General features: G+C 39.4%; 2 protein-coding genes, 2 long non-coding RNA genes, 1 other non-coding gene and 1 pseudogene across 11 annotated transcripts; 3 read left to right on the top strand and 3 right to left on the bottom strand.

Moving 5' to 3' along the window:
* Window positions 1-63,199: 63,199 nt before the first annotated feature.
* Window positions 63,200-64,013, bottom strand: LOC125357736 (annotated as a pseudogene).
* Window positions 64,014-86,829: 22,816 nt separating this feature from the next.
* B3gat2 (beta-1,3-glucuronyltransferase 2) lies at window positions 86,830-139,454 on the top strand. The gene is made up of 4 exons (XM_048353898.1): window positions 86,830-87,423; window positions 114,783-114,927; window positions 138,823-138,971; window positions 139,053-139,454. The coding sequence occupies exons 1-4, from the start codon at window positions 86,830-86,832 to the stop codon at window positions 139,137-139,139; spliced, it is 975 nt and encodes a 324-aa protein (XP_048209855.1). The 3' UTR covers window positions 139,140-139,454.
* A 137-nt stretch (window positions 139,455-139,591) lies between these two features.
* On the bottom strand, window positions 139,592-264,371 carry Smap1 (small ArfGAP 1). 7 transcript variants are annotated; one of them, XM_048353891.1, is made up of 11 exons: window positions 264,057-264,369; window positions 225,933-226,066; window positions 205,376-205,461; window positions 194,581-194,656; window positions 188,146-188,226; window positions 182,948-183,028; window positions 164,532-164,616; window positions 149,617-149,744; window positions 145,194-145,365; window positions 144,090-144,397; window positions 139,592-140,535 (listed from the first exon to the last, which is right to left on the bottom strand). In XM_048353891.1, the coding sequence occupies exons 1-11, from the start codon at window positions 264,172-264,174 to the stop codon at window positions 140,401-140,403; spliced, it is 1,404 nt and encodes a 467-aa protein (XP_048209848.1). In that variant the 5' UTR covers window positions 264,175-264,369; the 3' UTR covers window positions 139,592-140,400. The 7 variants fall into 7 exon arrangements, with proteins under 7 accessions (XP_048209848.1, XP_048209847.1, XP_048209853.1 ...); XM_048353890.1 differs by having other exon boundaries at window positions 164,532-164,622; window positions 264,057-264,368; XM_048353896.1 differs by lacking the exon at window positions 264,057-264,369 and adding an exon at window positions 210,716-210,835 and having other exon boundaries at window positions 164,532-164,622; window positions 225,933-226,062.
* Window positions 173,635-187,332, top strand: LOC125357167. Its single transcript, XR_007212075.1, has 3 exons — window positions 173,635-173,647; window positions 174,496-174,502; window positions 186,986-187,332. It is a non-coding gene; the product is annotated as an uncharacterized LOC125357167 (long non-coding RNA).
* LOC125357803 lies at window positions 174,360-174,489 on the top strand. Its single transcript, XR_007212208.1, has one exon. It is a non-coding gene; the product is annotated as a small nucleolar RNA SNORA40 (small nucleolar RNA).
* Window positions 237,781-239,277, bottom strand: LOC125357168. Its single transcript, XR_007212076.1, has 2 exons — window positions 239,231-239,277; window positions 237,781-239,092 (listed from the first exon to the last, which is right to left on the bottom strand). It is a non-coding gene; the product is annotated as an uncharacterized LOC125357168 (long non-coding RNA).
* Window positions 264,372-288,358: the final 23,987 nt, after the last annotated feature.

Genomic DNA, 288,358 nt, shown 5'->3' with positions numbered 1-288,358 from the left:
AAAAAAAAAAAAAAAAAAAAAGAAAATGTTCCAGGCTAAATATCCTTTTTTACTATAGCCACAAACATCCATAACAAAATATGAAAGCAGCCACAGCAAATTAAAGATTACTCAGCAAGGTCAAGTGGGATCCATCGTAGGGTTGCAAAGATAGTAAGATATGAAACTACTGGGGAAAGAATAATCTACCGGTGAAGTACTTTAGGGCACCAAAAGTATTGTTTCTTTTTTTCTCCTTTTGATAAGATTCCTAAAGCATAGGAAACAAAATCAAAAAAGAAAAAGACAAATGGATTGCATCAAAATAAGAAGTTTCTGCACAGCAAAGACAGACAACCCAGAGTGCAGCAACCATCTACAGGATGGAAGAAAATATTTTCAAGTACCCATCTGACAAAGATTTGCTATCCTCTATACATAAGGAACTCTAAGCATTCTATAGAAAGTTAGTAAATTAAATAACCCAACTTAAAAATGGGCTGCTGGAGGCATGCACCTATAATCCCTTTTATTCGTGAGGCTGAGATAGGAAGATTTTTAATTCCAGGCCAGGCTGGGCAATATATATAGAACAATCTGTCAATAAACCAATAATAATTTTAAATTTAAAATAGATTCATAGAGACATTTCTCAAAAGAAGATATAGCAAGGACCAATACGATTTAAAAGTTTCAACATTACTAACCATCACAGAACTGCAAATCAAAACTACAATGAAATATCACCTCACCCTCGTAAGAGAGTAGCTACTAAAAATGCCTAAAGTTAACATATGGTAGATAGGATGTGAGGAGCTCTTGTAGATGATTGGTGGGAATAAAATTAGTATATTTGTTATGGAAAACAATATGAAGATTTCTCAAAAAAATTAAATTCCAGAACTACCTGAGGACCCAAAGGAAATAAAATCAGCTCTCTGTATTCATCGCAATACTATTCACATAAGCCAACAAATGGAGACAACATAAGTTTGTATCAACAATGTCATCTGTGTCCTTAGCCTGCCATATTTTTGTCAAAATACAAGACCCTGAAAGCCATCACTTTGTTTGCAACAGTACTGGAGCTTGACTTCATGGCCTGTCCTTCTTGCTTTTTTACTCAAGGATGGCACTCTACCAGTTGAGCCACACCTTCACTTCCAGCTTTCTACTGGTTAATTGGAAACATTTGGGTATTTCTACCCCAGCTGTCTTAGAACTATGATCCTCAGATCTCAGCTTCCTGTATAGCTGAGACCACAAGCATGTAATCCAACCAGTGCCTGACATGGAAGTGACCATTTTATAGTAAGCCTTACATCTTATCCTAGAGTGACATTATGCAATGGCCAAATTAGAAGCAATTCAGCTGTGCTATTTAGCTACTTCCCGTGATGTGACTTAGAGGTAAGAAAAAGCAAAGTGAAAAGGGTAACTAAAGCATATCTCACAGTTCTATCAAATAGGATTATGTTTATAGCTCTGAACTGTTGCTAATGGATTATTTCAATGTTAGAGCTTTTTCCCTATTTTATTTTTCTTCAAATTTTTACTAATTTTAATTTTTATTAATAAGCATATACATCTTTATGGTGAACATGTGGTTTTAATAAGTGGATTATTTTTTAGGACTCAATATTGGTATTTGTTCAAATAGGCTTTAAATTTATGGAACGATATCTAAGAAGCCAATAACAGAATTGCCTGTGGAGAAGGGAGCGAGTTAAATGGATATAAGACCTCTCTCAAGGGTGGTCTTTTGCTCCATATCCTCTTTTTGTCTTTAGTTTTAAACAATGTGAATGCTAACCTATTAAAAGCCACGTAAATCAGATGACTAGGAAAATGAGGGAATTCATTTATAACAGTATCATGGGCTACACAATATCTCTGCATGTGGGGTACTGGTTTCAGGCCTAGCCCTAGGTATCAAACTCCATGGGTGCCCAAGTCTCTCAACATGAAGTGGTGTTTGTAGTATATGCCAAGAACCTATGTACACCAATCTTATATAACTACCTCTTCAGATGCCTTATAGTACTTTGTGCACTATAAATGCTATGTATAGCTGTTATACTGTATTGCTAGGGAATAATAGAATCTGTACATATTCGGTACAAAAGAATCTTGATTCATATTTTTTTATCTGGCTGAATTTGAAGGTGCAGAAACCAAGAATATAGAAGACTGAATATGACCAGAAAAAGCTCTAGGCACATAGAACACAGAGATAAATAAAAGCAGCTTATCCTCAAACATCTTACCATGCCTCAGATTTGGAAATGATGTTTTTATAGTAACTTCATTGTTACTATTTGAAAACCAATAAAGAAAAAGTTCAGAATATTTGGTATCACTTATGGATAAAGAAATACTTTTTAATTCCCCCTCAAAGTTGTTACCTTGAGACTTAGGTGTGGTTCATGTGGTAGAGCACCTGCCTAGCAGTGCAAGGCTCTGAGTTCAAATCCAAGTACCATAAAAAAGCATCATTACCTACTGGAGATAACTGAGATTTACACAGTTAAAACACACATACAGTTTATTTCCGACAAACTGTCTTGTGAGTATCGCTGCTGCATTGGTTCACCATTTGTCCTTTGTCTCACCATATTGATACTCAACTTGCAGGGTGAGGAGGATGGGGGGAGGGAAAGTGACAGAAAAATGAGGGAGGGGTAAGAAGTTTGACAAGAAATGTTCTTACTACCTTACATATATAACTGTAACCCTTCTGTACTTCACCTTGACAATAAAACTAAATTTAAAGATAAAATTAAATTAAAATTAAAAAAAACACACACACACACATACCCAGCCAGGCGTTAATGGCTTGTGCCTTTAATCCTAAATACTCAGGAGGCTGAGATCTGAAGATTGCAGTTCAAAGCTAGCTTTGGGAGAAGTCCCCTTAAGACTTTTATCTCCAATTAACTACTCAAAAACCAGAAGTAGAGCTGTGTGGCTTAAAGTGGTAGAGTGCTTGCCTTGAGCAAAAAGAGCTCAGGGACAGTCCCAAGCCAAATTCAAGCCCCATGACTTACAAAAACAAAAATTTTTAAAAACACACACATTCCCCTGTTTATATTTAAAGATGTGTTTGGAGTTAAGAGCTTGTTCCTAGGAATCAGAAGAGATCTGAGTTTGTCTGAAATTTGTCCCTCACTAGCTATGCAATATTGGTATCATACTTAACATTTCTGCACCCATGCTTTGTTTATGGAATGATATCTATCTCATAAAGTCATTGTGAAGATTAAAATGTACACAAAGTATTTTATAGTTATCATCTTGAGATGAAGCCCAGATTTTCAACAATAAAAATCAGTGTACTTGAAATATCTTATGAATGTTTTCATTTCAGAAGATAGGATTCAATTTCTACTGGCAGATTCCTCTCCAAGCTATTTTTCCTCCTTCATCTCTTGCTTCCCAAACTGAACATTTGGCTGAAAGCTCAGCCAGAATGCAGAACAGCTCCCAGGAAGAGGGGCACCTTCTTGAACCCATGATAAATATCCCTTAGCTATAACTCCACAGGCTTTGGAACTAGGGCCCAGGGCATTAACCTGCTTGGCAGTTTCAAGTAACACACTGTTCTGAAATCAATTTCACTGGGTAAAATATATCACACATGGGGCAGGTTAAAATCCATGTATTTTATGTGTATTCTACACAAGATTTGTTCCACATTTTTAACGCTTTTTAACATTATCCCATAGTGCTTCTGAATAAAAGACCAATTGATTTTTTCACATAAACCCCACACACAATGTATACTTGCCTAGCAGAATAAGTAAGTTTGAAAGACAAATAGATGAAAATATTTGCCACTTATACATGATTCAAAACTAACTTTGTGAACAATGAACTCCAGCAAGATACAGAAAAACTCAACTTGATGGAATAGGCAAAGCATTCACAATGAGAACATAGAAAATAATCTTAACGTGAAAAGATGAGCAACCTCAATTGATTTATCAATTTTCATCAATAGATACTGGCTATAATAAAAAATAACACACCATTTAGTGCTGAGCACTGAAGGCTGTAATCCAACCTACTCAGGAAGCTTAGATCCAAGGATCACAGTTTGAAGCCAAACAAACAAAAAAGTACACGAGACTGTTATCTCCAACAAGTGGTAGAGCATTGGCCTTGAATGAAAAGAGACAGTGAGAGATCAAGGTTCTGCATTCAAGCCCCAGTACTGGTGCACACACAAAAATAATAATATGCTATTTAGTGAGACATGGGGAAATGCCTATGAAGTATGATGCAGTTCAGGATATGCTACCCCAAAATATGGCATTTGACATGTTGAATGTTTTGATCTAAAATAACTTTTTTTAAAAAAGAAGAAGCAGATCTGTCTTTTGCCTTTCTTTCCTGCAACAGGTAATTAAAACTATGGAGAATTTTCTGGTCTTCATGTGAGAGATGTTCCCCATGTTCCAGGAGAAAAGGAAGATGCAGAGAAACTTCTGAACAAGCCACCTTGCTAAGTTCCCCATTCCATTACCAGTAGCTCATCCTCTTTTCTCTCGCTTCTGTCACTGTCCACTTGTCTTTTAGCCTATCATAAAAATATCAGGTTTGTTTTTCTGGGGATTAATTTCTTTATGAAGTCTCCTAGGTAAAGGAAAATTTACATTAAATAAATTGTATGATTTTCTTTTATTGAACTTGTTATAGATACCTCAGCTATAAACTTAAAATGAGTAGAGAAAAAGATATTTAATGCTCCCTTACAGTAGTAATTTGGCAATATTTGTCAAAATTTAAAATGAGTAGATATTTGGCCCAATCACTTAACTTTTAGAGATTTAGCTTACAGGTATATTTGTAAATATCTAAAATAAATAACACAGGGGATTTTATTCATTCACTCTTGTTTATAATACAAATTATTAGAAACAAACTATTCATCAGCAAGGGACTGGTTAAACAAAGAAATTCTTTCAAACAGAAAATACTGGGTAGCTGTATAAATATACAGATTGACAGTAGATAGTAAAGTTCCTTGTGTCCTAATACGAGAAAGAACTACTATATATTCACTCAAGTTAGGAAATAGAGTAAGATGCAGTAGTTTTGAGAATAACGATGTATGGTAAGAACCCATGGTCATTCGCTTGGCAGAGCATACAGAAACTCTGAGGGAAATAATGTTGCAGTGAATAGTTATGGATGGGGATTTGGCAGCTGAGGGTCAAGAATGAGAGAAGATATAACCATTTTTCTTCTTTTTTGGAAGTGTTTTTGGTTTCCCATCAGTGAGACTCTACATAAATTTTACAAAATAAAGATGTAAGTACTCTAACCTTTTCCCTGGAAATATTCACACACTGAGTGGGTTCCACTCAAGACAACCCACCACACCCACAGTGAGCCTCCCAAAATATTACAAATCCATATTCACACTTTTTACTAATTTTCATGTTTAAATGCAATGTTCACAACTGCTGTGGTTTAATGTGTGAGAAATTATGTGATTACACAACTTACAAGGTCCATGAGAACTATATGAAACTATATTAAAGCTTTCTATAAAAGCACAGTGAATTATGGTATGTTCATGTGACTAAATAGACTAACTAGACTAAAACAGAAATGTCTCCCAAAATGTTGAGTAACATTTGGAATTAATTCTAACTCTGAAAGCCTCAAAATATTCTCCAGAGGGCAATATTTCTGCATGAATGCTCACACCCTATGTGATGCTAATGATTTCTAATGGAAATTCATTCAATGTTTCCACATCCTGTTGCAGTCAATAATCAGTAAATTGGTATGAAAAGCAAGTAATCAGTTTTTAAATTACTGTGTAGGAAGATATCATTTAGATTTACTCTACTTAGATTTTCTGATCAATTATCTGGTTACCATCAAGTAGGATTGTATTTATTACAAGTGCTTCAATGAACCATTTGCCTCATTAATAAAATTCAACAGTCCTATATTCATGCTGGCAGCTGTTGCAGTCATCGTACTTATATTTACAAATGACTATGATGATCACATAATGTTATTATTATCACTTTTTGGAAATGATCCAGGATTTGTTTTCTTAGAATTCATGTGAGGGCTTCTATTTCCAATGTAAAATGTACAGGGTGTTTCAGCTGAAGAGCACATTTCACCAGTTATTTAGATGTAATAAGTATGCAATACGCCAGACATAAAAGTTCAGTCTCTTCGATTTCCTTTACCACAACAGAGTGTCATATAAAAGATTAAAATCTAAAGCTGAGGAAAATTGGCTAGTTGTACTTTCTAATAGATGGTGGTCAATATATTCAAGCAGTTTAAGAGAAAAACAAAGCCTCACATGCGAATTCATTTTCCATCATAATTTTTTAACCCAACTGTGGCTTATTTTTCACCATCTCTTCCTGCACATCTTGCAGGCACATGTATTTTCACCCTCTAGATGGAGTATGAGTGAGATGAGATCTAAGCATCCTGAACAATTCACGAGGAAGCTGGAAATGTACAATAAAATATGCACATTTTCTCCTCCACCTCCTCTCCCTGCACTGACAGCCATTCTGCATGAAACAACATTTCCTCTTTAAACTAAGACAAAGAAACTACAGAGATAATGGTGCAATCAGCATCAAAGCCTTCCTTCTAATGCTTATGCATGTCTTACAGGGCTTCAAATTATATTGTGGTATGCTTTAACATTTACAGCTGAATAAAACTACCTTATCCCAGTAAATATTCCAATTAGAGGAGAAAGGAGAAAAGGAATTTAAGGAGTTGTTTAGGGAGAATAAGAGGTGCACAGAATTCCTAATAGAAATAAATTCCTTTGCAGAGTAGAACTGCCACTCTTCCCCCCACCCCACCCCGCCCCTCAGCCACCAGCAGTGTTCTCTCATATTCTCCCCATCTGTTCAGATAACTATTCAAGACAGACTATTTTGGGTTTGTTGATTTTTTTCATAAATTAATCACTCTACAACAAGGATATATTATATTTGTGCCTTACACATATAGGCTCCCATGATAGTATCAAAATATTATTTATATATGCATACACACAGAGAATGAGAGACCGAGGCAGAGAAACAGAGAAGCATCCCCTCTTTCAAAGTTCCCCCCCATGGTATGTAAATTATTTATAAATATATATCGCTGAAGACTCTTCAATAATACTGGTTTTATTGCTAGAGGTAGGAAAATAAAGACCATGCAACAGTAAACTAGGCTCGCATACTGGAGGCATACATGTATAAAGGACCAGCATTAAATCTAGTTTACATAATGTTACACAGTTTACTTGTGTGTGCACACATGTGCACATGTACAGGTACTGGGGCTTGCACTTAGCATTTCTCACAATTGGTTCGATTTTTCACTCAAGGCTAGCACTCTACTACTTGAGCCACACTTTTGCTCCCTGTGTTACACAGTTTGTGTAAGAAAGGAAGGCATTTCTACTGAACACATACATCCCTATAGAGTTCTACCTAAGAAAAAAAAGCAGTTGTTTATTTTCAAGACTATTTGATGTACAAAAGGTGGGGAAAACAATGTACCCAGAAAAAAACAAATTTGGGTCGTTCTATTTGGTTTCTAAGCACAACCCAAGATAGACAAAAATAGAAAACAGGGCTGGGGATATAGCCTAGTGGCAAGAGTGCCTGCCTCGGATACACAAGGCCCTAGGTTCGATTCCCCAGCACCACATATACAGAAAACGGCCAGAAGCGGCGCTGTGGCTCAAGTGGCAGAGTGCTAGCCTTGAGCGGGAAGAAGCCAGGGACAGTGCTCAGGCCCTGAGTCCAAGGCCCAGGACTGGCCAAAAAAAAAAAAGAAAAAAGAAAACAGTGACATTAATATAATGGCGTCAAAGGCAATTTTAATAATCCTGCTTTCACCTTTTAAAATGGGCAAGAGTGCAATTTCTGCTGATTTTATCTGATTACTAGAGTTACTATAAGTGCTCATCTGTTACCAGATATGTGTTCTCATTTATAAATTATAACAACACCCAATTGAGCTCTAGAAGTACAACATTTCATAACAATGTTACAAAAACATTACTTCTCAGTCTCTGGTTGAGATCATGGGTATTTATTTATCTGATTATCAGATATGTCAAAGGTCAATGTGTTAAGTGGATTTTGGGAGCTAGGTAATGAAATGGGAGCTTGTCCATCCCTCCATACTGGCATTGCTGTATCTCCAGGAGCAAGCATCAAATGTGGGAAAAGAATAATGATGCATATACATGAATAAAAGCTATAAACTGAAAAATGAGCTCACAATCATCTGGAAACTAACTCTGATAGCTGTCTGTACCTGCATCTTGTTTAGTGATCCATAGGAATAATAAATCTTTTGGCAGGAAAGAACCTCCCACATTATGCTTATGATGTCTACACAAATCTTAAGCTCTATCCATGTTCCCCCCTCTCCCCATAGCCCACTCAGCAAAAGCAAAGCCACTGAGACATGGACATTGCATTCACACATATACAGAGCTTCAGTCAGATTGACTAGGTGGTTGGTTGGCTTATGGGTTTAAATACAATTTTCATCCTCCTTTCTTGAGACAGAATAAGACTCCAAAAATAGCATGTTAGTCATTATATGAGAGAAGGGAATAAAAAGGAGCTACTACCCACGCTAGATGTCCTTTCTGTGTCTTTAAGCAGGCCACTATTCTTTGGATCTTAGTTACCTTGTTTTAAAAGAGAAGTTGTACTTTACAATCTCAGTTTCTCTCTAGCTCTGAAGTTCTAAATCTAGATTGTTTGCCTTCTTAAAATGTGTAGGTAGCTCAATTCCTAGCAGAAGAATGGAAAGAGTATCTAATTTGTCTCCTTGTTCTGACTTCTCATTTCACACCTCCGTGGACTATTCTGTCCTGCCTTTGGTGAGGCCCAGGAAACACACAGCATGTGCTACTGAGTGCTGTAAGCAGTCACTTGGGTTCTGGAAGTTATACCTAAGCTCTGCCTTTTTAGATGAACAAGCAGACCAAAAGAGGGTTCCTGATAATTATCTCAGGCCATGATAATTTCCAAGAAACTACATTTATCAGTGCACACATTGGAAAATAGGGCTTCCTACTTTCCAGATGGCATACAGTGCAATCAGGGGAATAATTCTAGAGAATAAAGCAAGTTACCTTCAAATGAGGCCTTTCCAGAGGAAGAGAGGCAAAGTAATATTTTTCCTCAATTATGGCACCATAGGCCAATTCTTGTATTTTATATACAAATAGTATGCAAATGTTTCTTTGGGGAGAAATGTTATTTAGCATATTGGTGAGAAAGGATGTCAAAGCTGGGATGTACATTAGCTATTTTAATAATACAGTGAGCCAATTGCTTATTCTTTGGAGAGTAACTACAGCAAGCAATTAAAGTCCTGGAGTGTCAATAAAACAAATGTTGATTACACTCAACCTATGAATCTGTAGTAAAAAAGCAGCAACTTTTTTTTTCCTAGCATATGTTTTTCAAGCTTGAGGATTTAGAATTACAGATGCCTATTTTATATTTTCATAAGGTAAGCCTCGTTTTCAGTTATGAGAAAATTTTTGTGAAACTAGAATTAAAATCTATCTTCAAAGAACTGATTTTATTTTTACCCAGTGTTCCTCAACAAAATTTCTTTACTTATTGCTTAAATCAGACAATTGGAAATTTTAATTTCAATCAAAGGGATTTAAGTATTTTCAAATGCTCCATGGCTCAAAAAATAGATTAATATGTATGTACTAATTACATATAATCTTAATTATGTATAGCATATTACCTTAATATATTATATCAAATATGTTATATATGATTTATATTTATATGTATAATATATAGCATATATTAAAATATATACACACAAATATTCCTAAATATTTCATTCTACTGTCTCCAAAATACTTATCTGATATGCATATTTGTGACATCTCAGAAACTGGACCTTGGAAATCAGATGGGTAACTCTGAAAAAAATTCATGAAACCAGATATTTATAAATAAAGGACAATAATTATAGTCAGGCAATCGTAAAAACCCTAGAGCATTTTTCTATTAACTAACTGGCAAGGTTGAAGAGGAAACTGCCAGCTAAACTTTCCAAAGTCAACATCCAAAATACAGACATTTGAAGGAAAGACTTTAAAGGTCCCCTGAGCAACACTGAATTCAAAGAAAGCACCAAACAGGGACTCAAGACAATGTAAGTCTCAGCAGCCAAAAAGTTTAGAGTAAGAATGGCTTTGTTTGACCTAAGCTTTTATTAAAGTCAACACAGACTCTTAGAGGGCTAATGTTGAAGTCTGGATATTATTTCTAAGAAGACTAGTACTAGCAATACTCAAATGTAATAATACATAAATGCCTGCAGTATTAAGCATATTTTGTGCTTGTTGTATTCTTTTCTGTGTTAAAATCTGTAATAAAACAAAAACAACTTTTCCCTAACATGTATTTCCAAGTTTATGGCTTTGGGATTGCAAAGACCTTTACATATAGTATGTCTGCAGTGTCCAGAACTCTGAATAAACCAAGAAATGTGCTCTCATCTTTGTTTCACAGATAAAGACTCTGAGATAAAGCAACAGATGAGGAAGTCCATCCAAATCTTGAGTTTCCATCCTCAAAAGGCATTCTTAAAAAAAAAAAAAAAAAAGGCATTCTTCTAGCCTTCCTTCTGGTACAGAACTGAAGAGCCATGTGGTCCTCCTCAGCAAAAAAGTATAATAATCAGTGTAACAAGTGGAGAAAAGAACTGAGATTGGAACATCGAAGATTATGGCTGCAAGCCATTTGTCTAAGTAGCATGGGCTGTCTTTCCAGTGACCTGATTCCAAATCACATGAGAATTACAGCTCTGATTCACAGCATCATGTTTTCTAATTTTTCATTTTGATAGCTTTTCTCCATGGTCATGTACAAGCCACGGCTGTAAACAAATGATATATTTGTCTATGTCTTCTTGAAAGGTGGGCCCATCCAATGCATTTCCCAGCAGCTCATTACCCAGGAGCAACTAGAAGGCTGGCAGCTTTTGTGACCTCATTTGCAGGGTGCACTGCAATCCATCTAGCCCATTAGCTATCTAAGCCATCTCATTGAAAGAAATTCAAGGCATGGAGGGCAGGCAAACAGGCTCGATTGTGCAGCTACATCCTACCATTACCTGTGCAGGTCAGGAAGCCTATAGGTCAATACTATATGGGTAGGAGCAGATAGCATCTTTGGCAGAGCCTGTGGCAGAAATTTGTAAAATGCCTAGTAATTGGTTCCAACATGATTTTCTGGGTAGGATTCTAAGGGCTGAAATAGCCAAGGCTCTCTCATTTCTCTGTGCATACTCCTGCTAGCTCCAAGCTCTGTCAGAATCAAAGCTTGTTCTGTATCAAAAGCTGCTCTCTCTTTTAGTAACTTATTTTTATCACTTGCCATTAGTTTTCAAAGAGTTATTCCTTTCATTCTTACTCTCCACATTCCTCCTCTGCTCCTGAAACTTTGTTATGCTTTATATCTGAGGACAAAAGCAGCTGGAAATAGTCATTTCCACTCACCCACATCCCTCCTTTTCAGATATAAAACCCAAAAATAAGGCTCTCTGAGTGAATTGTGTAATGTTCTTCACTTTAACATTAACAAGAGATTCCATAGCACACATACAAACACATACATGTTCACTTATGTACATTCTCTATGAGGAGTAATCCCCTAAAATGATTTTCAGTGGACAGAGAATCACCTTTACTAGATAGAGACTTCTTATATTTAGTTTTTTTCTTTGTAATTTTTATTATACTTATTTTTACTAAGAAGTTATACAAAGGGGTTTCAATACTGTAAATCAGGTTATGTGTACAAGCAGCTTAATTGGTGTCATTCTCCCCTATCTTTCTCCATCATGTCCCTACCCTCGACTTAGTTTAATTTTTACATAATGTACATTTAATATAATGACTGCATTTTCTCACCTTTCACTCCATTCTTGTGCCCCTCCTCTGTTGCCTTCCTCCTCTAAAATATATTTCAGCTCCTTGATATTTTGTTAGTCCACTTGTTAGTTGTTCAGAGGAGTTATACTTTTGGACTCCTCACCTAATTATACCATCATTTAGTCAATTTGTGTGTACATGCTTGTATATGTTATCATATGTGTTTGTATATTCTAACTTCTACATATGAAAGAAAATGTCATTTGAGAAGTGACTTTTTTTGCCAGTCCTGGGGCTTGAACTCAGGGCCTGAGCACTGTCCCTGCCTTCTTTTTGCTCAAGGCTAGCACTCGGCCAACTTGAGCCACCATGCCACTTTTGGCCTTTTCTATATATGTGGTGCTGAGGAATCACACCTAGGGCTTCATGTATATGAGGTGAGCACTCTTACCACTAGGCCATAGTCCCAGCCCAAGAAGAGACATTTTTAAATGGAGCACTTTCCTTAGCAATTTGACATCTCTGAAGCATGATTTGTCAAAAATGGGGAGATTCCATCTGAAAGCACTTGCATATAGACAGACAGACAGACAGACACAGACACACAGACACACACACACACACACACACACACACACACACACACACACACACTAGCCTGGCTTATCTTCAAGTTAGTCTTTTGCCTATTCATTAGAAGATGCTGCCCTACTTCAGTGAATTTATCTTGCCTTGTTATAGAAACAACTATGAGAGAACAGAAAAAGGAACAGGTCAACCACAGCCCACAAAGGAAGCAACTCTGCAGATGGAAAGATGTAGAGATGGCGGCAGCCAATCTAGTGCTCCTTCCACTAAGTCACTGTTTCTCAGGAAATAGTGTAAAATACTTCTTTCTTTCCAAAAATACTTACTGGCCACCACAATGTGTCTGGACCTAAACAAGGCCATGGAAAAGATGTTTAATAAGGCAAAAATGAGTCCTGGATGGTTAATCCACTCTTCATATCTTTTATTTCTTAAAGAGATACTATGTAGAATATTTGGTGGAAGATCAAATTTTTGTGGGCAATACTGGGGCTTGAACTCAGGATCTGGGTACTGTCCTTTAACTTTTGAGCTCAAGGTGGTGCTCTACCATTTGAGCCACAATTCCACTTCTAGCTTTTTCTTTTTTTTGAGGGTGGATAATTGGAGACTTTTTTGCCCAAGCTGGCTTTGAACTGGGATCCTCAGATCTCAGCTTCATGAGTAGTAAGGATTCCAGGTATAAGCTCAAGATGAAAAAATTTTAAAGTCAAAGCTACTTGTCCTCTACTGAACTTTGCAGAAAAATAGCAGTCAGTGTCCGAATAGATACCACCAATAGTATAAATACCCTTGAAAAAAATGTCTGAAGTTCTAAAAAATAATAAATTCACCTTTCACCAGATTTTCAGGAAAGCACAGAACACAAAGCGTACTCCACTTGAGAATCCAACACTAAACTAAATTCATTAACACATATTCAAGCATCTTTTATAAACAAACTATACCTACATTTCCGATGTTGTCACCTGTCCAAGGGTTCTCTACAAGGTACAGGATACTTGGGCTCATTATATTTAGGGGGAAAAATCCATAGGAAGCAAGTCTTTTCTTTTACCCTTTGCATTTCTCAAACACATACAAATAGACAAGCTCTCACTGTGAGGACCACTAGGGCCTTCAAAATGGAGTCATTCATTCTGTTGAGCCCAGAGGGACCACCAGGGAAGTCAGTTCTGAAAGACAAATCATGTGACCCACTCTCCTTTACTCCTGTGCATTTCACTTTTTGAGCAATATTGTAGTTCAGGCTTCACTTTTGAATGGCCTCGGGTTGGGTGAGATAGGCAGATCATTAAATTCAAAACAGGCACAGAGTCTGAATAGACTTTGGGTGACTGACACACAACCGGAGGATGCAATCTATTTCACTGAAAAAGGCAAGAAAAAAAGAAAAAAAAAAAGCAAGCCACTTCAGGCTTTTTGAAGGCTTTCCCATGAATAAAATGTGACTGCTGAGTACCTGAGACCAAGGTTTGACCTGTAGCAAAAGTTCATAATGAGATGCATTTTCTCCTACACACACTTTGCTTTTATTCCCTCTTTCTCTCTTATTTGCCTGATTCTTTCACATCCCCAGCCTTTCTCTTTTAAATTAGAATATTAATCATGGTCATTTATTATGCATATATAGTGTGCTAGGCATTCCATTTAAACTGTACTAAGAATGCAAGGGAAATATCTGAGTTCCAATTTTGAAAATGGCTTAATTAATTTAACCAATGTCCCACAGGCAGCAGCAGCAAGCTGAAGTCTAGATTTCCATGCGCATGCATGTAATCACAATGCTTTTATAATAGGGACAGTTAAGGTGTGTTACAGGTTTTTCACACCATTCCTCAGTCTGAAATTGAGTCATGAATTGGGGCTACTACATCCATCTACTGGGATCAGAGTAAACCCAAGTAAAAGCCAGGTAATTTTAGAAAAAAAGTACTAGGATACAATTGTGTAAGAAATTTATCATAGTTTAACAACTTTCCTATTGTCTCCCTACCACTGTCTTCCTATACCCACAGAGTGTGCAAACTCAGATTCAATGAACTGCAGATTGAAAATACTTAATAATAAAATTGAGCCAGGTACTATTGTCTCATACCTGTAACCCTAGCTATTCAGGAGTCTGAGATATGAGGATCACCATTACAGGCAGCAAAGTCTGTGAGACCCTCATCTCCAATTAACCACCAGAAAACCAGAAATGGCTCTGTTGCTTAAAGTGGTAAAGAGCTAGCTAGCCTTGAGCAAAAGAGCTTAGAGGCAGTGCCCAGGCCCAGAGTTCAAGCCCCAGTACTAGCAATCATAATAATGGACTCACACCCGTAATCTTAGCTACTCAGAGGCTGAGATCTGAAATTCTCAGTTCAAAACAATCAGGGCAGAAAATCTGAGAGAATCTTGTCTCCAACTGACCAGTAAAAATCCAGAAATGGTGGCATCAGCCATGAGCAAAAACACTGAGTAAGAGTGCAGGGTCCTGAGTTCAAAGCCAGGACTAATGACCAGCACATACATACATATGTACACACATATATACATATGTTTATATATCCAATAGCTACAGGTTTTTTCAATACAATTTTTGAATACAATATAATAGCTAGGCATATCATAATTAATCTAGAAATGATTTAAAGTATAATATGTGTGTATACTCATATATACATACATATAGGCTATATACCATATATCTATGGATCTGGGTGCCTTTGTAAAGGGGCTTCTGAAACCATAGAGACTGAGGATAAGGATAGACAATGTCCTTTATCCTTAGAAAGGGTCACTAAAATGGCACATTTTACCTGGGTCTTCTACTCAGCACCTCACAAGACCAAAATGAAGATGTTACTTAGCTCTGTCCCCATCTAGAATGTCTACTAAGGAAAGATCTACTAAGAAAATATTCCCTTCTGTTACTGGCAGAACTCATTTCCTTAGTCTTACAGGACAGAGGACCCTGTTGTGTTTGTCAGCTCTTAGAGGCTGTTCTCAGATCCTGGCCACACTGGCATTCATTACAGCCCTACCAACTCTCCAAGGCCTTCTCAACCTGCCAGGTGAAATTTTCTCTGTTTAATGAGAACATGTAACTAGGTCAGGTCTACCCAGGTTATCTCCCAATTTACAGTTTACTGATCAGTAAATTTAATTGCATCCGAAAAAAAAAGAGATCTTTTTCCAGATAGTGTAATTTAATCACCGGAATAACTCCATAGGGTAGAGATTATAGAGATCATGAAAATTCTACCTACCACAGCAATCCAAAATTGACCTTCAGTTTATTTTCTAACCTATTGCATTGTTTTCTTCCATTATTTGAAGATCCAATGAATATTAAAGACTAGAAGTTAACCAACATGGATTTCCAAGAAAAAGGTTGAGTTGACACAACTCTATTGTATGCTCATCTATGCCGAGGGAGCTCCTTTTCTTCTGGCTCTATAGCCATAGCCTTACTGTTAATGGACACATTATTTGTCATGATTCAGACCTATTGTATCTTAGCTCTACATGAGACCTCTGGTCCTTCCTTCCAGAGTTCAGCCTCATGGATATTACCCTTACAAACAGCAGCAAGGAAATGCTGAAAACCCTATCAACCGCTGCTTCCAGTCTTCTCATATCCATCTCAGTGCACACTGACAAGACTGTCGCTACACTCCCAGTTTGTGTAGATGACATATTTTCATTTATATTTTTGAATAAAATATGATACCCATGCTTAGCCATACTTTTTTATTCCAAGCTAAATTTTAAAGGATAAAGTTTGGATTGAAGCTCCTGTAACTAAATGATATAATCTGAGTAGCTTCAAAATAACAGGGAGTTATACAGGCTAGAAAATTCAAGATCAAGGGACCAGAAGATTTGGGTGTCACAGACTATCATAGTACTCTTGCTGCACTCACACATGCTGGAAGAATGAAGCAATGATCATAAACCTCTTTAATGAAGGCATTAATCTCATCATGAGGGCTTCTTCAACAAGGCCCCATGGATTACTACCATAAACTTAAGAAGATTTCAACACCTTAGAGACAGCACCCAGGCTCTGAGTACAAGGACTAGTACAGAAAAGAAAATAGGACTTCTGTCCCCTAATATAGCTAATATTATATCCTAAACCAAGGCCTATAAATAAGGAACTTACTTTAGATATATCTGCAATATATCTTATCTTTAATTTCATTTACTCAGTCTAAGAATGTTACTAAAATATAGTTTTAATGTAGCATGTAAAAACCAGGACTTGAGTTTTTATAATGCCCAGCAGAAAACTAAATGTTAATTAAAAGCCCCCAGTGTTGATTGCTTATACTTGTCATCCTACCTACACAGAAGGCAGAAACCTGGGGACTATGATATGAATCCAGCTCAGATACACAAATCTGAAATACTCCTCTACAGCTAATAAATAAAAGACAGAAGTGGAGATGTAGCTCAAGCAGGAGATTTATCAGCCTTCAGCAAAAATGTTAAACAAGAGCAACCCCCCGCCCCTGCCGGAATGTCCCAGTATTCACATGCATACACATAAACACAACACAGAGCACAGCACAAAGTTAATTGAAATATCCCTATCAGCTATCTGTGAAATGATGTCTCAAGTGCAAAGCTTTCAAATTACTGCAAAAATTATCAGACACCAGCCACCCCTTCTATCCTCATCCTATGTCAATAACAATGGCTTGTACACCCCAGAAGAAGACAGTAATTGTTATTGAGAAGCACTGAGGGCCAGAAACAGTAGAGAGACTGTTGGATCACTTCTATCCACTGTTGGGTTAAGTCTTGGACCCAAATTACATATCAGCTATGAAGAGAACCCACAGACAAAAAGACCTTGATGAAGTGACTAGGCTAGAGGCCTAGGGATAGGAAACGATCATTTCAATTGTCAAAACAGGAAAATTCCATTAATTTTAAACATGGACTCTAGAAAGGATGGATTGAGAAAGCTAAGAGAAGGAAACCTGAATCATGAGGAGCTTGTGGATTCTTAATACAAACAAGTACTGACTGGCTGCATTTCTAGTTTATTTAATGGATAAGTTGGTAGACTGATGGAGACACAGCGCAAAGCCAGCGCATGTGTAATAGCAAGAATCCCCAGAGGGATAAGACGCAACAAAGACACAGACCAGGAAAAAACTTAAAGCAAGGATTGGGAGACATACTAGTAGATTAGAAGGCAAAACCAGAGAGACCTTGCTGAGACAGAAGACACAAAAGAACACCTCCAGCCAGGCACTGGTGACTCACACCTGTAATCCTAGCTACTTAGGAGGCTGAGATCTGAGGGTAAAGGTTCAAAGCCAGCCTGGGCAGGAAAGTCCATGAGACTCTTATCTCCAATTATCAGAAAACTGGAAGTGGTGCTATGCCTCAAAGGGGTAAAGTGGTAGCCTTGAGCAAAAGAGCTCAGGGACAGCACCTAGGCCCTGAGTTCAAGCCCCAAGGCCTACAAAAAGAAAAAGAAAAGAGAATAATTCCCCCCTCTAGAGAAGAGATCATAAATGGTTTGGTGTGTGTTTCCCTGCCCTAGAACTCAAAGGAGCAGGAGGAGCCACCATGCTCCTCACTAAGAGCAGTCACTACAAGTCGTCCAGGATGGGAATGTCAGTCCTCACACACTGGGCCTGACACTCAAAGGGCCCAGCACTCTGACCACACTGTGGAGAGAGGAATGCAGTGTAGAGGATGCCAACGTTGCTCCTACCAGCTTTACTCTTCAGCTGCTGAATCAGGCTTCAGAGGAACCCTCAGCTTGGAGGACAAATGGAGTTCTAATTGAGAGTCCCTGGGATCATAAAGCTTTCCAACAGCGAGTTACATGGTCTCCAAAGCTGTGCTTAAGACACTTTTGTTCTTGGGTTTTCTGGCTGTGACCGTGAATGTATTACTCAACTCTACTACCCTTCGTTTTTCTTATTGAAAACATAAAACTATTTTCCTAATAGCTAAGTTCAGAGGATCAACTGCAAGTTATCCATGTAATGTGCTTTATAAATATTAGGTACCCTGAATGCCTTAGGTAAGGCTGCTGGTAGAGTGAATCCTTGACAAAGTCTCTAATGACTTATTGTGTGCTCAAGATGGAGCAATGCTGAGTAAGTATGAATACATGTTTGTCATGTGTATCTGGTTAAGTGATGAAGGCAAAGAATGCATACTAATGGAAAAGAATTAAAACATGGGTTTGAAGAATTACTGTAACTCAAAAAGGACTCATTAAAAACTTTTAAATTGCCAGGCACCAGTGGCTCATGCCTGGAATCCTAACTATTCAGAAGGCTGAGATCTGAGCCTCACAGTTCAAAGCCAGACCAGGCAAAAAAGTCACCATGAGACTCTTATCTCCAACTAACCATTCAAAAACTGGAAGTAGCACTGTAGCTCAAGTGGTAGAGCACTAACTTTAAGAACAAAGAGGTTCAGGGACTGAGCCCAGGCCCTGGGTTTAAGCCACACCACACATATACTCTCTCTCTCTCTCTCTCTCTCTCTCTCTCTCTCTCTCTCTCTCTCTCTCACACACACACACACACACACACACACACACAGTTATCTTATCTAATCAGGTCTAAGCAAATACATTCAAGAACTAACTCTGGTACAAGCCAAAGGAAAGGGCTGTTTTAAATTCAAACAATAAAAATTTGGTTACTTATGAAATTTGGTTATAAGTCTTAAATGTGTAGGATTGCTATTGCATAGAAAAATGACTTAAGATTTCTTTTCCTGGATAGAGTATTTTTTTATCTAAAAGCAAATGTTTTCTCAATCATGGTTGAGTCAGGTCACTTCAAACCTGACTACTATAAACAAGCAAGTGAAGTTTGCTCAACAGCAAAGGGAATGTTATTATCCACAAGGAGCTAATCATTCAAGTTCAGGAAAGTTGCCTGAAGGACTATGTGCTGGGCCTTTCCTCTACTTTGCTTTCTCTCAGGTTGTGAGGACTTTGGGCTCACCTTACATTGAGTTTCTAGCTTAGCCTTACTGACCTGGAGACTCATGTCCTGAAAAAAGTCTGGAAGGAAGCTAAACTCAATCTCACCTGGGAAGGGTACCAAGTCCTTCTTACACTGAGACAGCTGTCTGAGAACAAATCAAGGTTGGACACTTGCATCAAGGTTGCTCTGGTTTCCTATCAGAATTAGTAGTGGACTGTAGTCCCATGCCCCAACATGACACTAAAGCCTTCTGAAGGGTGGCCCAGGTTCCTATAAATTACAGATAGAAGTTCCCTTAGGTTGACCATCACTTTGGATAGACCCTCGATTGATGCCTCAATCTCAGAAACCAAGCCCCCTGAGTAGACTTGAAATTGAAGTCATAAATTCATCCACTCTAATGAGTTCTCCTGTAAACATAATTCCCCACCCCTGTGAGAGGAGAGTCCCAGTGCTCCCTCAAATGGCCCCATTAAGGCAACCCTAATGGAGGTAAAGGATTTGAATCTGTAGAAATTGAGAATAGATTCAGGAAGAATCCTCTTCTGGTCTAATAGATGAAATAGTCTGCTTGAGCATTAAATGACTGTTAGGCTTATGGGTATGGGGTTCACGAGGTGTACTCTATCTGGAAGACATAGCCGGGGTAAACTCCTCCTGTAAGACTCTGCCATTGCTGTTGCCAACAATAAAGGGTCTAAGACAAAAGAAACCCCTAAAACTGTCCAGCCTTCTTCTCCTAAGGCCAGCTACACCACGTCCCTCTCTTAAATGTATATGGTGACAATTGGGCTTTCTAGGAAACTTGTCTGGATGTGGTGAGGGCTGGTCCTTTGAGATGATCACTCAGAGCTAATCATATCCAGAGCAGTTGTCTAGTTATATTGCAGAGGACCACTGTTGGGGACTTTACTGGACACTTGGAGTAGAGCCTGCACTTTGGTTCAATTTGCCATCTCTTTCACTCTGGCATTTTGTCAACCTGATCAGTCTCAATACCCTAGGTGCGGAGCCCACATATTTTCAAAGATGTAATTGGGGACATCCAAGAGGTTTCCAATGAGTTTAAAGCTAAAAGTTTGACTGTCACAGGTTTGAATTCATTCTATTCTGGTGGCTCACTGTAAGTTAAAATGTAGGTTGGATCATCAGAAGCTTGTTAATTACACTAGAGATGCCATCACTAGAATAGCAACTAGATGCCACTAGTAGGATGGCATGAGAGAATAAACTTAACTCTAGACATGGTAGCTGCAAAAGAAGGAGTCTGTGTGGTGATGAGGCCAGGGCTGTGCAACAGCCTTAACAAGGACTGGCCTCTCATCAATGAGTTATCTGAAAACTCTGAGATGAGCCCCTTACTAGCTTGATGGAACAATGGTTTAGAAAATAAAAAGAAATCAGGTTGTCTATATTTACCTCTTCAGTAATTGTTGTCAGAGTAATGACTGTGGTTGGTGGCTGTATTTTTTGCGCAAGAAGTCTTGTTCACAGACAGAAACTACCCTCACCAAACAACTGTTCTCTATTCAAATAACTCTACTGAATACTGCTGACTAGATTTGAAGAGAATATAAAGTAAGAGGAGGATATTGTGAGAGTTAGAATTCTCTTTCTTTATATACGCATGTTTTCTTTATGTAAGCATGCCATTTTAAGTATAGCTGTCATCTTACTAGAGTGCTACTTTAATTAAGTCATATCCTGTTCTGAGAATTGCTTTTCGAGGAGATGGAGGCATGGCTCAAGTGGTAGAGTGACCGCTGAATAAGAACTGTTTTTGCTAACAAGTTCCTGCTTTGGTCAGGTGTCCTGGTTTTGATTGATTACTTGAGTTAACTTTGAGCTTCTATCAAACTAGCCCCTAGTTCAAGATTGTAAATCTTTGTTTTGACTAAACAAAAGGCAGAAATGTATCAGGGATAAAACCTGAGTTGAGTGGACTGTCCATCAGCACCTTTGGTTACTAGGCTTCTTGTAAACTTGTAAACTGCAGATGTAAACCTTGCCTTGCTGAGTTTCCTTTTGATTTACTGTCCTTATTCCTATGTGATGCCTCAATGTTCCAAGACATTTTCAATCAAATGAATTAGCAAGTCAGGCCCTTTGGTAGTTGGGAGTTGTGGACCATCATTGGTTGCACCATGCTGTTTGGGAGTAAACAGCTTTGACAAATGCACTCTTGCTGTTTGAGTGGAGATAATTTCAGCCAAATCTTTGGTAGTTGGGAGTTGTGGACCATCATTGGTTGCACCATGCTGTTTGGGAGTACACAGCTTTGACAAATGCATTCTTGCTGTTTGAGTGGAGATAATTTCAGCCAAATCTTTCAGCACAGTTGCATTCTTCTCCCTTCCAACGGTCTGTCAGTGATTATAAAACTTCTGTGGTTTGTTTTGTATGGCTTATGACAAACTGCCTTTAAGAATAACCACTTGTTTTCAGTACTTGGGAACCTTAAGATAGGATTCTAGCCATTTCCTCAGTTGTTACCATTTGCTTTCTTATTTGTACAAAACAAATCATTATTCTTCAGCTGACATGTTTGATTTATGGCTCTTAATGCCTTTGAGGTAATGCACTTGATAATTGCAGTCACTCTATTGATTTTGATAAAGCTACTTGATTCAAAGCCAGTGAATCATGCCCTCCTTCTCCAGCTACTTGTTGGCAATGTGCTGTCACCCTTTGGACAGCACCTACTTGGGGACTTTGAATCTATCCAAAAACTGTCCCAATGAATCTATCCACTAAGAACTATGTGTTGTTGCTAATCAATTCACACAGACTTGCTCTAACTATGTCCAGTCTCTTAAACACACCCAATGTGTCCAAACAAGTTATTTTAGGAAGAAAAATCCACCTGCTTCCTGGAAACACTACAATTACTATGAGTTCATGCAAGGAAGGTGAAAATAAGAGGCCCTTTTAATCTTTTTTTCTCTTAGAGACCAGTCTCTGACATAAGTTTTCTTGAGTGGTTCCTAAGGTGTTAAACTACTGGTTTTGGATTCTGTGTGTATGTGTGTGTTTCCCTATGAGGCCCATAAACAGCTTTGAAAGTGGTCATTTTCCTCATGTTTAATGGGCCTAGTGTATCTGCTGCTTTCTGCACTGTAATTTGCTTAGCTTACTATCATCAATATTCCAACCACAGCTTTAAGGACTAAGCAGAGTAGGTCATTGATCAGTAGAGATAAAATGAGCTGACTAGATTTTTGTACATTGCCGAAGTCCTGCCCAGTGGAAAAGGAGACCTTCATAGGCATAACTAGACAAACTCCAAGTTGTGCTAATGAAAAATAATATGGATGTGGGCCAAACTGCACAAAGGCAGAACAAAGAAGGAAAGGAATAAGACAATCATGTTCTCTGCATCAGCATGATCCTCCTATCACACTGTGATTGTTAGTGTTGCTCACGAGTCCCTGGCAAGTATAGTTTCCTAGGCTACAGTGAATCACCTGACTGTGCTCGATGAAACCACAATCTTAAAGGAACAGCAGGCAAATGCCATGAGGATCAAATGGGACGCTGGGAGACACTTGGGGATGAATGGCAAATTCTTAGTCCTATCTCTAAATCTCAGGCTCCTCTGGTCCTAAATATCTACATTTTTTTAATTTGTTATCTTTAAGTAGTTGTGCAAAGGGATGTTCAAACAAGTTGGTTTACGTATAATGCAACTTGATCAGTGTCACACCTTCCATCCTTCTCATCTCTCCAAGCTCCACCCATCTCAAGTTATGTGGCTCTATTTACATATGTCCATTGAATATATGACTATATTTGCACATACTCCCTCTCTCCATTTGTCTGTCCCTTTCCCCTTGAAAACTCCCCCTGCCCATTTCAGCTTCCTTGTATTCATTTTGTTAAAGGGTTCATTTGTTGCTCATAGGCAATACAAGGAATCTCATTTTAAACCCTGAAATTTGAAAAACTCCAAGCATGTTTCAGAGGTCAATCTCAAACATTCAAAAATCAGTTTAGAAAAACAAGCACAACACACACACACACACACACACACACACACACACACACACACACACACACACACTTTGGAGCATCTTCCAGATCTTAGGAGTAAACAGGGCCTTGGCAAAGTCAGTTAACCTGTTTAGGTATCATTTGTAAAAATGATAGTGACTCTCACAGGATTTTTAGGAAGGACAAGGAGAAAACATGCTTGGTGAATGACAAGAACTAAATCAATCATGGGAGCAGCTGTATTTTTAATTGTGTACAGTAGTTGCCTGTACCTTCTGGGACTGGCTGGCAGGAAAAGATGACTTCTATGACCACTGAATGTGCCTTGTCAGTCAAATGATCTGCAGTATCTTCTACAGCCCTGCCACAGTACTGGCAAACTTCTCTCACCCCAGCATTCTTCTGAAGTCTTAGTACTAAGAACTGAACTCTCTCAATGGTTCCATAAAATGATAAGATTCAGCTGGGTTCCAAGGGCTCACACTTGTAATCCCAGGTACCCAGGAGGTTGAGACCCAGAGGATCACAGTTCTAAACCAGCCTAGTTAGAAAGGTCCATGAAACACCATCTCCAAAATAACCAGCAAAATGCTGGACTGGAAGCATGACTCAAGTGATAGAGCATCAGCTGTGAGCATACAAGCTAAGCAAGTTTGAGGCCCTGAGTTGAAAGGTACAGTACTGGCAAAAAAAAAAAGAAAAAGAAAAATATTCCAGTCCCATCATAATAATTAATAATATGTATTAGCCATTATATTCAATGTACATTATATACAAATTGAACTACATAACTTGAGGGTAGGGATGGGAAAGCAAAAAATGGGGAAGAATGATGGAAGGGGTGACATTGACCAAGAAGCACAGTACTTATAACCTGACTTGGGAAATTGAAACCTTTTTATACATCTACTTAATTTTTTAAATGGTATTGAGTACTTGTCAGATGCTTTATACATGGTTTGCTGTATCCTCACAGAAATCTTATGAGGTATTATTGGCTTCTCATCCTCTTTTATAGATTAAATCAAGGCACAGGGAAGTTGAGACCTTCTCCAAACTCATGCTTTTTGTATGTGTCAGTGCAGTGCTCTTGCCAAACTCCTTGCTGTAGCACTGAGCTGACACCCTGTGGAACTTATTTTTTACCTTAGACTGTGATTATATACAGAAGAAGTATGGTTTTTATCATATTAGTACCATTTAAAAAGCCATCAATACAAATTCACGTGAGCTAATCAGTAGAGAACCTGTTATGAGGCTTGCAGCGAGGGTGTGATTTAAGTGCAAGAAAGGAACGGAGTGTGTCTTGACAAAGTAAACAAGAGGTGAAAGTGAATTGTACAGCTCTCCAGAAAACAGCAGCCAGCTCTTCGACAGCTGAATCCAAAAAGCAATGCTCTTGGAGCCCATAGAACTATCACAGTATTAAACCAGGTCTTTCCAGGGTCACTTTCTTTGAAAGGATAAGGTTATCCAATATCACTGATGAATCCCCAAAGGAGTTCTTCACAGTCCTATCCAGAAGTAACTATTGGGGTGGGAAGGGGCTGGGAATACTATCTTTCTTAACCCGGAAGCACAAAGATAAGACCAGAAGGAAGTATGAAGTAGAAAATAGGATAAGATCTTCCCAATAGTAAAGCAAGAAGCCCACAGAAAAGTTTTTCAATGGCCAAATCAAAATGGCATTTAAGAGCTGGGGATATGGCCTAGTGGTAAAGTGCTCGCCTCATATACATGAAGCCTTGGGTTCGATTCCTCAGCACCACATAAACAGAAAAAGCCAGAAGTGGCACTGTGGCTCAAGAGGCAGAGCGCTAGCCTTGAGCAAATAGAAGCCAGGGACAGTGCTCAGGCCCTGAGTTCAAGCCCCAGGACTGGCAAAAAAAAAAAGGCATTTAAAAGAATAAGGCGTGTAAGAGATAGATGTGCAGTCTTACCTTTGATGAAACTAACAATTGTTCATAACCCCAAACTAGTACTGAAGGAAGAGAAACCAGATTCAGTCAAGGCAAAGGTGAAGACTGGGAGATTCTGACAGAGGTTCTTGATCCCAAGAGCACAGTTCTCTACAGAAAGCAGCAATGTCTGAGGGACAAATTGATAACCAACTGGACAGTGTAACAGAAAGGAGACACACAGAGTGGCAGGAACTTACCTAGACCTAGCATAAAAATTACAGAAATGAGATGTATAAAGAATTATACACAAAAGAAAAAAGAATTATACACATAAGTCATGAATGTAACTAGTCATCTGTCAGTAGAACAAGATAAAGGAGTCTTTTCAGCAGCCTATATCAACTAAGGAGAAAGAAATGATGACAAAATAATTCACATCTATGACTCTATAGGTGTGGAAAATCCTGATACATAAAGATGTGAAAATGTCACCATAAAACTGATGAACACTGTGAATAAAATATATAAGCCAAAAAATTAGGAAGCAACTGTCATTTTGAAATGATGCCTCAGAGCAGAGCTGCCAGAATTCTCATGAGCTATCATGAGATTAATAGGAGTAACAATATCAAGGAAGAGAAAACAAAAGTTTTACAAAAAAGTCACTGCAAAAACAGTATGAAAGACTTGCTGAAAAGAGAAGGCAGCTGGGACATACAATCTAATGAAATAAAAATAGAGTTTAAAAGATTTACAAGGGGCTGGGAATATGGCCTAGTGGTAGAGTGCTTGCCTCATATACATGCCCTGGGTTCATTTCCCCAGCACCACATATATATATAGAAACCACCAGAAGTGGTGCTGTGGCTCAAGTAGTAGAGTGCTAGCCTTGAGCAAAAAGAAGCCAGGGACAGTGCTCAGGCCCTGAGTCCAAGGCCCAGGACTGGCCCAAAAACAACAACAACAACAAAAAAAAGATTTACAAATGAAAACTCAAACAGTTTTCCCCTGCTAGAATGTGGTCAACATTCTTTTTCAGATATTAAGATACCCACCATCACTTATTTTAGTCAATATATCCTAATCCTAAAAGTTTAGGATTGTAAAAGCAGCAGCAATCTGTCATCACTTGCAGATAGCACACTACATAAAAGGATGTGACACTCTTTTAAGTTCTAAGCCAAAGCTAAGAAGGAAGGTAATCATCTTTTATTCACTAACCATAGTTAGATATGGTTTCCAAATACATTCCAATACATCCTTTTCAAAAGCAATAAAAATATACATGAAAATGTAAAAAGCATTGTGAAGATTACACAATTTTATTTTAAATTATCAAGGAAATGTGTATGTACTATTACATGAGAAAGCAATATTTTTAATTTTTTTAACTATTGCTAAAATATCCATTCTTCCTTAATTGACTTATAGATGAACACCAATTCAATCAATTCCAAGAAGAATCTTTCTAAGATGTGGCCTCCAAATTTACACAGAAAAGCAAATTACTAAAATAAGAATAAGGTAGAATAATTGGTTTCATAGGTATAAAATTATACTAATGACACTATAAGAATTAAGATTGTATAGAGAGGTGGGGTATGTGCAATCAACTCAGAAAACCAAATGTAGAGCCTGGAACATGTCAATATATGCATGAAAACACTCACAAACAAGGCTACAGAGCTGAATGGATAGAAGGGGCTATTTAATAAATCACACAATAAAAAAAGTAAGGAGCCAGTGAAGATTCCTACCTGCCACCACATAATTCCAAGCAAATTAAATATTTCAGTATAAAAGACCAAACAATAAAAACCTTTAGAAGATAATGTAAGAATGACTGTTTTTTATGTGATGGCAGAAAGTTTTTATAAATAAGCATAAGGGGTATAAGGCAAAATTCAGAACTGAAATATTAAATGTATAATTAGAGGTGTCAGTACAGAGCTGAAGGCTGAGGCAGGAGGATCTTGAGATTGAAGGTAGCTAGGACAACTCAGCAAGACCATTTCAAAATTAAAAAAGGGACTGGTGATGTATCTCGGTGGTAGAACACTGGCCTACTACCATGCCTGAGGCCCCGAATTCAATCTTCAGTACCATAAAAGAAAAAGGAGAAAAAAAATAAAAGCCTCTATCCATAAAAAAGATCTGTAAGGAAAACGGAAAAGACAAGCAATGAAAGTGACAGAATTCAAAAACATTTTTGCAGCATAGACATTTCACCAAATATATCAGAATATTTTTTTAACTTTAATGAAAATAGAGCCCCCACAAAGACAATACTATAAAGATTTGTCAAAAGACAGAAGCTGCCATTTCATTAATCTCTAATCTGTAATTGGAGGTCACTACAAAGAGCAGGGCCTTGTACTCCATTGGAGTGAATGGTAAAAACAAGATGGATTGGCCGTGGGTCCAGCAGCACTTCTGTTCTTGAGATCAACAGACATCGCCTGCTTTACAGGTAGGTGAGAACAAGTGGAACAGGGGAGATGAGATGGAAAGTGAAGAAACATCACTAACAAGCTGCAGAGATTTTGTTTATTCAGTCTGGCCAGTTACATAATTGGCAAGAATGAAAACACAGGGCACTGAAGAGCAGCAGAGAAACGAGTGAATGAGTGAAATGAGTGGTCCTTCTTTAACTTCTCCCAACTTACCATGACTTAACATACACAATGAATTTCATTGTCATAAAGATTAAAATGTTAAATTAGCCTAAATTTTTACACCTCATCTTTATAGTGTATGATGGCAGTCTCAACAGGAAATATGAAAACATTTACTTGAGTTGCAAATATGAAATTATACAGTTTCTATTTGCAACTCATACATGCATGTGTTTTTGTAGAGGCTTGAGAGAGGGGAGTTTTGGGGGATTTTGTTTTCTGGTGCTGCTACTGGGGCTTTGCTTAAGGCTGGCACTCTACCACTTGAGCCACACTTTCACTTCTGGCTTTTTCTTGGTTAATAGGAGATAAGACATAACTTTGACAATAAAAAAGAAAATAATAATAAAATAAATAGGAGATAAGAGTTTCCTAAATTTTTCTCTCTTTTTTTGTCTTTTCTTCTTTGGTACTGGGGATCGAACCTAGGATGTTGCACTTGCTAGGCAAGTGCTTTGCCACTGAGCTACATCCCAGACCTTCTCATAAAATTTTCTTCCCAGGCTGGCCTTGAACCATAATGCCTTCAGATCTCAGCCTCCTGAGTACTTAAGATTAAAAGAGTGAGCCACCAGCACCTAACTTGCATATGTTTTGACACAAATTTAACCGAACTGTTTTATTTCACTTTGTAATATGCACACATTCTCTCAAGACTGCTGATAGCTTACTGGTAAGGAAGAAGGAAAGAAACGTTGGAAGGAAAAGGAAACGTGGGCTGTGATGTATCTCCCCTTTATGTGATACATGTTCCTCTGTAAATAGATGATTCGTACAGGGAAATGATGTTAGTGAAAGAAGATCTGATTGGATTCCTTGGTCATTGAATATCTTAGAACCATTGACAGCTTCTTATAATTAAAACAAATTCTAGGTCAAAGACAGAAGATGACTTGGTCACTTCTTGAGGCTGTCAGCATTGCTAATGTCTTATTCATGTACAAAACCTTATTCCTTTGAGAAAATAAGAATTACTATGTATGGTAGGTCTGGAATCCAGTGTGCTCGTGGAACATCTCAAACACCACATGTGAATGGGTGATAAGGAACAGTGGACGAGGTGGTGGGGTACATGTCTATGCATCTCTATGTTTCATTGTTCCTTTTTGTCTTAATGTACAAAAAAATAAGTTGAGATAAAATAATGATGACAACTAACTTTTAAAGTGAGGTCGTCTGAACACAGGTTCCTGTCTGACTAGACAGGTCAGAATCCAGGAGGTTACTATTGGAAATCTGCATGGGTATAGCTGGTTCTGTTTCACCAGAACTTTCCTGGTCTATTTAATATCACAGTAAAGGTTTAGGAAGTGCATTATTAGAGCCATCATACTGAAAACATGTCTAAATGACAAGTATTATGCCAGACAATTTTTTCAAGGTTGTTTATCAGCTCATTAACAGCCTGTCTCTCTGAGAGAACAGAGCAATCTTCTGAGTGCTCTAGGTGACATTGCTCCAGAATTCTTATGATTATTCATGTGAGATATGGAAATTTCCCCTTAAGAAGAAATTCTCCAGTCTGTTCTTCAGGAAATTTAAACAAAACCAAACTGGTGAACTCTAGGATTTATATGCAGTGGAGAAACACATGGGATATCGAAGTGCTGATTATTACTGTTGTCAAAGTGAAGCTTGTTAGAAATGCCTTGGATTTCTTTGCATCCTTTGCTTTGTTAGGCAATAGAAACCACAAGGCTGGAAGAAAATGCTTCAATCGCTGTGTTGCCTATCCCATTGAGAGTTTTCAAATGTAGTTGACTTCTAGTTACCGTCAAAACAAAGGGGGCTCTATCAATGTAAGTGATTGGATGCCCAGGGTAGAAATTGGAAATTATCCTCATTTTTTTGTGGGTGGTCATGGGGCTTGAATTCAGGGCCTGGGCCCATTTTTTATTAACTGTTTTGGGTGAATGCATGTCTGAATAAGTCATCCCTGTAAGGGCAAAGTATTGTAGACAGTATTATTTAGTCTAAGGGCTTCATATAATTTAAATATGGGAAGACAGGAAAGATACAGCATAGTGGCTGGTTCATAAATGTGTCCAAATGACAATCCTAACGCCAATGACTTATAAATGTCATTCGTTAGTGGTTATTAAAGCTGCTTGGTAAAGTATTAGAAGAACTGATGACAGAACCTACCCACCAAGTCCTGTCCAGCCACCCTTTCCCTTCATCTGGACAGAATCCCAAGAGAGATATATGGAATTCTCCAGGCAAGACATGAAAGTTCAGAATTAATCATCAGATAGTTTCCACAACATTTCTTGGACTTACCAAATATGTACCTGACAGAAAGGTGTTGAATATCTAGCAACTTCTCAGTAATATTCCACTTGAATTGAACAAGCATTTTAATAATTAAACTCTCAGCATCCGTCCTGGCCTTCCTTTGTATGTGTGTGTGTGCCAGTGCTAGGGCTTGAATTCAAGGCCTCATGCTCCCCCTTGGCTTTCTTGTTCAAGGCTGGTGCTCTACCACTTGAGCCATACCTCCACTTCTGACTTTTTTTGCTGGTTAATTGCCAATAAGAATCTCCTAGGCTTTTCTACTTTGGATGGCTTCAAACTGCATTCTTCATAGCTTACCCTTCTGAGTAGCTGATTTTAGGAGTGAGCAATAGGTACCTTCTTAAGTAAATGGAAAAGAAATTATAAATGGAATATAAAAGGGGCTTCAGAACAGTGCCTAATGGGGAAAAATAAGGAGTCCACAGAAAGAAAAATAATGGTAAATTAATTATCTGAAGAATAACACATAGACATAAGAAATAAGGAGTTGACTAGGAAATGACTTGGAGCTGAATCAAAATGAAACATTATATAAAACTGTGTGGGGTGCAGATAGAACAGAACTTAGAGGAAGCCACAGGGCTTCCATGATGTATATTTGAAACACATGTCCAAAAGTTAATGTAACTAAACTTCCACCTTATGAACCTAGGAAAAGAAAGTACTGAACCTCCCCAAAGTAATTAGAAAGAAGTAAATAATAGGCACTAATAGTAAATTAATACATAATGGAATAGAGAAATAGAATAATAGAGAACATTGGCACAAAAAAAAGTTGAATCTCTGAAAAGTTTAATGAACGGCACAATTCCTTAGAAAGACCAATAAAGAAAATACAAACCTCCCTTTCTCTTGTCTGGGCAGTCCTGGGGCTTGACTTTGGGATTTTTTTCTGCTCAGCTATGGCACTCTAGCACTTGAACCATACCTCCACTTCAGCTTTTTGGTAGTTAATTGAAGAAATGAGTTTTGTGGGCTTTCCTGCCTGGACTGGCTTTGAATTCTGTCCTCAAGTCTCAACCTCCTGAGTACAGAATTATAGGTGGGAGCCCCCAGCATCTGAGTACAGAATTACAGGTGGGAGCCCCTGACATCTGAGTACAGAATTACAGGTGGGAGCCACTGACATCTGGCAGCCCTCTATCTTTTGAGAAAAAAAGAAAATTGAGGTTAAAAATTAAAAATATGAATTAAAAAAAGCTTTGGGTCCAGATCCAGATGGCTTCCCCAGTGCAGGAGAACAAAAGCTCCAAAGAGAACAGTACTGACTTGTCCTTCCTGCTTGAGTCCAAGCATCACATAAAGTTCAGTAATCAAGATACTAGTTTAACTAAAGCAACCTCCAAAGAGAACAGTGTTGAACTTGTACTGCCTGCTGGAGTTCAAGCATCATATAAAGCTACAGTAATCCAGATATTGGTTTAACTAGATAAAAATAGAGGGGTAGATGGAATAGAGAATTCAGAAGCATTCATAGCATCAACCAATTTTTAACATATACTAAACATTGTGATATAATCTATTCATACTATTAGGTAGCTACCTGCTATTGCTGTCCTACTTTGGCACACTAGGAAACTGAGGCTCACAGAGGTTATATAAACAGCCCTGAAATACTCAGGTAAGCAGGTGGCAGGGTCAGGCTTCAAACCCAGGGACTCTGCCCCAAGAATCCCTGCTGGTAGCTATAATTTACCTCTGCTTCTATGACAAGTGTCTTATTATTGAATTAACATTATAAAACCCTCAGTAAATGTGTAATTGAACATGCAAGTGGTAATATAAATCTACTTTATAGAATTACTATAGGCTACATTTAAAGCATAGAAGACAAATTTTAATAGCTTTATTACTTATGTTTAATGGTGTATTAGACTAATTAATAGGTGATCCTAGGAACAACTTAGATTGGTTATTTTAAACTGAAAAATGAAATAAAAATTTAAGCAGTGTTGGAACCAAAGGGTGCATTATTTTAAGGGTATCTCGCCCAGCTTAGCAGAGTATTTTACTTTTACCTGTTACTGTCAGTGCATGATAGTAAACAGCCCAATTACCAAGCATGGTACTGCAAACCTATAATCGTAGCCACTCGGGAGGCTGAGTTAGAAGGATCAAAAATTGGAGGCTAGCCTGAGCTACATAGTGACATCTTACTCAGAGGAAAAAAAAAGAAATAAACAAAACCAGATCAATCAATCCTAGAGTTTTTTTCTGGGTTTGGGGTGATTTTTTTGTTTTGTTTTGTCTTTTGGTTTGTTGGAAAATGGTTATTAGCTGTGTGCTGGTGGCTCATACCTATAATCCTAGCTATTCAAGAAGCTAAAATCTGAGGACTGTGGTTAGAAGCCAGCCTGGGCATGTCTCTTATTTTATCTCTAATTAATCATCAAAAATCCAGAAGTAGAGACATGGTTCAAGTGGTTGAGTGCTAGCCTTCAGCAAAGACGCTAAGGGATAGTGCCAAGGCCCTAAGTTCGAGCCCCAGCAACAGCACACTACAAACAGGAGTTTATTCTGTTCTGTTTCCATGCTGAGGAGAAGCCCCACACATAGCTAGAGAAGCACTTTTACACTGAATTGTTTTTCCAGACACTCTGCCCCCTGCTTATTTTTATTATTTTCACAGTCCCTAGAAATCCTAAAGCTCTCCTGTTGGTCTGTACCCAATGTGGACCAATTTATCATTGTCATTTTTCACTAGCCAAACCTCACCCTTGCCTACATCAGTCATCTGATATTTACATTCTAACGTCCTTCTAAGTATCCTTGTTTCATATCCCCAATCATATTGCGAGGACATGTGTAGTGGGGACCGAGTTCTATTTTCAAGTAGCCCTGATTACCTGAACTCTGGCTCTCAAATGGCTACACTAATTAGGAAAACAAATGAGAGTTCTTCTTTCATAGTTTCACATTTAAAGACGGAAAATAAACTTCATCTCAGATTAGTTCCATTCTGATAATGTATCACCTACCTGTTATAATTCATTCATTTTCTTCCTTTAAAAAATGTAACATTTCAGATTTAATCTATCTCAAAGTGGATTGACTGTCCAGAGCTGCCTTTTCTCTTATAATATCTCAACTAATACCAAGACTGGCCACTTTCCTACCCAACATTACATCACTTACCCATTTTTCAGCTCCTCAGTCGTCCTCACGTTTGACATTAGTCTCAGATTTTCTCACTTGCCCTGCCTTTTGCCCTTGATTCCATGGCCTTTAATGGCTTTCACCTGGACTATTAAAGCCACCAATTGTTTTTTGGTGGGGGACGGGTATTGTTTGTTTGTTGCCTCTTGCTTTGCCTTCTTCCAATGGCTTGCAATTTTCTTTCAAAGAAACAGACCTGATCCCGTCGCTTTCCTGAAAAATTTTCCATGTGTCCATGGTGCTTGTGAGATAATGTCCAGATTCTTAGCTCAGCACCCAAGGTTGTGTCAGATCCATCCCAGCCGGCAATATGGCCCTCTCCCTGCTTTACCCCATTTACTCATCACCATCCCCTAAGTGTGCTTCACATGGCATTTTCTTTCTGGACTGCTAACCTCCTCTCCATGTGCCAAACTCCTACCACATAATGGGATTCCTGGCAGAGATGTTAATTGATCAGCAATGTCTCCCAGAGTTACTGCTCCAAAACAATGCTTCTCACACAGCACAGCATCCCCTGCACTTGTTAGAAATGCACATTCTCAGAACCCACTAGGAACTAGAGCCAGCCCTCTAGTTGCAGGCACAGGCTTCCAGGTGACTGATTAATACTGTGAGGTTCACCCCGAGGGCTCCATGCAGATGCCCCCCACTTGTTTAAGTGTAAGCCCAGTGCCTGAGTCACCTAGGTAACTGGCACACCTGGAGGCAGTTACCATCTCCTTTAATGAGGTCACATCCAACCCACCTGGCCATATCTCCCACCTTTTCCTATATAATCTGGCTCAACACAGTCCTCTTTCCTTTTCTCTCTTACTCTTTTTCCCTTCTCCCGTCCCCCTTCCCCTCTCCCCAGGCCTCCATCTTGTATGGGCTAGCAGTTTGCTTTCCCCCCAATAAACTCCTTTCTGCCTGAACCATATGGTGGGTTTACTTTCTGGTGAACCTTACTATATCTGGTGCCAGGAACTGAGTCAGGAGTCGCTGGATCCCCTCCTCCCTCTTCTCTTTTGAGGGTTAAGCCACCTCCTTGACTGGCTCTCCTCGGACCAAACTGCCAAAAAGCCAGAGGAAACTCATCTCAGACTTCTTGCCTTTACCAGTGCTGGCTATGCATCCACCACACCATCTCCTCTCTATGCCTGTTACAACCCCTACCTCTTGAGGCTTCTTCCAGGCTTCATTCAAGGACTTGCCTCTACCACCAAGGGATAGCTGCTGCCTGCCTTCTCCTGGAGGGGCCACATCTCCACCTTTTACCCCTAATGTCGAAGCCCCTTGCCAGCAGGAAGGAGCCAGAGAGAGTCGGTGCCCTTTTTTCATAATTATTAAAAGGCTGGAATGTAAGGTCCACACCCAGGAGGGCTCCATGCAGATGCCCCCACTTGTTTAAGTCTGTGCCCAGAACCTGAGTTACCTAGGTAACTGGCACACCTGGAGGCAGTTACCTCCTCCTTTTGAGGTCAGATCCAATCCACCTGGCCATATCTCCCACCTTTTCCTATATAATCTGGCTCCTCTTTCCTTTTCTCTTACTCTTTTTCCCTTCTTCCTTCCCCTCTCTGTCTCACACCTCCATCTTGTGTGGGCTGGCAGTTTGCTTTCCCCCCCCCAATAAACACCTTTCTGCCTGAACCAGTGTTTTATTCTCAGAGCGAGAATAATCCAGAGGCACACCTTAAGATGGGAAGGGGTTTTATTTACAAAGGGATTTTATTTAAAACCTAAAACCCAGAGCCAGAGCAGCCCTCTACCTCTAAATGCTAGCCTGTGACTACTTTATCTTGAGCTAGTTACTCAAAACCTAGATCTGAGTCCTGTCCTGACCTGAACTCCGAACCTCCACACCTTAATCTCCAACCAGCTCAGCCTCCAAACCTCCAGAGGAGCAAGCTTCCTTCCTGCAGGCCTGGCCTCTCAGGCTTTAAGCCTCAAGCCTCCTTTCAGACCTTAGGCTTCTCTGCCAGCCTCAGGCTTTGGGCTTTCCTTCCCCGCCCCCCTGCCGCCAGGCCTCAGGTCCCGCTCTGGACTCCTCCATCCCTCCCCTCGACTCAGCTGTTCTCCTTGCTTTTCGCTGCTCCACTCCGCTCCACCCACCCGCCCTGCCCGCTTTATTGGCCTCCTCTCTTGGCCTCCTCTCCTTTTTCCTCCCACCTCCTCCAGACAGGCTGCACACACATACACACTGGGGTGGGGGACCTCAGAAGCCCCTCCTCCCACCTCCTCCAGACAGGCTGCATACACACACACACACACACACACACACACACACACTGGGGTGGGGGACCTCAGAAGTCCCCCAATCGCCGGGCCAATTAGAAGTGCCACGGTGGGTGACTGTAATGCCGGCATGGGGCGGGACTTCCTAGGCTGCCCCTACCTTATTCCTAATACAGCCTAATGCCATGGCCCTTCCCCAGCCTGAGGGTTATTACACCAGGTTTCGGTTTCCTTTCTCTCGAACCTTATCTAGGCAACCCGGGTACTGGGTGCAGACTTAAACAGGTGTGGGGGGGGGGGGGCATTTGCATGGAGCTCTCCGGGGGGTAGACCTTACAAGTACATATTCATGCTTGATACATACTACTGAAGTCCTAATACACTGGGCTTCATCATGCTATATCACCATTACTTCTGTTTCCTCAAGCTCCTTCCCAAGGAGGGTGTTGTATTCTGAGAGCCAGAATAATCCAGAGAATAATCCATCGAGGCACAACAATGTGGGGCGGGATCCCCTTTTATGCTCTGCATTGGGGCATGGCAATGACGCCAACATGGGGCAGGGCTTCCATCCCCCCCCCCCCCAGGTTATTACAAGGGCAGGGAAATTCTTCCATTTATCTTAATGTCCTTAGTCTTTAGAATATGGAATAAGTAACAACTGCACATCAAAAAAGAAGTTGAGGGATCAAAAGATGCAAAATTTCAATTAGGATTAGTAAGTTTTACAGATGGATTGAATAACAGATATAAATATATACACATACATATATTCATATATATATATATATATATATACTTAGCTAGTTAGAAATTTTCAAACACAATATATTAAGAGGGTAGATCTTGTATTTGTGTGTGCCTGTGCTGGGACTTGAACTTGAGGTGTGGGCACTATCCCTGAGCTTTTTTTGCTCAAAGCTAGCACTCTACCACTGGAGCCACAGCTTCGCTTCCCACTTTTTAGTGGTAACTGGAAATAAGGATCTCACAGACCCACCCACCCCAGGCTGGGTCAAACCTCCATCCTCAGATCTCAGCTTTCTGAGTAGCTAGGACTACAGACATGAGCCACTAGCCCCTGTACTCAATACACACATGCATGCACACACACACACACACACACACACATACACACACACATACATACACAAACACCGAAACAAAAACTAAGTGAGCAATCACTTCAAAATGTAAACAAGCATTAAAATGTGAACTGATTTATACCTTTTATCACTCAATTATACCTCTATAAATCTAGTAAAAGTTCAAAGTAAAAAATACATGATATAAAAATTAGCCAGTTATTATATTGTGTCTTTTTATAATTCTGCCCATAACATTAAAAGCAAAACAAAACAAACCCTAGGACTGGGATGTGGCTCAGCTATAAAATGCTTTGGTAGCATGCTCAAACTCCTGGGTTCACTCTCAAGCAGGTATTCATCTGAAATTACTTCCAAGATGGCTTCAAGAATAATTTCCTCAGGAAAATTGGATTAAAGATTCATATGTTTAGTGATAATCAGGAAAATTACTCCCATTGAAGTAAAATAGTACAAAAAAGATTAATAGCTAAAATGAATGTGTTTGGATATTATGCCTCTTTTGAGAAAGGTACTTCATAGTATAATACTATTCTTAAATACTTGAACATATATTTATCCAAAATCAGAGACACTTTGGTTCCTTGGAGTCTATATCACATGGCAATGAGAACTAAATATAATACAAAGGATAACAGTTTATCATCTGTTACCCTGGAGGAGCACTACAGAAGCACTTGGTAAACATTTGTTGATAAAGCAAAAGAATCTGCATGATATAAATATGTACTTTTCACCTTCTCCTTTTGTAAAGAGAATGAATAACTACTCTAATTTTGAACTACCAAATTCATATTAACTTTATGTTTTGTTTGAAAGTTTTCAGTTTCCTCTAATCTTCCCTCTATAGAATTCAGTCTGCCACCTTTTAATGATAAGCTTACTGAAGTCAGGGGTATTCTTAATAACAACGGATACAATGCTTTCTAGTTGCATCTATGCTGAGATATCAGTAGCTCTTTGTTAATAATAACTAATTTCTCCATCAAAAGATGAGTGCACCCTTAGATAGATGCCCCCTCCAAGGGGAGACAAGTCTCTCCACTCTTTGTACCTGAGGACTGTATCCTCTTCCCAAATTAATCATAGATGTCCTGATCACACTGCTGGTGAAGTTCCTGCATCCAATTCATACTTTGTTCTGCCCAAAATATGTCCCAGAGGATCCACGGTCCGCAAGTAAGGTTGGGCCATACCCCAGATTTGGTTTTCAAATGTTATAGGCAGCGGGCTGAGCTTTACCCCTCACTCCTGTCCACTAGATGGTGCTGTAGACTTGAGTTTGTAACAGCTCACTGGGCATGAAAAAAAATGGGTGAAAAATAGACATGTGGAATGCTTGTGAAATGCTTAACATTTATGATCGAGAACACTTAAAATATTCTGGTCTGAGCATACATCTTGGCAGGCACTTGAATAAAAGGTCCATCTATATGAATGGAATTGTACAACTTGCCCGTTTATTTATGTCACCTGGCAGTCTGGGGCATAGGTGATTTCAGGACTACCTCTGTTTGAAATGAAGGAGCTGTTTACTCAATGAATAACAATCAATGTGCTCCCTAATGGGTAGTGTTTATGACACTGAATCCGGAAGAGAATGTTTTGTGATCTCCCAAGATGCTGCTCAGTAAAATCAACGGTTTGTCATATCTCAGGCTCATTAATTGCTCCACATCTCCTAAGACCCAGGAGGAAAATTGCAGTAAGAATTTTACCTCTGGGTTTTTGTTTGTTTCCAGCCATCACCTTTTCTTCAGGCCTGAAGGTCAAATCCATGGAAGAATCCCAATTATTCCAGAAAAGCTTGGCATTCTTGTGGACTGTGAAAGAACTTCCTCTTCATTGGTTATTTCTACAGGAATTCTTCTGCGGGCAGCAACAATTAGCTGGCAAACATAGCTGCTGTGGGAAAATGATCTGAAGCTTTTTTATTTTTTTTAAAAAGGCTAATTTTGTTGTTCTATTGTTTTTTCTTTGTCCACTGAGGACTGATATTTGTGACAATATAAATCAAGCTTGGCAACAGCCATCAGCTTCCTGTTCTTGTGACAAAATGGAGCTAACCTCCTTTTGCAATTGACCAACCCCTTCACAGTGATTTTAAATTGTTTGGTTAACTTGCTTTGGGAAGGAGTATCAATAATTCATCATTAGCCAGTTGGCATGTCCCCCTGACAGATGGAAACAATGACAGTGCTGTTGATTCAGTTACTCCCTCTCGGGGGCAGTGGTGAGATGGCAGCACCCGCCTTCCCTCCCCCCCCCCATCCCACCTCCTCCTTCCCCATCCTGTCTATGGGATTAGAGAGAGGAAAGAAAATTGGTTCCGACGTGGCACAGCCACAAAAGCCTGTCCAAGACCAACTCTGACTACAGCCTAATATGCAAATTCTCTGGGATGTTTTCACATCAGGGAGAAAGAGGAGTGAAGAAGCAAGAGGAAAGGAGGATTGACAATGCACCTGAGGAAAAACTGAGCTCCTGAGGTGAGAGGTGATCTAGGAAGAGAAAAGGTCAGCCTCCCTGCTTCTCATAGTGCTGCTGTCACCCCATCGAGCAATGGAAGGGAAGGAGGAATGGTGGGGGGAAGGGGAGTTGTGTATATGTGTGTCTGTCTGTCTGTTTTTCTGAATGTGTGACAGAGAACGAACAGATAGAAAGGGGAGAGGGAGAAGGATACAAAAAGAGAAGAAGGAAGTTATAAAGCTGTTGGGTGAATTGTATACCACATTTACTGGAGGACTGTAGACTTTTTGGCTACTGCTGCATTAAGCACAGCTAAGCACTGATGTGATCCAGTCTCATATACCTAGCTTTCAGTTAAAAGCCTTAGAGAAGAGCCCACAACCCAGTTGAAATTTACCCTGTAACATTAAGAAGAGATGACTTAACACTGTATTGCAGACTGCAATACATGGGGCACAAAAAAAAAAAAAAAACAGGAAAAAACAAGGAGAGACAAGTAGGGTAAGATAGTAGACAAGAGATTTCCTGAATGGATCAGGAAAATGTGGTACATATACACAATGGAATTTTATGCCTCTATCAGAAAGAATGACATTGCCCCATTTGTAAGGAAATGGAAGGACTTGGAAAAAATTATACTAAGTGAAGTGAGCCAGACCCAAAGAAACATGGACTCTATGGTCTCCCTTATTGGGAATAATTAGCACAGGTTTAGGCAAGTCACAGCAGAGGATCGCAAGAGCCCAATAGCTATACCCTTATGATCACATAAGATGATGCTAAGTGAAATGAACTCCATGTTATGGAAATGATTGTTATATCACAGTTGTAACTACTTTCAATGTCCCATGTGTATCTGTAGCTTCTACTATTGATGATGTTCTTGTATCACCTTCCTGTGGTTGTATCTACACTATCTCTATAATCTTATCTGAGTATATTGGAAACCGTCTATACTGGTATTAGAACTAGGAAATTGAAAGGGAATACCAAAATCGAGAGACACAGGGTAAAAAAAGACAAACAACTACAAAAGCAATACTTGCAAAACTGTTTGGTGTAAGCGAACTGAACACCTCATGGGGGGAAAGGGAAAAGGGGAGGAGGAAGGGGGAATGAGGGACGAGGTAACAAACAGTACAAGAAATGTATCCAATGCCTAACGTATGCAACTGTAACCTCTCTGTACATCAGTTTGATAATAAAAATTTGAAGAAAAAAAAAGAGAGATTTCCTCCATGGAACTCCACAAATGTGAGAAAAATCAGGATTTCCAAGGAGAGACTGTATTCCAGGAGGAAGAGCATCAGGTGACAAGACAGCTAAAAGTCACATAACAACAAAAATTACACAGAAAAAAATAGGAAACAGTTGAACTCCAACTTCTGGCCACAAGAAGAGAAGCGAAAGGCACAACCACAAGTTACAACAGACTAGAAATCCTGTTGTGGAGTTACTTTATTAATTCCCTCATTTCTCTGTATTTATTTACTTACTTGGAGCAATGAATTTGTAAAACAATATTGAAACACAGTAAGAGAAAGCAAAGATTTATTAGGGTGTGGTCATAAGAGAGACACAAAGACATGTAGGCATAGGAGCAAAGCACTGTTGTTTTTGCTCCTGCTGCTTTTGCTCCAGGATGAAGAATTTGTTGATTGTCTGCAGTATTTCAACTGGCTGCCTTTTTCTGGTATCATGGTCCAGATATTGCACAGGGGAAAATCTTGAGAACATGATTTGCACTCAGGGCCTCACATCTGCACAGCTTGCATTCATCTACTTGGATTATACATGCAGTCCTGCTTTTTGACTAGTTATTTTAAGAATAGACTCTCAAGACTTTGAGAACAGGCTAATTCAAATCATTATCTTCTGTATCTCAGCCTCCTGAGTAGCTAAGACCATAGGAATGAGCTACCAGTGCTCAGCTAGAGCTCCATTTTTATATCTGCAGTCATTCTGGCCCATTTCTCATGCTTGTCTGGCTTCTGTATTCCATTTGTCCATTTGGAGCACTTGGCTCATCTTCTACATTCCATCCGTACCTGGGCACTTCTCTATCCACAGTGTTTCCTTAAATAGGGCCTGCTCCACAAATCCTAGCCACAGGAGCACGTTTTCATGTCTCAAATCCAGTGTGACAGTGATTTCTCCTGTATGGATGTGTAGTTTGGGAGAAGAAATTTGCTGCATGGCTCCTATATGTTAGAGAGCTACACCTAGGAGCTAACTTGGAGAGAGCCTATTGTTTGAGAACAAAGAGGAGCAATCACAAGCCCAAGAGCCTTGAGACACCTTGCCACAGTGTCTGCTTGGAAGACAGCCATGAAGGGTGAGATGTACACCCACCGGGAGATTTCACTAGCTTAGAGCTTAGGAGGGTAGAGGAAGAACTTTGGGGTCAGTAGCTTCAATTTCTCAGCCTCCAGAGCTGACTCCCTGGTCCACATCGCTTGCAGTTGAGCGAGGAGAGGTGCCATCCCAGGTGCAGTGGGTTGCCTGATTTCCCCAGCCTACCCCTCCCACAGAGAAGTTTACTGCACAGTGGGGGCTGAAAGCATGGAAACTGGCAGGCAGAGTGCTGGGTTCTTTTCTCCCCATCCAGTGCAAAAGGTTCTGTTTGCTTCCCCCACCCCATCCCTGATGTACTCAAGAAACACTCCTTGGCTTGGATAGGGGCCACTCTGGATGTGCTTATACTCCCTGCAGGAACTCTGGAGCAAGTGGGAATCCACATGGACAACAGGCCACAAAGCTCTCCTGGCCGTGCAGCAGATTCTGATATACATATAAATACATGTATACAGATACATGTACTTCTAAAGAGAATGCAACCTCGATGTTGATAAATACCCCATGGATGGACCCTATTCTCAGACAACACAGGACACATGCAGTGTGAATAGGAACTACAGTGGGGGCCAACGATGGTCCATGACCCTTCCCAGAATTCATGGAAGACTTAGAAAGAACCTTTTCCAATTCTCTGTCTTCCTCCCTGTGTTTTCTTTTTTTTTATTTATTTTAATGTTTTTTTTTTACTTTCCTTTTTAAATATTTACTAGCTTATATTAGTTGGCACAGTGATAGGGAATTCATTGCTACATCTCCACACATATTTTCACTGTATTCCAGTCAACCAACCCTTCTATTATAGTCTCTGCTCTCCTAAAATAGCATCTCCAACAGTTTTCCATGTTCATAGTTTATTTATAGACTATTTACCTATTTTGACAATATTCAACCCCTTCTCCCCCATCACCCCTTCCCACTAATCCCCATTCGCCAGAGGAGTCTCTTTCTTTCCCCATCCCCCTAACTGATTAATAGCTCTCCTTGAGTTTCTCTACACTGCCTTCATATGTATTTGCAATGTATTTCAAAATATTCACCCTCTTTCTTTTTCCTTTCTCCCCTCCTCTTCTCATGTACATATATGTATGTAAATGCCTATGAAGACATAATGTCTTTTCAGTCTAGCTTCCACATACAAATTAAAGCATACAGGTTTGTCTCACTCTGTATAATGTCCTGTAATTTCCATTTCCTACAAATTACATGATTTTATTTTTCTTTATTCATTATTCATGTGATTATATATCACATTTTTATCCATTCATCTGTTTTTGGGCACCTCAGTTGGTGCCATCATTTGGCTATTGTGAACAGTGCTGCAATAAACTTTGATATGCATGTTGTTTTCTGGTATGCTGATTTTCCTGCTTACTAGTTCAGATATGTGATATAGCAGGGTTATAAGGAAGAGCTACTTTTTATCTTTTGAGGTAACTTCATACTGATTTCCATAGAGGTTGCACTAGTTTGCATTCTCCCACCATCACTGTAAGGTATCCTCTGTGCTTTCCAGCCCTTCTTGTTTGCTTTCTTTTCTTATATAATTTCATTTACATGTTTTTCTTTGTAGTCATACTTTGACTCACATTCTTTCTTTTTAAAATTATTTTTTAATTTATACTTGCTTCCTATTCTTTCTTCAAGTTTTCCTGTCTCTTCATTTATTTCATTCTTTAATCATTATTACATTTACCTTTTTAAAAAATTGGAGGGGAAGGGCAAAAAAATTGGAAGTACTAGTGTTTGAATTTAGGACTTCATGTTTGTGAAACAGTTGCTCTACCACTTGAACAACACTGCTAGCCCTTTTTACTTTAGGTGATTTTCAAACAGCATCTCACTGGTCCTACTATTTATGCTTTCTACATAGCTTGCATGATAGGTACATGCCAGTAGGCTTAACATTTATTGATTGAAATTGGATTTTACAAACATTTTGCTCAGGCTAGTCTCAAAATGCTATCCTCCTGATTTCAGCCTTCTGAATAGCTAATATTACTAGCCTGAGCCATGAGATTGAGGTATCCTTTATTAATTTTTAACTTTGTAGCTTTTTATTGGTAGTTTTTTATAATGTAGTAGCTGTCTTTAATTTATTTTATTGTATTTCTATATCTGATTTGTTTTTGCTGTTGTTGCTTTTAGGGTAATTTGTTTTGCCTCTCGAACAATGGTGGGAATTGAGCCAATATGAAAAAAGCTTCTAGCTGGGCACCAGTAGTGCACTCCTGGATTCCTAGCTACTCAGGAGGCTGAGATCTGAGGATCATAGTTCAAAGACAGCCTGGGTAGAAAGGTCCCTGTAAGACTCTTATCTCCAATTAACTACTCAAAAAACAAGGAAAGAAAGAAAGAAAGAAAGAAAGAAAGAAAGAAAGAAAGAAAGAAAGAAAGAAAGAGAGAGAGAGAGAGAAGAAAGAGAGAGAGAGAGAAAGAAAGGAAGGAAAAGAAAAGAAAAAAGGAGGGAGGGAGGGAGGAAGAGAGGGAGGGAAGAAAGGAAGGATGAAAGAAAGAAAGTGGCTCTGTGGCTCAAAGTGGTAGAGCACTAGCCTTGAGCACAAAGAGACTCTGGGACAGTGCCCAGGCCCTGAGTTCAAGCCCTACAACCAATAAAAACCAAAAGAAAGAAAGAAAGAGAGAGAGAGAGAGAGAGAGAGAGAGAGGGAAGGAGGGAGGGAGGGAGGGAGGGAGGGAGGGAGGGAGGGAGGGAGGGAGGAAGGAAGGAAGGAAAAAGAAAGAAAGAAAGAAAGAAAGAAAGAAAGAAAGAAAGAAGAAGGAAGGAAGGAAGGAAGGAAGGAAGGAAGGAAGGAAGGAAGGAAGGAAGGAAGGAAGGAAGGAAGGAAGGAAGGAAGGAAAGAAGGAAGGAAGGAAGGAAGGAAGGAAGGAAGGAAGAAAGGAAGGGGCTTCTGACTTAGGAGTCCCTATATAAAACCAGAGGAAATATCCAGCCCAACAGATGTACAAATGGTAATACAGTAACACCAAAGTTTGAAAAGTAAAGGCAAAATTAATCTTTCAAAAGTTAATAACTCTTCTGAATCCATATTGAAACAGTTGAAATGCCAAAAAAGTTGAAATTCTAGTTTTAAAATAATCCATGACCTATAAAAACAAGTTGAATAAATCAGTATGTTAAGAAAGCCAGCTCACTGGGAGAGAGAGAGGAAGAGGTGACATTGTCCAAAAAGAAATGTACTTATTACTGACTTATGTAACTGTAACCCTTCTGTACACCACCTTTATATTTATTTTTTAAAGAAAAAGTCAGTTCAATACTTGGATAAGAAACACAATTATTTCAGCAATTAAAAATTAAGATGCTATAGCCATTTGAATTTTTTACAAAGGGTTCAAAAATATACATCTGAAAAAAGATATTCAAATGGTGTTGGGAAACCTAAATTTCCACATGTAGAAGACTGAAACTGTATTCTCATCTCTCATACTGTACAAGTCAATTCAGAATGTAAATATAAATCTGAAATTTTGAAACTAGGACAAGAAAACATAGGTAAAACACTCAAAGATATAGGCAATAACTTTCTGAATAATGAAACAAAAAAAAATCTAGTTACCAGATGAGAAGATGAATTAGATGGTTCTCAAAAAAAGTGTAAATGGCTAACAAACACATGAAGAAGCTCAATATTCTAAGGCATAAAGGAAAAGCAGATAAAACCAACATTGGGATTCGATCTTACCCCAATCTGAATGGCAATCATCAAGAAAACAACAAATGCTGGTGAAGATGCAAAGAAAAGGCAGCCTTGTACTGTAAATTAGTGCAGTCACTATGGAAAACACCATAGCAGTTCCTCAAAAACGAAAGGGCCAAACACCAGTGGCTCACACCTGTCATCCTAGCTACTCGGGAGGCTGAGATCTGAGTATCACAGTTCAAAGCCAGCCCAGGCAGAAAAGTCTGAGACAAAACACCAAAAAAGCTGGAAGTGGAGCTGTTGTTCAGGGTAGAGTGCAAGCCTTAAGCAAAAAACACAGGGACAGAGCACATACACACACACACACACACACACACACACACACACACATACACATACACACACGTATATAGGTATATGTGCATATATGTATTCTCACATATGTATAATATATACATATAATGGAGTATTCAGCCATAAAGAATAATAAAATTAACTTATTTACAGGTAAATTGAGGGAACTAGAAATCATCTAGGCAAAATTTGCCAGACTGGAAAGGAAAATATTGAATGTTTACTCTTGCATGAAATCTGGAGCTAAGAGAAAAGGAAGTTAATGATGCAACTATAAAAAGTTGAATTATTTTGGACAGAGGGTAAAGAAAAGATTAAAAGAAATATTTAAAACGCCCTTCTAGGTATGTACTCTCTACTGCTTGAACAATGCTTCTAGACTATAATTTCAATGGGTTTTATTTTATTTTCATAATCTATAAGAAATATTTTCAATTATTTTAATCTCTCCTTTATTCTCTCTGAATTCAAAACCCAGTACTGGGGGAGGAAAAAAAGGCAGGTAGAATGGCCCCAACCTGTGATCCCAAACCCTCAAAAGGTAGATATCATGAGAATAACAGTCCTAGGCCAACTGAAGCAAACTAGAAAAAGAACCTATCTGAAAAATATCCTAAGTGATTGGGGGAAATGGGTGTAGCTGGGATGTAGCTGGGATGTAGATCAGCACTAGAGCACAAGGCCTTGAATTAAAACCCTAGGACCTCAAAAAAAATGAACTATTTTAACAATAAGGAAAGGAGGATTATAAAGAGTAACAGAACAGGTAAAGTTAATCAAAGGACATTACACACATATATAAAACTTCACAATACAACTCATTTGCATATTTAATATACACTAATAGGACATTATAACAATCAATATGAGTACCTTGTTTATTCATTCCTAACACATGCTAAACTTTATCAGCTATGATGGTTATTTTTCACTTTATCATTGTTAGTTAGTCAATTCCAGAATAATTATGTTTGAGGTGCTGACTTAAGAAAGTTAGTATCTCATAAAACTAGCCTGCATCTTTTATGGGTGGCAAAAAAAGGTGACTTCTGATTGGCTCTTACCATTTAGTGTTTCTGTGTCTTCTGAATACTAAAAGCTATTTTATTGTCTGTGGACAAAAAAAGTTTGATCTCAGAAACAATCACTTATTTCAAGAAGTATGGATACTTTGGGAGATACCAGGCAATTTGTTTTCTTAACCATCTGACAGTGATACACTTGGCTTTGCATCTGATTTTCTTTCATCTTTGTCATTGTCAATTACTTTGTACCTTTTCAGGATTTGGAAAGCAGTTAATCAGGTTGGATTGCTAGGCAGCCTTGATCTGCTTTTGATTAAATCACAAATGCATTCTGCAACATTCATCAGTTTTCCCTTTATATATAAGCTTTTTATTATTGCAATACTTTTCCTTTGTCGTTGCAAACATGCAGACTGATCTCTGTTAGCAAAGTGTCAGGGGGATGTGCAACCAAAACAAACCAATGGAGTTAATTTAGAGATGCAACTCAGTAGAAAATCCAACTAGTCCAAATCCATTAATTCTGGATAAGATTTGTCAGGTATCAAGAGAATATAATGATGTAAGAAATATGGCTAAACTCATGGGGGGAAAGGGAAAGGGGGAGGAGGGAGGGGGTATGAGGGACGAGGTAACAAACAGTACAAGTAATGTATCCAATGCCTAACGTATGAAACTGTAACCTCTCTGTACATAAGTTTGATAATAAAAATTTGAAAAAAAATAGAAAAAATAAAGAAATATGGCTAAAGTAGTATAATGAAAACATGAGGAAAACTCCCAAAAAACTGACCCATTTCTTTAGCTCAAGAAATAGATTGTCCAGACACTAGTAGTTCAAGCATATAATTCTAGCTACTCAAGAGACTTAAATCTGAGGATCATGGTCCAAAGCCAGCCTGAGCAGGGAAGTCTGGGAAAGAGACTTACTTTCACCAAAAATGGAGCTGTGGCTCAAGTGGTAGAGTGCTAGCCTTGAGCAAAACAGCTCAGGGACAGTGCACGGGCTCTGAATTCAATCCCCAGGATCAGTACAAGCACACACACACACACACACACACACACACACACACAAATACACACACACAAGACAAAAGGAAAGAAATGGAAGTGCTAGGGACATGTCCCAATGACAGAGCATATGTCTAGCAAGTGCAAGGCCTGAGTTCAGACTCCAATGTTACCAAAAATTAAAACAAATAGACTGAGCAACTCTATAGCCATGACAATATTTTCTAACTATAACCTTAGTTTATTTTTAATTGAGGGTCATTCTATTTGTGTATTAATAGATTTCATGGCAACAGCTTTGTTGTACCCTGTGTTTGATCTGTATAAAGTCCACAATACAGGCTTGCTTCCTCCTCCCCACCCCCCACCCCCACGTGTACTGCAATTGAGAAGTGATAGAATCTTAGGATATAGGGTCTATGAAAGATCTTTAAGTCATTGTGAATGAACCCTCAAAGAGAATATGGGGCCCTCCATGGTTTTATCCTGTTCTTTTTATTTTCTGACTCCTGATGTGAGCAGTGGGCTCTGCCCTGCACTCCCTGGCATTGTTATCCAGTACCCTACTGGTGCTCCAATTTAATATGATCACCCCATCTTGGACAGAAACCTCTAAAACTGTGAGCTACCTATTTACCTTTTATAAGTGGCCTCGAATATTTCATCATAGTAATGCAAAGCTAACTGTTAAAATCACAAATTTTCAGTATCTCATAACTACTGTCACAAGAAGTGAAAATGTGGCTGTGTTTGCATTAGTCAGTATAGCCAGTTGAGAAAATTCCTGACACTTGTTGCTAGAAATTAGCAGCTGGATCTAAGAGGGCAATGGATACACACACACACACACACACACACACACACACACACATACACACACACACACGTATGTGTATATATGTATATATTTGCATATCTAGAGAGAAAGAGAGCCTTTAGAGATGTGACAGGAAGATGCAACTGAGAGCCCAGCACTATTTAACATTCTTGTTTCTTATCAAATTTTCTCTTACCCATCTCTCCCATGTAAAATAAAAGTACTACACAATTTGATCTCCCTTGTTGAGTTAGGACAAGAAGATTTATTATTTATATTTTGGCATCATTCCCAATTTCTCAAATGCATGTGTGTGTGCATGCATGCATGTGTGTCTGCATGCCCATAAAAAAGACCCAAATTTGATTATTTGTAATGTGCACAGGTATTGATTCTGGATATTTTTGGAAGTTGCCAAAAATCAAAATTACTCTTAAAAATGAAAAATTAATGGCTCATACCTATAATCCTATTTAGGAGGCTGAGAGCTGATAATTTAGGTTTGATGCTATCCCAGGCAGAAAAGTCTGAAACTCTTATCTCCAGCTAACTACCAAAAAGCTAGAGGCATTGGCATTGAGTGAAAACGTTATGGGAGAGTGCCCAGGCCCTGAGTTCAAGTCCCAGTACTGGCACAAAGAATAAAAAAATTTTTTTCATCTCTTGTTCAGAAGTGTTTTCAGTCATTCCACTCTTACTCAGAAGGAGAATTGAGTACTATTATTTATTAAATATAAAAAAAAATCAGTTCAAGCCAGGCTCATGCTTGGACTCAGAAGCCTAAGATCTGAGGATCAAGGTTCAAAACCATCCTGTGCAGACAAATCCGCGAAATCTTTTTCTCCATCTCCAATTAATAATCAAAAAAGCCCACGGTGTGGCTTCAGTGGTGAGCATCAGCTTTCTATGAAAATGCAAGCAAGAGCAAAAGGCTCCGAATTCAAGTACTGGGACACACACACACACACACACACACACACACACACACACACACACACACAGAGCCTATGCTTTTCTTAAATTCATCCCTCACATTTGTATAGATAGACATTATTACTGCCACATAGTATCTGAGCGAACTAGGGTCTAGGTAGTCTAGTGCCTTGGAAGGGAGTGGTGAATGATGACACTCATTTGAGTTTAAAGCCCCAGTTCTAAAACTAACAAAGTTCATTTTTAAGGTGAAACTCTGAAATAAACATTCCCAAATATATGTAATAATAATACATATGGTTATATAATATATAATACAATATGTCATAATTATGTATATTTCTGTCAGTCCTGGGACTTGAACTGAGCACTTTCACTCAAGATTACCATTCTACCATTTGAACCATCGCTCTACTTCACAGATTTGTGTGGGTGTGGGTGTGGGTGTGCGCATGCGCACACACACACACACATTTATATTATAATGGGAAATAAGAGTGACAGACTTTCCTGCCTGGGCTGGCTTTGAACTGTGATCCTCAAATCTTGGCCTCCTGAGTAGCTAGGTATGAGAATCTGAGCTACCAGCCCCTGACTAAATTATGACATACATTTTTTAAATGATAATAAATTAATCTATAATCATACCTCATATTTCAAATATGTCATATTTATAGAGACGTCCGTGTACATGTACCTCAATTTCATTTCTTCTTTCACAAAATATCCTTTTCTGGTTTCCATTTATCTTTTACAGGTCATAACATATTATTTATGTCCTCTTATCTGAATTAACTAACACAAAAACCTAAAGTAATGCCTAGTGATCTGAACAAGGCTTATGAAAAGAAAAATTCAAGCTGTCAAAAATTATGCACTATAAATAAAATGAGCAGCCCCTGCTGAATGCAGTCCTTTTTACCAGTAGTGCCTCCAATTAGGATATTGAAGTAGGTAAAGCAAAAGAAAGGCCCTGTTTTCCTCTTCAGTATTTCCTTATATAAAAGAAAAATATCAAACAGATTTGGTAGGATAGTAGTTTTGATAGAAGGAACTAGGGCACAACGTGTTTATCAGGCAGAAACAGAGAACTTTAACAAAGGCAGAGAGTTTTGGAACAAAGAGGACATTTTGATTAAGTGCACATCCCTTACCAGCTCAAGCCCATGCAATTAACCCTCACCAAAGCCTTCCAAATAGCCCGTCTGGAACTGACTGGAACCAAACAGTCTCTAGAGAGTACGTCAATTGCTAAAACCCAAGGCAAATGTTTGAAATCAAACCTTTGTGCCAGGCATTAGACATTTTAGTGTTTACATGGCTTACTGTCGACGCACAACTTCAACATTTTGATACCTTTTGGACAGAAGCTAGAAGGAAGTTTTTGTCAAGGAAATGATTTTATAGCAAACGCAGATATATTCAAAGACAGCTGTAGAACTCACAGAATACTAAGGGATATTTTTCATGCATATTTCCTTTTTAAACATTAAAAACAGTAAGCATTACCTAACATGTTGTCTACCATCTTTTTTCTGTAAAGATGGGAAAATATAATGTTTATCATTTGAGTGTATGTGCGTAAAAAGATATGCATATGCATATCATTTATATTGGCAAATATATGGATTCTACATATTATATATACTGTTAAATTAAATAAGAATTCTATATAATATGCATATTAAATATATTTATTATCATTAGAAATGTTATAGTTGGGTAATTTAAGGTCCAGGAAAACAAAGAACATACTTGAGATAACAAAACTTAAGCACATATACAAATGTACTCATTTTATTAAAAGGAATATTATTATTTTTATCATTTAACTTTCATTTGTTTCATGATATAATAAAAATAGGTTTTAGGGTATTATGTTTTGATTCTCAGTGATGAGCAATGATGCTAATAAAATATGCAAAAGAAATTTCTGAGTTGTTTATAGATATGTAGTTGGGGGAGTGTGTGAGTTTCTCTGTCATTCTCTGACAATGGCTGTCATTTCTCTAAATGCTGACTTCCTGTGAATCCTTTCAATATCATAAGCTCCACATAAAGACACATCCATGTAATTTCACACCCAAGCCAACACCCACATTCAAATGTCTCCATCTCTGACTCTAACTTCCTTATTTAAATCTAATTTCCTACCTTCTGGAACCTAGGCTATACTAAAGAGTAGCAGATAAACCAAATAGCTAAACTTGTTAAATCAAGTTTGACTAATGTAACTATGCCCTGAGGCAGGCCACAATCCCATCCTACTGGATTTCCTCACATCCTAGACAAGCTCTCCTTATTTTAAGTGTGTAGTTATTTAAGGAATCAGTCTAAAAAAAAAAAAAGTCAGACATCCAACCATCAAGTAGACGGAGCATTACTTTACTAGCTCCATTCAGCAGTTTAGTTGACATTTAGTTTCTTATTACAGGTTAAGTATCCTCACCAGGCTAATTATCCTATATATTAACAAATAAAGACTACATTCTGCCTCTCCCTCTATCTCTCTCTCATTCTCTATCACCCCTACACAATTTTTTTTTTTTTTTGGCCAGTCCTAGGTGGTGAACTCAGGGCCTGAGCACTGTCCCTGGCTTCTTTTTTGCTCAAGGCTAGCACTCTGCCACTTGAGCCACAGCACCACTTCTGGCCATTTTCTGTATATGTGGTACTGAGGAATCGAACCCAGGGCCTCATGTATACAAGGCAAGCACTCTTGCCACTAGGCCATATTCCCAGCCCACCCCTACACAATTTTAATATACTATTTCCACTAAAAGTACTCGATTTGCTTAAATTAAAATGTCCCCAAAATATCATATTAACTTTTCAATGTTACCTTGAATATTAAAGTTATTCCAAGCTGTCTGTCAATGCTAAGAGGTAGTTATGTCATCCCAAAGTGTAATATTCAATGTACACATATGAAAATGGAGCCAGGTAACTTGAAGGAATGGGTGGGGTTGGGAAAGATGAGAGAGAATGATGGGAGGCATGACATTGGACAAAATGCATTGTACATGTAAAGTGACAAGTTGAATTAAAATCTCTTATACACTTAAAAGTAATATAAATTATATAATGAAAATAAGATCTTGATCAAACTAATTAATAAATTAGTCAGGCAAAGTGACCTTAACAAGAGGTCTTTTAAAGAAAACCAAATACTTTCCTTTCCTTGTGAGGCATCATTTGGGGAGTTTTGTTTTGTTTTGTTTTGTTTTGTGTTTTGTGGGTTTTTTTGCTCTAAGTCACTATCACCTACACACATAAACCAATGAATGCTGAAAATAAAATTAAGAAAATAGATTTAATTGCTCAAAAGCAACCTATCACAGGTCAATGAAAATTCAGCCTCATTTTTTTTTTTTTTTTTTTTTTTTGCCAGTCCTGGGCCTTGGACTTGGCCTGAGCACTGTCCCTGGCTTCCTTTTGCTCAAGGCTAGCACTCTGCCACTTGAGCTACAGCGCCACCTGGCCGTTTTCTATATATGTGGTTCTGGGGAATCGAACCCAGGGCTTCATGTATATGAGGCAAGCTCTCTTGCCACTAGGCCATATTCCCAGCCCTCAGCCTCATCTCTTAAACCTTCTATATCTGTAATTATGGTCCAGTCTAAATCTATGTTCACAAAAAAAGCCCTCAGTCATTATGAGAGCCTTAGTCACCCCCCAAAAAAATCAATTATGTTTAGTGCCTTCTTCCAGGAGAATAAAACGGCCATCAGTGAGGCTAGAGAACCATTAGATTAAGCACAAGACAGTTAGATGTGCCAGTCCTAGGGCTTGAAATCAGAGTCTGGGTGTTTGCTGTTCCTGAGCTTTACAGTTCTATTTCCAGCTTTTTTGTAGTTAATTAGAGAGAGTATCACAGACTTTCCTGCCCAGGCTGGCTTTGAACTAAAATCCTCAGTTCTCAGCCTCCTGAGTAGCTAGGTTTACAGACTTAAGCCACTGGTGTATGGCTCATAGCTACCTTTTAATTAATTCTGTTTTAACTGCCTAATTTAGTTGACAACAACTGCATCTTTACCAAATTCAAGATTAATTGAACCTTATCTCATATTTATTCCTTTTTCAAAACATTTCATGAGATTCTCAACTCTCAAGATCTATTATATTATCACTTGTTTATACATATACATATTGTATACATATATTGTTTATACATAACCAATCTGATACCAGAAAATATTTTATTGCTTATGAAATTCAAGGAATACCAAAAACAAGATAAAATTAATTTAAAATCAGTTAGAAAATCTACATAAATAAAACAGAAATAGTAAAATTAAGCCAAGATTGATAATGAAATAAGTACAAAAATGCACTATTTTTATTTCTCTCTGTGTGTGTGTGTGTGTATTGTTACTGGGTCTTGAACTCAGAGACTCTGAATTCTGTAACTGTTTTCCCTTAAGGGTGGCACTGTACCACTTGAACCACATCTCCATTTAGGAGGTGGTTAAGTGGAGGTAAGAGCCTTGGATTCATCTGCCCTGGTTGGCATTGAACCTTTATCCTCACATCTCAGTATCCTGAGTTGCTAGGATTACAGGTGTGAGCTACTAGTACCTGCCTCATATTTATTATTATAAATCATCATTTTGTCTTTGCTCCTTTTAATAGCAAAGCATTTACTCTGTAATTCTTCTTTTCACACAAAACCAAATCAAGCTACTATGCAAAAGGTAGTGAGTGCCTATCAACATTCATTTTGAGGCTAGCCTAAAAATCCCAACAGGAAATCAGGCCAGCAGCATTCTGATTGGAGCACAGAAGGAGAGGGAAGCAGAAGATGAAGTACAGATCCACAGAACCACCCATCTAGGCCAAGAATGCATGAAGCAAACAGGTGTAAACTCATCCTTTGCCCATCGGTATCATTCATCCTGAGACTCCAAAGAGGATTGTATTTTAAGTGTCTCCTACATAAGCCAAAACAACCGCAGCCTAAAAACATAACCAGAAAAATCTTAACTAGTACAGAAGTACTAATGATGATGATGGTGAGGATGATGATGCCAGTGTCTGTAATTACCTTCACTATGCTGTATTTTTACTTAGACTATCATAAATATTGACCTTCTTCTCCAGATAAGAAGAGTCAGAGTGCACAGGAAGTGTGTGTGCCTTAGCTAAGTGGAATCCCTAAGCCCAAGCCTAGTCTCCCCCAAATCTCATGCAAAGCATAGTGGGCCTTTGGGAGAAGCCTCCTAGTCTCCCCCTGACCCCCCCCCCCCCCCCCACACACACACACAGCCCAACAACAAAATAAGGAAGTTTAACACAAGTCAGAGCTTCTGGAGGCCAGTGTAGGGCCTTTCTGTGGCCACCCACAAAGAGATAGTGATTGATTAGACACAGTAAATATTCCGAAATCCCCTCGGGGGCCTCAATGGTACAAGGCAGAGAAAGTCTTTGAGCAGCTGATTCTATTCATCCTTTCCCTAAGACCACTGTTGTTGGGTAGATGAAAATATTTAAAAGGAACAAAGAAATGTGACTAGTAGGCTTAAAACACAAGTTAAATTCAGTCTGTCACATGATGACTTTAAAAGTATGTGTTAATCATCTTGTAACTCACAATCATAGACACTCAAACTGAAGAGTCTGAATTTGCAGTAAGATTTCTTATAGAAACTCTCACCCTCGAATTGTAGTCATGTACATCCAAGAAGAGAACGTTGATAACCTAGTAATAGATTGACTGTCAGTAAGATTTCTTACAGACTGTCACCCTCAAAGAAGAAAGTGTTGATGGTCAGATAATAGATTGAACTTTTCATACCAACCATGGGCTATGATACCTTGTTGTACCATAAATCAGATAAAAATCCAGTCATGAGAAAACAGAGAAGCCACATTTTGAGAGAGGTCAAATTTGGAGTCTTTATTGGAGCACTAGTGGTTGGCAAGCAGCCAATTGTCACAAAGACCTGCAGCCAGCAAATTCACTTAACACTGTTAGGCAACTAAGCCATGAAGGCCAGAGAGGAAAAAAGAACAAAAACAATACCACAAACCAATTCAGCTCCAATGGAGAGCTGAAGTGGGAACCCATGGAGCAGAGCCAGGAGACAGGAGACAGGATGCCAACATGGAAATACGGGGCATGGCATAATGGTGACTGAGCTGGTTTCATCCTAAACAGTGTGAGTGTTAGGGGTTCCAGAGTCCCAGGGACCGGACTGACAGGTTAAGTAACCCACCCCTGCCTTCAAGGATTCAGGCACGCTCATAACGTGGGAGATGGGGGCTTCACCTTCCCCACCATGAAGACAAGATACCAGGTCCTACCATCCACCACGTTGGCAAGATGGCACCGACTAGACCCCATCTCTCCACTTCAACCTGCTTAGATTGAACGGGAGATTTTAGGCTCAATCTGTGTCGAGATATACTGAGTAGATTTCAACTGAAAATACTGCCCATTTAGCAAACATATGGGATCAAAGAATAAAACAACTGAGGCAAACAAATATTTACTCCTTTTTAGGACAGATGCAATTTTTAAAGTGCTTACTGAAAGGATGAGCATGTGGTATTTGAAATCGAGTTGGGCAATCAATAAACTGTGGTCATGTTCCAAAGGACTATATACAGGAAGAGAGTTACTAAAATGTAATTAAGAAAGGTGAATGTGGATAAAACTAAATATGCAACACTTATTACATGTATGCTATATCATGTTAGGAACATGATATAACATCTTTCACATCTAACAAATGAAGATGTAGGCCATATTATCTTTGAATCAGGCATTTAAGAGCAATGAAAATTTAAAAAGACACAAAAACCATATGAATCAATACATAACAAAAATCTACATGAGAAAAAAATTAGTGATTAAATTGGTACTGGACCATTATTTTCTAAGGGTAGTGGGCAGTAGATTCTAGATTCTGTGGTTTAAGACTTGCCCTAGAAGGCAAGAGTTGTATTCTACTAGAAGCTCTATCACTAAAAAGCAAGGTAACCTCGAACTCTAAAACCCCCTGAGCTGCAGTTCCTTTTCTGGAAATGGAGGAATTAAGCCATTATGTGCTAACCCATAAGTTGTGTTTAGTTCAGGTTTCAGGGTTTTTTTTGTATTTGGAATGAGTGTGAAATGGTCTCTATTATGTTTCCTTTTCGGTGAAAATAAAATCATGGTAATTTGTTTAGAAAAATGAAGGCAAATATGAACTGTGCTGGATGGGAAAATAGAGAGAAGGATTTATTCTAAGATGAATTGTACCTATCTATCACACATATCTGTTTTCTCTGAGTCAGTTTTTTTGTTTTTATAGATATTTTGAAAGAAAGAAAGATGGATTGTTGTTGAGATAAATGATCATTGTAATAGAGTTGATTCAGGTCAATATGATAAAAGAAAGAAAAATATTTACCAACGATTTATACCAATATCATGTATATACATATCCAGCAAGACAGAGTAGACTTACAGATTATAGCTGTCATCACATAATTGCAACAAGTCAGATTTGAAAAAAAAACTATTGTTATTATTAAGGTGTTATATAGTAGGGTTCTCATTTCATAGGTCAGGTAAGGAGTGCATTTTTTTTTGGACAATGTCACCCCTTCCTTTACTTTCCCCTAGCTTCCCCCTCCTATCCCTGCCCCTAAATTGCATAGATCACACAGTGTATACTGAATGCCATGACTGTATTTGTTCACCTATCCTCCCTTTCTGCACTTTCTGAGTCCTCTATTTACTTCCCTAAAAATACCCCCCCCCAAAAAAAAATTTCAAAAGCAAAAACCTACAAAAAAAATCCATGTTTCCATTTCCTGGAATTTATTTTGATAGATAATGTTTTAAATGTTCCAAGGAGTTATGCCTTTGTGTTCCTCCCCTACTGGTATCCTCCTTTAGTCTGACTGTATGTGAGTGCCTAGAGTCCTATATAAATTATCATGTCATTATATTTTAGGTCTAGCTTCCACGTGTGAGGAAAAACATGCACTGTCTCTCTGAGCTTGACTTATCTCATTTAACATAATTTGTTCTAGGTCCACCCATTTCTCTGCAAATGATGTAATATTATTTCTAATGGATGAATCAAATTCTATAGTGTGTAAGTTCCACCTATTTTATTCACTTGTCTATTGCAGGGCATCTAGGCTATTTTTATTTGGTTATGGGAATAGTGTAGCAATGAATATGGATGTTCAAATGCGGTTACTGTATCCTGACTTGCAATACTCTGGGTGGATGCCCAAAAGTGGTATGTCTGTCATAAGGAAGTTCTATGTTTAGTTTTTTGAGAAACCTCCAAACAGCCCTCCAGAGTGGTTAGACTAGTCTACAATCCTACCAACAATGCAGTAGGGCTCCTTTTCCCCCTACTTCCCAGCAGCATTTGTTGTTACTGGAATTCTTCATACTGGCCAATCTAACTGGGCTAAGATTAAAGTCTCAGTCGTTCAAACCATAACAGTAGTTAAGATAACAGAGGTCTAATATATTGTGATCATTATGAGATGTATAATAATATATGGTATTCATGTGTTTGCTATTCTAACTTTATTTTTAAACAAAATCAATTGTCTTAAAATTTTGCCTAAGAGTGGGACTCTAATGGCCCACCTAGCTACTCAGGAAGACGAGATCTGAGGATCTTGATTTGAAGCCAGATCAGACAGGAATGTCCAGGAGACACTTATGTCCAATTAGTCACTAAAACGTGGGGCTGTGGATCAAGTGGTAGAGAACTATTGAGCAAAATAATCCACCACACTCTACCCCTGATTAACCAGTAAAAAAGCTGGGCTGAAGTCATGGCTCAAGTGGTACAGTGCCACCTATAATAAACTGAAGAAGCAAAGAAGCCAAACTAGAGTAAGATATCCTGAGTTCAGGACTCAGTACTGTGTGCGTGCACACACACACACACACACACACACACACTAACCTAAGACATCATTAAAGCTCAGTGATTATTCTATAAGAATTTAATATTATATTACAATAAGAATTAGAATTAATTATTCTATTCCTCTCAATACTAATTCTTATATGCATTTTCATGGTTTCTAAGAATTTATTGTAGCACTTTATTGCTGTGAATTTCTAGAACAGTTAAATGTCTAAAAAATAATGATAAAGTCATTAATTCCTTTTCCAGAATAATCACATTTTAGCTTACTGATTTACATACGGTTAACTTGGCAACTGCAATCTGTTTTATGATCATTTTTGCATTTAATAGTTATAGTGACTATCGGGGCTAGGGATATAGCCTAGTGGCAAGAGTGCCTGCCTCGGTATACCCGAGGCCCTAGGTTCGATTCCCCAGCACCACATATACAGAAAACGGCCAGAAGCGGCGCTGTGGCTCAAGTGGCAGAGTGCTAGCCTTGAGCGGGAAGAAGCCAGGGACAGTGCTTAGGCCCTGAGTCCAAGCCCCAGGACTGGCCAAAAAAAAAAAAAAATAGTTATAGTGACTATCATTATTTTCATGAAATAATCAATTTATACACAGAGGAATAAATTGATTTTACAGCCCAGGAGGAATACACTAAATAAATGAAGCAAAATGACTTGATTATAATAAATCTTGTATAGTAGATGATATATTTAATAAACTCATTGCTCTTCATAGATAAGTAACCTCTGATATAGATGTGTCAAAGAAAATGTTAGTTATTCTATTGGAAAATTCCTCAATATTTCATCTGTGGCAGAAAAGATAGGAAGACAACATAATTGTTTCATTGAAAAATTAAATAGGATTACCTTTTGTAACAAACTGTGCCAAGAATCTTAATAAATTCTCAGCATAGCTTTTCAGAATATGTATGTTTTATCTTAGCTTTTCAGAAAAATATATATTATTTTTAAGTGCTAGAGTACAAGACATTTTAAGTAGATTAAATAACTCTAGCAGAACTATTTAAAATTTATATTCCTAAACTATAGTTATAAATGAATTCATTTATTTAACATACTTCCCAGTATGATAAATTAAAACTGTGTTAGTGTCGGTATCAGAAAATAGATTTGAAAGGAGAAATTTTATTCTTCTGGATTTCTACTTCAAGCCAGTATATACTGATTAAAAGATATCAAGCCAGGTATGTTGACACAGCCCTGTAATTTTGGCACTTGGGAAACGGAGTCAGAAGGATCTTGAGTTCAAGTCCAATGACCTATATACTGATACCCTACCTAAAAAAAAAAGATGTCAGAGGTCAGAGATTGTTTGATATTTGGTTCCTGTATAACATATCCTTCTTCTAATTGAAATTAATTTTCTATTTAGACATAATTTTTCCTGGAATTCCATTTTAGTTAATTTGTGTATAGCTCTCTCCAAAAAAAAATATTTATACCAACTTAGAAAAATATAGAAACTATGTAAAGCTAAAGTAAACATCTACTTTATGAGGAAAATAAAACAAAAAGGAAAAGAGAAGGCAGATGGAGGTCTATGTACCTGATGCATGGCTTGAAGTCCCATCTCTTATTATATTATACCTCAATTTGCCTCTGGGGTTTCTAAGTAGTTATTATGTAGAGTGGACCATGTGTAGAAGATCCTGTAGCCAATCATACTTTTTCAAAAGTGCATGTACTCACTTTGTGAGTGGAAAGGACCTGGGGAAGCATGAGGGACTATTTCATGAAAGTCATGGAAGTCAAGCGGTAGACCCTTCTCCTTGAACATGGGGAATGATTTTCTCCTTACCCCAACAAATAAAAATAACAGCACACACACACACACACACACACACACACACACACACACACACACACACACACACACACACACACACTTGGATCCCAGCTCCCATGAGAATGGGATAGCAGATCATATGGAGAAAATCACATGTAAGTGCTCCAGCCAAAACCCCATCTAAGTCTCAGCTCAAGCAAGCATTATACACTTGAAGGATGATCCTACAGAGATGGCATCCCCAGCCTTTGAGTCTTCCACTTGACACCCCAAACATGATGGAGCACAGAAAACCACCCCAGCTTCTTGTTGGAATTCTTGGCCATAGAATTCAGAATATACTACAGTTTAGGATAATTTCTTATGTAGCCATAGCAACAGTCTTTTGGACAAAAAGAAATATAGAAAGCTCAACCATTTTCACTTCAGAAAAACTAAAGATAAATTTCTTTTGTGGGTCTTCAGAAAACTGTGATCATGTAACAAATTAAATTCCCAGCAATATTTGTAGAACAGCCCATTGATGGTCTTCTGGGTCACCTGATATATGACTTTCTGGATAAGCTGATTCAAGTGGGGCCAACAGCAGCATGGCAAAAGCAAATCAAGGAAACAGGTCATAAATGCAGTTCACAATGGTAGCTCCCAGATGGCATGACTGGCTGCTAAAGTATGTTGTGGTGAACAGAGGTTACGCTGTCAGACCTGACTCCAACATTATTAGTGCTGCCAGGGTTAAGGAAGGGAAAAAAATGAAATGAAATAACAGGAAACTTTTACTTCCTACTCTTTAATTGCTATTTGAAAATATTACTCAAATCATGTCATTTTCTAATATAAGAGTAAATGAGACCTAGTGTCTTAGGTGAGGAATTTACAGTCTTCCAAAAGCATGTGTGATTTCCTAGGGGACTTTTTCTTTGTTTGATTGGCTTGTGCCTTTTTGCAAAACCTTACTAATATACTTTGCCCTTATCATCTTCTCTCCCACATTACAGATATTTTGGAGATTAATGTAATCTTTTGTATTTTTTCTGATTTGTAATAGCCACGGGTTATTTTTTAAGGCAATCAATTACTACTCTCTTTAAATTTCTGAATTCTAGATGGAGAATGTCGAGTTCTGATTGGTTGAATTCCCTGGTGCTCTGGTTACTCAGGACCACAATGTGTCTGTGATGGGCTTTCCAAGTGAGCAGGTTGTGGTATTGGCATTTCTGGTGGCATGACCCTGGATTCTTTCTTTGTTTTATTTCTTTCTTTTTTCTCTCATTGAACTTGGGGCCTGGAGTCACACCCCCAGTCCTTAGTTTGTTTTCTATTTCACATATTGCACAAATGCTAAAGATTATTGTCCTCACATATATATGTAATATATATAATATATATACTATATATACTGTATATAATGTACTATATGATGCACTACATATAGTATACTAGATAGTACATTGTATATGTGTATGTACACACTATAGATATACATGTATATGTACTATATGTACACATATATAGTACATATCTATGTGACTGTGAGAGAGAAGAATGTTTTTATGAGACCAGGACCAGGGACTGCCTCTAGAGATATCCTACTTCGCCTTTCAGTAACCATGATCTAGAAACTGGACACTGGTAGCTCACACCTATAACCCTAGCTACTTGGAAGGCTCAGATATGAGGATAACAGTTAGAAACCAGCCTGGGAAGGAAAGCCTGTGAGACTCCTCTGTCCAATGAACCATCAAAAAGTTGAAATTAGAGCTGTGGCTCAAGGAGTAGAGCACCAAGGGGGAGTTCCTAGGCCCTGAATTCAAGATCTAGTACCGGAACAAAAACAAAATGCATCCACAAGCTCCACATCTATCTGGCTATCCGTCACAAATATCCTTTGAGAAAAAGTTTTATTTACAGGAAGTTGGAAGTTACATTCTTTGAGAAAGTATGTAAATTACAGTTTCCTTATATGTCCAGGTAAATTCAGAGTCTAGATGGAGGCAGGTTTGACACCCATTAGAAAAAGTATAAAGAGATGAAATAACAGAGAACGGTGTGACTCGTCCCCCAAGCACCGTTTCTTTTGATGGCAACTCATGAGCCAGAGTCAGTCTTTTTAACTCTAATAGAGAATTTTATGTTATCCAAGGAGATTTCTTGTGTTTGCCTTTGGTCCCTGGAAGTAGCCTCAACCTACAGAATGTCCTGTCTGCTGATAGTATCTAGCTGGCCTGATGACTTTGAGCCATTTCAACAAAGTGACATAAGGCTGGGGAATTTTGGTTACTTCCTGTCAGTATGACATCTGGAGATGCTGGAGACAAGGACTTGGGTGGCCTCCCTATTTATCAGTATGCTACTGTGCTGTCATGTTGGAAGATTAATGCTGTCCATGACTCCATTGATAAGCAAGACAACTGGAAGCTTCCTAGACTCTTGTGCCTTTTATCTTGGTAGACTTTAATCTCTATTCTTAAGCTCCAGCAAACAGGAACTGTAGGTGTAATAGCTTTGACTTTTGTGAATCCTTCTATCCAATTATTGTTCTGAGTCCCCAAATGAACAATTAATGTTTGAATATACATATTTCTATAGACTATGTTCCCTCTAATGTTGCAATAATAGAAAAATCTGTAAACTTTTATTTTTAACTATCTTTTTATTTCCTGGCTATACTGGAGATTTGAACTCATAGCCTTGTGTTCAGTAGGCTGGTACTGTATTGATAAGCCATGTAACCAAGAATAAAGTATTTTATTCATTTCCAGATCAAGAGTATCACACAGCATATGCATAAACAAAATAAAGATTAAGCCATAGAAAGGAATATTGGTGAGAGGTTCCCCATGTTGAGGCAGGCAGCAGCAGGACCCCAGCAATCACAGGTCTCCAAGAACTGCTTTCCCCTGCGTACTTACAATGTAACTAGCAGGGTCATGGCATGTCACTGGTGTCCATGACAATAGACATCAAGTAGTAAATAAACCACAGCAAGGTGAAGCAATATATATCATTGTTTGCATTGTCCTCCAGATTGTTTGTTTCCTTTTCAACTAAGAATCATATCCAAAGTCCAGCTCCCCTGAACAAGTTGCATTACAGTTATTGCTTTGCCTTGCTCTGAACTGGGAGATACAGTTTGAACTCTGCAGGCATCTGGTCTTCTCAGGAGAGTCTGTCCAATAGGTAAACCTGAGAGATACAGCATTTCGCAAGGAGCTGCACTTTCGGGGGCTCAATGTCATTTGTGCTACCTGCTCTCTAGATGAAGTCAAATGTAAATATGTTACCTGAGTCTAGACCCACCCATCATCCAGCCTGCTGGACACAGTACAGAAGAGTTTGACACAGTTGGTGCTCAGGAACTTACTTACTCAGAACCACTGATGTACATTCTTGTCACCTCAAAATCAAAATGTCTTTTCAAGGTTTTGATAACCTTGTTATGATTATCATAACAAGGAAAGGAAATTTAATTCCCAGTGTCTCCTTTGGGTCTGCAGGACACAATGTATATGGTGCTGACATTTGTCCTTTCAGTCACTAGCACTAAGGTCTGGATGTCATTGTCAGTGATTTTTTTTTTCAGTCATGGGGCTTGAACTCAGGGCCTGGGTTCTGTCCCCCAGCTCTTTTGCTCAAGACTAGTGCTCTCTACCACTTTGAGTCACAACTCCCCTTCTGGTTTTCTAGTAGTTGATTGTAGGTAACAGTCTCATGAACTTTTCTGAACCATGATCCTCAGATCTCATCCTCCCGAGAAGCTAGGATTACAGGCATGAGCCACCAGCATCTGGCTGTCAGTGGTTCTTTTGACATGGTCATTCTGCACCTTTTTTGTCCCAGATCTGCAGAGCCTTGCTGCCAATGCTGTATAGGATGAATAGGAACCATTCTAGAAGGTGTTTTTAAACATCTGTCCTGGGCTTCACCGGGGATAGCAGAGCCTAGCAGTGAAGGCCAAGGATGGACCTCTGGTCTCAGGGAGGGATGCCCAGCTCCCAACCTGCAGACACTGACTGCAGGCCTTGGATGCAGAATGCTAGGTCTGCAATCCTCAGCTCCTGAAAATCCACCTCATGACCCAAACCATAGCAACTCCCCTCCCTGTTATTTTATTGCTGGTTATTTCTAGGATAGGGTGCTGCTTCTCACTCAGAGAACATGCCTGAAAGACAATTCACCTACATTTCCAATGTTACTGAGATCACAGGCTCTCACTACTGTGTCCAGCTTTCCTCTGTGGAGATAAAGTCTTGTGCACTATGCTGCAAGGGCTGGCCTGGAACCTCGATTCTCCAGTGGTAGCTTCCCACATAGCTGCTGATAGCAGGCATGAGCCACTATACCTTCTAAGGCCTGAGATGGAATCTTGCTGGTTTTTCTGTCCAAGCTAGCCTCAAACCACTATCTTCTTGATATCAGCATTCCAAGTTGCCAGGACTACAGGTGTGAGTCATTGGCACCCAGACTAAGGCTTTTTATCCATAAGTGCCTGGTGAGATATCAAAGACTACAAGGAAAATAAGATAGGAGTAGGAAAGTAGGCACATATGAGAGGCTGGGAGGGAGGTTAGGCAAAAGACAGCCAGACAAAGTCTGTCACAGGGAATGAAGGTCTAGAGAAGGGACTCACATATCTACTGGAAAAGAAATGCCTAAGTTACACAGGCTTGGTCTTGAAGCCACTTTATTTCCTCTAATCTTCAGTAGGAAAACTATTGAAGAAGCATGGCTTCAGAAATTTCCCATGTTCCTAATACCCTTCATGGAAAGGACCCAAGCCTAAAAGTTTGACCTACCTTTTCTTTCTTTTATACTCTAATTAATGTTCTGGAAGCTTTCTGGAACCAATCTAGGTTGTAATTATTTAAGAAAACCACGTGGGGACATAGGTAGAACTGAACAAGACACTCAGATTGAACACTCCCAATCTCTTCTTGACCTTCATGACAAATAACTGAAGACGCAAAGCATGGCCATCTTTTGGAGCCTGCCTTTGAAGTAAGTGACCAATCTAGAATCAAGTCTCTTCGAAAATGTCAGAAATACTTCTAGCCCTAATCTGAAAGTCTGAAGTTCCAAATATACCAATTTCCCCAGGCTTTTCAACATGAACATAATACCTCAAATTCACATTATAAAAATGCTTTCTTGCACAAAGTACTTAACATATTTTATAGGATTGAAAATGTGACTGAATGGTAGACCACTTGCCTAACATACACACATCCCTTGTTTTGTCTCCAGAACTGAAAATAGAAATACATAAAATTACTTCTAACATATAGTTAAAATATACTTGAAACATAAATCATAAGATTTCTATAAAACATAAAATTTTGTCTTTAGATTTTGGTCTCATCCCCAAGATCTCTGATAACTTACATGTAAATAGTCTAATTTTTCTTAAAATCCCAAATGGCTTCTGGTTTCAAGTAAGGGATGCTCAGCTTCCACCTAAACTGGTGTTCCTTCTTATCTACTCAAACTACAATCACATGATTGGACACAAAGTGCAAACCAGAGTCTCCATATGACAGAATGACCTTTCTTTCCTCCATATGACTTTGTATTTTGGCCTATGACATTACTGACACAAGTTTCCAAATGTCAGTTTCTTTATGAACTAGAAGCTATGAGCTTATTTTTTCAGCTGTGGATACTTTCAGGAACCAAAACTCCTTGAGAACAAAGGCCATGTAGATAAAGATACCACCCGTGGGCATGGAAGCATTCTGGAGAACCCACTATGACCATGGCAGGAATCCATAGAGCAGTGTTTCTCTGGTCATTGGACCAGTAGCATCATCATCTATGGGGACTGAATTCAAATTCTAGACCCCACCCAAGCCTGATGAATCAGACTCTCTCCCTGTGACCTCCAGCCAGGTGACACTGCCATTAAGAGAATGAGAGAGGCACTGCCAGGCCTGGGGAAGAGGATGGTGATTTGGCTTCACCACTAACATAGTAGCTGGTGACATCACAGATCACTAAAGGTGTTCTTTCTTCACAGTTTTATTTAGCTTGTATTAATTGTCCACATCTTGCTTCCGGCTTTCAGGGAAGCATCCTTCTGGCAGCAGCCATGTCTGAGTATACAAACCATCTTTACTCTTTCTTCCCAGAGCACAGAACACCTTGGATGAGTGAGTGGAGCTGTCTTCCTTGGGGTGGAGCTATCTTGGTTGCCCTCTTCCCTGCCTTGCTCAGCTATACCTCTGCTCATGGTCCCCAGAGCCTGGGTGAGGTAGGGGACTTTTCAAAACCTTGAACTAAGTTCTGGACAGAGCTTGGAATATTAATGGTTGCCAGATATTGGTATTGTTGTGTTTAAATTCTGCTCGTTTCCTACATGTCATTCTTTTGGGAACCTCAAAAGCAGGACTCAAGATTTCCTGGGTATCTGGCTTGGTTAGGACTTAGCTAAACCCATAAGCCCGATGGTAGATACTGGCTCTGTGTGTGTGTGTGTGTGTGTGTGTGTGTGTGTGTGTGTGTGTGTGTGTGTGTGTGTGAAGGAAAGGGAAGGGAAGGGAAGGGAAGGGAAGTTTGTTTCAGTAAACAACAGATTTTCACCTGTTAGTTTCCAGTGTGAGTTACCAGCACCCAGCTATGAAATGAAATTTTAAAATTGGTAGTAGGTACCAGAAGCGGCGCTGTGGCTCAAGTGGCAGAGTGCTAGCCTTGAGCGGGAAGAAGCCAGGGACAGTGCTCAGGCCCTGAGTCCAAGGCCCAGGACTGGCCAAAAAAAAATAAATAAAATAAAATTGGTAGTAGGGAAAGTTTCTTTCTTCCTCCTGATTTTGAAGCTCACAAGAAAGAAAGAAAGAAAGAAAGAAAGAAAGAAAGAAAGAAAGAAAGAAAGAAAGAAAGAAAGAAAGAAAGAAAGAAAAGCAAAACAGAGAACCATTCCTGTGACATCACAGTTGGCCTACCACATTACATCAGTTACAGATGGGCTGGTAAATCCTATTTCTCTCTGAAATTAGAAATCTGGTGCTGGCAGTAACAAAGAGAATTCATGGAGTATAAATAAATCATTAGATTTAAGAGAGATTACCTTCTCTAAACACTCACTAGTATTTTTGTAGTGCTATTTCTATTACAAATACAATTTCACTAACACACTGTACAAGTTATTCCTTATGAAATACTCTTGCACTTTCCCAACTTCCTGTTGTTATAAGGGAGAAAAATGAGAAGGACCAGAACTGAAACCCTGATCTTCAGACCCCAAATCCAGGCCTCTTTACCAAAGTTTTTGCTCTTGTAGTACAATGACCACTTGATTACTCTATTTTAAAAATCCAAGCAACCAATCTCAGTCTAATACACACTGATTCACTGAATGTTCAGAGGTCAAAAGTGTACCCTCATAATGATGACGAGAATAATAATAGGCATCAGTTTGTACAGAATACTTTACTGTATTGTTCTAAGGGTTCTACATGTACCAATTTGTCTTATCTCAGGGAGTTTTCAAAGGCCAAAACAACTTACACTTATTGATCAATTAGCTATCGTGCAATTCTGAAAGAGAGTTATAGCAGAAAGCATGTTGGCTTTGCAATAAATAATTGGATTTTATAAAATTTGCAGTGTTAAAGTAAATAGTGCAATATGTTGTATTGTAGTAATGTCAAGAATTATATGAGCTATATTTCATACATCTCTTACATAGCATCTTCTAGTATGGGAAATAGTATCACAGAACACATCTTATTATATTCATGTGTCGAAGAAAACAAATTTAGATAGGAAGTCAGAGAATGGATGCCTAGGATACAATGTGAGCTCCTGAATTGAAGGTAACTCTTTTTCTTGGGTAACATATTCCAATTCAGGAGATGAGACGGAGATGGACCTTTGTCTCAGGTTCTTTTTTTTTTTTTTTTTTTTTTTTTTTTTTTGGCCAGTCCTAGGCCGTGAACTCAGGGCCTGAGCACTGTCCCTGGCTTCTTTTTTGCTCAAGGCTAGCACTCTGCCACTTGAGCCACAGCACCACTTCTGGCCATTTTCTGTATATGTGGTGCTGAGGAATGGAACCCAGGGCCTCATGTATACGAGGCAAGCACTCTTGCCACGAGGCCATATTCCCAGCCCCTTGTCTCAGGTTCTTATAAATACTACAGTGACTGTGCCAGGCAGAGTGCAATCATGCATTTATGTTTCTGTCTTTTTTTTTTTTTACTAACATCTTTTAAGAGATCAAATGCTTCTAGCTCCTACCCAGCAACAGCCCCTTGACTAGGATAGCTCTGAGACCTAGCTGCTGGAAACTGCCAGAACATGAACTTCATTTGGAATGAGAAAGCTTTTGATTTCATTTTGCTTGTTGAAATATGACTCTTAGCAAAGGCTATAGTTTGGAGAAGATGACTTTGCTGGCTTGATTGCTTCTATGTGAATACAATTCCAACGTATTTTTCTGTAGAACTATTACCCTGGCTACTAGTTTTGCTTTAGAACAATGCTTTCTTGCCGTGCTCCTTTTCTAAGTCTATGTGGTTAATATCTCAGACTAAGAGTATAAACTGACAAGCAGGGAAAGAAAGGAACTCCACTCCTTCACTTGGATGTATAATTCACTCAGATCCCAAACACATGCTTAAGCCAAGTCATACTTTATTTGGCATACCACCTGCAAATTAATCATTGTCAGCATTTCAATTGCAAAACTACAAACTCACAAATTAATATTATAAAAATAATTAAAACAAACTAAATCAAGCTAGCAGGTTACCAGAGTAGGAGAAATTAGGCTTAAGACGGTATGTTCTATTGTTTTAATTCTTAGAATTTGGTAGACTGCTCATATAATAATGTTTGCCTAAAGATACCACTTTTAATTTGGTACAGTGGATAGAAATTATTGTCTTCTTTAAGAAGATAGAAGTTCTTTTTCTGGTGGTACTAGGGTTTGAACTAAAGTCCTTACACTTTGTAGGCTGATGCTGTGCCACTTGAACTATGGCCTCCATACCTTTGTACTTTATACTTAATTATTTTTTAGAAATATTTTTGCCTAGTGACAGCTTTAGACCATGATCTATCTGCCTGCCTACCTGACCAACACCAAATCCAGTATATTTGTTGAAGTAAAATCTCCTTTTTGTCCAGGCTGTCCTCAAACCACACTCTTTATATCTCTGCCTTCCAAGTAGCTGATATTATAGGTATATCCTACCATGCTCAGACAATTTTCTTTAACCCTATCCACAACTACCAGATATGTGCCAGTCATAATAAAATAAATTAGATAGTATGATGTTAATAGTTTAAACAAAACCCATTTATAGAACTGAAAAAACATTCAGAGCATGTTTTCACTAGAGATATGAGACTAGAGATTACTGGACCATTCTCTAGTCTCTGCCACCAAATTCATAATATTTGTTCCCACTTTTTGCCCTCAATACTGAAATATCTTTAAAAAGTTTCCCATCAAACCAACAACCATTTACAAAGAAACACCTTTATTTAAATCAACAGAATTTGGAGACCTTGTCTTTGATAAACTTTGTTTTGTGAATTTGTCCCACCAGAAAGATCTTAATTAAGATGCATGGTTAATGTAGAGATGGTGCTTTTTCTTTCAGTTCTAGAAATTGAACACAAGGCAGTTGGTCAAAGTGTTCTGCCACTAAGCAACCTCCCCAATCTACAGGTTGAATTCTTGATCAAGATCTGTACCTCAGTGGATAGCAGATAGATATAAAGAAAGGCAACACTGATTTTAAATATCACCTACAATAGTAAAATTAACGATTACTGACTGAATAGAGATGTCCTTTAATATTGTCCTGTGATGAAACACATGGTAACAGCAGCTGCAGAGAGCCCTGAGCCCAGAGCCACCAATATGGCCTTGTGGTATTGGAACATCTCAGCCACACCCCAAATGGAACCATGTTGCCTTGGAAAACCATATGATGCAGTTTGAGGATTGATGTCACATTTACAGAGGCAGAGAAAATTATCTCAGTTATGAAACATCATATTCACATATTAAGCATTCTCTTCATCACCCTCCATCATGCCTCTTGTATGTCTAGGCTCTTAAAATACTCATTACCATCAGTCATAATAAAGAAATTTTATTAGCATCAATTAGTTATACAGAGTTTTCATGTTGATATGCCAATATATGCATACAATAAGATTCAATTCTAACCATCACCTCCCCTACTTTCCCTTTACCCAAACCAATCTCAAAAAGCTTTATTGTTCTTTTTTTATACATGTTCATAAAGTATCCTCCCCACTTCCATTAGTAGATGCTAGGAATCTACTACTGTTGGTTTCCTGATTTGGGGGGTGTTTTGGTGCCTTATGTTTTCTGCATTAAGGTTTATACATTGAGGTCCATGCACTGGGTGGGTGTTTTAGTAACCTGGAGTCTTTCCAGAAAGTGTTTACAAAGCTCAGGGTGGACTGTGAAGTGGTGAAGTTTGTAAATTCTCCCCCACTGGACTCAGAAATAACTCAGTGGCCAAGTTTTTGTCCTGATCCCCTCAGTACCACTCAGATAGAGGTGAGAAAACTAGCATTGCCTGTATTTTCTTGTGCTTTTGTTTCCTGTGAGTTGAGGGCAAGGCTAGTTGTGGGTCCACTTTTATGCTGCTTCCAACCAGAAAACTTTGTCTTTGTGTACTGGAAGTCACTGATGGCTGCACAGTGATTTTTTAGTCTGTGGGCCAATCAAGGTCCCAATTGCTGTACAAGTCCCTGTTTGTTCCCCCTGGGGAAGCAGATGGGCTCCCCATGAGACATTCTCCTAAAATGCCTGATAGTGAGAATGAAATAGCTCATTGAATCTTTCATCAGTGGTGATGATCTGAGGGATTAAGTTCTCTGCCCAGCAGCATGTCTCCCTGTGCCTCCCAGCTAAGGCTGGGGAGTATCATGTAGGTTCTGTATTCAGAGCTCTCGGCCCCCTCCAGTAGTCAGCACTCAAAGCCACCAAATGGCTCCTCTATGCTGAACAGTGTTCAAGTCATGGGCTAAGGGGCCATTTCTGTAGTGATCCTTGGACCCTGAACATTGCTCTAGCCATGGGGATGGTACACCAACCTTTAGGTCTTCCACTGACTGAAATCCTACTGTTGCTTTGAATTTCATTTTGCCTATGTCCAGTCCCTTCCCACTCCAAGGCTTCTCCTCTGGTTGTCTCCTAATTGATCCTCAAGTCCCAGAGTATGGCTGTTAATAGGCCTGCCTGCCTGTAGGCTGCAGACTGAGCTCTCCCCCCAGCAGATGTGAGCACCTGGTTTTCTGAAGGATTCCTCAGACAATGAGACTTCAAAGAGACCTGGCTACCTGGATCCTAGCTGGGTGTCACAGACTGCTTGGATCCCAGTCCCAGTTGGAGTTAATCTCTGAGATCCTGGCTGTCAGAAGGCATCTTCCACTCAACTAATGTAATCTGATATCTTACTTATCTCAGTCCCAGGTAGGAGGTCCTCCCACAAGATGGGGCCTCACTACCACTCTCTGAAATACAGGGAATGAAAGCTATCATAGGATTCACCAAATCCCCATAAAAGGGGTTGATGATTATGAAGTATGAAACTGCCCCACAGCTAGGTCTTGTGAGGAGACACAGGCTGAAGCTGTAATCTCGGTCCTAGTTTCCCACATCTTACTGTTTCATCATACTTTTCAGCGGTCCTGTTCTTTGGGTTCTCAATCTTCTTCCTCAGTTTTACTCTTCTGAATATAGTCTTGTAAGAAAAAGTAGTCTTTTTCCGTCAAACAAAAATGTTTCTGGAAACAGGGTCAGGCTGGGAAAGGGGAACCCGGCGATCGGCAGACAGGTTGCCAGGAGCGCAGAATCCATATAGCGGGAGACCCCACGGACACAAAGCAGGGTGCGGACCAAGACACACCCGGCAGCGACGAGAAGTTCGGGTCCACACTGGATTCGGACAAGGGAACCCAGCGCGGCAGAAAGAGGGAACGGGGGAAGCCACCACGACACTTCGCCAACCCCTGAAGGGCCAACGGCGGCGCGGGACACACACACAAAGCAGCAAAAGTGAGTCCCCCATAATCCCATCCCCCAACGGGAGATCAGAGACCCAAGCCCGACAAAGAAGCTATATCTCCCTCCCTCCCCCTCCCCACTCCCGTGGGAACAAAGGACCCCCAAATCAGGCGGGAAGCTCCCATCAGGCGCTGGGAAGCCAGTCTAGCAGGGGAAGGGCGGAACAGCCCCAAGCCCCCAAAGGTTCCTGAACTGGCAGAACTGGCCCCGTCCCCTTCCCAACAGGGGCCGGGGACGGCCGGCAGGGCAAGCCCCACCCGAGGCGCCTAGACCTTGCGGACTCTTACAACTAAAATCACAGGCGCTGGTGGGCAATACCAGCCCAGCAGGGTCACCTGAGCCTGATCACGTCCCCCTCCTCGCAGCGGAGGCGAGGTCTGAGGGGGCCAAGCCACACCCGGACAGTCGATCCCACTGGGCCCCACACATACTGCCTCCCCCCCCAACGGACTCGCGGGAGGGCGCAAGCACAACCCAACAACCCAGGGCTCGCTCTGGGAGGCAGACCCCACTAAAGTGCCTGTTGTAGGGGACTCACAGTGCACAGGAGGGCGGGGCCCCGGCGAAAGCGCCCGCTCTGGTAGGCGTGCCCTGCACTGGTGGGCGGGGCCACAGCGACAGCACCTGCTGCCGTAGACACGCCTACACAGAAGGGAGGGAAGATCTACACAGAGCCTCCAGATGCGCAAATCACAAAGAAACATAACTCAGTTCATCAAAGGACAAGCCAACTCGCCAGCTCCAAAAAGCAGCACGACTGAAGAGGAGATGGAGAATAAAAAAGCAAATGAGGACATGTTAACAGGAATGATCGAAACCGTCAGAAAAGAAATCAGAAAACAATTCCAGGAGTTTAGAGCGGAAATCTGGAAGGACACCCAGGAAGCCAAGAAAGAAATGGAAGCAAAACTGGATACAATGCAAGCCTCGTTTAAAGAAATGGAAGCAAAAATGGATACAATGCAAGCCACCTTTAAAGAAAATCTCCACACCCTGAGAATTGAAATGCATGAAAAAATAGATTTAAAATACAACTCTTTAAAGGAAGAAATTTCCACGATCAGAGCTGATATGACAACCATGAATAGCTCTCTGACATCCATAAACTCCGCAATTGAAACCATAACACAAAGAGTGGACCATATGGAATCCAGAATCTCTCGCCTGGACGATGAAGCAGCTGACAACAACCAGAAAATGACCACACTCCAAGAAAAGGTGAAGCTTCAGGGAAGATTAATCCAGGAACTAATGGACAAAGACAAGAGATATAATCTGCGCATAATTGGAATAGAAGAAGGAGCCGAATATCAGAGCAGAGGGCTTAATCATGTTCTCAATAAAGTTATTGCAGAAAACTTCCCCAATCTCACAGGGGACCCCATCCAGGTAACCGAAGCCTATAGGACACCTGGCAGGCCAGACCCCAGGAAAACCACCCCAAGGCACATAATATTCAAGACTACAGACCTCAAGATTAAAGAGCAAATTCTGAATTCAGCCAAAGCGAAGAAGGAAACTTTTTTCAATGGGAAGAGGATTCGAATAACATCCGACTTATCCACACAAACTTACCAAGCTCGAAGTGAGTGGAAGAACACCATCCAAGTACTTCAGAATAACAATTTACAACCTCAGATCAAATATCCAGCGAAACTGGAGTTCACATTCGAAGGGAGAACCAGATCTTTCCACACCAAAGAGGAGCTAAAGGAGTATGTGAATAAAAAACCAGCCCTACAGCGAATATTAAGAGGGGAAGCCCACCCAACAGAGATCGTAAAAGACACACAGACAGAATCAGAAAGAAACTTCAATAGCCAAAGTCCAGCAGAAAGACCAGCTCACTAAAGACAAGAAGAAAAAAAAAAAACAGGAAAAAACAGCCCAACAAGAAAATGGAAGGAGAAAAAACACCCTTATCCTTGATCTCTTTAAATATAAATGGCTTAAACTCCCCGATCAAGAGGAACAGACTGGCAGAATGGATCCGCAAACAAAAAGTTGACATCTGCTGTCTACAAGAGACCCACCTTACAGCAAGGGACAAAAACAGGCTTCGAATGAAAGGATGGAGCAAGATCTACCAAGCAAATGCACCCACCAAAACGGCAGGTGTAGCCATTCTGATCTCAGACAAGCTGGATTTCTCTTTAAAGTCCACTCAAAAAGACAAAGAAGGACACTACATATTAATACAAGGAAAAATCCAGAATCAAGACATCACGGTGATAAATGTATACTCACCGAACAAAAGAGGCCCGACATATGTCAAGCAAATTCTCACAGAATTACAGAGCAAGATAGATGCAAACACAATCATAGTGGGTGACTTTAATACTCCTCTCTCTCCAAGAGACAGATCCAACACCCAGAGGATTAGTAAGGGAGCTGAGGACCTAAATAACACCATTTCCCAAATGGATCTAACAGACCTATATAGAACCTTCCACCCTACAGAGACCCAATACACCTTCTTTTCAGCAGCCCATGGATCATATTCCAAAATAGACCACGTCATAGCCCACACAAAGAACCTCAGCAAATACAAAAGTATTGACATCATCCCATGTATTATATCTGACCACAGTGGATTAAAGGTAACCCTCAACAACAAAGGATACCACAGAGCCTATACACACTCTTGGAGGCTAAACCCCACGCTGCTATCCAACACTTGGGCCACAGATCAAATTAAAGATGAAATCAACGAATTCATAAGCCACAATGACAAAGAAAACACATCACAAAGAAACCTATGGGACACAGCTAAGGCAGTACTGAGGGGCAAGATCATTGCACTCAGTACCCACATTAAAAGAATGGAAGCAGAGCAGGTGAATACCCTCACGATGAAACTAAAACAACTGGAGAAACAAGAAATGACAGAATCTAAAACGACTAGGAGGGGAGAGATTACAAAGATTAAAGAAGAGATAAATCTGATTGAAAATAGAAAGACCATTCAACAAATAAATAAGACTAAAAGCTGGTTCTTTGAGAAAATAAACAAAATTGACAGACCCCTTGCAAGACTCACAAAAAAAAGAAGAGAAGAGACTCATATTCGTAAAATCAGGGACTCCACAGGAAAAATTACAACAAGTACACACGATATCCAAACAATCATAAGGAGCTATTTCCAAAACCTCTACTCAACAAAAAACAATAATTTTACAGAAATGGATCAATTCTTAGAGAAGTACAAACTGCCCAAACTGAACCAAGAAGAAATAAATCAACTAAATAAACCAATAACTTACGGTGAGATACAGGAGGTAATCAAGAACCTCCCTACTAAGAAAAGCCCAGGCCCAGATGGATTCACCAATGAATTCTACAAAACCTTTAGTGAGGAGCTAATTCCAATACTCCTCAAACTCTTCCGCGAAATAGAAACAGAGGGAGAAATCCCGAACTCATTCTACGAAGCTAATATCATACTCATCCCCAAACCAGGCAAAGATCCAACAAAAAAAGAGAACTACAGACCAATATCACTAATGAACACAGATGCAAAGCTCCTCAATAAAATATTAGCTAACAGGATCCAGAAAGTGATCAAGAATATCATACATCATGACCAAGTAGGCTTCATCCCTCAGTCACAAGGATGGTTCAACATCCGTAAATCAATCAATGTAATTCACCACATAAACAGAACTAAAATCAAGAATCACATTGTTATCTCAGTCGATGCCCAAAAAGCCTTCGACAAAATACAACATCCATACCTATTAAAAGCTTTGGAGAGAACAGGAATAGATGGAACATTCCTCAAAACAATAAAAGCCATATACAACAGACCAACTGCTAATATCATATTAAATGGAGAGAAATTTAAATCATTCCCCCTAAACACAGGAACAAGACAAGGATGCCCACTCTCCCCACTTCTGTTCAACATAGTACTGGAATCCCTAGCCATAGCAATAAGGCAAGAGGAGGACATCAAAGGGATCCACATCGGCAAGGAAGAAATCAAGTTATCCCTATTCGCAGACGACATGATCTTATATCTCAAGGACCCAAAAAACTCAGTACCCAAACTCCTACATCTAATAAACCAATTTGGCAAAGTAGCAGGATACAAAATCAATCCACAAAAGTCAGCAGCTTTTCTGTACACCAGCAATAGACAAACAGAAAAGGAAATTATGGAAACAATTCCATTTACAGTAGCCAAAAAAAGAATAAAGTACCTAGGGATCAACTTAACCAAGGACGTGACGGACCTATTCAATGAAAACTACAAAAATCTAATAAGGGAAATCAAAGAAGACACAAGGAGATGGAAAGACCTCCCATGCTCATGGGTAGGCAGAATCAATATAGTGAAAATGGCCATATTGCCCAAATTGTTATACAAATTCAATGCAATACCTATCAAAATCCCAGCCACATTCTTCACTGAAATAGAGAAACCAATCCATAAATTCATATGGAACAGCAAAAAACCTAGAATAGCCAAAGCAATTCTAGGCAAAAAACATAGTGCAGGAGGTATCACCATACCAGACTTCAAGCTCTACTACAAGGTCATCATAACAAAAACAGCATGGTATTGGTATAAAAACAGATCGGAAGACCAGTGGATTAGAATTGAAGACCCAGAAATAAAACCGCACTCTTACAGCCAACTGATATTCGACAAAGGAGCTAAAGACATACAATGGAATAAACATAGCCTCTTCAACTACTGGTGCTGGGAGAACTGGGCAGCCATATGCAGAAAACTCAAAGTAGACCCAAGCCTATCACCATGCACCAAGATCAACTCAAAATGGATCAAGGACCTCAACATCAGACCTGAATCCTTGAAACTACTGAAGGACAGAGTAGGAAAGACACTAGAACTTATAGGCACAGGAAGGAACTTCCTGAATAGAGTCCCAGGGGCACAACAAATAGGGGAAAGACTCAACAAATGGGACTACTACAAATTAAAAAGTTTCTGCACAGCTAAGGTCATAGCCACCAAAATAGAAAGACAGCCAACGATATGGGAAAGGATATTTACCAGCACAGCAACAGACAAAGGCCTGATATCTGTCATCTACAGAGAACTCAAAAAACTAAGCCCCTCCAAGCCCAATAAACCTATTAGGAAATGGGCAAAAGAGCTAAAGAGAGACTTCACAAGAGAAGATATAAAAATGACAAAGAAACACATGAGGAAATGCTCAACATCCCTGCTAGTAAAGGAAATGCAAATAAAAACAACCCTGAGATACCACCTCACCCCAGTTAGAATGGCCTATACTCTGAACTCAGGAAACAACAAATGCTGGAGGGGCTGTGGGGAAAGAGGAACCCTTCTCCATTGTTGGTGGGAGTGCAAATTAGTACCAACACTTTGGAGAACAGTATGGAGGTTTCTCAAAAAGCTCAATATAGACCTACCCTATGACCCAGCCATACCACTCCTAGGCATCTATGCTAAACAGCAAAACCCAAGATATCAAAAGGACATTTGTACTTCCATGTTTATCGCAGCACAATTCACAATAGCCAAAATTTGGAAACAACCCAGATGCCCCTCCACAGATGAATGGATCCAAAAAATATGGTACTTATACACAATGGAATACTACATAGCGATTAGGAATGGTGAAATATTGTTATTCGCAGGGAAATGGTCAGAACTCGAACAAATAATGTTGAGTGAGACAAGCCTAGAACACAGAAAACAAAGGGGCATGATCTCCCTGATATATGACTGTTAACAAAGGGAGATGGAGAGACAATAGAGACCAAGTCTGTGAACACTGTATATGTGCTTGATACATTGTATATTGCATATGGGTCTACCTGACCTAGACAAGGGATGGGAAAACAGGTTGTAAGATATCACAAGAAATGTACACACTGCCCTACTATGTAACTGCACCTCTTTGCACAGCACCTTGTAAAAAACTTTTATGTTCAATTAATAATAAAAAAAATTAAAAAAAATGTTTCTGTCTTGTATGCTCATGTTTTTGCTATTGATATTCTCTGGAATGACTTGCTTTTTTACTTCAATTGTACCTATTATCTGTTTGTGACCAGCAGCCACATGAGGAATGTGACTCTTGTATGGAAGGAGTTAAAAGAATAAATTGTAATTATCAGGTATGCTGCTTCTGACCAGCTAGCCAACAACTCTTTGTCAAAGGAGTTTAAGAGAATAAAACTGCAACTACCAAGTGTGCTGCTTATTAGAAAGAGAAATCTTTATCAATGGAGTGAAAAGGAATAAGACCTCCTTTTGAGCAGGAGTTTCCACTGACCTCATATCTGCCAGCCACTCCATTCCCAGCCTCACTCCCAGCCAACTGTTATTTTTAAGAAATGTAAATCTTAAAAAAAAAATTAAAGTCTTGCCTTGGTATTCAATTATGCTTAGAATGTGAGCCTATCACCTTGACAAGGAGGAAGGGCAATTTGGACTGGAATAAAAACCTAGAAAACAAGCCAGAGACCGGGGGCTCTCACCACCAGCTACTCAGGAGGCTGAGATCTGAGAATCACAGTTAGAAGCCAGCCTAGGCAGGGAAGTCTGTGAGACTCTGATCTCTAATTAACCACCAGAAAACAGGAAGTGGAGCTGTGGCTTAAAGTGGTAGAGCACTAGCCATAAGCAAAATAAGCTCAGAGACAAGGGGCACTCGGGCCCTGAGTTCAAGCCCCAGGACCACCAAAAAAAGAAAATCTAGCAAACTGCTCTGCTCAGTGTGCTTACCCGGCTCTGGGTAGAGTAATGATATTGCTTCATTTTGTACAAAACTGCCCTGATGAAATCTCCTTTATCTCTTGTGTGTCTATTAATCTCTAATAGTTTCTCCTTTATTTCTCAGACTCTTATCATTCACTAATCCCTATTGGAAAAACTATACTCTGCCATTCTTGCTTTATCCCCATGACCTGGAGAATTCTAGCCTAGAAAAATGAAGACCACTTGGAAAGCAGTGACTTGCAAGTAGGTGGGATGGTACCATATCTTACTCAGGACTGACTGTGGTTTTGACACCTACAGAGAATTTTCTATAAAGAATCTTGATCTTAAATCCTACTCTTAGTTACCAGCACAAACCTGGGCTTGCTACTGCTCAGTACTCAGGAGACAAGAGTTCTTGACAAGTTACAGGTAAGCTCTACTTATTATTTCTATTGGCCTCCTTGTTGCTTTAATTGGAAATAAAAAGGGGTTTGTGGCAAAGACTCCTTTGATCTGCAGATTACAGTTCAAAGCCAGCCTGGACAGAAAAATTGCTCTGAGGCTCCATCTTCCAACTAATCAGCAAAGAGTCAGACTAGAAGCATGGCTCAAGAGATTGTAATTAATCAGCCAAATGCTGGAAATGACTCAAAATGGTAGAGTACTAGCCTTGAGCAGAACAGCTCAGGGATAGTGCCCAAACCAATAAGCAAAACTGTCAACTGAGATAGGCCATTCAAGTAACAAGCACCTAGACCCCTGGGACACAGCCAGTTTGGGGAATGAGGGACAGTGGAGAGGAGTAAGAAGAGATGGAGGTCTGGGAATATGGCCTAGTGGCAAGAGTGCTTGCCCTCCTATACATGAGGCCCTGGGTTCAATTCCCCAGCACCACATATACAGAAAATGGCCAGAAGAGGCACTGTGGCTCAAGTGGTAGAGTGCTAGACTTAAGCAAAAAGAAGCCAGGGACAGTGCTGAGGCCATGAGTCCAAGGCCCAGGACTGGCAAAAAAAAAAAAAAAAGAGAGAGAGAGAGAGAGAAAATGGAGTCACACTCAGAAAGGACCCACTCTGCACTCACCCTTTCAAAATTAATCAGAGTCAGAAGATCAAGAGAAATATTTAATAAGCTTGCCCATCTAATGTCCACACCTGTCTACCTACTGACTGGATAGGAATTTACATTCTTGCCTTTGTTACCTGCTATTTGTATTTATAGTGAGTCTTAGACTCAAGACAGCCTTGTCAACTTCCTGGGTCTCCTATACATACTCTATAATCCAGACATCTACCAAGGTCTCCTAATCAGTCTACCGTGCTCTCCCGTACTTAGTTGCCAAATGTCAGAAGTAGGTAGGGACATTTTCCACCAGCTCCAGGACTGTCTGGAACAAAGCATACAGGAACTAGCTAAGTCATCCGATTTTTAATTTTCTGTCCCAAACCCTTCCTCTGCTGTTTATGTGCCCTCTAATATTTTTCCTTATTGCTCAACCCCTGCCTTGTAACATTTCTTTCAGATTTTATCCAAGGACACATACACATGTTCACCACTAGGAAACAGTTGCTGCTTGCTGGCTTCTCCCAAACTAGACAACACTCTGCCTTCTACCCCTAATGTTGATGCCCCCTGCCAGCAACAAGTAACCAAAGAGAATCATCACCCATTTATAACTATCAAAAGCCTGAAATGTTAGGTCTTCCCTGGAAAACAAACAGCTCCTCTCCCCTCCTGACCTGCCTGAAACCAGTTATCACCTGACTGTGTCAGCAAGGGATCCCAGACTCTGAGGTTTCTTCCTCATCTGGTGAGGTCATTTCCTGAACTGCCCTGGTCATACTTCCTCAGACAGTGAGAGGTTCCCAGGCTCTGTGATCACTTCCACTGTGGTTGTGCCTCCTGCTTTTCCCTATATAATCTGGCTCAACATGAGTCCCCTCCTGTTTTTTTCTTCAGCCTTTCCCTCTTTCTCTGTGCCTCTCCATCTTGTGTGTGCCAGGAGTTTGCTCTCCCTCCAATAAACCCTTTTCTGCCTGAACCATGTAGCAGTTTCCTTTCTGGCAAACCTTACAAAAGGAATCAGGATTATTCATTGGACTACCCTGAAGAAGATGAATGGGAAATCTCAAAGCTCCATCATTTGTACTCAGGAACATCAAGGGCTTTTATAAGGAGGGAAAGAAGGATAGAGCAGAAAGACTATATGTTGAGTGGGACTTTGTTATCCAAGGTGTATGTCTCCTCTTTTCTTCTTTAGAAACATTAGGGCATAGAACACAATGGTCCTCAACCTCCTGTGACTACCTCCTGTAGTTCTCTTTAGAAAGATATACTCTTAGAACTAAGGACTACAAAAGGCTTTGGGTGTTCTAGTTTGTGTTGTTATAAAGAAAAACTTAGCAGTTAGCATCTTAACCTTTTAGTTGAGGCTTGACGTGAGAAGTTTTGTTTTGTCAGAAGTCTTTGGCCTTCTTAGGCTTGTAGGAACACAGTTCCAGTCTTCACATTGCATCTGCCCTATGGCCATGCCTCTGTACCCACATTTCTACTTCTCATAAGGGCACTGGTCCTAAACTAGAGGTCCACCCTATTCCATTATGACTTTGTCTTAACTACAGTTTAGTTACTATGGCCTATTGCCAAACAAGGTTACATTCTAAGGTATGAGGTGGGTTAGACTCAGCAGGGTGGGGGTGGGTGTCATATTCAGCTACAAAATTATCATAATGTTTTGCACAAATCAGGAACATTGAAAATAAAGGCAGCAGGCCAGTATTGTGTTGGTAAATGAACTGTTAGTACATAATCATCTGTCTTGGTGAAAAATTTGAAATACATGCAAAAATATGTGAGAAAGACAAGGAAACCACATTTCCATTTTCTAGTTTCAACAATTGTCAACTTGTTCTGTCTTTTTTTTGCCCCCCTTTCCAATTTATGTGTGTAAACACTGTTTAAAATACTTCCCTGTACATTATTTCCTTTCAGTCTTGAAACAACTGTAAAAAGTAGTTTAAGTACTTTTACAGGAAATTTCTGTTTATTTTAAAACAAATCACTCTCTTAATGCAAATGCCAATTTTAAAGATAGTATGTATGGGAAAAGTTGCTTTATGCCTTTATGCATGCTTTATAGTATTGTTTTGGGAGTGTATTCTAGTTCATTAGTAAAAAAAAAAAATAGAGGCTCCTGTCATATTATATATAGCCTTAGCTCTTATTCCAACTGAATGGATGTGTGTGTGTGTGTGTGTGTGTGTGTGTGTGTGTGTGTGTGTGAACTGAGGCTTGAACTCAGGGCTTGGGTGCTATCCTTGAGCTTTTTTGCTCAAGGCTGGTTCTGTACCACTTGAGCCATCGTCTACTTCTAGCTCTTTGTTGGTTAATTGGAGATAAGTGTCTCATGAACCTTGTTTCCCAGGCTGGCTTTGAACCATAATCCTCAGATCTCTGCCTCTTGAGAAGCTAGGATTATAAGCATGAATCACCAATACCTGCCTGAGTGGATTATTTGTTAAGTAAGATTGTTAGGGTAAATTGCCAATTTCTAGTTTTCTAGAAATTCAAGTAACTGAATAACTTTGATTTCAATTAATCTTTTAAAAATGAGGTTTTACTGGACAAATTATATTTATACATAATAAATGCAAATGTCTGAAATTTAAAGAAAGCATTCTAATTCAGAACAATTCTAGGCCAAAAGTGAAACTTGTAGGGAATTCAGAGGCAAAAAAATAAACCAAATGCACCATTTAATCTGTGGTTGGGATGTCATTTTTTTTTCTGGCAGTAATCAATGAAAGTGAGAAGTCCCCCTGGAATGTGAAGCTACTAGAACTATTTGATTCAACATTATTCTTTCACATGATTGTGAATAATGACTTAACTGAAAACATTTATACTCACATGCATGTATTATCAGTACATATGTATTTGAGTTCTGATTCTCTTCATGGGCTGATTGGCATAACTACATTCTTACCCTGCTTAGAGTTCCAAATACTTATGCCAGTATAGGTGTTTTTTTTCTAACTCTCTTTTTCTGCTTGACTGAGAACACCAAGAATGTTCCCAATATTCACTTGAAGGTTGATTTAGTCACACTAGCAAAACCCCAGGCTCAAATGTCAAATGGGATCAGTTCAGTACACTGCACAAATCACACTGCAATCTTTTTGCTCCCGAAGCTATAGTTGCGTATTAGTCATCACAGAAAATGTAAATGTTCAGTGATTATACATGAGTTTTGCAGGCTTCCCAGATGGGAATTTTTTTAACCTTTGTGTGCTTGAAACAACTGAATGCTGAAATGCAATGGCTGAAGGCAGCAAACCAGGCTTCATTAGTAAAGAGGAAGCAGTGCTCACTCTGTTACACAAATAATTAGAGAGATTAAATGAAAATAAACACTGTGAGGATGTGCTGAAGCTCTGAAGTTAGGTAATTATTTTAATTACTCTAGTGACTTCCACCAACCTTCATTACCAGCTACAGATCAAACTTAAATTGCTTTATATAAGAATATCATAAGCTGTATAGAAAAAGTACTCTGGCTACCCAGTGATTATTCTTGATAGAAATGGTATTTTCTTCTAATTTCCATTTAAAGAAATTTTTTTCTATTCCAGCACCTAATAAACTTTACATATTTTCTCAGGCATAATATATTTTTGCATGTAAAAGTATTGCACTCTGGTTGTGTACTTCAAATGGACATTCTTGATAATATCTCTGTAAACCTCTATCTCAATTCAGATTTGACCATACGGGATTGGGGGCCACATTTTTTCTGTTACTCTTTCTTTTACTAATACTCTTGAACTCCAGTTTAGCCAGTGAGAGAGATAATTCTCTTATATGCAATAGGTACCCCAGGTAGAGTCCTTATTGATCTTTTCTTTTCCCTTCCTCAGCTCAACTGGAATCTTAACTTAAAATCAAAAGTCTCTTTTGTTTTTTGCATTTTTTCCATTTATTTATTGCTACAGTGATGTACAGAGGGGTTGCAGTTTCATACATAGGCAGAGAGGGGCCACATTTTTGAGTGTAAAACAATATGGCACATTGAGTCACTTGCAATAAATGTCACTTAGAATCATATCAACTTTACTGTTGTCTTTGGGGAAAATTGATTTCTTCTTTCTTCTTCCTATAGCAATTTAGGAAGACTAATACATCAATGGAAATCACTTTCCCTATACATGAAGGTACTATTTCAATATATTTCACTTTATATTTATGTGATAATTGTGATTCAGAGAGACTCATGGGTAAACCATCTCCATGTAATGCCAGCTTTTCTGCAAAACACTTAACTTGTCCTCTAATCCTTTCAAGATTCCCATGGTGTACATAATAAGGAAACTAAACCTTTGAAAAACTCATTAAATTTGTAGAGTTGCACAAGGAAAAGTAGCCAGAGACAGCTGGAAAAGAGCCCCATGTCTTCCCAACTTCAAAAGCCATGATGGCTGAGAACAGGTGAGGTAAACCTGGATTCAAATGCTAACCATGTATGTGAAACAAAAATGGAGCAACAGCTCTTCATGTGCTTCTTAAACTGTGTGAGCACAAGATAAAATCTCAAGTTCCAAATTTAACTGGTATTTAGCAAAGAGCCTTGGTGTGGGAGAAGACAGGAAATGCACTCCATCTCTGGCTTATTAACAAAAGTTAGTGATGCTTTTTAATACAATTCACTGACCACTTAATTTTTACTCCAGCTCACAAGAGGTATTTTTGTTAAACCAAAAATTTAAAATTCTCACAGAATTGAGTCTTCAGTAACTGGGGGTGGAGGGGGGGGTCAGTTTGTGTGCTACTGCCTTCTAGCATTTAAGGAAAGCCAGCAGGGACTTCTTTCCCACCCCATCGCCAGCACTCATGATGTTACATGCATACAAGGCCCGGAGCAGGGCACCAGCTCCCTAGGTTGTATTACATTCAAGGCACATTGGGTCTGTTCTAGAATCTTGGTGGGTGTCTCATGGAATCTTGATTTTTGACTTTAGAATGCACAAATCTGCAGAGCTTCAAATGTGATTTGTGAGTTAGGACACCAGGCTTCAGTGGGTTGGGAGAAGGGACCAGTGTGTGAGATTTCATTCTCCATTTTCAGAATGTGAGCATGAAGTTGAGGTAACTCATAGATGGGCCACCCCCTATCAAGGTAGAGCCAGAAGAGGATCCCCAGAAAGGTGAGGCAAGCATCTCCAGTAGAGCTATGCTTTGCACTCTGAGAATGCATAGTTGGGCTAATTTGTGAACATACCTGAAGAAGAGAAAATAGGAGATGCAGACAGATATTACTTATCTGGAGGGGGGAGAGGGGCATTCTTCCTGCTTTGCAAGCCTCTCCCTGGGATGGGCCCAGAAGCATGTCCACTTCTTTCTTCCTAGGGACCACCATGGATAGATCCCCTAGATAGAAAAGGCATAACTAAGCGCCAACTGTTTGCTTGTCCTCTTGCAGACACTGACATTGTTCCATATGCCATGGTCTGATTTTGATGGTACCCTGTTGGTGTCCAGGAAGATGGGTCTGTGAGTGTTTAGAGTGAGAGGGGCAAGAAGACCCACTTTCTTCCACCTGCCCAAGTCTGACACTGACCTGGGTCTTGGTTTCCTTATCTGGAAAATGAAGAGGAAGTGTGCTTTCCAATCTTCCTTGAAAAGATCGCTGGGGAAAATTCTGGTGACAGCAAACACCAATAGGACTGTGGCTCCAGATTAGTGAAGACAAAACAAGTTAAACCAAACTCAGGTGGACTCTGAAGAATTTCCAAATCTGACTACAGTCTGGAAGCGCTCTTTGGGATTGATTTCGGTCTTATGGGCTGCCTCACAATGCCTCTCTCTCTCTCTCTCTCTCTCTCTCTCTCTCTCTCTCTCTCTCTCTCTCTCTCTCTCTCTCTCTCTCTCTCCCTCTCTCTCTCTCTCTCTCCTCCCTCCCTCCCTCTCTCTCTCTCTCTTCCCCTCTCTGTCTCTCTCCATTGCAATTCTCTCCCCTCATCTCCCTCCCGCCCTGGTCTCCGAGTTTTCCGCACGTGATGGATTTTCCTGGCTCATCTCCAAAGACGTTGCAGTATTTTAGAAAGCCGAGGGCGCGGGGGGGGGGGGGGTTGGGGGCCGAGATGGATCCGAGGGCGGGCGCCACCCCCTCCCGGGGGACGCACATCCCCGCGGAGACCCTCCTCCCGCCCGCTCCCCTTTTGAGGCGGTGGCCCGGCCCGCCCCTCCCCGCCGAGGCTGCACGGCCGTCTTCCCCCCCCCCCCCAGGACTGGGGATGGCGGGGGGGGGGGGACGGGACGCTGGAGTCTGCAGCGCCCCCGCCCCCCGGCTTTTTTCTTTCTTTGCTTGCTTTGGGATCTTGCTGCCAGAGCCGCGAGAGGTTCTGAGAAGAAAAGATCGGGGGACTGGAGGAGCTCGGGCTTCTGCTGCAGCGCAAGGAACGAGCTGGGGACCCCCGCCTCCCCCCACGGGTGGCGGCGCCCGGGCGGGCACGCAAGCGAGGAAAGCCCCCGGCATCTGCTGCCCGCCTGGGAACCAGTCCCGGCGGCGTCTACGGGGTCCGCAGCGGGGGACCCATTCCCCGCAGCCTCGCCGGACGCCGGACGGGAGCAGCGCGGCGCCCCGGATTTGGAGAGCCCACGGCGTCCCCCCGCCCCCGCCGCACTCTCCCCAACTCCAGGCGAACAGCTTGCGGCTGCACCGAGCCCCGCTTCCCGCGGACTCCCCCAGAGCGAGGACACCTCGGCCGCCCGGCCGCCGGCACCCCGGGTAGTTCCAGCCGTGCCCGCCCCGGCGCGGATCCCGCACGCCGAGGTGGGATGCCCTGGGGCTCTGGGCCCCCGACGGAGAGCGCGCTGGCCGCAGCTCCCTAAGTGCGGGCGCCACCGCCACGGTCCAAACTGCGCACTGGAGTGCCCGGCTCGTTCCCTTCTTCGGGGGCGCCCGACCCGGGAGCAGAGCGCGCCATGAAGTCAGTGCTGTTCAGCCGCTTTTTCATCCTCCTGCCCTGGATCCTCATCGTCATCATCATGCTCGACGTGGACACGCGCAGGCCTGCGCCCCCGCTCACCCCGCGCCCATACTTCTCTCCTTACGCTGTGGGCCGCGGGGCCGCCCGAGTCCCGCTCCTCCGCAGAGCCCGCCCGGGGCGCGACGCCGACCGGCGCAACGAGTCTCGGCCGCGGGCGGATCCGGAGCCGCCGCTGCCCACCATCTATGCCATCACGCCTACCTATAGCCGCCCGGTGCAGAAAGCAGAGCTCACCCGCCTGGCCAACACCTTCCGCCAGGTGGCGCAGCTGCATTGGATCCTGGTGGAGGACGCAGCGGCGCGCAGCGAGCTGGTGAGCCGATTCCTCGCGCGGGCCGGGCTGCCCAGCACGCACCTGCACGTGCCCACACCGCGGCGCTACAAGCGGCCCGGGCTGCCGCGCGCCACCGAGCAGCGCAACGCGGGCCTCGCCTGGCTGCGCCAGACGCACCGGCAGCAGCGCGCCCGGCCGGGCGTGCTCTTCTTCGCCGACGACGACAACACCTACAGTCTGGAGCTCTTCCAGGAGGTAGCAACCCGCCTGCCCCAGGGGTGACCACGGCGGGAGGGACCTGGGTCCGGCCGGGCGGGGGCCGCGCGTTGGGAGTTCTGGAGTCCCGTGCACACTTTGGGGGCTCTGCGTGGAGCCGCTCCTTGCAGGTGGTGCGGGTGGAGAAGCCGCCGAGGACAGGTGTGGCCCAGCAGGAAAGGACGGGGCCGACTCATTAACAGGGACAGGCCGAGCGGCTTGAGGGTGCAGCCCAGACCCAGAAGCAGCCAGGTGGACCAGGTGGCTTGCAGGGGACTCAGAATCAAGAAGCATGCAGGTGGAGATGGTGTCCACAAATCAGCCTGTACCTGCTACGGAAATGATAGCGAAGACACTATCTTCTGTGGGTCCCCCATCCATCTCTTCCTTACTCTCCACAAAGTAGTTTTTTCAGCTCCTGGAGATGGTCTTTCCTTTTTTTCTTCTTCTTTTTCAAGAACACTCTGCGGGCAAAAACGTTGGAATTGTTTTGCCCTGTGGTGGGTATGTCTTTTTACAAAAGGCAGCCTCTGAGCTGATTTTCTCTTTCTGACCTTTCTGGAAGGCCTGTCTACTTTCTGGTGCTCTGTGGGATCCTGTTCGCAGCTTGCGGCAGACCAACACACCCACCACGCATGGGGTTAGAACAGGTGGTATTACTTAAAGCTGGTAGTTTGCAGTGCACTTGTGCATAGTCTACAAAGAAAACTGATTTGCTTGGATCCCAGCCCTTACTCCCAGCTACAGCAGAAAGAAAGGTTACTGGTTTCTTTGTCCTCTGGGACTGTTGCTTTCCTCCATCTGAAATTCCCTGACATCCCATTAGCTACCAACTCCATCTTCCCCTTTCCTCAAGTAAATTGGACACTAAGAAAACACTGTGTGGGTTGGAACTGGTAAAACAGACTGTGTCTAGTTATGAAGACCATAACTGCCCCACCCCCCCCAGCCCACACTTTCATCCTTATCTCTGTTTTGTTTTCTGAACCTCAGGACAATTAATCTGTGCCCTTCCTGTTGAATTTTTTTTTTTTTTTTTTTGGCCAGTCCTGGGGCTTGGACTCAGGGCCTGAGCACTGTCCCTGGCTTCTTCTCGCTCGAGGCTAGCACTCTGCCACTTGCGCCACAGTGCCACTTCTGGACATTTTCTGTATATGTGGTGCTGGGGAATCGAACCCAGGGCCTCATGTATATAAGGAAGGCACTCTTGCCACTAGGCCATATCCCCAGCCCTGTTGAATTTTTTATCTGTATGGTTTTCAAATATCAATTTCAGGATTGGTGGCCCATGGCCAATCTTAGTTCCTCAGGAAGCTGAGATTTCAGGATTGAAGTCAGCTAGAGCAGACAAATCAAAGACACTCTTATCTCCAGCTAACCATCAAGGAGCCAGAAGTGGAAGTATGACTTAAGCAGCAGGGTTCCAGTCTTGAGCAAAGAAACTAAGCAAGAATGCAGGGCCTTGAGTTCAAGCCCCAGTTTCACACACACACACACCTTAAAGTTAATTGCCACCTTCATTTTATTTATCCTGCCTTCTAAGATAAAATGAATAATTGTTCTTCGTCTTTTCTTCTCCATTGCATAGTGCTTGCTGTCCTTATTTCTCCAGAGACATAAGCTTGGTAGAGAATGGTATAACAGCAGTTAACATATGATTATTTGAAGGATTTGCTTTTATTTAAAAATTGGGCTGCTTCAGTGTTTCTCCCCCCAAAAGAAGTGGCTTATATTCTGAAGCAAAGAACTTTACATTTCAGTGCTCAGTAATTTTTAAACCAAGTCTTATTTTTAAAATTCTGGTTCAAATTAGAAGTTGCCTTACCTGTGAAGAATATGTGGTCCTGTTTAAGTAAAAGAATGCAGATCATTGTTAAGTAGCATTGATGGGACTGGACTGTGCAAAGGAATTCAGTCCATTTATCCCAGCTTGTTGGCAGTGCAGAAGTTGGCACATACAGTCAGTGAATACAGCCTTCCTTTGATACTTCTCAAGCTGAAAGAAGGGCTTGTGGTGGAGGATATTAAAAAGCAGGAGAAAAATCGGTAGTATTGCTTTCCCAGTGGGTCTGTGGAGGAGTGTGGGGAGAAGATATAAAGATGGGGAGAGATTAGGAAGAAAAATAGTATTAACAAAGAAGAAACTATAAAGAAAAACCTCCTCAAACTCTAAAATTTTGCACAATTAGAAGTAATGAAATTATCAAAATAAACGTGACATTCTATGTAGAGATGCCAACTATATAAAATACATGACAGGTTGGTTTAATTTGTTAACCAAACAGGCTTGTATGATATGCATGACCCATTTGGAATGTAAGTTCTGTATCGCTTGGCCAGTCATCTTGTGATCAGTAGCTTTTGCCCCTAGTTCCTTCTCCCCTAGCTGTGATGTGCTTACTCTGATCAGGGCTCCCTTTCTGATAGATGCATTTAGTTTTTCTTGTTACAACTTTTTTCCTTGTATGGCAAACACTGTTTGGACTGAGGCAGTGGAATTTATGCATCCTTTTGTATTTGTGCATTTTTCAGAATTTGAGGTTCTCTTAAAGTTCTTTTAAACCTCAGTTTTATTCATAGGATGGGTTACCATATACCCATTCTGGAATTACTAATTCTATTGTGAACTACAGTGTAGATGCTATTTTCTTGGAGAACTAATAGGAGCTAACACACAACAACTATGGGTCATTGGGGGAAGGGAAAGATGCTCAACATGGATTCTGTAGATTCCGTAAAGACTGAGGTATATATCTCAGTCCCTTATTTTGTGTGCAAGTTTTTAAGCTGTTCACAGTACTTAAGAATGACCCAAGTGTGGCTTCATTCATAGTGCTTTATTCATAGTGCTTCTAATTTTCATGTATGATGTTAGATAAGATAAAAGGAAGAAAATGAACCAGCTACAAATTCGCTCACTGAGTATTGGCTGCAAATGAAGGAAAGCAAAGAATGAAAGTTCTCCAAATTAAATTAAAGACGCACCAGGCATCTGTGTTCAATTATTCCTCCCTGGTAACTGGAACAAGGCTTCCCCCCTCCCATACAGCTAATTTTCAGCTTTCCTTTTCAACTGAGCTGTGCTGCCAGGAAAGTAATTTTTCTAGGGAACAACCCTATGTGAACAGCCAATTCGATTTGCAAATGAAGCCGAGTGTGAATCAGAGACAAAATGTGTCCACCAGGAAAGCAGGTGGTAGTGTTTTTCTAGGTTTCGATTACAGAGCTTCCTGAGGCATGGATAGGGTTTTGGGAGATGGATCCCTGATAATCCTGCCTGCCTGTGCATTCTATCGATCCAGCTCTCTGAAAAGCTTATTTGCAGAGGATTTAAGAAGCTTTAATAAAAAGCACAACTACAGATACATGTGTCTTTATATCTCTTCATACTTTGAGTGCCACTATTGATCAGATTTCTGTTCATTAGAAAAACCTTCAAAGCTAACCAAAGGTTATGGTTTTCACGTCAAGTTAGTTTGGAAATCAATTGAATTGAAAAGTTTAAAAGAAAATAGTACTTTAGGCCAGGACCCTATTCCTAGCTACGCTGAGATCTGAGGATTCCAGTTTGAAGCCAGCATGGGCAGTCAAATCCAAGAGACTCATCTCCAATTAACCAGCAAAAAGTCAGATGTAGAGGTGTAGCCCAAATGGGAGAGCACCACCTTAGGCAGGAAAAAGTTAAGAGTGTAGAGCCCTGAGTTCAAGCCTTAGTACTGGCACTAAGTAGTCCTTCCCAAGCAAGAAATTTTTTAAAAAATTAACTTTAAAGAGAGAAGACTGGAAGGCAAGACAGGACAGACATTTAAGAAACACATGGAAGGAGTCAGTTAATGAGACTTGCTTCTGGAAGACATTTCTAGAAACAGTAAAGTGGAGGAAAGAGGCCCCCGTTTGATTTTTTGTAGGGCACTACAGTGCTGTTTGTGTGCACTAGGCAGATAAAGTTAGTGAGATTTAGTTCTGTCTTGTTCCTGTAAGGAGCGTTTCTGTGTTTGTTTTTTTGTGCTTCCTGTAGCCATAAGCCAAAGGATACTGGAGTTGACAATGCTTGACACCTTCTGCCCCAAAAAGCAACTTTATTTCCTGAAAAGAGACAAATAGTTTTATCTTTTTTAATCCTTGATAACGTGTCTTCGATTAGAGTGACTGTAAAACAATTAAACCTAGAAGATTCCCTTGGCTGTGGCCCTAAAAGACTGCATGAAATATTCCCCTTGCATTTTATATTCTTACCCTTTGAAAACATATTAGTAGGTATGTCGCGGTCCTGATGAAATGTGAAAGTTCTGTAAAAAATGTATATAGAAAACTACTCGGGAGCCAGTTTTCTTGAGCTATAAATGTTAGATCTATAGATTTCTTTTACTCTCTCTGGGTGTGTATGCCTTGAGTTATGATCCATTTTTTAGATAGAATTTTCCTTAAGGAGCAGCACTTTTCATTTGGATTTTGAGATTTGAATAGGCCATAAATAATTTGGATTTAAAAGATATTTCTCATTCTGCCTCTCCTTCTCTTGTTTCCCCCTTACCCATCATTTGTCCTCCTTCAGCTGAGTCTCCTGAATAGGCATAAAGACATGTCCAAATTATGGTTTGATGTGATGAATCTTGTGTCTTTTAAATATTTAGGCTGTTGTTTACTTCTTCTTGGAAACTGTAGTGGATGCTTGCATCTATCTTCTCTCCCCTCCACTCGCTTCTAAATTACAAGCTGGTAAATTTTCTCTCATGTGAATAGTAATGAAACAGTAATTGCTTTTAAGGCATGCTACAAAAGCAAAATATGAGAACCAAAGTCTGTGGTCTTATTTATTAGCTATTCCAGATAGTACTCAAGTTGTGTATGTGTGAGTGTGGGTGTGGGTGTGTTCACAGAATTCAGTAATATTCAAGCTTTTGCACTCTGGTGAAAATTTTCTCAGTCTGTTACAATAGTCCATCAATGTCTGCTTGATTCACAGTGCTGTTGAAGCATGAAATTTAAGTTTTACATGATTCTCAAATTCTTCCTTAAAACAAAAGTAAGGGCTGGGAATATGGCGTAGTGGCAAGAGTGCTTGCCTCCTACACATGAAGCTCTCGGTTCGATTCCCCAGCACCACATATATGGAAATCGGCCAGAAGGGGCGCTGTGGCTCAGGTGGCAGAGTGCTAGCCTTGAGCGGGAAGAAGCCAGGGAAGGTGCTCAGGCCCTGAGTCCAAGGCCCAGGACGGCCCAAAAAAAAAAAAAAAAGTAAAATAGTTACAGTCCATAGCTTGCCTGGTTTTTAATGCATTTCCAGTTTACAGTGGTAAAACTACAGTAATTTTGTATGTGTGTGCCTGCTCCGGGGCTTGAACTCAGGGCCTGGGTGCTGTCCCTGAGTGTTTATCATTCAAGGCTAGCACTTGACCCATAGCTTCACTTCTGGCTTTTTCAGTGATTAGTTGGATGAGAGTCTCACATACTTTCCTTGCATTAAACTGTGACCCTCATATTTCAGCCTCCTGAGCAGCTAGGATTACAGGAGTGAACCACTGACACCTGGCCATTCTCCCTCCACTCCCACCTTTGGTTCTGGCACTGTGGCTCGCACTCAGGGTCTCACACTCTCACTTGGCTTTTTCACTCAAGGATACACCTGCATTTCCATCTTTTTTTTCATTCAAACTTGGTAACTTTAGTATACAATTCTGAGGAGGTGTAAAAAAATACCTACATAGCAGCAATATACAGTGGATATCAGATGGCGTGGCTCATGGGTGAGGGGCCTTTCTTGGGGTTTTATCTGCATTCACTTAGGTGCACACCATCAACTGAAATAGGTGCCAATACTGCCTGCTCCCCTCATGCTGGTATTGCGGCATGAATGCAGTCCTTTGGTGGGTAAAGGAATTTAAAGAAGTGGAACATGACTGTAGCTTAATCTCTACCCTGAACAATTCAACCAACAAAGTTTTTTACAAGTGCCAAGGTTGGCACTCAGGCCTTCACACTTGACTAGCTTGTTTGCTCGCTGGAGTTCTACCACTAAGCCATGCCTATGGCTCAGGTTTTTGCTAGTTAATTGGAAATGAAGTCGTGAGGCCTTTACTTTTGGGGCTGGCTTTGAACTAAGATCCTCAGATCTCAGTCTCCTGAGCAGCTAGGATTACATCTGTAAGCCATGGGTGCCCCGTGTCACTATTTTTGACAGAAGCACTGGAAGTAATTGAGAAGGTCCTCTAGCATTTCTGTGGCAGAGAGAGGAGTTTGAATCCACGTGTCCTTATTCTAACCGTTGTTCTAATGTCCCTGAAACTGTCTTGTTCAGGACATAGTTAGCTGGAAATAGGTCACTGGAATAATTAAAGCACTTGACTAGTAAGAGTCTCTGATAGTTTTGATACCATCTACCTTTCTTGAATTCAAATCTTTTTTTTTTTTTTGCCAATCCTGGGTCTTGAACTCAGGGCCTGACCACTGTCCCTGGCTTCATTTTGCTCAAGGCTAGCACTCTACCACTTGAGCCACAGCGCCACTTCCAGCCATTTTCTATGTATGTGGTGCTAAGGAATTGAACCCAGGGCTTCATGTATACGAGGCGAGCACTTTACCACCGGGCCATATTCCCAGCCCTGATTTCAAGTATTTCTTGGCTTTATTATCAACTTTCTTTCACTTTCTCTTTGACTTTTTTCTTTTACAATTTTAATTTGACTATTTATTTTTTTAATAATTACTTATTTATTGTCAAAGTGATGTACAGAGGGGTTACAGTTTCATATGTAAGGCAGTGTAATTTGACTATTTTAATTTGACAAAACACTGTACATGTGTGGATTACAAAGATAAAAATGATATTTTTGTATATATATATAAAATACATATATATATATATACACATATACTATGGAATGACTATATCAAGCTAATTAGCATTCTGTCCCTACATACTCATTATTTTGAGACGGTGAGAATGTTTTAAATATATTCAATAATCAGTGTGTTAGAGATTCGGTTTACCACATTATACAATAGATCTTCTGAATTCTTCTCTACTAACTTAAATCTTGTGTCTTTGACCAACATCTTCCTAAACCTCTCCTCACCTTTTCCTACTCCTCATGTCACTTTTCTTATTCCAGTACTAGGGCTTGACCTCAGGGCTTCATGCTCTCCTTTGGCTTTTTTGCTCAAGGCTGGGGCCCTAACACTAGAACGACAGCTCCACTTCTGTCACTTTGCTGGTTAATTGGAGATAAGAGTCTCATGGATTTTTCATGGGCTGGCTTTGAACAATAGTTCTCAGGTCTCAGCCTCTTTAATAGTTAGTATTACAGGCATGAGCCTCCAGCACTTGGCTCTCATATCATTCTGCTTATGAAAATTTTATCTCTTCCTGCACTGTCTCCCTGACAGACATTTGATGTTTTATATTATTTTTTAAGTCTTAAGAAAATTGCCTGGTTAGTGTATGAGCTGTGGTCCTAGTTTTTTAAGTGTGTTCTTGTAAATAGGGTAATAATTGACAGAAGACAAACATTAAAGTGATTTTTCCCCTTCTTCTTGGGTACATAGAAGCCACAACTCTGTCTTCCAGTCTTTCTTGTCAGAGCAGGCAGAATGGAATGGAAGAATAATTTTCAGGGTGGAATAGAGTATGGGATTAAAATGAATAGTTTCAGAAATATTCACTGCATTACTGAGGAGAGAATCTAGGAATAGGAGTCAATCTGAGGAGGAGCTCATGTGAGTATATACTGTATAGCTGCCGCTGCCCCCTCTTCCCTCCCCCCTTCCCCCCCCCCCCCCCCCCGCCATGGGTGGAGGCAGCTCAGATGTGAGGAGCACCTAGCTGAGCTATAGGAATTTCCTCCCCCATAGGTGGCTGACAGTTGCCTGCGGCCCTCTTAGCCATAGTCATCTCACTGCTTGCTTCTTGGTAGGAGGCTCATTAATTTTCCTATCCGATTTCTTCTGGAATTGGGACTTGCCTTTATTTTAAAACCTAAGAAAATAAATAAATAATTGAATGAGTCTTGTATGCCTAAAATACATAAAACACCCCTGGAGATAGCTGCATTGAGGGTAACAGTCATATTCTTTACCAAAGGTCAAATCCTTTGTCCCATTTCCCAAAACAGCTAGCAGCTCAGTAGTATGTTGTTCATATTATCTGGCTTTTGTTTTGTTTTGTTTTGTTTTTCCAGCAATACTAGGGATTGAACTCAGGACCTCATGCTTGCTCAACTTGCATACCTGGCATTTATTACCCTATTTACAAGAACACACTTAAAAAGCAATTGGGAAGCACATACTTTTCTTCTGCTGCTTGTATTTGTTTTTTTGCCTCTGACCTTCAGAATTGCCTACTAGGCAAATCTTCCACTTTTTGTTGTTGTTTGGTTGTGTGGGGCCTAGGCACTGTCCCTGAGCTCTTTTGCTCAAGGCTGGTGCTCTTCCACTTTGAGTCACAGTTCCACTTTGGGTTTTTAGGTGGTTAATTGGAGATAAGAGTCTCACAGGGACTTTTCTGTATGGGTTGGCTTCGAACCACAATCCCCAGACGTCAGCCCCCTGAGTAGCTGAGTAGCATGCTGGTGGCATGAGCCACCACTTCCACTTCAAATATTTTAACATTTACAACAGAACTTGGATAAGATAGTAATGGAATTAAATTATTAGAAAAACTGTGACTAGTATTTTATAATAAGGAGTTCACATTGTGTTACTTAGGTTGATCTTGAATTCAAGATCCTTTTACCTTAGCCTTTCAAATTGTTAGGATTACAGGCATATGCTACTATACCAGGCTAGTAAGTACTATATGTCTAGTTGTACCAAGGAAGTGATAATGTAGAATTTTGTGAATTCTGTATAGATGTCTAGAGCAGTGCCTAGCATGTTGTAAATGTGGATGAATATTTGTCAAATGAATAAGACACTTAGAAGCTGAAGGAATTGGTTACAGAAGAAAGCACCTGTGGATCATACCTGTAATCCCAAATACTCAGGAGGCTGAGATCTGAGAATCAAAGTCAGCCCAAGCAGACAAATGGAAAGACTGTTAATTTCCCAATTAATCATCAGAAACCTGGGAGTGGAAGTGTGGCTTAAATGGTAAAGTATCAGCCTTGAGAAAAAGAGCCAAGCAAGAGCAAGAGTCCTTGAGTTCAGGCCCATTAAATATTAAGTGATAAGGATAAATATAATACCCTACTTTAAGAGCTTAATGGTCATGAAGGGGAGGTATATCAAGGAAGGTATATGTTCAATGTTAGTCCTCTACATGTGCAACAAAGTCTGGGTGCTGGTAGGAGCTCAGACAGGAGCTGGGGAGTAAACAGTCCCTTGTTCAAGTCCAGCTTCACCATTTGCATTACATTGGTAAGGGTTGCCTATGTTGTGTGGCTGCTTTGAGTACTGAACTATGGGCCAATTCTATAGATTCAGCAACCCAAAATTTCTCCCTTTGTCTTACTATATAGATAGTACTAGTGCTTAATAGTTTAATAGTTAATAAAGTGCTTAATAGTTAATACCCAATTCTGTAACATTTATGCTGTTTTGATTATCATTATTAATTGTGATGGGCTAGGTGATCCCAAAAAGTGGTTTTCATAATCCTAGCTGCTCAAGTGGGTTGAGATCTGAGGATCCAGGTTCTAAGCCAACCCAGGCAGACAAATGTGAGACTCCTTATCTTCAATTTAAAAAAGGTGGAAATGAAGCTGTGGTTCAAGAGGCAGAGCAATAGTTAGGATCAAAAAAGCTAAGTAAGAAGCCATGTGCTAGTAGCTCACACCTGTAATCCTAGCTACTTGGGATGCTGAGATCTGAGGATCACAGTTCAAAGCCAGCCCAGAAAGGAATATCTGTGAGACTCTTTTCTCCAATAAACTACCAAAAAGCAAAAACAAAAGCCAGAAGTAGAGCTATGGCTCAAGTGGTAGAGTGCTAGCCTTGAGCAAAGAAGGCAAGGAGAGCTCCCAGCCCCTAAAATCAAGCCCCAGAACTGGCACACATGTACACACACACACACACACACACACACACACACACACACACACACACACGGAAGTTGACAGCCACAGGACGTTTTACAACTTTAACTTCTATATGCATATGAGTATAGGAGGACCACATTCCTTCTCCATGTTCTCTGACCTGTAGGTGACCACCCCACATGTGGACATATTAGATCATTGCAGTATATTGGTTGATTAGATGCTTCTCAACTCTCCACTCTTCAGATGGTGACTTTATTCCCTGGGATCTGACAAGAGGAGAGAGGTGTACTTGGCTTTCTCAAATTAGGCTGTACCTAAGCAGAACTGCAATAACTGGTTTCTTAATTACACCATTGGGTGTTACCAGAATAATTAGAGGACAAAATTAAATAGGGCTTGTCTACAAAGTTTCTTGAAAAAAAAAAAAAAAAAAACAGGAGGTAAAGCGAGTTCCCCTGAAGGGTGTTCCTCTTTGGGTTGTGAGGTCTGCAGCTGACCCTAACTCTGTGAAAGCCAGGAAAGTAGCTTGCATGAAATTAGGCTTCTCCGCTTCCTGTGGATCCTTGGAATGGTTTTTTTGTTACTATGTTGTCTCAGCACCTAGCATGACCTAGAACGTACTTACTTAATGACAAATGGATTATTTCTGGTATGAACTAACCTAAGAGATCGTATATATTACAAAGGAAATGGTAGCATAGTAGAGAGGAATGGCAAATCAAGTTTTAAAGCTTCAGAACACAAGCATTTGTTTGATGTTTGAGGACATTTGCTGGGTGGTAAGATTGGGAGCATCCCTCAGCACCTATGGGAGATAGTGGAGAGAATCCCTTCAGTGGGCTTCACTCTCCATCTACCCTCTCCTACCCTGTCCGAGAACTCCGAGTCCCTCGCTAGCCTTTCACATGCTTACTGAGAAGCTCTAATGTGTCTGCTTCCCTCTTTTTTTTCAGCCATTACTTACAGTTTCATATATAAAAGCATTTTAAAGCTTACTGTCCATCAGAGTGAAGGAGATGTAGTCTGTAGGGTTTGCCCATGGGGTCTCCCATTGACCCCTCACCTAGGTGCAACGACTGCCCTCCTGCTTGCTCCTCACAGCCCTGGGCCCTCTCCCATCAGTCTCTGGCCAAAAACAAATGAATACATAATACTATGCCCATCATAGTATGTCCATTATAGGGGTCCCACACAGTGGTCCTCAATGCTCTGTTGACATCTAGCAGAATTTTGAAAAATTACACATGCTTTGGGATATTTTTAGATTTCCATCTAAATTTTAATCATTTAAAATAGTTACAATGCATATCACTTCCAGGATAATGTAAATATTACCAGTAGAATCTCTTAACTGCTGTACCAGGGTAATACCCATAATCATTTGTTCAATAAGCATACTTTTCAGAAAACAATTGTAATTGTGTCTTTAGGTGCTGAAAATGGAGCCCAGAGCCTCATGCATGCAAGGCCACTGAGCTACATCCCAACCCCAAATTCAGAATTTTTATGTTGCTCTTGTCTCCCTGTGGATTTCCCTCAGAATTTCATCCTAGAATAATATTTTAAGGCCCAAGGTGTTTTATATGCATCTTATTGTTCATCCATAATGACAGTATATATCTGGAACATGTTGTAAGTCCTATGACTGTCAGCTTCTGTCTTAAAAAAACATTTAGGTTTGCCCTAACATTACAATTAGCAATGGTAAAGAATTTATTAAAGTGTTACAGTTAGGTATTAACTATTAAGCATAAAAGCTACATTTATTATATATTTATTTCTCGATAATATAGGCATAACACTTTTTGGTTGGTTATATATTCTGTATTCATTGGATATTACAGATTGCTAAAACAGTGCTATGATTTAGGATAAGTTGTGCTCACGTGGGTCACCTTCTCTTACAGGAAGAATTTACATTATAAAATGTATTTCTCAAGTTTATTCATTTATATTTTGCCAGTTCTAGGGCTTGATTTGAGGATCTGGGCACTGTCTCTTAGCCTTTACTCCCAAGGCTAGCGCTCTACCACTTGAGCCACTCCTCCATTTTCAGCTTTTTTTCTGGTTGATTCGAGATAAGATTCTCATGGACTTTCCTACCAGGCTAGCTTCTAAGTTCAGTCCTCATTCTCAGCCTCCTGAGTAGCTGGGATTACAGACATATAAGCCACCAGCACCCAGCTCTCTTTCTTAACTTCTGGACTCTCAAGCTTTAAGCCAAAACTCACATGGTGATCTATCTACAGTAATCTGTTGACAACATTGGGGCTCCTTTGGTTGGAATGCAAATAATTAGAAACCTCTTGTTTCCCTAAAGGATTTATTACTCGTTCATTAGAAATATTGACTTTCTCTGTAAAGACAGCAATGTTTATAAGTTTCTTTGTGTGCAGCAGGAGAGACTGCATTTAATCAAGTTCATGATGTGTGTGGAAACAGGCCTTTCAGTGAAATGAAGAGTAGGTAGCAAGGGGCTCCTGCCCCAATCCAACTAGATCAGCTTTAGGAAGCACCCTTGGGCCTGCTGAAAGTCTAGAAATTCATTCCTCCCATCCCATATGTCTATGTAGTTCCTGAGGACTGGACTTCTGGACTGAAATCTGATGTGTTGGTAGAAGGATATCACATGAAGAAGAGTGGGAAGACATGGCCTACAGGCTTGGTGGAGCCAATGACCCCCCTGGGGGACTGCAGGGGAATGTTGCTCTTTAATTTTCATAGTGTCTCTGAGGCACGTACTATGTCTGTTTTCCCTGACACTTACCTGGTTGTTGTGAGAATCAAGGGATCCACATGTGAATGGGTAAGCAGGACAACTTCCCAATTCATCTGGACATATTCTCTTCGAAGTCAGTGGCCAGAGGAGCTTGTGGAGAGGCCCCACCGCAAGATGTCACAAGGCTCCCTTGCTGCTGTATCTTCACCAATCCCAACAGTCTCTGGGGCCCCAATGTGCTGCTCTGTGGGCTGTTGGAAATGAGACTTTAAGTTGGGTCCATTTGTGGACATGTTCATCATCTAAATAAACTTGGCATTGCAAGATGAAAATGCCAGTGTCATTTTTAAAGGTCAGATGACAGTTTGGGGATATTTTGGTGACACTGAAAAGTTCTTCAGCTACATCTGTTCATGTTGCACTAAGGCATCCTTACGAAGTCTCTGCTATCTGCTATCACATGGAAGTTCCATTACATAAGTGATCTGAGCTAGAGTCTGGGGCTCATTCCCTGGTATATATTTTCAGTTGTCTTGAATGGAAATTTTGTGTGCCGGTCTTGGGGCTTGAACTCTGGGCCTGGGTGCTATCCCTGAACTCTTGTGCTCAAGATTGTCATTTTACCACTTGGCTTTTTTGGGGGGGATGGGAGCTCATTAATTGCAGATAAGAGTCTCTTTCCTGCCCAGGCTGGCATCTAAGCATGATCTGCAGATCTCAGACTACTGAGTAGCTAGGGGTGCAGCCTCAGGCCACTGCTGCCTGGTAGAAATTTCCTTTTAATATCTTCATTTTTTCAAATGTAGTTAACCATTTGCCTGTTACTTTTGCTTTGTACTGCATGCATTGACAACAGTAGCCATTACCTTTCTGGTCTGTAGTTCCTTTTTGCTTTAGAATTTGAACAAAATGGTTAAGAGATTGAATTAACAATACTTTTCTTTTTTGTTGGTATCTAAACTTGAACTTAAGCCTTGTGCTTGCTTAGCTTGATTCCTATGTTGGCATTCTGCTCTTGAGCCACATCTCCAGCTCTGATTTTTTGCTGGTTCTTTGGGAGATGGAGTCTAGCAGACTTCTCTGCCTGGGCTGGCTTTGAACCTCAGTCTTTCAGGTGTCAGCCTCCTAAGTAAGTAGGATTCCAGGCATAAGATACACCAGTATGTTTGTCCCTGTGGGTGATGGTTTGTTTGGTATTTACAGCCAATTAGAGTGTTCCTCTAAAAATCAGTCAATTAACTGCCCTGTAGATTAAAATGCAAATGTTCTTTTTTTTACTTTTTTTTTTTTTTTTTTTGGCCAGTCCTGGGGCTTGGACTCAGGGCCTGAGCACTGTTCCTGGCTTCTTTTTGCTCAAGGCTAACACTCCGCCACTTGAGCCACAGTGCCACTTCTGGCCATTTTCTGTATATGTGGTGCTGGGGAATTGAACCCAGGGCCTCATGTATACGAGGGCAAGCACTCTTGCCACTAGGCCATATACCCAGCCCCTTTTATTTACTTTAAAAAATCTGGTGATACTTAGCAGGACATGTCTATTCTTTTTATTTTTTTAATTTTTATTGTCAAATTGATGTACAGAGAGATTACAGTTTCATATGTTAGGCATTGGATACATTTCTTGTAGTTTGTTACCTCCTCCCTCATTCCCCCTCCCTCTCCCCCTCCCCCTTTCCCTTTCCCCCAATGAGTTGTTCAGTTCATTTATACCAAACAGTTTTGCAAGTATTGCTTTTGTAGTCGTTTGTCTTTTTTACCCTGTGTCTCTCGATTTTGGTATTCCCTTTTAGTTTCCTAGTTCTAATACCAGTATACATGGTTTCCAATGCACTCAAATAAGATACAGAGATAGTGCAGGTACACCACAGGAAGGGAATACAAGAAGATCATCAATAATAGAAGCTACGGTTACACATAGCACATTGAAAGTAGCTACAACAGTGATATAACAATTGTTTCCATAACATGGAGTTCATTTCACTTAGTATCATCTTATGTGTTCATAAGGGTATATATATATATTGGGCTCTTGTGATCCTCTGCCATGACTTGCCTAAACCTATGCTAATTATTCCCTATGAGGGAGACCATAGAGTCCATGTTTCTTTGGGTCTGGCTCACTTCACTTAGTATAATTTTTTCCAAGTCCTTCCATTTCCTTACAAATGGGGCAATGTCATTCTTTCTGATAGAGGCATAAAATTCCATTGTGTATATATACTACATTTTCCTGATCCATTCATCTACTGAGGGGCATCTGGGTTGATTCCATATTCTAGTTATGACAAATTGTTCTGCGATGAACATTGTTGTGCTGGTGGCTTTAGTGTGTTCTTGTTTGTGGTCTTTTGGGTAGATGCCCAAAAGTGGGGCTGCTGGGTCATAGTCTATGTTTAGCCTTCTGAGGAATCTCCATACCGCTTGCCAGGATGGGTGAACCAGTTTACATTCCCACACATGTCTATTCGTTTTATAGCTGTTGTTATGTTTTTCTACCCTAAACATGAAAAGCCAAAATATACAGCTGAAACATACAATTACTGTTATACATTTAATTTCATGACCTTGTAGACTTGTTCTTCCTGGTACTTATTGCAAGTGGAATCACAAGATTCATCTTTTGTGTCTGGCTTATTTCACTTAGCATAATGTCTTCATAGTTTACTCACATTGGGGCATATGGCAGAATTTTCTTCCTTTTTTGAAGCTGAATAATATTGACTGTATGATATAGCACACCTTGTCACTGATGAGTACGTCAATTGTTTTTAGAGTTTTAGTCTGGTGATTGGTGGGCAAACATCTGCTTCTGTCCCTGTGTTAAATTGTTTGGAGTAAAAAACCCATAATTAGAATGGCAGGATTATATGGCAACTTTCTGTACACTTTATGGAAGAAGTGCCACACAGTTTTCTATTAGCAGCCACAACATTTTGCATTTTCAGGCACAGAACACAAGGTGAGCATTCCATCCTGCTCCCCATTCTAACCAATACTACTTTTTAGACAATAGACAAAGGATGAAAAATGTTGATTAGAAGTATAATTTTGCATGAATTTCCTTAATGATGAATGCTTTGTTAAACATCATTAGAGGGGCTGGGGATATGGCCTAGTGGCAAGAGCGCTTGCCTCGTATACATGAAGACCTCGGTTCAGTTCCCCAGCACCACATATACAGAAAATGGCCAGAAGTGGCGCTGCGGCTCAAGTGGCAGAGTGTTAGCCTTGAGCAAAAAGAAGCCAGGGACAGTGCTCAGGCCCTGAGTCCAAGGCCCAGGACTGGCACAAAAAAAAAAAAAATCATTAGACACTTCAGGAAATGTCCTTTTGTCTGTGTTTTAAATTGAGTCATTTTTTTGTTGAGCTTCAAAATTTCTCTCTATATTCTGAATATTAATCCTATATCACATATGAGATTAGCAATCATTATATTTCCTCCCAGTATAAGGGTTGTGTTTTATGGTGTTGACAGTGCCCTTTGAGTATAAGCCTTTAAAGTTCAATTTTCTAATTTTATTTATTTTTGGTGTCATATCTAAGAAATCATGCAATTCCAACATCATGAAACTTTACCTGTGCATTTTATAAGAACTGTGAAATTTTAGCTCTTTTTTACATGGTGGAGGTAAGGGTCAGCTCCATTTTTTACATGTGAAAAATTGCAAGTTTTCACAATCTTCCCTTACTGAAAAGATTGCTCTCTGCCCATTGACTGATCTTACTAAAATAATTGACCTTGTAAAGAGAACTAGTTGAGGTTTGTTTCTGCACTCTCTTCTATCAGTCTATATTACCTATCTTTGCCAGTTTCAGGGCAGGACTTGGAATTCAGGGCCTCACACTCAGCTTTCTTACTCATGGCTAGAGCTCTGCCACTTGAGTCATACCTCTAGCCCAGCTTTTTGGTGCTTCATTGCAGGTGGAGTCTAGCAGTTTTCTGTCTGGCCCACTGTCAACTCAGCCTCCCGAGTAGCTAGGATTACAGATATGAGCCACTTGTTATTAAGAAATAAGCTGAGGGCTGGGGATATGGCCTAGTGGCAAGAGAGCTTGCCTCCTACACATGAAGCTCTTGGTTGATTCCCCAGCACCACATATATGGAAAATGGCCAGAAGGGGCGCTGTGGCTCAGGTGGCAGAGTGCTAGCCTTGAGCGGGAAGAAGCCAGGGATGGTGCTCAGGCCCTGAGTCCAAGGCCCAGGACTGGTCAAAAAACAAAACAAAAAAACAAACAAACAAAAAAGCCAGAAATGGATCTGTGGTTCAAGTGGTCTACACTTGAGAGAAAACACAAAACTCAAATAGCACTCAGGCCCTGAGTTCAAGCCCCAGGACCTGTTGTTGAGTTTCAAAAATTCTCTATATATTCTGGGTATTAATCCTATATCACATACAGGATTTGCAATCATTCTATTTCCTCCCAGTCTGAGGGTTGTCTTTTATGTCTGAAAATATAACCCAGTGTTGAAATGTGCCTAATCAGCATGTAGTTGCTACTGGTACCTGTATCTGCAGCTGTTGTATACAGTGTGTGCTATACTTGAGGTTGAGTACGGCTCAGATCCTATGCATCTCCGCTGGTCTTTACTCTGTCTGCTTCCTTTGTCAAATTCACATTAATACTATAATTTCTTATTGTGGCTGTGAATCATTTGCTGAACATCATTTTAGAACTACCTAATTTTTTTTACTTTGAGTACTTTGAAGCTATGTTATTTGGTCATGCACATTTACTACTTTTCTCTTGACGGATTGACCCTTTCATCATTATCAAATGTCCTTCGTTATCTATGGTAACATCTTTGTCTTAAAAGCTACTTAAACCAACTGAACAACTCATGGGAGGGAGAGGGGGAAAAGGGAGGTGGAAGGGGGGAATGAGGGAGGAGGTAACAAACAGTACAAGAAATGTACCCAAGGCCTAACATATGAAACTGTAACCTCTCTGTACATCATTTTGACAATAAATAAGAAAAAAAAACCTACTTCATCTGGTATTAATACAGCCACAATAGCATTCATAAACCTATGTGCTAGTTGCCCAGTTATACTTAAACATGCCTGTAAACGATGTAAGGTTGGTTCTTATTTCTTTCTCTGTTTTGCACTTATGGTACTGGTACTCTTCTCCAAATCAGGAAGGTACTACTCTGTAAACAAACCCTTATTTCAATAAACTCTGCTGTGAATCTTGTACTGAGTAAACAAATCTGCATCTAATTGGACTTAGTCATTATTAATTGGGTTTTCTGATTTTGTTTTTAAGATACTCCTATATTTTTATTTTTGTCTTAAATAAAGATTGGTCATAATAATTTTTTAACTTGTTAATGTTAATAACTTATTATAGAGTACCTATTGCTCTAGGAGTGTCCTGTCAAATTTAGAAGATTTCTAAAATTCTAGGTATTTTCTGAGAGTATTGAATTACATCTCTAATCTTATAGGGTCCTTGCAAGTATCTTTCTTATTCTCTTATTACCTCTTTTTTTGGGGGGGCCAGTCCTGGCCCTTGGACTCAGGGCCTGAGCACTGTCCCTGACTTCCTTTTGCTCAAGGCTAGCACTCTGCCACTTGAGCCACAGCGCCACTTCTGGCCGTTTTCTGTATATGTGGTGCTGGGGAATCGAACCCAGGGCCTCATGTATATGAGGCAAGCTCTCTTGCCACTAGGCCATATCCCCAGCCCTTTCTTATTCTCTTGTCATATATTCAAGTATGCTTTCCATCAGGAGAAACTTGGAATTTTATCTTTCTTGTAGATTTTAAATATTGATAGAATTTGCCACTTTTTTCCATTCTAAGTTGCTATTACCTTAATCCTATGCAAATGTCCCATTTTGTTTATTTCATTTCATCTTTATACTCAACCATCTGATGGATGAGCAGTATGTAATTTGTTTGTACATGACGTTGTGATAGGTAATGATTTAATGAGTATTTTTAATATACAAAAATACTATTGCAGACTTTTTTCATACTGGACCATTTTAAGATGCTTTTTTGTTGCTGTGTGTAGCTCTAACATGCTGTTTCTAACAGTGAAGCTTTTTAAAAATTGGAGCTTTCATAAATGTCCTATGTATTTTTGAAATTAGAGTTTTTCACAAGGTGCTTCTCTGTATTCAATACTGTGTCCTTCTAGTGCTTCATTAATCCATGAAACAAAATTAAACTTTAATCCTACTCTTCATTGAGCCTACTTAGTCAAACACTACAATAGAAAGCTGCCACTTTGTTATGAATCAAGCAAAGTGATTATTATCTATAGATGACCAGTACTTTCAGTCCAAGGACAAATTCCATGGGGAATCTTTCTTCAGTCATATTAGGGGACCTGGTCACTGTCTGCATCAAACAGAGACCCAGCCAGTAAAGAAGATCAGAGAGTACATGTTGAATAACCAAGTAACAGGCTCTGCTATTGCCAGTCTCTGTCCACATTAACACCGTCTAATTTGCATGAGAAAGTGTGTGATTTTCTTCATGTGGTTCCTACACTGTGGTCACCAAGTTTATGCCTAACATTGCAGACTTGCCACTTTCATTACATTTTCTCATATATCAGAAAGCTATTGCTTTTTCAATCATCTCAGTTCAATTGTTTGTGGAATTTGCCTTAAATCCTTGTTGGAGCAGCAATAGATGTTAATTAGCCACTCAGAAATGTAAAAGTAGAAGGATCTTCAATAGAACAAGGGATGTGGGGCTGGGGATATGGCCTAGTGGCAAGAGAGCTTGCCTCGTATACATGAGGCCCTGGGTTCGATTCCCCAGCACCACATATACAGAAAATGGCCAGAAGTGGCACTGTGGCTCAAGTGGCAGAGTGCTAGCCTTGAGCAAAAGGAAGCCAGGGACAGTGCTCAGGCCCTGAGTCCAAGGCCCAGGACTGGCCAAACAAAACAAAACAAAACAAAAAGAACAAGGGATATGGTTGAAGAATAAATGAATATAATAGCTTATTTCTATAAGAAGAAAGGAGCATCTTACTTCTAGAGGAAAGTAGAATTCTGAGTTTTCCTGAAACTGGTTTTAAGAGAATACTGTGGGTGGGGTATGGGAAGGCATGACTAGTAAATCCCTGTTAAGGATGTTTGAGTGCTGTAGAGAGCTTTTTAATCCCCTTTTCTCTAAGAATAAGAGATGGGTAGTTTATTTTATATGGAGAAATTGAGAACAAACAAATAATTTGAACCCTCTCACATAATTATAGTCCTACGCAAACTAGAGCAGAGGTCTATGGATCCATTTTAATTCAGGAGAATAAGAGGTACAGCCAAAGTGATTATTCTTGTTGTGAGCTTTGTTGGTTGTTATGTTGTGATGAAAAGAGCTAAACAATCCAAATGCCCCATTCCTCACCCCACATGTGTGTATACACACACACACACACACACACACACACACTTCCACAAGACATATTCTGAGGCCATACAGACTCTTCCTTTAAAAGAAAAAGACATTATTGTGTTGGTTTATAACTTTTCTGAAGTATAGATTAGTTGCTTTGTATCTGAGCATACTTATTAAATGGAAAGGCCAGTCAATAAATGAAACCAGCTCTTAGATGTTACTTAAACACCCCCACACCCCCACACCAAGTGCACTGAATGTACAGTTGGACGATCCTGTCTGTTGCATAGTGGACACAGTACCATAGAGGTAATGCACCCTTTTCCATGAAACCTTAGGACCTTTGAAATGCCACAGGGAATTTACGGCAAAGAATCAAAGTTAAAGGTGGATGTGGTAGTGAGTGAACATCTGTAATCCCAGCACACAGGAGGCTGAAGCAGGAGGATCACAAGTTCAAATCCAGCCTGTGCCATTCATAGTGCCACTCTGTCTCAAAATAAGTAAAAGGGGGAAATCGCTTTAGAATGTTGGGATGTATTAGATATAGTCATTTACAGAAATATTCTATATACCTAAGTATAATTTAGGTATAATTTTAATTTTATGTAAAATTTTCCCTTTTTGTGGCATTCTGCTAGACAGGTACTCTGTCATTTTTGAGCTATACTCTATACACACAGCCCAGCCCTTTTAGCTTTTATTATTTTTAATAGGATCTTGGGTGTTTTTTTTACCCAAACTGGCCTGGCCTGATACATTATTTATGTTTCCTGTCTACCTGGGGTGACATGTGCATACATTTCACCCAGCTTTTATTGGTCGAGATGGGGGTCTTTTGGATTTGGGGGGATGGGTCCCAGATGGCTTCTAACCATTATTTCTTTCCCATCTTTGCCTCTTGAGTAACTAGTACTACAGGTCTGAGTTTTATATATCCCAGTTGAGGCTTTCTTTTTTAATATCCAAATGAAGATTAGCATTGTTATTGGATATCAATTATATTCATATTTTCAGTTGAGCATAGAATTTTATTAAAATACATAGGTCCATACAAGGATTCATTGAGTAGACAAAGCTCATCTGCCTTACTTTGTTAAAAAAAAATGTATTTTAGCATTGATGGTAGGAGAGAGGCTCCAATGGGTGGGGAAAAGCTCCTAGGCAGTAGCTCTTTCTATCCTCCTTCCCAGTATTGTCACTAGAGCTATTTTCCAGTATGTAATAATTATATGCTTAGATTCTTTTGTGTAACAGTCACTATTTTCCCAGAAATCTTGAGGAAAATAGAAATTCAGTTGTTCATGGTTTAGGGATGTTAAGTTTACACACACCCACACAAGCCTGCACATCTGCATTTGGCTTCTCAGTCTTCCCAGGAGTCATCCATGTCCTCATGATTATATTAAGACCAAGCTTTTTGTGCAAGGACAACACAGAGGTGGCACTGTCTTCCTTCCATTGCCTCCAGCTAAGCAGCACACCGTCAGGCTTTCCCCGAGTGCCGAGTCCACACAGGCAGCACACACCATCGGGCTTTCCTCATGTGCCAAGGCCACACAGGCAGGGAGTAGCTGCCCTGTGTGTCACGGTGAACGCATATTTTTTTCAGTTCGTGTACAACTGTGGAATGACATTTTGAGGCAATGTTGATACTTAGTTTCCTAGAAAATTTTAAACAAGATTAGCTACCATATATATCCATATACTCTGGGTCCACCTCTCCCATGTGCTTTACTTTTTAAAGTTATATTTTCATTATCTCTAAGTAGTTGTGCAAAGAGATTACCATTCAACAAATCAATGCAATGTATCTTTATCAGTGTCATCCCTTCCACTATCCTCTCCTGTCTCTCCTAACTGAACCCCACCTCAGTTTTCCTGGTTTCATTGGATATGTGTGGAATCTTAGGACTGTATTCTAAACTTTATTTGGACACCAGTGCTTCACAGCTATAACACCAGCTACTCAAGAGGATGAGATCTGAGAATTGTGAGTCTAAGCCACCCTGGACAGATAAATCTGTGAGACTTTAATCTCCAATTTACCAGCAAAAAGTAGCTAGTAGAGATGTAGCTTAAGAGGTGGAGTTCTGGCTCTGAGAAAAAACGCCAAGTGAGAACACAAGGCCCTAACTTCAAGCACCAGGACTGGCACCAAATACTATAAATAAATTTAAAATATTTTTGGAAGTTATATCGGCAGTGCTGGGGTTAGCACTCAGAGCTTTGCACTGTTAGGCAGGCATTTTGCTATGGAGCCACAACTCTCCTAGCCTTCCCTTAATGTGTTTCATTCCATCCACACCACTGGTTTTGATCCTTCAATTATTTACATGGCCATGAACCTTCAGACCAGCCTCTCTCTTCAAACCTTGGTTTTGTTTCTGAGTACTGCCCTGCTTTTTAGAAGCTGTGATAAGTGATTTTCTAGGCTCACTTGAGCTTTCCTTGTGCCGCTTCCCCAGGAATCATGTTTATTGTAATGAGGACTAATCCAGATGTGAGGTGTTTTATTGCTGTTGAAGTAATAATTTTCTAGTGCTTATAATTATGAGTTCATATTAGAACCTCCTCCATATTTTGCTTTTGTTAACTTTTTTTCATCTTTTTTCTTTCAATTTTTTTATTGTCAAAATGTGATACAGAGGGGTTACAGATTCATATGAAAGGCAGCGAGTACATTTCTTGTTCTACTTGTTACCTCTTCCCTCCTTTCCCCCCTCCCCCTCCACCTTTCCCTCTCCTCCCCCAAGTGTTGTGCAGTTGGTTTACACCAAATAATTTCTAAGTGTTGCTTTTTGGATGGTTTGTCATTTTGTTAATTAACTTTATTAAGGAACAATTTTCCTAAAAGTAAAATTCAGGTTACTGAATATTATCAAATTCATAACCTCCATCATGCTCTCCTTGCAAGCTTCTGATCTGCTTTCTCTTAGGAGCGATGACTAAGTATGCCTGTTGAAGAATTTCATATAAGTAGGATTACATAGTGTACTGCATTTGTCTGGCTTCTTCCAGTCAGTATTATATTGTTAAGACTCAGCAATGCTTTTTGGGGTATCAGTTATTCATTTTTTTTCTGAGTAGTAATCCATTGCAGGTATACATCACAGTTTATCTTTTTTACAAAGTTACATCCATTTGGGCTGTTTTCCAGCTTTGTCTATTATGAATGATGCTTGTTGTGAACATTTAGGTAAAAGATTTTTTTTAATGTGTACTTTTGGGGCTGGCAATATGGCTTAGCAGTAGAGTGTTCACCTTGCATGCATAAACCCCGGGGGATTCCTCAGCACCACATAAACAGAAAAAGCCAGAAGTGGTGCTATGGCTCAAGTGGTAGAGTGCTAGCCTTGAGCAAAAGGAAGCCAGGGACAGTGCTCAGGCCTTGAGTCCAAGCCCCAGGACTGGCAAAAAATAAAAATCATAAAATGTGTACTTTTAATTTTTCCCAGGTCTGGTATTACCAGGTCATAATAAAAGAATGTTGTAAACCATATTGCAAACTGTGAAGCTTTCTTTTATAAGCAATTTGAGCTTTTTTAATGCCCATCATTTAGACATCTAGTTACTCCATATGTACATCAACTCTGGGTGTTATCAGTCTTTTTGTTTTATTCTCATAAGCGCAAACTGGTTTTAGTTTCTGTTTCCATGGTAGAAAAAAAATATATATATATATATCTTTTTCTTGTTGTTTTGGTAATACCAGGATTTGAATTCAGAGCCTTCCGTTTTCTTGGCTTTCTTGCATAGCATGTCCTTTACTGTTTGAGCCATGCCTCCAGCTCTGCTTTTTGCTGGTTATTTTGGAGGAATACCGCAGACTTTTCTTCCTGGACTGGTTTCTATCCGATTCTCATATCTGAGCTTCTTGAGTTGCTAGGATTGTAGGCATGAGCCACCAGTGTTTTCTCCTACATTCTTTATGTAACCCTACTCCTTGAGGTTGCGTAAACCACTCTAAATTTCAAAAGCTCAAGAACTTCATTTCTCTTTGGAAACAAGATTTGAAGTAGCAACATGTCTTCATGGCAGCTAAAGGCACCTAGATCACTCTAAGGACATGTTCATGATTTCTGAAATATTTGGTCCCTAGAGCTGGCTGTTAGCCATGCCCCCAGGAGGGGCCCACAGGATGCAGCATAAAACTGATTTTCTGTATGGGCCACCAGACCTAGATGCATAGAACCTGCCTCTCCCCTTTAGCAGAGGTAATGGTTCAATGAGCAGCCACCTCCAACTCTGAGGTGGTTTAAATGGCATTTAGATTGCAGGATGTGGAGATAGACCATAAGTCTCTCCTGTGTTCTTTATAGCCATTGCACCTGAGGGTATATCTGGCCAAGACTTTGGTGGGCTAACATTGCTATGCAAGCCTGATCCATTTAACTGGAGGTTGTGGCATTAATAAACAGGAGGAGAGTGCTGTTGGGGACCAGGCCAGTTTCTATAGTTGTTAAGTCTCATGAGTGAGTGAATCACTTCTAATTCTTTTTTTTGGTAGTTGTACAGAAGTGTTACAGTTCAATAAGTCGGAATATGAGTACAATGCATCTTGATCAAATGTCAGCCCTTCCATCATTCTCCCCTTCCTCCCCAACTCCATCTACACTCTCAAATAGTGTAGTATCATTTTTACGTACTTATAGTGAATATAATGACTTTATTTGCCCACCCTTCCTGTCTTTCTCTACCCCTCCCTTCATCTCCCCCAACCAAACATTTCAGCTTCTTGTTAAACTGTTAGTTGTTCAGAGGAATTGCATCATTGAAATCCTCCCCTGAGTATACCACCCTTCAGTCTGTGCATACATGCAAATAACACTGTGTGTGTTTTAATATGTGTTTAACTTAAGTCTAACTTGTACATATGAAAGAAACATGTACTTTTGTCTCTCTGAGTCTGACTTACTTCACTTAACATGATATTTTTTTCTAGGTCCATCCATTTCCCTGCAAATAACATATTATTCTTTTTGATAGATTAGTGAAATTCCATTTTAGATAGACAGATAAAGAAATGTCATGTTTTCTGTTTTTGTTGGTGTTGGTTGTGGTGCTTGAACCCAGGGCCTGGACACTGTCCCTGAGCTCTTTCCTTCAAGTCTAATGTACTAACACTTTGAGCCACAGCTCTACTTCTGGTTTTCTGGTCATTAATATGAGATAAGAATCTCACAGACTTTCCTGCTCAGACTGGTTTTGAAATGTGATCCTCCGATCTCAGCCACCTGAGTATCTAGGATTACAGGCGTGAGCCACCAGCACCCAGCTTACATTTTCTTGATTTATTCATCTGTTGTAGAGCATCTGGGCTCTTTCTGTGCTGTGGCTATGGTGAACAGTAAAGCAATGAACATGGGTGTAGAAGTATCTTTACCATAGTGTAATAGTATAGCTTGATGCCCAGTAGTGGTATCTCTGCATCATCATGGAGCAGTTCTGTGTTTAGTTGTTGAGAAATCTCCCAACTGCCTTCCAAACTGGTTGTGCTAATTTACATCCCCACCAACAGTGTCACAGAGTCCACCGCCACCCGCCCCCCATGCCTGAATTTGTCTGTATTCTTGATCTGTTGCCAATCTGTTCAAGCACCTCACTTTGTAACCAATATTTTACTGAAGAAACAAGGCTTCAGGGCACAGGAGGCTCACAACTACTTTGGAAACATAGATCTGAGGACTGTGATTCAAAGCCAACCTAGGCAGATAAATTCTGTGAGATACTTATCTCCAAATAACCAACAAGAAGGCAGAAGTGGGGATGTGGCTCAAGTGTTAAGAGCATTAGCCTTGAATAAAAAAAGCCCAGGGAGGTCACAAGGCCCTGAGTTCAAGCCCTAGTACTGGCACAAGAGAGGGAGAAAGGAAGGGAGAGGGAGAGAGAGGGAGAGGAAGGGAGGGAAAGAGAGAGAGGCTTTCAGACATTTAGAATATTTTGGGGTTCCTATATGTAGAATATTTAGGGTTCTTATTCTTTTAATAATCAACAAAGCAAGCACCTGCTAAGGAACCCTGAAAGAATGTGGATGAGTGGAAAGAATGCAGAACAAAGGATAGATCCCAAGGAGAAGTGCAAAAGTTCTGTAAATAGCTGTGTTATTTTTCTTGGAAATGTCTGACACTCCATGGAGGCTAGCAGTTGTGCATGGAGGGGTGGTGTGTGTCTCTAACTCTTGAGATGAAGACTTCCACGTTGAATCTCAGGGTGCTGCACAGACTGCAGGGGCTTCTGGATCTTGTCAGTGCTTTTAACAGTTTAAATGAGAAACCTTGTAAAACTTAGCATTCCTAGAACAAACCTGCTGCACTCCCTGCATTCAAATAGCAATTGCCTTGCGTTCATCGTATAGCCCTTGGACATAGGAAGCATGAATAAATGTTAGCTCTGAACTGCTTTCAGAAATGTGGAATGTAGCTGTTACTCATGGCTCATACGTGCAATCTTACCTACTCAGGAAGCTGAGATCACTGTTATAAAGCCACAGGGGAGAAAAGTCTGTAAGACTGCATCTCCAAAATAAGCAACAAAAAGCTATGCTGATTGTGTGGCTTAAGTGGTAGGGCACCCACAGCAATGAGCAAGAAAGCCAAGTAAATATGAAGCCTTGAGTTCAAGCCCAAGTAACAGCAAAAAAAAAAAATAGTGGAATTGTGCAGCCCAGCCCTTTGTGGAGTTTTTGTTTGTTTAATTTGCCTCTTACCTAGAACCAACCCTAGGCTCAGCCAAAATGAAAACCTTAGTATTGCTTAGTACATGCTTAGTTTTCATGGCCATAAATATTGTTTCCTTCCTAGCAAACCCAGAGTTATGGGTTATTTAATGTTATGTTCTCCTTTTCTTCTTTAGAACCAGTTTGCCTTTGTTCTTTTCTGGTCTGCTCTCTTCTGTGTGTCCATCTTTTGTATCCCTCAGGCCCGTCAGGTTGGAGTTCCTGATGCGGTAACACTTAACTAGAGTTCTGGGCACTGCTGGGTGCGGAGCGCAGTCTGGGCCCTTGGGAGGACATACAAGTTGCAGTTGGCTCTGCTTGCCAGATCTTCGCAGATATGGAAATGTAGTGCCATAACCCTTGAGCCATTGGATAAACGAGCTCCCAACACAAAGCCAGTGGTCCAAACAAGAGGATGATCCTCAATGAACTGGGGTAACAGTGTGAAGCAGAAAACTCTGAAAATTGTCCATTTTTGAAACCATAGATCCCCCTACCCAAACCCCAATCCTCTGAGTGGCCTAAGCTCTTTTCATCCTTATTTTTCACTAAGAAAATGTAAAAACATGTCTTTGTCTCCTTGTAGATGCGAACCACCCAAAAGGTGTCGGTGTGGCCAGTGGGCCTGGTTGGCGGGCGGCGCTACGAACGGCCCTTGGTGGAAAATGGCAAAGTGGTTGGCTGGTATACTGGCTGGAGAGCGGACAGGCCTTTTGCCATCGACATGGCAGGTGAGGAGTGGGCTGCTCTCAGATGTGCCCATGTTCAATAATGCATCAGAACAAGGAGGCCCAGCCCCAGTGGCTCCTATAATCCTAGCTACTCTAGAGGCTGAGTTCTGAGGAGTGTGGTTCAGAGCCAGTCCTGGCAGGAAAGTCCATGAGACTCTTGGCTCCAGTTAACCACCAAAAGCTGGAAGTGGAGCTGTGGTCAAGTGGTAGAGCCCTAGCCATAAGCACCAAAGCTCACAGACAGCACCCAGGCCCTGATTTCAAGCCTTAGTACACACACACAAACACACACACACACTCACACACATACTCGTACACACACTGGTAGCTTGTACTTCTAACTCTTAACTATGCAGGAGGCTGAGATGTGGGAGTTGCAGTTTTTAGTCAGCCAGGGCAGACAAATTCTGAGTTATCTCCAGTTAACCAACAAAAATTTGGAAGTGGAGGGATAGTTCAAGTGGTAGAGAATCAGCCATGGAGGAAGGAGGAAGACTACGGAGAATTTGGGGTGAGAATTCAAGCTCTGGTACTAGCAGAAAGAAAGAGAAGAAGAGAGGAAGAAAGAAAGAAAGAGGGAGAGAAGAAAAGGAAGGCAGGAAAAGTAAGAAGGAAAGAGAAAGAAAAGAAGGGAGGGAGAGAAGGAAGGGAAGGAAAAGAAAAGGGAAGAAAGAAAAGGAGGGAAGAAAAAGGAAGGAAGAGAAAAAGAAGGAAAGAAAGAGGAAGGAAAAATGGAAGAGGATGGAAGGGAGGGAGGGAAAGAGAAAAAGAAGGGAAGAAAAAGGAAGGAAGGGAGGGAGGAGGGAAGGAAAGGAAGAAAGAAAGGGAAGGAATAAAAAGGAAGAGGAATGTAGGAAGAAAAGAATGGGAGAAAAAAAAGAATAAGGGAGGGAAGAGAAGGGGGAGAGGAAGGGAGAGAGGGAAGAAGGAAAGAAAAAGAAGGGAGAGAGGAAGAAGGGAGGGAGGGAGGAAAGAAGGAAGGAAAGAAAATGCTAACTTTTCTCTATCCTTTTTTTTTTCTTTTTGCTCTGTTGTGGGGCTTGAACTCAGGGCCTAGGCACTGCTCCTCAGCTTTTTGCTACAAGCTAATGCTCTACCACTTGGAGCCGCAGTACCACTTCCTCTCTATCCTTTCATCTGGGGTCACGGGGCAGGCATGGAGGCTTTGGTGGTAGGAACTCGGCCTCCTGTCTCCCTGTGATCTGTCAGCTGGAACTTTTCAGTGCCTCTCTTTGGAAGACTCTGCTTTTTAAATACATCATGTTTATTGATAACTTGAGTAATGATTTAAAGTCATTTTAATGCTTATTGATAAATTCAGTGCTTTACATAGCTGAAATGTAAACTTGAATTGCTGTTTTTTTCCAGCACTTACTAACTTTGGGTATAATGATGTTTAAAATGTTTATTCCTTGATCAACCAAGTGAATTGAATTAGACCTATAGTAGACTGCACGCTTTAAAAGATGCTGCTTTCCCGTGAAGTGACTCGTGTTCTGTGGTTGACAGGAAGTGATGCCTGTGGTCTCTGTGGAAGAATGCGGTTTGAAATATGAGACTTAGAAGGGGAAAAAAAACCACTGACATGTACAACCTAGAAAATGCAGGCAAGAATGGCTTCCAAATTGATCACATCAGTCACCAGTGGTGTCAGTTTGTGCTTGTCCAATCTTTTGCTTGTATTTCCCAGCTGCAGTCAGAAATCTCTATGCCCAGAATTCTGAGGCTGTGCTGTGTACTGGATTTGCCACTTTCTTTCTGATAGCACTATATATTTTGAGGAAGCAAAACATTGTGACGGATACTAGAGGAATGTTGAGGGCACATCTCTCTCAGATGGCTGTGTGGCATGACAGTCACCCTGCACCATGGGAGAAGGCACACTGTTTTTGCTTAGCATTGGACTCACATTACCAAGGAGATGGTTTTGTGGGATTGTGTGAGGCAGTGTGGGTCTCTTGTGCTTCACTGTTGGCTCTCTGCTAGCCCCTTCCCTGTGCCCTGCCCTCATCTTCCTTCTCTCAACTCAAGCCATGTTATGGTTTTCAGTTCTTGCAGCCCCAGAGTTAAACTGGCATCTCAAACAATGCATTTACCTGGATGCAGACAGAGAGACAGGTGAGCCATGCTGGATGGCCCTGAAGATCCGTTGTCAATCACGAGGAGTCAGTGGCTCTGAAAATATGATGCTGACCATAATTCATCTTTTGAAACTCAAAGTTCTTGCTTAATATATCCTTGAAGACCAAAGTGAGAGAAACACAAGCAAAGTCTTCCCCTGTATAAGACTCAGTATCTTTCAGCCTAAACAGGGCCCTTAGCTCTTCTACTATCCCCATTTCCTTGTCTCTCACTTTGGAAAATTCAAAACTCCAGATCAGTAGACTTGAGAATTCCCAATGTTGACCTTGGGTTCCAACCATTTGCAGAACTCAGTTTCAACACCAAGTCCCCACACAGGTCCCCTCCCCCATAGGCTGCTGCCATCCATGTGCTTCATTCAGCATGCTGGACAGGAAGGACAGCAACTTGGAAGGAACTCAACAAGGCAAAGTTTACTTCTAAAGTGTGTACCATCAGCTAAAATCTGGCAAGCCAGCTTACAGAGCAGACAGGCTGTTCCCCCTTTACCCTTAATGCAGCACACCCTGTTCCTCTTCTCAGATTAGACAAGTTCAGAGTCACGACCTGCAAGATAACATAGCTTAGTTAACAAGAACAGGGTGTCTTCACCCTGTCAGGGTGTCATTCAGGGGTAGCAGGAATAGGATGTAACTAAAATTGAATCAACAAGGGCCCAGACACCTGGCTAAAACAGGAAGTTTTTAGAAAAATAATTCTCACAAGATTGATAGAAAGGAAGCAACCTGCACTGATTGACAAGACTGCTTTTCTCATGCTTCCCATTACTCTGAATGGGTAACATCAATGTAGGACCAACTTGAATAACTTTCTGGATCTTAGTGCAAGGACATTAGGTACAGGATCATGTATCAGCTAAACTTTTTGAATATTTGCACTGTGCCCAACATTTATGTCCAAATAGATGTTTCTAAAACAAAATGTGTTTTATTAGGGATGGCTATGGGAAGGTATTTAGTGTGTTTTCATTGCTAAATCCTATGAGAAGTTTTACTTCATGTCACTAACTGTATTTATTTTTCTAGGCATTTCAATGTATTTTCAAATCACAATAAACACATGTAGGCAAGCACTGGTGGGTTGATGGTCTACTCTTACAGCTCCTCAAGAAGATGAAATCCAAAGGACCACAGTTCAAAGCCAGCCCAAATGGAAAAGTCCTCTGGACTCCATATTTTGAAATAACCAGCAAAAAGCTGAATGGGAGGCATAGCTCAAGTGATAGAGTACCAGGTGAACAAGTAAATTAAGTAAGAATAAGCCCCTGGGTTCAAACCCTAGTCCTGACAGAAAACGAAAACATACATATTATATTAAAATAGGAATGAGTTGTTTACTTATATTCATTTTTAAATTTAAATATCAGAATATAATATTGTACTTAAGGAAACAACTTGCTATGCTAAATTTTCTTCACTTCCCACATGAACTTGTATTGCATCTTAGTTTTCAAGAAATAATTGTTATTTTTGGAATCCCGTAAGTGGGAGTGATGTTGTTGCTAAGATAATAGTTCTGTTTTCAAAAACGTGTCTTCTCATTCTAAAACTTTTTAAATGCACAGCTTTGTTTATATTGTAGGTATGACTTAATGGCTCTTTGTGGGAAAGGGGAACAGACCTGCTAAGCTTTTAGGTCCAAATAGTGCTCTGACTCTCTTTTCGAGTTACATGAATGGAGAGCACACGGAGGATTTCCCAAGCGGGAGAAGGAGGCTAGTCCCCAGTGTGCCCAGGCCATCTCGGGGAGTGTTGCTTCAGATGCACTGTGAGATAATTGGGAGGACCATGTTGGAGTCCATTCTCCCTACCATTTGCAAAACTGATTAATACTCATGAAACTTAAACACAAAATGTGACATTTCCGCAACTGTCGCTCATTGAGGGTTTCAGCAAATTTAGCAGGACCCCTCAGACATGTTTGTATTTCTGGGAAGCCATGATTGAGCCCATCCCTGGAAGTTCATTGGAGCTTGTGAGACTTCATTATTGCTTGGTATTTCTTCACATTTCCTTCCTAGTTCTCTCAAAACAGTGCTCTGAAATAGCCAGACTTAAAGATTATATTCCATTGGGATATTTCTAAATTCCTAATGTTTGCAAGACCTACCCACCAGATAAGAAGAAGGCTCCGTTGAAGGCAGCCCTACCAGCACACACTTGGCACAGTTGATTAGTAAATATCATTTTGCTAAGCCATCCAGCCCTGGAATATATATGCTTTAGGCTTCAATTCCTAGACCTCAGGCATCTGATAAATGGCTAAAGGTTCTTAGCTGTGCTTTGAGGCCAGGAAGTTACTTTCAAATGACAGATTTATTTTGGCTTTTTCAAGGGAGTGTCTGCTAGCAAGAACCTAGCTTAAGATAATTTTCAGCATAGTCAGAAGGTATACATTTATTTGAACTCAGAACTGAATTCTGTGATACTTCCTTTGAATTCTCAATTTTTGTATGTACTTTATTAGCAGGCAGGGCACTATGCTAGTAGTCACACATATAAGTCTCATTCCTTAGCACACAGTAGGCTTTCTGGCAAAAGCCCAACTGAGTTCACCTAGATTTGGCACGCACTCGACAAGTTATGAGCAGAGAAGTTCTTTCATGATTTCCAGGCCTGCATCCCAGACTGATTGTAAAGCTGATGTACCCCACAATGCTCTCAGGTTGGATGATTTGCTAAACAGAGCCACAGAACTTAACATAGTGCTATACTTACCATTGCAGTTGTATTAGGAAGGATTCAGATTAGTTCTAGCCAAATGAAGAGAAATTTAGGGCTAGGAGAGGACTGGGGAAAGCAGATTTGTGTTCTCTGGTAAAACCACCCTCTCAGCATGTCACAGTGTTTCAAATCAGGAAACTCCTCTCAGCTTCTCTATCCACAGTTTTCATTGAGGTTTCACTTTGTAGGCTGAGTGAATAAATCATTGGTTGTCTAACTGAACTCAGTTTCCAGGTTTTCTCCCGAGATACTAGGCTGGTGGGAGATCCCAGTCTTTGGGTCCCATGTGGCCACACCCTAGCCTGGATCTATGTGGGACCCACCAACCATGACCAGCTCATTTGCATATGGCTGCCACTCAGAAAATTGCAAGGGGTTTAGAAATTCCTTGCTAGGAACTTTGCCCCAAGACCTGACAATTTTTTGGTTCATTATACCACAAGATCAGCAATGAGTGATTTCCATAAAGAAGTTTGACTCCTGGGTCTCTGTTGTACTAATATTTCATCCACAAAAGAAAAACTTCAGGCTCTATAGATGTTTCATGAGAGAGGAAAATTGTTAGACTCAAAAACGGCATGGAAAATAGAAATGGCTCAACACTAGTACAAGTTATACAAGTCTAGGTTATCAGGGAGAAAACTGCCAAGTTTTCACAGGTTATACAAGCACAGGTTATCAGGGAGTCCCCCACCAAACCTGGAAACTCAACCCTGCTTACAGGCTGGTTATTTGCAGTGGGTTTGTGGGAAGAATTAGTGTGGTCTGGTGGGGTCAATAAGAAAGGAGCTCATGGTGAGACACAGATAATGTACTGAATGGGTCACAGTCAGGCAAAGAGGCAAGATGAGTGCTATTTATTAACCTAAACACTGGCCTGGTGCCTGCTAAATCGGCCACCCAGGGACAAGGGGAGTGGATCAGAAAGGACCTGGTGGCTATTTAGACTGAGGCTGTGATCATCAAGTGTTTCTCAGAGTGGCTGTCAGAGAGGGACTAGATGTCTAGGAAGAGTCTCCATCCCTGGCCTGAAGCCCCAAGGCCATGGGTAGGCTGAAGCCCTGAGAATGGAGGCTCCCGTGCAGGGAAAGTGGAGCTGGCTGGGATGGCATCCTAGGGAACTGTCACTTAAAGGGCTGCTGGGAAGATGAGGCTATGCAGAAAGCACTGGATGGATCTGTGACAATGGCACCTGGAAATAAGAGATGGGAAGATGTGAACTTTGTTGTTTCATGTCTCCCATCATGAATTTGCAAGAGGAGGGCCCTTGGTGAGTGTAAGTACAAGTGTCAGTGTGATTGTTGGTGGCCAGACTTGTCTCTGGGACAGGGGAAAAAATGGGAAAATAAAGGAGCGTAAGTCAGCAAAAATGACTGAAGACAGTTTCCAATTGACCAAAGCGGAAGAGGTTCTGTTTGGGAAGCATCAAGATGACAGAAGGACTTGGGTCTATTCGGGAATGTGGGTTGGAGACACAAGGGTGGGATAACTTCTGAGGTCCCTTCAATTCCAGGGCAGGGTCTGATACTAAGGACTGAGATTGCTAGAGGAGGAGCATCCTTCTATACTGTGGTTTCTCTTCACACAGAGAAAGGGGGAACTGTTTAAGTAGATAAGAATAAAGAGTGGCAGACATAGCAGGTGGGCATAACACCTGGCCATCACGGCACTGCTTATTGCCAGAGTGTCTCAGACTCCTGCTCAAATGTTTCTTCTTTCTGCACAAACACTTCTTCCCATAGTACCCTGGGTGCCTGCTTCATCAGTGGAAGAGCCAGGGTAGTATATGCACAAGCCATCGTGGTAGCAATCAGCACAAAGCCAAGGGGAAGAGATATGGGAGGAGCCTTGTACCACACAACCACCCTCGCACAGGACTCCCTTGGACGCCTCTTTAGGCCCCACTCCCTGATGGGGAGTGTCACTACTTTTATTCATGGCTTTTCTTTCACTTCTACATAAACTTACCATTCACCTTAAACACTTTTCTGCCTATAAATTATTTAACAGGTAGAGAAAATGAATCAGTTCTCCTAGACAGTATCACACTTTGCTCTCTCACACCTATAGCTCAGGTCACTTGGTACTGCTTTTAGCCTCTGAGATTTAAAAAGCCCCAGACCTGGGCTGGGAATATGGCTTAGTGGCACAGTGCTTGCCTAGCATGCATGAAACCTTGGGTTTGATTCCTCAGTACCACATAAACAAAAAGCTGGAAGTGGTGCTGTGGCACAAGTGGTAGAGTGTAGCCTTGAGAAAAAAAAAAAGAAGAAGAAGAAGAAGCCAGGGACAGTGCTCAGGCCCTGAGTTCAAGCTCCAGGACTGGCAGAAGAAAAAGCCCCAGACCTTTGGGAAAAATAGGTAGAACAGTGGTGTGTGGGAGTGTGGAGTGACAGACATATAAGAGCCAAGGATGGCACTCCCGTTAGAAGGAAAGAAACGTGAGTACTTTTGAAAGAGCAAAGTAGCTTTTTTCACCCTTAATGATGGAGGAGAAGCTGATGTTTTTAAAGGAAAAATACATAGAAAAGTCTCAAAGGTGAAGAAGTGAGAGGGTGAGGTGAGGCCCTTCAATGAGCAAGCTCTCCTTAGCAGAATAACCTCTGACTCCCAGGTTGAAGGTGAGATTCATAAGAAGTGGAGACTAGGGATGAGGGAGAACTGAGGGTGAAGATGAGAAGTTTGACTTTACCTCAGTATATATTAGGGAGTCCTTGGAACATTTCAAGTCATAGCTGGAGTGATTAGAATGTGTGTGCTTGAAAATGTCCATGGCAGATATAAGCCTGGGGTTCAAGTAGCTCTCTGGGTAGGAGGATGAAGCCAGGGGATTAAAGCCATCACATTTTAACAGCTATTAAAGCCATCAAATGTTAAGGCATTTCAGATTAGGCTCATCAATCAGCAGAGACTTAGGTCTTGCTAATACCTTTTTTCCTATGATATGATACAGTGATAACATGTGTTAAATTTACTTTTGGCTTCATTTTAATTGTTGTAATTTGTAGTATCCTTTGAGTTATACTCTATATGCAGAAAATATAGTACTCTTGGGTAATTAAAATATAACCAGAACACTGGTTCTGTGAAAATAGGAATTCGCATATTAGGAAGAAAAAGATGACACCCCACCTGACTGGTTTCCATTCTGTGCCCCACTATCATCCTGGTGGAGAAGAATGGAGTTTAAAGAACAAGAAATGAAAAAGAAGACAGCCACAATACCTGCCCAGGCTTCCTGCATTCCCTCTTTACTCTTCAGACTTACAACTGTATTCACAAAACGACCAGGAACAAATGTTAAGGAGTGCAAACTGGATTCTTGCTTCCCGTGTTTTGGAGTCAACAGATCCTTGCGATCATGCCCATCTTCCCAGCCTGAGCCTCTCTGCTGGATCTTCAGGGGATTCTATCCTCCAGTCCCATCACAGTGTGCCCACCTTCAGCCCAAGGCCACTACAGGACCTGCGGTTAGAATATATCTTTACTTCACCCTACTTACCCCTGGGAAGACTTCATGAACACCCGTAAATTGACATTGCCCCTTCCCATCATAACCCACCGTGCCCTTAGTCTCTTGTACTCACTTATGCCACAATGGCACTGCCCACCTCACCTGTCTTCTGTCCCAAAGGCCATTTCCATGTGAGCCGAAGCCCCACATGGAATGTGTGAATGCTTTGTCACCCACTCTCATAGATCTATGCATACTTGTAGCCAAGGCCTGAGAGCATCGGAGTATTGTTTTATTCCCCAGTGTGTCCCCATTGCCAAGTTACCGGACAGTTATTTTATTTAAGCTATTGCAGAGGGCTGTAAAGATGGAAAGGGCCAAGGTCAAGGGGTAGCTGTAGGCAAATGAGGACACCCTCTATAGAGACAGAAAGCAGTCACACAGTGCTTTCTTTGTCTTGATACTTGTCAACAAGGAATCCCGCATGGGCTGATGCATTTGCAGCTTCTTTCTTGGTAGATAATACTGTGATAAGCTGAAAACCAACCTGGATAACATGGCTCCCAAAACTAAATTATCACAGTCCAATATAATGCACTTGCTTTGCTTCATGAATATAAATACTCCAAGAAAATAGAAGGAGAGACCTCCTTGTTCCTTTGGAGCCATTTGTAACTTAAGCATGTTGTTTTCCATGTGTGAATGCTTTGTATAATATAGATAAAGTTACCGAAAGCTCTCAGTAAAGTGACTTGATGTATCATGGTTTATTAGTGTAGGTTCTGGGGGCCAGCTTGGGGCCTTGTTCTTAGGTTGGTGCATTGTGACTGTCCCTGGACTTTGTATGAGTCTTCAAGAGAGAACTGTAGTCTCCAGGGGGAGCTAAACCTGTCTTAATGACCTACAGAATCAAGTATTCCTGCAATAGGCAGCCTGTTGCTCATTTTCTTTTTTCTTTTTGGAGCTATTTGAGTTTGAACAGAGCCCTGCACTTACCGAGGTAGCACTCTACTCCAACCTTTCTTTTTGCTGGCTATTTTGAAAACAGAGTCTCATAGACTCTTCTGCCTGGGCTCATTTCAAACCACAGTTCTCCATATCTTAGCCTCCTGAGTAGCTAAGATTACAGGTATGAGCTATCAGTCCTCAACCCATTTCAGATTCCTCACCATTTGCAGAAGAAGTGCATTCTAGAGACTTGCAGGAGGTATCCTCAACAGCTTGTCTAGTTCTTCATGAGCACAGAGGTCTGGCTGTGTTGAACCAAGGTGTGTGTGATGAGAGCCTCTACACTCTCATCAGAGAGCTTGGTTTGGTGTGCCTGGGAGGAGCTGAGGAGGGCCTGGCCAGTGGCATGGGAGATCCTCAAAGCACTGACAGAGCTGCTCAGGAAGTGGGTGGGCGGTTCCAGGGTTCCACCCCAATTCAGGTCTAGATGTTCTGTAATTAGAAATTGGATTTCTTCCCTCGAGATCATTGTAATAAAGTGTTCATTCATTCAAGGCTATGAATTTGGGACACCAAAAGTTTCTTCCTTCTATAGAAGAAACCCAGCTGACTTGGGGATGGCTTTTGCTGAGCATTCACCGGACATTCACACCTTGTGTACTTTCTTATTTAATCTTTAGTCAATATGTTGAGAGGTGTGCTAGCTAGGTGATGTGTCTCCGGTGTTATAGGAGTTCAGTGATTAAGAGCCAGATTCAGTTAGTTCAGTGTGTTCACAGAAGTGACCTCACCCAACTGTGGATCCCAGCTCTCCCACTATGAATCAAGGGGACACCATAATTTCCAAGCAATCTTTTCTTCATCTTGGAGTAGAGGAAGTGAAAAAAATTCATTTTTTGGAATATGACACCACATACAAAGCATGCGGTAGAACTCTGTAGATGCCCACGAATGTTACATCTCCTAAGAAACAAGATCAGATGATTTAGATGAGAAAGGTCAGGGTCATATAGACAGCTGTGGGGTGGGAAGATTGCTGACTGGTGGTCTCACCCAGGCATAATAATCACTACAGCATGGAGATCTAACATCATTTTTTTCTCACCTGAAGAATTAGGGGTGACGCTCAGTCACATACCAACATTCTTGCTGGTCTGTGAATGATGGGCTCCACACCTACATTTGACTATTCAGGGTAGTACACAAGAATTCACGAAGACCAGGTACTGATAGCTCACATCTGTAATCCTTGTTGCACGGGAGGCTGAGGTCTGAGGTTTACAGTTGGGATCCAGCCCTGGCAGACAAATCAAGAGACTCTTGTCTCCAATTAACCAGCAAAAAGCTATAAGTAGAGGTGTGGCTTGGCCCAAAAAGCCAACCAATAGCTTGAAGCTTTGAGTTCAAGCCCAAGTACTAGCACCAAAAAAAGAAAAAGGAACAAACACAACAACAAAAATCAAAACCATGCACATGGTACTATGGCTTCATGGACTTTACTCTGTTCTGAGCTGATTATGATTCATTCAATAATTGGCTCAACATGAAGTTTGGCCTTTTGAAGTAAATGTTGGACCCTACTTTAGATACCACCAAAAGAGAGTAATCAGTAAGAGAACAGAACCATCAGAGATCGTGAAAGAGTTATTTGGGAGCTGACAGGGGCTCCATTTTTGTAATTTCTCAGCTGAAAATTGAAACAAACTGAAGCACTTGAGCTTGAGCCTGCAAGAGAAAAATACCATTGATAAGAGCTTTGTAGGGTGTTTTATGTGGCAGGAGTTCCAGTGAGCCACAGAGTGAGAGGCATCATGCATTACAAAAACTACTTATGACGCACAGGGATAGACTTAAAAGGACACTTATTCTAATCCAGCCACTAAGGGGAAAAATGTCTTCTTTTGCCACCTTGCCTTTTTTGAAAACAACTGTGGTCATAAATTTTGTCTTTACTCTGTTAAAGAGATAGTTTATTTGTATAAATAATTAGATCTAAGGGCTGTTGTTCTGCACAGGTAGCTGTTAGAATCTTCTAAGTGTTTGCTTGGCATAACCATTGTCATCTTAAGGGTAGCTGCTATCTATAGAAGCTATTTTAGTTAAACTACATCTGCTTATAAGAATTGTTTTTCTATGTACTGGAGAAGTGGTTCAAGTGGTAGAGCTCCAGCCGAGTACAAATTGTTTTTCTGACAGTTTGGCCAGACATCTTTGTTTTGGCTGATTGCTTGAATAAATTTTTAACCCCTTTCAAACTATCTGACTAATTTCTATGCTCCCTTCAAGACTCAGCTGTTACAAATGAACCGCAGCTGCTTCCATCGCCAGTGCTTAGAACCTTGCTAGAATCCATGTGTCCACAAGGTGGCGATCATGTCACTGTCCTCCCTGTCCCCTTCCTCTCACTAGCTGGTGAATGCCAGCTGAACTCTGCTGGCTTGTGTTCCCTCCCATCTGAGCCTCTGACTGTAGTAGCTTGAGTAATATTTGCTGGGTTCATTAATTTTAACTTGTATTCATTTTCTAGTTCAAGGATTATAAAAATGAAGAATTATGGCTATCTTGTTGTCATTGTTTCTTAACAATGAGATTTTAAAAGGGTAATCCAGTGGGTCTCTACTGGATGCACATCAGAATTACCAAGGGGCTTCGGAAGAGCACTCACACCTGGGACCCACAACACACCAGTCAGACTGGACTCTCGGTGGACCTGGTGTTCTCATAGGGGGTGGGGTGTAGGAGACTTAAGCTGATTATAAGGTGCTGCCATGAGTTAGAACAGCCTGGATTCCTTTGTATGCGCCAAGGGTGTCCATTCGTGATTACAGCCCGTCAGACCGTCCAGGGAGTCCACCCGGAGTCTCAGGATAAACAGCCTCATCACCAAGGTTCAAAATGTTCACTAGAATTATTTAAGCCAGAAGTTGAACAAGAAGAGAATTTGAACATAGAAAAGGAATTTTTTTACCCCAATAACTGAAAGGCACCAGCAGTAGAAGTGAAAAGATTACAAGTTTGGTCTATTTTTTAAATAATGTTATTTGACATATAATTGTACATATGTATGGGGTAGAATGTGCTATTTCAGTGCATATACACAATGTATTGATTAAATCTACATAATTATTAGCATATCATCACTTCTAATATTTATTTGGGGTGACAATATCTAAAATCCTCATAGCTTATTTGGCTTATTTTTAAAATTGTCATTGTTATTATAAAGGTGATATACAGAGGAGTAACAGTTAAATAAGTCAGGTAAAGAGTATAAGTCTTTTTGGACAATGTCACCTCATGTCTCACTCTCTCCCAGTTAGCTTATTTGAATAGTACTAGGTGCTACAGAACACTAGGGCTTGTTCTGAATTTGAACTGCAATTCTGTGCCCATTCACCAGCCTCTCCCTACCCTTTCTCCCTACCTCACCCTCCCTCTTCTCTCCCTAAACACACACACACACACACACACACACACACACACACACACACACACACAGAGGAGAGGGAAGAGGGGTTTTCTGGAAGTACTAAGGATTGAAGTCAGCGCTTCATGACTGCTAGGCAAGTACTTGGCCACATCTCCAGCCCCCTTTTTAACTGAATATTTGAAGGGTTTCTATTTATGCTCAGGCAGGCCTAGATTGTGATCCACCAGCCAGCCTTTCTCAGATTTCCTCTCTAGGCTGAGCACCAATGCCTGTAACAAGCTTAGCTACTCAGGAGGCTGAGATCTGAGGATCGTAGTTCAGCCCACGCAGAAAAGTCTGTGAGACACTTATCTCCCAACGAACCACCAAAAAGCTGGAAGTGGAGCTCAAGTGGCTGAATACTAGACTTAAGCAAAAAAGCTAAAGGACAATCCCTGAGTTTAAACCCCAATACTGGTGCAAAAGAAAAAACTTTCCTCCTCAAGTACCACGCACTTGGTTTCCATGTGTGACACAACTCCAAATCAGTGATATTTTCTTGCTCTTCACAGGATTTTGAAACTGTCAATTTGTTAATGTCTGTTTGCTTTTGTCAAGAGTATATGGAGGAAGTAGCTTCACTTTTGCTAAATTATAGTATATATTTTAGTTCACTCTGAAATCAATTCAGTGGTTTTAAATTTCTCCCTCATATCATGAATATTATTTAAATATCTTATATACAAATTTCTACTATCTTTTATAGCTTTTGTAGTTAATATCTTCTAAATTTTAAAATGTGTCAGTAATAGATATATCGCTGGAGGATTTATTTAATTTTGAATTTCTTAAAGGTAGTCCTAGCTACCCAAGTAAGGAAACCTTGAAGTTTTCCATTTCTTTTGTTAAATTAGCTCCACAACGTACATATTCTCATTTTCACAAAACATCCATTGTGCATGCCTCTTTTTAAATTTCTATTCTGAAGTGTGTTTAGGGTGGTAAGAGATAAAAATGGGACATATAATATATACTAACAAGCTGTATAAATCACAATACAGAATTTGAAGTTTGAGAGGTGCAAAGTGACTGCTATATGCATCTGGAATGCTATTTCTACAAGTGGCCACAAGGGCAGTATTGGAAATGTAATGTCTGCATGAAATTTCATTCAGAGTGTGTGTGTGTGTTGTGTCTGTATATATATATATATTCTTATATATATATGAATGGAAACATTCTGTAAATATGTACATATAAAGATATACAAATGTGTACATACATACATAAATTTGTAGATACATACTGCATATATACATATATATGTAGCTACATACACACTCTTTGTAGAGATATGATATATGTACAGTATGTTTTTGTTTTTATTTTTATTTATTTTCCTAATACATGTCAGTTTGAGTATACTGCATTTTGCTCAGTGTCACCACTTACACCATTCTCCCATCTATACCAATTCCATATACTTATGTAAGTAAATTTTCCTATAATTTTAAGGCATATAGTAGACTTAACTTTTCTTGGAGAAAGTCTGCCAGTTGTTACCATCCCCCCCCAAAAAAAAAAACCAAGTTTAGGCAGACTGTCCAGGAAAACAAGAGAGAAGCCTCTTCAAGTTACTAAAATCAAGAATAAATTAAGCATTTCTACCATCTGTACTGAAGTTTTTAAAAGAGTAACAAAATATTAAGAAAGCTTGTATCTCCACCTTGATAATAACAGATTCATGGTGAAACTGGTGAACTGGTGAAACTGACTCAATAAGAAACAGAAAAGCCGAGTCAGGCACTGGTGGATCATGCCTGTAATCCTAGGCTACTCAGGAGACTGAGACTTGAGGATTGAAGGTTAAAACAAGCCAAGACAAAAAGTCTGTGAGACTAGTTAACCAGAAAAAAGCTGGAAGTGGAGGTATGGCTCAAGTGTAGGGAACCCCACGTTCAATTAAGTGTACTAGCACACACACACAAAAATAAAAGGCTGGATGTAGAGAGCACAATGAAAGCTGTTACTGGGAATTGGAGGAAGTGAACAAAAGCAATATATTTATACTGAGCAAAATGTGATACACATGTCTAAAATAACATGGTAAAACCCCTTGGTGCAATTAATACACACCAAAATAAAATGACAAGAAAAAGAGACCCAGATGTGAGTCGGGTAAATGAAGAGGCTCAACTGGTCAAAGTGTTTTATTTGCTTGAAAGAAATGGATAACAATGAAATCTGTTAAATTGTTCTAAGAGGGAGAGGAAAGGGGGAGGGGGAGATTTATAGGGAGGGTGGTTGATTTGTGTTTACAGGTGTGGAAATGTATCAGTGTAACTCCCCTGTACAGAATATGTGTGCTAATAAAAGTAGAAAATCTGAAGGAAGCCCAGAACCAGATGGTTTCACCGTTAAATTCTATAAAACATCCAAAGAAAATGTTCCACTGATCCCTCAGAGTTTCAAAAATAGAAAAAGAACATTTTAAAGTCATTCTGACAGACCAATACTGCTTCATACCAAAGATAAAACCCCCTACAAACCAGTGCCCCTTTTGAACATGGATGCAAAAATACTAAGTAAAAGGTTAAAGTGAATTTGACGGCATGTAAGCCCGTAACCTGTTCAGATATGTTAACATAACAACAGTAGAATAACAAAGGGCTGTACATGCAGAAAAAAGACATATGACAAAATTCAATCTTTTTCATGATTAAAAAATGAGCTTAATAAACAAGGAATGGAAGAAGTTTCCTCTTTGAGAAAGTACATTTATTTTTAAATGTACCTCACAGATAGTAACAATAGAGACAGAGTTCCCAAAGACCGAAACAAAGGTGACCTGTTTGCCATTTGTATTTGTCATTGTCAGAGGGGTTGTTACCAAGGCAATAAGGCAAGAAAAAGGAGTGAAGAAATATCCCATTAGTAGAGGAAAAAGGAAAATTGGTATTTATCAGTGATAGACTCTTTTACATAAGAAAAATATCCTGGGAAAAACACACACCTTTTAAGTGCTAATATGTGGTTTCAATTTTGCAAGATACAAGGTCAGTACATAAAATTTACTTGTATTTCTCCTTATCTGAAAATAAAGAATCATTTCATTCACAATAATGTCAGTAATAATGAAAAGTACAAGATAATAAAACAATAAAATAATTGAATACAATAATAAACAAGATAATAGGGCTGGGAATATGGCCTAGTAGAAAGAGTGCTTGCCTTGTATACATGAAGCCCTGGGTTCAATTCCCCAGCACCACACATATAGAAAACGGCCTGAAGTGGCGCTGTGGCTCAAGTGGCAGAGTGCTAGCCTTGAGCAAAAAGAAGCCAGAGACAGTGCTCAGGCCTTGAGTCTGAGGCCCAGGACTGGCCAAGAAAAAAACAACAAGATAATAAAAGTACACTGGAAATGAAATATGAATGAGCAGAATTAAAGAAATAAAATGGAACGATGCCTTACTTCATTAATCAGAAGACAATATGGCTAAGATGGTAATTTGTCCTCAACTAACCCTCCAGCTTTAGTGCACTCTGTATTAGAACTCTGAGAGTATTTTTGCAGAATGTGACAAGGTGCTTTAAAAATTACTAAGGAAAACCAGAGGACTAAAAATTACCAAAACAATCTGGAAATAAAAGATTTGGAGCAGTTATACCCTGTGATATGAAAAATACAGCAACAGTAATGAAGACACTGGCATAAGAATACGTATGCAGATAATTAACAGCCAGGAGATAAACCCCTACATATATGGTAAATAGATTTTTGCCAAGGATGCCAAGACTATTCTGTGGCAAAATGGTCTTTACAAAGCATGATGCCCAGAGTTAAGGATGTACTAAATCCAGTAGTCAGATTCTTTAAAAAGGCAATATTTCCAGCCCCATCCATTTTTCTGCAAATCGCATGCCTTTCTTCCTGATTAATGAGTAAAATTCCAGTGCATGTACATACCACATACGTGCAGTGCATTTCCTTGATCCACGCCTCATATGTAGGGCCTATGGGCCGTTTCTATAAGTTGGCTATCACCAATAGTGCAGCAATAAACATGGATGTGCAAATGTCTTTACTATATCCTCACTTGGTTTTTTTGCTTTGTTTTTTCCAGTCCTGGGCCTTAGACTCTGGGCCTGAGCACTGTCCCTGGCTTCTTTTTGCTCAAGGCTAGCACTCTGCCACTTAAGCGACAGCACTACCTCTGGCCATTTTCTATATATGTGGTGCTAGGGAATCAAACCCAGGGCTTCATGTATATGAGGGAAACACTCTTGCCACTAGGCCATATTCCCAGCCTTATATCCTCACTTGGAATATTATGGGTAGGTGCCCCAAAGTGATATCACTGTATATCATTCTGCTTCCTTTTTTGAGGAACCTCCACACTGCCTTTCAGAGTGGTTGTACTAGTTTTCATTCCCACCAACAGTGCAATGGGAATTTCGGGTTTTTTTGCCCATATCCCCACCAGCATTTAATCTCTCATATGCGGAAATTAGATCTGAAATATAAACAACACATACACGGTTACATGCAATACACACAAATTGACTAAAGGATGCAGTGTTTAGGGTAAGAGTCCAATGGTGTAATTCCTTTGAATAATTAATGAACTGTTTAACAAAATGAAATCTCAGAGGCTGAACCATGTTCTGGGGGGAGGCAAAGGTTGGGAGGGGGTACCAATGAAGGAGCAAATGTAATTATAATCAATGTACATTATGTAAAAATTAAACGTTGTAACTTAAGGGTAGCTATGGGATGAGGGAAAGATGGGGAGAATGACTCTGACCAAGGTGCATTGTGCTCACAACCTGACTTCTGGGATCAAAATGTCATTTTATAAATACTTCATTAAAAAAAAAAGACTTTGTTTAGCCAGGCACCAGTGGCTCATGTCTGTAATCCTAGCTACTCAGGAGGCTGAGATCTGAGGATCCTAGTTGAAAGCCAGCCTGGGCAGGACAGTCTATGAGACTCTTCTGTCCAATTAAAGGGTCAAAAGTAGAGCTGTGGTTGGAATGGTAGAGCACCAGCCCTGAGCAATAAAGCTAAGGACAGCACCCAGGCCCCAAGTTCAGGCCCCAGTGCCAGCACATTTGAATAAATGACTATTTTAATATATATGAATTATATTTAAATAAGAGGCCATACACAGGGAAGACTGAAACTCTTTGTCTTAGGCTTCTTTTTTTTTTCCCTCCCTCATTCTCTCCTCTTTTCCTCTCCCGCACTCTCTCACACACACAATTACAAAAATCAGTGTGTGCTTTGCATGAGTGGTACCTCAGGGAGATGATGGAATGATATAATACAAGTGGCTGTCTTTCCTCAGCAAGTTTCACGACTTGTGTGTACACATATTTCTAATTTGGAAATTGAAATTTTTAATGGTTTGAAGTGGGCTCAGTAAGACAAGATAACCCATTTTTGTTTCTGATATTGGTAATTTGTGACTTCTGTTTCCAGGGAAGTATGGGTAATTTTTAACCTTATCCCCCATTCCCCTCAAAGTTTTAATTTTGCTGACATTCTCTATTGTTTTGTTTCACGTCAGATTTCCACCACTATACTTAATTGTACATTTTCCCTATGTATTGAGTATTAACCTTATCTAATTTATAAAGATAGCTCATTTCTCTTATCTAGTAAACGTTTAAAGCTTTTTAAAGCAGTTTTCTGTCTGACATGGTGACACCCACCTACCTGTAATCCAAGCTCCTCAGGAGGTTGAGGTCAGTAGGTTCTGGGCTCCAGGCTTTCAGAGCCAGGCTGGGCAGCATAGCAAGCCTTGTCTCCTATTTAAAAAGTAGTAATTCTCCACCCAAACACTGCAGTAGATGCATCTCATGAATTTTGACATGTCTTGTTCTCGCTTGCATTTAGTGAACTTCTTGTTTTTGTTTTTTTTCCGTGTGTGTGTGTGTGTGTGTGTGTGTGTGTGTGTGTGTTTGCGAACATGTGCCTGACCTAGGGCTTGAACTCAGGGCCTAAGCACTGTTTGTGAGCTTTTTTTTTTTTAATGCGAATTAAATTTTATTGCAGGTACAGAGGAGTTAAAAAGGGGCGAGAGAAGATGGTATTGATTATCCAAGTAGATTTATTAATAGCTGTATATAAATCAGTATTTAAAAACTTAAATATCTAAATTATAATACCCACAATATTTTCTGTAAATGGCATACACCTATTTTAGTTTTTATTTATTTTGTCTTTATTAATAAGGTGATGAGTGTCTGTGAGCTTTTATGCTCAAGGCTACCACCCTTCCACTGAGCTACAGCTTCCCTTCCAGCATTTTTAGTGGTTAGAGATAAGTTGTGTTTTTATTTTTCAATGGACTGTGTCAGATTCAGAAAATAATTATAATTTTAATATTTATTATCTTACCATATGATTTTGTATTTATATATAAATATACCAACATGGTTTTTAAAAAGAATGTTATGGAATTTCCTTCCTCAATTGGCTTGAAATAGAAATCCTCAGATCTCAGCCTCCTGAGTAGCTAAGATTACAGGCTTTTATTTTTCATCTTTGATCTATATTTTACTCTTTGATAGAAATATGTGCTGTCCAGGTATTTGGCTTTTTTTTTTTTAATGCTTTAACACAGGCTTGAATTCAGGGCTTTGTGCTCTCCCTTGACCCTTTTGTTCAAAGTTGGCACTCTGTCACTTGAGCCGCACCTCCCCTTCCAGCTTTTTGCAGTTACTTGCAGATAAGAGTACCTTGGATTTGTTTGCTTTTGCATTTAATATATTTTGTGTTCCTTTCTCGCCTTTTATCCTGTTTCTGTGATCTAATATGTGTCTCATTCATTTTATTCTGTTCTTGCTTTTGGTAGTTTCATTATGTGCTGAGCTTTAGTGATCTTTTATTCCTTAAAAAAATTCTCTGCTGTTAAATTCCAGTAGACATTGTATTTTTCATCACTGAGGTGTGACTTTGCCTTTTTTTAGTATCTCGTATTTTTACTGTGCATGTTCCATCTTTCTTGTACAAAGTATATTTATGCTTTAATGAGTTTGTTCTGTAATTCTGTCATCTGTGTTTGACTGAATTTTGTCTTCATCATGGGACATCATTTTCCAGCTGCTTTTATACACATGGTAATTTTTGTGTCTTAGGCATTTTTTATTTTAAACTGCTGGACACTAATAATATATATGTATATATGTATACATATTTATAATATGTATAAACATATACATAACACATGTATGCATTTCTGTGTATATATATGGTATCATATATGTGAATCTATTTGAAAATGTGTTTTTTAGCTTTACATTGGACACAACTAAATTACTTGGACACTGTTCAATCTTTTCAAGATGTTTTTCAAGGCTCACTTTTTTGTTCCCCCAGTGCTGGGACTTTGAACTCAGGGCCTGGGCACTGTCCCTGAGCTTCTTTTGTTTAAAGCTAACACTCTACCACTTGAGCCACAGTGCCACTTCCGGCTTTTTCTATTTACATAGTACTGAGGAATTGAACCCAGGGCTTCATGCATGCTAGGCAAGCACTCTACCACTAAGCCATATTCCCAGCCCTCGAGGCTCACTTTTAAAGTTGGTAGAACCAGCTGAGCCTTTGTGCATTTGACCCCATACCAGGTAATAACCTTCCCATACTCTTCCAGGTGCTCCAGCTCTTGCCAGATACTCTGCCTGATGGGAATGTGAACTGTTTCCAGCCCGAGTGAGTGCCCTTGGTTGATCTGAGCTCTTTAGCTGGCCTGGGGTAGCAGTCTGATCTCTCCTCTCCAGCACTCTGCAATTTTCTTTTAGCTTCCTCAAGTCCTCCATTCAGCTTCCAAAGGGGATTGGAGTTTGGGGGTTCTCCACATTGTGAGCAAACACTCCAGAGAAGCTGGGGACAGAGATCTCTCAGGTGTGGGGGGAGATCTCCCTCCTACCTGCTGGTCTGGAAACTTTCTTTGAAGTTTTGGGTTTTAGTTATTTTTTAGAAACAACAGAAGAAACCAAGTCCCTGTGTTTTTTTTTTTTTATTTTGTGTAAAAGTGAAGTGACATACTGGACTTATCTGTGCTGAGATTTGAACGCAGGTTCATGCACTTGATAGACAGGAGCTCTAACACTTGAGCCATACCTGCAACATTTTTTGACTGGCACCTGGACTTAGACTTAGGGTCTTGTATTTTCTGTCAGCTTTTTTTTTTTTTTTTTGCTTCTAGCTGGTGCTTCACACTTGAGCCACAACTCCAGTCCACATATTGGAATTTTGAATGTCTTATAAATGGCTTAAGCATGAACTGGTAGGTATATATATATGGGGCAGTTCTTGTTCTTCTCTGTCTGGCAAGGGAATATCCTTCCTAACTCAGCTTTTATGTTAGAAAATCCAGCCTTCATGCTAAACCACCATCTTTTATGGACGACAGTTTTGGGGCTTGAACTCAGGTCCTCTCACCCTCCCTTAGATTTTTCTCCCAAGGCTGGTGCTCTACCACTTCAACCGCACTTCTACTTATGTTTTTTTGCTGATTAAAGATAAGAATCTCAAGGATCTGTCTATGTTGGTTTCAAACTGTGATCTTTGATCTCAGCTTCTAGAACAGATTATAGGTGTTGCACCATGGCATTTTGGTTTTAACAACTCATTAAGACAGAATACCTGACTCTCAGGTTTCTGTACAGCTCCTCATATCTCAAAGCCACTGCAGTATGGTCAAAACTAATCTCAAAAAGGGAATGCAAAGACAGGACAACCGATAATCCTAGGTTGGCTCAAAGGTATACCTTGTAGGTTCCTTTCCAGGAAAAATTTTAACTCTTCTGGTGTCTAGACACGGGCATGATTACTCCAGAGCAACCCAGTTTCACCTAGTTAGCAACCTAATTAGGAAGGGGTAGGCAAAGAAAATTAAGGCAAGTGATAGAGGATCATTTGAGTTATACCACCCTTATATTAGAAAAAAGAAGGCCCCTTTGCTTCTGGGGTGAGCTACCCTCTAAAAATCTCTTTCTGGGTTGTGGCTTTCATTCTACAGTGAGGCCAGGAACCGGGCAGCTTCATACTTTGCTTAAATTGTATATTCTGTCATGTAACTCTCATTAAGAGCTAGAAGCATATTTCTCATCAAGGAAAGCAAAAATACCCATAATCTGGATCCTTTAATAGTTATAACACATTAGTCAAAAGATAAGTATCAAAGTTGTTTCATATTATTTTATGATTTTATATATTTTATATATTTATAGTACATATAGTATATATTTATACACCTTACCTTTTTTTTCCAATGAAAGAATAGGGGGAAAAAATCAGTACCTTGTCTGACACCAGTGGCTCACACTTCTAATCCTAGCTTGGAGGGCAGAGATCTGAGGATTGTGGTTTGAAGCCAACCCAAGTAAAAGTCTCTAAGACTGCTTACTTCAGTAAACCACCAAAAAAGAAGTGGAGCTGTAGCTGAGGAGTCAGAGTGCTAGCCTTGAGATAAAAAAAAGCTCAGGGACAGCACGTAGGCCTTAAGTTCAAGCTCCAACACACACACACACACACACACACACACACACACACACACACACACCCTTGAAGCCAGTAAATAAAAGCTCAGGGACAGCACGTAGGCCTTAGGTTCAAGCTCACACACACACACACACACACACCCTTGAAGCCAGTAAAGAATATTCCAGGAGCTTCAGTGTGATAGAGAAGGGCAGACTCTCATTTACATTTAAAGAAATAACAAAGAATGAAGCCCTGTTTATAGTTGAATGTGTGTGTTTTTTGTTGAATTCTTGCCTGAGGGAGACTTCTAATTTTACCTGAGTGATATGAAATGATAGGCAGGCTGACACCACCCACCCCTCCTGGCACTACCTGTGTCTATGGAGCAATTTTTAAAGGGCTTTGTAGTCCTGTCTTCCTATCCATTATCCTACATCAAATACTTAGTGGAGAAGGCACACTTCTCTTGCAGACTAAGAAATGGGTAAGTTCCAGAATCAATACTTGAGCTAGTATCCCAAGTAAGTGAAAGGATGTGAGCAAAACAAACTAATTTCAAACTCAGTATTTTCTGCTCAAATGTACACATTCCTACATGAAGCAAATGCTTAGTGAATCAACATTCTGTACTAAGTTGTTCATAGAGCACAATACTGACAGGCTGGCATTTAATGGTGGTTGTGGTTTTCTCATAGCTCTTCCATTCTGCCTTGGATCATTTGGTATTTAGATTGGTCCTCAGAGAGGAGGTGCTGATTAGCGTCACCCTAGTAATTAACAAAGAGGTCCAAGACTTTCAAAACAATTATTTTGTTTTTTGATTCTGCCAGTACTGAGGCTTGCATCCAGGGTTTCAAGCTCTCATTGAGCATTTTCGGCTCAACACTGACATTCTACCACTTGAACCATACCTCCAGTTCCAGAATTTTGCTAACTACTTGGAGGTAAGAGGATTAGTCTGCTCAAGCTAACTTAGATCTCTGACTCCTGAGTATCTAGGATTATAGACATGAGATACCAGTGTCCCAAACAATTGTTCAAATAGCTTGCAGAGTGCTTTCATGCCAGATCATAAATAGTTTCTTCAGAAAAAATAGTAATAGTATTTTAATATGACCAAGATCATTGAAGGAACATTATACTTATGTTGGGAGAGGGGGTGTAGGTTGATGGGCAATAAACTCAGGGCCTCAGATGGCCTGCACTGATTCCTAAACCCCTCTCCCACTCTTTCAGTTTGAAACAAGTTATACATTGCCTACTATCTGTTTCTGAGGTAATAGGCTTCTAGTACTAACGTTTTCAATACAAACCCAGAGTAGTACTGATAAAGCACACATATGGCATTAGGGCAGGCTAGAGCACTGAGCTGCCAATCTCTGAACAAAGGAGAATTAAGTCAAGTGTGCTTTTTCACTTCATTGAGTTCAGGTATCAGTGATAGCTCTGTGAAGTAGAAACTCTAAATTCACTGTTTATTATCAAAAGACTAGACTATGTATTTTAGGGTAGGTGCTTCTAAGCACATGTTGTGCACTGAGTGTACAACATTACAGTGACTAGTTTTACTCAAGACTGTAAGTGAAGGTAATGTTCCTATTCAGATTCATAAAGGGTAAAATCTAACAAGTATTTTGAAATAGTTCTGATAACACAATTATAAAAAGAAAAGTACAATGTTCTAAAGTATGTTTGGCTTTTTTTTTTTTTTTTTTTTGCAAAGGATTTGCTGTAAGTCTTCAAGTCATCTTATCCAACCCAAAAGCTGTATTTAAGCGTCGTGGATCCCAGCCAGGGATGCAAGAATCTGACTTCCTAAAACAGATCACGACTGTTGAAGAACTGGAACCGAAAGCAAACAACTGCACCAAGGTACTCATTTTACCATTGTGGCCTACCCTTGAGTTTCAGGGCTAGAGGTGTGGCTACTTAAAACATCTCTTTCCACTCCAGGTTCTCGTGTGGCATACTCGAACAGAGAAGGTTAATCTAGCCAATGAGCCGAAGTACCTGGTGGACACAGTGAAAATTGAGGTATAAATGGAAACACCAGCCAGTGCAGTTCACCCAGCCAGAGGGTGTGAAAGAGGGAATTGGGAGTTGAGGCTGCAGATCATTCAGGTATTGTTTCTTTTACTTGGTTCAGTACAACTTTTACTGTCACCTGATGGCCTCCTATTTTAAAGAAGCAAACTGGATGCTTCAAAATGTATGTTTTATCTTCATTTGTTCTGCATGTTTTGTCTAGACCTTAATGAAGATTTCTGTACAGTAAGCTAAGGGACAGTGCAAGATACCTCTTAGTACCTTACACACTTTTTTGTCTTTTCCATTTGGCTTTGTAATCAGTAGAACTGAACATATTTTAGAACTTGATGAGTATTTTGTCAAGTAAACATCCCAGTTCTCTACTTCAAACCATTGAAGGAATGTTTGGAAGGCTGGTGGCAAGTATACAATGTAGGAAATAAAACCCACAGGAAAAAGGTCAATGGATTCATCTGTTTAATTTAGGGAAATAACATTTTGTCAATACGAGGCACCATAAAATGTAAACACAATAACTGTCATAAACCTGGATATACTTTCAAGGATGATAAGTGGCTTTGTTTTAGTTACCCTGTTTGTATATAGTGCAGCAAAGGTCTTAGTGTTAGCACTATGTACATATGAAGAGATCCAAATTGCAAGAGGCAGATAAAATTTGAATTCTTATGTTTAAGGTTTAGTGACATCCAGGTTTATCTTCTTTCACTAACCACGTTCCCTGATAAGCACATCAGAACAACAGCACGGTGAAGTGAATGATGCAATAAAAGAATCTTGATACACTAGAAAACAGTGCTCAGTGATACATTTACATTCTATTTATATGATTACACATTTGATCATACAGTACCTTCCTACAGGATTACTGGCTAATTTGGGGGTAGGGTTTATACTGTTAGAGGTATTACTAACATGATAACTACTTCCCTTATATGCAAACATTAGCGCTATAATTTTATTGAGAGCAAAACCGATTATGTAAGTTGACTGAGCAGCTTCTCAAATAATATGGTTTTATGAAATCATGGGAAATAGGAGCAAAGCTGCCCTTGACATAAAATGACTTCTTAACCTGCTTCTCACCACAAAAATTTAATCAGTACAGACCAACACGGCCAATCAGGTAATTCTTAATATGAACAAGTGGGGGAAAAGAAAACAAATATATATGTACATGAATGGATAGGGGAACTAGATGCTTTTAGCAAGGAATGTCAGATGTTAGTTCTGGATGAAACTTGCTCTGCAGTTATCATTTCCACAGCTGTGTACTTAGAGTCTGACCCGATGAGCTTCCAGACCATCCTGCGGTTGTGCTGGGGGGCTGGCCAAAGCCTGCCGCTGGGCTCCCACTATTGAGACTCACGCCAGCCATCTGCTGATTCATCTGTGAATCACATGAAAGGTTCAGTTTAAGAGGAACACTTAATTTTTCTTTCTTTAGCCAGTTTAGTATCTTTTCATTAATGTGAAAATAAAATACTTGGTTAAAATGCAGGGTAACAAACTAGTACCTCTTTAAAGAAAGCAAATTACGCTGGGGATATAGCCTAGTGGCAAGAGTGCCTGCCTCGGATACACGAGGCCCTAGGTTCGATTCCCCAGCACCACATATACAGAAAATGGCCAGAAGCGGCGCTGTGGCTCAAGTGGCAGAGTGCTAGCCTTGAGCGGGAAGAAGCCAGGGACAGTGCTCAGGCCCTGAGTCCAAGGCCCAGGACTGGCCAAAAAAAAAAGAAAGCAAATTAACTGCTTGCTCTCATCTTTTCTGCCATTTTTTAATCACTCTTCATAATTCTTTCAACTACACTAGGAAATTTGTGCTAAATGGGAAAATATTACAGTAAAGTATGCTAAAATTATCATGTAAACTTTTTGTGGTGGATATAATTGTCTATTAAAATCTGAAGTGGCTCTATATATTCTAAACATTAAAAATCAATCATGTCGGGGCTGGGGATATAGCCTAGTGGCAAGAGTGCCTGCCTCGGATACACGAGGCCCTAGGTTCGATTCCCCAGCACCACATATACAGAAAACGGCCAGAAGCGGCGCTGTGGCTCAAGTGGCAGAGTGCTAGCCTTGAGCGGGAAGAAGCCAGGGACAGTGCTCAGGCCCTGAGTCCAAGGCCCAGGACTGGCAAAAAAAAAAAAAAAAAAAAAATCAATCATGTTGTGTCCAGACAACATAAACAGCTAAAACCTTATGCTATTTTTACAAGTCTTTTTCTTCTAGATTGCAGTCAAGTAAATTTTTAAGTCTCTTGATTACAGTTCTCTTACTTCCAAGTGAGCACCAGTAGTTCACACCTGTAATCCTACTTACTCATAAGGCTTAGATCTGATGATAGGAGTTTAAAGTCAGCTCAGGCAGGAAAGTCCATGAGGCTATCTCCAATTAAGCTAAAGCAAAAGGCCAGAAACAAAGTATAATTCAAATAGCAGAGTGCCAGCCTTGAGCAAAAAAGCCAAGTGAGAATGCAAAAAAATGTGAGGTTTACCATAAAGTACAGAGTTGAAAGGCTGTTCATTTACAGTTTTTCTAAGACATTAATATTAGCTGCAGATCTTAGTGTCTAAAGAGGCAGAGTGGGTTGGTACTCAAGGAATTTCCCACCAACCTGTCATTGGCAGTGGATTGCATAGTCAGTGCAGGTGAACAGCACCTCTTTCTGCACAACCTAGAATAATCTGGACATGGAAGACAGCAGGTTTTGTTTGTTTGTGTTTGGTCCTGGGGTTTGAACTTGGCCTGGTCACTGTCCCTGAGATTTTTTTTTTCAAGGCTAGCGCTGTACCATTTGAGCCACAGCACCACTTCCAGCCTTTTCTGAGTAGTTTATTGGAGATAAGAGTCTCACAGACTTGGCTGCCTGGGCTGACTTCAAAGCCTGATCCTTAGATCTCAGTCTCTTGAACAGCTAGAATTACAGGTGTGAGCCACCAGATCCCAGGTGGAAAACAGCTTTGATCCCTTACAAACTTGTGTTTCCTGAGTATGATGCTAGATTTCTAAGTTACCAGAATAAAAGGCCTCAAAATTAAAAGGCCTCAAAATTATTAGTGAACATAGACTGGTGTGAGTAGACTAAGTTGAGCCAGTGTGAACTACTCATCTTGCACTTTTGAGCTGAGCTGTAGTTCAGGGCAACTGTTAACAACATTTGACCCTTTTAAAAGTTGTGAGATTCACAGTGGGTAGACACCAGTGTCAGACCCATATTCCTGTAAAGCATGACTGTAAAAACTAAATTGGAATCTTTACGGGGATATACAGTTATTACTGTAATGTTAGTTAGAAATCATTCTACACTGTGTCCCTGAATGTTCCCAAGATAAAAAGCACTAATTGTATAGACACCAAGACCAAGATGGCATAGAACATCTAACAGAAAAGTGAGTAGAAAAATGTCTTTGTCTACGGAGCTAAAGAAAAATCAGAACAGAGCAGTTGATATAGGAACTGTTATCTCTTGGTTTTAAACTAGGTTAGGTAAAAATAGAATTTCATATGAGGGGATGCCTGAGATAACTATTGACTTGTCCACAGCTCACATAGGACTCTTGAGTTTATATAGGATTCTTAATGTAAGTCACTATAGGATATACAAAAAGGAAATACAGTTTTGAAGAGCTTTGTTCCTCAATACTGGAGTTTGAACCCAGGACCTGGAAATTACTAGGAAAGTGCTCTACCACTTGAGCCATGCCACATCCTTTTTTGCTTTAGGTATTTTCTACCAGGGTTTTCTTGTGTTTTCACTTTGGTTGGCCTGAACTTTCTTTTTTACTGGGTGAGATGTGGTCTCAAGAGCCAGGATCTGGCTTGACCGTGATCCTCAATCCTCCTCAACTTCACCTTCCAAGCAGCTAGAATTACAGGCATGAGTCACTCTATCTGGTCTTAAAGGGTATGATGTGTGTGTGTGTGTGTGTGTGTGTGTGTGTGTGTGTGTGTGTGTGCATGCATGTGCACACACATGCACACCCACAATGGGACTTGAACTGAGAGTCTTGAGCTCTCACGTGGCTTGGTCATGGCTGGTGCTCTATCACTTAAGCCACACCTCCAGTTCAACACTTTGCTGATTAATTGGAGATGGAGCCTTGCAGACTTTTTAGCCCGAACTGGCTCCAAAACATGATCCTCAGATCTCAGCTTCTTGAGGGTTACAGAAGTGAACCACCAGTGCCCAGTTTAAAGAAGATTGTGTTTTGTGCTGCCTGAGCTTTGAACTGAGGGCCATGATCCTGTCCCTGAGATTTTTTTCACTGAAGGATGGTGCTCTACCACTTGAGCCATGGCTCCCCTTCTGACTTTTTGGTGGTTAATTGGAGAAAAGAGTCAGTTTCTTGCTTCAGCTAGCTTTAAACAGCAATCCTCAGATTTCAGCCTCCTGAGTACCTAGGGCATAGTTGTGAGCCCCCAGCACCTGGCAGCATAATGAACTTTTGGACAAAAAGAATTTGCAAATCCACAAGCAGTAAGTATATAAAATGGAAGATAGCCTTGATTCCCCATAGCACTGTGCTTTGACAATGAATATAGAATATAGGCTGGGTATTTTCTGATTTGTGAAATTCCAAAATAAGTAAATACAAAATTATTAATGAAGATAGATTTGGGCTATATGGACAACAAAATGCCCTACCAGAAAGCTGGGTAAAGCTTGATGCTTACTTCCTGTGGGGGTGGGGGGGAGGGGAGGGAGAGGACACACCCAACATTTATTTATGGAATACCCTAAAAGGACACTGACAAATCATTTGCCCATCTCATAAAAACCTCCTAATATTGATAGACACTTCTGACTTGATATATTATCCCTACTTACTTCTTTTTACTAGGTCATAACATTTCAACCAACCAACCAGCCAGCCAATCAATAAAATCACCTATATTCTTTGATTTGGGAGGAGCTGGAGAGTAAATGAGCCCTACCTGTGAGAGGCTCCATGGCGGCTGTTGTGCTTGTGGCAGGCCAAACTTACTCTGGGGTGCACCCATCTGTCCCACTATTCCTCCTTGGGGGCCAATGACATTTTGAGAAAGTGGCATCACACCAGTTTGTGCATTTCCCATAAAACCATTGGGCATGGGCATGCCCACCATCATGCCTGTGTTCTGTCCCATGACATTTCCTATGAGGCCAGGAGCTGCAGGTACAGGTACACCCATTGATGGAAAACCTTGAAATGCAGCTGGTGCTTGTGAGGTAAATGGTATATTTGTGGGTCCCATAAACACACCTGTATTGTAAGAAACAAGATTTTAAAATGAATAGCAAAAGCAGGACCATTACATATAGCTACATTCAACTCTACACACACAGAGGTTTGTCATTTTCCTGACCTACATACAAACTTTCATTGCAGTCTAGCTCAGAATCCATACCTGAACCTTCAGTGTTTGTAATTTCCAGAAATTAATCAGTTATTGACCTGAGCAAATTTAAGTAGAAACTGTAAATCTTAGGCAACAGCCAGACAATGTATCTTCATTGTGAAGACCAAACCATATGGTACGATCGCACAGTCAGTTCTGCTGACTTGCACCATGGAACTGATTACAGCTGGCTTTCTATATGCAAGTAAGCGGACTGCCATATGGTTTTGATGGAATAACACTGAGTAAATTTTCTACATTTTTCATTAAAATGACAAAGCATTTGTAAGTTTCTGGAATTTATGTGCTAATTCAGACTGCGTGTTAAACTGCAGAGGAAATATACTGTACCAACTTAATGTAAAGCAAATTTTACTAATTCTTTGAAGATAATCAATGTACTTTAAGGTTGTGAAACAGTATTTAATTAGTGGTATGTGCAAGTTTGTTCTGAACAATAAAGTTTTGTGAATCCTATACTTGCTTTTTAATTCTAATGACCCATTCATTTCAGTTTTCTAGTTATATGTATAAGCTGCAACAGAAATATGCACTATACCACAGGAAAGTAGAGAAGAAATGTAATTGATACTCCAGACACAAAGGATATAGTTCCAGTAATGTCACTGAAACTCACTGAAAGATTTCAAAATTAGTTACCAGGAGTGCTTTGCTGCTGAATAGTTCCTGCACCATACAGAGATAGGATGGAATCTTTGGAGAGTTGTTTCTTTGCTACTTCTTCTGACTTTGTAGCTTGTTCAGTGAACAGATCCAAATCCCCCGATGTCACTGTAGACAAGGGGGCAGCCGCTGGTACAGAGGATGTGCCCTGAGACAAACACCACAGTAAGCTATGGAGTTCCTCATAGTGCACCAGAATTGATCTACTACTTAAATCGGACAAAGTTATGAAATCAGGCAGGAATTAATTATAGGAGGCCCACACAAAAACACTGAGAGTAAAATGTTTCTTAATTTGAGTTAGTTACTGTAAAGAAGAGAGACAAGCTCTTACATAATAAAATTATTTAGCAGCTTGGCAGATGCAAGTTTGCTCATCTCATCTGGAACAGAAAACAAGTTAGGTGGATGATCCCCTATTGCTTCAAAGAACCTATATCCCTTGAAATGAATGTCTACAACTACTAGACCACAGAAGGGTTTTATAATGATTGAGCAAAAGGTTTCTACCTTTGCAAATGTTACATCATAACACTTTTTTTTTTTTTGGCCAGTCCTGGGCCTTGAACTCAGGGCCTGAGCACTGTCCCTGGCTTCTTTTTGCTCAAGGCTAGCACTCTGCCACTTGAGCCACAGCACCACTTCTGGCCGTTTTCTGTATATGTGGTGCTGGGGAATCGAACCCAGGGCCTCATGTATACAAGGCAAGCACTCTTGCCACTAGGCCATATCCCCAGCCCATCACTTTTATAAATTTAATCTTAAGTCCTTTGAACATCAGAATGTTCCCCATCCAGAAATGATATGAGAAACTGTGATAACCTGTATACCTTACCTTATCAAGTACTCCATGAAGAGACCAATGAATACATGCACACAGATATTTAATATAAAGCAATATTTTCACATAATCTATATCATGTACATATTTAATATTGTACAGTTCCAACTGACAATCTTGTTTAATGATCTCTATGGCTACTAAGTAGTCAAACACATGTAAATGTATATATGGACTTGTTTAAATATCAATCATGAAGCTGGCTAGGATTCTTCACAAGCATTTAAAGTTTAATGCCTTGGTTAGAATACTATGGAAAACTGCCCAAACCTTCAACTTATAAATTAATTTAGGCAGGACAGCATGACTAGAAAATAATGAGATAGGAACTAGGTGCTACTGGCTCACATCTGCAATCTTAGCTACTCAGGAAGCTGAGACATGAAGGCTGGCTGTTCAAGGTCTGCACAAATCTATCTCCAATTAGCAAGCAAAAAGCCAGGCTGGAGCTGTGGCTCAAGTAATACACTTCTGGCCAAACAAGGAAGAGCTTGCCCTGAATTCAAAATCCCAGTGGAGTAGGGTAGGGGATAGGGTAAAAAAGAGAGAGCATCATCTTAGTTTACAAAAACTGAAATGTGTACAAAATACGATATGATAAAATCCATCCAGGCAGGCCTAGAACCCTAGCCCTACACTTGTGTGCTCTTGGATGTGGCATTTTTCTCATAAAATATGAAAAAGTGTCTTTTAGCTCCTCAGAGTATGATGTTAAAAGAAACCAAACCGACTATATCTTTTCATCATGGTTCTATTCAGCCTATCTGTTCAACACCCATGGGGTCTATTTTCTGTGGGTAAGAAGTTATCACAGAAAGAGCCTCATGGGTAGGGACTATGATTCTAGTCTCATAACACAGCAGCCTAATATTCACATGATCTAAACATGGCATAAGTCTCTTTTGCTGAAGGTAGGTAATATGGATATCTACTTCAACAAGGACACAGTCTAAAAGTGGTCAACTACACAACATAAAAGCACTCTAAACATTTTTTGTGTGTTTCACTTGCCACCATTACAACCATTATACCATTACAAGAATGCAAAATAAAGAAAGTAAAACAATGATTGCCTATTGTTTTCTATTTTAGGAAGCTGCAATGTCTAACCAAACACTCACTGGCCTTCTGGGATCCCAGGGCTAAACTAAGGCCAGGCCTCTCTCAGCAATTGTGCGAGTCTAAATGCTGCCATGTGTTAAATACACATACAACTACCAACAGAACAGGAAAGTCCTGTATTGCCACAGGAGCTCTGGAACTGTCTGCTCCCAATCCTCCAAATACATATACATTCCTGTCAGCTGAGTATTTCCAGGCTCAGGTAAAGTAGATAGTAAATACAATCTACAGTAATATGTGGTAAAACCTTTTATTAGAATTTATACATGCTTGGATGGGGAGTGAAAGAATAGGGCTGAGTAATTCAGAATCTTGGTGTATAAACAAACTAGTTTTAAGTTCAATTTCCTGTACTAATAACCTCCCACACACACACAAATTAGAGAACTGCACAGTACCAACACACATGTACATAGGTGTTTATAATCTGTATTCCATTTTCAAAGGCATTATTCTGAAATTTTACCTAAATTTTAACCTTTACACAAGATTTAAATGAATGATAACTCTTTATAATATATTTCATAAGACAACACAACTGGCACAATTTTGGTCTACAAAAACATTTCAGCATTCCAAGGAATTAGATATGATTTTAAAAGTTAACCCTTCCAGTTATCAATAGTATAGCTGAAGTGCGAGCCCTGCTCCCAGCCCTCCACCAGGATTCCTGCTCTCATTTATGGCAATACTGTGCTTAAGTTTTAAAGAAGTCCTCACTGTTCTACTTGCTGCTCTGATACTGAGCACATGTGACGTACATTGAAGCCTCAGCAGTAGGGTCTGATCCTCTAAGAAACTGCAAACAACCCCAGATTTCAGTGGAATCCAACAGATATAACTCTCTACAATGTTAGACTGAAATATTTTCATGATCAGATTTTCTTCTTTTCTTTTTTTTGTTGGTTGTGGGCTTCAATCTGGGCCTGGGTACTGTCCTAGAGCTCTTCAGCTCAAGGCCAGCTCTCTACCACTTGAGCCACAGCACCATTCATGATCAGATTTTCAAATAACCTAAATACTTCCTTCTTTCCAAAGCCACAAAATTAGACTGGCCGGCCGGCCTGCCTGCCTTCTTTCCTCTTCTCTCCCTCCTTCCCTCCCCTCACTTCCCTTCCTCTTCTCTTCCTTTTTTTGTACCAGTACTAGGACTTGAACTGAGGGCCTCGGCATTGTCCCTTTTCCTTTACACTCTAAGCTAAGCACTCTATCTTTTGAGCCACAGCTCCACTTCTGGCTTTTTTATTGGAGAAAGAAGTCTCAAGGACTTTACTGCCTGGGCTGGCTTTGAACCAAGATCCTAAGATCTCAGCCTGTGGAATACAGGCATTAGCCTGCACAATTATATCTGCACGTATTCACAAAGTAAATCATGCTAATCGAAACAGCAGTAATAAAACTTGTCACTCCACGTGTGTTGCAGTTATGGTGATAAAGGGTAAAGCTACTTGCCTGAAAACAATATTGCTGCAGGAAATTTTGATAAAGATCTGTTTAAATTATTTCTTAAGAAATGTAATGATTAAATCTTACTGGTAAGTACACAATACTATCATAAAAATATGTGCAATAACATTATTAATCTTCTAAGGAAGACAAACCTTTTCTTATTAAAACTTTGCCAACCATACAACTCATACAAAAATTTCTTTTCTACTGCATTGGAACAAACTATATCTGTAAAGTGTAAATATGAAATATAGAATCTTAATGTACAATTAAGAGTAAGTTGTATCCTGAAAGTTCATATGAAAGAAATTCCATGTAATGTTAATTAGGCAATTCAAAATTTCTTTACCATTAATACTTCCTTAAAACACACACACACACAAACACACACAAACACACACACACTCTTCAATAGTTTTTAAAAGTTTAACTTAAAATGTAACTTACTTTCAGAAAAAAGACTGGGTACGGAATTTGCTAGATTCTTATTTCCATCAAAATTTATAGTTAGAAACTTCTGAAATAAATAAATGACCTTATTGACTTTAAGTCAGGTTGAAGTAGCAATTCTAAATTGTTTCCCTAAAGCAAAGGCTACAACTTCAAGAGAGCAAAGCTTAGATATAGAAGCGTGGCTCAAGTGGTAATATTCTTGAAGCCCTGACTTCAAACCTTAGTACCACACATAAAAAAGCGGGGAGAAGGATGGATAATAAAGCTTGTGCCTCTAAGGTCTCTGCTGTAGTCACTCAGCTGTTCTTCTGTAGCAGCTAAAAACAATGTAAGTTAATAACAATGACTACATTTAAGTGAAATTTTATCTGTAAAGTCAAGCTATGAGCTTATTTAGTTAGCTTAGACCTGGCTTAATGACAAGTAGGCTCTGAAGTCACAGATTACTCAGAAACAATTTTTTCTAAGTGAAACTTCTGAAAGTTTTCAAAAAGGAAAAAGTGGCAGCCATATAAAACCCCACTTTACCACTACCTGGGCTGGGGGCATGACAGTTGCAGGTAAGGGATTAGAAATCATGGGTCCAAAGATGTCCAGATCATCAGCCAGGGCTGCCACTGTGGTCACATTCCCATTGGTCACTGGAGCCTCGGCAGGGCCATCTGTGAAAACATAGATCCTTGTTTTAATGCAGAATCTCTCAAATTACATAAAAACATTGTTTTAAAGTCATGTGGTTTTATAACAGAACAACCCAGCCACACACTGGTGGCTCATACCTGTAATCCTAGCTATTCAAGAGGCTGATATCTGAGGATCACAGTTTAAAGTCAGCCTAGGCAAGAAAGTCTGTGAGAGACTCTCATCTCCCATAAACTACTCAGAAGTGGTGCTGTGGCTCACACAGTAGACCACTAGCCTTGGGCACAAAGAGGCTCAGGGACAGTCTAGTCAGCCTTCTATTTTTAACAATTTAAAAAATCATTTGACCTCTCTTTCAGACCATACCCTTCTCAAACATAAACAAGAAAATGTTTAAAAAGTCTGTCAACATTTAATAGGATGATTAGTACAAAGGAGGCACTCGAATATTTGGCAAATTTTGATGGAAGCTCTTCCATTTACTATTTTTACCACACCCACAGAAAGTCACTGTTTTTGTCTTTTCCTATAGAAAGACTAAAGTTAATCATTAATTCATGAATAAATACCACATTAGTTTTTACCATCTACATTTAAATGTGAAACCCAAATTAGGTTAATTTGTAAAATGATAACTACAAGTATTTTTCAAGTCATCTTCAGTTATACCACATTATGAAAATCATAAAAAGAAACGTGCTTCTATGTGTGTTATAAATAACTCATTCACTCAGTCCATTCAACTCATTTTAATCAACTCAGCCCCCTCAATGTCAGTTCACTCCCACCCCCTCTACTTAGAGTACTAAAAAAAAAGACCCTACCAATTAAGAGAATTAAAATGATTTATAATGAAAACAATTTTTTTCATTTCTAATTCTTCCAAGTAACAACATTCACTTTAAAGCTGGATCTTTTTGAAGAACTTGTCTTCAGTTTAATTGCAAATACTAACCAGAAATAAAAGAATATCTTAAAAGGACAGACTAGATTTAAGTATAAAACTGAATATGTTTTTCACATTTCAGTAAATAAAGTGAATAAGCTAGTAGTGTTTTAACCTATATGCAGAGTTGGGGATGGGAACAACTTCATCAACTACAAATGCTTAATCCTGTCATATAAATGAGGAAGCACTTTAAGTGGCATAAAATATGACTACAGCCATATGTGCTTACACAATGTAGAAAAATTAAACAGGTAATGTATCCTCTAAAACAAAAACAAACTACAATTATTAGAAGTAAAGTACAAAATGAAAAGGCTGACATGCTGAAAGTTAGCAATTTTCAGTTAAAATACTTTGCTTTTTAAAGCAACAATACTCAGTTTAAGACAAATTTATGGTCAGAAAAATTCCATCATGAGAAAATACTGACTTAAATTTGGGGGGTGGGGGCTGTGAACCAAGAAAATATTTTTATTGGCAAAAGAACAAGGTTCATTTACTATAAACACATGACATCTTTTTGTTACATTTACTAGCAGTTACCTTTTGGAACTTTTAAAGTCTGTTCTAAATAGTATGTTATGCTTCACTTAGAATGTTCATCTTATACTTACAAATATAAATCCTACTTAATATTTAGTATGCTATAAAAGTATATAGGACATTATTTTTTTAGCAGAACCACTGTGTTTAATTATAAGTTGGTTATGCTTGGAAAATATATGAAAATATTTAAATCAGTAAGAATTAAAAGTGCAGAAGAATACTTTTTTGTTTTGTTGTTTAATGCTGGTACTGGGGCCTGAACTCAGGGCCTATGCACTATCCCTGAGCATTTTTTTGCAAAAGGCTAGGTCTCTGCCACTTAAGCCACAGCTCCACTTCTGTCTTTTTGATTATTAATTGGAGATAAGAGCTTCACAAACTTTTCTGCCCAGACTGGCTTCAAATCACAATCCTCATATCACAGCCTCCTGAGTATCTAGGATTATAGACATAAACCACCCACACCCAGCAGCTGTTGAGTAATAGTTTCATGTGCCCATATAAATGTCCAATGCTCTTGATCAGAATCACCTCTTCATTTTTTGGCTTTTGAAGTATTTTACTTCTCATAGCCTTTAGGATTAGATTACCTAGTGTCATGGCCCTACAGCAAAGCTTGGATTAATAATCATTATATTTATACTACAAAAGCAATACATGCTTGTAAAGATTTCAAGTTATGCAAAAATGAAGAAACCAAACGTCTCCATCATGGGGATGGTGACCTTAGCACACTAGGTAAATCTTTTTAATACCATTGTCTGTACACTTAAGAATGGTAAGCATTATGCTATATGTATTTATCACGATTTTCTAAGTATATGACCATATAAAAATTCTTATATAAAGTGATGACTATGGCAATGGGAAAATTGCATCCTATTACTGAATGAATTTATTACAATTTAATAAACTATTAATGGACATTTCAAGTTCTAGATTTTCACCCTGACAAGAACAGACCGTGACCATCTATATTCCTTAATATTATACACAGCAGCTCAGGCCTCTACTGAAAAGTATGTGACTTCTACTTTCACTAGTATATTAAAAAAAGGTCCATTCTCACTTTTTAAAATGAGCATTATAAAAATGGCCTTCTGTACTCTCAGGTGCTTCATATGAACTAGGCCCTTTTTGTAATCACCTGCCAATGGATAATGATACAGTCATAATTTCCAACTCATAGTTTAAGTATGGAGAACACCAAAATCCTTTAAAATGAGACAAAGAATGCACAGCTATCCTTTATGGCAAAGTTGATATATTTTCAACTAATGGTGGAATCTTTTCTCAGACTCCCTTAAACTTAAAGTAAAAAGCTTTCTTCCAGGCCAGATCAATGTTTTCCTCTAAGAAGATACCTTGCCAGGTGAACTGACGATTTCTCTATCCTCACACCAATACCAGACCTACCCTTTTCTCTCTACTTCAGTTTTTCCTGCTATATGATCCCATATGATAGGTTCTAGATTTCACTCCCATCAATTTTCCTTCTTACTGCAAAAAGCTGCACAGACATAGCATAAGTATTCTTAATATAAATTAAAACTTCTCAGCCTAACCAAGTTAATAAATATAAATTCCCAATGGATTCCAATATTTGATCATTTTACTACATTTGACTTGCCATCAAAATATTTCTTTAAAATGTTTGTTTTATTTTAAAGAGATTTTGGCTTAATTTTCAATACTTTAAAGACTCATTATCCATTACCATCATTATAAGCATCACTTTTATTCTAGATGTTTTTAAAGTTTACATGTTATCATTTTTATTCCATGAAAGATGAGAAGGTAGGTACCTCCTTTTATTATCATCAGTTACAGAAACTAGGACAGAGAGAGATGGAAAGATCTTGATGTCCCTCAGCTAGATAAGTAGGAAAGCTTGTACTACAATGCCATCTTCGGATCTGGAAGCTAAAGCTGTTTTCTTTAAGCCAATTTCAACAAAAGCCATGTATTTATAAGTGTACCTCATTATAAAGAAATTATATAAAATTCTGAAAACTAAAAAGCAACCTTTAAATATTTTGTAATTATCTGAACTAAATTTGCAAAGCAGGAAATAAACAGTCCAAAACTTATTTGAGGCTGCACTCAAACACTGCCTCATGACCTCATTACTCTGTTGTCCCTGTACCAAGCCCAGTATCTTACCAATTTATAGGGATGTGGGCTGAGTGAATAAACTGATTACAATCTACACTCAATGAAGAGTACTACAGACCACTGATAATTGAATGAATTCTTCTGATCAAGGGCTCAGTAATAGCACATTCTTTCCTGACAGAATAAAAACTCAAAAGAGACCACAAAAGCAACTGGATACCAAAATACTAAGAACAGTTTTCAGAAAGTTAGTTTAAAAGTTAGAAAGAGGGGCTGGGAATATGGCCTAGTGGTAGAGTACTTGCCTTGTATACATGAAGCCCTGGGTTCAATTCCTCAGCACCACATAAACAGAAAAGGCCAAAGTGGCACTGTGGGTCAAGTGATGGAGTGCTAGCTTTGAGCAAAAAGAAGCCAGGGACAGTGCTCAAGCCCTGAGTTCAAGCCCTAAGACTGGCAAAAAAACAACAACAAAAAGCTATAAAGATTAAGTCTTGTGCAAATTAAGTGGCTTAAGCAGTGCAAATCACCATAATCTAATGAAAGTAGTTGTGATAGCTTATGTTGTCTTGTTTATGCGAATGCGTGTGCGTGCACGCGCACACACACAGACACACACACACAAAGACACAAGTCCAGACAAACAAATCCTCTTCTAACTGTAAGTTCATTCTATGAAACAAGGATATCTATGCAAATAAGTAATTGGAATTCACCACTGACAAGCACCTAGTTCAGAACGGTAATAAGAATAGTCAGGACAAACCAACAGCAAGCATAACTCTAAATGGTGAAAAACTAAAGCCATTCCCTTTAAAAACAGGAACAAGGCAGGGATATTCACTCTCTCCCCTGCTCTTCAACATAGTACTAGAATTTCTAGCCAGAGCAATCAGACAAGAAGAAAATATAAAGGGGATCCAAGTAGGTAAAGATGAAGTTAAACTCTCTCTCTTCGCAGATGACATGATCCTATACCTAAAGAATCCCATAGACTCTAGCCCCAAGCTACTAGATATGATCCAAAACTTTGGCAAAGTTGCAGGATATAAAATAAACCTTCAAAAATCAACGGCCTTTCTCTATGCTAACGACCCAAAGACTGAGGCTGTATCAGGAAAGCAACGCCCTTTGCAATAGCCCCCCAAAACATAAAATACCTAGGAATAACCTTAACCAAAGAAGTGAAAGACCTCTTTGAGGAGAACTTTAAAACCTTGAAAAATGAAATTAAGTCAGAACTAAGGAAATGGAAAAACCTCCCATGCTCCTGGATTGGGAGGATTAATATAATCAAAATGGCAATATTGCCAAAGGCTATCTACAAATTCAATGCAATACCCATTAATATCCCAACACCATTTTTTGATGAAATAGAGGAAGCAATCCAGAAATTCATATGGAATAATAAAAGACCTAGAATAGCAAAAACAATCCTAAGCAGAAAGAACAGTGCTGGAGGAATTACAATACCCAACTTCAAGTTGTATTATAAAGCTATAGTAATAAAAACAGCTTGGTATTGGCACCGGAACAGGCCTGAAGACCAATGGAACAGAATTGAAGACCCGGGAATGAACCCACAGAACTATGCCTACTTAATCTTTGATAAAGGGGCTAAAACAATAGTTTGGAAGAAAGATAGCCTCTTTAACAAATTGTGCTGGAAAAATTGGCTCAACACATGCAACAAACTAAAACTAGATCCTTATATATCACCCTGCACCAAAATCAATTCCAAATGGATTAAAGACCTCGAAATCAAAACAGACACCCTGAAAACACTAAAGGAAGAAGTAGGAGAAACACTTGGGCTCCTTGGCGCAGGATGGAACTTCTTTAACAAAGACCCAGAAAGGCTACAAATCAAAAAAAGGTTGGACAAATGGGACTGCATCAAACTGCAGAGCTTCTGCACGGCAAAGGACATAGCTTGCAAGATAAACAGAAAGCCCACAGACTGGGAGAAGATCTTTACTGGCCATTCAACGGACAAAGGCCTCATATCTAAAATATATGCAGAACCAAAAAATTACCTTCCTCCAAAACAAAACCGCAAAGAACTAATAGCCCGCCGCTCATCAAGTGGGCTAAAGACCTACAAAGAGACTTCTCTGATGAGGAAATGAGAATGGCCAAGAGACATATGAAAAAGTGCTCTACATCACTGGCCATAAAAGAAATGCAAATCAAAACAACATTGAGATTCCATCTCATCCCAGTAAGAATGTCATATATCAAGAAAACTAACAATAACAGTTGTTGGAGGGGATGTGGCCAAAAGGGAACCCTACTTCATTGTTGGTGGGAATGTAAACTGGTTCAGCCACTCTGGCAAGCAGTAGGGAGATTCCTCAGAAGGCTAAATGTAGAACTCCCCTATGACCCAGCAACCCCACTTTTGGGTATTTATCCAAAAAACCACAAAATCACAGTAAAGCCACCAGCACAACAATGTTCATTGCAGCTCAATTTGTCATAGGGAGAATCTGGAACCAACCCAGATGCCCCTCCGTAGACGAATGGATCAGGAAAATGTGGTACATATACACAATGGAATTTTATGCCTCTATCAGAAAGAATGACATTGCCCCATTTGTAAGGAAATGGAAGGACTTGGAAAAAATTATACTACGTGAAGTGAGCCAGACCCAAAGAAACATGGACTCTATGGTCTCCCTTATTGGGAGTAATTTAGCACAGGTTTAGGCAAGTCACAGCAGAGGATCACAAGAGCCCAATAGCTATACCCTTATGATCACATAAGATGATGCTAAGTGAAATGAACTCCATTTTATGGAAATGATTGTTATATCACAGCTGGAACTACTTTCAACATCCTATGTGTATCTGTCGTTTCTACTCTTGATGACGTTCTTGTATCACCTTCTTGTGATTGTTTCTTCACTATCTCTGTAATCTTATCTGAGTATATTGGAAACCGTGTATACTGGTATTAGAATTAGGAAATTGAAAGGGAATACCAAAATTGAGAGACAAAGGGTAAAATAAGAGAAACAACAACAAAAGCAATACTTGCAAAACTGTTTGGTGTAAGTGAACTGAAAACTTCAGGGGGGGAAAAGGGGAGGGGAGAGGGGGGTATGAGGGACAAGGTAACAAACAGTACAAGAAATGTATCCAATGCCTAACGTATGAAATTGTAACCTCTCTGTACATCAGTTTTATAATAAAAACTTTAAAAAAAAAGAAGGTTCAGGTTCTCAGGATTTGATGAAAATAAAACCTGATGGTATTATAAAATTTCCAATTCTGTTTTTAATAAAAATTCAATCTTAATATAAAAAAAAGAATAGTCAGGAGCAAGAGGAGGCTTCTTTTCATCAGTACGCAGAAACAGTAGTTGGTGGACAATAAAAACAATAGATCTAGAAGAAAAGCCTAAGGCAAATACAAGAAGTTTAGCTCAGGACAACATCACAAAGAATTATAATAAAGCAAAAAAGACTCCTTGAAAAGGAGTAAGAAAAAAGGAGAAATCACAATAATGCAGTAAAATGAAGAAAGTACTTTGATCTTAAAGGCATGATATCAAATCTACCATTAGTAGCTACATTACCTTAAGATTTCAGATTAGTGTTTTCTTTTGTGAACTGGTTGGTAGATCAGTGTTTTAAATTGCCCATAGAGAAATTGACAATAAAGGCTAAAATGTCTTAAGCTACAAAAAAGTTTTAAAATCAGTGTTACATCTTACACTAACACTAAGGCCCGCCTAGCACACATTTATGAACCTACTTCACATCACAATGAGAATATTTCAAATAAGACAAAGTCTTGATGGCAATCACTATCACTTAGAAATCCTTACTACAATTAGAGAGGCTGTCAACCTGTTAATTCTGTCTATACTAGAACCCTCCTGACAATAATAATCCAATTGAAGACAGTAAAAAGTACTTAAAATAGTACTTAGTGTCTTCCTCTAGGCCTGTGGCAAGAACTTATAACAGGAGGGGGGGTGCCTGTGCTGACAACTACTCCAGCAGCCCAAGCTCCCTTCTGAGGCATGTTCACAATGAGATGCATCACGTCTCCTTCAGGCCAGATGTCCCACACCTCTGATTTACAGTTCATAAATTATGGGAAACTAATTTCTTTCTATTTAACCTTAAGGTTTCAAGCTAGCATTTTGTTTGTGAACTGGTGAATATTTTAAACTGTCCATAACAGAAAGTGGCAAGAAAGGTACAAATATTAAGGCATAAGGTAGCCCAGTGACTCTACCTCCCAAATGTTCCGCTAGTCCAGGGACTACAAAGTGGCAGCCTTCCTAAGTGCAATTATCATACATAATTCTCCTATCTTCTAGTTTTCAAGCCTCAATTCTGTTCCCCATTTGCACTACTCTAAGGACAAAGAACTGCATCTTTTAGTATTTACTGGAGTTCTATGAACTCTACTGGTACTCAATAAATCCTAACTGAATTTCTTGAGTGTCAAAGGTATTAGGTGGCCAAAATCTATTTGCACAAATAATAAGAAAATGCCAAAGAGCAACATGCAATTGTTCTTATTGCCAGTCTAGTTTAAGGGAAGTAAGAATGTGGTAAAAGTAAGTGGATGCTATGTTTTGCATTACCATTTTTGACTGAACGTGAACATTCAGCCTTGAGTACACTCATGCTACAGCAAAAAATGTCAAGTATGATTCTTCATTGGTAACTTGTGAAGCATCACTGTCGGCAGCAATGAGTTTAAATGGAAACAACACCCTGTAGAGAAAGCTGCTTTTCTTCCATAACATGCAGTGTTAATCTCTTTAGTGGAAAAACTCCTCGAAGCTTTTGTGTTATTCAAAGCACTCCTCATTTTCTACATGAGAAACTATCTAAAGCCTTTTCCTTAAAAGTATGATTGAGAATTCCTTGTACTAACGAAAACAACTTGCTACATGAGATGAAATAAACCCTCCATGTGTCTTACTTTATAATTTTAAATCACTAATGTTCACCTAAAGCATGTTAAAATGTTGCATTTTTCTTTTCAATCTTTCTGACTGCCAAAAAGTTTCAGTTAATTAACCAACATAATTGATATAGCCTTAAAAGATATTACTAACCTTACTGCTCTGTTTGTCCCTCTTTTTCTGACTCCTTACTACGCTGCCAACCTACTGTGCCAAGAGGGAAATCTGCTTCATATTCCTACTGTCTGGACAATTTCTGAGCAACAATAAGCAGTCAGGAATAAACTATATAGAACTGATCACTAATGTCTCTATATATTTATATTTGTACCATTTTTATGTAGTCTCCAAACAAGAAACATAGAAGTAAATTATATAAAACAAATTTTCCCCAAAATGTTAAATGACAACAAAGTACTCCAATAAACTACTCAGAAAAAGCTCTAAGTGGTGTTGTGGCTCAAATAGTAGAAATGCTAGCCTTAAAAGCACAGAGGCTCAGGGACAGTGCCTATACCCTAAATTCAAGTCCCAGGACCAGCAATCAGTCAATCAATCAATAAAGGCCCTGCTCAGTAACAAAGTTAAAAAAAAAAAAAATGAAAATACACAGCACCGGTGGCTCATACCTATAATCCTAGCTACCCAGGAGGCTGAGATCTGAGGATGGAGGTTCAAAGCCAGCCAGGCAGGAAAGTCCATGAGACTCTCGTCTCCAATTAAGCTCCTAAAAAATGGAAATGGCACTGTGGCCCAAGTGACAGAGTGCTAGCCTTGAACTGAAGAGCTCAGGGACAGTGCTCAGGCCCAGAGTTCAAGTCCCAGGACCACCCCCCACCCCCCACCCCTGACCAAAAAAATAGAGAGAGATAGCGATAGAGATATATAGAGCTCCATTTAACTCTCAGGTGCCTATTTCCCTAAGTGGTTCTTAAGTTTCTTTCAAAGACATTTTTTTCTAAAGCTCTTTCCTTTCTGAAAGAGTGGTCCCAGTCAACCAAGTCCCAATGACTGAAAAAAAGAAGTGTTATTTACCACTGACACTTTTATTTAGCTATGTAGCATGGATGGCAATGGTTTGATTTTTCTAAAAGTTAATGCTAGAAGAAAGGTGCTGTCATAACCAAATTCTAAAATCTGTAGCACTGACATTAGGACCCTGCAGGTGGTAGAGACAAGAAAATACTTACATGGATATACAACGTGCAGTGATGAAAAAGCTGGTAAATTACACCTCATACTAAATGAAAGCAGAAAAGAATTGCAAAAGAAGTTGGAGTAGGGCTGGGGATATAGCCTAGTGGCAAGAGTGCCTGCCTCGGATACACGAGGCCCTAGGTTCGATTCCCCAGCACCACATACACAGAAAAACGGCCAGAAGCGGCGCTGTGGCTCAAGTGGCAGAGTGCTAGCCTTGAGCGGGAAGAAGCCAGGGACAGTGCTCAGGCCCTGAGTCCAAGGCCCAGGACTGGCCAAAAAAAAAAAAAAAAAAAAGAAGTTGGAGTAAACTCACAGGATCTGAGACTGACAGAAGTATATGTTTATTACTATAAACTTATGATGTAGATGTTGGTGTCTCAAATCCAGGCATTCTATTTGCCTCATCCTCTCAGACAGAAGAAGAAATTTCTACTGCTGTTTTTCCTTGTCCTGTATTAGGAGCATTTGCCTCTTCTCTGTGTTCATTCCTGGTAAGCATCTAGTAATGTCACCTTCTAAAGCAAACAAACAAACACCATATGCCTTCCTCAATCCCACAATATCCTGTGCAATTACTGATCCATTTCTTTGCCCTTTGCGATTTTTGTATTCAGTTTTTCTCCTTCCATTTTCTCTTGAACTACTAAACATGTTTATACTTTTAACACCTCAAAATCACTTGTTATTAGTGTTGCTGAATCAAATGACTTCCCATTCTGCTTCATCAGTTAGAAACATTTCAGACAACTGTTTAATCCTTGTTCTCCAATACACTTACTTCCTTAATCTGAATATTTGGTGAAATTTACTTGGGGGTAGACCATCTTCCTGCTGAATGAAAGATTGGCCATGTGACAATGTCACCAATGAAATGGAAATGAAAACAGCAGTAACTTCAAAATACAACCTTTAAGAGCTGACATGTGATGTGATATGAACTCTGCCCCTCTGCCGTAAGGGCCAGCAACAGTTTATCTCAGGGACTAGCACACCATGTATGATCTACAGGCCAATCTGGCCTTCTGTCTTTTTTTTTTTTTAATGAAGTTTTAACAGAACACAGTTGTGCCCATTCATTATGTACTGTCTATAGCCAAGTAGTTACTACAGAGTCTGTATGGCCCACAAAGCCTAGAATACGTTCTTTTTATCTTTTTTTAGAAAGTTTGCCAATTCTTGCTCTATTCTTGCTCTGTGATACAAGGCAGAACAATAGCTAATTTGTGGTGGACATAGCATGTGATGCTATAATATTTTAAATGTTTGTTAGAATAGTTTGTTATCATACCACTCTAATGTATACAGAAATTTTAACCTGAATTCTTGTCAAGCAATACTCTTACTTTACCACTAAGTCCTCTGTGGTTACCTTTCTAGAGTGCTTTAGGCTTTAGCACTTGAATCTCCTCTCTTCAACCCCTGTTCATTCCCTTAGTTTGAGAACTTCAAACAAGATTTATAGGCTAATGACTTCCTAATTTTATATTCCTCATGTAGACCTCTCCTAAATTTATAATCCATGTAACTGCCTAATTAAGACCTCAGTTTAGCAGGGAGCCAGTGGCCCATACCTATAATCATAGCTACTCTAGAGGCTGAGATCAGAGGACAGCAGTTCAAAGCTAGCCCAGGCAGAAAAGTCTGTGAGGCTCTTATCTTCAGTCAATTATTACAAAAACAACAAAAGCCAAAAGTGTAGCTGTGGCTCAACTGAAAGAGCTCTAGCTGTGTGCCAAAACAAACCATTTGCAAGAGCAATACTTACAAAAATATGTGGTGTAAACCAAATGTACATGGGGGGAGAGGGAAATGGGGAGAGGGGAGGTGGAGGAAAAATGAGGGAGGAGGTAACAAGCTGGGTAAGAAATGTACTCACTGCCTTACGTATGAAACTGTAACCCCTCTGTACTTTACTTTGACAATAAAGAAGAAGGAGGGGGAAAAAAGATGCCCAGGGACAGCACCCAGTCACTGAGTTCAAAGCCCTAAGACTAGTATCAAAGTAAATGGCAATCCTATCATAGTGATTTTGCTCAAGGCTACAACACATACAGCCCTTGTTTCTTTAATTCTCCATTTTTCTATCATTTTATATATTTAATTGATCAGCAAATCCTATTGGATTTATCCAATATGTATATTCCAACATATACTCAAAATCTAATTAATAGGGCTTATAACCTCCAATTACACACCATTGTCATCTCTCGTCTATGTTACTGCAAGAATTTTTTTTGTTTTCATTTTTTGTGCTAGTGCTGGGGCTTGAATACAGGACCATGCACTCGTACTTAGCTTTTACTCTCAAGGTTGTTGATCTACCATGCCACTGAGTCACACCTCCACTTCTGGCTTTTTACTGGTTACTGAAGGTAAGAGTCTCATCAACTTTTCTGCCTGGCTGGCTTTGAACCTCTATCCTCAGATCTCAGCATCCTGCATAGCTAGGCTCACAGAGGTGAGCCACCAGCCTCTGCTGCAATAATTCCTTTTGTTTCTAGCCTTGCCTTTCTGTACTTTTATTTATTCTCAGCAGAATAGTAAAAAATAATTCCTTAAATACTAAAACAAGTTTAATATGTCTCCAATGTATGTCCAAGTCATTCAAATTAAAAGCTAAAATTTGGTCAGAATCTGCTTGATTCCTCACTTCTGTATCTCCTGTCATTATTTGCCCCAAGAACATTCCAATTAGCTATTCTGTTGTTGCTGTTGATGCTTGTGCACAAGCAGGGTGCTATTGGAGACCCCTCACATTTGTTATTCTCACTGCCTGCCATGTTCTTGCATGCAAATCTAGGTATGTATACCTTCATCAGGTTTGCTCCAATGATACCCGCATGTCTACCTTAATCAAATTACAAGTACTCTCCTTTTATCTATCACTCATCATAGTAACATTTTACTTAACTATTATCTCCTCAAATAGAATGGAAGCTCTCAGCAGCCAAGGATTATTACTGTTTACTTTTAGAACTATCTCCCTAATTCCTACAACGGTATCAGGACACATATTAGCTACCTTAACGAATTTATAGGATAAGAATCTTGTCATCTAGATCTTACATAGTTAAATTATAAACTAATGAACCAGGCATTCAGAATGGCAAAGAAATGCTACAGTGACAAAAAAGAAAAATATCATAAGATATTTCCTCACTTCAGTAATGACACTTGTCCTTTTTCCTCTCATTTACATCAAAGAAAATAAAATACCAAAGTTATGAGAGACTTCAACATAGTTATATTCAGAGCCCCTGGATTGAAGTCCTATTTTCCAAATTACACTTATTTTTTATATTTCTTTTTTTTTTTTTTTTGGCCAGTCCTGGGCCTTGAACTCAGGGCCTGAGCACTGTCCCTGGCTTCTTTTTGCTCAAGGCTAGCACTCTGCCACTTGAGCCATAGTGCCACTCTGGCCGTTTTCTATATATGTGGTGCTGGGGAATCGAACCCAGGGCCTCATGTATACAAGGCAAGCACTCTTGCCACTAGGCCATATCCCCAGCCCCCTTTATATTTCTAATATACTACTTTTCACCACTAGAAGAATTTTACCTCCAGGGAGTATATCATAATGGCATAAAAGCTTCCTAAGAAATGAATAAAACATTCAACTGTAATTCTTAACACAAAAACAATTTACTCAATAGGAAAATCAGTGTTTTGAAAAGCAATGTATGAAGTTCAACTTTATCCTATCGACTGACTTTCATCTTCCTTTCTTTGGTTATCAATATTCCTAAAAAATTTTAATGTTAATTATAACTCCAAGACTCAGATATTACTGCAAATAACCATCACAAGCCAATTCTTTTACAAGGAAGAAAACAAAAAATGTTGGAGCTGGGAATATGGCAAGAGTGCTTGCCTTGTATACATGAAGCCCAGGGTTCAATTCCTCAGCACCACATATATAGAAAACGGCCAGAAGTGGCACTGTGGCTCAAGTGGCAGAGTGCTAGCCTTGAGCAAAAAAGCCAGGGACAGTGCTCAGGCCCTGAGTTCAAGCCCCAGAACTGGAAAAAAAAATATATATATATATATATATATATATACTAAAAGGGGCTGGTAAGATATTGGCTAAATAATCTTGTCTCCATTTTTGTTTTTACTGAGATGCCTGAAATGAGCTCTTAGATGTTTGCTCTCTATTTTGAATGAAATATCTATGTGTCAAATCCTTCAAAAAGACTCTGTGTGACTGAATATTCTAACCTTTTCCTCTTTCTAAGTCATTAATAGTCATAATCTAAATTTTAAAAAGGAGCTTACGGCATTTGAAGACAGATACAGTACAAGCACCCCTTAAATGAAAGTTTGTTTACTTACCATGGAAAAATCATGTATCTGCTAGCCATGAGAAGAAATAGGACATTAAATGAAAATGAGCACTTCTTATTATGATAAAGAATAAGATGTGAATTCGACACTAGAGCTGTATATCAAATACACCGCTTAGCTGGGGATATGACAGCGATAGAGTGCTCGCCTTGCATGCATGAAGTCCTGGGTTCAATTCCTCAAAACCACATAAACAGAAACAGCCGGAAGTGGCACTGTGGCCCAAGTGGTAGAGAGTGCTAACCTGAACCAAAAGGAAGGCTCAGGCCTTGAGTCCAAGCCCCAGACTGGCCAAAAAAAACAAACAAACAAAGTAAATTTAAATTTAAACCTGCATTTTTTTACAATTAAAGCTATGCCACAGTTATTTTGAAAAATTGACTGGGATTAGAGTTTAAGGAGAAAAAAGAATCCACTGCGTATTTTAAATGTTGGACCTGCCACATCCACCAAGCCCTTTGAAGATAACTTTGATATTTTCTCTGAAGGGCCTCACTACTTATGCTTCAATGAAGAAAGTACTAACAGACATTGGCTTCCTTATTAAAGATTTCTGTTTTGTGAGAAATCTGTAAAATAACCCTACTATATTAAAATGTACTTAATATCTATCTTTTAGTATAAAGTCATTTTTTAAGATAAAGCCACTATATGAACTTCAAGAAAAGGTTTCAATTCCTTTGTAACCAATGGTGGCTTTCATTTTTTTTTCATTTTACTTACCAAGTCCTAAAAGATCAACAGTGGGCTCTGCAGCCTTTTTAGGGCTGGTACTTTTTCTAGTCTCCAGTTGTTGATCTTCTTTCTTCTGTAACTTTAAAATAAATAACAAATTTGTTAGTTTTTCTTAAATAAAATCAAACAAATCTTTTAAGCCTCAACTAATTATGCATACTTTGATAGTTAATATAAAGAAGTATGTGAAACAGGTTTTCATTGGTCATACCACTATTGAGATAAGAAAAGATAGTACTAATGATAAATCTCCATTATTTGCTACACTGTATAAATCTAGCATTAAAAAAAAAAAAATCAGGGGCTGGGGATATGGCTTAGTGGCAAGAAAGTCTGCCTCCCATACATGAAGCCCTAGGTTCAATTCCCCAGCACCACGTATACAGAAAACGGCCAGAAGGGGTGCTGTGGCTCAAGTGGCAGAGTGCGAGCCTTGAGCAAAAAGAAGCCAGGGACAGTGCTCAGGCCCTGAGTCCAAGGCCTAGGACTGGCAAAAATAAATAAATAAATAATAAAAAATAAATTAAAAAATAAAACCTTCATGATTATTATCCAGAGATGAACTGTTTTCTGCTTATTGCTAACTACAATAGCTATACTAACAACCTCTATTTATTACGGAAGCAGCACTTTTTACCCTGAAAACCTATCTCAAGAGCGCTCCAAAGTCTACTTAGTTTGTACACATAGCATTTGTTGTCTGTCCTCCCTTCCCCTCATTTTAAAATACATAGTATCAATGTTCATATTCAGGGAATAACTAAAAGCAACTTAGTAAAGCATAATTAATTAAGCACTCTGGATAACAAACAGATGTGTAATATGTTATTCCTTCCTAAAAATTCTCTCCTAAAATTAAAAAAAGAATCCTCAAAAAAGAAAAAAAAAACTTCAAAAAGATCATTTCTCCCAGAACAAAATGTCTGATTTCTTCTGTAACAGAAGAATTTTCTTTAAATACTTTCTATTCATTTGTATATATTATAGAACATCAACTCTGTTGTATGTTACAATGAATAACAAGATAAAATAATCTAAAAGATTTGAAAAAAAAAGCTCTCATAACTACAAAGCATGTAATATCTTGAAACTAATTTTTTGAAGACTTAAGAATAAACATGTTTTTATCTTGTTAGGAATTGTAAGCACTGATTATTAAGTGCAATAATAGAAAAACAATACCTTGAAAACGTATTCCTTCACATAACTGTACCTTGCTGATACTTTACATTCAACTCAAATATAAGTAGAATCATTTTTTACTTGTGCTTACTAAAACACCACATAGAGAACTTCACTTTTAGTAAGTGAAGAATGCAGTCAACTGTGAGTGAATAAATTAGACAATCTATAATTTACTAAGCAAAATTCTCTAACAAGAACAGAGTTACTAAAACAATTTTATAAAATGTACTTTCCTTAGATTCACACTGAATAGATGTTTCATTCAAATCATTAAAGCATTTTTATTAGCAGAAGCTTCCATGCCTAATATGTTTGTGATTTATAATGCTATTCCATAGAATATAACTAAATATAAAATTAGTTTCTCTTACATTTATTACCATTTCCTAGTAAGGAAGAATAGGCATAACAGCTGAGTCTCAAGAATGTGATTCACGGGGCTAGGAATATGGCCTAGTGGCAAGAGTACTTGCCTCTTATACAGGAAGTCCTGGGTTCGATTCCCCAGCACCACATATATAGAAAACGGACAGAATTGGCACTGTGGCTCAAGTGACAGAGAGCTAGCCTTGAGAAAAAACGAAGCCAGGGACAATGCTCATCAGGCCCTCAGTCCAAGGCCCAGGACTGGCAAAAAAAAAGAATGTGATTCACTATTCCTTAGGCACTTAAAATAACAGCATTAATATTATGCTCTAAGAATAAGAATGCTAAAGAACTTTTTAAGTTCTAGGGGTAATTACTCAATTTTTTCTTTAGGAACTGACTACATCTCTAGTTGTATCTTAACATTTATTTATAATCACTTTCATTTAACAGTGACAGAAACACACAGTTGGAAGAGATACAAACATTTTTAGAGCTGAGTGCTAGTGATTCACACCTATAATCCTAGCTACTCAGGAGGCTGAGACCAGTACGATATTAGTTCTAAGCTAGCCCTACAGAAATGTCTACATCATCTCTAATTACCCAGTAAAATGCTGGGCTAGAGGTGTGGTAGAGCAACAGCTCAGTGAGAAAGCCAGTTAATTTGGGTTCAAACCCAGGGTTCACAAAAGAAATATAAATGAATAAAAAACAAAGTTACAAAGATTATGTCACATGACTTGTCTTTGGTCTCCATAGTGGGTATTATGACAAAAGTTATATCTCCTGACAGGGCTGCTTTTCCTGACCAAGATTCCTTTTGTTATATAATTTCTATTTAACTCAATTTAAATCTTAAAATATACTAAGTATATCCATATTCCAAAAATCCAAAATGTTCCTAAATCTGAAAACTTTTGATTTTACAACCATGAAAACGAAGATGAACACAGGAATAAGCCAGTTTTACTCAGCAATACTAAGAACTAAGAGGGAGAAAAGACCATCCTAGCCCACTTCAATACAAAAACTTTGTGCACAAAATTATGGAAAAATACTGCATAAATACCTTCCAAAGATGTGAATTAAGATGTATGTGAAACATAAATGAATTTCCTGCTAAAAGGTGATGGTGTCATGGGAAGATTATGATTTTATAAAGGTAGTGACATTTAATTTCAAGTGTGGCAAAGAGTTGGAGCTGATAAAACCATCTAGAAAAAAAATCTGAGGATAGAATAATAGAATTAAGTGACAGCCATCTATCCAACCAGCTCACAGGTACATCTAAGTGAAAAGAACAACAAAGACCTAACTTTTTTTTATTTATTTACTTTCACGTTGTTTTGATGATGATGATGATGATTTTGATGATGATTTTATTGTCTTTAGCATCAGTCAGTTTGAGTACAATGAAGCTCAATGTCATCCCTTTCACCATGCTCACCCATTCCTAACCCTACCCACCCTCTCAATTTTCTTATTTCATCTTCACATACATACATGGAACTGTATGACTGCATTCAACCCACCTTTCCTCTCTTCATTCATCAACCTTCATCCCTTTGACCTTACTTCCTCAATATTTCAAATACTAGCTTCCTGGTATTCATTTTGGTAGACTGTAAGTTAACTGCTCAAAGGAAATACACAACTGGAATTCTCTCCTGTATATACTATACTTTAGTTAATGTGTTTGTGTGCACATTCATATAAACCTGTATACATTTATTTTTATATATGTATTTCTTTATTCATAAACTAGAACTTTCATGTATGAGAGAAAACATGTGTCCTTTGTCTCTCTGGGTTTGACTTACTTAACATACTTTTTCCAGGTCCATCATTTCCTTGTAAATAATGTAATATCAGTCTTCCTGATGGATGAATAAAAATCTAAGATATACAGACATAGATATTACATATACCTATTAAGTCACATTATCTCTATAATAGATATCTAGATATCTATTAAATATATATCTATATAGAAAGAGAGATTGTATGTTGATTCATTCATCCACTGAAGGGCATCTGGGCTGTTGTCATAACTTGGGTATGGTGAATAATCCCCTAATTCAGTGCAATGCTCATCAAAATACAAATGTCAGTCTTCACTAAGAGAAAACAATCCAAAACTTTATATGGAATCACAAATGGCCCTGAACTGCAAAAAACAGTACTGGGCAAATAAAAGTAGAGTTGAAGGTATCACAATTCCAGACTTCAAACTTTATTACAGAGCTATAGTAACAAACTGGTTGGTACTGGCACAACAATAGGCCTGAAGCCCAATTTAACAGAAAATCCAGAAATAAACTCACAAACCTATAGCCATCTAATATCTGACAAAGGAGCCAAAAATAGAGATTGGAAAAAAGACGACCTCTTCAATAAATGGTTTTAGGATAACTATATCTATATGCAAAAACTAAAAATGAATCCCTATTTGTCAATTTGTACTAATATGGAACTAAAAATGCATCAAAGACCTCATGAAACCATGAAACTACTACAGAAAGAAGTAGAAGAAACATTAGAACTTCTTGGCACAGACAAGAACTTATGAGTAGTTCCAGGGACTCAGCAAATCAGAGACAGAATTGACAAATGGATTCCATCAAATGTTTCTTCACAGGAAAGGACAAAGTTAATAAGCTAACAAGACAGTCTATGTAGGTGCTGGTGGGTCATGTCTATAATCCTAGCTATACAAGAGGCTGAGATCTGAGGATCAAGGTGTGAAGCCAGCTGGGACAGCAAAGTTCATGAGACTCTTATCTCCAATTAGCTACCAGAAAACTGGAAATGATGCTGTGGCTTAAAGTGGCAGAGTACTAGACTTGAGTGAAAAAGCTCAGAAACAGTGCCTAGGCCCTGAGTTCAAGTCCCTCAACTGGAGAAGAAAAAAAGACAGTCTACAGAATGGGAGAAGATATTTGCCAGGTATATGCTGGAATGGCCTTATATAAAGAATAGCAAAGAACTCAAAATACTAAAGTCTGAAGAAACAAATAAATGAATAAAGGACCTAAACTGAGACTTCTCCAAAGTAAAAATGGCCAATAAACACATGAAGAAATGCTAAACTTCTTTGCCTACAAAGGAAATTTTATCTTTCAATGACTATTTTGTAAATTTGAACAACAAAACATAAGCTAACATATGGGAGATACATACACCCTATGTATTCCTCACCATTCTTTATTACCTATGTAGTGTGCATATAGTGTTATTTCTTCCCTTCCCTTCCTTATCCTCCCCTTCCCTCCCATCCTTTCTTCCTCCCTTGTTGTTGCTATACTGGGGCTTGAACTCAGGGCCTCATGCTCTCACTTGGTATTTTCTGCTCAAGGGTGATGGCTCTACCATTTAAACCAAACCTCCACTTCTGGCTTTTTGCTGGTTATGATTTGTCTGTCAGATTTATCTGCCAGAGCTGGCTTGAAACTTCAATCCTTAGCCTCCTGAGTAGCAAGGATTACATGCATGAGCCACAAACACCTGGCTCACACAGTGCTCTTGAAATTTGCATACCTGGCTCACACAGTGCTCTTGAAGTTTAACAAGCACAAAATTTCAGTGTGAGACTCCAAACCAATACAAGGTAAGTATATGAGGTCTACCACAGGTAAGGGGAGGGGGGTACTGACACTCTACACAACCATGCTTTCTGTTCCAACCATATCTTGCTTCAAAAGTTGAAAGGAGGTAATAGTGTTCTAAGAAATAAGAAAAAAAATCCTATTATTTCTCAGCACTTCCTCTTATTAGTCAACCATGTCAGACAAAATTATAACAGAAAATAAAAAGAGAAATATAGATTAACTGACAATTCTTTCTCCTTTCCATTATTGATCCCATTACAAACTTTATCTCCCTCACTTCCAACTCCATCCTCATTATCCAACCCAATATGGTCTCTTTTCCTCCTCCATAATGGAAATTCTCTCTTTGAAACTTTCTTATGACTATTTCAGATAATCAATGCCTCTAAAAAAGTTCCCTTCTTGTGTAAGCTTTGTATTTTCTTTTTACATTAAAGGTAGATAACTTCAAGCTCACACCTCTTGGTCATGCCAGAGAAATAGGACACTCACCTTAGAAATGCTGGATATGGAAGAATCTTTCAAGGAAACTGAGTACATTATACAACTTATAAGGCATTTCACAAATAACCAGCAAATCAATGCCTGTGAAGATGTGAAGAACTGCATTTCAAGTCCTAGTGTCACAGACAAAAGTGACAGCTACAAAGCATTTCCTATGTGGTTTGGGTTCTATAGTCAACTGATTCAAAACAAAAACAAGAAAAAAACCTACATTGTTTGCTAGATATACTCACTTTATTGTTGCAGGTATGCAAAACCAACAACGATGACAACTTATCACTAGCAAAGGTTAACAGCTGTGTGATTTGAGTCCTGGCTTTGTACTAGAAATTCAGCACAGCTAATCAACCTTCATCCACAGAATTCAAGTAAAACATGAACACAGTGAAAGTGACAAAGAAGTTTCTTTAAAAAGAAATACAGCAAAAAAAAAAAAAAGATGGAAGGGAGGGAGGGAGGGAGGGAGGGAGGGAGGGAGGGAGGGAGGGAGGGAGGGAGGGAGGGAGGGAGGGGCATACACCTGGAACAAGGGCACTTCAAGGTTCATCTTCAGGGCACAGATACTAAATAGTGAGAATTTGGGTTAGGTAATGAGATGGTAAGCATAGTTAAAACAGACCAAGTTATAAGCCGGTCAAGAGGTGGCAGCAGGTACAATCTTAGTAGTGTATGTTTCAGGATGGTCAAGTAAGACCTTCTTACAGTAAGAGTTATTGATGTGTGGGGGATGGTCCAGTTCTTTCTAGATACCAAGATGGCTATGAAGTGACTGCAGGAGACAATGGCACAGGAACATTAAGTCTTTCCCAAGTACAAGCCCATGAAGCTGAATCATTGTCCCAAGAGTTGGGGAAGTTTACAGAATTACATTTGAACTCGACAGCATCAAGGTTTTATCCGCCTGGGTAGGTAAGTTAAAGAGCTATTGTTTCAGAACATTTGGTGACCCATCTTAGGCTGATATGAAACCTACATAAATTCTTAAGGGATGGAATACTTAAGGGGGGGGGGTGGACCCATATTGTGACATTTTATAATCCTGCTGGCCACCATACAGGCTGATCACCTATAAGCTATAAAATTAAAATGCTTTCTTTCAGAGACTATATGATCTTAATTTTCTACTTTGGGTTCCCTTTGAAATTCCCATCTCTCATGACTAACTGCTATCAGCTTCACTTAACTTGACTACATATTCAGCTCCCTCCTATCTTTATGTGAAGACTAAGGAAGTTTTCCTAGATTGCTTTTGTTCTTACCAATTATAAAACCCTAAGAGTCCACTAATACATTCCTGCAGGCATTAGATAGACATCTCCTGTCTGCAGAAAGGTCTAAGAAAGTATGGGTGCTATTAGGCCTGAAGGCCTATCAAGCACTGTATATTCTTTATATCCTTTTAGTCAGCAACTTTAGTGCAGGAAACTATCTTTCAGTGGCAAGGCCCCTGTACGTATTGTTGGATATAACATTGGAAGATGTAAATTAGTAAAGCACTGTATTAATCTAATCCTCTTAGAACTTGAAATATATATTAATAATTTGCCTTTCAGGATCCTTTTGCTGTAATAGCAAAATATATCACTTTTTGAACAATTTGTGTTGTGGTTAAATCTGTACTGGTGTTATAAAAGGGGTTTTATCTTTTCCTTATTTTAAAGAGATTTTTCTAAGGTAAGTTACTTACAAGTTATCATTTAGAAGAAAAAGATACCCAGAATATTGAGTTGTTCAAACATTCCAATATTGACCCCTGGTTGTGCTGCCCATTTCAGGCTTCCTTAAGAAGGATTCAACACCTCTGGCCTCTGTTCACTATATAGAAAAAACTAACTATATATAGAAATGTGACCTAATACATTTTAAGACTCCTGAAATGAAGGTGCCTGGAAATGAAGATAATACCAAACCCTATATAGAAAATGGCTATTCATATACACATACCATAAATTAGGAACCAATTATCAATAGTAAAATAGAAAAATTATAACAGACTAATAAAATTGCCAGTATTGCTATTCTTGCAATTTGGATACTTTTCCCCCCCTTTTTTTCTTTTCTTTTCTTTCGTCTGTCTGTCCTGGGGTGTGAACTCAGAGCCTGGGCACTTTCCTTGAGCTTCTTTTGCTCAAGGCTAGTGCTCTATCTCTTGAGCCACAGTGCCACTTCTGGCTTTTTCTGAGTAGTTTTATTGGAGATAAGAGTCTCACGGCCTTTCCTGCCCAGGCTGGCTTTGAAGCATGATCATCAGATCTCAGCCTCCTGTGTAGCCAGGATTATAGTCATGATCCTCAGTACCTGTACTCTCATGTGGCTTTCACTGTGCTCAGTATAAGTGCTAGAGTAGCACCTCCATTTATTTTAGCCACCTTACGACATTCTGTGAGAGCAGTCTTACCGGGTAAGAACCTCAAGAATGTCCATCCCCATTAGGCCTTTTGCCTCCTAGAAAAAAGAAGCAGGATATAGACACAAAAGGAAAGTATGCTCAGTGGGTAAATGCCTAGGCAGGCCAGGGCAGACTTTGTCTTTATTGGAGGCATGAGGAATATTTGTGGGGCACTATGTGTAGTTTGGTTGGACACAAACTCTGATGGACAGAGCTTGATTGACAGGTGTTTATGTAACAGAGTTGCATCTGTGCTTACCAAGGGTTGCTGGGCTGGCTATGCACATGCTCCTCAGGGAGAATGGACAGCCCAGAAGAAAGGCTCAGGCACTATGGAGCTAAGAAGTCCTTGCAGTCATAGACTTTGTTCTCCGCACATGTGCACTGAATAGGGTCTCTGCTCTGAAGCATAACCTCCTGACTATCATCACTTGGGGCTAGCCCATTAGGTCCCAGGAATTTTATCAGTATCTCTATTGGTCCCCTTATAGTGGCACAATTTGGTCACCTAAGGTATTTGTTTGAAAGGCAGGAAATGGCTATCTTATGGGCAGATTCAATTTTACCAGTAACCCTGCTAATAACCATAGAGAACAGTTCTGCCCATTCGCTGGAAAGCAGATGGAACCAGGATCTCTATGCTATCTGCCTACTTCGCTCCTTGGACTGCTGTGGTCCTTCATGAAACTCTTGATTTTCACAAGACCCTTTCAGAAACAATCATTTCCTATCTCTGGTCTTAGTGTATCTTAAACTTTGTATTCTTACGCTGTTTTAAAGCAAAGTGCATACTACTTTGTAATAAATCTTTTGTTTCTGAAAAAAAAAAAAAAAACAGTCCCAAGTCACAGGCGTGGCCTGGTTGACTAGTAGCTGTGTTTTTGTCTCTGGAGGAATTCGGAGATGTTGTCACTTTGTCATTGGGACAGACTGGCAGTGATCTCCCAAGTTTATGGCTGTTTCCTTTCAAATGATAAGAAGGCAGTGCCTGTTTGAGGAGTAGCTCCACATAAGATACTCATCAGTGAGTTTCTTTTCTGAAGCTCAAAGTGAATGCAAGGTAACTAACTGCAACAGAGAACATCTTAGACCAAAAGACAAGATACAAAGTTAGGGGCCTTTTAGTTCATTCACAGGGCTCAGAACAAAATCATCTTTTATGTTGCCTCTTAAAAGTTTCTTCAAATGGGGGGGTTCAGTACAGAGAGAAAGATCAAGAGTTCTATTTCGGCCATATTCAATCTAAGACATATATAGAAGTGACAATCACACCGCTGAACAGATTTGAACACAAATCTACTATTCTGAGGCAGTGTCAAACAAAGCAATATAAATTTAGAAGCCATTAATATATTCCATAGAGTTAAAAGTATGTAGCTGGTTAAATTCATGTTAGAGGGGGAGAGAGGGATAAGGGAGAAAGGAGAGGGATAAAGGGAGAGGGGAGACAAAATGGACCCAAAAGAAGGGAGTCCAGTACTACATTAGCATCCTATAATATTTTCAAATCTGGCACCGAAAACCAGCAAAAGATTCTGGGAAGAAACAGACAAGAAGTCAGAATAAAATGGGGAGAGTTGGAGATATTAAACTAAGGCAAGAAAGTACTTTAAGAAACAGGAAATGGCTATCTGTAAAGAAAACAAATGAGAATGGGTTTGTTAACACAGAGATAATTGGAATCCTTGAATTAGAGGAACCTTTGGAGGATTACTAACAAACTGGAGAGAAGAAAACTTTGGACAAGAAAGTATAAACAGTAGCACTTGTGTGTATATCTTTGTTTAATCTGTAACAAAGCTTTACAGACAAGTGCAAATAGTAAATCCTTTTCTGTAACCCAGAACTCATTGTTGAGTATGATATTTTGGAATATGATGCCTACAATAGTTGGAAGTGTAGGGGTTTGTTAACTAACACAGGTTGGCTCTGAGAATAAAGTTAATGTAAAAGCTAAAGAAATAAAGGCTAGGGGCTGGGGATATGGCCTAGTGGCAAGAGTGCTTGCCTCATATACATGAAGCCCTGGGTTCAATTCCCCAGCACCACATATACAGAAAACAGCCAGAAGTGGCGCTGTGGCTCAAATGGCAGTGTGCAAGCCTTGAGCAAAAGAAGCCAGGGACAGTGCTCAGACCCTGAGTCCAAGCCCCAGGACTGGCAAAATAAAAAAAATAAAAAAAAGAAAGAAAGGCTAAACAATGACCAAAGATGGACCTTTGGTAGCTGGAGGTGATAAGAGATGACAAAATTTAGCAGGAAAGAAGGGATACATACAAAATAAAGTTAAAAGATAAAGCGTGTTAGATTTTCATTATTGAGATGAAATACCTAATAGAAACAACTTACAGGAGGAAAGATTTATTTTGATTTACAGATTCAGAAATTTCAGTCCAACAAGGCAGGGAAGGTGTGGAAGGCAGAGCAGCTTACCTTACTGAAACTAGGAAGCAGAGAGAATACCTGTGCTAGCATGCTTTTTTCTTCCCCTTTTACTCCATTGGGGTCCCTAGCCTACTGGATGGTAATACCCACATTTAAGGCAGATCTTTCTCCTTAAGTGTGTTCTCTTGTGACAGGACCTGACAGACTCACTCCAAAAATTTGGATTACTAATTTTGTAGGTCCTTCTCAATTCAATCAAGTTTACAATCCAGATTAACCGTCACCCAATCCAGAACCCGGCTGGAACACCGATCTCTGACAGGGGGCCATTATGCCCATTCCATGGGTGGATAGGGAGACTGGGACACAAATGCAGGCAGGCTGATTGTTTTGGGGTATAGCAGATGAGTTCCTTATGGCTGATATTTCTTTATTCAAATAGAACACAGAAACAGTATTGTTATGAAGTGTGCTTGCACAGAAGAGACACATTAAAACTTTTTAGATGAGTAAAGAGCAAGTCTACTCAAAAAGTGAAACAGTCAATGTCCATTGGGATAAAGAGCCCTGGACTAAAAATAAGACCAATCAATCGATGAGACTTTTCTACTCAACTGAAGGTGTGGAATAAAGGAATAATTGAACTGAATCCATATTTGCAAAACAGGAGTATTACTTAGGAGGACAGCAAGGTGTTCACAAGGAAGTGAGTACAATGAAACTACAATTTCAGTTATATCAAGAAGACTACTTAAGTCACTATTTGGGAACATGAAGAATATCAATATTTTCAATAATTTTCTCTTCAATTGTTTGTTACTTATCTTTATCAAATCCTTATTTGACAATATCACTGCATATAACTAGTTTCCAACATTATTTACTTGAAGTCTTTTCATGTTGTGATCACTGAACTATACTGACTAGATAATAAAACATTCTTAATAAGCTTTCACAAAAAAATCCATGTGGCTTGATCCCTGCCCATGGTAATATTGGGAGATGGTGTAACTTTAAGAGGCGGAGCCCAGGATTAGAGGGAAAAAATGGGAAAGAGTAAGGGAAGGGGGAATATTGTCCAAAAAGAAACATACTGTTTACCTGACTTATCTAACTGTAACCCCACTGATACAACACCTTTATAATAACTATTTTAAAAAATGTTAAACATAGATGGAGCCTAGTGGAAAGTCTTCTGGGCACTGGGAGCATATCCTTGAAGAGGATGTGGATCCCTGGTATCTTCCCTTCTCTCTTCGCATCCCAGCCATGAAGTAAACAGCTGTGCTCCAGCATGCACTCACTGCCTTGCTTTGCTGTCTCACCATAGGACCAAAGTACCAGGGCCAATTGACAACATGCTGAATTCTATAAAATTGTGAGCCAAAATAAACCTTTCTTCTTTATAAAGAAGTTAGCTTATAAGCTAACTCAAATATCTGTTATAAGAGAAAGCTCCCTAACAGAGATATGGTATGAAAATGTCACTAAACCACAAAGACAAACATTTGGAAACATTCCTTTTTTCTTTCCTTCTTTTGAGCCAGGAAGTAGAAATGATTGAGGTAAATAGACTTACACAGCCTAAGCCTCTGTTTGAAAGTCCTGATAAGTTGTTATGGAAGAAAAGAGTGGAGGGGAAAAGAGAAAGATTACAGGTGGGAAAAAAACAGGCTTCCTCTTTTCTCCTCATTTATGCAATGTATCTGGTGTGCCTCATCAAATAAAAGCAGCAGCTTTTACAATGAATTTATACTAAGAACACACAGAAAAACAAAAAAATTGTTGGTTTTCAAGGGTCCTAAAACTCATTTTAGAGATGAGTTCTCCCAAATAGACCAGCTCTCTTATACAGACCAGATTGCCTGAAAGAAAACACAGGGACAATATCAGAAAGATTAGGTTCCCAAGAGTAAATAAAAGCTAAATGCACTCAATCAGACTGAAAGTGGCACAGATTTTTATTTGATTTGTTCAATGTTGTACCCAACAACCTATTAGTCTGTCACATATTACACATATTTACTGAGTAATTTTGGTGTAAAAACAAGATTAGACAAAGGAGATAGATACCCATGCAAACATACTGACAAACTCTGACTACATCTTAAGTGTATTTTTTTTTTTTTTAAGTAAAGCCCTGTGTGTTGTTTTTTGGAACAGGATCTATGAAGCTCAGGATGGCCTGGCACTTGAATTACCCTGTCTGTGCTTCCCAAATGATGAGATTTCACCAATCTTGGATATAAGCTTTCATCAACACTGAGGCCCTCCTGATTTCAAAGCACACATTCTTTTGCTATCCTACATTAATCCAAAAACACTTCCATAGCAGATATTCATGCACCAATAATGAACTCCCTATCACAGATTCCCTTGAAGAAAAAAAGCACTCTGGACTATTGTTAGATATGTGATCTTGAATATTTTTTCTCTTAGAACCTTATGTTTCTTCTTTGTTTGATAACTGTATTTCGTGTGTGTGTGTGTGTGTGTGAAACAGAGTTTGAACTCAGGAACCTGTACACACCAAGCAAAGTGTTCTACCACTTGAACTTGCAAACCACCTCCTCCAGCCCTTCTCCCTGCTTTGTTTGGCAGAACTAGGACATAAACGCAGAGCCTTGCACATGGTTGGCTTGCTTATCACTGTTTTCCTACCACTTAAAGCCATGCCTCCAGTCTGGCATTTTATTCATTATTTTGGAGGAGTTGCATGGATTTTATGAGGTCCTCTGACCTCAGACTCCTGAGTAGTGAGAATTAAGAGGTGTGAGCCTCCAGTACCCAGCTCACCCAGTTTTCTTTTCTTTTCTTCTTGCCAGTCCTGGGGCTTGGGACTCAGGGCCTAAGCAATGTCCCTGGCTTCTTTTTGCTCAAGGCTAGCACCTCTTGAGCCACAGCGCCACTTCCGGCTTTCTGTTTATGTGGTGCTGAGGAATCGAACCCAGGGCTATGTGCATGCTAGGCAAGCATTCTACCGCTAAGCCACATTCCTAGCCCTCACCCAGTTTTCTTAATCCCAACTTTTAGATGTTATAATAATATACTGATAATCCACAGAGCAGCACATTACAGTTTTAACTCTGAGAATGGCTCATACTCAATAGCTATGTGACCATAAATAAACTGTCCAACCCATGTTTCTCAGGTTTTCATCATAAATGAGAGTAACAAGCTCATCAACCTCATGCAGTTACTGACAACTGTGAAAGAATACATTTAAATGCTTAAGGTAATGTGTGGCATATATTAGGCATCAAGTAAATACTTTGGATTTTTATTACCTTTACTGATTCATCTAATCTAATTACTGACTGTATTGCCTTCGCTGCAACATTTTTCAGCACAGGCTTTAACTTAGTAGAACTACCTTTTACTAAAACATTTACTGAGAAAGCATTTTCCTTATTTTCTATTTAAGGAAATTTCTAATTTACTAAGAAGGACTGTAAGACCTGTGTGGTTATTAAACAAAAACTTTCTTTAATTAAATAGAAGTGAATGCTTTGCACATAATTGGATTTCCTCCCTTTTATTGTTTCACTTGCAATATCTCTTTACATGACTGCAAACATTTCAGAAGATCCATGAAAAAAAAACGTTAGGCTACAGTAGAACTTAAAATATGGCTGTTTGCCTCAATTTATATGTTCTTCATCATTTCAGTTACTTTAATAGTAAGAAAGTATTTAAGAGCTGCTACAACTTCAGTTGGCTCCTTTTCTTAGGCTTGAGGCCATTTTAATGTATAGCTATTTAAGAAAGTAAGGTTACTACCATATTGTTAAAGCTTTTGTAAAACAGTATCTCTTACTTTAGCTAATCAATTATTTCTTTTTTAAATAAGTTGGAATTCTAAGAACAAAGAAACCATGTTGGCTAAAATAACTTTCATATGGTAGCCATGTTTGCCTCAAACTAATTAAATAGTTTACCCATTTAAGGTAGCCTTTCAAATGCCATGACATTCTGTATACTTGCTAATGTCAATTACTAAAAAAATATTGAGATGATTTTTACATCTAACAGTTTTGTTTGGTGTTTAGTGACAATACCAAGTTTGGTAGAAAAAAAATCAAAACAATTTTTGCTGTAATACAATACTCAAGAGAACAGCACAAAAAAAAAAAGGCTCAATCTGGATGGATGGACGCATCCTATTACCCAGTAGTTATGTGTGTGTATGTGTGTGTACATACACACACATATTCATATTATACACACACACACACACACACACATATATATATATATATATACACTCAGGTTCCATGTGCATAGAATTTATAAAACAAACCAAACTTCCCTAGGTTGATAGAAATCGGAGTAGTTACTATTAACTTTGAGTTAGAGAACCAACACAGTACAGATATCTAGCAATGGTTTATTTGTGCCTTGGTTTCAGAAGTATATAAATTTGTAAAAATCCCAGTATACTAAAAACATGTCAGTAAAAAGGTTATTTTTTCCTATGTTAATTTGACTTGAAAATTTGGAAAACGCTGTCATAGATTAGGGGGTAAAGATTGGAAGAATTGTGACTAGAAGCCAATACCCCACAAAAACATTAACAATGTTAACAATATCTATTCTCAATAAACCAGAGGGAGGATCTCTAGATTAAAATGTTTACAGACATACAACTTATCTGCATTTTGATTTAAATTAACTAAGTGAAGGAAAAAACTATCGCTTTTATGAGAAAACTCGAAATATACTTTTTTTGGTACTGGGGATCGAACCCAGGACATTGTACTTGCTAGCCAAGTGCTTTGCCATGGCACTACATCCCAGCCCCCAGCACTTTTTATGTAATGATAATAAAGAGAAGTTAACAAAAACATTTTTACTGTGTTAGAAACAAAACAAATTTTGACACGTCCCTACAGAACTGTATTACATGGCAGTAACTCCTTCCTTTCTTCAAAGGATCTGGCAAGACTGACACACAGAAACATTACAAATATGTGGGTGAGAGGATAAGTGGAGATGGGAAAGAATCGGGGAGGAAGACAGAACACTAATATAGATGCACCACACACACAAATTGACATTTTGAACTAAAATTTTAATATATAAAGATAATAAATAAGTTTATTATAAAAAATACTTTTAAAGAATGAGAAATGTCCCAGTAAGAGCATTTTATCAAGGCTTTCAACTCTTTGGGAGATGAATAATATTTATGAGATGCCATTTCATTCTCCTTAGATAAGCAAATATTACAAAGGCAACAGGTAATGGTGATGAAGGTATGAGAAAAAGAACTACAGGGCTGGTGGCAAGATAGGCGTGTTAGATATAATGGAAAACAGCATACAAACTCCTACAGAAATTAAAAGGGAAACTACCACAGAAGGCAGCAAGTTTCCTTTGAGGTATCTACCTAAAAGAAATGAAATCATCACCTCATCAAGGTCTCTGCAGTCCCATGTTCAGTATACACAATAGTCAAGAGATGGGAACAACTTGTGTCTGGTAACAAATGAAGAAAATGTGATGGACACAGGAATATTACTCATCCTTTCAAAGAAAAATGTTTTTCCATTTGCTACAAAATAGATGAGCCACAAGGCATTATATTAGATGAAATAAGAAAAACATGGAAAGAAAATACTGCCTAATCTTGTGTAAATCTTAAAAAGAAAAGCAAGGGGGCTGGGGATATAGCCTAGTGGCAAGAGTGCCTGCCTCGGATACACGAGGCCCTAGGTTCGATTCCCCAGCACCAGAAGCGGCGCTGTGGCTCAAGTGGCAGAGTGCTAGCCTTGAGCGGGAAGAAGCCAGGGACAGTGCTCAGGCCCTGAGTCCAAGGCCCAGGACTGGCCAAAAAAAGAAAAGCAAGATATGTCAAATATACAGAGAATGACAATAAAAGCTAATAGGGAAAATGGTTAAGAGGAAAGGGAATGAGAAGATGCAGGTCAAATGATGTGGGACCAGTATGTAGGATAAACAAGTCTAGTGAGCTAATGTACAAAAAATTGTAATAAAACTATTTTTATTGTGCATTTTTGTTAGGTTTTAGCTGTTCTTGTAATGCATATAAAAGTAACTATGTGAGAAGACTTAAGGTTTATATGTTTCATGTAGCCATATTACTAGGTATTATGTATCCCATAATATCATGTTATAAGGTTCAAATATACACAGTAAGATTAATATTGAAAGCCTGGCACTGGTGGCTTGCAACTGCAATCCTAGATACTCATGAGGCTGAGATCTAAGGACTATGACTGGAAGCCAGGCTTGGGCAGAAAAGCCCGTAAGACTCTTACCTCCAATTAACCACTAAAAAGCCAGAAGTGAAACTTTGGCAGAAGTGGCAGAACACCAATCTTGTGGAAAAAGCTAAAGGACAGTAGCTAGGCCCCAAGTTCAAGCCCCAGTATCAGTACTGGGCACAAAAAACAAAAGGAGAAGAAAAAGAAAGAAAAAAGAACTTTAAATTAAAAGCAATGCTTATGGTATGATCTTAGCATTTGTTTCAAAATAATAGAGGGAAAGTCAAGGTATAGCCAAAACAAGATTAGGCATGAGTTGATCATTTTTGAAGCTGCTGTGGGTACATTTGAAATTTTCCACAGGAAGTTTAATAGAATAAAAATTTAAGTATCTGGGGGCTAGGAATGTGTCTTACTGGTAAAGTGATTGCCTAGCATGCATAAAGCCCTGGGTTCGATTCCTCAGTACCACAGAAACAGAAAAGGCCAGAAGTGGCGCTGTGGCTCAAGTAGTAGAGAGCTAGCCTTGAGCCAAAGAAATTCAGGGACAGTGCCCAGGCCCTGTGCTCAAGCCCCAGAACTAGTTGAACTAAAATTTCATACATACAGTATACTTTGAAAATCCTCAAAGTCTTACGGTCTCATAATAAAGGCAAATTTATATAAACACTATTACAATGTTAATGAAAAATTATTTAAGATAGGTATTTATGATGTAACCATAACAATTTAGTTTCCAAGACAATTTTCAATGTCCTTGTGTCTTCTGAAATGTATTTCTGGGATAATCTATTACTCCCTCATGGCTATTATTGGCTTTTAGGTGGTTTTCAGGGAACTCAAAACAACCTTGCTGTAGAAAATAATAATTAAATTCATTTTCCTTTCTTGTTTTAATAGGAGAAAAGGCTTTTTAATTTAGCTCACTATTTCAGAGGTTTCAGTCCAGGGTCACTTTGCCCTATTACTCTGAGTCTGTGGTAACACACAAGGGGTTGGTAGAAGAGGCCTAGTTACTAGGAACTATGTAGGAACAGAGAATAAGGAGATGCTGGGGCTTTCAAATATTCCCTTCAAAGGTACTCTTCCAAGTGGCCTAACTTCAGTCCACTAGGTTTTACGTCCACCATCTACCTATTGGTACTATAGTACCACAAGCACCAAACCTTCCACACATAGGCCTTTGTGGCGGATATTTAAGGCCTAAACTATATCAGTTCCAGCACTAAAAAACTTATGTGATGATAGGAGAAAAAGAAAAATAGATGTGTTGACTTTAGATTTTCCTTCCCTCAAAAGGATAAACAAGTACAATTTGAGTTCGGCCACTTTGGCTGTATTTTTCAGTACTTCTTATACCTCTGGCAAACTCAGTAGTTTTCTAAATTTATTTCCTTTCCTTATTTCATGCCTGTAACAGGCTGTTCTCTTGAACTACTGTATTCCTTAAAACTACCAAGGCTTCACTCTGTATCTAGGTCAAATTTTATAAAGCTCAGTCATTTCTGAAGGCCCTTTACAGTTTGACCTCGTATTTTAAACTTCATAGATGAATACTTGTCCTTGAGAAAGTGACATGATCTATATGGAAAGACATGCTTGAACACACAATATTCTTTCAACACATACTTGTTGAAAAATAGCTATTTCCACATCATTATATAGCCAGAAGATCATTAATATAAATATACAAATAAGGCAACTTATCATATTTTAAAAAGGGGCTGGGAATTTTACCTTTTCAGTTGTAAGTGGTTTAGCAGACTTTTCTGGCTCCTTTTCTCGCTTTTTCTCTTCCTTTTTTTTTTCCTTTTCTTTCTAAAAACAGTCCCAAGTTTTGATAAGCTTAGTAATTTTTAAAACATTGTAATTTTAACTGACAAATAAGAACTCCATTCAATAAATTATCACAATATCCAGACATAAGTTTAGCCTTCCTAATAGTACACACAATTTTGAATTTTGTCTAAGGAAAGTAAAATCATTCATAGAACAGAATTCCTTACCATGTAAATGTACATTCATTATAGTAGGTAGACACAGAGAGGGAAGACAGTGTAGAAAATAATTTTAATTAAAAAAACACACACACACAAAGAATTGAAGGGCTATTATCACAGTTTGGTGCTTTCTTTTCTTTTCGGCGGGGGGGGGGGGGGGGGGGGCAGTCCTGGGGCTTGGACTCAGGGCCTGAGCATTGTCCCTGGCTTCTTTTTTTTTTTTTTTTTTTTTGCTCAAGGCTAGCACTCTGCCACTTGAGCCACAGCGCCACTTCTGGCCATTTTCTGTATATGTAGTGGTGCTGGGGAATTGAACCCAGGGCCTCGTGTATACAAGGCAAGCACTCTTGCCACTAGGCCATATCCCCAGCCCCAGTTTGGTGCTTTCTAAATTCTTTTATTAAACAGCTGGGTTCTGGTAGCTCATACTGGTGATTCTAGATATTGAGGAGGCTGAGATCTGAGGACCACAGTCAAATCTAGCCTGGGCAGAAAAGTCTATGTGATTTTTATTTCCCATTACCACCAAAAAGCCATATGTGAAGCTGTGGCTGAAGTGACAGAACACTGGCCATGAGCACAAAAGTTCAGCTCGGGTCCTGAGTTCAAGTCTCCAAACTGGTGCGCACGTGCAAGCACGCATGCACAATATTTTTCTTACAAGAAAAAATTGGTTCCTGGGGAGCAGAGGCAACTGACTAGCATAGGGCAGTTGAGGCAAACTATATTATGATATTCAGCCAGATGTGAGAAAGCCTCAGTATAGACACAAAACAAACAACAAAAGTAAACAGAATAGTTATAATTTCTAGAATATGTGAAGACAATTTATATTTAAAGATTATTCATACTAAGATTCTCTAAGTCATCTTTTGCAAGAACACTTTTTCAAAGTTGACTTTCTGAATATCTAGCATGCTAAAACCTAAAGAGCAATCTGTATGCATAAACTACCAAATGTGCACATGTAAAAGTTGGCATTTACCATGACCATTATAAACACTAACACAATCTAGCACAAAAAGAAGACTATCAACAAAGCTGAGCTTATTTCTTAAAATTTTATTTTTGTATTTACTACAGGCATTTGAGTCTGGAAAGAATGAAGATGTGTACCTTAATGGATAAATACAAACACTACCAATTGCTGACCCGCTACACTGCAAATCAAAACCTTCATTTCCCATTATTGCTTAACTTAATCTTTCCAAAAGCAGTCTGAATAACTGTCACTTTCCTGTTAAAAATGAAGAAATAAAATCTGTAGTAAAGTAACGGTCAATACCATAGCTAATCAGTATTCTTTTGAAAAAGCTGAGTGACCTCTAACACTCCACTATTCAACCCAGTGAATACGTTCAAAAATCTCGTATGTATTATATTTTCTAGATATTACTAAGATTTAGTAACAAAAGCAATGCAATAGAACATTCTTAATAGTATGTTGAGGGTAAGTTGCTCCATCGTGTATTAGAGCAGACAGATGGTCAATGCTATCTGCAAATATAGTATTCAAGCTAAATCCCTAATGCTATGGTAAGAAGAGGCAGGGCCTTTGAGTGGTAATTATGTCATGAGAGGAAACCCCTATGACAGGGATTAGTGCTTCTAAAAAGGGACCCCAGAGATTCCTTGCCCATTTTCACCATATGAAGTTAAAGCAAAAAGGTGTTATTCTAAGAATAAGGAAGTGAACCCTCATGATATATAGAATCTGGTAGAATCTTGATCTTGGGCTAGCCAGCCTTCAGAACTGTGAAAAGTAGATTTCTGTTATTAAGCTACTCAGCTGTCTTATTGTGTTAGCTGCCTGCAGAGACAAACTATCATCCTAAGTGGGGAAGGAGTCTGACTTCATAGTCATTATGACTGGTAGACACATACAAAATCCCCCAAAATAAATCACTTAGCTACATTTAACAAGGGAGAATTGGAATTTCAGTTAATAAAACATGACTGTCATCTATTCTGTTGTCAGACACAGTTACAGTACAGGCTCTGAAGTAACTAGAAGTATTATCTCTAAACTCACATTATACAGTTTGACCCACACGGCTCAGCTACTGAATCAAAAGTGCCAATGAGTCAAAGAAGACTTCTAGAAACTAAATTGTTTTAAACTATTTTCTCAACAAGAACAAACGATAGCAGAATTTGGTACTGTAAAAGAGTAGTTTCTGAAATTCAGTTGCTCTTTATATAGTAGTATAAAATAGCAAGGGTTCTCAAAAAACTGATATAAAAGTTTAAGTCCTATCAGACCAAGTACATAGTATACACTCTATAGTGTGTACTATATACTATAATTAATCTATACTTGAATAATTAAAGCCAGTCTACAAAACTTTTTGTACTCCAAAAAGTCGTGATAGGTCACGCATCAGTGGCTCACATCTGTAATCCTAGCTACTCAGGAGACTGAGATCTGAAGACTGCAGTTCAAAGCCAGCCAAGGCAGGAAAATCTGTGAGATTCTTATCTCCAATTAACTACTAAAAAGCCAGAAATGGCACTATGGCTCAAAATGGTAGAGCACTGGCCTTGAGCACAAAAGCTTAGGAACAGTGTCCAGGCTCAGCATACATATGCATACACATGCGTGTGCACACACACACACAAAGTTGTAAGCTTTTGTACTTTATACTTATATATAACACTATAACAAAAAATTATGCAAAAGTCAAAATTTTTTAAAATTAGCTACAAAATGAATCGATAAATATTCTACTTGTACTGTCTAGGGATGAAAATGTAACTAAATGATAGAAAACTTTGCCTAGCTGGTACAATGCCCTTGATTTGATTGGAGGTGGGCAATAAAAGACTTCATATTTGGGATAGAGACACTTGGAGATCACTAAATTAGATCACTGCTTTCTCAAATGTGGATTACTTAACTGCTACCCGAATGAGAAATACCTTCAAGACAAATTCTGAAAATGTCAGAGTTGCCCTGCCATTTTCTGAAGACATCTCTTACACTTTCCTCAGCCTGCTGCTGACCTACATAACCAATATTCTGATCACCTTAACTGGTCCCTTCTCAATTTGCATTGTGCTCTAAAACTATCTCTTACTCTTCTTACACACTTCCCTTGCTCTGCTAATAACTCACAGGTTCAAGTATTCTCACCTTTCCATTCTCATATCTTTCCTCTTGATACTCCACTTTCAGGGTCCTCCTTACCCAGGGCAAGGAAAAGGAAAGGGGGAGTCACATGTGTTACAAAATGATTACAAAATAGAGAAAGAAGTACTCCAGTACAGAAAAACTGACAATGAAATGAAGACCCAAGGGTTTAATCTCCTGCAGTTCAAGAAAAGATCAAGGATAGAACAAACAGGTATGCACTTTCCCATCTACTTCTCTCTTCATAAATTCAAGATTTCTCATAAAGCTTTGATTTCTAGCATAGAGTTAAATTTGTCTATCTCCTATTAAACCATCCTGTGGCAACTTTGACAGAAGTTTCCTATACCTGTGTAAAAGTTTTGCATGATTTAAATAAACATTCATTGTCTTTTCTTAGTCTCTTGACCCAATTTTTCACATGGAAAGTCCCCAATTGCTTCTCTCTCCTTTAGGATTAGAGCATAGCAGGTGTGATCATCCAAACACAGCAAGGTCCTATTTGGCCAGAATCATAGCAAGATGATCTGGGTTTCTTTTCAACTTGTGTCCTTTTTTCTTTGTTGTTTTTTTTTTAATTACATAGAGTATGGCTAAGTATCCTATGCTGGCCTAGAACTTACTGCCTCTGTATCTCGTCTGGAGATTCTAAGTGTGTTAAGATAAGCCTGGCTATTTCTCATCTTGTATATTCATTTTACTAAATGATATCATCATCTACAGAGATGGTCAAGCCAGAAATGGAGAGTCACAAGTTGCCAAAGTACCTCCACAGTTCACTAACTGTTAAATCTGATAGTGCTCTCAAAACTGTGTTTTCCTTTTCATTCTCTCTGCTTACATTTTAGTGTGTCTCCTGTTATTTTATTCCTGGATAAAACCTGATTCTCAAACTTTTTCCTTAACAACTACCATAAAACACACTACTTATGGAGCTAGTAAAGCAGTATTATAACATGAAAATCTGATCCTATTATAACTTTCTCCCCTTAGAACTCATGACTAAAATGTCTGTCTTCAGAATAAAGACCAAATTCCTTCTGTAGGTGTTCAAGAAAGGCTATGCCCTCACTTTTTCATTAGTTTGTAAGCTCCTTGACAGCAGGGTTGTATTTTACTTGTCCTTGTATCTCTTATATCTACAAAATGGAGAAGGAAGTACTCCAATACAGCAAAATTATCTATAGACGTGGAAGCCAGGAGCCAGGGGCTCATGACTATAATCCAACCTACTCAGGAGGCTGAGATCTGAGGATTGTGGTCTGAAGAAAGTAGGGCAGAAAAGTCCTTACTCTTATCTCCAGTTAAGCACCAAAAAAGCCAGAAGTGGCTCAAAAGGTACAGCGATAGCCTTGAGCAAAATAAAGTTCAGGGTCAGTGCTCAGGCCTTGGACCAGCACCAAACAAAAAACATAGACGTGGGAAATAACCATTGAAAAATGCCTCAAATTAATTCATTAGTCAATTTAACAAAAAACAAAAGCTAAGAGTCTCAAAGGAGATTAAAACCCTCACAAATCTATAGGGGAAACTTTAAAAACAATCAACAGCCCTCCCTATATTCAAAATGTGTTTTAGTCATCAACACTGTGGATTCTATATTTAGGATCACATACTAACTACACATTCTACACATTCTAACTACAGCATAAGAAAATATTCAAAAAAATCATTATATTTGACACATTCAGAACTGGGGGTCATTAAAAACACAAACTATTAAGTGCTCCCAAATTATGGCCTATTCTAAAAGGAAGCCTATCATTGAACAACACAGAATGCTAATGGTTAAAACATTACTATACCTCCAATTTGTTTTTCTCAGCAGCAGCTTGCAGAGAAGGAGAAGATACCAAAGGCTGAAGAGGAGCATCAGAGGAGGCAATCTGTGGGGCACAGACAGAAAGTCAGGAGGCAAAAGGTAAGAAGCAAGGGAGGGAAATGGGGAGGGAGGGAGGGAGGGACTAGAATTGATAGGCACATGAAAGAAACAGAGGCTCTGCTATTAGAACATAAAAACATGTTAACAAAGGAAAGTAATACATCAAGAAGGAAGTACTTTTCTTTTTGTAAATTTCCACCTAAAATTTGTAAAATGCCTTAGTCCAGAATAATATATTACTTCAAATGGATTTCACTAGGTTATAAAATTTAAAGCATACCAAATCATATCCAAAGATCATACAGAAGTATTAAAAGAAACTAAGCTTTTTTTCACAGTTCACTTTCAAGTCAATGTTTACTACTAAAATACTAATGCTCTGAAGCATGATAAAACATTGTGCAAAGTATCAGGAAAAAGCAGTTTTTGTTTTTACTACTAACTTTTTCCCTTTATTGAGATTATTACTAGTAACTTTTAAGATGCAAATAAAACAGCTAAAATAGAGACGGGAATTAAAATTTTGATCAACTGTTCAAGAAAACAGAAAAGGAATGGCAAGGAAGTAGTAGATTAGTGTAATATAATGGGTGAGCACTATATACTTATAAAGCAATTTATACTTTCTTCAAGATCAGTAGAAAACACCATTTCTAGTGCTGCACTTGCTGAATTGCCCTAGGCATTATGAAAGTTATATATGCAGCAGAGGCAATTTAGAAATAAGAATGGTTTTCATCTAAAAGCTTTTCCACATATCTCCTTACCCACTTTCTACATGCACAGTTAATCACTTTAATGGAACCATTATCTTCCTGTTCTCTTCACTGCTAAACTATAACTGAAATATGCTTACAAAATGCACTGTAGATCTTTGGAACCATAAAATATCCCTACATTGCCTTATCAATAGTACCTATGAAAAAAATTTTAATATGCTATTATTGACAGGTCATTATGTAATGTGAAAATAACACTGAAAGATGACAAGTCTTTCAATCTTCTTGTTAAATTAGTTATGACAGTAATTTTTGAGTCATAAACCAAGACTGTGAACTTTAGAATTTTTCATTTTTTGTTCATGTACAACACTGGCTGTTAAGACTGTACAAACTAGCTATTTGATTACTAGGGAATTCCACATCAAAAATGCAGATTTTTTTCCTTTAAACAAAACTTTTTTTTTAATCAAAACTGTGCCTAGGAGTCTGGCATAAATCCGGTCTGTCCTACCAGATTTCTAAAGATCTTTACAAGTTCATGTAGAAAATAGGAAATACAAAATCTATTAATAAAATGAAAACAAAAGTTGTTTATCAATAAAAGGTTGTTAGGGAAAAGAAAAATAGGCTCTGTTGGGTGAGTGTGGCTCTATCAGGAGGAGGCTGGGCTACTAACACAAAGAATTAATGAAGATGAAATGGTCAAAGTAGATCATTTACACGCACAAATACAGAACAATGAAGAGCACTAAAAGGTGTTTTTGAAAAAAAAGTGCTTAAAACAGACTGGAAGAGGAAGTGAGATTAATTGGAAAACATTTATACATGTGTGGAAATTTCACAATTAAATCCCTCCCTTGCATAGCTAATGTATACTAATAATAAAATATAAACAAAATGATACTTTGTACCATAAAGCCTTTGCCCAAATTCATAAAAGCAGAAGAAAAAGACATAATGGGAATGGAGGTATTTTGAACATCAACAATTACTAATCCTTAGAAAGTAGCTAGATAATTCATTGTAAATGTGCTTTAAAACGATGATAAACTAGCCAGGCACTGGTGGCTCACGCCTCTAATCCTAGCTACTCAAGAGGCTGAGATCTGAAGATCACAGTTCAAAGCCAGTTCAGGCAGGAAAGTCCATGAGACTTCTATCTCCAATTAACCACCAGAAAACCTGAAAGCAGCAATGTTGCTCACATGGTAGAACACTAGCCTTGAGCTGAAGAGCTAAGGGACAAGGCCCAGGCCAAGAGTTCAAGCCTCACGAATGACCAAAAAAAACAAAAACAAAAAAACCCTAATGTGTCTTCTTCCTCAGAAGCAGGAATATAAATTTTATTCAATAAATACAAGTTAAACATTTTAGTGGGAAGAGGGAGAGAGTAAAAGAGGGAAGGAGAGAGAAAAGGGCTTTCACACCATATTCCAGATAAGAAAGTAACAGAAACTTGTTCATTCAGAAAAATAATGAAAACACCAATGGACAGATACACAAGTTATGGTATACAACAAAACTACTATTTAAAAGATTATGATTTAAAAAAAAAAACAAAACACAAACCTTTGTGAGGCCAGGTGCTCGTGGCTCACACCTATTATCCTAGCTACTCAGGAGGCTGAGATCTTAAGATTGAGGTTTGAAGCCAGCCTGAGTAAGAGTCTATGAGGCTCTTATCTCCAATTAATCACCAAAAAGGGCAAAAGTGAAAATGTAGCTCAAGTGGTAGAGACTAGCCTTGAGCACAAAAGCATAAGGCAGTGCCCAAGCCTTGAGTTCAAGCCAAAGGACTGGCTTTCAAAAAATCACTCTGCTACTTACCATCATGTTAAGAAGTGTCCTTTCAACTGGAAATGTCTTTTCTGCATTATCAACATTTCCTTCTACTTTCCTATTACAAATCATCTCTACTAGCCAACCTAATGAAAAAAATCCCAAGAGGACTTCAATAGCCAATAGTTATTTTGTATCTTACTTTATAAAAAGAGACTGGCACAGTTCTCAGGAAGAAATAAGGAAAATGTTGGACACTGGGTTGCTCCTTAATTTATCTGTTCACTTAGTCATATTACATATATTTGTATGTATTATATTTAAGGGAATGAGACTGGATAAACATAATCTTTGCCCCAAAGTAGTTTACCTCTCAAACACTTCAAACAGATAGTGTACATGTATAATGAGCCAAAACAGAATACATTAATTATTATAATAGAGGAATAAAAGTGCTGTGGAAACACAAAATTTAGATATCAGTAATTTAATAGTCCTGGGCACCAAAATGGATACTTTTGAGTTAGTTGATTCACAAGAAACAACAATATCGACAAAATCTGTTGTGGTTGTTGTTGTTTTTAAATATGAGGTTGCAAACCTGTAAAAATTTCTTCTAGCACGGAAGTATTTCTACGCAGGACATACTCGTTTCTTTTTGCCTTCATCTGAACTTTGCTTTACTACTGTAACCCTCACCCTGTATTCCATGCTTAATAGTGCCCATAGCACTTAGCACTATATTATAAATTCCTTCCATAAGAGCAGCACACAAAAGTTTTTCTGCTTCCTCAGAAGTACCTTGCTTATAGGATTGATAGCATATGTTTAAAACTTTGCTGAAGCCAGTCTTTGAGACTGCAAACAAATGTCTAGAAATGAAGGAGGTTCCAACCTAGTTCCCCTCACACTCTGTATAAGGGAGCCCACTGAGATCTTCTTCAGAGACACATTAAAGGGCCTGGCAGGCAACTCATTAAAAGAATAGCATAACTCTTTGCTATTATGTTTTGTTTTACTTTACTGAGCTAAAGGACACAGAGAAATAAGAGTCATTTTTAGGTTCTTATTCTAACACTCTTAAAATAAGAAATCAATTTGAGAGCAGTAACATACTGACAACACTAAAATTTTGACATCTGAAAAAAGAAAAAACAAATGATAAAACACACATAAAAACTATAAAGTGATTAGTAAATAATTAATGGAGGAAGAACAGTAGTAGGAATTTAATACAGCTCTTTATCCAAGTCCTAGTGTTCAAGCTGACCCTCCTTAGATACTTAAGTACCCTAGTATTTCTTACATATTTTAGTTATGAGGTGTCCATTTCGCTTATGAGTATTTTATATCTAAGATTATTGTTTTTACTATGTTATACTCCAAGGGAATACTTTTGAAGAACATTCCAAGTGTGTATGAAAACAACACAAAGAATGCCAATGAAAGCTGATAGAATGGAGGCGTGGGTAGGGAGAGGGGAAAGAAACAGGCTCCAGTGGGGTTAGATACTTTCAAGAGAGGGTTGGGCTAACAGGAGGTTGAATAAGGACTATGCAGATTATTTGCATATATGACATTAGAACAATGGCATGTTAAAATTGTTTTAGAAAGAGAGAAAGGGGATAAGGAAGAGTGAAGGAGGTGGTGAAACTGATTGGAAAATGGCACAATGAAATTCCCTCTTGTATAACAAATGTTAATAAAAAATGAAAAATCTCTAATACACATAAGAATTTCTCAGAAAACAAGGTTCTATCCTTTGTTTCAGTATCCTAGAAGCTATTATCAAGGATTGGTAAATGTAACTTCTGGTAATTTTTCTGGATTTTCAGTTCATTAATAATAAAAACTCAGGAGCATAGAAACAACATTTACCTTTAAACCTTTACTTTCAAGACTACAAAAATGGGAAACTTACAGAATTAATACTTGTATAAATGTTACTAGTAGTCATATTTCATTTGCTCTTTCTAGATACAGGCAGGCAGATAAAGACAGACATACAGACACACACACACACACACACACACATCAGGTTTCACTGAACTATCTGAAAATGAGTTACAGATATCATGGCACTTAATCCCTAGATATTTTATTCCACCATACATCTTCTGAGTAAAGAAATTCTAGCAAGCCATATTGTCATTAAACCCCCAAGGCAGAAAAAAACAACTTTCTTCATAATAGCTATCACAGAAATAAAACGGAAATGAAAGATGGGGGGTGAATAACTTTGAAATACAGTAACTGTTTATGAAGGAGGCATAAAGAATGCCTCCTTGCTGTCGATGCTATCCATGTCTCAATAAAAGCAGTTAACAATAGGGGGTTAGGAGGTGAGGGAAAAGAAGTTCTGTTAGGGAAGTGGGTACCAATGCCTCCTTGCTGTCCATGGTGTCCATGTCTCAATAAAAGCAGTTAACAATAGGGAGTTGGGAGGTGAGGGAAAAGAAAGAAGTTCTGTTAGGGAAGTGGGTACCAATGGGAGGCGGTTGGTCTATCAAGGCAGATGAGTATGATTGAAATAGTTTGCAAATATGATGATAGAACAATGAGGAGGGTTGTGTTAGGAAATAGGGAAAGTAGAAAGGGAAAGTGATGGAAGGGGCTAGATTGACTGGAATACATCGTTTAGATGTATGGAAATATCACAATGAAGACACTCTCTGTTCAACTAATATGCACTAAAAAAAAAAATTTTAAGGAAAGACAAAAGTTTTCCTACACATTACTACATAATTTCCAAATTGTTGCCAGAGTATAAAAATGCTCTAAATACAGTAATTTTAGAAAAAAAAATTAGTGCTTTTTAAAACAGCTTAATACAAAGAAGTAGGTTTTACAAAATTATTTTAAATTTCAAATTAACATATACTATAAAAATTAGACCCTTTCTCCCCACAATGCTTGAGCCTTTGATTTATAGACATCATAAACATCATTCTCAATGTTGTAATTTTTTATTAATCTTTCAATAGACTTTACTATGTCCACTTACAACAAGGCTAATTTTTCTTCTAAAATAATCAATAGTGGTAATTTTTAAACTTGTGTTATAAGAGCTTTTCTCATGTTCAGTGACAAGGTATCAAAATATGCTTGAGTTTGACTAATGCTTCTTATGTACCTAAAGAAAAGCCTAAGCCAAAAAAAAAAAATTTAGCCTGTTAGCATAATAAACTCAAACTATTATCACTGAATGGCTTGACAAATGACTTTATCTCAAGGCTGACTACCATATAACTTGCTTTTTAATCAAAGAAACAAAAGAGGGAAAAAGATTTCAACAATAAAGGCAATTAGCCTTAAGTTGAAATTGAGATGGAAATTATTAATCAAGACTTGATTTTTAAAAAATCTAAAGTAAGGTCTCAACTATTTGAAAAATCAAAATGTAAATAATCAGTTAAAATGCCAAGATGTGCAAAAAGAATCCCATAAAAAATGCCATGCTTTAATAAACTCCTGGACTATAATTCCCTATCACTGCAGATGCACCAAAACCCTTAGGAGGAGACAGATTTGATTTTTTTTCATTTTCAAATATTTCCAGAACTCAGCAAGATAATTTTCTCTCCTTTTTACTAAACTAGCTTTTCTTTGAAAATCTGTTAAAATTTACTTAATTATATAATTAAATGTAATAAAAGCAGTTATCAGACTCTTGAATATGATCTTTTCTGGACCAGTTCTGTTTTTAAAGACCTCAGCAATCATGTGACCCCAGAACTTTCAATATCCAATTATTTAAACATGCAACTTCCATACTTCTTTTTTACAATAGAGCTGTATTGTATGTCACAAGTTTAAGAACTATTCAAAAAACAGTAACTGGCAAGAGCTTTACTTACATTTGTAATAGCAACAGCATTTTTATCATAGTATTTTTTCTTTTCATATTTATCTCTGATGAAAAATTCTACTGCTCTGAAAACAGACAACTTAAGGAAAAGCAATAGTTATATCATAAGTATATTTATCCCCCCCCTTTTATGCTCATCTCTATATAAGTTTAACATGGTAAACTTAAATTTCCTATTCACCAAATCATGCTTTCTCGTTCACAATATTTCTGCAACTCTACTTTTCTTCCTTACCAAGTCCATTTCTCCAATCCAGTTGCAGCAAGAAAAACAATTTAATGCAACTCTTATTTGTTTTCCTTTTCTCCTCCCACCCAGCCCAACTCTTATTACCTAATTCTAAATTTAATTCAGGTTCATTTTGAGTTTGTAAATGTAAGTAAGCTAACATGTAGTCATATAATATGTAAGTAACGTGTGTGTGTTGTTTCCTTTAATTTCACTGACCTTGCAGTAATGAACAACATAGTATTACTTATACATTACAGATGAAGAATTAGCAAATTGGAGATGGTAAGGTTGCTCGCACCTGTAATCCCAGATACTCTGCAGGCAGAAACAAAGGATCACAGCTGGATAACAGCGCAAGCAACCAGTAAGCCCAAGGTAGTGGTACACACAAAGTAGACTTGGGTAGGAGGATCTATGTCCAGGTAACCCCTGGGCACAAACACAAGAAAGACCCTATTAAGAAAATAATGAACTAAGTGTGATTCAAGTGGTAGAGTATCTGTCTAGTAAACACAAGGCCCTTAGTTCAAATTCTAGGACTACTCCTGGGGGGGAGGGACTTGGAACGAATAAACTATTGATTCTTACACCGATGTTCTTTTCTGCTACATACAGTGACAACATCATGTGAGTCATATTATGTATTAGAAAAAACAGACTAAATTGTTTTTTACTCACAAAGTTTAGGAATGGAGAACTCAAGTACATAAACTAAAAGTTTCCATTTACTAGAAATACTTTCAGAAATTAACATGTGAGAAATATAAAAAATAAATAAGGGCAAAGGTGATCTTGTTGGCATAGGTTGTTGTTGTTTTGTGTGGTATGAGGGCTGGAACTCAGGGCTTTGTGCTTGCTAAGCAGGTGTCCTACCACTTAAGCCAGTTTGCCACCCACTTTGGGGGCTGGCTATTTTCAGGACAGAGTCTTTATGCCCAGGCAGGTTGTACTGTGATACTGCTATTTTTGCTCCCCACCTCCACCTGTCTCTGGGATGAAAAAAGCTCATGCCACTCCAATCATCCTTTGTGTCCCAACCCACCATGCCCAGCCATTGGTTCAGATGGAGTCTTGTGAACTTTTCCCCCACTTAGTCCATGCTGTCCTTGAGCCATGATTCCTTCTCTTGCCTCCCAAGGAGGGAAGACAACAGACTAGAGCAGACTTGTCTATTTTACAAAGATACGAAGATAGAATCAAGTATTAGGTCATTTGAACCTTCTTAATTATCACCAAAAAAAAGCAATCTAACGATATCACAAAGTAAATGTTTTTAATTACATGGGAGGCACTCAGGATTTTGACTAAAGGGCCATATGTGTCTGGTTGTTCTTTTGTTTCTCTCTTAGAGAAAAATGTTTCACACAGTCTTTATTTTTGTGCAAATATCAACTATAAGCCAATGCTTCATTGTTAGTTCACAATAACAACAATAACAAAAAATGCACCTTTTTAACCCAGGGATCAGCAAATTTAAGGGCCAGATAATAAATATTTTAGACTTTGTGCAAAAATTGGTCTGATTTAACTACTTAATTCTGTTTTTCTAACTCCAAAGTGGCTATAGAAAATTATAACTAAATGGATATGGCTAGTTCTAATAAAATTTCATTTACAAAAACAGGTAGCAAGCTCACAGGCCTATAGTTACTGACTCTCGAATTCTATTTCAGTTTTAGAAGGCAAAGAAAAACCAAGATGGACTTCACCTAAGATGGACTTATGGTAATTAGTCTATAAACTGTCAAAAGGAAACTTTGACTGTAATTTTGCTGATTTTAGTATCTAATTCCCAAAGATGGTATAGCCTTATTTGCAGTGTTAGCAGGCACTTTTAACTGGCAGTTAGTGTGACTGAGTTAACTAATCTACTGAATCCATACTATGTATGTAAAAAAGACAGGAAGAAAACAAGGCACTGGTGGCTTAAGCCTATAATCTAAAGTCTATGAGACTTGTATCTCTAACCACCAAAAAGCCATTAGTAGAGCTATGGCTCAAGTGATAGAGTGCTAGCCTTGAGCAAAAAAAAACTCAAGGACAAGGCCCAGACCCTGAGTTCAAGCCCTAGGACCAGAACACATAGACAACCCTACTCCCCCCAGCAAAATACAGAAGTGTTTGAGGAATAATAGTAAAACACTTGAGTGTCCAATAAACATTAACTATTCGATAAATGAAGTTATAATACAAATAATGAATTGTGACTAAGAAATTCTATAAATAGAGAGCATGATAAAAATCTTAAAAAATGAACTTAGCGTTTTTCCTTTTGTTGGTGGTAGAGTTTAACTCAGGGACTCACATTTACTAAGCAGGCACTTCGCTGCTAAGCCATGCCGTCAGCCTTTTCTTTTTTGAGATAGTATCTTGCTTCCTGATTAGGTACAAATCTGGGCCAAGATCCACCATCAAGCCTCGTTTCCTTCTGTTAAGATGGAGTATCAGAGATTTTTCTGTCTGGGCTATCTTGGAACTATAACCCTCTAAATCTCAGTATCCTCAAGTAGCATAGGATGAGTGACACACAGCTTTAGATTAAGCTATGAGTGGAGAAGGGGTCTCATGAACATATCTAGGCTAGTGTCAACTGTGATCCTTCCATTCCTAGCCTCTCAAGTATCCAGGATTATAGGCGTGAGCCACCAACGCCTAGTTTTATTTTTACCACAGCATTAAAATGGAATACAATAAGATAAATTGTTTTTACTCTGACTCTAAGCATCATGGTACCAAGCTAGTAGAAAAAAAAAGTATAGATAATATTCTCTAAAAATCTAAAGTCAAATAGCACAAGGGAGTAGAATGGGGGGATTAAATTATATAATCTGAGGCATCATCTAAAAACTGATAAGCTGTCTGTGCTACATAGTTCGTCCTACATTCTGGTGGCAGAGTAAAGTTCTGAGGAGGGCCAGAAAGACTCTGTGTGTGAAATGGAATGTAGACAAATTTAAAAGCCCCAGGACTGGCAAAAAAAAAAAAAAAAAAAGGTGCTCAAGGCTTGGCAATACACTAGGAAAGTGAAACCTTGGGCAGCAGATGATACCATAGCTACCCTGACTGTTGGGAGATGTTCAGATGAGGAAACATTATTGAGTAGAGTGAGGGGTCAGAGTTTTTTCCTAGAACTCTTCTCATACAGAGGAATTTTAATGCTAGGCATCTTTGTAATTCCACTGTCATTTGGTGGATTTTGGATAAAAATAAAAGTGTATGAATAAGGACTGAAATTAAGAATTTTTCCTATTAATAAATAATCTTTTTTTAATGGAATACAAAAGAAAAGGAAGTTATGTAGAGTACTATGACAAGGGCACACCATGCTATTTTTGAATTTTAGCTCTATTAACTATGTACAGGAAATAGCTACTACATTATGGGTTAAGGCAACCTGCATAAAACCATGTTTAAATAAGTGAGTAGAGAAACAGCAGTGAAAGAACTAATGAATTTAGATCTTTGGAAATCTCATTTTCTGGTCTCCAGATGCCATTTGATACATAGAACTTGATTATACTAAATAGATCAATAACAAAACCAAAAATATTAGAGCAGCAATCTTAGAAAATCAAGATAAAAAAGACATTAATAAATTTCAACTGTAAGTAGCTGTTTAGGGATTTAATAAATGAAAACATCACAATGCCCCAGAATCTTCTCCATACCTGTAATCACAAGCATTCACTAAGCAACCTCCAAATCCATTCTTCCCAAAAGTAATAAATGGCACTGTCCAAAGCCATAAAAATTTTGGCATTACTACATGTGTTATTTAATAATGTGCATTTGTAATTTTGGATTTTCCCCCTTTCCTTAAAGATACCACTTCAGGGGCTGGGGATATAGCCTAGTGGCAAGAGTGCCTGCCTCGGATACACGAGGCCCTAGGTTCGATTCCCCAGCACCACATATACAGAAAACGGCCAGAAGCGGCGCTGTGGCTCAAGTGGCGGAGTGCTAGCCTTGAGCGGGAAGAAGCCAGGGCTCAGGCCCTGAGTCCAAGGCCCAGGACTGGCCAAAAAAAAAAAAAAAAAGATACCACTTCAAAGACAATTAAATTAATACTGACGCCAAAGAACACAATCTTCTAGCTCCAGACACATAACACTGGTAGCAGAAAAACTTTGAAAAGCTCAGAGAAGAACTGCTGATTATCTTTAAAGTATAATAAATCTCATGAAACTGAAGTAATTAAAGTTTTTAGATAAGATGAAATATCTAAATAATGAAAAGCTTAATGTAAAGCTTTCTCATTTGTCATGCATTAGCACATGCACCCCATAATTAATTATATCCCACAAGAGAAATTACACTTTCACAAAAGCTTTTGCGTAACTTTAGTAAATTGTAAAGATTTTTAAAAACAACAAATCTTATAATGAGGTCGATATTATATGAATTTAACTTAGTTCAGTTCCACTTGCCTCTAAGAATATATATTTACATCTACAAAACTGCAGAGATGTTAGGCTTGTAGAAGAGCCATAAACTTTACAATGATTGATGATAAATGGATGGATGTCAGGCAGATCCATTTTCTAATTACTCTAATAAAATCTTTTCAAATCATCATAGAGAAAAATGATAAAAAGCATTTGAGTACATAATTATGCAATATAATATATTATTATGTTATATATGCTATATATTACTTGTAATTTTTTTATAATATAGTTGAGGTACTTTGAGATCGTTTTCACTATGTTGCCTGGGCTCATCTGTGCGCCACATCCTAAATGTCCTGAGCTCTACTGATTCCCTCTGCCTTAAGACTCCTACTAAATAGCAAGAATTACAAAGCCCAATATTTTTTAAGGCTACAGTATTACATAGACATGGCGGCTAATTTCATGGTCCTCATCTTAACATTAGTTGTCATGAATCTTAAGTAGCCAAAGTCGCTCTCTATCAGACCTCAATAACCATTAGACTATTTTCTGTTAATAAAAAGATCAACCTTTCATATGTAGATGGAAAGGGGGACTCTTCAATTTGAGAGGACTTTGTTTTTTGTACTATAATTTTACTGTTATTATTAAGGTATTGTACAGAGGAGTTACTGTTCCATAAGTCAGGTAATGAGTAAATTTCTCTTTGGACAATATCATCCATTCCTTCCACTTTCTCCCTCCTGTTATTGCCTACTACAAGTTGCATAGTTCATTTTTTCACAGTACCATGACTGCATTTGTTCACCTTTCCTCCCTCCATTTCTGCACCCCACTTGCGTTGGCCTCCTCCAAAAGACAGAAAAACAAAAATAGCCAGACAGTGGTAGCTCACACCTATAATCCTAGCTACTAAGGACACTGAGATCTGAGAATCCACACTCAAAGCCAGCCCTGGCAGAAAAGTCCACAAGACACTTATCTCCAATTAACTGCCAGAAAACCAAAAGCAGAGCTATGGCTCAAAGTGGTAGAGTGCTAGCTTTGAGTGAAGGAGCTCAGGGACCACACCCAGGCCCTGAACTGAAGACCCACAACTGACTTACCTGGCCTATCTGCCCCCCACCTCAAGAAAAACTATCATCAACCTATCTGCCCCCCCCCAAGAAAAATTATCATCAACAAAAACCCCATGTGTCATTTCCTGGGATTTGTTTCAGTAAGTAGTATTTTAAATGTTCAGAGGCATCACACCTTTGGGTCATCCCCTGAGTATTTTAGTCTGTTTGCACATGAATATCTAGAGTCCTATATAATTTATCATGCCCCAGTGTATTTTATATATAGGGTCCACATATGACTAAAAACATGGGCAGTTTTTCTCTCTGAGCCTCACTTAAAACATGATTTCTTGGAGCTGGGAATGTGGCTCAGTGGTAGAGTGCTTGCCTAGCATGCATGAAGCCCTAGGTTCCATTCCTCAGTACCACATAAACAGAAAAGGCCGAAAGTGGTGCTGTGGCTCCACTGGTAATGGTGCTAGCATGAAGTTCAGGGACAGCACCCAGGTCCTGAGTTCAAGCATCAGGGATGGCAAAAAATAAAATAATTTTTTAAAATGCACCTACCATCTGATCTGGAAGGAACTGTTTTATTGTTAATAATCATAAGCACTGTAGACTAGAATGATGATGTCCATCATTGGGAAGGTTTAAAAAAATGATGAAAACAAGAGGGGGTTTGGGGGAGGGAAGGCGGGAGAAAAATGAGGAAGTGGGTAACAAGTATGACAAGAAATGTCCATGTATCCACTACCTTAAGTATGTAACTGTAACCCCTCTGTACATCATCTTGACAACAAAAAAACAAACATGATTTCTTCTAGGTCCATCCATTTCTATGCAAATGACATAATCTTATTGTTTCTAATGGGTGAGTAAAATTCCATTGTGTGTAAAGTACCTCATTTCTCTTATTTACTCTATTGTAGGGCATATGGACTGTTTCCTTGGTCATTGCGACTAGTACAGCAATGAACACGGATGTGCAAGTCTCTTTATGGTATCCTGACCTATAATGTTCTAGGCAAATGTAGCAGGACTGTTATGGCTGGGTTATAAGAAAGTTTTATATTTTAATTTTTTCAGGAACCCCTCAACTTTCATCCAGAGTGGTTGTGCACATAAAGGGGCTTTCTTATCAACACAGTCTTGTGGGTAGATAGCCCAAAAAAAGGGAGTAAATGTCATTGGAAACAAGAAGCGGTTGTTAACAGCCACTAAGAATAGTGGTTTGCTTACTTGGTTGTATTTCTTTGCCATACACTGTTTCTCAGAGTTCTGCCATAGGTCTTTACTTCTCAAGAGGAAAAAGCACTACACCAAGACTCTCAATAAAAACTATAAACGACAGCTGGAGGCATAACCAGAAATAGAGAACCCACCTAATAAGTGCAAGGCTCTGAGTTAAGCCCTAGCATCATTCAATGCAAAAAGGAAGAATAAAAGACGACTTATTGCCCTAAGTAAATACAGAATTTTACATTGCCAACACGTTAACTCTCCAAACTGTATTTGCGGCTGCCTTCAAGGGTCAAGAATCATATTTGAGGTACCAAGCAAGTTACACTATATAGATGTCTAACATATGCAGAGATATAGTCAAAGTAAAGGAACATGATGAACTCTTTCATTTTTTTAACCCTGAAACTTCTAACTGGTGGCTGATTTTTTCTTCAGTGAATAAGCTTTACTGTCACCCAATCTAGAAACACTGGAGTAAGAGACAAATCCAAAGCCATCTTAGATCTCTCATCTTCTTCAGAGCCCAGTATAATGCTCCTGTATTCCCAATTTCTTTCCAGTTCCTTCCTATCCACTCTCAGTGCTACGACCGAAATCAGATTTTCACCACTGCTTATTTTGGTTATATTAGTATTTATAGGGTGTCTATCTGTCTTTCTCTGTCTCTGTCTCTCTCTGCCTCCAGGGTCTCCTTCTTCTCCAACTAATCTTCCTTGAAGTAAAAATTACTTCTCTAATATTTTTTTCTTTCAAACCCCCCCCCTTTTTTTTTTTTTGCCAGTCCTGGGGCTTGGACTCAGGGCCTGAGCACTGTCCCTGGCTTCTTTTTGCTCAAGGCTAGCACTCTGCCACTTGAGCCACAGCGCCACTTCTGGCCATTTTCTGTATATGTGGGGCTGGGGAATTGAACCCAGGGCCTCGTGTATAAGAGGCAAGTACTCTTGCCACTAGGCCATATCCCCAGCCCCTCAAACCCCTTCTTGAGTTTTTTAAACACTTCAAAATCTATTGAGATAATGAGCCACTCTACATCATATTGAAAAGTTTTCAACAAACACTTCTTAGGCATCTTCTGCCACTTCTCCCACAACACTAAAATTGTATCCTATCAAAACCAAGAAATGCTAGCCATGATGGCTCAAGTCTGTGACCTGAGATACTTGGGGTAAGAGGGGGTATTGAAGTTTGAGTCCAACATGGGCAAAAAGAAGTTTCTAAGACTGCATGTCAACTAATGGCTGGGCACAGTAGCATGAATCTGAGAAATCACAAGAAGCTCGAAGAGAAAAGCTGCAGTCTAGGTCAAAAGCACGGAATAGCTGGGCACTGATGGCTCATGTCTGTAATTCTAGCTACTCAGGAGGCTGAGATCTGAGGGTCAAGGTTTAAAGCCAGGCCAGACAGGAAAGTCACTGAGACTCTTATCTGCAATTAACCACTAGACAAGTGGCTCAAAGTGGTAGAGCACTAACCTTGAGCATAAAAGCTCAGGGACAGTGCCTAGGCCTCGAGTTCAAGCCCTATAACCAGCCCCCCCCAACCCCCAAAAAAGTGTAGCATAAAGCAAGACCCTACCTCAGAAACCACCAATGCCAAAAGAGGCTAGAGAGGTTTCTTAAATCATACAGCTCTTGTTCAGTAAGCATGGCCCATGAGTTCAATCAATCACATAAAAAAAATTTAATGAAATAATGAAATAAAAAAATAAAATGTCATGGAAACTTATGTCTCTTCATATTTTTGCTCACACATTTCTCATGCTACACTAAACATTTTTTTGTAACAAAAATAGGATGGAGATCCAATTGCTAAATTTGTAAGGGATGAGGGAAGCAGAAATAAAAAAGGGTAAATGTAAATGACTAACATTTCAATTACAACTTCAAAAAGTTCTATTCATATACAAAAATAAATATGTAATAGCCTATACCTCTATGTGAAAAAATTATTTAATCCCAGTGGCCACATGAACTATTGAATTATATTAATGGTCTGGCCTTCAAAAGGCAACTTTTTATTGCCAATCGACATGTACCACTGTTTTTGGATAAAATTTAAATACCAGCAATTAATTATAGTCAATATCACTTTATAAAGCAGTACAATTTTAATGATCTGCTTTGAAAACTTTAATAAATTTTAAAAATTCTATACTATCCAATGATTTTATATTTAACAAATGTTAAAACATCTTAACTAAAGATGTCTATGGAGAAATAATCCATCAGTTCCAAAAGACAGATTTGCAAACAAACACATATGTGTTTGTCAGTAGCAAATATTAACATAAATCATTTAGTACTTATACCAAATATGTAATTTGTTTTTTATAAGTACAAATATCAACTGTTTCATATAAATATAACTCATACTTAAAGATAATCAAAGAATATCTCTAGGGAAATTATTTCTATGTGTCCTCTATTACTGGATCCACAGATCCACTTCTGGGTATTTTGTTTTGTTTTTGGTGGCTATCAGGAGATAAGAGTCTCATGGACCTTCCTACCCCAGCAGTGAACTGAGATCCTCAGATCTCAGCCTCCTAAATAGGTAGGATTCAAAGTGTAAGCCACCAGTGCCCAACTGGGAAATTATTTTTAAGGTACTCAGGATGCTCACCACCCAAACCTCTGGTAACAGTCTAAAATAATAAATATGTATAATCCGGGCTTCAGTGGCTCCTACCTGTAATGTTAGCTACTTGACTGGTATGATCACTGTTCAAGACCTGCCAGGGCAGTAAGTTTTAGAGATTTCATTCCAACTAACAGTTTGACGCAGTGGTAGTTCACCTGTCATCCTAGCTATTCAGAGGCTGAGACTGTCATCTTCTGACCAACACAAACAAAAAAAGTTTCCTAAACCATATCTCAACAGAAGTAGTTAGTCATGATGCCATGCATCTATCATCACAGCTACTAGAGGAAGTATAAATAGGGAGACTGTAGTCCAGACTGGCTTTGGCAAAAATCAAGGCTCTATCTCAAAAAATAAGCAGAGTAGAAGGGATGTTGCTCAAGTGCTTGTGTAACAAAAGACAAAACACTGAGTTCAAACCCTAGTACTGTTCCTGCCAAAAAGTTATAATTTTTTTTTATCAAGAGATGGAGATCAATCAGAAAAGAATCAAGTCATAACATTTATAATGAATTATAGTTACATAAAAATGTTCTGCCAAGTGACAGCAGCTCACACCTCTAATCCTAGCTACTCAGGAGGCTAAGACCTGAGGATCAAGGTTCAAAGCTAGGCTAGGCAGGAAGTTCAGGAGACTCTCATCTCCAATTAACCACCAAAAAAAAGTCCAAAGTACAGCTGAGGCTCAAGTGGAAGAATGCTAGCCTTGAGCACAAGAACTCAGGGACAGTACTCAAGCCCTGAGTTCAAGCCTCAAGTACAGCAACCCCCACCCCCCCAAAAAAAGTTTTATGCATCCTGATATCAAAATCCTACTTAAAATCAACTATATTCAAAGCATAGCCCAGGGTATATCAATCTCCAACTTTTTCGCTTTTGTGGGGTAGGGCTCAAATTCAGGGCCTCCTATACAAGGCAAGAACCCTATCACTGGGCTAACTTCAGATCTTCCTGCCTCAGTTACCTGAATGCTGGAATTACATGTATGTACCTCATCACCCAGAGTGATAAAGTATGCATCTTCCAAATATCAACAGAGAAAATATTAATGATAAGAATAAGTTAATTCTTTAACAGTTGGCTTTTGTGGGGTTTTGTTTGTTGATCTGAGATTGTTTTGTGGCAATACTGTAAACTCACATCTCCAACACACATCTCCACATCTCCAACAAAATTTAATTCTTTTTAAAAACGTAATATACAAAATGTAAAGGATACTGGTCTGTCTGTGGTCTTCGAAAGTTCTCTGGAAGATTGGCTTCATAGAGTAGTCTTGCTTTAGTATTCCCCATATCTTGCATGCACTACAAGAAAAAAAATCAAGTATTTTCATTACTCACATGAACATTAAAAATTCCTATATACATGAATATATACATATATATACACAAATTCCAGGCAACAGTAATTATTTCTAGTACATACTCTTCTTAATAAATTAAATTTATGAAATTACTCATTCTATAAAGAGGTATTTCATATTTTTCAATACATGTGGATTAAATTTCATGCTTACAGTCACTACTTCTTAAAAAGAAAGTCCTGACAGTCTGTAGAGAGTTCTAATTATTTTCAAAAATGACACTTGAAAAATGCTGTCATGTCTAGGGCTAACAACTCAAGGTAAAACTTGGTTTTGAATTTCAATACATCCTAGGGTTTTTATAACTTACAATCAAGACCTCCATATAAGCCAGATGAAATACAATGCTGAAGCAGAATTCTACAAAAGTAATTGTTTCTTTGGAGTTAAGTATTCGATGAAAGCTTTTCCCATCAAAAACGGAGGGAGGGAGGGAGGGAGGGAGGGAGGGAGGGAGGGAGGGAGGGAGGGAGGGAGGGAGGGAGGGAGGGAGGGAGGGAAGGAAGGAAGGAAGGAAGGAAGGAAGGAAGGAAGGAAGGAAGGAAGGAAGGAAGGAAGGAAGGAAGGAAGGAAGGAAGGAAGGAAGGAAACAGCATTATGCCCAATAGCATAATTGCTCATAGAACTTTGTTATGGTTTGGATGAGTACTCCCCAAAAGCCATCTGGGAGGGAGTAGAACCTTTAGGTCATCCCACATGGGAGTTTCCTAGGGGTGTGCCCTTTAAGAGGACTGTGAGGTACTAGTCTCTTTTCTAGCTCATGAAAATAACCAGTTTTCTGGGCCACACACTCCCACCATCACTACCCAAAATATCCAGAACTACAAGCTAAACAAGTCTTTCCACTTTATAAATTAAGTGTGCCTCTAGTATTTCATTATGAAAATAACTAAATACAAACCTTGTTCTTAAAATCTAAGAACTATTACTCATCAGATCGATATAAAACAATTTTTGATATAAAACAATTTAATAATCATTTCAACCAACTTAATTTGTTTCACTATCATCTAGGGGTAATGACTAAAAAGTACTTCCTTGATAGAAACTTCCTTGGTAGAAACTCAATGTAAGAACTGCAAGCAAAACATGATACTTAATCACATTATTTACAAGGAACATGAATTTCTTAAAATATTTTTAGTAGGAGGGAAAATGGGAAAAAATGAAGGAGGGGGTAACACTGTTGAAAAGAAATGTACTCATTTCCTAACTGCAATTCCTCTGTACATTACCTTTACAATAACATTGTAAAAAAATTATTAGTAGAAAAGAGATTGGTTTTTATGATGTATTATTATTTCCCAGACACACAATCCCAATACCCCCAACTGCTCTAACAGCTTACTTGAGGTAGGTCTTTATTTCTCCTTCCTTCAAATAAAAATGTATAATGACACTCCTCCCAATTGGGAGTTTTTTCTTTAAAAAAAAAAACAAAACACAAAAACAGCACTAGTTTTTTTTTGTTAGCTTCACAATCATGATCTGGAAAGAAAACATTCTTGAGTAACACCATTAAAAACAGCTCTGACAAAGCACAGTTACTATTATGTATCATAAAGGAGGTACAAGGTATTTTACATTTATAGAGGTATATAAACAAACAACAAAAAGGAAAGAAAACAAAAACAGCAAACAAAGAAAAAAGCCTTTTTTTCATTTTCTGGAGTTCATTTCCAACTGAAAGTTTTAAGGTATATCAAAGACCAATATACACCAGCTTTCAAACATCTATTCCACCTTGCCTCAATTCTGTCAGAACTCTATAGATTTCTAAATAATTTATCTAGCGATCAAAACAAAGTGAAGGAATAAAAGAGTGGAAAGGAAGAGAAATGAAAAGAATCAAAGAAAAAAATAAGAACTGTTATTATTTGTCCTCCAGATGAAACAAAAATGAAGTAAAAAATAACCTGAAGCCAGATGTCAGCAGCTGATACCAGTAATCCTAGCTACTAGGGAGACTGAGAATAGGAGGATCAAGGTTCTAAGCCAGCTTGAACAGAAAAGTCTCTGAGACTCTATCTCCACCTAACTAGTAAAAAGCCAGGCTGGAGGCATAACTCAACGGGCACTGCACCAGCTTATAAATAAGCAAGCCAGGCCAGAGGAAACACCTGAAGTTAAAACTCTAGAGTCCATCTCACTCCCTACCCCCTCCCACAAAGAAAAGTAACTGGAACTTTAAGACTGTAAGATAAAAATAAATTCTCTAACTTTGAACTTCATGACTGTAAGATGAAACCAGGTTCTCTAATGTAAAGTGTTAAGTGGAAAGTCATAGGCCTGTTTTACATCATGATGGGACCTGGCTTGAGTATGGCTAATATGTCCTTTTTTTTTTTTTTTTTTTTTTTTTTTGGCCAGTCCTGGGCCTTGGACTGAGAGCCTGAGCACTGTCCCTGGCTTCTTTGGCTCAAGGCTATCCCTCTGCCACTTGAGCCACAGCACCACTTCTGGCCGTTTTGTATATATATGTGGTGCTGGGGAATAGAACCTAGGGCTTCATGTATAGGAGACAAACACTCTTGCCACTAGGCCTTATTCCCAGCCCTAATATGTAATTCTGTATGGCGGATTCTATGACAATTCCAGTACAGTTTACCTTGCTGCAAAAAAAAAGTTTCCCATATTAAGCATTCAAATGATGCTACATATTATGCCATGGCAGAAATTTGGAAGCAGAGATGAGTAAATTACCTAATTTTAAAGACATTAAGCATTTGGAAAGAACTAAATCAAGAAAAAAAAAGTGTGTTTTAGTTTACACAAAATTACAATGAATCAAAAAATAATTTAAATACAATTCACAAACTATAAAGGTAAAAAAAACTTTTTGAGTATTCATCATTTTTGTTGGAAATTTCAACAAAAACGTTAGAGATAAAACCAAAGTAAAATCTACTATATACACATCATATCTCATCAATATTATATTTTTCATAATATCAATCTAAAATATGAATACATCTTATAATTAATATTTACTATAATTAAGAAAAATGCCTAAACATTTCCAATAAGCATTATGTACTGCACATTTACATTATACTAAATTACTTAACATTGTTCTAGTGATGTCCCCATTACGATTAGACAATAGGGAAAATAACAGACATCAAGATTTGAAAGGGAGAGTTGACAAGAAATAATGGGCCACTTCCATGAAGGCCATGCCTTAATAACAAATGGTGCAGCTGTATGTGTTTGTTAGCAGTCTGAGGAAAATTAGACTAATGACATCATCTTTATCTTCAGTGAAGATAAAGGTGAAAAGCTGAATCATTTGGAGATAAAAGATTATGGGGGCTAATCAGGAGGCTGAGATCTGAGGATTGCAGTTCGAAAGCAGTCCAGGCAAGTTAAGTAAGTGAAACTTCTTTCCAATAAACTACTCAGAAAAGGCTACAGTGCTGTGGCTCGAGTGGCAGAGTGCTAGCTTCAGCAAAAAGGAAGAAGGGAGGGAGAGAAGGGAGGAAAGGGGGAGGGGGGAAAGGGAAAGGAAAAAGGGGAAGGGGAAGGAAAAAGGGGAAGGGAAGGGGAGGGGAGGGGAGGGGAGGACCAGGAGAATTAAGAATTCTAAGTTTAAGTTACTGTCAGTACCTGCAAACACATTATTAAATGCAATAGCAAGGGCTGATATATGGCAAGTTAACGATTAATTCCTCTGAGAATAAAAGTTGGTTTTTCCGGGGCTGGGGTTATGGCCTAGTGGCAAGAGTACTTGCATTGTATACATGAGGCCCTGGGTTCTATTCCCCAGCACCACATATACAGAAAATTGCCAGAAGTGGCGCTGTGGCTCAAGTAGCAGAGTGCTAGCCTTAAGCAAAAAGAAGCCAGGGACAGTGCTCAGGCCCTGAGTTCAAGGCCCAGGACTGGCCAAAAAAAAAAAAAAAAAAGCTGGTTTTTCCTCTTTAACTATTCCAAAGTCTTGAAAAAGCAATGCTTTCAAAACATAAATGTTTTTCAAGGTATGGTTTCTCTTTGTATTAGGTTGACTAATGTCAAATGCAGTTCATCCCAAGCTCAATGTCTATTATTTGGCTCCCAGGAGTTCCCATTTTTTCATTTCCTCCTTTTCTTAGTACCTTGTTCCCATCTGTCCCTGTAATGTTCCCTGCACTACATCCTCGGATACTAAGAAGTACCTACTCAGCAGACATTTACAGTGTAGCTGATATAAATAATGCAGTAGTATTTCAGGAAGCTATCTGCATAGGTTGCACAAATCTGAATTTATATACTTGCTGTTTGAGATATACTAAGTAGTTGTTTTTAAAAATAAGAAATTGGAAAAATAACAATATCAGAAACTGCAAATTAAACTGAAATTAGGCCTGTTACATTCTGGAAGGCAAGATATAAGACATGAAAATAATCAACAAACTCTTAAATTATTAGTGCTTAAAGGAATGAAGTACACCTATGATAAATCCAAACAGGAGAATTCTTCTACCCAATTTTCTAAAAAATAAATTGGGGGAAAGAATAATCTGATATCCAAGTCAAAAGATTCTTATACAACACTATATACCACCTGCATGTTTATATAAGTATATCAGAATAACCACACAGAAATTAACAATGTGTTACTTAGCATACCTAATTGCTGAAACTAATAATATGGTTGCTTCTGTGGCAGAAACTACAAAATTGGGGGCACAATTGAGGAAAAAAAGTATTTCCTTTATAATTTTGTACTTTCAGGGTTTCACAATGTTCCTTCCCAGAATCAAAAAAAAAAAAATTTACTCTACATTGCTTCTAAATAAAATCTTATCTAGGTGGAGTTGGGCTAGGTATACAAGTAGCTTCTAAAGGAGGCCACCTCCTTCTAAGAAAAACAGTCTTCTATTGAGTCAAAAGTTATGACTCAAGTCAAAGGTAGGCAATTTTTAAATCTCATGTAAACAGATCTTGTACTCAAACTACATTCCAATCATAAACATGGCATTTATTTCTCAATGTCATAATCTTAAAACTAAACTGCAGCTGAAGACTAAAGCTTCTTAAAATTTTAGAGTATTTGTGAAGGGAAGAGACTACTTGCACTATTTTCACTAAAATCTTTAAAAACACAACTGCCTTAGTTAAGTGTGTATGTGTGAGTGTGTTTTTTTTAATCCCTTATTTAAAAAGAAGTTAATATTGATAGTCCCTGGATAAGTTCTTCATGTCAGTTGACTCACCTCTACTACCTCTTGAAATTTCCAGAATAGTTTTCTATCTTCCTCTCAAAAGCCACCAGGATTTCTTGCATAGGAGCAAGCCTTTCAGGACTGGTTTCAAGATCTTTTGGATTCCAGCTGCTGGAAAAGAAGGGCCACCATTTTTGGTCTCAGGAACTCTTTGGAAATAATTAACACAGAGTCCATTCCTTCATTTTCATGAAACCATTTTTAGGGAGACGTTTTCTTTTTCTGTTTAAATTTGCTACTACAAATTCAGAGTATACATATTTTAAAAAGCAATGATATTAAACATCTGTAACAAAACTGGGGAAGTTTCACATCACAGTCTTTTATCATCTCTATTTACTATGAGATTAAGTCCAAAAATAAACCACAACTTTTGTGCTACTTGTCAAAGGCCCTTCTCAGGAGTTATTCTAGACTCTCTTCTGTTAGAAGACTTAATTATTTTCCCTCTTATAAACTTTCCTCCATATATCATCCCTAACTATTCATTACTATAGTTCAAGATCTAGTCACTAATTTCCTAGGCTATTTCACAAAATGGTTCATAAGATTTATCTTCTCAAAAGGAACATCAAATGTTGCTTTTCCACTTACTTAAAAAAAAAAAAAGGGCTGGGGATATAGCCTAGTGGCAAGAATGCTCGGATACACGAGGCCCTAGGTTCGATTCCCCAGCACCACATATACGGAAAACGGCCAGAAGCCGCGCTGTGGCTCAAGTGGCGGAGTGCTAGCCTTGAGCGGGAAGAAGCCAGGGACGGTGCTCAGGCCCTGAGTCCAAGGCCCAGGACTGGCCAAAAAAAAAAGATGGTCCCTATTCTATCCTTCTATCATCCCATAGGTCCAACACCAAAACAATGCCAACTGTAACCTTATTCCTCATCTCCCATACATATAACCACATCCAACACACTCATCACAGATTACAACCATATGTTCTCAAAAACAGCATGCTTGTATCAGGGCTCTGGTGGTTCATGTATATAATCCTAGCTACTCAGGAAGCTAAGATTTGAAGATCAACCAAATCCAGCCCAGGCAGAAAAGTCCATAGACTTGTATCTCCAATTAACTACAAGAAAGTTGAAAATGGAGGTATGGTTCAAATGGTACAGCATGAGTCTTTAGTGAAAAAGCCAAGTAAGTGCATTAAGCCCAGAGTTCAAACCCCAGTACAATCACAAAAAAAGAAAAACAAAAATAGCATGCTTACTATAAGACTAATGATTAAGTTTTTAAATATTAAAAATTTAACATGAGACTAAATAATGTAATTAAGTTTTAAAGACATTACTAAGTAATAACTTGCTGAAGATCATTTGTCCTTTAATCCCGTCCCACTAGAACCTATTTTTGTAGTCCTACTATCCTCCATCATATTCCTACAAAGCAGAAAAGTGACTACCGTTCTAAAGTAAGTTAAATAAAATAATAATTGTTTACAAAATTATCCATTCATATATGTATTGATTCAATACATCTTAACAATTTCCTACTAAACAGCATACTCTATATAAGGAAATAAGTCCCTGTCTTCAAGTAACATATTTCTTTAATTATAATAACATCTACCTAGATTAGCAATACAGATTTAATAGGATTAAATAAAAGATTTACTTTATGAAACATTATATAATTTTGTTCACTACTTTGACCCAAGAATACAGCAGTTACTAGGAACAGAGAATTCTCAAATGTTTTACTGGCATTAACGGATCCTAGTGTCTCATGTCTATTATCCTAGCTAGTCAGGAGACTGAGACCTGAAGATTGTGCCTCAGGATATCTGTGAGACTCATCTTCAATTAAGCACCAAAAGCAAAGGCTAGAAGTGGAGCTGTTGTTCAAGTGGTAGACCTCTAGCCTTGAGCACAAAATCTCAGGAACAGACCCCAACCTTCAGTTCCAGCCCCAGGACTGGCAAGCGCACACATGCACACATGAACACGCGCGCGCGCACACACACATACTATTACTGGCTTTTTTGAAAGTTTAATATTTAAAGTAACTAGAGGAAAAAGAAAATGTAAGCCATAACCTTGAACGTAAAATTTTTTAAGTTCTTGACAGCCTTCCAAATAAATTATTTTAAAATATAAGCCTCTTATTAAGCCTCACAGATGAAATTTTGTTATGAACAGAACATTTATTTCTTCACCTCTCTCTCCACATGTATACAGTAGGTAAATCCTCCATTCTCTGCTCTTCTGTGGAGACTCATTTAGTGATTTTGGAATGGTTTACCATCTCAATCAACTTTAAAAGTATATATGAAACTGTAACTTCTCTGTACATCACTTAGACAATAAATAAGAAAAAAAAAAGTATATATGTAGCCAGGCGCTGGTCGCTCCTATCTGTAGTCTTAACATACTCAGGAGAACAAGATCTGAGGATTGTGTTTTGAGGCCAGCCTGGGCAGGAAAGTCCATGGGACTCATCTCTGCGACCAGACTACTAGCTCGAGGTGGTAGGATGCTAGCCTTGAGAGAAAAAGCTCAGGAAGATGTCCTGAGTTCAAGCCCCACAACCAAGAGAAGTAAGAAAGTATGTACGTGAGGACATGACTTATGATTTTTTTGAAACTGACAGAATAAGAATGACTAACTTTCCTGAAAAACAAGAAGAATAAAAAAGTTTTGAGCTGACATTCTTTAATTTGTGTGCCTGGTTCAGTATGGAACTATAAAATTTATCTAAGGATCATCAAAACCTTAGCAAATTAAACAATGTTATGGCATACTGGTCGAATGTTGTTAAATTATGATTTTCCAAATTAGCCTCTGTAACTGTAATTTTATTCTATTGAATATTGCTTGTCATGGAAATTCTGTAATAAGAAAAGCAAGTCTAGAAAATGAGTTCCTAGGATCTCACTTAAAAACAGGCTGAAAATAGATATTTATAACAAAACTAGGTGACTGCTGGGTATACGAGGCTCATACCTTTAATTCTAGCTACTCAGAAGGATAGACCTAATTCAATGCCTGCTCAGGTAGAAAAGTCTATGAGACTTCATCTTCTATTAACCAGAAAAAATGCCAAACTATGGCTAAAGTGGTAAAGCAACTGTACTGAGCAAGCAGACTGAAGAAGAATTCAGGGTCATGAATTCCAGTCCTAGTACAGACTAAAAGAAAAACTGACTGGTTATCCCACTCTAATACCAAAATGTCATCATCACTGATAGACAAACTGTTAACAAGTACTAGAACGTCCTTGCAATTCATGGGGAGCAAAATAAAGCAAAAGAATCAAGGCATGTATAAATCAGAAATCACAGTAAACAGTTTGAGAAAAGCGCATATTTTTACCCAGTCCAACAATTAAAAAGAAGGTGGAAAAGAGTAGTCACAATGAACAATAACTAGCCACCAAGATGCCCTTCCAGAACAAGGCCCCATACTAAGAAAATCCCAGGAACTAACTCAAAATTCAGCAGGGTTGAAGATCAGATAAAAGTGAGAAAAGGGAACAGAAGGGGCAACTGGCTTTATTTTTAAGCATTATAAGAAAATAAGGAGAGAAATGTGCAGAATTCTAAAAGCTAGCTTGAGTACTAATTTTTAAAAGTAAAAGAAAACTGTTACATAAAAAATGTGAACAGATCTTGTATCACCTTCCTATGGTTGTACCTACACTATCTCTATAATCTTATCTGAGTATATTGGAAACCGTGTTTATTGGTATTGGAAATAGCAAATTCAAAGGGAATACCAAATTTGAGAGACACAGGGTAAAAAAAGTGGAATAACTACAAAAGCAATACTTGCAAAACTGTTTGGTTTAAGTGAACTGAACACCTGGGGGGGGAGGGAAAGGGGGGGAGGGAGGGGGGCATGAGGGACAAGGTAACAAACAGTACAAGAAATGTATCCAATGCCCAACGTATGAAACTGTAACCTCTCTGTACATCAGTTTGATAATAAAAATTTGAGAAAAAAAAAGAGTAACCCAAGAGCAAAAACTAAAAACAAATAAAAAAATGAAGGCTAAAAAAAAAAATGTGAACAGAAAAAGATAACTGATTTCATATGGAATTTTCAAGAAAAAAAAGTAAAATAGTATCTCTACAATGAAACCACATCAGGAAAAAGTATACCTACAATACTTTGACCTACTAATTAAGTATGAGCTAAAGGGCTGGGGATATGGCCAAGTGGCAAGAGTGCTCGCCTCATATACATGAGGCCCTGGGTTCAATTCCCCAGCACCACATATATAGAAAATGGCCAGAAGTGGCGCTGTGGCTCAAGTGGCAGAGTGCTAGCCTTGAGCAAAAAGAAGCCAGGGACAGTGCTCAGGCCCTGAGTCCAAGGCCCCGGACTGGCCAAAAAAAAAAAGAATGAGCTAAAAAGAGATTATCAATACAGCTGGTTAACAGATAAAGTTAAATCATGAAAAACAACTACATTAGAAAGTTAGAAACATACAAAATTAAAATGACAGAACTCTGGAAAACAAAATTTAATCTACAGAGTAATGAAAATGAAAGTAAAACAAAAGTCTGGTAATTAATTATGCAACATGCAGATAGAAAAGTAACCTAAGGGCTAGGTCTGAAGGCACAACTCAGCAGAAGAGCACCAAGACAACCCAAAGGCCCTGAGTTAAAAGCAGTAATACCCAGAAAGAAAAACAAACCTAAAATGAAACAGAATATTAAAGGCTATATTTTTTTAAAAACTTCATCACAACAAAAACAATTAAAACTACATACTAAAGGAATATGCTGCATATAGGCAATTTTTACCTAAATGAAATCCATTTTCTTTTTAGAGATAAAGACAATTTAAATAGAAAGGCATGGAAAGAACTGCATAACATTGAACAAAAGAAAGGTGCAGTGACTGACTGAAATATATACCAGCTAGCTGTGTTATATATGAGCCAACTGTTTCTTCAAGTTTTTCTAGTAACCTTATTAGAAAATAAAAGCAGGCGAAAGCTGCAAAACCTGAAACTTATCTTACTTTCATACAAAAATACACAATGTAAAAACTTTTGCAAGCCTGAACTCAAGAGCCCAGGCCTCAAACTCCTAAGTTATTTTTAGGAAAAGTTGAATGACTTTTATTCAAAGGCTGATAATGAAAATGTTCCTGAACTGCTGTAGTAACCAAAGAGGACTCAGCATACAAAGAATCTCAGAAATGAGACTTTCCTTCAGTCATATAAACCAATCTCCATATGCCCACTCAATGTTGAAATCCCAACAGCACATTTCCCACTGGTTCCTGAGCCTCTTTACAAACTATTCTAGTAATGATAAACTCAGTATCTTGTTAGGCAATTTCATTTATACAGTTTGAAATACAGAAAAAATATTGCCATTCTAGTACTTGGGACTTGGGACTTTAAGTTATACTCCCAGAAGCTATTGTATTTCTAGAATTAAAACCATATGGGATCCTATGATGCCAGCCAACTCAGACTCCAGTGAAGATGCTGATGACTGAAGCCCCAGTATAGTCCCCCTTGCTTGGGTGGCTGCTGAATTTTCACTTACTCTGGCCCTTGGACTACAGAAAAGCGGGAGGGGCAGGGGAGATATGGAAAAACCCAAGACTCCAAGAGGTGAAAAGGAAAAAAAACTTGTACCTGATTGCTCCTAATTTTGAGAGTATTGGGTGGGCAGGGGACTCCTAAAATAACACATGACCACTTCCTCATTTCTGGGGAAGGAAAGGAGACTAGAGCAGCTGGTGTGCTCACCCCTCCCCAGACACCTCCATTAACCACAGACTATGTAGTGCTGGCCCTAGCCACTGGCAGAGCCTGTTCCTGGCGAACTGTGGATACAGCTGGAGGGTCAGGAGCTGTTACCTTCCTTCCCCTTGGCATTAATAAATTTAAGTTAATCCTTTAAAAAAAAACATATGGGAACGTGGGGAGAAGAGGACAGAGATTAAGAAATGAAAATAAAAACATAAATTAAGAAAATAAGGAGGATCAGGATGGAAGATGGCTCTGAAAAACAAGAGGGAATCCCCTAGCTCTCTCCAAACAAATAGTGTTGGGGGTCCCAACATGCAGTTCCCTCAAGAGATCAACAACAACAAATAAATGAACAGAGAATCAAAGAAACTGGAAAAGAAAAGAAAAGCCCATAAATTGCACACAAAGATGGAAAATTGTAAAGACCCCTCCCCGCCTCCTTGCCGGCAGCGCAGCCAAACAAACCTCGAAAGCAACCAGCTGCCTGGGACTTCCAGACTTCAGTGGACTGTAGAACTCAGAGCAGAAACTCCCGCAGTGTGGGACACGGACAGCGGGAACAGAGACTGGGACCAGAGACCAGGCACACAACACCCAGACCCAGAGAACTCCCACAGTATCCCCGGGCAGTTCCAGGATCAGTGAGTACCGCTAGGTACCCACACCCACTGGAGACCAGCGCAGGTGATGAGCCGAGCCTGTCTCAATAATGAACCGTTGAACTGGAGCTGGGAATGTGGCCTAGTGGTAGAATGCTTGCTTGCCTAGCATGCATGAAGTCCTGAGTTTGATTCCTCAGCACCACATATAAAGAAAAGGCCAGGGCTGGAAATATGGCCTAACGGTAGAGTGCTTGCCTCCTACACATGAAGCCCTGGGTTTGATTCTCAGCACCTCATATATAGAAAGGCCAGAAGTGGTGCTGTGGCTCAAGTGGTGGAGTGCTATCCTTGAGCAAAAAGACGCCAGGGGCAGTGTTCAGACCCAGAATTCAAGACCCAGGACTGACAAAAAAAAAAAAACAAAACAGAACCCTGGAGGTAATGGATCAGTACATATACACAATGGAATTTTATGCCTCTATCAGAAAGAATGACATTGCCCCATTCGTAAGGAAATGGAAGGACTTGGAAAAAAATATACTAAGTGAAGTGAGCCAGATCCAAAGAAACATGGACTCTATGGTCTCCCTCATAGGGAATAATTAGCACAGGTTTAGGCTAGTCACAGCAGAGGATCACAAGAGCCCAATAGCTATACCCTTATGAACACATAAGATGATGCTAAGTGAAATGAACTCCATGTTATGGAAATGACTGTTATATCACTGTTGTAATTACTTTCAACATGCCATGTGAAACCATAGCTTCTATTGTTGATGATACTCTTGTATCCCCTTCCTGTGGTTGTACCTGCACTATCACTGTATCTTATCTGAGTACATTGGAAACCGTGTATACTGATATTAGAACTAGGAAACTGAAAGGGAATACCAAAATCGAGAGACAGGATAAAAAGACAAACAACTACAAAAGCAATACTTGCAAAACTGTTGGGTGTAAATCAACTGAACAACTCATGGGGGAAGAGGGAAAGGGGGAGGAGAAAGGGGGAATAAGGGAGGAAGTAACAAACAGTACAAGAAATGTATCCAATGCCTAACATATGAAACTGTAACCTCTCTGTACATCAGTTTGACAATAATTTTTTTTAAAAACTTACTATGGAAATATTTTGACAGGATTTTTTCCCTAAATGACATATGGATACAAAACTATTTATCCCTGGATCACACAAAGAAGAAATACTAAAAAAAAATAAGATTTGCATAATATGGCTATCACCCAAACGTCCTTGAAAGATAGATCTCTTACCCATTTTTGTATTTTTATGATGCCTAAAGCTAGGACATGGAGAGAAGGCATCGTCATTTGGTCAGCAGGGTACATGATTTCATATTAAAAAGAAGGCCAATATATAGAACTACTCTTTCTCACTTGAGTGGTATCAACAAGAAAATTACATTTGTATCTTTTCCTGGTTTTGGTTGACCAATCATAGTTGGTGTGTATATGTTTAGGTGTTTATTTTCTATCATCTACTAAAGTATATTTTAAAATATGTATAAAACACTTAAATTTTTTATGATTTTCCAAGAAAAATAAATGGTAACAGGAAATGAGAATGTAAAACAAACAAACAAACAAAAAACCCTGGAAGTCATATTAGTGTTCCTAGCTACTTGGGACACATAAATAGGATTACAGTCCAGGTGGACTAGAGTAAAAATTGGAGACTACTAGAAAAACAAACCAAAAATGGCTCATGGCATGTCCCAAATGCTAGAGTATCTAACTAGTAAACAGAAGACCCTGAGTTCAAACCCTGGGTTCCTACTCCTTGCCCGTATCTACCATCTACATCTGGCATAGGTCCTGTCAGTTCCCTAGCTTCTGGCATGGTAGGCCCAGGAGCCATGAAGACAAGAAGTCGTAGGAGAAAATAAAGAAAGCACATAAAAAGACACACAAATACCACAGGCATTGCAATCCTACCTCTTCTTCTTTCAACCATGACTCTGACTGAATACAGGGCCTGAACTCAGCCCCACCTTAAAATCTGACCAGTTCTGCTTTCCCATCAACCTCCAGCTGCTATGTTGTACTGGATGAAATTAGCTCTCCATTTCCCACTTCACTCCCACCTGAGCCATATCCTGTCATTCGTCCCTGACTGGGGAATGGAAAGAGGATGACTAGAGAAAATGGGGAGAAAGGATGGCTACCGGCTAGAAAAGGCCACCTTCTTCCTGCTTGACAGATCTTAGAACTTAAAGCAGAAGAGCTGTTTGTTGAAGATGATGAGACATCTGAAGATAAAGATCTGTGAAGTGTGACTGCATTAACTACAAGGCTGCTATTAAAATCCATATGGTCAGGAATGTCATTCCTATTTCAGGGCCTACTCTCATTCTATCAAGCTTATTTATCCAGCGAAAAAACAAAAAACAAACCACACAAACAGAAGAGCATCATCAAATCATATATGGAATATATTGTCCACTGTAGACATACTATTAAGTGTATATTGTATGTATAGAACATAAACCACAATAAAAGAATCTTAATCAGAAATTACTTTTTAAAATAACTTTAGGCTGGGAATATTGCTTAGTGGTAGAGTACTTGCCTAGTATGCATGAAGCCCTGGGTTCAATTCCTCGGTACCTCATAAACAGAAAAACTAAGAAGTGGTGGTGCTGTGGCTCAAGTAGTAGAGAGGTAGCCTTGAGAAAAGAAGTTCAAAGGCAGTGTCCAGGCCCTGAGTTCAAGCCCCAGGACTAGCCAAAATAAATAACTTTAATTCTATACTAATAAAAATGTAAAAGTTTGGTAGATAAGTTATTCTTTTAAAAGTAAGCACACATGGTGGGTGCCGATGGCTTAATCCTAACTACTCAGGAGAATGAGACATGGAGAATCATGTTCAAAGCTATCCTGGGCAGAAAAGTCTGAGACTCTATCTTCAATATAACAAGTAAAACATGGGATAGACTGGAAGTGTGGCTCAAGTGGTAGAACACTAGCCTTGAGCAAGAATTCTGGCAAGAATACAAGAACCAGAACAAAAGAATAAATAAAAATGAACTAGGCACTGGTGTTTCACATCTGTAAGCCTAGCAGCCAATCCAGGTAGGAAAATACATAAGACAGATTTTTACCTCCAATAAAGTACCATAAAGTCGAAGTGGAGCTGTGGCTCAAGTGGTAGAGTGCCTTGAGCAAAAGAAGCTAATGGACAGCTCCTAGGCCATGAGTTCAATCCCTAGGAATGGCAACAATAAACAAGCATACAGCTGGGGGAAACAATGGCTCACATCTGTAATTCTACTCAGGAGGCTAAAATTTAGAAGACAGATGTTAGAAGACAGCCCAAGTAGTCCTTTCTGCATGAAAACTCCATCTTAAAAATAACCAGAAACGGTTGGTGTGGAAGTGTGACTCAAGTAATAGAGCACCAAGCAAGCAAGCAAACTACCAAGTTCAAGAAAGAAAATACGTACTAGTTTGCCTTTGAAAGAAATATTCCCAGGTTTCTAAATGGTATGATTACTTTATAGAAAATGGTAGAATCTGTTAACGTAAAAACTAAAGATATTTTAGTTTTAAAGTGAACTAGGGTTTTGGCCTATTGGATCTAAGTATTTTGGTGTACAACTTGGTAAAAACCATATTGATGCTGTTTCTAGGCCCTCAACCAACCAACCAAATTTTCATATTCAGCATCACAGAGGCATATATGAGAAACTAACCATATTTGGGGGGTTGTTTTGCTTCCCTTGATTATTTTTTCTCAGTGATAATTTTCCAGCCTTGTTTTTTTAGCTATGTGTACAAATGTACAATTATTAAGATGTTTTCTTTTTTCATGATTAATTTTATTAGTAATAATTATAATCATACTACTAAAAAATGGAGTTTTTTAATTTCAATTTTGTGAGGGAAAGCAACAGTCTGAATATTCAGATGTCTACTTCAGAATAGTTCCTCCAGGTTTTTATTAGTATTTTTCCAGCTTACGTTCTCTCAACTATTTTACCTTGCTGAATTTTGCAGCTAACTTGGTTTAGAATTATAACTTATTTAGAATTTTAACTGGATAAGAAAATTGCCTTATTTAGAATTATAACTGGGTAAGAAAATTGCCTTTTCATGATAAGTGCTCAGTTTTGGTCTCTAGTTTGAAGGTACCAGGACATACATACTACAACAAAAGAAAGACAACACCTCCTCTGCCCTAGCTTTTGTGTTACCAAGAAAAAGAAAACATTCATAAAGTACTGGCTTTATCATAAGATTCAACCAGAATTGGTCCTATACCTACATGAGTGTTCAGTGTTTCAAAATGAAGTTTTGGGTGTGATAAATCACTACAGTAGTGCTTAATGTATTAAGAATTTGCTGCAGATTGTATTCATAATAATTACTTTGTGTTTGCAGAAATGTAGCCCTTTTCCTCTAAATTTACAGGTGTAAGAAAAGGGGTAGGTGCACTACATTTTAAAGTCACATGGGTGCAAATTTTATTTTTGAAATCCAGATTCAAAAAAAAAATTTCACCACCCAAATCACACTTCTACTTCTTGGCCTTTTATAAGCCGACAGACTGGCATAAAGACTGTCCACAGTTCCTAAGATTTAGCGTATATACAAAAATAAAACTTTATAAATTTAAAAAAGAAAGAAAATACGGTTACAATATCATTTAACCCTGAGGCTAATCTTTACCACTAATTACATTATACAAACACACATATGCCAAGAATTTAAAAAATCATTTGATTGTTAGACTGGGCTTGAAGATTAAATCATGTTCCCGTATTTAGTAATAAGAAATTTTTCAAACAACAGTAACCAAAACAAAGTATTATTCTGAAACATAATTATTATGGAGTGGGAAAGCTAGGGTCGACACAGAGTACAGTAAAATTATTTCTCTTCCATCAGTAAGTACCTCCCAAACTTTATTTATTTACTTATTTTGCTGTTCCTGGGGCTTGAACTCTAGGCCTGGGTGTTGTCCCTGGAAGGCAAGCTCTCTACCACTTGAGCTACAGTACTACTTCTGCCTTTTTTGAGTAGTTTGTTGGAGATAAAGAGTCTCATGGAGTTTCCTGTCCGGGCTGGCTTTGAATCATGATCCTTAGATCTCAGGCTCCTGAACAGCTAGTATCATAGGCATGAGCCACAAGCACCCTACCTAAACATTTTTCTAATAACAAATAGCATCTTATATATGTGAATATGGAAGAGTAAATCATGCCTTTTTTTTGCCAGTCCTAGGGCTTGAACTCGGCCTGAACACTGCCCCTGGCTTCCTTTTTCTCAAGGTTAGCACTCTACCACTTGAGCCACAGCACCACTTGAGCTTTTTCTTTATATATGGTGCTATGGTGCTAAGGAATCCAACCCAAGGCTTCATGCATGCTAGGCAAGCACTCTACTGCAAAGCCACATTTCCGGTCCCCTGAATCACGTCTTAATTAACGCTTTTCCAATAAACAGGAGTGGCCGCCAAAAGACAGTCATGTCAATGTGCTTGTCCTTGAGAGATCTGACTGGAAATAGGCACAAGGGAACTTTCTGGAGCAGAGAAAATGAAGCATCTTAATCATGGTGATGGTGACACTGCAGAAACATTTGTCAAGACTTATAAACCTGTAAACGATTCTTTAAACAGTAATAAATGATCTGGACACTGGAGACTTACACCTCGGGCCACAGTTCAAAGCTAGCCTAGGCAGAAAAGTCCATGAGACTCATCTTCAATAAACTACTCAAAAAAAAGCTGGAAGTAGAGCTGTGGCTCAAGTGGTAAAGCACTAACTAGGCTTGATCAAAAAAGAAATTCAGGAACAGCATTTAGGCCCTGAATTCAAGCCCCAGGACCAGCACATACACACACAAAAGTAATAAATGGTAGAACTACTTAAAGATAATAAAAATATATTTTTAAAAAGAAAGAAGCATAAAGAAAGTATACTTTGGAAGTTCTTTGAAATGACTATTTTTAGCTAAGTAAAATATTTAGAGAAACTCTTTGAATGAATACATAAAATGCAAAAAAGAAAAAATAATAAGCAGGTCCCAATGGCTCATGCCTATAATCCTCTCTACTCAGGAGGCTGATTTCTGAGGATTGAGATTCAAAGCCAGCCTGAGCAGAAAAGTAAGAGACTCTTATCTCCAATTAACCACCAGAAAGCCAGAAGTGGTACTGTGGCTCAAAGTGGTAGAAGTTAACTTTGAGAAAAAAGACTCAGGTACAGCACCCAGGCCATGATTTCAAGCCTCATGACCAGAAGGGCAGGGGAGGAGAGGGGAGGGAAGGACAGGGAAAGAGAGGGGAGGGAGAGGGGAGGAGAGGGGAGGGAGAGGGGAGGAGTGGGGAGGGGAAGGCAGGGGAAGGGAGAGGGAGGGGAGGGGAGGGGAGAGGAGGAGGGGAGAGAAAGGAGAGGATAGGGGAGTGGAGAAGGGGAAGGAGGGGAGAGGGGAGGGGAGAGGAGCAGGGAAGGGAAGAGGGAGGGGAGGGGGAGGGGAAGAAAGGGGGATGGGGAAGGGGAAGGGGAAGGGAAGGGGAAAGGGAAGGGGAAGGGGAAGAGGAAGGGGAAAGGGAAGGGGAAGGGGAAGGGGAAGGGGAAGGGGAAGGGGAAGGGGAAGGGGAAGACAAGTAATAAATGAATGAATAATATGCCAAGATATAGAACTAGACTATAAGGAACTTACTAGCACTACAGGAAATGACATGCTCAGATTTAATCAAGAAGCAACTTTAATAGATAACTGATGTGATTTATCTAGAGATTTCCCTCAAAATGCCTTATCATCCGATACTATTACAAACTAATAATTATCTTTGTTAAATATTCTCAAAAAGATATCCATTTATACTCAACACTACCACACAATGTATCAATTTGTTGACTTATTTATCGGTACATTTGGTAACTAATTTATCCTAAAAGATTACTATAAGCTACACTGCTTAACATCAGAAATATTCAAAACAGCAATATTGAGGGTCCCTATAATGAGCAAATAGACTATTATTAACTAATCTACAAAGTAAGTACTATTACTGTTCTTATTTTACAAATAAAGAAACTGGGGCACCTTAAAATAAAATAACCCGTAAAGATCATAAAAGTCTAACCGGCCATCTGACTTAAGACAATCATCTGAATTACTTTGTTCTTTCTGGAATCAGTTGACTTGAAATGTTCTACACTAACATAAATATCATGCTCTCAACCAGATGCCATGGCTCAGGCCAATAATCCTATCTACTTGTGAGGGGAAAAATAAGAATATCACAGTTCAAGCCCCCCACTCAAACAACAACCTATCTCAAACAAGCTGAGTATGGTTGATCACACCTATAATCTCAAGTAAAATGGGCACAAGTACTTTAGTCATGACTGTCTTATATCTCTACAATTCCTTACAAAGGTCAAATACAGTAGCACATACAAGTGCTACATGCATATTAAAAATACTGCTTCCTATTAAATATTCAAAACCTTCTTTTATATGACAAGTATGTTTTCTCTTCCAGGACAAACAACACAAAGGGTAGCATTTCCCTCTAGGCCTTCTCCAACAAAAAAGCTTAATAGCAAATTTACAACAGAGTAAGTAATTATGCCTGGCTTTATAGCCTAAATATCTCTTCTTCTATTTCTAGCCATACAAATTTTCCTGCCCTGAGATATGATTTTAACAGTGGAATTCAGCCATACAGCTGTGCCCTTGGTGTGTTTTGGTTCTATATCTGCAGATTCAACCAATTCACAGATTGAAAATAAAAGGGGAAAATTGTATCTATACTCAACATGTTCACTTGTTTTCCTTGTTTGTATTCCCCAAACTAAATAGTATAGTAACTATTTGTCTAGCATTTACACTGCATTCAATATTCCAATAATCTAGGATTAATTTAAAAGGCAAAGATTTTTACAATCTAAAGATGATTAACTTAAAAATATACAAAAAGAGTATGCAGAGGTTATATACAAATATTAGCCCAAATAAAAGGCATCCCTGGAGCATCCAGGGATTTTTGGTATGTATCAGGAATCCCCAAAATGGTCCTTTGTGGGTGCCAAGGGATGAGTGCATATTTACATACTAAAGCACTTGATACTGGCTAAGAACAATTTCAAAGGAGGAAAAGAAAAACATGTAATTTCACTGTGAATTAAAAAGTAAGGCCAGTAAAGATAATTGTTTTAAATGTGCAGCCAATCTGAAAGATTATGAGCATTTAAGTTGCAAATATCTCTAACAAAGTGAAAACACTCTAGACAAGCCTAACCCTGGACAATCTTGCAGCTACTAAGACTCTGAAGATCAGAGCACTCCTGTAAAAGAAATCCTTGAAGTCACTTCTAGGCAAATGGAGATTTTTACTTTCTCAAGACTCCCTCTACGAAAAATAAACTGTGTAGCTACATTTGAACACAAGGAAAAAAAAGGTTCAAATATTTAGAGATCAATATTTTAGGCTAAAGAAAAAGACTTAAAACTGACTTCAGGGGCTGGGAATGTGGCTTAACAGTAGAGTGCTTGCCTAGCATGCACAAAGCCTTGGGTTCGATTCCTCAGCACCACATAAACAGAAAAACAGAACCACATAAACAGAACTAGTGCTGTGGCTCAGTGGTAGAATGCTAGCCTTGAGCAAAAAGAAGCCAGGGACAATGCTCAAGCCCTGAGTCCAAGCTCCAGGACTGGCAAAAAAAAAAAGATTTTAGTATAGACACAAAGAAATAAACATCTGTGAATTGACAAGTGAAAGAACATTCAAATTTTTCCCTTGGCATATGTTCAATGTAGTTCTTTTCAATGTTAATCTTTATAGTGAAGAACAGGTTAAACATTTTTAAGTCATTTAGAACAACTTAATAATTTCTTCTCAAGGTAATGTTTACCTGTATCTGTTCTGGTGTCCATTGGTCTAGGTTGACTGACTTGACTCTGGATATATGAACCCCAAGATTTCTATGAATTCCAGCACATCTGATGCAAATAAATACACCAATATTCCAGGAAGCCCATCTGGGACCTAATTAAAGAAAAGAAGCAATGAAAAATGCATTAAAAATAACTAGAAAATAAACATCATGGCAGAATATAAGAAGCATTCTGGTTTTTATACAATTACAATGGGAGTTTAAGAGAAATCACATGGATCAGCTTTTCACATGGTAGTAGAAGGAGCTTAGTCAAATGATGGGTCTTAGCTATAATGAAAGGTTAACAATCAACTTTCAGTAACCTTAAACATTTGATTAATTTTTGCATTCCTAGAAACTTTTTCACTTAAAATGTTTTTTATTCAGTATATTTAAACCAACAGTAGTATATCCAGAGTCAAGAACAAACTGTTCATTAAATATATAAAACATTACTTAAGCCAAGTACAGTGACTCACACTTGTAATCCTAGCTACTGAAAGGGTGAACAAATGCAGCAGTGGTACTCACTAGACACACTATGTTGAAAATGAACTATACACTTGCAAGGAAAAATTGGGAGAAAACAAAGAAAGGAATGACAATGTCCAGAAAGAATTTTACTCATTACCTGACTTATGGAACTGTAATCCCTCCATACATCACCTTTATAATGACTATATAAAATATGTACATATATACATATATACATATATATATACATTACTTAAGCAAGGTGCAGTGACTTACACTTGTAATCCTAGCTACTTGGCAGTGGAAATCCAGAGGAGTTACAAATCTAGACCTGTTACAGTATTCAATATCATCTGTAATAAGAAAACTGACTGTATAACAAAAAGCCACTAAGTCACATACCCAAAGTCCAATACACAGCTTCTTTGATTCTCAAAGTTCTGTTGTATTTGTGTGTGTATGTGTGTGTATATATATATATTAGTTTTTAATATAAATTTCATCATTTTTCCTTTTAGTAATAACGACTTCTGAGAATTAAGTAGAAACATGGCTTCCCAGACAGAGAGACCTGTTATTTCTCACTCTCCTATGAAACAAAAACTATGGCCTCAAAATTAAAAGCAGAAATGATGTGTTTTGCTATTAACCAAATTGGACCTATGTTTCCAAGGCCTCTTTCCCATCTTCATTAGCTAGAAGATTATAGAAAAACAAACCTGCCACCAAGCAACCAGAAAAAGCCCCTAGTTGAAGAAGACATAGCTATATACCCACATTGGATAGTACATCTACATACTAACATGAAGGAAAAACAATTTGACCTATTTAGGTCCCCCAATATATTGTTATCGTTTTTTTCTTAACAACAGCTAAACCTACAAGTCAACATAACTCAATGTAAATTACAATTACATGTGGGTAATAGGAATATACCCAAGAGTTATTCATTTCAGAGGCAAAATTCTACAATTCAAAAATAGGGCTGGGAATATGGCTTAGTGATAAAGTGCTTGCCTAGCATGCATGAAGCCCTGGGTTTGATTCCTCAGTATCTCATAAACAGAAAGAGCCAGAAGGAACACTGTGGCTCAAGTGGTAGAGGGCTAGCCTTGAGCAAAGAGAAGCCAGGGACAGTGCCCAGACCCTAAATTCAAGCCCCAGGACTCGGGGGGGGGGGGTGTTCAAAAACAGTATAATTTATCAAAATAAATTCTAGATTCAACTTAACCAATTATGTAGTAATTATTATCCATTTTGATCAAGGTATTAAACAAAGAAGATAAAAATGGAGATTATACCTTCAAGGAAGTTGTTAAATTAGATCATGGCTATAAGACAAGTGTAAATGGTACAGGAACCAACAAGATGGCCATTGCCAGTGGTTTACTGCAGGCTTTCTAGAGTCAATGGCATTGGAGATGATTATTAAAAGACAGGTAAAGAAGAGACCAGGCTAACAGAGACAGGGCACATCCAGACTATTGGCCACATATGGTCATCAAAATCATTTAGTGCATGATGAGGTAGATATGTAATAACTCTTGTCAGCTGCCAATGGCCTGTTAGCCTGTTTTATTTTGTATTAATATTCTAATGGCCCGTGACAGAAAAAAAGGATCCCCACATCTAAGTGGCAAAAAAAAAAAAAAAACAATACTTAGGTGTTTATTACTAAGTTCCTTTCATTTAAAAACTGTTTTGCTTATTTGACAATTTGATGGATATAAGCAGCACATAGAATTTGTATAATACCAAGTAGTTAATACAGATACAAATGCCTATTTTATGTGTGCAAACTCTAGAAAGTAGAAAAACAAGCTAGTGAAATATATTTTGCTATACCTAAATAGTTTAAAAATTTCTATATGTATAGAAATGAACTGGAATTTTACTGAAGATTTGTTTGGTTTTGGGTTTTTTTTGCCAGTCCTGGGGCTTGCACTCAGGGCCTGAGCACTATCCCTGGCTTCTTTTTGCTCAAGGCTAGCACTCTACCACTTGAGGCACAGCGCCACTTCTAGCTTTTTCTATTTATGTGGTGCTGAGGAATTAAACCCAGGGTTCATGTATATGAGACGAGCCCTTTACCACTAGGCCATATTCCCAGCCCTACTGAAGATTTCTATACATATGCCTTATAGCTTTCACATCATTTAAAAATAATACAAAATTCAATATTTATCAAAGAAGAAACTTATCTTCCAATTTCTGATTACCATGATAGATTAATACTGAGAACAACCTTCCTTGAACTTTTTATTTTTTTAATAAAAAACAAGTAAAAACCAATGGTGGTGGCTCATGCTTGTAATCTCACTGAGATGTGAAGATGGAAACTCAAAGCCAGCCTGGGCAGCAAAGTCCATGAAACTTATAACCAGTCAACTAATGCCACCACCACCATACCACACCACGGACCACACCACACCACATCCACACATCATCAAAAAAAACAAAAACAAAAACACCACCAAAAAGGCCCAAGTAGAGCTTTGGTCCAAGTGGTGAAAAGCTAGTTTTCATCAAAAAAAGCAGCTCAGTAACAGCACCCAAGCCCTGAGTTCAAGCCTTTGGTACTGCAATCCTTGATTCCAAGCTATAATCATCAGAACAATATGGTAATGGAAAAATAAGAATCTGAGCACTATCTTATACTAAACAATGGCAAAATAAGAATCTGAGCACTATCTTATACTAAACACAAAAATCAACTCAAAGTCCAGAAAATTATACAATTCCTAAAAGAAAATGCAGGAGAAAAGTTCCTTACCATTAGCTTTGATAATTATTTTTAGACAACATACAAAAAGCTCAGGCAACATGAGCAAAAATAAATGAAACATCATCAGAATAAAGAGTTCCTGTACAGCAAGGTAAACAACAAACAAAACAAAAAGAAAACCTACAGAATGGGCAAAAATATGTGCATGAAGCATGTACCTCGTAAGAAAATATGTTCAAAGTTGTTTTTTTTTTTTTTAAACTCTGGCACCAGGGCTGGGAATGTGGCTTAGCGGTAGAGTGCTTGCCTAGTGTGCATGAAGCCCTGATTACTCAGCACCACATAAACAGAAAAGGCTGGAAGTGGTGCTGTGGCTCAAGACATAGAGAGCTAGCCTTGAGAAAAAGAAGCCAGGGACAGACAGTGCTCAGGCTGAGTCCAAGCCCCAGGACTGGCAAAAAAAAAAAAAAAAAAAAGAAGAAAAGGAAGGGAGGGAGGGAGGGAGGGAGGGAGGGAGGGAGGGAGGGAGGGAGGGAGGGAGGGAGGGAGGGAGGGACCTCTGGCACTAGCCAGGCACCTATGGCTCACACCTATAATCCTAGCTACTCAGGAGGCTGAGATCTAAAGCCAGCCTGAGCAGGAAACTCTGTGAGACTCCTATCTGCAATAAACTACTCAGAAAAAGCCAAGAGTGGCACTGTGGCTCAAGTAGTAGAGTGCTAGCCTTGAGCTGAAGCCCAGAGTTTAAGCCCTCAGAGGGACGGATGGACAAACGGGGGGGGGGGGGGGGGGGGGGGGAGTGTGCCTCTGGCACCAGTAGCTCATGCCTGTAGACCTAGCCACTCAGGAGGCCAAACTCTAAGAAGTATGATTTAAAGCCAACCCAGGAAAGACTCTTATCTCCAATTTTCTAGCAATAAGCCAGAAGTAGAGGTATATGGTTCAAAGGGTAAAGTGGCAGCCATGAACAAAAAAAATAATCAAGGACTTATGCCTCATACTGGTTTGTATGTATGTGTACACATACGTGCTCATACACAGCCACACAAACACACAAACTCACAATGCAACAGGTAGCATGGTGGTGACTGCTTGTAATAGCAACTACTCCAGAAGGCAGAGATGGGAAGAATTACAGTTCCAGGACATCACAGGCAAAAAGTTAGAAAGAATATAACTCAACAAATAAGCCCAGGGTGTTAGGTCATTCCTGTACTGCTAACTATGTAAGAGGCACAGAGGCATAGGTAGGAAAATCAAGATTCAAGGCTGGTCCAGGAGAAAGAAAACAAGAGACCCTACCTGAAAAATAAAGTGCCTAGTATACCCCCCCCCAAACAAAAGAACAGAGGTAACAAATTTGAGAGTGTGGTGAAAAACAGAATCCTTATACATACTGTTGGTAGGAATATAAACTAGCCCTTTGTGAAACACAGTATGAAGAATTTTCAAAAATTAAAAATCTAGCTACCATATGATCCGACATCCAAAATGAAAATAACTTATACATATAGATGTACTCCCATGTTTATCACAGCATTTTTTAATAGTCAAGATATAGAAACACCTGAGTGACTATCATTTCATAATGAATATGTATATCAAATTATATTGTATACCTTAAATATGTACTATAAAAAATAACCCCCAAAACTGCATTAGACTAACACATCTTTATTGTCAGGTTTCATTTCTATGTCCAAGCTCTTCTAAATGCCAAAATTTTTTTTAATAAATGTTTTATTTGATCAAGGATAGGCAAAATACTGTCAATAAATTCCAGAGCTGACTTTGAACACAATTCTGCCTACCATTTGTTTTAAACTAAAACAAATTTAAAGGAACATATAAAATCCTTTGTGTGATTTTTCAATATAAAACTAAAAGTCCAGCACCAGTGGCTCACATCTGAAATCCTTGCTACTCAGGAGGCTGAGATCTGAGGATGACAGTTTCGAACTAGCCTGGCAGTAAAGTCCGTGAGACTCTTATCTCCAAATTAGCCACCAAAAAGCTAGAAGTGGAGCTATGGCTCAAGCGGTAGAGCACTATCTTGAGCACAAAAGCTCAAGGACAGCACCCTGAGTTCAAGCCCCAGGACCAACACAAGCACGCACATGCACAAATACACATACCCTGAAACAACATAAAATACAGACTTTATTTGATCAAATATAAAATGATTTATTTCATATTTTAGTTTATCTTTAGTATCTTTAAATTGTTATACAAGGGGTTTCATTGCAATGTCAATGAGCCAATGCTTCTAGAATGGCACCCCTTCCATCATTATCCCTGAATCTATTTCAATACCACCCATCTCAAGTTAATATCCTTATTTAGTATTATAAAATTTCAACAGCATTTGTTACCAAAATAATACAACATTTTGTCATCAGTAATTCTTGAAAATTCCAAAGATGAGCTGTACCTGGGCATATGTAGAGATAAAATTAACTTTATTTGGTTAAACTTAAATTAAGCTTAAAAGTTCCTTGTTCATAAGATAAAATGCCACAAATACAAATCCAGTAATAATAATATTATTATCTTAGTAGATTGCTGAGCTATCACTAACACAATCCAAACAAAATAATTCAGAAAATGATGTGAGATTCTCAATTTGGATTAACAGTGAGCACCATCTGGTGGTACAAAAGTTTAAAATTATTTTGCAATTGTTTAAAAGGCATTTATTAAACACAAACAAGGTTATATAACTTTTAATTATGAAACTATTTCAGGTGTACAGAAAAGAGGAAAAGTACTTATATAATTTAACAGAAGCTATGAACTCATTTTAGTTTCCATCTTAAACAGACTCAACTGTTTTTAACAGACCACTGAGCAAGAAAACAAAAGTATCTCTAAGCAAGTTGAATATGGCAATATTTGGTCCCATAAAATCATAAGAAAATAGGCTTGGAATGTGGTTTAGTGGTAGAGTACTTGCCCAGCATGCATGAAGCCCTGGGTTCGATTCCTCAGTACCATATAAACAGAAAAGCCAGAAGTGGCACTATGGCTCAAGTGGTAGAGTGCTAGGCTTGAGTAAAAGAAGCTCAGGGATAGTGCCCAGGCCCTGAGTTCCAGCCCCAGGACTGGTAAAAGAAAAAATAAATCATGAGGAAAGATAAGTTTAAAAATGCACTATCAAGCCGGGAGATCTAAGAATCATGGTTAAAGCCAGCCTGTGCAGGAAAGTTCATGAAATTCTCATCTCCAATTAACCACCAGGAAACCAGAAGTAGAGCTATGACTCAAAGTGGTGGAGCACTAGCCTTGAGCAAAAGAGCTCAGGGACAGTGCCCAGGTTTGAAGTTCAAGCTCCCATGACCAAAAGGAAAGAAAGGAAGAAAGAAAATGCATTATCAGTTGGGCACTTGGTGGCTCAGGCCTGTAATCCTACCTATTCTGGAGGCTGAGATCTGAGGATCACAGTACAAAGCCAGCCAGGGCAGAAACACTCATAAGACTCTTATCTCCAATTAACCACAAAAAGCCAGAAATGGCTGTGGCTCAAGTGGTAGAGCACTAGCCTTGAGCACAGAAGTTTAGGGACAGTATCCAGGCCTTTAATTCAAGCTCAGGACAAGCACATACACAAAAATCATTACCAATAAATGATCTCATTACAAGTAAGGGTCTACTGGTTTTAATTAAAAACAAAAATCTACTTGGGGAAAAGGTATTTTACTTTACTGAATACAAACACATAGTTAAAATGAATCAGACACAAGAATGAAAGTAAACTAAGAAACACAAAAGTAGGCTACTGTTATGCAGACAGGAGTGAATAAGGAATCATTTTTAAGAATTAGGTTTTTAAAATCACAAGTCCAGTTTGATTCCTTAGCACCACATATACAGAAAAAGGCCAAAAGTGGCGCTGTGGCTCAAGTGGCAGAGTACTAGCCTTGAGCAAAAAGAAGCCAGGGGCAGTGCTCAGGCCCTGAGTTCAAGCCCCAGGACTGGCCAAAAAATAAAATCACAAGTCCATTACCTGTCACCAGTACAGACATGTGATATTATGATAGTAATTAACAGTCAAGGAATACTTCTGATCATACACACATATGCATGTGTTTATATGCTGTGTGTGTATGTGTGTGTGTGTGTGTGTGTATGTGTGTGTATTCTTCTCAATCTACCTGAGACAAAAAGAAGTTTAAGAGTAGGCAGAATCACATTGGTATGAGGTTAAACTGCCTAAGCTTTGCTTTTCTTATCTGTAAAACACTGCTGTAAATAGAACCATGACAGTATATAGAAAGTATTGAGTTATATAATAAAACATAAAATACCTTATCTACCACATGGTAATAAGTTCCTGGGAAATAATAACTTTAATATATATCCTACTTAAACACAGTAACTATCTTCACCTAGAAATTAACATTAAAAATTGTTCATCTCCATTTTTTATTTGTTCCTAGAATCCACCAGTTGAGTACATTCATGCCTTTGCTTAACATGTCAGTCTTTCTGAATTTCTACAAGTTAATGGTAATGGTGCGTGTGTGCTTAATTAGAGGTAAGATTCTCATGGACTTTCCTGCCTTGGCTGGCTTCAAACTGTGATCCTCAGTTTTCAGACTCCTAAGTAGCTTAGATTACAGGTGTGAGCCAATGGTGCCTGTCATCCCTGAATTTTTTTTGCTTTTTTTGCTCAAGTCTAGTGCTCGATCACTTGAGCCACAGTTCCACATCTAACTTTTTGCTGGTTAACTGGAGATAAACGTCTTATGGACTTTCCCACCTGGGCTGGCTTCAAACCACAATCCTGTTATTTTATTTTCATGTACTTTCTAAAATACTATACTGAGTTCTATTTCTACCCCAAATAACCCAACTGAGTAAACCAAATTTAAAACCAAACAAAGTACAAATAAAACATTTCTGAAGAGACTGAAAATCAAGAGATGACAAATGAAGTAGGTTAAAGCCCACTACATAATGAACTCACCTCGATGCCTAAGAGTTCATGTAATGGCACAAGGACATAAGGCCAGCAACCAAAGATCTCCCTAGTTTGATGAGATGAATCTATGAGACTACACATAATTTCATAAGGCAGCATAAACAAAAGAGTAGAGAGAAATGTAGAGATGAACACAAATGATTACCCTTGAAATTCAATTGAGCACCCTTGAAATTCAATTGAATATTGATTAGTGTACAAGTATGCGGAAACTATACAGATGACAGAGAAAAGACACCTAAAATAGAGAAAAAAAGCTTCTGTTGGGGGTGGGAGGATTACTTGAGTTTCAACTCAGCACCTCTCACTTGTTCGGGACACCATCTGCTTGCCAGGCACACAATATTAGCTCCTTTTAGATTTTTCTTTTTCTTTTCAGGGTGTTACATATTTTCCTTTGAATCCTTCCACCTTTGGCCCTTCTCCTACCTCAGATCACAGGTTCATTCTAACTCCAACATAATGGTTGAAACCAGGGTTTCAGTAACTTGTTGCGTGGGCTGGAGACACACACACACACACACACACACACACTCTGGAAGTTGAGCTCAAGTGATAGAGGTAAAATGCTAGCGCTAGCCTTGAGCAAAAAAGCTCAGGGACAGTGTCCAAGCCTGAGTTCAAGCCCCAGGACTGGCGCGTCGTGCACACACACGCACACACACGCACATACACACACACACAACGCCAAAACTGACAAACAAAATTCATAATAGTTTGCATCAAAAAAAATTGAGAGAAAAATCAAGCAATAGAAAATGATTCCAAATATATTATTACTTAATTGCAGGCAGAAATCCAAAAAGTTATAGGAAAAACTAACATGTTAAGCAAAGGCATAAATGTGCTCAACTGGTAAAAGCAGCAAATCAAACTGATTGAAGATGCTATAATGCCTCAGGTAAGAAATACAGTAGACAAGTCTGGCACCAGTGGCACACGTCTATAATCAAAATTGCAGTTAAAGCCAGACTGGATAAAAGACGTCCTCTCCAAAAAATAAAAAGGCACAGCTGGAATGTGGCTCAAGTAGTACTGAGCAAGCAAGCTGAGGGAGCACAAGGCCCTGGAGTTCAAGCTAGTATCATCCTCACCAAAAAAGAAGAATAATTAAATAATTAATTGAAGAAAATAATGGTGGAAATTATTTTGATTAAAATATATGCACAAGCAAAGTAACATGATAAAGCCCTTGGTATAATTAATATAAACTAAAAACAATAAATGGCAGGAGAACAAAACAGGCTCTGTAGGAGGATGAGTATAAACTATGCACAAAGAGACAATTATAATGATGACAGATTCTCATTCAAAACAATTCAAGCTAGCAGACAATAAGATATTTTAAAAGTACTGAAAGTAACATATAACCAACCAAACTATTGACCATACAAAATACCTTTCATGAAAAATAAGGTGAAATAAAGGTTAAGGTAAAAGTCAATGAAATAGAAACAAGAAAACAAACTGGGCAAGGTCACACTTGTAAATCCTAGCTACACAGAAGGCTGAGATCAAGATGATGATAGTTAAGAGACCAGCCAGGGCAAAATGTTTGAAAGTCCCTCATCTCAACCAGTAGAAAGCTGGGCATGGAGGAACATGCCAGTCATTCCAGCTGTACGGGAAGTGTCAATATAAGAATTTGCAGTCCAAGCAAGTATAAGCTAAAAACAGTGAGCACCTAAGAGGCTTTGAATTCAAACTATAAACTATAGTATTAACAAAATGAAGAAAAAAGCTAATTTTTTGAGTATTGGCCAGAGAAATGAAAGCTTACATCCACACAAAAAATCTGTACACCAATCTTAACAGCAGCTTTATTTTATTTTATTTTATTTTTGGCCAGTCCTGGGGCTTGGACTCTGGGCCTGAGCACTGTCCCTGGCTTCTTTTTGCTCAAGGCCAGCACTCTGCCACTTGATCCACAGCGCCACTTCTGGCCATTTTCTGTATATGTGGTGCTGGGGAATTGAACCCAGGGCCTCATGTATATGAGGCAGGCACTCTTGCCACTAGGCCATATCCCAAGCCCCAACAGCAGCTTTATTTTTAACAGCCAGCTAAAACCTATAAATAGCTCTGAAGTCCTTCAACAAGTAAATGGTTAAATTATGATACACATGTACCTATGTACATATATAGGTATATATGTACATATATAGGCAAAATTTTACTCAATAAAAGGGAAAACTATTAATACATGAATGACTCAAGAATTATACTAACTGAATCAACAAATAATATATAATGTCAAATAAAAATCAACAATCATGATTCCATTCATAAAATACTTTTTTGTGTATGCCAGTCCTGGGGGCAAGCACTCTACCACTAAGCCACATTCCCAGCTCCATAAAATGCTTCTGAAATAACAAAATTTTAGTGGCTGGGAATATGGCCTAGTGGCAAGAGTGCTTGTCTCGTATATATGAAGCCCTAGGTTTGATTCCTCAGCACCACATACATAGAAAAGGCCACAAGTGGCGCTGTGGCTCAAGTTGGCAGAGTGCTAGCCTTGAGCAAAAAGAAGCCAGGGACCAGTGCTCAGGCCCTGAGTTCAAGCCCCAGGACTTGAAAAAAAAATTTAGAAAACAGATTCATGGTATTAAGGGAGTAGGAGGTAGAAGAAAGGAATGTGTGGTTAAAAAAAGGACAACCCAAGAGATTTTTATGGTGATTTATATCTATTGAGTGTGGTGGAATATTATGTTATGAGTCTATATAAATCTGTATGTGATAAAGCTGTACAGAAGTGAATAGACACATGCATACATAAAGGAGTTCAAGTAAAATTGATTTCACTGGAGGATTGTATTAATGTTAATATTACATACTTGACTCGGGAACCTAAGTATATATTTTATGTATGTGTATGTTTTATGTATATATTTTAATATTTTACAGTATATAAATTACATATTAAAATACATCCACATATTACATATCCTTATATACAATATGTAAATACATTTGTTATATTTTATAATTTTGATAAATATTTATGTGTGCACACACTTATGTATATCTTTTAATACTTTATACTATATATACTTTTCAAATTTTTTATATTAAACTATGACTCAAACTGTCATATAGTCTTAGTTTATATGTGTTCTGATTCATAGCTTTGTTTCCACCCCAAACATTCACCAAAAAATGAAAACTTTTACCTCAATTATCTGGCACAAAGAAAACATGATCATTCTTTTTTTTTTTTTTTTTGGCCAGTCCTGGGCTTTGGACTCAGGGCCTGAGCACTGTCCCTGGCTTCTTCCCGCTCAAGGCTAGCACTCTGCCACTTGAGCCACAGCGCCGCTTCTGGCCGTTTTCTGTATATGTGGTGCTGGGGAATCGAACCTAGGGCCTCGTGTATCCGAGGCAGGCACTCTTGCCACTAGGCTATATCCCCAGCCCCATGATCATTCTTTTTTAAAAACCTAACTTTAGGGCTGGGAATATGGCCTAGTGGCAAGAGTGTTTGCCTCATATACATGAAGCCCTGGGTTCAATTCCCCAGAACCACATATAGACAACGGCCAGAGGTGGCGCTGTGGCTCAAGTGGCAGAGTGCTTGAGCAAAAAAGTCAGGGGCAGTGCTCAGGCCCTGAGTCCATGGCCCAGGACTGGCAAAAAAAAAAAAAAAAAACTAACTTTAGTCTTCAAAACAGAATCAAAAGACAAGAATCAGTCAATTCCCTACACTAAGGAAACCACACTGTAATCAACTGGCAGTACATATAACAGTAAAATTACATGATAGAATTAGGCTGGGAGCTGTCCTGAACTCTTTTGCTCAACAGTAACACTCTACCACTTTGGGCCACAGCTCCACTTGTAGTTTTCTGGTGATTGATTAATTGGAGATGAGTCTCATGGACTTTCCAGCCTGGGCTGGCTTTTAACTGCAATTCTCAGATCTCAGCTTTCTGAGTAGCTACCATTACAGGAGTCAGCCAGCCACCAGCATCCAGCTTAAAATCTTAATAATCTTAAATTATACTAACCATATTTCCTCAGGTAATTGGATTATTATATTGAGAAACTCCCTATGTAAAAAGGACACATGAAAAAAATCCATTACATATTTAATAATTATTTCATAAAAACTTTAGCCTGTTATTTATCTTTATTGTTTTGAAACTAAAACACTACTCTTCAATTATACTTTCCATGATGCTAGAAACACTTTATATAATCTGCTTTGTCCAACAGAGAAGTTCCTAGCTAAAACTGGCTATTAAACCTGGAAATGTAGGTAGTAAAACAAAGTTCAAAATCAATTAAACAACTATTGTTGCTAATGTCTCCTACAAATGAACAGAGTATATGTGGAACATACAGAGAAATACAAAGAAAAGCAGACACACATATACACAGCCACAATGTAAAATTAATCATGAGTATATTAGTTTACTATTTCTCAAACCAGGCATTTTCGGAATTTTGAGTATAATGAGTCGTTAGGAAAACTGTCCCAAAGAGAATTTATTCCTTTCATATAATATGGTTACTTTCCCCCAAATTTAATTTTATGCCACTCTTCAAATTATGAAATGTATTATTTAATTCAAGGAAATAATTACTAAAGCTATTTAATTAACAGTAATAACGTATTTTCACCAGCAGAGGGCGGATATGTGTAATAATAAATATACATTCAAATGTACTAAATTGTACATCCAATTGTACTAAATCTAAGATATCAGTACACTGGTTTATACAAAAAGAATTATACTTCCTTTGAAAGAGAAAAATAGGCTAAAAATAATTTTTTAAACTACACAGATAGGTCCCGTCAGAACCTGCTTTTATCAATTTAAGCCACTGATTAAGAGTTAAATACACTACCTCAAATCAAACAAAATAACAAATAGGATGTGAACTAAGCTTATTTCAAGAACCACCTACATACATATTAACAACATTCCTTTGAATACTTTTTAAATTCAAAACCTCCTCACAGGGGGGAATGAGGGACAGGTAACATACAGTACAAGAAATGTATCCAATGCCTAATGTATGAAACTGTAACCACTCTGTAATTCATTTTGATAATAAGAATATATTTAAAAAATAGATAACAAAAAAAACCTCCTCACAGGGCACAGATGTCTAAATTCCCTGAGACAATAAACATTTGTTTCAAAAATAAACAACACAGAAAACAAAACAGTGAAATGTGTCAACTGTGTTGAAAAATGCCAACAAAAGACTACCTAAGAAGAACTTGAGAATTGGTGCCATACTACAGATTCACTTTCTTAAATCCAAGTGTTACTGAACAGCAGAGAAAACAGGCTCTGATACAATCTGGGTTCAGCTTCACAACAGACTCTCCCCTGCTTGCATTAGAGCTTAGAAAATAACAGATTAAATGTCAATCCAAAAATATAGAATACAGCCCCTTCTGGTCCCCTTTACCACCAATTACATTTAATTTTCCTGACTAAAACCCTTTCTTAAAACCCTCTTGTCCTGAGATTCCTTGGTTCCTCAAGGTGTCTCAGATTCTTAGTTTTTTTTTTGATAACTGTACTTCCTCCTGTTGCCTTCCTTCAAAGTCTGCAACACCAGCCCTCTCACCAAACAAGCATACAGTCTTGTCATACGCTTTTTTTTTTTTTTTTTTTTTTTGGCCAGTCCTGGGGCTTAGACTCAGGGCCTGAGCACTGTCCCTGGCTTCTTTTTGCTCAAGGCTAACACTCTGCCATTTGAGCCACAGCGCCACTTCTGGCCGTTTTATGTATATGTGGTGCTGGGGAATTGAACCCAGGGCCTCATATATACGAGGCAAGCACTCTTGCCACTAGGCCATATCCCCAGCCCCTTGTCATACGCTTTAGCAAATACTTTGACTTCCAAAAAGTAATCACTCTCTTTTCTACCTTTCCTCTAAATTTCTGCCTGGGCCCAATGCTCTAGGAATGCAAAGCATGAACACTAAATATATGTACAAACCTGTTTGCCAGGTTTTACGTGGATAACTTATCCCCTTTATCCTTCAATTCTACTCCTCAAAAATGAACTTTCATTAAAAGCTTTCCCTAGTCTCTATTTGAGTGATTTATTTTTTTAACTTTCTGTGTACTGCTTATACACTTACACTTTCCATACAGGTACTGTGAATGCACTGTTTCCTTAAAGTAAAGGTCCTGAAAGACAGTATAAGGCTACTGTTGTATAGATCTTTGCAAACTAGCAAATGAAAAAAAAATTTTTTTAATTTAAAAAATGAGCTAGTGGCTCATGACTGTAATCCTAGCTACTCAAGAGGCTGAGAGTTGAGGATCACAGTTCAAAGAGAGCCAACTCCAGCTGTGAAGATTCCAATTAGCCAGCAATCGTAGAAGGAAGTAGAGCTGTGGCTCAAGAGGTAGAGAACTAGCCGTCAGCAAAAACAACAACAAAAACTAAAGGTCCCAGGTCCTGAGTTCAAACCTCATACCAGAGAGAGAGAGAGAGAAAGAGGAAATTAAAGAAAAAAAAGTTTACTACCAGACTAGAGGAATGGTTCAAGGGACAAATTATCAGACAAACAAGCCAAGTCCAAACCCTTAGTTCAAATATCAGTACCAGAAATTAAATTAAAAAAAAAAAAAAAAGAACGTGCCAGGCGAAAGTGGCTCACTCCTAGAATCTTAGCTACTCAGGAGGCTGAGATCTGGAGATCATGATTCAAGGCCCGGTGAGGAAACTCGTTGAGGCTATCTCCAATTAACAACCAGAAAACCAGATGTGGCACTGTGGTTCAAGTGGTAGAGCAAAAAACGTAAATACCTTATTTTCCCAGAGCCTCTCATAAAGTATTCTGTGCTAGTCTAGTGTCAGAATCTGCTCAATCTGATTGTTTACAAAACTAAATATAATTTTAGGTGCTTCCTATACAGTAATAAAATGACTATGAATGTCAAAAAAAAGGAAGAGAAAGGGGAGAAGGAGGAGGAGAAGGAGGAGAGGGAAGAAGGGTATAGTTACCCTTGAGATATTCTGTACATGTAATGATACAAATACTCACAAAGAAATCAAGAGCCAGCAGTGGTAGACATGAGATTCTTAACTTTAGAAGTCCGTGCTTTTCATCATTAATTTTAGTTTGCCCCTCAAGGATATCAGCAAAGGAGTAAACACATTTCAAGAAACAATTATATAATTACTATTGCTTTTTGTATTTATCCTTTAAATTTGTGAAGAAAGAATATGTATACAGTTCAAGACACAAAGACACTGAAAAACTTAATGGTCAAGAAAAGTACAGGAAAGAGTTGCCAAGCCCCTATCCACTCCAAAAATGAGGAGACAAATCAAACAAGTGAAATGACAAGCATATGAAAATTTTACAATCTTAAAATAAGAAAATTCAAAATACCTTCTTCTTCAACCATATTAAAGAAGTTTTGGGGTTTGTTTTTTTAAATAGGAATACCTAAAGGAGGATGAATATTGTGGAACAGGGTTTTTGTTTGTTTGTTTGTTTGTTTAATGAAAATAGAAGACATAAGGCTAGTTGAAGCAGTGGGAAGGAGGGACGCAGATAGGCAGAATGACGAAGGGAGATTAATTGGGACATATTGTATACATATGTGGAAATGTCATAATAAAAATTCCCATGTGTAACTAATGTATGCTTATAAAATTTATATAAACATTTAAAAATACAATAAGATAAGAACACCCAGGAACAAATTGGGTACAGAACATCAGACATTTTATGTACCCCAGGCCTCCTGGCAACACAGATGAAACAAGTTTCAATCTCCTGTACTCATCAGTATAGCTTTTAGTTTGACAGCAGCGTTGTTTGGAGGCATAAAAGTTAAAAAATAAACACTCAGTAGGAATCAATTACCTCATTTTACTGGGGTTTGAATTCAGGGCTTTGCACTTACTAAGCAGGTGATCTTACCACCTGAGTCACACCTCCAGCCCCTTTTGTTCTGGTTATTTTTTACGTGTCTCACTATTGACTTTCACAGGCCAGTATCACAATTCTATTTATGCTTCCTAGAAGTTAACATTAGCAAATGCCTGTGCAGATAATAAACTTAAATTCTGTACACTGTCCCATGACCCCTATTCTAAACAAATGACATAATCACCTAATTCTCCCCTCACATTTCAGACCCTTCTCAAATCTAATTTTCTTACAAACTATTTCATATTCTTACTGAATCAAATTGTCCTCTAACCTTTGCACTACACTTACTTCTCAAAGAACTTTCAAGATCTTATATAGGTAAGAACCCTTTTCTGTTATTCTGGCATCCTGCCTGCTTCAAAGACAAAATGACCAGCATGGCCTAGAATACGCTAGGACTTACCCAAGAAAATAGAAAATGACCTAGAGAAAAAAAACCTATAGGAGGTTAAGCAGCAGTTCACACAGACTTTGAAGTTAATAAAAACAAGAAAATGAGTAAGTGGCTAGGAATGAAGCAGGCAAAAAGAGAATGAAAAGAACCGGATTGTACAAGCTCAGAAATATTAAAAGCCAAGGACATGGAAGAAAGAGAAAAAAGTTTTCTAACAGATAACCTTTCAAGAATTCAAAAAATTAAATTAAGAATTCCATATTGCATTTCATTGTATTTCTTATGTCCTTTTACATTTACAACTGTTTCTACATCACGAGCTTGATGAAAATCACTAAACTCACATTTAAGTTAATAAATAATTACAACTTCCCCATAAAATATTCTCAGGAGATACATAAAGTCACTAATCTGCCATAAGAATAATGTTCATTACTTGGTATGGATTCTAAAATCTGAACAGAAACATCAAAGATTGATTAAAACATTTTCAATGAGTGAGCTTAGTATAAAAATATCTTCCTGGGCTAAGGCAGAGTACTTTCGATTCCTAGCACTGCAGTGGAATTAAACAAATTATACACTGAAACTATTCCTTAGCTCAATCACTATTATTTGGGACTGATCCTCTCCCCTACAAAAACTAAAAGGTTTTTACCATTTAAAAATGTAGTACCAATTGGGCAAATATATTCCCACCATTATTAAACTATGTATATTATTTTGTTTTGTTCTGACAGTACTAGAACCTGAATTCAAGGCTTCAAGCTTGGTAGGCTGACACTCTACTGTTTGAGCCACACCTACAGCCCATTTTTGCTCCAGTTATTTTTGTAATATAATCCTGCATTTTATCTGGAGGTCCCACAAACTTTTCTGACTGGGTTAGGATGGAACCTCAATCTTCTCACTCACAGCTTTCCAGGTAACTGGGATGACAATGTATCTATGGGCTGAAAACAGCAGTTTTGCAAACTTTTAGCCCTGGCTTGCTTAAACCACAATCCTCTACTTCTCTGACACCTTGCCTGCCACTCATATATTTTACACATTCCCTTCAATATATTATGTTTTTCCCAATATACTTTAGAGTCCACATGTTTCAGGCAAACAAGATATTACCATACTCAGATATTTTACAGTACTTTCACTGTACATTTTAAAATAAAAACCTCAACATTTTTTAACTTTAGTGAGTCTTCATTTTTTTAGTAGCTAGACCTGATATTCTAGGTAGAAGTATTACTATAATAACGTATTAGTAATGAAGTGCTATGCCACTTTACTGTGAGCCACACAGGCACTTCTTGGTTCTTTAAGTAGTAACCCAAGATGGCTAACATAGCCATATAGCATAGGCTGAAACCTGAAGACTTGAAGCCAGCCCAGGTACAAAAGTCCATGAGATTTTTATCTCCAATTGAACTCCAAAAAACTCCACAAGTGGAGCTGTGGCTCAAGTAGTAGAGTATTAGCCTTGAGCAAAAAAGCTCAGGGCCAGGGCCAGTGCCAGCCCCTGAACCTTAGGACACACACAAGTACATGGACACAGACATGGGCATGGACACGGACACACACGGACACACACGGACACACACACACACACACACACACACACAGAGCTCAGGTACAGCTCTCAGATCCTGAGTTCAAGCTCCAGGACCTGTTCAAAGTCTTGAATTTTTTTCTTCTTTTAAACTCTTGTATTAAAAAAATTATTGTTATTATAAGGTTGACATACAGAGGGCTTATAGTTTAATAAGTCAGGTAATGAGTACATTTTCTTTCTTGGACAATCACCCTTCACTTTCTTTAGCTGATCAGTCAAATCAGCCTCTGAGAAAACACTTGATGGTTCAGACCCTATTAAATAGCTTATCCTGGAGTTTGCCCTTAATAACTGAGCACTCTAGTTCAGTGATTCAAAATGGTCCCATTTCTCTTCCTACTACTTGAACTGGGTGGGCATTTTTCTCAAATATTCACTATGAGAATCTGGCTGAGCTTTTAGAGGTAAACCTCATAAAAATGTGGACACCTATAAACAGGTTCCTCTAGAGTTTTTAACTTTCAGACTTGTCCACTCAATTTCAGCAATTTGCCATTTACATGGAGTATATTTCTGCTCTAGTACACTATCATTCTCTGTATTCCTCTGCCTATCCCAACTCATGGACTATAATTTACTGTGACCTTTTTTAAAATGAATTTAAGAAAAGTTGTCAATGTTTTTCATTTTGTTCAACTTTTTTTTAATTAGGATGAGGCAATTTGAAGTTCCTTACCTGCTGAATCAAAAGTCCAAGGCTCCCTTAATGATTTTTTCTAAAACCTAGACAAACATTTATTTGAGGTTTAAAAAATGGGACTAAAAATTTTTTAAAGCTGAGTGTGGTAGCTCACTCCTATAATCCCAGTTACTAAGGAAGTGGACAGGTCCAAACTGGATGTCAGCCCAGACTAAAAGGTTGGAAACTTCATATTAACCAATAAAAATTGGATATGAGCCAGGTACTGTGACTCATGCCTGTAATCTTAGCTACTCAGGAGGCTCAGAGCTGAGGATCACAGTTTGAAACCAGCTCCAGCAGGGAACTCTGAGACTCTCATATCCAATTAACCACCTAAAAACAGGAAGTGGAGCTGTGGCTCAAAGTGGTAGAGAGCTAGCCTTGAGCAAAAGAGCTCAGGGACAGCTCCCAGGCACTGAGTTCAAATACATGACCAGAAGGAAAAAAAAGTTGGGTATGGTAGTGCACTTGTCAACCTACCTATGATGTTAAGTGTAAATAAAAGGACCAAGGTCTAGGCTAGGCAGTCATAATGTGAGACCAATCTGAAAAATAAGCTAAAGCAAAAAAAAGTTCAAGTGGTAGACTGCTTTCCTAGCTAGAGCAAGGCCCTGAGTTCAAGCTTCAGTAATTATCAAAAGAAAAAAAAATCATCGCAAATTCAAAAAGAAAAAAAAAATCACATTTCCTAATGTTTACAGACTAATATAAGAAATGAAGTTGGGGGCTGGGCATATGGCCTAGTGGCAAGAGTGCTTGCCTCGTATACATGAGGCCCTGGGTTCAATTCCCCAGCACCATATATACAGAAAACGGCCAGAAGCGGCGCTGTGGCTCAAGTGGCAGAGTGCTAGCCTTGAGCAAAAAGAAGCCAGGGACAGTGCTCAGGCCCTGAGTCCAAGCCCCAGGACTGGCCAAAAAAAAAAAAAAAAAAAGAAAAGAAATGAAGTTAAAAACTGTCAATAATAAAATTGTCTAAATTCCCAACAACAGATTAAAGCCAAAGAAGAAACTAATCAACTAGTGGCCTCATTTTAACTATGGTAATAGAATCAATTTCTCCAATAAAAAATAAGTTCCAAGAGCAGGGCATGGTAGTTTTAAGACTGTGTAAGCCCAGCCATTTGGAAAGCTAAAGCCAGAAAGATCACTGAACCCAGGTGTTTTGGCAGCCTGGGCAATTTAGCTAGCTAGACTGTCTCAAACTAAAGTTTAAAAGCATTTTAAAGGAGGCAGGGAGCAGCACCCTGGGGATGTTAGCTCAGTGGTAAATACTTCTGTAATATGCATGAAACCCTGAGTTCAATTCATAGTATCATCTACACACAATTTATATTTCCAGTACATAAAATGAACTGCATTTTCAACAAGAAAATAAATTTATTTTAATCTGATAACAAGAGGAGTAATTGGCAGTAATAATGGTGACTTCACTCTTGAAATAAATAATTTTGTTAAAACAGGAAAGGAAAGAAACCACATCAAAGGCAGTGCTTATATAAAATATTTAATAGAATTTTTCTTTTACATCTTAGGATAACTACAGTTAACAAAGTATATTTAAAAACTTACATTTGCCGGGCGCCAGTGACTCACACCTGTAATCCTAGCTAATCAGCAGGCTGAGACCTGAGGATCATGGTTCAAACCCAGCCTGGGCAGGAAAGGCCATGAGACTCTTATCTCCAATAAACTACTCAGAAAAAGCCAGAAGTGACAATGTGGCTCAAGTGGTAGAGCGCTAACCATGAGCACAGAGAGGCTCAGGGACATAGCCCAGGTCAAGTTCAAGTTCCAGGACCAGAAAAAAAATTTTTTTCACAATTACCTACGTAAATTCAAAAAAAGCAATTCTCTTTCATTTATAACCTTGGACACTACTTTTTAAAAAGTAATTTTTAATTAAAAGTGTGTTAAATGACAATCTTTAACATATATTTCAATAATAAGACCAACATCTTTAAATGTGTGATAGAAAAGTATTTCCTTCTAGATTCCAAGCTTGAGTCACCAAGCGCATGACTTACATAGAAATTCATCCAGATGGGTACAATAGCATCAGTATAATTTATTGAAATTTTGAAATAAACTGGATTGAGATTTGAAATAAAATGAAATAAACAAAATGTATTGAAAATAAAATGTGAGTCCTTTCAAGTCTTGCATCAATGCCTCCTTCAGTGAGTCTACACCCTTTTTTTCTCTCTGTAGGCCCCAGGAAGAAGTGGGAAGTCTACAACTATGCAAAGGGTTCCGCTGGGACACGCTAAAAACTTCTTAAAATTCCTGACAGAAGAACACCTAACATGAAATACACAGGTTCAATGGCCTTCAGAATCTGCAGATTTCAATTATGAAGCCTGGTTCCATGGCATTTTTCCCTAAGTTAGTAATCTGTTTCAGGATTCCCATCTTTATATGGGGAAAAAGAATATTTGCTAAGTATGCTAGTAAGCCACATTCTACCTTAAATATATAAAATAGCTGAAATATGCAGTGAATAAACCTTGCAAGCCTGTAAACACCTTATCTTCAAAACTCCTGACAGCCAAATAGGAATATTTTAGGAAATTGGTTTTAATTCCACACATTTCAAATAATCTCTAACCATGTTCTTTTCTACTGCTATCTAAAGAGCAGGTTATTTAATTGGTCAATTCAAGCAAAAACCAGACTCAAACCTAACATTTTCTGATTATATTTTATATCTCAGACTCTATATAAAGTGATTCGTGTATTATATCATTCAATAATTGTCACTGGTAATCTTATTAACAGGTCAACATTTTCATAGAGCTTAACGTTAAAATGGATTTGGAGGTGTAGTAGCTCAGATGTTACAGCACCAGCCAATGAACAAAAGTGTCAGATACTGAGTTCAAGCTCCAGTCTCAGGGAAATAAACATACAATGTGAGAAAAATTGCCTTTTTTTAATCAAAGTGGGTGACTTAAAAGTTTCTGCTTTGACCAGGTGCCTCAGCTCTTAATTATTCAGCTAAGGAAATATCAGCAAGAAAAAGAGAAAAATAAGAGGAACTGCTTTGGAATAAGGAAGGATTCATTAAGGGGAAGGTTTTATCTCCCAAGGATTGCTTGGGTACTATTAGTCTTATTTCAAAGTCTTTTAATGGTCACCTTAGGTAAATACATTTTACCCAATTCAAAGTAGCTGATAACCAGCAGATTGTGATTCTGAACCCAACCAATCTGGGCAGAGGGGTCGAGCCTGCCTGCCCAGAGTGCTTGCTTACCAGAGTTTTGGCTGATGGCACACCCTTCTGCAGATTTTGCTTTGCTGAGGCAATACTTTTTTTGTACTTATGTGACTCCAGGGATGTTTTGGTTTTTTGGAGGGGGAGGGGATGCTGGTCCTAGGCCTTGAACTCAAAAAACCAGACCCTGTCCTTGTGCTTTTTTATTTAGGGCGAGCACTCTACCACTTAAGCCACAACTCCACTTCCAGGTTTTGTGTAATTAATTGAAAATAAAGTCTCACACACTTGCTGCCCCTAGTAGCTTCAAATCATGATCCTTGGATCTCAGCCTCCTGAGTAACAAAGGATTACTTGGTTTGAGTTTCGATTTAACAAAGCTGCTTATAAATACAATGTATCTTGATCAATGTCACTCCTTCAACATTCTTACCCATCCCGCCCCTGCACTTCCCTTCCTCTCAATTTTGTTTTAAAAAAATATACCTGAAAACCAAGTTTTAATTTTGTCTTTATGGAATGGAATGGACATTTTTGTTCCAGCCAAACAAGTCTTTGCCTAATTCAAGGTCTCAAAGACTTTCTCTCATGTTTTATAGTTTTACCTCTTAATAGTTTTATGATCCATTTCAATTAAACTTGTGTATGTTTAAAGTTCAAGGTACATTCTGCTATTATGGCTGTTGTGAAGACTTCTTTAACTCTACTATGAATCATCTTCATTTCTACTCAACACTAACTGACCACTGACCACTCACAGTCTATTTCTCGATTATCATTGTCTGTGTCTATCACATTGTCTGTGTCTACCACGGCCACACTGACTTGAGAACTACAGCTTTATAACTACTGAACTCAGTTTCCACAAGATCTCCAATATTTTTTCTTTTCCAAAAATGTTTGGAGGGCTGGGGATATGGCCTAGTGGCAAGAGTGCTTGCCTCATATATATGAGGCCCTGGGTTCGATTCCCCAGCACCACATATACAGAAAATGGCCGGAAGTGGCGCTGTGGCTCAAGTGGCAGAGTGCTAGCCTTGAGCGGGAAGAAGCCAGGGACAGTGCTCAGGCCCTGAGTCCAAGGCCCCAGGACTGGCAAAAAAAAAAAAAAAATGTTTGGATTGTGTGACCATTATTCTTTACACTCATGAAAACATTTACAATCAGCTTGTCAATTGCTAAAACAAGGATCATGTTAAATATACAGATTAATTTAGGGACAATTGACACTTTTTAAATATTGTCTTGAGAGAGGGAAAGAAGGGGTGACACTGTCCAAAAGAATGTACTCATTACCTAATTTATGAAACAGTAACCCCTGTGTACATCACTTTATAATAACAAATTTAAAAGAAATTAAGTCTTCTAATCCATGAATACAGCATACTTCTCCAATTTCTGTCCATTTTTGTTCTTTGCAGTGTACATATTTTGTTGACTTTACCTTGACGTTTTTAATGTATTATACTAATGAAAATGGTAATTATGTCATCTTCCAATTACTTATTGCCCAATCCAAGTTCTCAAAGTTTCCTACTGTAATACCCAGCTCCTAGGAAAGGACCTAATATATACTAAATAGTCGCTTAAGCCTTTTTTTTAAGTGAAAATATTCCTAGCTTTACCATTTCCTGCTAAATAACAATGAGAGTTATTCAAGTTCTCCATGCCTGTTCTGTTTGTTATAAGTTCTATTTATTAATAAGTAGGATAAAATTTTATAACAGCTACCTGAAAAGGTTGCTCTGAGATTTAAATAAGTTAATATATGCAAAATACAATGTAAAGTGCTACAAGAATAAAATACAATTTGTGTGTAAAATGTAATGTTATTTTTTAACTATCTTTCAACTTGTTTCACTACTTTTTTCTTTCTTTCTTCATTTTTTGGCCAGTCCTGAGGCTTGAACCCTGGGAGCCCTCCCTGAGCTTTTTTTTTTACTCAAGGCTAGCACTCTACCACTTGAGCCACAGCGCCACTTTTGGCTTTTTCTGAGTAGTTTATCGCAGAGTAAGCATCTCAAGGACTTTCCTGACTGACTGGCTTTGGACCGTGATCCTCCGATCTCAGATTACTGAGTAGCTAGGATTGCAGGCTTGGGCCACTGGTGGCAAGCTTTCTTTATCTTTAAACTTCAAATGAATCCACTAGTGTACCTAAGCACAGTGACCTAAGAAGTGGTGGTAGGACCTTTACAGACTGAACCGAAGTGGTCAGATCTCCTCAGACACCGCCCTCAGAAGGCATCAAAGGACCTGGTTAGTTTCTCTTAAAGTGAGTTGTCTGGGAAGTATTCTTGACTGTTCCCACTACCCAGCTTTCGGTCTCACTGTGACCTCTTCCTCTCACTGGCATCCCTGCCCTGATGACATCTAACATAATCTGATGCAACCAGAGCTACTTCCCACAGCCAGCCTTCACTGTGGGAACTTTCAGCTACCCAAACTCTGAGCTAAACAAACCTCTTTTTGAAATAAAGTACCAAATTTCAGGTACTTTATTGTAGCAACGAAAAATTAACAGCCCAGAAATTGATTTATAAACAAAATTGTATGGGTTAAGTCAATTGTTTCCAGTGGTCAGAATATGTCAGTCAAGGGCTGGGGATATAGCCTAGTGGCAAGAGTGCCTGCCTCGGATACACGAGGCCCTAGGTTCGATTCCCCAGCACCACATATACAGAAAACGGCCAGAAGCGGCGCTGTGGCTCAAGAGGCAGAGTGCTAGCCTTGAGCGGGAAGAAGCCAGGGACAGTGCTCATGCCCTGAGTCCAAGGCCCAGGACTGGCCAAAAAAAAAAAAAAAAAAAAAAAGAATATGTCAGTCAATGTTTGTTACAATAATTACAACAATTTAAATAAAATTCCTGTAAGCTTCTTTAATCTTCCATCAAGGAAACTAAAAAGAGGATAAGCAGAAAGAAAAAAAAAAAGCCTGAAATTTCTGTACTTTAATAAGCTGGAGGTGCTTTTCTCTTCCCTTTTCTCAGTTTCTCCTTACTCTATCCTATTATACTAAAAATATTTCCTAAAATTTCAAAAAGAGAAAAGTTAAAAAAAAGCTTGACTTACAAATTGTATAATTAGGGTGTCAATTAATTTACTGCCATAATTAATAGGAATATAGGTTTCAATCATATATCAATGGACAGATGAATGTATAGAGAGAGGTAAAGACAGAGATCTCGCATAGAATAATGAAATACAGTGATGAGAGAATAGTGCACTTGAAAGTAAAGCCTTAAGTTCAAAGCCCCAGTACCACAGAGGGGGAAAAAAAAAAAAAAAGACAAGAATTAGGGTCTGTTAGCTACCCAATGACCCAATGAGTCAGACACCAAGTTCAAGTTCTGGTCTTGGATAAAAAGATGAGGAGACAACATTCAGCTCAAATTTTAAACTGGTAAGTCAGGGAAAAGATCAAAGGTTTCCATCCCAACTGACACTGGGGCTCTGCCACACTTACAAGAGATCAGCATAATTACAAAACTCAAGTTTAGTATTCTAAAGGTACCTTTTGATTGGTAATTTAGTAATAGTCACAGATTTTGGTTAATGTACATTTACGATGTAAGTATTGGCATCATAATAAACACCAAATTCTCAAGGTAAAGTGTACCTTTTATTAAGAATTACTTTAAAGCAGGTTTATACAACTCTAATAAACGCAACAAAAAAAATGTACTCCATCCTCACTGCCTTTGGTGGACTCTAGGACTGGGTCTCCTAACAAGGTTCTGTACATTTCTACTTTGGAAAAAAGTTAAAAGAGCTAGAACACTCCTTGGAAGGCAAAATTTTGAAGTAAATTAAGTTCTTCCAACCATTTCCACAGAGAAAGCACAAATGTTTCACAGGCCACATTCTTACAGTATTAGAAACTGACAAAAATTTCTAACAGACATTTATAGCAACCACAGTACTTCCTGCCATCAAAAGTTCTGTGGGTGAGAAGCAACTACAGCAGTGGTAGCAATGGCAATATGTATGTCCTTGAAAGCAGTTCAGGAATAGATCCTTACCTTCCTCCACCGGCTCTTAATAATAATTTCTTTAAGTCTCTATTTAATTTAGAACATAGCTATAGATTTTTTCCTGTTTATACAATGATTAATACATTGACATTACACAAATCTAGGTCATCTTACCCTCTTCCTTGGACTTAAATACATCTCACCTGGTGACTTCCCTACACTCTTTCATCACCCATTCTTCAATTATGTGACTGACCTGCTACTTCCAAATCTGATCATATTTAAAGGTAGCTTACAAAAAAATGGCCATATGAAAAATCTTTTCTTCTTTTTATATTCCTCTAATTCTGTGTTTACATAGCTGTGTCCTTTAATACCTTTTCTACCAGGTGAATTCCCACTCCATCTTCAGAACCTAGCTCACCCAAGACTCCAGTGATTCCTAACAGGCCATTCCCTTTGACAGGTCCAGCCTTTCACACACACTGACAAGGACCCAGTATATATTCATTCATTCATTCAAAAGTTATTTGCTGAATTACTATCATATACACTGGGGCAGGGAAAATACCCTAAGCAAGATAAACTAGAGATCCTCTGCAGCTATAATCCAACAGAAGTATAGAGCACCTAATAACTCAATAAAGTTCAATCATAATATGGCAAGTGCAATAAGTCAAGGTCTTGTTTTTAAATTTACAAACTAGAAGTGTAATTTCGTTTGGAAGGTTCGAAGAGAATTATTTCCCTGGAAAAGACATTTAAGGAAAAACTGAAAATGAATAGGAGCTAAACCAGTCTGGTTTTGGTTTTTGTTTTGTGTTTTAACTTGGAGAGCTTAGGGAAGAAACAGCATACGCAAAGGCCTTGAAGCAGCATTCTAGGAATTGTGAAGAAAACCAATGGGCAAAAGTCAGAGGGCAGGAAAACAGACTCAGGGATAAACAAGGAAGTATTTCTCTTTTCTTTTCTTTTTTTTTTTGCTAGTCCTGGGGCTTAGACTCAGGGCTTGGACAATGTCCCTAGCTTCTTTTGCTCAAAGTTAGCACTCTACCACTTGAGCCACAGCGCCACTTCTGGCTTTTTTTTTTTCTGTTAATGTGGTGCTGAGGAATCGAACCCAGGGCTTCATGCATGCAAGGCAAGCATTCTTACCACTGAGTCATATTCCCAGCCCCAGAAGTGTTTCTTAAAGCCACTACCACAGCACTTAGAACATCAGTTTACAAATATTCACTTGCAAATATACAATTCCCAACCTAACCCACCTTCCCAATTCCCAAACTAACCAATCTTCTTTAGGTCTTACAAATTATCTTGCCCCAAACCTAACAGAGAGCTTACCAAACTGTCTTCAAGTCAAAATCAATGCAATGAAAAAAATGAATGTTTGCTCTGAGCAAGAAGAAAAGAATTTAAGTTCTCAATGGTAGATAGCCTAATAAAAAGAAAGTTAAGTCAGGCACCAGTGGCTCATGCCTATAATCCTAGCTACTCAGGAGGCTGAGATCTGAGCTGGAGCAGGCAACTCCTATGACTCCTATCTCCAAGAACCAAAAAAGCCAGAAGTGGAGATGTGGCTCAAGTGGTACAAACCTAGCCGTGAGCACAAAAGCTCAGGGGCAGTGCCTGGGTCCTGAGTTCAAGACCCACAAATGGTGTGTACACGCACAAACACAACACACACACCGAACTCTAGGGTTCTATCTGCACAAGAACTTCCTGGGCAACCGATTTATTTTCATGTCATATATTTCTAAATCAGAATCAAAGCTGGAATTACTTGTGGACAAAGCTTTAAATTCTGAAAACATAACCATCAACTCAACCAACAGAACTACTTTAACACTCCTACACAATCACAAAAGCACCCAGAATTGTGGCATCTGCCCTGTTCTTATTCTCCAGTTGCTCAATTTATTTCTAAGTGCAGGATCAAGAACAGGAAATTGGCACCTATACCATCATGTTCTTCTTACTCCCTAAATACTGTCAGGACAGGAAACACAAACTGGTGACTCAGAAAATGTCAAAACCCAACAATAAGGAAACCGAATAGTGCAATTTCAAACAGGTTTCTCCAAAGATCAGTGCAGGATGTGTTATTTGCAAGATTGAGTTGACGATGAAGTAACTTCTACATACATGAGGAACACACATTTTAGATGGTAAGAAAACAACATATAGGGAGGAAGATGGCGCCGCCACAGTAGGGAGGCACCCCGACTCGCTCCAACTGAATAGCGAGCTGGGAACTCCAGAACCCAACACCCCATCAAGAACCCAGCAAACCCAGCAGCCAGAAGCAGTGGAGAAACACAGGAAAACAAAAAGGAGCAAAAAAGAAGAGCCTATAACCTGCACGGAGCCGGAGAATCTCCGGGGTACCTTCCCCCCACCAGCCGACCCTGGCCCAAACAGGGCCAGGCTGGGAAAGGGGACCCGGCGATCGGGAGACCGACTGCCAAAAACTCACACCGGGAGAGCAGAGTCCAGACAGCAGGACTCCACAGAACCCAGGGAGAGCGTGGACCAAGACACATGGCGACAGCGGCGACTAGAAGTTCGGGGCCACATGGCTGGGAACAAACGTGAGCGGCAGGGGATCCGAGCGGTGCAGAAGGGGAGAGCCGGGGACGCCACCACGACCTTTCGCCACACCACAGCACTCCACCCCCGAAGGACCAACAGCGGCGCGAGAGACACACACAATCAGGACCAGTGAGTCCGCCATTACCGCCTCCCCCAGCAGGAGACCAGCTATCAGAGACCCAAACCCTACAAAGAAGCTAGATTTCCCTTCCTCCCCCTCCCCAACCCCAGGGAACAAAGAATCCCCAAATCAGGCGGGAAGGTCCCATCAGGCTCTGGAAAGACACAGGAGTTAACAGGGGAAGGGTGGAGCAGAATCAAGGCTGCCAAAGATGGGCTGGGGATATGGCCTAGTGGCAAGAGTGCTTGTCTTGTATACATGAGGCCCTGGGTTCAATTCCCCAGCACCACATATATAGAAAACAGCCAGAAGTGGCGCTGTGGATAAAGTGGCAGAGTGCTAGCCTTGAGCGGGAAGAAACCAAAGACAGTGCTCAGGCCCTGAGTCCAAGCCCCAGGACTGGCCAAAAAAAAAAAGGCCGCCAAGGAACCTGAACTGGCCGCACCGGCCCCGCACCTTTCCCAACAGGGTCCTGGGGGCGGCAGGCAGTGCAACCCAAGGCGCCTGGACCTCGCGGACGATTACAACTAAAATCACAGGCACTGGTGGGCAATACCAGCACAGCAGGGACACCTGGGCCTGATCACATGCCCCACTCGCAGCAAGCGCAGTCTGGGGGCACTAACCCAACTCCGACAACTGATCCCACTGTGCCCCACACATACCGCCCCCCACACCCACAGCGGACCCGCGGGAGGGCGCAAGCACAACCCAACAACCCAGGGCTCGCTCTGGTAGGCGTGCCCCGTCAGGTGGGCGGGCCACAGCGGCAGGTCCCATTGTAGTGGGCACACAGTGCACAGGTGGGTGGGGCCCCGGAGACAGCGCCCACTCTGGTAGGCACGCCTGCACTGAAGGGTGGACCGCCCCTCAACAACACCAGCCCTTGAGCAGTCCACACAGGAAGGCGAACAGCCTGAGAGGTGAGCTCCTCTGACCAAGGTAAAGAGTAGAAAAAAGAACCAAAGAAAAGATAAGTCTCGGCTGGGAATATGGCCTAGTGGCAAGAGTGCTTGCCTCATATACATGAAGCCCTGGGTTCGATTCCCCAGCACCACATATATAGAAGAAAAAGAAAAAAGCCTCCATGCCACGCTGAATCAGGGACAAGCAAACCCCCACCAGGGGCACACTAGGGTCAGCACAACACAGCGGCAGGACACTGTCCCGCGGAGAAAGACACAGAACCTACCGGCCCCCAAGTGCAAGGAGAGTGGCCACCTCAGCAACAACCAAGAAGGTCACGCTCACCCATTGGGAAGCAAGGTTCAGCAGCCAAAACCCAAACCCAGAGCCAGGACACCAGGACACAAGGCTCCCACTGACGGACCAGCGGGAACCAGCACAAAGCCAAACCAAGGAAGCTACCCACAGATCTCCAGATGCACAAATCACAAAGAAATATAACAGTTCATCAAAGGGCAAGACAACTCACCAACCCCAAAAAGCAGCACGACTGAAGAGGAGATGGAGAATAAAAAAGCAAATGAGGCCATGTTAACAGAAATGATGGAAAGCGTCAGAAACGAAATCAGAAAACAATTCCAGGAGTTTAGAGTAGAAGTCTCCAAGGACATCCAGGAAGCCAAGAAAGAAAAGAATGAAAAATGGATACAATGCAAACCTCAGTTAAAGAAGATTAACATCGTGAGAAGTGAAATGCATGAAAAAATACATTTAAAATACAACTATTTAAAGGAAGAAATTTCCACATAAAGAGCTGATCTGACAACCATAAACAGCTCTCTGACATACATAAACAACGCAACTGAATCCACAGCACAAAGAATTGACCATATGGAATCCAGAATCTCTCGCTTGGACCATGATGTAGCCGACAAGAACCAGAAAATGACCACACTCCAAGAAACGCAGAAGCTTCAGGTCAGACTAATCTAGGAACTAGTGGACAAAGACAAGAGATATAATCTGTGCATAACTGGAACAGAAGAAGGAGCCAAATACCAGAGCAGAGGGCTTCATCATATTTTCAATAAAGTTATTGCAGAAAACCTCCCCAATCTCACAAGGGACCCCATCCAGATAACTGAGGCCTACAGGACACCTGGCAGACCAGACCCTAGAAAAGCCACGCCAAGGCACATAATATTCAAAACTTCAGATCTCAAGAATAAAGAGCAAATTATGGATGCAGCCAAAGCGAAGAAAGAAATTTACTACAATGGGAAGAGGATCCCAATAACAGCAGACCTCTCCACACAAACCTACCAAGCACAAAGTGAGTGGAAGAACACCATCCGAGTTCTACAGGCCAACAACTTGCAACCAGCAATTCAATATCCAGCGAAGTTAGAGTTCACATTCCAGGGAAAAACCAGATCTTTCCATAGCAAAGAGGATCTAAAGGAGTATGTGAATAAAAAACCAGCCCTACAGCGAATTCTAAGAGGGGAATCCCACCCAACAGAAATCATACAGGACACACAGATAGAAACAGAAAGAAACTACAACAGCCAGAGCCCAACAGAAAGAGCAGCTCACTAAAGACAAGGGAAAAAAAAAAAACAGAGGAAAAAACAGCCCAATAAGAAAATGAAAGGAGAAAAAACACCTTATCCTTGATCTCTTTGAATATAAACGGTATAAACTCTCCAATAAAGAGGAGCAGACTAGCAGAATGGATACAAAAACAAAAAGTTGCTATATGTTGTCTACAAGAGACCCACCTTACAGCAAGGGACAAAAACAGGCTCCAAATGAAAGGATGGAGCAAGATCTTCCAAGCAAACGCACCTACCAAAACGGCAGGTGTAGCCATCCTGATCTCAGACAAGCTGGACTTCTCATTAAAATCAACTCAAAAAGACAAAGAAGGACACTACATATTAATACAAGGAAAAATCCAGAACCAAGATATCACGGTGATAAATGTATACTCACCCAACAAAAGAGGCCCTACATATGTCAAGCAAATTCTCACAGAACCACAGAACAAGATAGACCCAAACACAATCATAGTGGGTGACTTTAATACCACACTCTCTCCAAGAGACAGATCCAACACCCAGAGGATCAGCAAGGGAGCTGAGGACCTAAGTAACACCATATCCCAAATGGATCTGACAGATCTATACAGAATCTTCCACCCTACAGAGACCCAATACACCTTCTTTTCAGCAGCCCATGGATCATACTCCAAAATAGACTATGTCATAGCCCACACAAAGAACCTCAGCAAATACAAAAGTATTGATGTCATCCCATGTATTATATCTGACCACAGTGGATTAAAGGTAACCCTCAATAACAACGGTTACCACAGAGGCTATACACATTCTTGGAGGCTAAACCCCACACTGTTATCCAACACTTGGGCCACAGACCAAATTAAAGATGAAATCAATGAATTCATAAGCCACAATGAATGAAAGTACATCACAAAGAAACCTATGGGACACAGCTAAGGCAGTACTGAGGGGCAAGATCATTGCCCTCAGCACTCACATTAAAAGAATGGAAGCAGAGCAGGTGAATAACCTCACGATGAAACTAAAACAACTGCAGAAACAAGAAATGATCGAATCTAAAATGACTAGGAGGAGAGAGATCACAAAGATTAAAGAAGAGATAAATCTGATTGAAAATAGAAAGACCATTCAACAAATAAATAAGACTAAAAGCTGGTTCTTTGAGAAAATAAATAAAATTGACAGACCCCTCGCAAGACTTACAAAAAAAAAAAGAAGAGAAGAGACTCATATACGTAAAATCAGGGACTCCACCGGAAAAATTACAAGTGCACATGATATTCAAACAATCATAAGGAGCTATTTCCAGAACCTCTACTCACTAAAAAACAATAATTTTACAGCAATGGATCAATTCTTAGAGAAGTACAAACTGCCCAAACTGAACCAAGAAGAAATAAATCAACTAAATAAACCAATAACTTACAGTGAGATACAGGGGGTAATCAAGAACCTCCCAACAAAGAAAAGCCCAGGCCCAGATGGATTCACCAACGAATTCTATAAAACCGTTAGTGAGGAGCTAATACCAATACTCCTCAAACTCTTCCGCGAAATAGAAACAGAGGGAGAAATCCCAAACTCATTCTATGAAGCTAATATCATACTCATTCCCAAACCAAGCAAAGACCCAACAAAAAAAGAGAACTACAGACCAACATCACTAATGAACACAGACGCAAAGTTCCTCAATAAAATATTAGCTAACAGGATCCAGAAACTGATCAAGAAAATTATACATCATGACCGAGTAGGCTTCATCCCGCAGTCACAAGGATGGTTCAACATCTGTAAATCAATCAACGTAATTCACCACATAAACAGAACTAAAATCAAGAATCACATTGTTATCTCAGTTGATGCCCAAAAAGCCTTCGACAAAATACAACATCCATACTTATTAAAAGCTTTGGAGAGAACAGGAATAGATGGAACATTCCTCAAAACAATAAAAGCCATATACAACAGACCAACTGCTAACATCATATTAAATGGAGAAAAACTTAAATCATTCCCCCTAAACTCAGGAACAAGACAAGGATGCCCACTCTCCCCACTTCTTTTCAACATAGTGCTGGAATCCCTAGCCATAGCAATAAGGCAAGAGGTGGACATCAAAGGGATCCACATCGGCAAGGAAAAAAATCAAGTTATCCCTTTTCGCAGACGACATGATCTTATATCTGAAGGACCCAAAAAACTCAGTCCCCAAACTCCTACACCTAATAAACCATTTTGGCAAAGTAGCAGGATACAAAATCAATCCACAAAAGTCAGCAGCTTTTCTGTACACCAGCAATGTACAAGCAGAAAAGGAAATTATGGAAACGATTCCATTTACGGTAGCCAAAAAAAAAAATAATAAAGTACCTAGGGATCAACCTAACCGAGGACATGACGGACCTATTTAATGAGAACTATAAAAATCTAATAAGGGAAATCAAAGAAGACACAAAGGAGATGGAAAGACCTCCCATGCTCATGGGTAGGAAGAATCATTATAGTGAAAATGGCCATATTGCCCAAATTGTTATACAAATTCAATGCAATCCCTATCAAAATCCCAGTCACATTCTTCACTGAAATAGAGAAAGTAATCCATAAATTCATATGTAACAGCAAAAGACCTAGAATAGCCAAAGCAATTCCAGGTAAAAAAAAGCAGTGCAGGAGGTATCACAATACCAGACTTCAAGCTCTACAACAGGGCCATCATAACAAAAACAGCCTGTTATTGGTATAAAAACAGACCAGAAGACCAATGGATTAGAAATGAAGATCCAGAAATAAAACCGCACTCTTACAGTCAGCTGATATTCGACAAAGGAGCTAAAGACATACAATGGAATAAACATAGCCTCTTCAACTACTGGTGCTGGGAGAACTGGGCAGCCATATGCAGAAAACTCAAAGTAGACCCAAGCCTATCACCATGCACCAAGATCAGCTGAAAATGGATCAAGGACCTCAATATCAAACCTGAATCCTTGAAACTACTGAAGGACAGAGTAGGAACTTATAGGCACAGGAAGGAACTTCCTCAATAGAGTCCCAGGGGCACAACAAATAGGGGAGAGACTCGACAAATGGGACTACTACAAATTAAAAAGTTTCTGCACAGATAAGGACATAGCCACCAAAATAGAAAGACAGCCAACCATATGGGAAAGGATCTTTACCAGCACAGCAACAGACAAAGGCCTAATATCTGTCATCTACAGAGAACTCAAAAAACTAAGCCCCTCCAAGCCCAGTAAACCAATTAATAAATGGACAAAGGAGCTAAAGAGAGACTTCACAAGAGAAGAAATAAAAATGGCAAAGAAACATATGAGGAAATGTTCAACATCCCTGGTAGTAAAGGAAATACAAATAAAAACAACCCTGAGATACCACCTCACTCCAGTTAGAATGGCCTATACTCTGAACTCAGGCAACAACAAATGCTGGAGGGGGTACAGGGAAAGAGGAACCCTTCTCCATTGTTGGTAGGAGTGCAAATTAGTACCAACACTTTGGAGAACAGTATGGAGGTGTCTCAAAAAGCTCAATATAGACCTACCCTATGACCCAGCCATACCACTTCTAGGCATCTATCCTGAACAGCAGGTCCCAAGATATCAAAAAGACATTTGTACTTCCATGTTTATCACGGCACAATTCACAATAGCCAAAATATGGAAACAACCCAGATGCCCCCCCACAGATGAATGGATCCAAAAAATATGGTACCTATACACAATAGAATATTACATAGCGATTAGGAATGGTGAAATATTGTTATTCACAGGGAAATGGTCAGAACTTGAACAAATAATGTTGAGCGAGACAAGCCTAGAACACAGAAAACAAAGGGGCATGATCTCCCTGATATCTGACTGTTAAGAAAGGGAGATGGAGAAACAGTAGAGACCAGGTCTGTGAAACCAAAAACTGCTTGTCAAATCGTATTTCCCACAGGATTGGGGCAGCGATCCAACAGTATGTAACTAAAGCCAAACAACTACTCAATATATAAGGTCAATAATTGACCTCTCAGTGGAATACAGTAGCTCAAAAACTATGTTTATACGTTCATATAAGACTACTGTCAACATATTGTCTAATATCCACATTACATTTAAAGCTCTAGGCGAATTTTCTTGGGCTTGGCCACGTGGATACTGTATACGTTCTTGATACATTGTGTATTGTATATATGTCTACCTGACCTAGAGAAGGGAAAGAAAAACAGGGCATAAGATATCACAAGAAATGTACACACTGTCCTACTATGTAACTGTACCCTTTTTGCACAACACCTTGTCAAAAAAATTTGTATTTCAATAAAGAAACAAAGAAAGAAAGAAAACAACATATATATGCAAAATGTATGTAACCTCTTAATAACTGAGTTATACAATGAAGCCCTTGACACATCTTTTTAAAATGAATCTCCATATTTTTATTTAATACATTCATTACATCATTTGGCATATGTAATAATATATCCACAACTGTGTAACAAGCCAAAAATTCTACTGTAATAGAGCTCTATAATGAGTCTCAACTAAAGACACAAAATGTTGCAAAAATATATTTAATTCTATACTTTACATAGCACATGTCTGTGGTGTCACATGGAGGCAAGAAAAAAAAAATCTGAGACCAGCCTGGGCTGCATAGCAAGATCCCGAGCCTCAATTCCTACTACCACACACACAAAAGAAGAGCTTGCATATACACATACAAAATTTCCTGTTAGAATAGTAATTTGCTAATGTTGTATGGCTCAAGCCTACTCAAATACCATCATATTACTGAAATGTAACATTTATGTAATATTGGTAAAATAAGACCTCAAAAAAATCTATCAATTCTCCCATTATATCATTTTTTAAATTATTATAACCACAAACAAACCTAACTAGACCAATTAATGGTCTACAATGGTCATAAAAGATCAAAATAATTTACAAAATTTTTAACATTTTTCTGTATTTAGCAGAATCAAGGAAAAAAATCTTTCTAAATCATGACAGTGAAACTCATGACCTTCAAGTTACACTGAACTCTTGGAACTACTCTTTCTAATACTACTCTTTTTTTTCCTACATCCTCCATTTCTCAAAAAACTAAACAAAGTCAAAATTTAAAAAGTACTTACTCAGTGTGTATCACTTGACTTTAGTGGCAATACAAATAGTGAGGAAAACAAATGCTTCCTTCTCTTCAGGTTAAAAGAAGCAAAACTTCTTATTCTAATTTAAAGAAGTACAAGATTCTCTTTTTCCCTCCAACTCCCTTACCCCCCAAAAAAGTAAATGAGAAAATGTTACCCTATGATTAATAAAGGCTGTTTAAAACTAATTATTTTATGAAGCACAAGTAAACACTTGATTTTACAAAATACTTTGTGGAGAAAGAAATCTGAACAAAATTTATTTTTAAATAATTTCCATACATAAAAGGAAGCTACTGAAACTATTATTATTTAAATGTAACATTTCATTTTACCAACCTCTATCTAATCATGTTACGATTTATTGCTGCAAATGACAAAATGTGAGTAAAATTTCAGCTCCTTCTTATGACCTCCTAGAGACCTATTTTTTTAAGTATTTTGCTACTACAATAATAAGCAATTGAGTCTGGATACAGTAATAGTATACACTATTACCAAAATACCACACATACAAAATCAATTATCAGGCCACCAAATGTTGCAAGAAGAATCAGGCAGACAGTTTTGTTAAAAGTTATTGCCTTAAGATTATATAGGATGAATATAAATATAAGTAGGATATGTAAAACCTGATTCAGTCAGGTTACTATGATATTGAAAAGTGCTTTAAAAATGACCTAGTCACAGTATCCCCACATGATTCTTCCAATAATCCAGTACCTATTAAGACAGTAGACCAACACTGATGCTGTGTGTGTGGTTCAAGTCTAATCAAATATATTTTCAGCTTAAATGTGACTTAGAGTGAGAGAACATAGTATAGCCTCAAGTAAAAGTCTTGGTCAAGTAATAATGAAAAAAATCTTAAAAGCATTCGCCAAGACACTCTCGATTTTGAAGGACTACATATTTCTCAGTGAATAATCAAATAAACCAATTTATAATTAATAAGATGTTTTTTCCTAACTACCGAGGAAAATTTGTTCTTAAAAATCTGAAAGATTCTTCCCCAAGAGGTAACTTAGAAGACATCATAATGTAAATCACATATCGAAATACAAAATATATCAGCTAAAAAAAAGCTCAGGCAGAAACTCTCCGACTGAATATAAATTAAAATTAGGTCTTTTCCATCTCTATAGGTTTACATTGCCTTCAGCGTATAAGAAAATGGACAAACCTGGGTCTTCATCTTTCCTCAAAAATAGTTTATCTTCAGACCATAAACCCTGTGGCAATACGACTACTAATAAAGCCCCTTCTCTGATTATTTTAGTGGTGAGAGTCCCAATCCGTCAAGAAGGCCCACGGGCCCTTTCTCAGGAAACAGAAGAGCCCGGTAGTAGTAAAGCTGTCAGGTGGGCGGGCAGGTGGGGCTCCATCGAGGACACAGGAAGGGGGTTACATTTCACCCAGATGGATCGGGGAGGCCGTGACCCGCGGCGGCCAAACCACCAAAAGCCACCCTTGAACCCCAGCAAGGGTCGCTGGGAGCCCGAAGGCCACCCTTGAGCCCCAGCACTGTTTTGGCTCCTCTGGGCTCGTCCCCGGCAGCCTCCGGTAGCGAGAACCCCTCGGTCGGGGCGGGGCCTCCGGGCCCGACCCAGCCGCCGCCCGGCGGACTGAGGGTCGCCCGGCACCCGCCCGCCCGCCCTCGCCCGCGCTCCTCAGGGCCGGGGCGGCGGCCCTCGAAAGGCGGCACGGCCACGGGAAGGTCACCGGTCACAGGAGGCCCCGACCCGCGCGGCGCCGGTCCCGAGCTACCTTTGGCCTCGCAGTCGGCGCAGTACTTGTTGTCTTCCTCCCGCAGCAGTTTGGACAGGATGAGCTGGTGCTGCTCGTTCAGCTTCTGCGCCTTCTCCCGGCAGGAGCGCGTCGCCATGTCGGCAGTGGGGAGCCCGGCGGCTACGGCGCGGCGGACGCTGTCGTTGTCGAAGGCCGGCCGCGGGAAGCACCCGGAACCGCTGCGACCACGGGAGGACTCCGCCGAGGGAGCGGTGGCGGCGGGGGCAGCGGGAACGGGAGGACGGGTGGCGGCGGTGGCAGCGCCGACGTGTCCCGCCTCCTGGCCGGCGCCTCCTTGCCCGGCGCCCGCCGCACGCCCCGCCCAAGCCCGCGAGGGGAGGTGGGGGAGGGAGGCAGGAAGCGGAGGGGAACTGGGGGGAGGGGGGAGGGAAGACCACAGGCTTCCGGGAGGATCACAGGCTTCCGGGACGCCCTCTGGAAGGCACCGACGGCTGCGCATGCGCAGGGCTGCTGCAGCGCACGCGCAAGCGCCCCCGGCTGGCCTGAGCTTGCAGCGGGAGGCTTTTGCCCAAGGTGATTCCAGACATGTGGAGTGTGCTCCGCAGTGTGGACTCCTCTCTTTGGGAAAGTGATTGTCCCTCAGAACTTCTAGTAATCTGGTTACTAGAAACGTGTATTACAAGGAAGCATCTTTTGTTTCCTTACTTTTGTTAACAAGACATTGGAAAGACAGTGATTGGAGAGATGAAGTTATTTATTCCATGTTTATTCCTTTGCAGTTTTGAAACAGACACTATTCTAGAAGCTAAAGACATGCTTGGGATGAAGGGTAAACAAGTTAGAAAAAATGAAAGCATGTGTCTTGGCCATCCCAGAGGACCATGCGGAGATAAGCACAGACGGGAGAAGAAGGTTCATAAGGATGTTTATTAGTGGGGCCATAGTTCCCACAGGAGAGGGAGCTACATGGTGTCTGCACCCTATCCAGGTGGTGGCTTCTCTCTAGGGGTAAAGAGGAAGTAGATAGGTAGTGAGTAGGAGTGGCTTATTAGGTATGGGTGGATCTGGGGGCTAGTGGGAGGTGCTGAGGACCTGAGGCTAGGGAAATGCTAACAAAAAATAGTAGCAGTGATGTGCTGTTGTAAGATAGATGAGACGGCAAAATTAAAATTAATCACTGTGCGGGCTAGACTCAGACATTGAAAACAATTTGTAAAAACTGGAAAACCAAAGTGACTGGCTCTATCTCACACCATACAATAGGAAACATAAATGGCTAGCTGTATCTGACTTCTCAGTATGTTAGAAGTTGTAAACAAGCAGTGTGCCTGGGCTCTGGCCTGTAATCCTACCTAGGAGTAGCTACTTGAAACTGAGATCTGAGGATAGCAGTTCAAAACCAGCCCACCCAGGAAAGTCCATTAGACTTAGGCACAATTAACAACCAAAAAGCTAGAAGCTGAGTTGTGGCTCAAGTGATAAGAGGGAAAGGGCTAAGGACAGTGCCAAGCCCTGAGTTCCAGCCCCATTTTTGGCGCATGCAGGACACACACACACACACACACACACACACACTACGACAATGCTGAAAACATTCCTGTGGGTAATAGCAAATTAAAAGGGAAAGGAACCAGGAATTGGTGGCTCAGGCCTATAATCCTAGTTCTTCAGAAGGCTGAGATCTGATGATCACAGTCCAAAGCCAGCTGGCATAGGAGACTCTTATCTCCAGTTAACCACCAGAAAATCAGAAGTACTGTTGTCACTCAAAGTGGTGGAGTATTATTAGCCTTGAACAAAGTTCAGGAACAGTGCCCAGGCCCTGAGTTCAATCCCCACAACTGACTAAAAATAAAAATAAATAAATAAATAAAAAGGAAAGAGAAGTTCTGAAACCATCTGCTGTCCCTGTGTTTCAGGTGGGCCTAGGTCATATCTCCACCTGTCTCACCCACCCAAAATTACTGTTTGAGGACTAGATATAATACCACAAGTAAGCAGTATGCTATATTTTGAGTTTTAACTTGCATTTTCTATATGGAGAACAGGAAATGTTTCTCTTTTTTTTCTATTTCTTCTTCCTTCATACATTAATATTCAATTTCTCCCCTTTTTACTGATAATCAGATTGTTGCCTACTGCCATATACAAACATGTCAATTAATAACTATACTGTAAAGTCTATAGCTAATGTAAAATGCTCTCAGAGCAAAAGACATCTAATAGACTAAGAGAATCTGGGCAGGCATCACTGATGAGATGATGTTTGGATTGGGTGTTAGCAAATGTAAAACTCCTTCAAGAGAAAGGAATCAAGAGAGAAAAAGGTAGCATGAAAAAATACTTATAGACTTCAGGTTATATATATGAAGAACCTGGAATATGAAGAACACAAAAGCAAGAAAGGAATTAAGGCAGAACAGTAAGTTGGGGCCAACAGGCTGCACTTTGTCCAGGATATAGAATTTGAATCCATGCACATGGAGCGCTAACAAGAAGCTTTTACAGCCAATGTTAATGACTCATACCTGTAATCCTAGCTACTGAGGAGGCTGAAATCTCAGGACTGCAGTTCAAAACCAGCCAGGGCATAAAAAATCTGTGAGACTCATCTCCAATTAACCACGAGAAAGTCTAAGTAGAGATGTGGACCACCAGAAAGTCTAACTAGAGATGTGGCTTGAGTGGTAGGACACCAACCTTGAGGACAAAAGCTAAGAGACAGTGCACAGTGTTCAAACCCAACAACAATAATTTTGTCTCCTCATCTATCTCTTGCCATAGTATCATGGAGAACATGGATGGGAAAAGCTTGATATCAGAGAAACAGATGACAGGCCTGTTGCATTAACAGTCCAAAGAACATATAACAAAGGACTATTTTAAGACAACCACATAGGGATTAGGAAAGACAGGATTAAATGTTTTAAAATGAGAAGCATCAAGGTTTGGCAGCTGACTGTATGTTGGCGGGAGGAGGGGTGTGAGAGAAAGGAGGTGAGAATGTCACCAAGGCTTCTAAGTTGGGAAAGGGGTAAAATGGCAATACCATTAACCCAGATCAAGAATAAAAGAGGTGCTGGGCTCCAGGGACTCAAGCCTATAATCCTAGCTACACAAGAGGCTAAGATCTGAGGATCATGGTTCAAAGCCAGCCCAAGCAGGAAAATCTGAGAGATTCTTGTCTCCAATTAACCACAAAAAGCCAGAAGTGGAGTTGTGGCAGAAGTAGTAGAGCATTAGCCTTGAGCACAAAATGCCCAAACCCTGAGTTCAAGCTCCAGACAAGGAGGAGGGGGTAGAGGGGGGAGGAGGAGGAGGAAGGGAAAGGGAGAGAGGGAGAGAGGGAGAGAGGGAGGGAGAGAGAGAGAGAGGGAGGGAGGGAGGGAGGGAAAAAGGGAAGGAAGGAAGGAAGGAACGAACGAACGAACGAACGAACGAACGAACGAACGAACGAACTAACTTTTTTGTCTGGTAGCAACATAGCAAAAGAGCTGGCAGGGCTCTTGGCTCTCTACTCATTCCCAAACCTGCTCTCCTGCCTACCATGTCACCATGACATAATAGCCCATCTTAGCCAGAAACAATGACACTACCGTTTCCCAGAAAGTTGTGGCCCAGATGGAGCAGCCAAACTACTATAGCAGACACAATTAATTGGTAATCAGATCACAGCCAACTACAATACACAAGCATCAGGACTGCATTTCCTGCATTCCTTAGAAAATGTCCTGTCATTCTGGAGGAATAATCTGGCCAACCGTGATCCACTCCTCCCTTACACAGCCCTCAACTTTACCTTGAAGGATAAGCACACACACATGAGTTCCTAGACATGAGGGCTTACATAAAAAATTCTGACAATAATTTGCTAGCAATCTGTACTCAAGCAGGGCGGTCAAAGCCACTTCTCTCTGATTCATTTATCCTCTGGATTCCACCAGAACTCATCTAGAGACCATTACTGGGAAGTTAGGCACGGAGCAGAAATATATAAGCCTAGGAGACTAGCTGGTGATAATTACTATGTGTGATGGGAACCAGAGCCTGTAGCAGGGTTTCTGTGTAGAACATCATCATTTACCTGGCATCCTACTTCACCACAGGTAATTGCTTCACCAAGTGAGTTATGACATAGTCTACTGATCCTTCAACCCTTCCAAGGTACAAAGGAGCCAGTATCTTATATGCAGAGGTCCTCAAACACTGGAGAAATATGTTCAAGGACTAAGGGAAAAAACCTCTTCACAACTATGACTCACATTCACAGGTCTATTGGAGGGCAAAGGAGTGTGTGTTGGTTCTATATGACTCCTAATCCTACTGTCTTTAACCAGGAAGGTTTACTAGTCCCAATATCCATTTGGTCCTCTAGTCAACAGTATGTTTCAGGGTTCATTCCGTTTCAAAAACTGTACTTGATATAAAGGGATAAGAATGAGTAAAAACAATAATCATAGCCTCATCTCCCACTTCTATACTAGTTTATTGTCTATATTATGCATTGAGAGCTCAGCTTCCCTCACTGTCTCCTTGTGAGATACCCTCACAGTCCCTAGTGTACCACTAAAATATAGGCCAAACCATTAATAAATACTTGATGAATGAACAATTAAACTCAAAAAGTAAGCACTTGTACATGGAAACAACTAGCATCTAGAAGGAAAATGTAAAAACACTAGGACTGTTTGTAAAATGGCTCACGTGTTATATCAGCTTTCCTACAAGATAGAGGTTCAAAGTTCGCAGCTATTTTGTGCAAAAAAATTAGCTGAGACCTTCAACTCAACCAATAGGCAAGTAAGTAGAGTGCCACTTGTCAACCACACTCTGTGGGAGGCTAAACAGGAGGATAATGGTCCAATCTTGCCCAAGCAAAAAGAAAGAAGAATAGTAAAACATATGATGGGTGTGGCTGAAGTGGTGGACCACCTTCTTAGCAAGCTTAAAGTCTTCTTCAAAACCCAATAACTGGAAGTGACTGTGGCTCAAAGTGGTAAAGCACTGGCCTTGAACAAAAAGAGCTCAGGGACAGCGCCCAGGTCCCGAGTTCAAGCCCACAACCGACAAAGAAAGAACTAAAAAAATCCAAAACCCAGAAACGAACACACACACACACACACACACACACACACGCACATACACACTTTTTAAGCAACTTAAAAAAATAGAGAAACACACAAATGTATGTTTTATAAATTCTGTTTAAATCACTTTTATTTTACTTCTGATTACTTCCAATCTTGATCAAACACTCTCTTTTAACTAGGTATTTTTCTCCGCCCCCCCCCCCAACTTACTATTGGAAGTTGGAGTTTAAGTAACCAGAAATGCATGGTCAACCTCAAGATTTAAAGTGACAATACCAACTGTCATTCGTTGACTTGGGTGAATTCTAATCAAGTACATTCTACCTTCACAAGTCTAAGCTCATCAGCAATTAAACTTAGGCACTGACAGTTATTGAGCGAACACTCAAAGATAAATGAATAAGTAATTTCAATCTACTTAGGAGACCTAAACAAAACCTCAAAGATATATGTTCTGCTCTCTAAAGAGTATAATAGGTACCTGTTGTTTTTCCTGCCCCAAATGTGGTTGTAATTCCCCAGTTTTACTTTGGAGAACTTCTTCCCTACTGAATGTAGTCTGAAGGGATGACTGCCAGTCAAAACATTTAGATATTTTCTCCTCAAAGTTGAGCATCAAGGGTGTAACATAAAGGCAAAAACAGCTGAAGGTTCTTTTTTTTTTTTTTTTTTTTTTTTTTTTTGGCCAGTCCTGGGTCTTGGACTCAGGGCCTGAGCACCGTCCCTGGCTTCCCTTTGCTCAAGGCTAGCACTCTGCCACTTGAGCCACAGCGCCACTTCTGGCCGTTTTTTTCTGTATATGTGGTGCTGGGGAATTGAACCCAGGGCCTCATGTATACGAGGCAAGCACTCTTGCCACTAGGCCATATCCCCAGCCCCTGAAGGTTCTTTATTCCTAACATAAAGACTGAAACAGCTGGAGGTTTGTTCATCACTTCTTTTGTTCAAGCTTGCTTTTTGATCTGTACAAATACTCTAACTTTTGACCTTTCTTAAAATTAGTTGTTTAACATTCTTTTGGATTATCTGGCCTATAAGTCTCCCAAGACACTACCCATTTTTTTGTAATTTATTTATTAATTAAACAAAAATTTTTTGACAAGGTGTTGTGCAAAAAGGGTACAGTTACATAGTAGGGCAGTGTGTACATTACTTGTGATATCTTACACCCTGTTTTTCTTTCCCTTCCCTAGGTCAGGTAGACATATATACAATATACAATGTACCTAGAACATATACATTAGCCACGTGGTCTACGCCAAAGAAAATTCGCCTAGGGCTTTAAATGGAATGTCAACATTAGACAATATGTCCATAATAGTCTTGTATGAACGTACATACATAGCTTTTGAGCTATTGTATTCCATTGAGAGGTCAATTTTTGACCTTTATATGTTGAGTAGTTGTTTGGTTTTAGTTACATACTGTTGGGTCGCTGCCCCAATCCTGTGGGAAATACGATTTGACAAGCAGTTTTTGGTTTCACAGACCTGGTCTCTACTGTTTCTCCATCTCCCTTTCTTAACAGTCAGATATCAGGGAGATCATGCCCCTTTGTTTTCTGTGTTCTAGGCTTGTCTCGCTCAACATTATTTGTTCAAGTTCTGACCATTTCCCTGTGAATAACAATATTTCACCATTCCTAATCGCTATGTAGTATTCCATTGTGTATAGGTACCATATTTTTTGGATCCATTCCTCTGTGGAGGGGCATCAGGGTTGATTCCATATTTTGGCTATTGTGAATTGTGCCATGATAAACATGGAAGTACAAATGTCTTTTTGATATCTTGGGACCTGCTGTTCAGGATAGATGCCTAGAAGTGGTATGGCTGGGTCATAGGGTAGGTCTATATTGAGCTTTTTGAGAAATCTCCATACTGTTCTCCAAAGTGGTTGTACTAATTTGCACTCCTACCAACAATGGAGAAGGGTTCCTCTTTCCCCACACCCCCTCCAGCATTTGTTGTTGCCTGAGTTCAGAGTATAGGCCATTCTAACTGGAGTGAGGTGGTATCTCAGGGTTGTTTTTATTTGCATTTCCTTTACTACCAGGGATGTTGAACATTTCCTCATATGTTTCTTTGCCATTTTTATTTCTTCTCTTGTGAAGTCTCTCTTTAGCTCCTTTGCCCATTTATTAATTGGTTTACTGGGCTTGGAGGGGCTTAGTTTTTTGAGTTCTCTGTAGATGACAGATATTAGGCCTTTGTCTGTTGCTGTGCTGGTAAAGATCCTTTCCCATATGGTTGGCTGTCTTTCTATTTTGGTGGCTATGTCCTTATCTGTGCAGAAACTTTTTAATTTGTAGTAGTCCCATTTGTCGAGTCTCTCCCCTATTTGTTGTGCCCCTGGGACTCTATTCAGGAAGTTCCTTCCTGTGCCTATAAGTTCTAGCGTCTTTCCTACTCTGTCCTTCAGTAGTTTCAAGGATTCAGGTCTGATATTGAGGTTCTGATCCATTTTGAGTTGATCTTGGTGCATGGTGATAGGCTTGGGTCTACTTTGAGTTTTCTGCATATGGCTGCCCAGTTCTCCCAGCACCAGTAGTTGAAGAGGCTATGTTTATTCCATTGTATGTCTTTAGCTCCTTTGTCGAATATCAGCTGACTGTAAGAGTGCGGTTTTATTTCTGGATCTTCAATTCTAATCCATTGGTCTTCCGGTCTGTTTTTATACCAATAACAGGCTGTTTTTGTTATGATGTCTCTATAGTAGAGCTTGAAGTCTGGTATTGTGATACCTCCTGCACTGCTTGACATTGAATTTGCTTGACATACGTAGGGCCTCTTTTGTTGGATGATTATACATTTATCACCGTGATATCTTGGTTCTGGATTTTTCCTTGTATTAATATGTAGTGTCCTTCTTTGTCTTTTTGAGTTGATTTTAATGAGAAGTCCAGCTTGTCTCAGATCAGGATGGCTACACCTGCCGTTTTGGTAGGTGCATTTGCTTGGAAGATCTTGCTCCATCCTTTCATTTGGAGCCTGTTTTTGTCCCTTGCTGTAAGGTGGGTCTCTTGTAGACAACATATAGCAACTTTTTGTTTTTGTATCCATTCTGCTGGTCTGTTCCTCTTTATTGGAGAGTTTATGCCGTTTATATTCAAAGAGATCAAGGATAAGAGTGTTTTTTCTCCTTTCATTTTCTGGTTGGGCTGTTTTTTCCTCTGTTTTTTTTTTTTTTTTTCCTTGTCTTTAGTGAGCTGCTCTTTCTGTTGGGCTCTGGCTGTTGTAGTTTCTTTCTGTTTCTGTCTGTGTGTCCTGTATGATTTCTGTTGGGTGGGATTCCCCTCTTAGAATTCGCTGTAGGGCTGGTTTTTTATTCACATACTCCTTTAGATCCTCTTTGCTATGGAAAGATCTGGTTTTCCCCTCGAATATGAACTCCAGCTTCGCTGGCTATTTTATTCTAGGTTGGCAGTTGTTGGCCTGTAGGTCTTGGATTATGTTCTTCCATTTTCTTCGCACGTGGTAGGTTTGTGTGGAGAGGTCTGCTGTTATTCGGATCCTCTTCCCATTGTAATAAATTCCTTTCTTCACTTTGGCTGCATTCATAATTTGCTCTTTATTCTTGAGATCTGAAGTCTTGAATATGATATGCCGGGGCTTGGCTTTTCTAGGGTCTGGTCTGCCAGGTGTCCTATAGGCTTCAGTTCTGGATGAGGTCCCTTGTGAGATTGGGGAAGTTTTCTGTAATCACTTTATTGAAGATATGTTTAAGCCCTCTGCTCTGGTATTCGGCTCCTTCTTCTATTCCAATTATGCGCAGATTATATCTCTTGTCTTTGTCCACTAGCTCCTGGATTAGTCTGCCCTGGAGATTTACCATTTCTTGGATTGTGGTAATTTTCTGGTCCTTATCGGCTGCATCATTGTCCGAGAGAGATTCTGGCTTCAATATGGTCAATTCTTTGTGCTGTGGATTTAAGTGCGGAGTTTATGGATGTCAGGGAGCTATTTATGGTTGCCAGATCAGCTCTGATCGTGGAAATTTCTTCCTTTAAAGAGTTGCATTTTAAATCTATTTTTTCATGCATTTCACTTCTCAGGATGTTAAGGTCTTCTTTAACCAAGGTTTACATTGTGTCCATTTTTGCTTACATTTCTTTCTTGGCTTCCTGGATGTCCTTTGAGACTTCTACTCTAAACTCCTGGAATTGTTTTCTTATTTCGTTTCTGAGGCTTTCCATCATTTGTGCTATCATAGTCTCAGTTGTTTTTTTATTCTCCATCTCCTCTTCAGTCGTACTGCTTTTTGGAGCTGGCTTGCCCTTTGCTGAAATTTGTTATATTTCTTTGTGATTTGTGCATCTGGAGATCTGTGGGTGGCTTCCCTGGTTTGGCTTTGTGCTGGTTCCCGCTGGTCCGTCAGTGGGAGACTTGTTTGTGTCCTGGCTCTGGGTTTGAGTTTGGCTGTTGAACCTTACTGCCCAGTGGGTGAGCGTGACCGTCTCGGTTGTTGCTGAGGTGGTCACTCTCACTGCACTTGGGGGTGGGTAGGTTCTGTGTCTTTCTCTGTGGGACAGTGTCCTGCTCTGTGTTGTGCTGACCCTAGCGTGCCCTTGGTGGGGATTTGCTGGTCACTGATTCAGTGTGGCGTGGAGGCTTTTCTCTTCTTTGGTTCTTTTTTCCACTCGGTATCTTGGTCAGAGGAGCTCACCTCTCACGCGGTTCGCCCACCTGTGTGGATTGCTCTGGGGCCGGTGTTGTTGAGGGGTGGCCCACCTACTTGTGCAAAATACGCCAATCTGGGTAGGCGCTGCAGCTGGGAGCTCTGCCTTCCTGTGCAGGTGCGCCTATCAGAGCAGGCGCTGCCACTGGGTAGCCCTGCCCACCTTTGCAAAGTGCGCCTACCACAGCGGGCGCTGCCACTGGGGGGCCTTGCCCACCTGTGCGAGGTATGCCTACCACAGCAGGCCCCGGGTTGTTGGGGTGTGCTTGTGCCCTCCTGCGAGTTTGCTGTGGGGGGGCGGTATGTGTGGGCCCCAGTAGGATGAAGTGTCCGGGTGCAGGTTGGTGCCCACAGACTCTGCGCCTCCGCTGTGAGAGGGGTGTGTGATAGGGCCCAGGTGTCCCTGCTGGGCTGGTATTGGCCACCAGCGAGACTGTGCCTTTTGTTCAAAAAGTCCGTGAGGACCAGGCGCCTCAGGTAGGGCTTCCAAAGCCTGCTGGTCCCCAGGCCCCTGTTGGGGAGGGGGCAGGGCCGGTGCAGCCAGTTCAGGCTCCTCTGCTGCCTTGGTGCTGCTCCACCCCTGCTAGCTTCTGTGCCTTCCCAGAGTCTGAAGGGACCTTTTGCTGCCTGATTTGAGGGTTCTTTGTTCCCTCGGAGTGGGGAGGGAGAGGGAGGGAGCTCTAGCTTCTTTGTAGGGTTTGGGTCTCTGATAGCTGGTCTCCCATTGGGGGAGGGGGTAATGGGGAACTTACTGGTCCTGGATTGTGTGTGTGTCCTGCGCTGTTGTTCGCCCTTCGGGGCTGTGGTGCTGGGGTGCGGCAATCGGTCGTTTGGTGGTGGCGGCACCAGCTCTCCCCTTCTGCACCACCCAGTTCCCCCGCCGCTAACGTCCAATTCCAGCTGTGCGGTCCTGCACCTCCCGTCTGCCGCAGTCTGTCTCGATCAGTCTGTGCACCCCCTGGGGTCCGTGGAGTCCTACTGTCTGAACTCTGCATTCCTGGCATGACTTTTTGGTAGTCAGTTTGTTGGTGCCGGGTCCCCTTTCCCAGCCTGGCCCTGTTTGGGCCAGGGTTGGCGGGGGGGGGGGGGGGGGAAGGTACCAAGGAGATTTTTCCGGCTCCGTGCAGATTATAGGCTCTTCTTTTTTTTTTTTTTTTCATTTCCTGCGTTTCTCTGTTGCTTCTGGCTGCTGGGTTTGCTGGGTTCTTGATGGGGTGTTGGGTGCTGGAGTTCCCAGCTCGCTATTCAGTTGGAGTGAGTTGGGGTGCCTCCCTACTGTGGCAGCGCCATCTTCCTCCCCACTTTCCATTTTCTTGTTAGGTTCAAAATAAAAAGCTAGGGCTGGGAATATGGCCTAGTGGCAAGAGTGCTTGCCTCATATACATGAGGCCCTGGGTTCGATTCCCCAGCACCACATATACAGAAAACGGCCAGAAGTGGCGCTGTGGCTCAGGTGGCAGAGTGCTAGCCTTGAGCAAAAAGAAGCCAGGGACAGTGCTCAGGCCCTGAGTCCAAGGCCCAGGACTGGCCAAAAAATAAATAAAATAAAAATAAAAAGCTAAGCAAAAGCTGATTTATGTAGAAAACAACATTAGTGATAACAATCCATTGAACATTTGGAGAAGTGGAGAAGGGCACAGGCTATAGTCTGAATAATTACACCACCATGAAATTACACTCTCAAACCTAATCCTCAACTTGATAAAACTAAAGTGTGAGGCATAGCCAGACACAGGTGGTTTTTGCCTGTAGTCATAGCTACTCAGAAGGCCCAGTTCCAGAAGACTGCTAAGAAGGCAGTTTGGGCAGAAAAATCTGGGACTCCATGTCCAATTAACTAGCCAAAAGCTTTGGTGAAGATGTGGCTCAAGTGGTGGAGTACCAGTAGAGCAAGCAAGTACAAGGCCCTGAGCACCAGCAAAAAAAAAAAAAAAGGAAAGGAAAGGAAAGAAGGAAGGAAGGAAGGGAGAAAGGAAGGAAAAGGTTAATCAGTACAGAACCTTCCAAGAAAGTTTTTGTCCTTCCTACCAAGTGTGGAATATAGCACAGGGTGCTCTCCATGAACCATACAGTGAGCTTTCAGCCACACGGCAAATCTATAGTTCCCTGGCCCTTGGCCTTCCCCACATCCACAGCTGAGAACAATACATTTCTGCCATTTACTGGAAGCTTATGTTTATAATAGCATGAATATATTAATATAAAAACAAATGACCCATAAAACCATCAAAAGACTCAAAGAGACATGAGAATGACTCTTCAAAAGTCATTAGTCAAACTGGATTTAAAAAAAAAAAAGAGCCAATATGCAAAAGTAAAATCCAAGTACCCCGGTGGCTTACTCCTGTAATCCTAGCTACTCAGGATGCTGAGATCTGAGGATCACACGTCAAAGCCAGTCTAGGTGGGAAAGTCCATGAGACTCTTATCTCAAATTAATCACCAGAAAACTGGAAATGTACTTGTGGTTCAAAGAACATTAGCCTTGAGTGAAAGAGCTCAGTGTCAGTGCCTAAGCCCTGAGTTCAAGCCGCACAACAGACCAAAAACAAAATAGTAGAAATGAACTAACTGGTGTTTCTGTCATAGAAAGAGACTAGAAACTTGCAGCCCACATTCAAGGAAGTAACAAAAACCTTTTATTATAAGGTCCACCTCAGGGAGAGCTCCTTGCAGATACACCCCACCCATTTAGTTTGGGCCCACTACCTGAGTTACCTAAGTAACTCACACCTGGAGGCAGTTACCTCTTTCACTGAGATGAGATCCAATCCATCTTGCCCTATCTCCACCTTTTCCTATATAATCCGGCTCAACACGGTCCCCACTCTCTTTCCTTTTCTCTCTTTCCCGCTCTTTTCTCTTACTCTTTTCTCTCTTTTTCCCTTCTTCCTTCCTCTTTGTCTCCCCATGCCTCCATCTTGTGTGGGCTGACAGTTTGCTTTCCCCAAAAATCTCCTTTCTGCCTGAACCATGTGGTGGGTTTCCTTTCTGGCAAACCTTACATCTCATATCATGACTCGAGGTGATAGAGTCAGGAGTCACTGGATCCCCTCCTCCCTCTTCTCTTTTGAGGGTTAATCTTCCTCCTTGACCCGCTCCTCCTTGGACCAAACTGCCAAAAGCCAGAGGAAACTCACCTCAGACTTCTCACCTTTACCATCATGGGCTATGCATCCACCACACCATCTCCTCTCTACATCTGGTAAGTGACTCCCAGCTACAGGTCCTCTGTCTAACCACACCAGAGGCACCCCTTATGCCTTTTTGGCCAGTCTGTTCTCATTCCACGGATGCCTGAATCAAGAATTTGACTCTATGTCCTCGCAGACCCCTCTCTATGTCCTTGTGGACTCCTATGTCCTCATCAGACTACTCCATAAAGTCAAAATGCCTCCTAGGCTAGAAAATCAGTCTCAATGACCCAACCTTTTGGCTTGTGCCCTCCAGAGTGTGACACAGGCTGAGTTCCAGGGACCCTCTTCTAGGTTCCCTCTCAAAGGCTAGCCATTCTGGATTTGATATACTCCATAAGCCGAAGGAAAAAGTGGACAGTTTTAGAGAAAAAACTCTGACAAGTATTTGTGGTCAATTCCTAATAAGTTACAGCCCCTGCCTCCTGAGTCTTCTTCCAGGCTTCACTCAAGGACTGGCATCTACCACCAAGGGACAGATGTTGCCTGCCTTCTCCCAGAGCCACATCTCCACTTTTTACCCCTAATGTCCATGCCCCTTGCCAGCAGGAAGTAGCCAGAGAGAGTCAGCACCCTTTTTCATAATTATAAAGGCTGGAATGTAAGGTCCACTCCTGGGAGGGCTCCATGCAAATGCCCCCCACATGTTTAAGTCTGCACCCAGTTACCTACATTAACTAGGTAACTGACACACCTAGTGGCAGTTACCTCCTCCTTCTCTGAGGTCACATCCAATCCACCTGGCCTTATCTCCCACCTTTTTGTGTACAATCTGGCTCAACACAGTCCTCTTCTCTTTCCTTTTCTCTTACTCTCTCTTGCTCTTTTCTCTTTTTCCCTCCTTCCTTCCCCTCTGTCTCTCCACGCTTCCATCTTGTATGGGCTGGCAGTTTGCTTTCCCCCCCATAAACTCCTTTCTGCCTGAACCATGTGGTGCATTTCCTTTCTGGCAAGTCTTACAGTTATGAAACCAAAAAAATTCAGCATGACAACGGCAAGGCTGGGAAGTAGGCAGATATCAAAGCTCACAGGGTTTTGTTGTGGGCACAAAAGCCCACCACTATTAGAATTAGGAAATTCAAAGGGAATACAAAAATTGAGAGACAAAGGGTAAAATAAGAGAAACAACAACAAAAGCAATACTTGCAAAACTGTTTGGTGTAAGTGAACTGAACACCGCGGGGGGGGGGGGGGAAGGGGAGGGGGAGGGGGGCATGAGGGACAAGGTAACAAACAGTACAAGAAAAGTATCCAATGCCTAATGTATGAAACTGTAACCTCTCTGTACATCAGTTTTATAATAAAAACTTAAAAAAAAAGCCCACCACTGAGCTCTCCTGTCACAGGCAAGCAGAAGGTGAGTAATAATCTAAGCTCTTGCTATTCTGTGTCTACCTCTGTATTCATCGTGGACTGCTCATAGCCAATAACAAAGCATGGGCATTGCGGAAATGGTGAGGTGGGGAGAGGTAACTGTTATAAGACAAGAGATTCCTTCAATGGGAATATTACTGACTCAAAGATGTCTGGGCTACGCCAAAGCATTCCAGTCTCCATCCTTCCCTATCTCTTTCACAAGTGATAAATCATCATAGCAGTTCTCCATTCTCCTCTACCATTTCTACCATTTATTCTTTTTTTTTTTCTTCCAGTCCTGCGGCTTGGGACTCAGGGCCTAAGCACTGTCCCTGGCTTCTTCTTGCTCAAGACTAGCACTCTACCTCTTGAGCCACAGCACTACTTCTGGCGTTTTCTGTGCATGTGGTGCTGAGGAATCAAACCCAGGGCTTCATGTATGGTAGGCAAGCACTCTACCACTAAGCTACATTCCAAGCCCCCCATTTATTCTTTTTTTCTTTTTTTTTGCCAGTCCTGGGCCTTGAACTCAGGGCCTGAGCACTGTCCCTGGCTTCTTTTTGCACAAGGCTAGCACTCTGCCATTTGAGCCACAGCGCCACTTCTGGCCATTTTCTGTATATGTGGTGCTGGAGAATCACCCAGGGCTTCATGTATACGAGTCAAGCACTCTTCCCAGCCACCCCCCCCCATTTATTTTTAATAGGCATGCCCCTCATAAAGGTTTTTCATGTCTAATCCCATCTAAGATCTTCCTCTTGGAGAACTTGAACTAATAGTTTCTTGGCTGTGATTTGAATTTTAGTCTTTATCTCCAGAATACTAGAAGGTAAGGAATGTTTTAAGTTCTGGCCTGACATGATCAGATTTATGTTTGTAGAAGAAAAAAAATTCCTGGCAGCAGTATAGAGAACAGATTGAATGTAGGCAAAAGTGGATGGTAGGGAGGGTAGTCAAATATCTTTGGCAGATGTCTTGAAAGAATGATAATGGTTGGAGGGTGGTGACTATGGAAATGGTAAGGAATGGATGAATCTGGGAGATGTTATGAAGGTAAAAGCCAAACTGAGTATAGGTACATGCCTGTAATACTGTTACTTAAGGGGCTGAAATCTGAGCATCATGGCTTGAAGCAAGCCCAGAAAGACAAATCGAAGAGACCCTTAGCTCCAGTTAATTATTGAAAAGCCAGAGTGGAGGTGTGGCTCAAGTGGTAAAGCACCAGACTTGAGGAGAAAAAAAGCCAAGTGAGAGTGTCAGGACATGAGTTCAAACCCTAGTACCAGCAGAAGGGGGGAGAGGGGGAGAGGGGAGAGCAGGTACGGGAGCAGGAACAGGAGAGAGATTCCCAGTAGTAGGTGGTGTAAAAGAGAAGCACGTATCAAGAATGACTGTGAAATTCCAGAATCCTGTTGTTTTTCAGATAGTGTCATTAACTGAGTAGGGTATCTATATGTTTTAAGTGAATCATAAACCTCAAAGCCTTTGAGATAGCCAATGAGCTGACTGATATTTGGTTATCTCAGTCTGGAGATTAAAGACCCCAATGCTTCTGAGATCAGAGCCAGGCCAGGTAGAAAAGTTGGAGAGACTCTTATCTTCAATTAAGCAGCCAAAAAGGAGGAGTGGAGGTGTAGCTCAAGTGTAAAGCATCAGTCCTAAGCAGAAAAACCAGGCCAGAGAATGAGGCCCTTATTCAAGCCCCATCTTAGGACAAAATTAAATTAAATTTAGACCTAACATGAAACTAAATCTGAAAAGAAAATTGTTCCACAGGAATCATCAGGTCAAAATTTACTAAATTTATATTTCAAGATAATTTATCGGACATTTATCTCAGTGTTATAACAAAAAAAAAATCTTAATAAAAGCTAGGTGTTAGTGGCCCATGCCTGTAATCCTAGCTACTTAGGAGTCAGATCTGAGGATTATGGTTCAAAGCTAGCCTGGACAGGAAATTCTGTGGGACTCTTCTCTCCAATTAACTATTCAAAAACTGGAAGTGGAGCTGTGGCTCCAAGTGGTAGAGTAGAGCAGTAGTTTAGAGCAAAAGAAGCTCAGCGACAGCACCCACAGCTGACAAAAATAAAATAATCTTTATAATAATTAACAGCTCCAATAAGAGTTATATCAGTAGAAAGATTCTTCTGTTTAAAATTTTATTTTTAGGGCTGGGGATATGGCCTAGTGGCAAGAGTGGCTGCCTCATATACATGAGGCCCTGGGTTCGATTCCCCAGCACCACATATACAGAAAATGGCCAGAAGTGGCGCTGTGGCTCAAGTGGCAGAGTGCTAGCCTTGAGCAAAAAGAAGCTAGGGACAGTGCTCAGGCGCTGAGTCCAAGCCCCAGGACTGGCAAAAAAACAAACAAAAAAACAAAATTTTATTTTTAAAAAATATGTGTAAATTTGCATTTATAGTTTTAGTTGAAAATAAAATCAATTAAAATAATTTTAATTAAGATCAGTTGAAAATAAAATTAATGAGAGTAATATTTTGACAATAAGTGAATTTTCAGAAAAGTAGGCTAGAAAAATTTTATGAGTAAGATATCTTGTTGGTGAGCAGATATGGAGGCAGGAGAAGGTAGTGCGCCCAAGCTGGGTGATGGGGAAGACAGGGAGAGCTGGGGGAGACCAGAGGATCTGGAGGAGACACAGGAGACTAGATTTGCTGGGGGGAGAGCTGGGTGAGAAAGGCCACGTGGGGGAGGTTCAGTCAGTAGGCCAAGGCTATGCTTGTGTGGATTCACACCTTGGGAGGGAACTGGGGTGCCTGCGACACAAGCACAGCACCACAGCTGCAGTAAGAGCAGAGTAGGTGGGACATGGGAGGACCACCCAGAGCCCTGAATTTCATGGGACTCAGTTCTCCTACTATATAGGTGGAGACCGGGTCCCAGGGGACCAGGAAAAACAATCCTAGTGATAGATACACATCAGAGACAATGCCTGACCTAGAATCATTGGTTAGACCACATGGTTATCCATGGGAGCAGAGAGCACAGGGGCTGGTCTACCCTTGTATGCCCAGGCTTGAAGCCCAGGAACAACAGTCCTCAGTGGGAAGATAAGAGGGCAAAGTAGCTGGGGAGAGCCAGGCCTGTTTCCACTCTAGGAGATCATTAGTTCAGATCAGTGGTAGAATGCTTGCCTAGCATATGCAAGGCCCCAAATTTAAAACCTAGCACAGAATGTTAATAATAAAACTAGTAATCCAGGCACAGTGTGCATGCTTATAATCCTAGCACTCTTGACTGAACCAGGATTGCAAGTTTGAATCAGGTTGAACTACATAGCAGACTTGTAAAAATAAATGAACTGTTTTTTTAAAAAAAGAAAAGCTGGGGAATATGGCCTAGTGGCAAGAATGCTTGCTTCGTATACATGAAGCCCTGGGTTCAATTCCCCAGCACCACATATATAGAAAACAGCCAGAAGTGGCGCTGTGGCTCAAGTGGCAGAGTGCTAGCCTTGAGCAAAAAGAAGCCAGGGTCAGTGCTCAGGCCCTGAGTCCAAGGCCCAGGAGTGGAAAAAAAAAAAAAAAAAAAAAAAGCTATCTCAATAACTGAGTACCAGTAGATCATGCCTGTAATCCTAGCTACTCAAGAAGCTGAGGTCTGAGGATCATGGTTTGAAGGAAAGTCCATGAGACTCTTATCTCCAATAAACTATGAAAAAAGCCAGAAGTAGAGCTGTAGCTCAAGTGGTAGAGTGCTAGCCTTGAGTAAAAGAAGCTCATGGACAGTACCCAGACCCTGAGTTCAAGCCCCGACATTGGTACAGAGAGAGAGAGACAGAGACAGAGACAGAGACAGAGACAGAGATTGAGGGAGCAGAGCCACCCTAGGTTTGAAGACACATTGAGGATACATTCTATGAGGAGCAGGCCCTCACTGGACATCATATCTGACAGTTTGACCTTAAACTTACAAACCTCCAGAACTCTGAGCAATAAATTCCTGTCATTTATAAATTACCAGCCTGAGTTATTCTTCTTGTTACTGAGTGTTCTTTTGTATTCTCCATGATGCATCTATTTGAGATAAGGATCTGACCTGTGTCAGTAGACCAATGCAGGAACTAGTTAGGCTGGGGACAGAGGTCAGGAAGGGGCCCCCATAGTCACCATTTCTTCAATTGTAAGACTCCTTATGACATTGTATCTCTTTTCAAGCCTAAAGGAAAGGTCACCAAAGGGACTTTAGCCTAAACCACCACCTGGAAACATTAAACCCATCTGTGTAAACAAGGTATCAGGGTCACTGTTATTTCTTGCTTCAACTCGTAAAACCAGAAAGTCTTGTAGTTGAGTAACCATGATTACAATGCACTGAATTTCAAATAGTAATTTCAGAAACATGTATCCTGAATTTTGCTCCTACCCAATACTATGATTTAGTGAAAAGTAATTCCACAAGCAAGTGACCCAACAAAGGGTTCTCAATATGTGATTTTTTATAATAAAAATAGCCTCTCCCCAATCAGCCTACAACACTAATTAGTCCTCTCTTAAATATCCTAAATGGTTAGTGGAGTTCATTTTAGAAAAGGCCAGCTGTTTTGCAAAAAAAAAAGAAAAAAAAAGCATGGGAAGAGAACAGTAATAAGCTGTTTTCGTGTATGAGCCCAGTAAAACATTAGCTTTTCAGTGATGCAACATACAATTTTCTTAGACATGTCTGAAGCTCTAATCAGTGAGATCCTGCTGCAAGGAGTAAATTAATCCTATATACAAGTTAGCAATTACTCTTCTAAGTCTCCTGATCACAAAATAAATATCCTGGGTCAGCCTCAGATGCTTATTTAGATTGAATTGAATAGAGAGCAAATAAAATGTCCTAGTTACAATGACCTATTCACATTTAAACAGAAGTGACAGAAATACCTTATAATATCTATCAAAGATCATTAGCCTGTTTCAAGCCTGAGTTTGTTCAACAATTAATTCAGACAATCATTTAGTGCCTGGCCTCCTTCCTGAAAAATGTTTAGGTGTTTTTCTTCCCCCTTCCTCCTTTAAAAACAATTTCATCTTTTTGCCTATACTGGGGCTTGAACTTGGGTATTTTCACTTGTGAGGCTGTATAACAGAAATTAAGTTCATAAGCATGTGCAAGTGGCACATGACTCTAATCTTAAGGCACTCCAAAGGCTAAATAATGCCTGGAGGATTGAAGTTCAAGGTGAGTTTAGGCAGAAGATTTGAGACTCTCTCCAAAATAACTAGCAAAAAGTGAAGCTAAAAGCATGGCTCAAGTGTAGGGCACCAGCTGAACAAGTAAGCCAAGCACTCAAGTCAGCCTAGAAGCTGGAAGCACTGAGTTGAAACCCAAATAATGGGGCGGGGGGGGGGGGGAGAGAAATAAGGTCCAAAGGTTAATTTCTTGTGAAGTTAGTTTTGGTGTTTTATCCAAAGAAAAATTCTTTTCCAAGAATCGTTTTATTTATATACAATGGTCTTGCTAAGATGCTTATAGATCAGTGACTCACATGTTTTGGTGCTTATAAAAAGCACAAAGAAGCTGAATGTGATTAAGTTTAGTTTAATTTGAGGAATATTTAAACTGGCTTCTTATTTATTTATTTAGCTAGCTAGTTAGTACCAGTCCTGGGGCTTGAACTCTGGGCCTGGGGGCTAACCCTGAGTTTTTGCTCAAAGCTAGGGCTCTACCCCCTTGAGACACAGGTCCACTTCTGGCTTTTTGCTGGTTAACTGGAGATAAGAGTCTCACAGACTTTTCTGCCTGGGCTGGCTTCAAATCATTATCCTCAGATCTCAGCCTCTTGGCTGAGATTATACGATTATAGCCATGAGCCACCAGCACCTGCCTAAAACCAGATAATCTGAATGCTGAAATATTCTAATAACCCAATGGTATGCTATACTGCAATGCTCTTGCAGGATACTTTTATTTGAGAACAATTTGTTTGCCAAGTGTGCTGCTTGAGCACCAAGACTTTCCCCAGTGTCCTGCTGGGTGGCACGCAGTGTCAGGATCCCTGGAGTCTGGCCGCTTGTTGCAGATCCTGGTACTGCTTCCCACTGAGCCCTGCCCAACCAACCGCTGGCCACAGCTGACTCCATGTGTTCCTCCCACAGCTGCTTCTGCTGCCACTGCCACTACCCTAACTTCCCTATCGACCTCTAGACTGTCTAGATCCTGTGCTTGGCTGCCTGAGTGTGCTGCCTGTGGTAGCATAGAGGAGAAGATGGGAATAGTCTAGTATTTTTAACAATGATCTAAAAGGCCAGACTCAGAAATTAGACACAGGAAGTAATCTGAATGGGAAAAAAGACCCTACAGTTAAGCTCTCTTCCACCATACCTCCTTTTTAACATTAAGTTACAAGATTAAGATTAAGGTAACACAGGAAATGGATTCCCTCTTTTTTTTGGGGGGGGGGATATGAGGGGAGGAAGTAGTTTTCTTCTTCTCCAAGCAATCACAGAGCCCAAAGTGATACTCTTCAGCATTCCAGAACAACAAAAAGTAGAAAACACTCTCCCCCTCCCTCTCCCCTTCCCCTCCCCCTCCCTCTCCCCCTCCACCTCCCTCTCCCTCTCTCTCTTCCTCTCCTCCTCCCTCCCTCCCTCTCCCTCTGTGTGTGGTACTGGGGCTTGAACTCAGGGCCTGAGCACTGTCCCTGGCTTCTTTTTGCTCAAGGCCAGCGCTCTGCCACTTGAGCCATAGCGCCACTTCTGGCCGTTTTCTATATATGTGGTGCTGGGGAATCGAACCCAGGACTTCATGTATCCAAGGCAAGCACTCTTGCTACTCAGCCATATTCCCAGCCCCTTGGCTTCTTTTTGCTCAAGGCTGGCACTCTACCACTTGAGCCACAGCACACTTTGGGCTTTTTCTATATATGTGGTACTGAGGAATCAAACCCAGGGCTTCATGTATATGAGGCAAACACTTTACCATAGGCCATATTCCCAGCCCTGGCCTTTGTTATCTCATTGCTAAACCATTCCGAGTATTTAATCATAGCCAGGTGCCACTGACTCATGGCTGTAATCCTAGATACTCAGGTGGCTGAGACTTGGCAGATCACAGTTTGAATTCAAACTGGGCAGAAAAGTATAAGAGACTCTGTTACCTATTAACCAGTGAAAAGTTAGACTGGGTAAGGCTCAAGTGGTTGAGTACCTGCTGGGATCAAGAAAGCTGATTGAGAGCACAGGCTTAGAGTTCAAGGTACTGGCACACAAAGAAATACATTTTTCTTTTGATTACTCTGCTACAGATGTGTTCCTTATGTAGCTTATCTTCTACTTTGTAGCCTGAATGACTTATTTTTCCAACATCAGTTTCTTCATCCCCCCCAAACATACACATTGGTCCTTTGTGTATTTCATTTCTTAAGCTGTATCTCTTTCCTTGTTTTATTTTAAACTACCTTGGCTATATTACCAGTAGTCTTCCAAATATGTCATTTTACACTTTTTTTAATTTGGAAGGCTTCTCCTTTTTCTTCTGTACACCATATCCTTTGACATATGTTTAGGGCTTCTGAAATGGATTGGCATGGGCCACTGCTACACATGTTATAAAAGCTGCTGCCATTGGAGCCATCAGGGAAGATCTGAGGTGGCTCAAGTTGGTAAAATATGGGCAAACGTTCTAACAATTTGGATATAATGTGTGAGATAAAGAGGAATTTAAATGAGTCAGATCTTCGAACTGAAAGAATGAACTTGTTTTATTCCCAATTGAGGAGTGTGGAGTGGTATAGGTTTGGAAAGGTGGATAAAAGTGTTTGGGACAAAGAAGAGTTGAGGTATAATTAAGATGCTTGAGTGAGGGTATTGAATAGAAAGTTGGACTTCATGGGACAGATCTGGGCCTGGGCAAAGTCTGGAGGTTGTAAAACATCTGTGTGTCTCTAAATCATATCACTAAGAGAAAAAGCAAAGATAGAAAAGAGAAGTCCAAGGTCTGGGTTCTTTGATGTTCAGAAGAAGTTGCCAGTGAGATAAAAGGAAAATAAAAAGAATACTGTTCTCAAAGTCATGGAAAAAATAGGATCAAAGATGAAATCCCTGAGCTGGGTGCTGGTGGCTTATGCCTGTAATCCTAGCTACTCAGGAGGCTGAGACCATTGTCTGAAACCAGCCCAAACAAGGAAAGTCCATGAGACTCTTATCTCCAATTAAACACACACACACACACACACACACACACACACACACACACACACACACAGCTGAAGGTGGAGCTATGGCTCAAGTAGTAGAGCACTAGCCTAGCCTTGAGCAAAAAAAGACTTCAGGGGGACAGTGAGCAGGCCTTGAGTTCGAGCCCTAGGGCTGGCACACACAGCACAGAAAGAGGGAGGGCAGGGGAGGAGTGGGGAGAGAGAGATTAAATCCCTGACAGAAGGACTAAAATAAAGGTATAAATCAGCAGTTACACTTTGCAATACGGAGCTGCCATTAGTGGGTAATGGTGAGGAAAGGCTGATTGGAGAGTTAGAAAGCAAAGAAAGGACTGGAAAACAGTGACAAATTTATGAAAAATTTCTTTCTTTAAAGGGAAAGGGAGAAAGTGGAAAGGAGGAGGTAAAAAGTTTTAAATGATATTTTGTAGCTGGGTGTGGATACTGGTAGTTTATACCTTTTATTCTAGATATTCAGGAAGCTGAGATCCAGAAGATCATGATTTGAAGCTAGCTGAGTCAGAACAGACTATAAGACTCAGTCTCCAAAATAATCAGCAAAAAGATGGGCTGGAGTTGGCTTAAATGGTAGAGGACCACCTATGAGCAGCAAACTAAATAAGCCCTTGGACAACAAAAAACTATTCCAAAAACCTTCAGTAATTTTGTTAAGATATAAAAAAATGCAGCATATGTATTTAAAATAACAGAAAAAAAGACCAACAGTGAAAAGAAAATGTGAGGAAATAGGAAGCAGATCAAGAATCACTAGAGTGCTGTCCATGATGGATAAAAAATTCACAGACCTGAAGTAAATAGAGAAGCTAAGAGCACAAGGAGTCAGCAAGGGGCAGGATACAAGTGCACAGATGCTATTAGGGGGCCAGAAGATCAGTGCAGACTTAAAGAGACTCCCTCCTGACTGTTTCTGGTCCTCAGCTAAAGACAGAGAGATGAGTAGCTGGGAATGAAAATCAAGAAGGTAAAGACATTAGGAGAGAAGAAGAAACATAGGCACAGAGAAGGCAAAAGAATGACTGGATGAGATAAATGTACTATGATTGTTGAGTGGAGCAATGGAGATATTTGCATATAGTGAGCTTAAATGTAAAGTGAAATTGGCCAGAGAAATCCAGCCATGCTCCCTAAGAAGGAGAGTACATAGGGAGTTCTATCTGAATGGTAATGGGGCCTTGCCAAATGAACATGAGAATAAGACATGGGTCAAAGAGTGGAGGCTATGTCCCAAAGGATGGGAGCCACTGATCAAAAAGACATTTAAGGTGGGATGTGGGGGATTGATTGACATAGGAGTGAAAAGGTTTGTAGGGGTGGAGTGAAGGATTTTTTGGACTTCGGTACCAGTGGAAATAAGCTGGAAAGTTGGACGATGTTGGATAGCAAGTTGGTACTTGGGATTGAAATGAAGTAGTAGCTGTTTTTTTAAATTTATTTATTGTTGTTACAAAGAGAGCAGCCGTTTTAAGTAAGTGATAAAGTTTAGGTTTATCATTGGGAGTAAACAGAGGAAATGATCATTGAAAGAGAAAATAAAATGTAAGGTTGAGGTACTGAATTTTGTACGTGAATACTGAAATTGTGGCATTTTAGGGGGGAAAAAGCTTGGAAAGGAATGACTTGATCCAGAACTAAAATCTTCCAAAATCCACTTTCCCACTTTTGAAAGTGACAATCTCACACATTCCCTATTTTCCTCACACTTTCTACAGTGTCTCTCCCTCTTAAGAAGAAAAAGTTTTATTGCAGGTAACTACCATGTGATCCATTAAGTGGAAGTAGTACATCTTACATAAAATGAATGCTTTTGGTCATTTTGAT

This window comes from Perognathus longimembris, chromosome 9 (genome assembly GCF_023159225.1).
Source record: "Perognathus longimembris pacificus isolate PPM17 chromosome 9, ASM2315922v1, whole genome shotgun sequence".
NCBI classification, from domain to species: Eukaryota; Metazoa; Chordata; class Mammalia; order Rodentia; family Heteromyidae; genus Perognathus; species Perognathus longimembris.
Note: the sequence above shows the minus strand (reverse complement) of the source record. Positions and strands in the feature narration are given on the sequence as shown.

Bases quoted from the DNA above. Each gene is read 5' to 3' on its own strand.
- B3gat2 (XM_048353898.1), top strand. From the start codon at position 86,830: ATGAAGTCAGTGCTGTTCAGCCGCTTTTTCATCCTCCTGCCCTGGATC. The intron at 114,928-138,822 runs GTGAGGAGTGGG...TTTTTTGCAAAG, and splicing joins TTTTGCCATCGACATGGCAG to GATTTGCTGTAAGTCTTCAA. The intron at 138,972-139,052 runs GTACTCATTTTA...TTTCCACTCCAG, and splicing joins AAGCAAACAACTGCACCAAG to GTTCTCGTGTGGCATACTCG.
- Smap1 (XM_048353890.1), bottom strand. From the start codon at position 264,174: ATGGCGACGCGCTCCTGCCGGGAGAAGGCGCAGAAGCTGAACGAGCAG. The intron at 205,462-225,932 runs GTAAACATTACC...TTTTTCTTGTAG, and splicing joins GGACACCAGAACAGATACAG to TGCATGCAAGATATGGGGAA. The intron at 140,536-144,089 runs GTAGGGCTCATT...TGTGATTCACAG, and splicing joins CGCCATGGAGCCTCTCACAG to ATGAATCAGCAGATGGCTGG.